General features: G+C 44.6%; 4 protein-coding genes, 2 long non-coding RNA genes and 1 pseudogene across 11 annotated transcripts; 4 read left to right on the plus strand and 3 right to left on the minus strand.

Moving 5' to 3' along the window:
* Positions 1-10,528: 10,528 nt before the first annotated feature.
* Positions 10,529-84,338, minus strand: LOC148900200 (apoptosis regulator BAX). 2 transcript variants are annotated; one of them, XM_088991777.1, is made up of 6 exons: positions 84,053-84,331; positions 78,361-78,409; positions 73,443-73,604; positions 60,731-60,863; positions 53,284-53,388; positions 52,676-53,191 (listed from the first exon to the last, which is right to left on the minus strand). In XM_088991777.1, exons 1-6 carry the CDS (start codon positions 84,117-84,119, stop codon positions 53,093-53,095), a joined length of 615 nt encoding a protein of 204 aa, XP_088847903.1. In that variant the 5' UTR covers positions 84,120-84,331; the 3' UTR covers positions 52,676-53,092. The 2 variants fall into 2 exon arrangements, with proteins under 2 accessions (XP_088847904.1, XP_088847903.1); XM_088991778.1 differs by lacking the exons at positions 52,676-53,191; positions 53,284-53,388 and adding an exon at positions 10,529-12,117 and having other exon boundaries at positions 84,053-84,338.
* LOC148900201 (fibroblast growth factor 19-like) lies at positions 13,051-47,113 on the plus strand. 2 transcript variants are annotated; one of them, XM_088991775.1, is made up of 6 exons: positions 13,051-17,888; positions 23,332-24,078; positions 29,493-29,602; positions 29,703-29,806; positions 30,513-30,733; positions 30,816-31,404. In XM_088991775.1, the coding sequence occupies exon 1, from the start codon at positions 16,055-16,057 to the stop codon at positions 17,051-17,053; it is 999 nt and encodes a 332-aa protein (XP_088847901.1). In that variant the 5' UTR covers positions 13,051-16,054; the 3' UTR covers positions 17,054-17,888; positions 23,332-24,078; positions 29,493-29,602; positions 29,703-29,806; positions 30,513-30,733; positions 30,816-31,404. The 2 variants fall into 2 exon arrangements, with proteins under 2 accessions (XP_088847901.1, XP_088847902.1); XM_088991776.1 differs by lacking the exons at positions 13,051-17,888; positions 23,332-24,078; positions 30,513-30,733; positions 30,816-31,404 and adding an exon at positions 45,249-47,113 and having other exon boundaries at positions 29,311-29,602.
* LOC148900202 (uncharacterized) lies at positions 53,395-62,958 on the plus strand. The gene is made up of 3 exons (XR_016114415.1): positions 53,395-57,535; positions 61,274-61,346; positions 61,421-62,958. It is a non-coding gene; the product is annotated as an uncharacterized LOC148900202 (long non-coding RNA).
* A 4,103-nt stretch (positions 84,339-88,441) lies between the features above and the next one.
* LOC148900203 (uncharacterized) lies at positions 88,442-114,228 on the minus strand. 2 transcript variants are annotated; one of them, XR_016114417.1, is made up of 4 exons: positions 114,200-114,228; positions 113,613-113,670; positions 111,641-112,663; positions 88,442-92,239 (listed from the first exon to the last, which is right to left on the minus strand). It is a non-coding gene; the product is annotated as an uncharacterized LOC148900203 (long non-coding RNA). The 2 variants fall into 2 exon arrangements; XR_016114416.1 differs by lacking the exon at positions 114,200-114,228 and having other exon boundaries at positions 113,613-113,839.
* Positions 106,308-108,239, minus strand: LOC148900204 (uncharacterized; annotated as a pseudogene).
* A 13-nt stretch (positions 114,229-114,241) lies between the features above and the next one.
* Positions 114,242-227,027, plus strand: ano1a (anoctamin 1, calcium activated chloride channel a). Of its 3 annotated transcripts, XM_088991779.1 has the most exons (26): positions 114,242-114,424; positions 126,192-126,337; positions 136,568-136,891; positions 148,663-148,761; positions 152,388-152,539; positions 153,411-153,465; positions 153,575-153,626; positions 155,853-155,908; positions 156,105-156,146; positions 158,384-158,448; positions 161,711-161,845; positions 174,175-174,335; positions 181,060-181,145; positions 183,255-183,266; positions 184,790-184,861; positions 189,366-189,440; positions 194,614-194,815; positions 194,958-195,069; positions 201,367-201,424; positions 202,838-202,938; positions 213,880-214,022; positions 214,574-214,726; positions 222,800-222,852; positions 222,971-223,155; positions 223,288-223,393; positions 224,134-227,027. In XM_088991779.1, exons 2-26 carry the CDS (start codon positions 126,251-126,253, stop codon positions 224,374-224,376), a joined length of 2,829 nt encoding a protein of 942 aa, XP_088847905.1. In that variant the 5' UTR covers positions 114,242-114,424; positions 126,192-126,250; the 3' UTR covers positions 224,377-227,027. The 3 variants fall into 3 exon arrangements, with proteins under 3 accessions (XP_088847905.1, XP_088847906.1, XP_088847907.1); XM_088991780.1 differs by lacking the exon at positions 183,255-183,266; XM_088991781.1 differs by lacking the exon at positions 126,192-126,337.
* An 11,758-nt stretch (positions 227,028-238,785) lies between these two features.
* fadd (Fas associated via death domain) lies at positions 238,786-240,149 on the plus strand. The gene is made up of 2 exons (XM_088991783.1): positions 238,786-239,156; positions 239,791-240,149. Exons 1-2 carry the CDS (start codon positions 238,856-238,858, stop codon positions 240,084-240,086), a joined length of 597 nt encoding a protein of 198 aa, XP_088847909.1. The 5' UTR covers positions 238,786-238,855; the 3' UTR covers positions 240,087-240,149.
* The last annotated feature ends 42,289 nt before the right edge of the window (positions 240,150-282,438 follow it).

The following is a 282,438-nucleotide window of genomic DNA, read 5'->3' on the forward strand; positions in this document are numbered from 1 at the left end:
ACCTGAAATGGACCACAGACCAGGGTCCTATCATTAGACTGGTCAAAACAGTTGCAATGGTTTGGAGAGCGGCAAAAAGGATCTCTCAACAAGTTCAAGCCTTGGACGGCCCAAAGTGGGAGGCAGTCTTCTCCATAGGAGCCATCTCTGTGGAAGAAAGAAAGAAAAAAAACAATCACAGCTCTCAGAGGGCATCCAAGAAAGATCTGGTCTGATCCTGGAACCAATTTCATTGGAGCGAAGTCTTTCCTCAAGTAACTGTATAGCTTCTTGGATGGCTTGGATCAAACAACACTGGAGGATACAGCAGCCAAAAATGGAACTAAGTGGATGTGGAAAATTCACCCCGCTGACTCTCCACACAGGAACGGTGCAGCAGAGGCCGCTGTTCGTATTGTAAAGAGGGCACTCCAGAGTCTTGGTAAAGAGTACGGGCTCAGCTTCTCAGAGTTCCAGACAGCTCTCTACACTGCAGCAAACCTTGCAAATGAGCGCCCGATTGATGCCAGAATCCAGAGTCGGGAAAACTGCATCCAATATATCACACCAAACAGCCTCCTTCTTGGTCGTGCATCTCACAGTGAAGACCTTAAAACATTTAACTTTTCCATCTACCCCTACAAAAGGCTCAGGGCAATGCAGGCTGAGGTAACCAGGTTCTGGAAATCTTGGAGTCAACTCGCAGGTCCCAACCTTGTTGTCCGAAGCAAATGGCACACTGCTGAACGAAATGTCACTGTAGGAGACATTGTCTGGTTATGTGACCAAAACGCACTAAGGGGTCACTTCAAGCTTGGCAGAGTTATCTGCGCCAACCCAGATGACAAAGGCATTGTGAGGGATGTCCACATCCGGATCTATCCCAGCTACTGTGTCCCCCAGACAAAAACCCCAAAGGCAAAGCCCATCCATCCCAATTTAAGCAGCCTGAGGAAACAGTTCCAACCCACCGTTCTGCACAGGGACGTAAGACGGTTGGTTGTTCTACTACCTGCTGAAGAACAGAAATAAGAAAATCTTGGCAAGACCACCATACTTACTTCGTTTGCCTACAGTTGGCAATCTTCCCGATGTATTCATGGAAAGATTGAGTGGGAGGTGTCTCGGCAAACTACAAATATGGCCGAAGCTGTAGTCCAAAGATGAGTGTCTTGGTAAAAAAACTACAAATATGGCCGAAGCTGTCGTCCAAAGATGAGTGGCACCATTTTTCCCCCAGAGGAGAGAGCTGAAATGAAGGCAGGTGTGCCAGCATCTGAAAGCCATTCAGAAATCAAAGGCTCTCACCAGAAGCAACCACTCCTTAAAATAGTCAGTTGCAACACTGCTCAGGTTCGGTTCGGTTCAAGTACTGCTCTAGGAGTTTACCAAGACAGTAGAGTTGAACTGTGTAAAGACCAGGGTGGCTGACGGTGAGAGAACCTGATATTGTGACTGTTTATTTGATTTAATGGTTTAATGTCAAAACCAGCCTGTTAAGCCTTCAAATGTAAACCTAATTGCTGTTTGTGTTTTACCTTCTTCAAAGGTTTTTCACCTTGCAAACTTGCAAACTTGCAATCTTGAAATCAGCTTGCAATCTTCCAATTGTCTTTTCAATGAGAAAAGAGACGATTAAGTCCAAAATAAAAGAGGAAAAAGAAAGGAGAAATCTGTCTCATCATTGGAGTCAAAGAGTGAAGTCCCAGTGTAACCCCGGTCAACACAGCCAAAACCCCTTTTCAAGTTAGGGGGAGAACTCAAAAAACCAACATAACTTGACAATCACTAAAGATTTTCTCAGCAGCAACCTTGTCTGACTTATTCTTAGTCGGGTAGGCTTGTGCGAAACGAGTAAAGTGGTCTACCAGGACTAGAATATACTCATAGCCTCCTTTACTGGGCTCCAGATGGAGATAATCAATAGAAATGAGCTCAAATGGGGCACTAGTAGTGATGTTGCCCATGGGTGCGTTTTCCGGAATGGTGTGTCGTTTCTGTTTAATGCAGGAACACTGGCGAATTACGTAATTTTCTATTTCGTGCAGCATTAATGGCCAATAGAACCTCTGCCTTGCAAGGTTGATCACCTTGTCAGCTCCAACATGACCCATGTCATCATGCAGGTGTTTAAGCAGCGTCGACTTCAGCTTACTAGGGAGAACGAGCTGTTTCCATTTCCCCGCCTGTCTGTATAAAATTCCCTTGTCCAGTTTCAGTCTATTCCATTCGTGTACTAGTCTCCTTGCCTCTGGTCCCATTTGTCTTTTATCTTTGTCAGTGGGGTTCCATCCCCTCCTCTTCAGTGTCATTACCTCAGAGATTGACGCATCCTCTTCCTGAGCAGCTCTGATATCATCTGGAGTGATAACGGGGACTGTCACCGGAAGAAAATCCTCACCATCAGAGGTGAGTTGCAACACCGCCATCCATGGCACATCCTCCTCAGCCACAGCCTTGTCCCCCTGCCATATGGTGGAAACCACGTCTGGGGGCAAAGTTTCAGTGTACTCCTCTGTGTGTCCCTCCAGTTTAACTGGATAACGCGACAGTGTGTCGGCATCAGCAGTCGCCTTGCCTGGCCTGTACTTTATTGTGAAGTGGAAATCCGCCAATTCACCCACCCAGCGATGTCCGGCAGCATTGAGTTTGGCCGTGCTTATGACGTACGCGAGAGGGTTATTGTCCGTGTACACAGTGAATGTGGGTGCATAGTAGAGATAATCTCGAAATTTGTCGCAGATTGCCCACTTCAACGCCAGAAACTCAAGCTTTCCAGAATGGAGATGATAATTTTTCTCTGAAGGTGAGAGTGTTCTCGATCCATAAGCAACAACGCGAAGTTTATCTCCCTGCTGCTGATAAAGCACAGCCCCCAGACCTTCATTGTATGCGTCCGTATTTAACACAAAGGGCAGATTAAAGTCTGGGTCGGCTAAAATAGGTGGACCAGTCAATACATCTACCAGGCGGGAGACCACAGCACTGTGTTCGGGGCCCCACTGAACAGGGTTACCAGAGGGAAGCTGGCCTAACTTGGTGACTTTCCTCTGGCGTGCAGCGGTGTTGTGAACTGGCCTCTGGTCAGGCTGAGTGGCCCCCTCTACCAGTTTAAACAGCGGCCGTGCAATCCTGGCAAAGTCCTGTACGAAGGATCTATAGTAGCCCAAGAACCCCAATAGAGCTCTGACTTCCCCTACATTGCGTGGTTCTCTCTCTTTTAACTGCAAAACGGCTTCCAGATCTTTAGGGTCTATGCGGACACCATCACTTGACATGAGACGACCCAAGTACCTCACTTGTCGTCTGAACAGTTCACATTTATTCGGACGTAGCTTTATGCCATGCTCTCGCAGCCGGTTAAGCACTTTCCTCAGGTCCTCTAGGTGTTCATGAAATGATTTTGAAAAGCAGAGCACGTCATCCAGATAAGGAGAGCAGCATTCGTCTCTCAGGCCATCAAGAACGTCCTCCATACATCTTTGAAAAGCTGCTGGCGCATTAGTTAGGCCAAATGGGAGGCGGAGCCACTCGTACAGCCCCCAAGGGGTGCTGAAAGCCGTTAGATGCCTGGAACTGTCATCAACAAAGCCCTGGTGGTAAGCGCTGCCTTGGTCAAGTATTGAGAACCAAGAGTAGCCCCCCAGGTTATCTAGCAGATCTTGAATGCGTGGGAGTGGATGACGATCAGGGACAGTTTTGCGATTTAGCTCCCTAAAGTCAACGCACAGGCGCAAGCTTTTATCTTTTTTTCTAACACAGACGACAGGAGATGAGTATGCTGAAGTGGATTTTCTTATCCAACCATGGTGAAGTAGGTTCTGCACATAGTCTTTGACCTCTTGATAAAGGGGTTTTGGAATGGCATTGTAACGCTTTTGCACCGGCGTGTTGTCAGTGAGTTGGATCTTGAGTTGCAGGTTTGGAATGCAACCTATATCAGCATCACCTCTTGCAAAGACATCTGACTCTTCATACAACATGTCTCTGGCAATCCCCTGTTCTTCCTCTTTAAGATGTGACAAGTCAACCGGAGGATGCCACTCGTCTGTGAGCCGAGCAGATTTGAACGGTGGGACTGTTTAGCGGCTTTGGATTGTCGGAGCACTCCTTAAAGGGCATGACCCCAGTAACTTCCTCAATTGAGGACATTAGGGATATATAAATGGGGCCGATACGACCAGTCAGACTTTAGTTCGCTGACGAAGCCTCTTGGATAGGAGGCGAAACGTCCGAAACCTTCACTTTTGTACAGATGACGGCTGAAGAAACCTTCTCATCGATTCCTCAATTGAGCCGAGAACAGTTCTCTGTGGAAGATGAATGTCATGTTTACTAACATTCTGAATGGGAATTTTTACCATTTTTGTCGGCCCACTGGGTACATGTACTAACGAGGAGAACGGCTCTAGCCCCTCAGGGCAGCTGTTCCCTATACTGGGCTCAAATAGCATTGTTCCCCCCTTGGCCCATGCTCTGACTCTGCACTTCACCTCCCATACCTTGCCCGCAGGAATAATGAGTCCCTTCTTCCCAACACACACAGGGTACTGGAGGAATCTCTCATCAGGGCCCAATTTCTGAAGCACAGAAATCAAGGTCTCTACTGTGCGTTCACTGACACTCATGGCTTCTTTCAGTATGGCTCCAATGTCCACCTGTTCATTATTCTCTTTCATCATTTCTGCAATCACATTGCTTCCTAAGAGAGGACAGTTCACACAACTCGTACTGATTAGTATGGGCACTTGTATGTCAGCATGTCCATGGCTTCCACTCCGTATCTGCAACCCCACATTTACCCATCCATCAAAGGGAACCGCTGTGCCATTCGCTGCAGATACCTCAAACGGTTGGTCCGGAAATAGGGATGAAAGTGGCTGAATGGTTACGTTGGGCAGTGCTTCCTCTACCCACGCCCTACTCACCACGGTCACTTGAGACCCTGAGTCAAGCAGCATTTGGAGTGGGACCCCATTGAGCGCACATGAGACCATACATCGCTTGCCAATTAGTTGTGCTACATGTTTTTTTGATGTTGACTGACACTGCGTCGTCAGACTTATGGATGTTACTGGTTCAACCAAGTTGATTTGTACTGGAGGCTTATCATTGGCATTGATCACTGGAAGCCTCACTCCAGTGACCTTTCCCCGTTTCCCAGTGCCTTTCTTCGCAGACAGCCCACAGCTCTATGTCCTTCCTGAGCACAAATGAAACAGTGAGGGCAGCTCTTAATGTTCTTCCGCACACAGGCCTGACACCTGCCCCTAGTCTCATTCGTTGGTGTCTGGGGTCGCGTCGAGGATCGAGTCAGGGACGGACCTGGATCTACCTGAGGCGCCGATTCTGTAGGTTTAACAACTTGGGCAAAGTGTTTGGTCAGTGCGGTCACTTGTGCAGTCAGCTCGAGAATGGCAGCACGGTTAGCCTGTAATTCAGAGTCAACTTTGGTCTGGTTAATCTGGTCAGTTTGATTAGTTTGAGTAGCATGGACACTCACAGATCGATTTTTAGTCACAGTACTGAGGCGTTTCACCCTCTCAGCCTCTTCACTTGTGGACTTGGTAAGTTGTTCTAACAGGACATCATCACGAACCTGTAAATCGGTAAGGAATGGTTTGAGATCACATCTGACATGATAATTCTTCTCATTTAGCCCTTGATAGAGTGTGTGCAGAAATGTACCTTGGACAAGTTTTTGATCGTAACCAAAATCTGCACCTGGTTGTTGTGACTCAAACATAATTCTTTGCTTCAAACCCATCAGTCTATATAAAAATTGCTGTGGGGACTCACTGTCTCGCTGCTGAGCGGTACTGAGTTCGTTGAAGAGCTCAGAGCTGCTCTTATCTCTGATATGTGAGTTAGAAACGACCTCTGTTATTGTATGTTAGTCGATTAGACTACCAAGTCAGGAGAGGGCGCTACGCGCCTGTGAATGGAACAGAGGAAGGCGATGTAGGCTCAGCTCACGCAGGCGCAGTTGTCATAAATGCCGTTGTGTGAAGCTGATTAACACGGTTGTCTCGTGTCGTCTTTCCTCGTCGTTCACAGGTATTCAAAATAATAAGTGTTAGACATTCTCAAGATGTTAAAGTAATTGGGGACTTATTGGGCGATGCTATATATGAAACCTTGTTTTGTGGCTTTGATGAATATTTTGTGGCTTTGATGAATTTGGATTTTTGGATGTCAATTGTAGTTCCCAGTACAACACACACGAGCGGGCAGACGTGCATAAGCATGTGCGAATGTGGAGGATATATACAATGTATAGATGTTGAATGTATAGATCTGCGCCGATTCTGTAGGTTTAACAACTTGGGCAAAGTGTTTGGTCAGTGCGGTCACTTGTGCAGTCAGCTCGAGAATGGCAGCACGGTTAGCCTGTAATTCAGAGTCAACTTTGGTCTGGTTAATCTGGTCAGTTTGATTAGTTTGAGCAGCATGGACACTCACAGATCGATTTTTAGTCACAGTACTGAGGCGTTTCACCCTCTCAGCCTCTTCACTTGTGGACTTGGTAAGTTGTTCTAACAGGACATCATCACGAACCTGTAAATCGGTAAGGAATGGTTTGAGATCACATCTGACATGATAATTCTTCTCATTTAGCCCTTGATAGAGTGTGTGCAGAAATGTACCTTGGACAAGTTTTTGATCGTAACCAAAATCTGCACCTGGTTGTTGTGACTCAAACATAATTCTTTGCTTCAAACCCATCAGTCTATATAAAAATTGCTGTGGGGACTCACTGTCTCGCTGCTGAGCGGTACTGAGTTCGTTGAAGAGCTCAGAGCTGCTCTTATCTCTGATATGTGAGTTAGAAACGACCTCTGTTATTGTATGTTAGTCGATTAGACTACCAAGTCAGGAGAGGGCGCTACGCGCCTGTGAATGGAACAGAGGAAGGCGATGTAGGCTCAGCTCACGCAGGCGCAGTTGTCATAAATGCCGTTGTGTGAAGCTGATTAACACGGTTGTCTCGTGTCGTCTTTCCTCGTCGTTCACAGGTATTCAAAATAATAAGTGTTAGACATTCTCAAGATGTTAAAGTAATTGGGGACTTATTGGGCGATGCTATATATGAAACCTTGTTTTGTGGCTTTGATGAATATTTTGTGGCTTTGATGAATTTGGATTTTTGGATGTCAATTGTAGTTCCCAGTACAACACACACGAGCGGGCAGACGTGCATAAGCATGTGCGAATGTGGAGGATATATACAATGTATAGATGTTGAATGTATAGATCTGCGCCGATTCTGTAGGTTTAACAACTTGGGCAAAGTGTTTGGTCAGTGCGGTCACTTGTGCAGTCAGCTCGAGAATGGCAGCACGGTTAGCCTGTAATTCAGAGTCAACTTTGGTCTGGTTAATCTGGTCAGTTTGATTAGTTTGAGCAGCATGGACACTCACAGATCGATTTTTAGTCACAGTACTGAGGCGTTTCACCCTCTCAGCCTCTTCACTTGTGGACTTGGTAAGTTGTTCTAACAGGACATCATCACGAACCTGTAAATCGGTAAGGAATGGTTTGAGATCACATCTGACATGATAATTCTTCTCATTTAGCCCTTGATAGAGTGTGTGCAGAAATGTACCTTGGACAAGTTTTTGATCGTAACCAAAATCTGCACCTGGTTGTTGTGACTCAAACATAATTCTTTGCTTCAAACCCATCAGTCTATATAAAAATTGCTGTGGGGACTCACTGTCTCGCTGCTGAGCGGTACTGAGTTCGTTGAAGAGCTCAGAGCTGCTCTTATCTCTGATATGTGAGTTAGAAACGACCTCTGTTATTGTATGTTAGTCGATTAGACTACCAAGTCAGGAGAGGGCGCTACGCGCCTGTGAATGGAACAGAGGAAGGCGATGTAGGCTCAGCTCACGCAGGCGCAGTTGTCATAAATGCCGTTGTGTGAAGCTGATTAACACGGTTGTCTCGTGTCGTCTTTCCTCGTCGTTCACAGGTATTCAAAATAATAAGTGTTAGACATTCTCAAGATGTTAAAGTAATTGGGGACTTATTGGGCGATGCTATATATGAAACCTTGTTTTGTGGCTTTGATGAATATTTTGTGGCTTTGATGAATTTGGATTTTTGGATGTCAATTGTAGTTCCCAGTACAACACACACGAGCGGGCAGACGTGCATAAGCATGTGCGAATGTGGAGGATATATACAATGTATAGATGTTGAATGTATAGATCTGCGCCGATTCTGTAGGTTTAACAACTTGGGCAAAGTGTTTGGTCAGTGCGGTCACTTGTGCAGTCAGCTCGAGAATGGCAGCACGGTTAGCCTGTAATTCAGAGTCAACTTTGGTCTGGTTAATCTGGTCAGTTTGATTAGTTTGAGCAGCATGGACACTCACAGATCGATTTTTAGTCACAGTACTGAGGCGTTTCACCCTCTCAGCCTCTTCACTTGTGGACTTGGTAAGTTGTTCTAACAGGACATCATCACGAACCTGTAAATCGGTAAGGAATGGTTTGAGATCACATCTGACATGATAATTCTTCTCATTTAGCCCTTGATAGAGTGTGTGCAGAAATGTACCTTGGACAAGTTTTTGATCATAACCAAAATCTGCACCTGGTTGTTGTGACTCAAACATAATTCTTTGCTTCAAACCCATCAGTCTATATAAAAATTGCTGTGGGGACTCACTGTCTCGCTGCTGAGCGGTACTGAGTTCGTTGAAGAGCTCAGAGCTGCTCTTATCTCTGATATGTGATCGTAAAATTGCTGGTTCCGTAGTTTGTGCCTGGGGGTGGAATTCTGATGCCACAGCTCTTAAATTGTGCGGTTCAGGTTGAGACACCTAATGACTGCCTGTTTTCCTTGTATACACAGGTAACCGTCTGAGATTGTATGAACATCCCTCCTCTTCATCTGAATATCCAGACTCCTGCCCAACTGCTTCCCTGCTATAAGCCTGTCTGTCTCGCTGTTTTTCCTGTTTATTTGCCTGTCTGTCTAGCTGTTTTTTCTGTTTATTTGGCTGTTCAACTGGCAAATCGTTGACAGACATTAGGAGATTACGGTGCAACACACGGGTAGTTTTGTCTCCGTTTTCTGCCCGAACCTAGTACACTGGTCCATCTCCCACTCTTTCAGTGACCCTGTGGACTTTTTCCTCCCAGTAAGCCCGGAGCTTACCAGGTCCACCCCTCTCAGATAGGTTCCTGACAAGTACACGATCCCCTGGCTGGAGTGCAATGCCTTTAACACCACGGTCATAGTATTTCTTCCTTTTTTCAGAGCTCTTTTGACTGTTCTCAGAGGCAATTCTGTAAGCATCTTGCATTCGACAGGCCCACTTACGTGCATATTCCTGTCGGCTTTTTACTTCTTCGTCCGCTGTCAGACCAAAAACTAAGTCGATGGCAGCAGCTAGAGGAAGCGTTTCCATTGGTCGTACCAGCATCATTACCAAAACCAACACCAGCTGACAGCCTGCCTGCTGAGGGAAGCCCGGAACAACTTGTAATGGATGATAATGTGGGTGATGCAGGAGCGCCGGCGGAGTTGGTGGAATCGGACACCGCGTCACAAAGTGGAATGGAATCGCTGCCACGAAGGTCTACTCGTACTCTAAGACCCAGAGAGATATTCACATATGAACACTTGGGTCATCCATCATACCAGGCCTGGAGACCTGGGGCAAATGTGTTGTATACTTGCATGCCTTACCCCACGACTCATTATCTAGTGCGACCTGAACACTATTGCTACCCTACCCCGATGGTATAGACTTGAATGTAGTTGCATTTGAATGTGATTGACACCACCCTACGGAGACCAGACAGATGACTGTGCTTCTACTGGTACTGGACTACTTGTTGGTATAGTCAAGATGTCGGGGGACATCTTTTAAAACAGGGGAGAGTGTAGGGGGTTAGAAACGACCTCTGTTATTGTATGTTAGTCGATTAGACTACCAAGTCAGGAGAGGGCGCTACGCGCCCGTGAATGGAACAGAGAAAGGCGATGTAGGCTCAGCTCACGCATGCGCAGTTGTCATAAATGCCGTTGTGTGAAGCTGATTAACACGGTTGTCTCGTGTCGTCTTTCCTCGTCGTTCACAGGTATTCAAAATAATAAGTGTTAGACATTCTCAAGATGTTAAAGTAATTGGGAACTTATTGGGCGATGCTATATATGAAACCTTGTTTTGTGGCTTTGATGAATATTTTGTGGCTTTGATGAATTTGGATTTTTGGATGTCAATTGTAGTTCCCAGTACAGCACACACGAGCGGGCAGACGTGCATAAGCATGTGCGAATGTGGAGGATATATACAATGTATAGATGTTGAATGTATAGATCTACACATGAATGTATTCTGATATTGAAATTGCTGAATTGATGTTTTGATGAGTAAATGGTCATAAATGCCGTTGTGTGAAGCTGATTAACACGGTTGTCTCGTGTCGCCTTTCCTCGTCGTTCACAGTGCTACCTGCCTGTGACGCCTTTGGACCGACCCAGGTATCCCCTAGGCCTGAGGCCGGTTACACAGAGGATGGTTAAATCAGCAGGAAGCCAGGTGTTGGACAGAATAAGTTAGTTTAATCTTGTAGACAGCAGGGGCATCGCGGTGTCAGCCGAGGAGGAGGCAGGAGGAAGAGGGAGAGAGAGAGACAGAGAAGCGCGGACTGGGAAAGGATTTATATGACGGACAGGGTACGACGCAATAGGATGTGACGTAATGGGATGTGACATCATGTAAAGGCAGGCAGCGTGACGTATCAGGAAGTCCAAACCAAAACAAAATGATGCAAAGAGATGTTTAAAGATGTTCGTATAGCAAAATACCCCCACATATCCCCCCTGTCGAACATATCTAACATCAGTGGAGGTGAACAGAAAGAAGAAAGAAAAAAAGAAAAGAAAATCACGAAATAAAACAATCACACTGGAAACAATCTCAAATTAAAGTAATGTCATTCGCTACAACAGTCAAATCTTGGTGGTGATGGTGATCACCAGGACGACGAGGGGGAACAAAATTGTTTGTAGCATTTGTCGCAAGCAAGCCCCAGGGTGTGATACGGATGAGCTGGTGACTGGGAAAAGGGGTGTGATCTGTCGACGTGGCTCCAGTGACGTGCATCGGGAATCTCCTTGATGAACGATGTCCTTGAGAATCCAGATAAAGCTTGTGGCTGCTAACACGGCTAGCAGCTCCGCAACCGGTCCATCCCACGTTGGTGTGGCCCACGTCATTCCCTTCAGACCGCAGCTCCGTCCTATGGAGTACAAAAGAAGACTTGTGCCAAGTCACATGTCGACAGGATGGTTTCATTTTACACAACACATTTTCTGGGTGTTTCTTTTCCTATCCAAGTCTGTCTCATCGTTAAGGCTCTGCAATGCATTCCCTCACAGAAATGGCAGTAAATCGTTGTTAGATGTTACTTGGTTAGTAAATGTTAGTGGTTAGTGAGTCTGCATTTCTTGGAGGGCACAAACTTTCTTGGGGAATGACGTTGCAGCCAACATCATTCTTTACCAAAGGTGAACATTTTGGTAATGGGGATCTGAGCTATCGTCACTCCCCCCTGTTGAGACATGAAAAGTCTCAATTTGCCAACTGGGAACGTGATTGCGTGGAAAACACGATCCATCTTTGACATTGCACAGATTATCAATTTGTATAAAACCATTTGTCAATCACTGTTCCAAAATTTTGGAGGCCAAATTTTGGCATGTCTCTCAACATCTGCATGGGCACCAATTCATGTGGCATTTACGACATTTTTTTTCACGTTGAGCACAGCTTCTCCTGCTGTTACTCCTCTACTGGCACCCAAGCAAACCATATCTGCAAATTTTGTGTGGGGTAGACATTTGCATGTCGTCACATTGTTTGGGTGGAGGACAGCCTTCTACAATTCTTTAGCACAAGTTGACATGGTCAGCAAACATTATGGCAATCTGTATAAATGGTCATTATACTCGCCTTTTGTCATTCAGTCGGAGGGCACCGTTGACCGTCAGTCTCGCTTCTGCATAGGACATCCATCCGCGCCAACACAAACCAGTTCCATCTCCGCTCACCCTGGCATACATTCCCCAGGAGTTCTTCCCTTCTGAAGAATCTCCTTCTCCCAATTCTGAAAGAAGCTGGTCAGCATGGAAACCCTACACATTATATTATCTGATTCCGCCTGAATCTCTGACACCGGTGACCACTCAACCCATCTTCCAATTTCACTCTTACCAACCTGAACGGCGAGAAATTCCCCTAGTGTGCACTGCAGTCAATTACTTTAAAGTGCACTGCATTCCATTCATAATAATTATAATTCGGAATCAAATCAATCTCAACAGGTTACCCTCCCTTTTTAGTCGTCACTATAAACTACTTTTGAACTGACAAATGTCATCACTGTACGCAAAGGCAGCCAGAAGATAATTTAGCATTTGCGGCCGTCTTAATAAACATTGGATTTCCGCCATTGCATCTCTAACGTTGAATATTTTTCGTTCGATCAAGCCTAATTGTCACAATCCGTCGCTGGCTCCTGTGTTGTCGAAAAATTCCAAATGACAAAACCAAATACTTGCACCGCGACGCATACGGCGCGGTGCAATCAAGTGCACTTTAACACCGAGATGGTCGGATGACAAATATTCCTACAGCATTCTGAATGTCTAGCATCAAAAAATGTGTCTGAAAAATTCCGCCTGAACTAATAAGTGCAAAATAGAAATTGTCGTGCATTTGAGGATACGGCAAAAACTATACTTTTGGAAATCTAAACTATTATCAATCAGGGCTTTGTAATTGATCCCAAATCATCAGTTGGGTGTGCCAAACTCTAGATGTGCAGGTACATTACACTAGCCGTTGCGGCTTCTCCTGTCGGATCTCATATGACAATTGAAACAGGGATTGAATTTTGTTTCCAAAGACATCAAGAATCAAAAATGCAGTTCCGATGCTACAATTGTGATTCAGCAGCGTCTGCGCCGAGAAAATCATAGGATGGGTGGATGCAAGTGGCTTGTGCATCTCACAGCTAATCAATTCGTCCTGAAAATTGAATGATTTCTCAACCACCATCCTCGCTCTGTTTGCGAATTGTTGCGGTTCACATCATCTGCATAAAAAGCGTAATGAAAAAAAATGTTTTCAACTCCATCATGTTGATCGTTTCCAGGCGTCCTCAGAAGATCATCAGATTGATACAATGGACACAAAGTCCTGATTTGCTCTTGGAAATCTTGAACCAACGCTGTCATTATCACTTGGTGAATTGATTTGCTGACTCAAGTTGCAATGACTGTGTCTCCCCAGAGGGAGTCATGAGCGCTCCATGTTGCAAGATTGTTCAAACCACACCTGGAGTCACCACAGGGGGGGCTAGTCCCCCACCCCTTTAGGGCAGAAAAGGAGGAGGAGAGCTGGGCTGCCCGCACTCCCTGGGCAGCCCCCACCTCTCCCCCCCTGTTCCTTTGTCTCAGCGGAAATCACACTCAGGGCACCCCACTGTGTCAACGGCTCCACTCAAGCAACGCGCGCACATACACACAGACACAATGCACGCACACATGCACACACACAGACGCACACAATGCTGATAATGCGCTAATGTTGATGAATGCATTAATGTTACGGAAAATCTACGATCTATTCCAGCTGTAATTAAAAAAATCAATAACACTGTCATCGTCCCAATGGGAAGATTAGGCCCTCGTGCGTGATCCGGGTCTGACAACCGACTAATCCGCAGTTTGCCCGGCGGCCGGAATCCGACTCATAGTCCAGGTGTTGGACAGAATAAGTTAGTTTAATCTTGTAGACAGCAGGGGCATGTCGGCCGAGGAGGAGGCAGGAAGAGGGGGAGAGAGAGGCGCAGACTGGGAGAGAATTTATATGATGGACAGGGTGCAACGCAATAGGATGTGACGTAATGGGCTGTGACATCATGTAAAAGCACGCATGATGACATATCAGGAAGTCCAAACCAAAACAAAATGATGCCAAAAGATGTTTAAATATGTTCCTATAGTGAATTACCCCAACACGTATGTTGACCCAAACATTGACAGTATTTTAAGCACAGCCGGTTTGACGTTGGCTTATTTTTTGATTTGGCACACGTTTCCAGAACTCAATGGTCCCTTCCCTTAAAGCAGGTTTCAGTTGGCCTTCCTCACAAAGATTGATCATCTCCAACTCAGCCGCAGCTTCATCTGTGAATCCACGGGTTGTCTTTTAATGGAACAATATCAAGGAGTTCTTCTTTGATCACACACCGTCCAAATATTGCCAACTGATGCTTGTCTTGTATGTCACAACTTTCATCCAATGCAACACTAAAATACTCACACGCTTGAAGGTCAGAGTGCAGCTGTGATTCAATATCGTAGTCCTGGTCCGGATGGAAGAATTGCACAGTTTCATAAAACACCAGCACCAAGACGGACCTCCTTGGAAATGTTCAATTTTCATTTCCTCCGCTAGCGTTACTGCTCTGAGTCGGATGGTGACAGTCGAAACGGTCCTTCCGCTCTCTCTTTGCTCGACGATCCATTGCTCGAGTCTTTCCTCCAACTCCGGCACTTAGGAATGAACGGGTTGTGCGTTTGTGTGACTTAGCGTCCCTGTACCAGTATGCTATGTGTGGCTAAGGATGTTTCTGTGTTGTCTAAGCAACGGTATCAGGCAATAAAAGAGGTTGAAAAAGTTCTGTTGATTTAGATTAACGAAAAGCAGCGAGCAGGGGACAGTGTGAGTGAGGGTATTATCGCAGAGAAAGCACGGCAACTACACTCGGATATCATCAACAGGCAACTACATCCACGACCATCACAAACGTAAATAAAATAACTTTATTATACTGTACAGTTTATTTTCTTTAATTGCAATACAATAGCACTTTTAATATACATAACATCTGTGAGGTATATTTTGTGTAGTATTACGGCTCATTTAGCAGAAAATTATGTTTTATGGGGACCTGGATGAAATAAATGTTCGGCAGACGAACTTTTCGCCTGAGACACACTTTCTGGGCACTAATTAAGTTCGTAAACTGAGGCGTCTTCAGCTGGTTTATAATTCAGATGATGTAATTAAATTAAATATATTATTATATATATGTATATCGCAATATGTTGTAAAATATAAAGACAGACTAGGACATGTAAAAAATACATAGACATATTTTGGTCTCAATTGCAACACTTTTAAAAATACAATTATAGATGTATACACATATATTGTTTATCCATATATCGAAATTTATAGAAAATATAAATATAAAATCCCATATATGAAAATATATTACTTCATGTATTACATGATGTCCTCCAATATACTGCAATATATTTTTCTTTCTTATCTCATTCACTGCCAGATTTGTGCAAAAATGTGTCCACTACAGTGCCAGGGTTTTAGTCATTGTCACTCGAATTCCAGGACCCACAGAATATTGAGATTTAGGACTACATAAACATTCAAAGCAGTGTAAGTAACTTTACACTCGCTTATTTCATCAGAAAAAAATAGTTAATTCCTAAATTATATGGGTCTGGAGTTATATTCGCATAAAATGAGGGTGACTGTCCAAAATACAAATATAGCGCTTTTACAATATCTGAAGCATGGAACAAAGCACTAACATGGAAAAAAGCTAAATGCTACCCCCTTGTGGAAGCGAAATACATTGCCGGAGGCCATGGCCTGCGCTTTGTCGGCACCCAAATTCGGAAATGGCGCTCACTGTCTAATTTTTAATTCCCGAATTAAATAGTTGTCACATCTCGTCGCCGTCCTGGGCGCGCCCCGCCCCTCCTGTCACCTCCGCTGCTCTCTGGAGACGGCTCCTCCCATCATCACTCACCTGCCATCATCAGACCACCCGTCAGGTCTGCCTTTATCGATCACAGTCACTTACCTCATCCTGCTGTTATCTTTGCATGCGTGTCTCAGTAAAGACTTTTGTTCCTGAGTATCTGTCTCGCTGTGTATTTTGGATCCTACCTCCCCGCTTTGTCACTTGAGCCCTGCCTTCGAGCCTCAAGTGACGTGACATAATACTCCGACCAACCCATGGATCCCGCCGGCGAAGACAGATTCCTCGCTGCCCTTACCATACAAGCGGAGCGTTCGAGCCAGCTGGCTCGAGCCATCGCGGAAATCAGCCAAATTACCACCACGCTGGCTCAACGCTTCGAGGCGGCTGAGACACGCATTGCCGCCCTTACAGCCCAGTCTTCCCCGCCCGTGTGTAGGCGCGCTCTACAACTACCTCTCCGCTCACGCTACGCAGGCGAAACCGGGCGCTGCTCTCAGTTTTTAATGCAGTGCACGCTCGTGTTTGAGCAACATCCATACGCCTACATTAGCGATGAGGCGAAGGTAGCCTTCATCACCAGCCTGCTCACGGGAGAAGCCGAGACCTGGGTGCTGGCCGTCCGGGAGTCCCGACCGGAGCTGCGCACCTCGTACCCGGACTTTGTCGCCGAGATATGCCGGGTCTTTCATCATCCGGTGACGGAGGTCGAAGCTGAGGGGAGACTAGTCGACTGCGTCCAAGGGGCCTGTTCGGCCGCGGAATATTCCGTCGCCTTCCGCATCCAGGCCACTGGCAGCGGCTACAGCGACCGAGCGTTGAGGGGGGTGTTTCGTCGCAGTTTGAATGCCGATCTCAAGGACGAATTGTCTACCCGCGATGCTAGCACCACCTTCGACGACCTGGTCGCCATAGTCATCGGTCTGGATCACCGTCATCGGGAGCGGCAGAGGGAGAAGCGCGGCCGGCGGCTCGACGAGCCCCGAAGCCGGTCCAGGTCTACCACACCCGGCAGCGAGCGCGTGCGGCGCCTGGAGGAATCCCCCGAACCCATGCTGACAGGGGGAGGGAACGACCGCACCAACCCCGGGGCTCGTCGCACCCAAGGCCCCCAGCCTAAGACCTCTGGCCCCCCGCAAGTCCCCGTCGAAACGGCGACCTCTGGAGGTCAAACCCACGACCCCCGTTACGCGGTTGGAGCTGGACAGCGAACTAATTGGCCCCTCCAGCTCCCAAACCGTGCGGGCACTAGTTGACTCGGGGGCCGACGGGTGCATCATCGACCCCTGGCTCAATACCCATGACCTGTCCATCTCCTGGGAGGGCCCCACCATTCAGGGCTGGAGCCCCTACTGCTACGCCAACTGCCTGCGGTCGGCAACGACAGGGCGAGACCCCTCCCGCGGTGGCCCACCCGAGGCCATCTGCCTCAAGGGTGTGCCACAGTGTTACCACGACCTGCGGGAGGTGTTTAGCAAGGACAACTATGTATGACTGTGCGATTGATCTGCAGCCAGGGGCTTCATTACCGGACTCCAGACTTTTTCATATTTCACAACCTGAACGGGAAGCCCTGAGCACCTATATAGACTCCTCCCTAGCGGCGGGACTCATTCGCCCATCATGTTCTCCGCTGGGCGCAGGGTTCTTTTTTATTGATAAGAAGGACGGATCACTGCGCCCGTGTGTCGACTACCGGAGTCTGAACGACATCACCATCCGCAATAAATACCCTCTCCCCCTCATGGACTCAGCCTTCGCGCCCCTCCAGTCCGCTACCATTTTTTCAAAATTGGACCTCCGTAGCGCCTACCATCTGGTCCGCATCCGTGAGGGGGATGAATGGACGACAGCATTCAAGACGCCATTAGGGCATTTTGAGTATCTGGTGATGCCGTTCGGACTCACGAACGCGCCCGCCGTTTTTCAAAATCTGATCAATGACGTGCTCAGGGACTTCCTCAATGTTTTTGTTTTCGTTTACTTAGATAACATTCTCATTTTTTCTCATTTTGCAGAAGAGCACCGGCAACACGTCCGACGGGTCCTGGCGCGGCTCCTGCAAAACCGGCACTATGTGAAGGCAGAGAAGTGCGAGTTCCATTTCCGCTCTCTGTCTTTTCTAGGGTTTGTCGTGGAGCACGGGCAGCTCAGGGCCGACCCCGCCAAAACTAAAGCGGTGGAAGAATGGCCGATCCCGAAGACGCGTAAACAGCTCCAGCGGTTTTTGGGGTTTGCCAACTTCTACCGCCGCTTCATTCGCGGGTATAGTCAGAAGGCACTCCCCCTCACTAACCTCACGTCCACCAAAATTCCCTTCAGGTGGACGCCCGACGCTGAGGGGGCATTCAACCGCCTCCGTCTAGCTTTCACCAATCCCCCTGTTCTGCGTCATCCCGACCTGGACCTCCCGTTTACGGTCGAGGTTGGCGCATCCGAGTCTGGAGTAGGGGCCGTCCTGTCCCAGCGCTCTCCCAGTTGACCAGAAGCTACGCCCATGCGCCTTCTTCTCCCGCCGGCTCAGCCCCGCTGAGGCTAACTATGACGTCGGCAACCGGGAACTGCTGGCGGTCGTCCTGGCTCTGCAGGAATGGAGACACTGGCTTGAGGGAGCGAAACACCCCTTCACCGTCTACACGGGCCATAAAAACCTGGCGGCCATCCGGTCTGCCAAGAGACTAAACTCACGACAGGCCCGATGGTCACTCTTCCTCACCCGTTTTAACTTTTCTCTCACCTACTGCCCAGGGTCACAGAACACCAAGCCCGATGCCCTATCCCGCATCCATGAGCCGGCAGAAAGGGAGGAGACCACCACCAACATCCTGCCGGCCCAGCGTATCCTGGGTGCCTTGAGGTGGGAGGTTGAGGAGAAAGTTCAGCAAGCCCAGGGGACGACCCCCATCCGCAGGGGCTGTCCCAAGGATCGCCTGTTCGCCCCCCCCCCTCTACGCTCGGAGGTGCTCACCTGGGGTCACACCTCCAAGATAGCCTGTCACCCGGGGGTCAACAGGACGATTCAACTCATCGCTCAACGGTTCTGGTGGCCGGGGTTCAGGAGGGACATCACCCTTTTTCTGAAGGCCTGCCCGACCTGCGCCCGTGGGAAAGCCTCCCACTAGCCCCTGGCAGGACTCCTCCAGCCCCTACCGGTACCGTCCAGACCCTGGTCCCACATCTCCGTCGACTTCGTGACAGGCCTCCCCCCTCCCGTGGCAAGGTCGTCCTCACCGTAGTGGACCGATTCTCCAAGTCAGCCCACTTCGTCCCGTTAACCAGGTTGCCGTCCGCCATCGAGACGGCTCAACTCCTGGTTAACCACGTCGTCTGTCTCCACGGGATTCCGACTAACGTCGTGTCGGACCGGGGACGGCAGTTCGTGTCCAAGGTATGGAAGCGTTTCTGTCGGTCCCTAGGGGTGTCAGCGAGCCTGTCGTCTGGATACCATCCCCAGACCAACGGACAGATGGAGAGGAAGAACCAGGACCTGGAGGCGGCCCTCCGGTGCGTGTGCTTCCACAACCCGGCGTCGTGGGCCCTACACCTACCTTGCGTGGAGTACGCCCACAACTCCCTGGTCTCCGCAGCCACAGGTCGGTCCCCCTTCATGTCCGCCTGTGGCTATCAGCCGCCCTTGTTTCCCACCCAGGAGGGCCAGGTGGAGGTCCCGTCTATTGAACATCACCTCAGACAGGCCCACCGAGTCTGGAAGGAGACCAAGGACGCCCTGACACGCACCACGTCATCGGCGACAGGCACCCAGCTACCAGGTCGGGCAGGAGGTTTGGCTGTCCACGAGGGACATTCGGCTAGCAGGGACTTCAGCCAAACTGGGCCCCCGCTTCACGGGTCCCTTCCCCATCGAGGCCATCCTCAGCCCGGTCTCGGTGAGGCTCCGGCTGCCAACCACCATGCAGATCCACCCCGTATTCCACATTTCCCTCCTCAAGCCAGTGGAAACGAGCTCCTTAGCCCCCACGCCCACCCCCCTACATCCCCCCCGGTTGTTGGCCGACGGACCGGTCTACACCGTGCGGGAGATACTGGACTCCAGGCGCATGGGCAGGGGAGTGCAGTACCTGGTCGACTGGGAGGGCTATGGACCGGAGGAACGACAGTGGGTCCCACGTGCCTGGATCCTCGACCCGTCTCTCATCTGGGCGTTCCATGCGGCTCACCCATCCAAACCTGGTGGGCCGCCAAGAGGCGTCCGTTGAGGGGGGGGCATTGTCTCGTCGCCGTCCTGGGCGCGCCCCGCCCCTCCTGTCACCTCCTCCACTGCTCCCTGGAGACGGCCCCTCCCATTATCACTCACCTGGGTTCCCACAACTGTTTGTCATTCCTTTGATTGTGCCTTCTGACTATATTTGCCGATCGCACACCACCATCTTCGTCGGAGTATTCTGAAAGCCACCCTTGCTACTGCCTTGCCGTCAGGTCTGCCTTTATCAATCACAGTCACTTACCTCATCCTGCTGTTATCTTTGCATGCATGTCTCAGTAAAGACTTTTGTTCCTGAGTATCTGTCTCGCCGTGTATTTTGGATCCTACCTCCCCGCTTTCCTTCGTCACTTGAGCCCTGCCCTCGAGCCTCAAGTGACGTGACAATAGTGAATGGCATCAAATGAGTTAAGGGTATCCAAAGTTGGAGAAGCATCTGCATGGTGAGCTCTCGGTGGGTGTGCAGTCAGGCACGATGCATTTTCCATTTTTTAAATTGTATTTGCGCTAACACGTGAGGATGGAGAACTCATTCAATGGTCTGAGAAGAACATCAGGATTTGAACAGAACCAGTTGAAATCTCTCCAGGGTGATGTGGACTCTGGACCAGGCAAGTGACCAGGCCTCAACTCAACTGTATTTATAGAGCAATTTAAAACATCTATCTCTGTTTATAAAGTGCTGTACATGGAGCAATTATCAGAGAAACAACAATCAAGCGATAATCAGTAACAAAGACGGTAGAAAGCACCTGAGACTATAAATAAGATCAAGTCTGTGTCAATGTTGTGTCAAATGCCAAGAAATACAAGTGTGTTTTGAGGCGGGTTTGGATTGGATTTGGATTGGATTTGCCTTTATTAGTCTCGCAGTGGAGAAGTTTACATTTCACAGCAGCAAACTTATGGAAAAAAATGAAAGTAGAAAAGCAAAACACAGGAACTGCTGTAAAGGCAGCCACTCTCGCGGCGCCGTCTTGAAGTCAAAAGAACAAAAAAAAAACTAAATAACAAATAACATGACAACACAAAGACACAGAGAGACATTCATTCTTAAGCACTTTCTGTACCCTCTTTGTTAGATAAAGCAGTTCCAGATGAAAGAGGAGAGGATCAAAGCGTCTCTTCACCAGTGGATCAGGGACATCATGGTGGAATGTGCACGTCGACTACAAGCTAAATGTTGAAAGCAAACACACAGCTGTAGCATCCATTGACGAAAAGAGAGCGTCACATCTCCTGTCCCACATAAATCAGCTTCAATTCCATCCCGCGACAGTTCCATATACGCATCGGTGCTCTGCGCTGACGCTCCTTCCTTCTTATCGCGGGCTCCTCAAGCCATGCATCCATCCAGTCGCAGACTGTCCAATAGCACCGACCTCCCACTGAACAAAGCGAGGCTGTGAAGATGCTGCCCATTACAGGCGCAAAAAAGCACAATGGCCCCAGAGCTGTCCAGCGATGACAGTCGAATGCCACCGACATTCCTCCCATTCAAAAACAGTACTGGCATATCCATGCTGCCGAAAAGGCGCAACTGCTCAGCACAGTCTCCTCCTTGATGAATGTCGTGGTCAAAAAACTATTGGTATCCGTTCCGCACGACGCACAATAACACAAAGTGACAAAAGAAAACACAAAAACAAGACAAAAACAACAAAAAAAGCAAGGCTCATCAGAGCACTTGCTGACGGCTGCCTACTCGGGCACCATCTTGGACTACTTTAATTGATGATCAAGAATGGAGCATGCTGAATAATTAGTGAGATGTTCTTCCAAAGAAAGGGACAATCAACGGGAAAGACTCGATCCCCTCGGCGCCTGGATTTAGTTCTTGCTACTTATAATGATGTCTAGTCCACAAAATTGAGGCGTCGGGCAGGTGTGTAAGGGATGTGTGAGTGGGGGGTGGGGGGGTGGGGGTGGAGTTAAGTTGGTGTGTGGTTATTTAAAGATTTGAGTCATTTGCTCCCTCTTATGAGTAAAAAAAGAGGGGAGCAGCAGCATTCTGGCCCAGCTGGCCTGAAACAGGCTGTAAAAGACGGCCTTCGGAAGGCCAACAACTCTTCACAAATAGTATGGCGTGACCATGTGCTTCCTCCCTCATATCAAATTTTTCCCAGTGTAGCACAGAAAGTTAATAGTACTTTGGTTGATTTCATTGGCAAGTAATTCATATGTAATAAGTAACTAGAATTATTCATTCCACTCCCTATAAGAAGTCAGGCATCAGAGCGTGGGAGAATGCATGCCATTTTAGAACAATTCTTGTGACACGTGATGTGTCAGAGAAGTTAAATTATGTCAAAACCCGTTGCTCAATCAGTGTCCATTCTGGAAGGAAGAGCGCACGGGCCTACTTCTGAAAGAAAGTATACTTAAATCTTAAATTTGAGCCCGTCAACTTTGTGAATTTATTTACGACCATACATTTATGACCAAGGAAAATTTAACGATCCTCAATTGTTTCAACTTTTAAATTAATTGGCCTGGCCACAGAAACACAACACCTTGATCTTTTCACTGCTGTTCTGTATAACACTGTCAGCAGAGACGTCAGACTATTGAGCAAACATTGTGTGAAGACAAGACTGTGTACAGGCCATACGCATTGTAACTGTATTTCCTACTATCTTATTTCAAATGATTGATTTTTACAGATGCCCTTTATACACATTTTCTTTATACACATTTTCTTTATACACACACACACACACACACACACACACACACACACACACACACACACACACACACACATACGCGTTTTTATGCTTTCTGGGGACCACCCTTTCCAAATGACTTACATCTATAAAAAAATCGGGGATGCACACAATGGCTTTGTCAGCTTATACACACCTTTAAAGATAAGACTTTATGAAGTCATGTTTCATAGCTTTATGTTTGAATTTTTCTGTAGTCCCCACATGTTAGATGGGGACTTCAGAAAAATCGCTTTTCCGTGCGTAAATGGGACTATATTTAAATACATTGAAATAATTCACACACAATCCCGATAAGATAAGCCTGATTCATGGAGACCTCACACAAACTATTACTAATCAAAAATAGCAAGCGCCTGAACTTAACAGTCAAATCAAAGTCAATTAATGTCATTGAAATAATTTAATGTCATCATTTTTGTTCATTAAATGTTGTGTGACTCAGAGAACGCGAGCCATATCTGGCTTGGTCTTCAATCAATCTTCTTCTTTTCCTTTCGGGTTTTCCCTTCAATTTTCCACACAGTTGCATTAAGTTCACCCTGTCTACTTGACATCTGATTTAAAAGAGACTCTTTTCTGACAGACCTGCAGGGATGGCGGGACAGTGGGGGGCGTGACTCGCCTGTCAGATCTGACAGGGAGGTCACGCCCTCATCGTCACACCAGCTGAAAAAGGCGCGGCGCACCAACATCCGTGACACTCTGACGAAGGCGCAACTGTACGGCGAAACATGTCAGGTAATTGAACGCCTGAAGTACACTGTCTTTAAGAAAATAGTGTTATTTAAATTAACAGAATTAAACAGATTAAACAGAATATCACGTATCTGAATCAGAAAACCTTTATTCGTCCGTCAATGGGGAAATTTGGAGTCCACACCAGCAATATGAAAAGGGTGTGTGTGAAAGGATCGAAAATAAGATATTCTAAGCCTTAGAATATCTTGTTTCCTTTCCTTTCACCCCTAGAATCTAGGCATTATGTAATGATATGAGCAAATTGTATTTGCGTGTTCTACTAGTGATGCCTGGCTATAGACGAAAGGAGCATGCACGCTGCTGCCAATCAGTCTGATTAGAGCCACACTTGTGAATTGCCTTCTTCCTCCAACCAACACAGCTGTCCTAATCAAGAACCTCAACTCTATCCAGAAGTTATAGCATTTACCGAACTCGCTTACACAAAGCAATACATGGTGTCAGAATTGGTCTGGAAGACAAGAGGACTTGGAACGGAAGATTCCACGGAGGAAAGACATTGAGCACAAACCCCGTGAGAAAAGGACAAAAACGGAAGCTTTACGTCTACCCACAGCTCTGCAGCTAAAAGGTAACGTGGCTGAAAACTGGATGCTTATTAATGAAATCTCATCTCATCTCATTTTCCGTACCGCTTATTCCTCATTAGGGTCGCGGGGGTTGCTGGAGCCTATCTCAGCTGTCTTCGGGCACGAGGCGGGGGACACCCTGAATTGGTTGCCAGCCAATCGCAGGGCACACAAAGACATACAACAGCCACTCTCACACTCACACCTAGGGACAATTTGGAGTTGTCAATCTGCCTGCCATGCATGTTTTTGGAGTGTGGGAGGAAACCGGAGGACCCGGAGAAAACCCACGCGGGTCCGGGGAGAACATGCAAACTCCACACAGGGAGGCCCGACCGGGACGCGAACCGGCGACCTTTGCACTGTGAAGCCGGTGTGCTAACCACTCGACTACCGGGCCGCCCTTTATTAATGAAATGTATTATTATTATTATTATTATTATTATTATTATTATTATTATTATTATTATTATTAATTAATAAAACGTCACATGCACATGCAGGGCAGCTCCTGAAAGGTTTTTTATATATTTTCTTTATGGGGACCAGGTTTTTTGTCCCCATAGGTCAAGTGGTCCCCAGGATGTGACTGTGTGCGTGTATATATATATATATATATATATATATATAAAATAAAAATCCTCGTCTCACCCACCATGGGTGGTGTCTGTCCCCCATCTTAGCTCGGGTCCTCTACCAGAGGCCAGGAAGCTTGAGGGTTCTGCGCAGTATCCGTGCTGTTCCCAACACTGCGCTTTTCTGGACCGAGATATCCGATGTTGTTCCCGGGATTGCAACCACTCGTCGAGTTTGGGGGTCACTGCCCCGAGTGCTCCGACCACCACAGGCACGACTGTCACATTTACCTTCCAGGCTCTCTCCAGCTCCTCTCTGAGCCCTTGGTATTTCTCGATTTTCTCATGTTCCTTCTTTCTGATGTTTCCATCACTCGGGAGCGCTACATCCACGACAACGGCTTTCCTTTCCCTTTTATCTATGACCACAATATCTGGTTGTTTGGCCATTACCATCTTGTCAGTCTGTATCTGGAAGTCCCACAGGATTTTTGCTCGGTCATTCTCCACCACCTTGGGAGGTGTTTCCCATTTTGACCTTGGGGTTTCCAGTCCATACTCCGCACAGATGTTTCGGTAGAGGATGCCAGCCATCTGGTTATGGCGCTCCATGTAGGCTTTCCCTGCCAGCATCTTACACCCTGCAGTTATGTGTTGGATTGTCTCAGGTGCCTCTTTGCACAACCTGCACCTTGGGTCTTGTCTGGTGTGGTATATCCCTGCCTCTATGGCTCTGGTGTTCAGGGCCTGCTCTTGGGCAGCCAGGATGAGTGCCTCTGTGCTGTCCTTTAGGCCAGCCCTCTCTAGCCACTGATAGGACTTCTTGAGATCAGCCACTTCTGCTATGGTTCGGTGGTACATCCCGTGTGGGGGCTTTTCCTCCCATGATTGTCCCTCTTCCAGCACCTCATCCTCTGTTCCCCATTGTCTGAGACATTCTCTGAGTACATCATCCGTTGGAGCCTTCTGTTTGATGTATTCATGGAGCTTGGATGTTTCATCCTGGACAGTGGCTCTCACACTCACTAGTCCCCGGCCTCCTTCCTTACAGTTTGTGTACAGTCTCAGGGTGCTGGACTTGGGATGGAACCCTCCGTGCATGATGAGGAGTTTTCGGGTCTTAACATCCGTGGTCTGAATCTCTTCCTTTGGCCACCTTATTATTCCTGCAGGGTATCTGATCACTGGCAGGGCATAGCTGTTTATTGCCCGGGTCTTGTTTTTGCCATTGAGCTGGCTTCTGAGGACTTGCCTCACTCGCTGGAGGTATTTGGTCGTAGCCGCTTTCCTTGTTGCTAGTTCGAGGTTGCCATTGGCCTGTGGTATACCGAGGTACTTGTAGCTGTTTTCAATGTCCGCTATTGTTCCTTCAGGGAGTGAGACCCCTTCAGTGTGGACTACCTTGCCCCTCTTAGTCACCATCCGACTACATTTCTCTAGCCCGAATGACATTCCGATATCACTGCTGTAGATCCTGGTTGTGTGGATCAGGGAGTCTATGTCCCTTTCGCTCTTAGCATACAGCTTTATGTCATCCATGTAGAGGAGGTGACTGATCGTAGCTCCATTTCTGAGGCAGTATCCATAGCCTGTCTTGGCGATTATCTGGCTGAGGGGGTTCAGTCCTATGCAGAACAGCAGTGGGGAGAGTGCATCACCTTGGTATATGCCACATTTGATGGACACTTGCGTTAGTGGCTTGCCATTGGCTTCAAGTGTGGTTTTCCACATCCTCATCGAGTTTGCAACGAAGGCTCTCAGGGTCCTGTTGACCTTATACAACTCCAAGCATTCAGTGATCCATGTGTGTGGCATCGAGTCATATGCTTTCTTGTAATCAATCCAGGCTGTGCACAGGTTGGTATGTCGGGACCTGCAGTCTTGAGCGACTGTTCTGTCAACCAGCAGCTGATGTTTGGCACCTCTAGTATCTCTACTAATGCCTTTCTGTGCTTTGCTCATGTATTGATCCATGTGTCCACTTATCTTAGCCGCAATGATGCCTGACATGAGCTTCCATGTTGTGGAGAGACAGGTTATTGGCCGATAGTTGGAAGGAACAGCACCCTTTGAGGAATCCTTCATGATCAGGATTGTTCGCCCTTCGGTTAGCCATCCTGGTTCATTTGTGCTGCTAGGCGCTCGTGGTGAGCTGTGAGTTTCTTTAACCAGTAGGTGTGGATCATATCTGGGCCTGGTGCCGTCCAGTTTTTCATACCTGAGACTCTTCCTTGTATATCTGCCGCTGTGATGGTAACAGGCTTCTGTTCAGGGAGGTTGCTGTGCTCCTCTTTCAAAGTCACCAGCCATTGTGCACTGCTGTTATGTGCGACCTCCTTCTCCCATATGCCTTTCCAGTATCTTTCAGTTTCCAGCCTTGGAGGGTCTGCTCTGCTGTTAGAACCCTGCCACTGAGCGTACACTTTTGCAGGTTGTGTTGCGAACAGCCTGTTTATTCTTCTGGCCTCATTCTCTTTCGTGTACCTCTTCAGGTGACTGGACAAGGCCTGGAGCCTTTGTTTGGCAGTTTCGAGTGCTTCAGGTATGGTTATCTGCATGTACCTCTTGGGTATTGGCCTTTTATTCACACCTCTCTGGGTCTCCGTCAATTGACTCACATCTTTCCGAGCCGCCTTGATCTTGGCCTCCAACCGTCTTTTCCATGGTGGGTAATGAATCTCGTGGCTCTCATGGTTGCTCTTGTAGCCAAGCATCTCGAGGATCACTGATGCTGAGGTGTATATCAGCTCATTGGTTTCCGTGATCGTTCCGGTCGGGATCGTTCTCAGTGCTGCATTCACAGTTTCCATGAGACTTTCAGGTGGTACTTCACATAGCCGTTGTAATCGGTTTCTTAGTTAGGTTATCTCAGGTCAGTTGCTGCCTCGCTCAGCATTTCATTCATTCGGGCTGGCTTCCCAATCTCATCATTCATTGGGGCTTGCCTCCCAATCTCTGGTTGAACCGCTTTCTCTGATGTGGCAGCCTGGAGCCCTTCACCTCGGAATTTGTGTTGTACCTCATCAATCTCAAGTTGTGATAGCAATTGCCGTTTGTGAATATTGGAACACTGAGCTACTAGTTGTTTCGTGGTCAACCGTGACTGTGGGTTTCGAAGTAACCATTCAGCCCCCATTCTCCGCATGTAACCCCTCTGACAAGGGTTGCTTGAGTAGTAGCATTCCAACAGAGACATGTTATCGCATCTCGTCCATCTCCGCTTTGTTCCAGTAGCCCATTTTTCATCAGAGTGCCCTGGTTCCCCAGCACCTGACGCAGACCTTGTTTGGCCGGGCGACGTCTGAGCCGGCATGTCATTCCATTTATTGTCTCTCTTCATTGTATGAGGTAGGCATTAGCGTGAAGGGTCCTACCCAATGACCCACACTGGATGATTGGATTGGATTGGATATGCCTTTATTAGTCTCACAGTGGAGAAATTTACATGATGATGTTTTTGTGCTCATTTTCTCTGCCCCAAGTGGGATTCGAACCCTCGTCTCCCATATGCCAATCTATCTTACAAACTTTTCGTCTTACAAACTTCAATTTTCTGAAAATTAAACCTTATAATAAGCACTATTTTCATATTACACACCCACCACGGCTGGCGGAAGCACACGACCGAACAGCACCAGAGGTTAAGTTACCAACAGTCCTTATGGAAGGTGATTCTTCGGCACTCTTGAATGCGGTCTTCCACTCGTCCGCCTCCCTGATACGGATCAGGTGGTATGCGCTCCAGAGCTCCAGCTTGGTGAATACGGTACCGGATTGAAGGGGTGCGAAGGCCGAGTCGATCAGAGGGAGCGGGTATTTATTCTTTACTGTGATGTCATTAAGTCCGCGATCATCCACGCACGGGCGCAGGGACCTTCCTTTCGCTCAAGAAAAAACCTGCTCCCAGGGGGTACAGAGATGGCCGTATAAGTCCGGGCGCGAGGGAGGTGTTGATTTAGTCCTTCAGGGCTTTCCGTTCCAGCTGAGAGACTTGGTAGTTGGGGCGTGGGGCATTGCGCTGAAGCTCAATGGCACAGTCAAAAGGTCGATGCGGCGGCAGTGATTGAGCACTGTCCTTGCTGAATGCCTGCCGCAGATCGTGGTAGTAGGGAGGAACCCCCTCAAGGCAAATAACCACACCAGGCTCCCAGCGGGAGGGGTTGCGGCCGCCGGCGGCCGATCTGAGGCAGTGTGCATAGCACCTCCCCGCTGACAAGGGCATCCCCCACATATTGCCCGAAGTAGGCTGGGATATATTCCAGCACCCACTAGACCTTAGTGAGGATAAAGTGGTCCAGAAAATGAATGAATGAATGAATGAATGAATGGTCTTCAATGCCCATAATTTAAAAAAATGTTTTTTCATCTAAAAATATTATATTAAATTACCAAATCTAAAAAGTCTGTTTTCCCTCAAATACATTTGAGTTTAACTAAAGATGTATGCATTTTGGAAAGAGAAATGTTGGTTAGTCATTCATTCAGTTTTTCCTGTTTTTTTTTCATTATTGATTTAATTATGTATTGTAGCATTTGGACCTCTTTGAATCCCAAAAGAACAACGATTTAGTTGGACGTTGTGAAGGGGTGTGTCTGAATGCTTCTTGGAATTGGATTTGGGGGAGAAGGTTATCAGCAACTGATAAGAGCCGCATTTAAAAGGCTCGCTAGAGAAAAGAGTACTTGTTACTGTTAAACAAGAACAAATAGCAGAAATCGGAAGAATCTTGAAGAATAATGCTTTTGGGACAGAAAGTCAATATATTAGTCGTTCATGTATTTGTTGTGGTAGCATTTGTTGATATAGCCCTTTCAAACCTGAAATCCTCCTTACGCAACAGCTGGAGCGACACAGTTCGCTCTCGGCACCTGTATGCTGCCAGGGCAGGAGTACATCTGATGATTCATGAAGATGGTCGGATTCTTAGCTCGGCAGATCAAAGTCGGTATAGTAAGTAATATGTTCATAATTTAATGTCAAAATCCTGTGTTTGAGAATAATGTGGGTCATGACTTCTGCTTCTACACATGTTTTAAAATGTGCTTAAAAGGTCTGCTGGAGATTCACCCTGTGGATGCAGGCTGTATTGTAATCAGAGGCATTGAGACTGCACAGTTCCTTTGTATGGATGGTGATGGAAAGCTGTACTCATCGGTAAGTAAATTCCTCTCCACCAGATGTGAAAGTGTTTCACATGCAAGATACTGTACATGGAGTAATTTAGCTCAAAAGTTTTCTTTTATGTCTGGAACACAATAAACAGTTTTATTTGAATGACGTAAATTTTGTTTGTTGTGTATATGCGCTTGAACCTGAATGGTCGGCTGTCAAATGTATATTTACCCAGCAATTGACTGGTGTGGAGTACGGTGTGTACCCCACCTCTTGTTGAAAGTCAACTATGATAGGCTCCAGCTTACCCACGAGCCGAATGAGGACAAGTGTTATTGAAAATGGATTATTTAAATACAATTTCTCAAATACAACCTGCTCCGCCCTCTTGCCTGCTTTTTTTTGGGGGGACACCACCATGACCACCTCGCAAATTATGACAGAATGACCCTACCTACCACAAGATCCCGCAGGTGCAACGGACTGCTCTCATTTCCACCCTATGCCTGTGTTCACATCCATGTTGAGCCATGCTTCGTTGTGTTTTTTTTTAATTGAATGACGTTCACGTCCACGACGAGCTATGCCACATCCTCGTCAGGCTGAGACCTGTTCCCATGTGGCGGTCCAAAGTTCCGCGCTGTGCCTGGCGGTGCACATCCACAATGAGCCATGCTTTGTCTCGTGTTTGTTGGAATCGAGTCACATTCATGTCCATGCCGTGCCATGTCAGACCTGTTCCCATCAGGCTGTCGCCTTCCTGTTCCCTGGAGGGGCAAGGGTTGCCGTCACCTTTTATTTCCTGTTGCCTGGCGAGGCAAGGGTTGCTGTTTCCTTCTCGTTCCCTGGCGAGGCGGGCCGTTTGGGAGACTGTTAGCACTTCTGGAATCAGTCCCTTGATGGAGGAATACTGTCACGTTCCTGTTGGCGACCAATGGGTGGCACTCCATCAATCCAGGCTGTGCACAGGTTGGTATGTTGGGACCTCCAGTCTTGTGCGTCTGTTCTGTCAACCAGCAGCTGATGTTTGACACCTCTGGTATATGATCAGGATTGTTCGCCCTTTGGTTAGCCATCCTGGGTGAGTACCATCTATCAGCAACTGGTTCATTTGTGCTGCTTGGCGATCGTGGAGTGCTGTGAGCTTCTTTAGCCAGTAGGTGTGGACCAAATCCGGGCTTGGTGTCGTTCCAATTCGTTGTTGTATGTCTGCCGCTGTGATGGGAACTGGGTTCTGTTCAGGGAGGTTTCTGTGCTCCTCTTTCAGAGTCACCAGCCATTGTGCACTTCTGTTATGTGCGACCTCCTTCTCCTATATGCCTTTCCAGTATCTTTCAGTTTCCAGCCTTGGAGGGTCTGCTCTGCTGTTAGAACCCTGCCACTGAGCGTACACTTTCGCAGGTTGTGATGTGAACAGCCTGTTTATTCTTCTGGCCTCATTCTCTTTAGTGTACCTCTTTAGGCGACTGGATAAGGCCTGGAGCCTTTGTTTGGCAGTTTCGAGTGTTTCAGGTATGGTTATCTGCATGTACCTCTTGGGTATTGGCCTTTTATTCACACCTCTCTGGGTATCCGTCAACTGACTCACATCTTTCCGAGCTGCCTTGATCTTAGCCTCCAACCGTCTTTTCCATGGTGGGTAACGAATCTCGTGCCTCTCACAGTTGCTCTTGTAGCCAAGCATCTCTAGAGATGCTAGAGATGATCGTGGACTTCAGGAAATATCCATCACCACAGCTGCCCCTCACACTATCCAACTGCCTCGTGTCAACCGTTGAGACCTTCAAGTTCCTGGGAATCACAGTCGCTCAGGACATGAAGTAAGAGGTCAACACCAACTCCATCCTGAGAAAGGCCCAACAGAGGATGTACTTCCTGAGGCTGATAAAGAAGCATGTCCTGCCACAGGAGGTGCTGCAACATTTCTACACTGCTGTCATCGAATCCATCCTGTGTTCTTCCATCACCGTTTGGTTCGGGGCCACCGCAAAAATGGACAAAATCCGACTTCAACGGACAGTTCGGATGGTGGAAAAAAATCATTGGTACCGCCCTACCCACTCTCGAGGACTTGCACACTGCAAGAATCCAAACTAGGGTGCGGAAAATCATACTGGACCCTCCGCACCCTGCCCACCACCTTTTCCAGCTACTCCCCTCAGGCAGGCACTACCGATCCATGCGCACCAAATCCAGCAGACATTTAAACAGCTTCTTTCCCCAAGCCATTAACTCTTTGAACAGTAGCCCAAATTGAACTGCATAGTGTCTCTTTGATACTAGTGCAGCGTGTTCGACCGGAAACAAATTCCTTGTGTGTTTTACGTACTTGGCAATAAAGATGATTCTGATTCTGATCACTGATGCTGAAGCGTATATCAGTTTCGGTCGGGATTGCTGTCAGCATTCACAGTTTCCATGAGACTTTCAGGTGGTACTTCACATATCCGTTGTAATCGGTTTCTTGGATTGGATTGGATAGGATATGCCTTTATTAGTCTCACAGTGGAGAAATTTACATTTCACAGCAGCAAAGTGATGAAAGGAATGAAAGTAGAAAAACAAAATACATGAGCTGCTGGAAAGGCAGCCACTCTCGCGGCGCCGTCTTGAAGTCAAAAGAACAAAAAAAACTAAATAACAAATAATATGACATAGAGACAATATGACAAAACAAAAACACAGAGACATTCATTCTTCAGGACTTGCTGTACCCTCTTTGTGATGACATGAAGCAGTTCTAGATGAAAGAGGAGAGGATCAAAGCGTCTTTCCACCAGTGGATCAGGGACATCATGGTGGAATGTCCACGTCGACTACAAGCTAAATGTTGAAAGCAAACACGCAGCTGTAGCATCCATTGACGAAGAGATTGTCTCACATCTCCTGTTCCACATAAATCTGCTTCAATTCCAAGCCGCAACAGTTCCACATACGCATCAGCGCTGACTCTCCTTTCTTCTTATCGCGGGTTCCTCAAGCCATGCATCCATCCAGCCGCAGACTGTCCAACAGCACTGACCTTTCCGCTAAACAAAGCGGGGCTGTGAAGATGCTGCCCATTACAGGCGCAAAAAAGCACAATGGCCCCTTTGGTGTCCAGCGATGGCAGTCGAATGGCTCCGACATTCCTCCCATTCAAAAACAGTACTGGCATATTCATGCTGCCAAAAAGGCGCAACCGCTCAGCACAGTCTCCTCCTTGATGAATGTCGTGGTCAAAAATGCTGAAAAATAATCTGTATCCGTTCCACACGATGCACAACAACACAAAGTGACAAAAGAAAACACAAAACAAGACAAAAACAACCAAACCAAAAAAAAGCAAGGCTCAAGAGAGCACTTGCTGAGGCTGCCTACTCGGCCGCCATCTTGGACTCCTGCCCAGTTTTCATTCTTGCCATGATCTTATTTCTCAGGTCAGTTGCTGCTTCGCTCAGCATTTAATTCATTGGGGCTGGCTTCCCAATCTCCTCATTCATTGGGGAATTTGTGTTGTAACTCATCAATCTCAAGTTGTGATAGCAATTGCCGTTTGTGGATATTGGAACACTGGAGCTACTAGTTGTTTCGTGGTCAACCGCGACTGTGGGTTTCGAAATAACCATTCAGCCCCCATTCTCCGCATGTAACCCCTCTGACTAGGGTCGCTTGAGTAGTAGCATTCCAACAGACTGACACTGGATGAGGTTTTGTACTCATATTTTTATCTCTGCCCCAAGCGGGATTCGAACCCTCGTCTCCCGTATGCCAAACTGCTGCCTTGTCAGGTGAGCTATCCAGCCGCCTATATATATATATATATATATATATATATATATATATATATATATATATATATATATATATATATATATCAGAATCAGAATCATCTTTATTGCCAAGTATGTAGGACACACAAGGAATTTGTTTCCGGTAGAACACGCTGCACTAGTATCGTTGTCAAAAAAACTGCTAAGTGGCACTATACAGTATACATATATATATATATATATATATATATATATATATATATATATATATATATATATATATATATATATATATATATATATATATATATATATATATATATATATATATATATATATATATCATAACACCCCTGCTCCAAGCTAAATTGTGAAATCAAACAAGAAGCTGTTGCATCCATTGATGAAAAAAGAGATTTGCTTACATCTCCCGTCACATGTAAATCCCTTTCAATTCAAAGTCACGACTCCCGGTTCCACATACGCATCTGTGACGCTCCTTCTCATCATCGGCTATAAGAACCATCCAGCCACACTGTCCAACAGCACGGATTTTCCGCTGTATAAATCAGGCAGATGAAAAATGCTGCCTATTTCAGGTGTAAAAAAACATAAGTCGCCCAGAGCTTTCCAGAAATGACAATCAAATGGCACCAAGATTCCTCCCAATCAAAAAAAAGAAGAAGAAGCCGAGAAGGCGCAACCACCAAGCATGGAATCTTCTCCTTGATGAATGCCATTGACAGAAAATGCTGAAAACAAACCACACCAGGTCCACACGACCTAACAACAAACACCATATCATTAAAAACAAACAAGAGAGCACTTGCCAACAGCTTCCTACATGGGTGCCATCTTGGGCCTCAGCATGCATACGGCACACAGATTTATTTACATGTATGGTACAAGGATGAATATCTTTGGTGGCTCTGTATGTTTGTCTTTGCTTATTTAGCTGACATTTTTCACTGTTATGGTTTTTATGCACTGAAAACACACTTTCTCGTGCTTGTAATTGTGGCACAAACTCATCATCATTATATAGCTTCTGCTGTCAGCATGCCGAATACCTAGGTTGGGTTTTCAGTCCGGATTATTTATGTATTTTGTTTGTAAAACAGTGGGGATTTTTGTGTCTGGTTCATGTGCACCTGCTTCTACATTGCTCAGGAGGTGCAGAAAGCTGCATCTTTGTTATGGCAACATTTTCAGAAGCAAATATTGAATGTTTGTTTGTCCAAATCGTATGATTTCAAAATTAGGATTACAAATCTGCCGTGGGTGATTTTTGGCTACCATTTTCCTTTCTATACATTTCACAAAACCGTAAATGTCTGTCTTCAGATACCACCAGACATCCAGTCATGTATACTTGTGTTTTTTCACTTCACACCTTAACACTTTCTAGTCTCTCAGAAACCGATAAATTACCATTGATGACAAAAATGAATACATTTAATAAATCACCGTAATGAAACAAAATTAGGTCACATCGAAACACGATGGCGGCGCGTGCACATGCAGCAGCTCCTCTCTCTCCCGGCTAATTGGTGTTTTCGTGTTTATTATGTTTGTCTCACTCGTGTAAATGTTAGTCTCCGTCTGCCTCGCTACAACCGAGGCGTACGTACTCCCGTGAGTTTCTGCTCGACATCGGCAGTTCATTTTTAAAACCAAAACCAGCTGAAGCAGAAGTGCTACGCAAGTATGGATTGCTCAGGGAGTCGGCTCTTCCATTGACCCCCACACCTCCACCGACCCCCACTCCTGCACCCAACCCAGAGTGGAGCCGCTACAAGCGCTGTATGAGGAAACAGAAGAGGGGGAAGCGTGGAGGTATCCGCACTAGGATCGCGGCTAGCCCCCACCGGCCGACCATTCCTACCATCACGCTGGATAACATACGCTCGCTGGACAAGAAAATGGACTACATCTGATTTCTCCGCTTAACTTCCAAGACCGTGGGCGAGTGTTGTGCCCTTGTGTTTGTGGAAACATGGATGAACGACAGCATACCGGACAGTGCCATCCAGCTAGCCCAGCTAACTAGCTTCCGGGCAGACAGAGTGCTCGTCGAGGGGGGGGGGGGCTCCCGGGGGGGGGGGGGTGACTCTGTGTTTACATCAGTGATATGCCTGGTGCCCCAACACTGTGGTGGTATGCAAACATTGCTCACCACTGATGGAGCTTATGGTCATAAAATGTCGGCCATTCTACCTGCCGAGGGAATTTAGTGCCATACTGATGGTAGCAGTTTACATCCCCCTGAGCTCAATTAACAACAGGAGTGTGGGATTAAATGAACTCTACCAGCACATCAGCGAGCAACAGACATCCCACCCAGATGCTTTCATTATCCTGGCTGGCGATTTCAACCATGCCAACCCGAAAAGCGTGTTTCCACAACTCCATGGACACATTAACTTTCCGACTAGAGGTAACAACATTCTGGACAATGTCTTCACCACACACAAAGGAGCCTACAAAGCCTACCCCCTCCCCACCTAGGAGCTTCGGACCGCTCCACTATCATGTTAATGCCGCATACAGGCCACTTGTCAAAGTCGTCAAACCAGTCAAGAAGCAGGTAAGGGTGTGGCCTGATGGGTCGTCAGATGCACTCGAAGACTGCTTCTCCAACACTGACTGGAACATGTTCAGACAAGCGGCCACCTATGACAACACCACAGGCCTCCAGGAGTACACCGACTCTGTCACCTCCTACATGAGGAAGTGCATGGATGACGTGACTGTCACCAGATCTGTCACCATCTGGGCCAACCAGAAGCCATGGCTGACGGGTGAAGTCCACAGGCTCCTTAGGGCTAGGAACGCTGCCTACAAAGCTGGCGATGAGCTGGGCCTGAGGACAGCCAGGGCCAACCTGTCACGTGGCATCAGGATGGCCAAGAGACACCACTCCAGGAGGATCACCAACCACTCCAGAGACACCAGGAACCTGTGGCGTGGGATACAGACCATCACAGACTTCAAGCCCTCTCCACAGATCTGCGAGAACGCGACCGCTCTGCTGAACCAGCTGTATCACTTCTTCGCCCGCTTCGAGGCAGACAACAGCACTCCAGCAGAGAAAACCCCACCACCTCCCGGCGACCCGGTGCTGACACTGTCCCAGGACAGCGTGAGGCGATCCCTCAGAGGGACCAACACACGCAAAGTCTTGAGAGACTGCGCGGATGAGCTCATAGATGTCTTCACAGACATCTTCAACACCTCTCTGAGCCAGGCTGTTGTGCCCACGTGCCTCAAAGCCACCACCATCATCCCGGTCCCAAAGAAGTCGTCCCCCACCTGCCACAACGACTGCCGTCCAGTCGCACTCACCCCCATCCTCATGAAGTGCTTCGAGCGCCTAGTTATGAACCACGTCAAGGCTGCCCTCCCCCCCAATCATGACCCTTTCCAGTTTGCATATCAGCCCAACCGCTCGACCGATGATGCCATCTCCACAGCTCTCCACACAGCGATCACCCACCTGGAGACCAGAGACTCTTACGTCAGAATGCTGTTCATCGACTTCAGCACAGCATTCAACACCATCATCCCCCAACAGCTCACTGACAAACTGAGCAAACTGGGGATCAGCACCTCCCTGTGCTACTGGCTGCTGGACCTCCTGACGGGGAGACCACAGGCAGTCAGAGTTGGAAACAACACCTCCAGCACCATCATGCTGAACACAGGGGCCCCCCAGGGGTGTGTGGTGAGCCCCCTCCTCTTCACTCTGCTCACACATGACTGCCCACCATCATCACCCAGCTCCACCCTCTTCATAAAGTTTGCGGATGACACAACTGTGCCTCATCAAACGATGAGGAGACAGCATACAGGGACGAGGTCAGCCGCCTTGCCACGTGGTGCAAGGACAACAATCTCTGTCTGAATGTGGAAAAGAAGGACTTGACGACAAGACGAAGGATTGTTGGGGACTTCAGGAGAGTGCGCCCCCAGCATGCTCCACTAACCATTGACGGTGCTGCAGTGGAGAGAGTGAGCAGCACCAAGTTCCTGGGAGTGCACATATCTGAAGACCTGTCCTGGAGCTACAACACGTCATCACTGGCCAAGAAATCCCACCAGCGCCTGTACTTCCTCCGCAAGCTCAAAAGAGTTGAAGCCCCGACCCCCATCACGACCTCCTTCTACCGCGGTACCATCGAGAGCATCCTGACCAGCTGTATCACTGCATGGTACGGCGCCTGCAATGTGTCCTGGCGTAAGACTCTGCAGCGCATCGTGAGGACAGCTAAGAAGATCATCGTTGTCTCTCTCTCCCCCCCTTCAGGACATTTACAACACCTGCCTCACCCGCAGAGCCATCAGGATCGCTGGAGATCCCACTCACCCCTCCCACAGCCTCTTCAGCCTGCTGCCATCGGGTAGGAGACTGCGGAGTCTCCGAGCCAAGACCAGCAGGCTAAAGGACAGTTTCTGCCATCAGGCAGTCCAGAGACTCAACTCCTCCCAGGCCTGCCCACCCTGCCCCTTCCCACTGCCACACTCACCGAACTCTGAGGACACGCTGTACTATCATCCTGAACACTATTCTTTGTCCTTCTCAACCCTTTCTTCTTGTTTGTTTTTGCATTACTACATTATGTCACTTTATATACGTCAGTACCTCACTTTACATACATCACTGTCTCACTTTACATACGTCACTACCTCACTTTACATACGACACTACCTCACTTTACATTCAGAAATTACATGTATTGTCTGTTGTCAATTGTATGTCTTTTTTAGCCACGTTATTAGTGCCTTGCACGCTGGGTCAGAGGACGTTAATTTCATCTGTGCTGAATGTTGTGCATATTAGCGTATTTGACAATAAAGCTGACTTTGACTTGGACTTGAAAATCAACTTTCTGGCCCCTCACCCATCTCTATGAAAAATCATTTTAATTGATAAAAATATTGTCCCACTTAAAGGACAACCGACGCCATAATTTGTAAAATCACTTTACATTACTTCTACTGGGCATATTTTACAAAAACTCCACTGCATATAGCTATATTTTACGTTTTAAGACTCACGTTGAATATTCAAGGTTTGGAACACCCCTGACCGAGAAAGCGACACACAATGCATTTTGCGGTACTTTGTTTGGTCTGACAACTTTGTGTTGATCCGTGTTGAAGGCAAAATTAAAAGGAAAACACATAAATAACGCGATGGTGAATCGTTGTGTGTTGCACCAAGACAACTATTTGATATTCGCTGACTCAAATTCCCAGCAAACAAATCAGCCCATTTGCAACGGGTCTCGGGCGCCATCTTCTGCATTTTATGGCTGCTACATTGCTGTCATTGACAGCTCAGGAGGACTTCTTTAATCGATTGCAAACATTTATGCTTTCCTCTTCAGAACTATTTGAAACATATTCAGAACTGGATGAGTATCAAGAAAGCATCTTCCCCGAATCTGAAGCCATTGTTTTGATTCTCGAGCAGGGCAAAACGTCTTGGCGTGACGTCACCAACAAGGGGGCGGGGGCTTCTGACACTGGCCACTTCTGGGTTCAATTTGAAGTAGTTTTTGGACACTTTAAGTCATTTTTATTGGTGTTTTTCATTTGACTAAAAATATCAGCCTGTGTGTTTTGGGTGTTTTATATGCTATAAAACGTTTTTCTGATGTAAGTGAGGAAACAAAAAAATTGTGTTGGTTGTCCTTTAAATAACCGTGGGTCATGTGATTCTTTTGCCTCATGTGTCTGTTTTTTCCCTACTCAGTCGTTTTGCAGTTCAAACAAGTTTTGTTCTTTTATTTATTTTGTGCCGATGGATTTGTTGTGTGATAATGCATTGGGAATTGGTATTGTGCTATTTCTAGGGGTGCTAAAAGTCCCCTGGATCCTCATAGTATTTTGACTGAGACTGAGACCTTTGCAAGTCTTGAGGAATTGATTTCGGCAATAGTTGGGAATTCTCTAGTAATTACATCATAGAAGCTCTTCAACAACCATCGCCACTTTAGAACATGCCAGTCGTAAGTTGGCTACAGCGGTTTGTGTTGTATTTTATTCTGACACATTGTTCATATTCATTGAAGTATTTCATTTAACAAAAAAGATTGATTTGTTTTCATTATTTTAATGCAGCACTCCACCACAATAAATATCAATTAAACAACAAAAATGTGATTCTTTGATACGATGGGTTGACTTCTGACTTTGAGCGGTGCTAACATATGGCACTTACTTTTGATTAATTGCAACCCATTTAAATACCTGTACCTTGTAAGTACCATCGTTTGCACGGCCTCTAGCACATTTTGACAATTGAGAAAAAGCAATTCACTGACCAGGTGCAGTCAATAAACTAACTTTAACTTTAAAATAAACAAAACACATTAAACGTGTGAAGGTGGTAACAGGTGTTGAGTGAGCGCTCATTATTTGAAGTACAAAATTTCAATATAATGCAAATTGTATGTTTCTGTGCCTGTCACTTCTAGTTTTGACATTGTTGTGGTCTAGAAGGGGATGGGGCAGGTGTCGGGAACCTATGGATCGCTACATATGTGCTATATATGGCTCTTTTAATGATTACATCTGGCTTGCCGATAAAACTAAATACAGTAATAGTCTCGCTTTTTTGCTGTCCATTTCCTGTTTGGGTGGCCGTTGGCGGAAAGTGCAACTTTGATTGGATGATACTGACCTATGGCTGTTGATGTCGAAACAGGTAAATGCCCCCTCCCTTTTAAATAAGCCTGACGAGTAAAAAAATGGAGGATTTGCCTTTGTGGAGAGAAAAATTTGTGCCGTGATTCTAATTTGCAATGAAACAATACCATGAATGAAACAGTTGAATATCAGTGGCACTTTGACAAGCCCCATGCAAACATTAGCATCAAGACACTTCTGAGAGAGACATCAGAAAGCAAGCGTGCTAGCTAATGAGCAGTGTGCAGGCCCCGGCAAAGGACTCGGCAAGTTGACTTTCATTCCAGTCGTTTGGCTGGATTTTTTTTTTAACAATCATGAGGAACAGAAAATTATTTATGTTAATGGTGAGTACTATCACGAAGTTATTTTAAATAATACATTGACATTTTGTTGAAATCGTGCGTGTTTGCGTTCGTGCATGCGTGTGCATGCGTGTGCATGTCTGTGTGTGTGCGTGCGTGTGTGGGTGTAGCTCTCACTGAAAAAATATTTCTAAATATTTTACTTTCATGGCTCTCTAAGCCATACGTCTGTGTAAGCTCTCAGTCGTACAGGAGTGGTCCATCGATGAGAAGGTTTCTTCAGCCGTCATCTGTACAAAAGTGAAGGTTTCGGACGTTTCGCCTCCTATCCAAGAGGCTTCGTCAGCGAACTAAAGTCTGACTGGTCGTATCGGCCCCATTTATATATCCCTAATGTCCAGACCTGGTGGCGCCGGACACAGCTATGATAGGTCCCTACTCTCAGGTTGGGGGGGGCGCGGGACACCCCCCTGTGGCCCCACTGATTGTTCCTACATTCCTGACTAACGATTGGCCTATTACACCCACTCCCCCCGGTATCACCTCATCAGCATAACGACCCTCATCAGCATTGCGAAAGTTGCCTAACCTGTTTTGCCTGAGCAGGCTATTGTATGAACGATCCAAATTGAACCTCACACCACCAGACCGGTTTAATGAAGGATTTTGTTGTTTTATAAGAATCGCCTCTTTTACCCCCCTTTCAAACCATCTATGTTCTTTCGCTAAGATTTTAACCTCATTGTCGTCAAATGAGTGGTTGCTAGCTTTTAGGTGCAAATGTACTGCCGATTGAGGCCCACTAGTATTATCCCTGCGATGTTGATAAAGTCTTTTTTTGAGAATTTGTTGAGTCTCCCCAATGTACTGCTCTTTACAATTTTCATTCTTACAATGTATGGAATAAACTACATTACTTTGTTTTTCATTTGGTAGCCTATCTTTTGGATGCACTAATTTTTGCCTTAACGTGTTTATCGGTTTGAAATAAGTAGGAATTTTATGTTGCCAAAGGACTCTTTGTAATTTTTCAGAAACTCCTGCAATGTACGGTACTGCTACTCCTCTCCTTTTAGAATCTTGAGAATTATTGGTTTCGTTCGCTATTCTTTCTTTCTGACATTTGTTGAATGACCACTGAGGGTACCCACAGTTAGTGAGTGCTCTCCTGATATGTTTTGACTCCTTTTCTCTACCTTCAGTGCTAGTTGGTATTAGTTTAGCCCTATGCTGGAGGGTTCTGATAACTCCTAGTTTATGTTGTAAAGGGTGGTTAGAGTCAAAAAGTAAGTATTGGTCAGTGTGCGTAGCCTTCCTAAAGACTTCTGTTTTTAGCGCTCTGTCCTCTTTTATAATTACTTTACAATCCAAGAAGGCTAGTTGGTTCTCTTGAATGTCCTCACGAGTAAATTTAATGTTGAAGTCTACAGAGTTGAGATGATCTGTGAAGGATTGAATTTCTTGTTTCTTAATTATGACAAAAGTATCGTCCACATATCTAAACCAGTGTCTAGGTTTTGTCCCTGGGAAGGATGTGAGGGCCTGTTTCTCCATCTCTTCCATGTAAAGATTAGCCACTATGGGTGAAACTGGTGAGCCCATAGCACAACCATGGATTTGTTTATAAAATTTTTCCCGAAATTGAAAATACGTAGTATTAAGGCAGATTTCTAATAATTGGCAGATGTGATCCGGTTTCAGTTTGGTTCTTTCATGCAGAGAAACATCCGCCAGCAGCCTCGTCCTCACCACTGAGACTGCTGCTGGGGTTGGGACAGATGTAAAGAGAGAAGTCACATCGTATGATGCCAAAGTTTCCTCAGGTTCCAATATGAGGTCTTTGATCCTCTCTACAAACCCTGTGGTGTTCTCTACGTGGTATTCTGTGTTACCAACCAACGGAGCTAAAATAGTTTTTAAATATTTGGCTACATTGTATGTAGAGGAGTCAATGCTACAAACAATGGGTCGGAGGGGGAACCCTTCTTTATGTATTTTTGGCAGGCCATAGATACATGGCGTGGCCTCTCCCGGGTATAATCTAAAATACATCTGTTTGTCTATATGTTTTCCTTTCTCTAGCTTTTGGAGACAGTCAATCATTTCTTTCTTGTATCTATTGGAAGGGTCCCTTTTTAGTTGCTCATACGTGTTAGAATCACTGATTAACCTATTTATTTTGTCTTCATAATCCAATGTGTTGAGCAGCACTGTGCATCTGCCCTTGTCTGCTGGCAAAATAGTAATATTTTTGTCTTTTTGTAGAGTAGTTAACGCCTTTCTCTCTTCTAATGTTATGTTGGACGGAGGAAGTTTGGCACTACTGAGAAGAGCTGATATTTTAATGCGTAGATCATCTGCCTCTGCATACGAAAGTTTGTTATTTTTAATAGCCGATTCAGTAGCTGTGATATAATCTATTGTAGGTATAGTTTTAGGAGTCACTGAGAAATTTAAACCTTTGGTAAGTACCGCCTTTTCTGTCTCTGAGAGATCTCTGTCTGACAAATTTTTGATCCAATTCTCCCTTGCAAACTGTTCATACCTAATTTTACGCGTGTTTACCAGTAGCTGAGATTGTTTCAGTAAAAGTAATTTTTGAAATTTACCCTTTTGTCTCTCTTTGGTTTTGCTGTGGTGCCTCATATAACCGGATTTAGTAAATTCACACACTTCCTGATAGATTTTGTGGGTAAGATTAGTTTGTAATCGCTGATAATAAGTTTCTATTTCTGACTGTTTGTTTTTTATCTCTATGTTAAGTCTCCTAATTCGCAAATTTAGAATTTTCCTGGTATAATTTTGTTGCATTTTATCGGCTAAGTATCCGGGTTATAAGGTTATTTTATAGAGATTATACCCGGGAGAGGCCACGCCATGTATCTATGGCCTGCCAAAAATACATAAAGAAGGGTTCCCCCTCCGACCCATTGTTTGTAGCATTGACTCCTCTACATACAATGTAGCCAAATATTTAAAAACTATTTTAGCTCCGTTGGTTGGTAACACAGAATACCACGTAGAGAACACCACAGGGTTTGTAGAGAGGATCAAAGACCTCATATTGGAACCTGAGGAAACTTTGGCATCATACGATGTGACTTCACTCTTTACATCTGTCCCAACCCCAGCAGCAGTCTCAGTGGTGAGGACGAGGCTGCTGGCGGATGTTTCTCTGCATGAAAGAACCAAACTGAAACCGGATCACATCTGCCAATTATTAGAAATCTGCCTTAATACTACGTATTTTCAATTTCGGGAAAAATTTTATAAACAAATCCATGGTTGTGCTATGGGCTCACCAGTTTCACCCATAGTGGCTAATCTTTACATGGAAGAGATGGAGAAACAGGCCCTCACATCCTTCCCAGGGACAAAACCTAGACACTGGTTTAGATATGTGGACGATACTTTTGTCATAATTAAGAAACAAGAAATTCAATCCTTCACAGATCATCTCAACTCTGTAGACTTCAACATTAAATTTACTCGTGAGGACATTCAAGAGAACCAACTAGCCTTCTTGGATTGTAAAGTAATTATAAAAGAGGACAGAGCGCTAAAAACAGAAGTCTTTAGGAAGGCTACGCACACTGACCAATACTTACTTTTTGACTCTAACCACCCTTTACAACATAAACTAGGAGTTATCAGAACCCTCCAGCATAGGGCTAAACTAATACCAACTAGCACTGAAGGTAGAGAAAAGGAGTCAAAACATATCAGGAGAGCACTCACTAACTGTGGGTACCCTCAGTGGTCATTCAACAAATGTCAGAAAGAAAGAATAGCGAACGAAACCAATAATTCTCAAGATTCTAAAAGGAGAGGAGTAGCAGTACCGTACATTGCAGGAGTTTCTGAAAAATTACAAAGAGTCCTTTGGCAACATAAAATTCCTACTTATTTCAAACCGATAAACACGTTAAGGCAAAAATTAGTGCATCCAAAAGATAGGCTACCAAATGAAAAACAAAGTAATGTAGTTTATTCCATACATTGTAAGAATGAAAATTGTAAAGAGCAGTACATTGGGGAGACTCAACAAATTCTCAAAAAAAGACTTTATCAACATCGCAGGGATAATACTAGTGGGCCTCAATCGGCAGTACATTTGCACCTAAAAGCTAGCAACCACTCATTTGACGACAATGAGGTTAAAATCTTAGCGAAAGAACATAGATGGTTTGAAAGGGGGGTAAAAGAGGCGATTCTTATAAAACAACAAAATCCTTCATTAAACCGGTCTGGTGGTGTGAGGTTCAATTTGGATCGTTCATACAATAGCCTGCTCAGGCAAAACAGGTTAGGCAACTTTCGCAATGCTGATGAGGGTCGTTATGCTGATGAGGTGATACCGGGGGGAGTGGGTGTAATAGGCCAATCGTTAGTCAGGAATGTAGGAACAATCAGTGGGGCCACAGGGGGGTGTCCCGCGCCCCCCCCCAACCTGAGAGTAGGGACCTATCATAGCTGTGTCCGGCGCCACCAGGTCTGGACATTAGGGATATATAAATGGGGCCGATACGACCAGTCAGACTTTAGTTCGCTGACGAAGCCTCTTGGATAGGAGGCGAAACGTCCGAAACCTTCACTTTTGTACAGATGACGGCTGAAGAAACCTTCTCATCGATGGCTCTCTAAGTCAAAAAGGTTCCCGAGCCCTGGTGTAGGAGATGCATTTTTTTAAGAGATTAGTTGTAGATATATTAAATGTGGCCATTTTCATTCCAGCACATCTACAGTGGAGATGACTGCACTTTCAGGGAGCAAATCATGCCAGATGGATACAGCATCTACATCTCTGTCAGACATGGAGTACTTCTTAGCTTGGGAAAACATCGACGGCGATTTCAAGGCAGAGATAATGGTGTCCCAGCTTTGGCTCAGTTCCTGCCTCGAATCAGTACTGCGGATCGGGCATCAACTCCAACACTGACACCCTTGTACCACCCAGCCCAGGACACATCACAAACGGATAAATCACTTGACATGGTGGAATCCTTTGGTGTTCTTGCACGGATCATTCACAGTCCCAGCTTCCATAAACGATGACGAGACAGGATTGAGACGCAAATAAACAAACTGTGCCTGCTCCATGCCTGTGATCCGCAGTGAAGTCCGATCTGACCAAACACTCAGATGTAAAAATCAAACAGATCAGTGGAATGATGTCTGTCCCTAACGTGGCTGAGATAGGTTTGACCTTTTTGCGTGATCTGAAAATGATTAATGCTTGAGAAATGGATGGAGTCCATATTAACTTGAAAAGTTAATATGGACTAATATGGATAAATCATTTTAGCACTAATCCCTGAAATTGGAGGTTTGAAAATACGAAAGATATGAAGTCAAAACAACTAGTTAATACTTGTATATCACAATATTGCATAAATAGGATAGTTGGTCATAGCTTGTGTCGGTGTGACATTCCTGATATTTACCTGAGCTACTTCCGGGAATAAAAATGCATATACCACAATGCGGCGAAGGGTGAAGAGACCGCAAAAATACAAAATTAACATATGCTGGACGAAATAGGGCAGCAATGGTCTGTGGCCAACCCAAAAGTTGAAAACCCATTCCTTAAGAGGTCATTTTCATCTATTTCCATTCCTGTTTACATAATTTGGGGTCAAACTGTAATGGTTGTGTTCTCTTTATTTTATTTATGTATTTACTGTATTTATTTATGGTCAGTGTTGTAAGATCACCATGGTCAATATGTAACCGCATTTCATCAAACAAACAAATGTTCTCCCAAGTGTGGTGATTCCCAACTAACGCACCAGAGATAATTTTATGTGTACACAAAATGATTCAATCACTGTTCCAATCATTTCAAGTTTTTTTTCAACATTCTGAGATTTAAAATACAGTGAGACCTCAACTTACAAACACCTTATCTTACAAACCTTTGGTCTTAAGAACCTCTAATTTATGAAAATTAAACCTTATAATAAGCACTATTTTCATAATACACACCCACCACGGCTGGCAGAGTGATCTTCGGCGGAAGCACACGACTGAACAGCGCTCCAGCCGGCGCTACTTTGCAAACACCCTCTCATTGAATGCACACGTCGATCGCCTACTTGGAGCTTTGTGCTGATAATTTTACTATGATGGGACTAAAAAAAACCCCACCACAGGCTCGTGTTCAGCCCAAGAAGACACAAAATAAAATCACTGTCACTGAGAAGAAGGAGATAGTTGAAAAACACGAACGAGGTGTGCGTTTGTGTGATTTAGTGGCCGAGCACGGCTATGCTAAGTCAACCATTGCTCCCATTCTCCGGAACAGAGAAGCCATCAAAGGTGCATCTGTTGCAAAAGGTGTTTCCGTGCTCTCAAAGCGACGGTCTCGGGCAATCGAAGAAATTGAAAAAAAACTTCATTTTACAGCAGTTTATTTCTTTAATTACAGTCCTCATGTAATGTGCCTCTCTTTGTGACTTTATGATACAATGCAGTGTATTTCTTTCATTACAATACAATAGAACATTTATTATACATAGAAAAGGGTATGTTGTGTGTATTTTTAAGGCTTATTTAGTTAAAAACTATATTTTATGAAAACCTGGGAACGCATTATTCCCATTTTAATGGTTTCCTATGGGAAATTTTTTTCGAGATACACACTTTTCGCCTTACACACTCTGTCTGGGAACCAATTAAGTTCGTAAGTTGAGGTCTCACTGTAGCTCAATTATTCTTGAATAATTGAGCTGGTTGGAGTTACCATCATCTATAAAATTACACACACTGCCGGTGTCAAAAGCAAGGCACGGGGTCATATTCGTTCTGTGACGTCTCTATGTGGGACGTATTGACAAATCAATATGCTTGATCGATTTAAATTGTGAGTATAGTTTTGCTTGTTTGATTGTTGCTGTGCCAATGACCATTTTGTGTTTGGGAGCCTTGTACTGAGCATTTTTATCTTTATTAACTTCATAGAGTTGCTTGTTATGTAGCCTCAAGGGGGCGTAAACAGTGTCTTCTTGTGCCGGTCCCAAGCCCAGATAAATACAGTGGGTTGTGTCAGGAAGGGCATCCGACGCAAAAGCTTGGCTAAAACAAACATGCAAATCAAACCTCTGAAGATGGAGTACACTGATTCGCTGTGGCGACCGCTGAAGGGAAAAGCCGAAAGGAAAAGAAGAAGTGGAGTTATCATCATGCACATTACAACTGTAGAAATGTTTCAAATTCGACTTAAGACAGTGTTCCCTCAATACTTCGCAGTTCAATTAATGTGGCTTCATTTTATTACGTAGGTTTCATTTATGACCATAACTTCATCTATTTCAATTCTCCTTCACTATTCTTTCGTTTTTTTAGCTTCCTACAAAGACAAGAAAATAATTAAAAAAATTCTTTCTTGCAAGAAAAAAAAACAATGAAGAGACAATGAACATTACTGCTCATTACTCCTCAAATGTCATTTTGTTCTTCATATTGGATTGGATTATCCTTTATCAGTCTCGCAGTGGAGAAATTTACATTTCACAGCAGAAAAGTTATGAAAGCAAGAGGAAAGGAAAGAAAGAAGTAGAAAAACAAAATACAGCAGCTGCTGGAAAGGTAGCCACTCTCGCAGCATCATCTTGAAGTCAAAAGAACAAAAAACTAAATAACAAATAATGATAATAATACCGAGACACAGAGTCGTTAATTCTTAAGCACTTTCTGTACCCTATTTGTTGCATGAAGCAATTCCTAATGAAAGATGTGGATAAAGGACGTCAAGGTGGAATGTGCACGTCTACTACAAGCTAAATGTTGAAGCAAACACGAAGCTGTAGCATCCATTGACGAAAATACGTCTCCTGTCCCGCATAAATCCGCTTATATTCAAAGCCGCGACATTCAAAATTACACTTTGAGCACGCTCCTTTGTCAGACTTTTCGGAAAATCATATCATTATTAAAATGTACCATTCAGTTATTCGGAGTGCCCACCAAAAAAACAGAGAACTGGAGCCCACTGTGTCAAGTAGAAGAGATTGAATTGTTTCACACTAGTCTAGTGCTAGTCTAGCATCGAGTGCTAATAGTGTTCATAGTGTCCTTAATTTGCTTTTCTCAAGATATGTAATGATGTGTGTCATAAATGATGTAATGGTGTGCGTCAGAAATGATGTCATGATGTGTGTCTTACGCCATATTTACTCTAGCTTTTATAACCTTCCGATATGCAGAGTGAACCAAGTTCATTCTTGGAGCCACCTGTTAACCTTGATACACTGCTTACTGGAGACTGTGGAGAGAGACTGATAAAAGCTAGGAATTGTTTTGGAAGAATGCCGCCTTGGTGTCGCGCCATAGTCTTAATACCAGCCTTCTGATGAAATAAATATGTTGTGTGTCCCTGATGTGGACACACTCATGATTCAGCAGCCATTGTCTGTACATTATCGGTGTCCGGAATATTCAGCAAATAAATCCCTTGAAGGTACTGTGCATAAACTTCAGCCTTTATTTGGATGACCAAAACCCTCATCATCCAATATTAACGAACATACGGAGGAAAGAAGGCCACTCTCCTCCAACAAATTGTGATAGCGGACTGAGGTTTTTGTCAACAGACAGAACATCGGACGCTCAACAAATGTGACAAGGAAAGAGGACGGGTTTGTTTATATGTGTCTACCCTTCTTGAGGAATATGAACAAAGACATTCAATCTGTGCTTCTTTCGCATCTGCTTTAGCAAGGGTAATTCAGAAAACATCTCACATTTTTTTTTGGATCGTTCATACAATAGCCTGCTTAGGCAAAACAGGTTAGGCAACTTTCGCAATGCTGATGAGGGTCGTTATGCTGATGAGGTGATACAGGGGGGACTGGGGGTAATAGGCCAGTCGTTAGTCAGGAATGTAGGAACAATCAGTGGGGCCACAGGGAGGGGTCCCTTGCCCCCCCCAACCTGAGAGTAGGGACCTATCATAGCTGTGTCCGGCGCCACCATGTCTGGACATTAGGGATATATAAATGGGGCCGATACGACCAGTCAGACTTTAGTTCGCTGACGAAGCCTCTTGGATAGGAGGCGAAACGTCCGAAACCTTCACTTTTGTACAGATGACGGCTGAAGAAACTTCTCATCGATCTCACATTGTTCTTCATCATCCGTTGACTGTGCGGACATCACACAGCACAGTCCAGTATGTCAAAAGTCATACTTTTCAATGGCTGGCGGAAGACAGAGAAAGATTGAAGCGATTTTGCCTCAACCGCATATTCACTTCACACATGAAGGAGTAAATATGGCTGAAGGTCTGCGTGAAGGTGAACCGCATTGTTGTGTACAAAAAAAAAATGTGTGGAAAACCCTCTCCGCACAGACCTATATGAGACATCTCTTGAGAATCCAGATTTGGTTCTTTTCACAGACGGATGTTGCTTCAAAGGCAACGGTGTTGCGGTAATTGACCCACAGAGAATTGTTCTGAGGAAGTTCAGGCAAAAAAAAATTCCGGCACTCAGTCAGCCCAAAGAGCAGAAATCTTGGCATTGATAGCGGCTATCAAGTTGGCAGAAAATCAAGCCACAAATATTCATACTGATTCGGAGTATTCACGTGACATGTAACACGCCCACCGTCCATTCATGTTGCATTAAAAGAATGGCAACAGAACGATTTCCAGACTGCGACTGGTACACCCATGAAACATCAACAACAGCAGTGGCAGTGATAAAATGCAAAGGTCACTCTTGAACTAATGATTTTGTATCAATTGGAAACAAAGCAGCAGATCTAGCAGCAAAAAAAGGTTTTGCAGTACCGACCAACACTCCAACTAATCGGAGGTGATTTTGAATTTGATGATGGCTGACAGAGTTCATTTCATCCACTTGGTGTCGTTTCAGTTTCACCAAAACCATGTGTATCCATCTATTCATCGATTTTCTGGTTTGCTTTATCGTCACAAGGGTCACAGGTCATGCTGGAGGTTCTTCCCTGTCTATGGGCAGTCGGCAGGGTACACCCTGAACCGGTTGCCAGCCAATCGCAGGGCACACACAGACAAACAATTATCTTCTCTCACACTCACACCTCGGGAAAATTGTAAGTGTCAGCCTGCCCTGCATGTTTTTGGAATGTGGGAGGAAACTTCTTTTCCTTTCAGCTTTTCCCTTCAGGGTCGCCGCAGCGAATCAGTGTCCTCTATCTAATCCGGTTTTGTGCATTCTCTTCTCTCACACCAGCTACCTTCATGTCCTCTTTGACAATATCCATAAACCTCCACTTCGGTCTTCCTCTCGGTCTCCTGCCTCGCAGTTCAAGATTCAGCATACTTCTCCCGATATAGTCGCTCTCTCTCCTTTGGACATGTCCAAACAATCTCATTCTGGCCTCTCTGACTTTCTCTCCAAAGCCTCTAATATGAGTTGTCACTATAATGTACTTAATCCTGATCCTATCCAACCTGTGAAACTGCACTACCAGGGGAAACCACATGCAACCACGGGGAGAACATGTAAAGAAGGCTGGAGATTGACTGAACACATGACCTCTGTACTATAAGTCTGTGTAAGCTCTCAGTCGTACAGGAGTGGTCCATCGATGAGAAGGTTTCTTCAGCCGTCATCTGTACATCTTTTGTACAGATGACGGCTGAAGAAACCTTCTCTGTACTATAAGGTTGACGCATGAAACAATCGATCACGCTGCCGCCGTAATCAATACATAATAAAAAAAAAAGAAAAAAAAATCCAAGGCACCGACAAATATGTGGAGCATTTAACTTTTAAAGGACAACCGACACAATTTTTTTGTTTGTTTTTTTTGTTTCCTAACTGACATCAGAAAAACGTTTTATAGCATCTAAAATACCCAAAACACTCAGGCCGATATTTTTAGTCAAATGCAAAACACCAATAAAAATTACTTAGTGTCCAAAAACTGCCACAAAATGACTGGGGATTTTCAGAAAGTCCTGCCCCCAGTTTGTGACGTCAGGCCAGGACGTCTTGCCTTGCTCAAGAATCAAAACAATGTGCTCACAGAGTTCAGATTCGGAGAAGATGCTTTCTTGTTACTCATCCAGTTATGAATATGATTCAAATAGTTCTGAAGAGTAAAGCATAAATGTTTGCAATTGATTAAAGACGTTCTTCTGGGTCATTTTGAGGTGTCAGGACTGATGTGAAGCATCCCAGAAAATGCAGAAGAAGGCGCCCAAGCTCCGTTGGAAATGGGCTGATTTGTCTGCTGGGAATTTGTGTCAGCGAATATCAAATAGTTGTCTTGGTGCAACGCACAACGATTCACCATCGCATTATTTATGTTTTCCTTCTAACTTTGCCATCAACACGGATCAACACAAAGTTTTCAGACCAAACAAAGTACCGCAAAATGCATTGTGTGTCGCTTTCTCGGTCAGGGGCGTTCCAAACGTGACGCCACGTGGGGATCGTCATCAACTCGAAAACAAGACTTCCTGAATATTCAACGCGAATCTTAAAACGTAAAATATAGCTATATGCCGAGTTGTCTGCCCTAGTGTCCGGGAACGTTTTGTCATGAGTTTCAGACACTGTTTCAAGTCAAGTAGGGGCCAGCAAAATATCCTCCTGTGGTCCCGCAAAGAGACAAATACTGGTGTTATTGAGCAAAAGCACTGATGTGTCTTATTGTATTTACTTGTTTTAACAAGTGTGTATTTTTGAATAATTAATGTTCAAGGGTGAGACGGACAGAAACAGGACAGTTTTAATACATTTCTATTTAGGATAATGGTGATAAAATCAAATGGTGATCCTTTCTTTTCTTTTGATAAATAAAGCAAAGGAGCATTTGTGGTAGGTACATCCTTAATAAAAAAAAATCCTTAATACTATGAAACAATGTTTTTTTGCGATTAGTCGTCTTATTGTGTTTCAAGTTGTGAAAAATGGGGCAGGCAACTTTATGGCCGGGCAGGCAAGTTTTCAGAGTTGTCTGCCCTGGTGTCCGTTAACTTTTTGTCATGAGTTTCAGACACTGTTTTAAGTCAAGTAGGGGGCAGCAAAAGATCCCCCTGTGGTCCTGCAAAGAGACAAATACTGGTGCTCTTGAGCAAAAGCACTGATGCGTCTTATTGTATTTACTTGTTTTAACAAGTGTGTATTTTTGAATAATTAATGTTCAAGGGTAAGACGGAGGAGAAAAACCAATAATAAAGTCACATTTAATATCAAAGTATTATCAAGAAAAATACAGAATAACACTTCAATGCATATGACAAAAATATTAAAATGATGTGTGTGTGCCGACTACTTGTATGTATATCTATGAGTTAAAACAATCCTTTCTAGAGAAAATAGCAATTACAAATGGCATATCGATTTAAGCCACTCAAAACTGAAGACAATGACTTGGTGATGAATACCAAGATATAATTGTCCACAGGACAGTTTTCATACATTTCTATTTAGGATAATGGTGATAAAATCAAATGGTGACCCCTTCTTTTGTTTATAATCGTTATTCATGGCCGGAATTAAAAAACAAAAACAAATGAAAATGTTGGTTGCCACTTGTTCTGTACTGAAAATATTGCTTGTGAGATTGTGACATTGTATCATTTGTCAGCGTGTTCGCCTATAATAAACAATGGTTGCCACTAAAATCATCGATGCCACAAAGGTGACCGTCCGCCAGTGAGACCACCCTTGGATAACACCTTCCTACAATGAAAGACAGAGCAAAAAACATCAATCTATAAATCCGTACAGAAACATTTCAAAACAACAGGTGATAATGGTAATAAATGACTTACCCAGCCTCCCTGCTGGACAAGCCAGTAGTAAAGGTGTTCTCTGATAACCTGGAGAACCCAGCTGATTATGAGTCTGATGTTCTCGAGATGATTCGTGGTTAAGGCCTTCGAGATGAAAAAAAAAATTAAAATGGACACATGGACTGTTTATAGAGTACAGACCTTCCAAACAGTCTTCTGCCGCTTATCCGGGGTCAGGTCGCAGGGGCAGCAGCTTCATTAGGGAAGCCCAGACTTCCCTCTCCCCAGCCACTTATTCTAGATCGTCCTGGCGGATCCCAAGGCGTTCCCAGGCCAGCTGGGAGACATAGTCTCTCCAGCGTGTCCTGGGTCGTCCCCGGGGTCTCCTGCCACTGGGGCATGCTCGGAACACCTCACCAGGGAGGCGTCCTGGGGGCATCCTAATCAGATGCCCGAGCCACCTCATCTGGCTCCTCTCGGTGTGGAGGAGAAGCGGCTCGACTTTGAGCCCCTGCCGAATGAGCGAGCTTCTCACCTTATCTCTAACGGAGAGCCCGGACACCCTATGGAGAAATATCATTTCTGCCGCTTGTATCCGGGATCTCGTTCTTTCAGTCACAACCCATAGCTCGTGACCATAGATAAGGGTTGGGACGTAGATCGGCCGGTAAATTGAGAGCTTCGGTTTTTGGCTCAGCTCCTTCTTCACCACGACAGATCGGTACAAAGTCTGCATCACAGCAGACACCGCACCGACCTCTCTCTCCCTCACACCCTCATTCGTGAACAAGACTCCCAGATACTCAAACTCCTCCACTTGAGGCAAGATCTCCTCCCCAACCTGGAGAGGGCAATCCACCCTTTTCCAACTGAGAACCATTGTCTCAGATTTGGCACCCAACCGCTTCACATTCGGCTGCGAAACGCTCCAGAGAGAGTTGGAGAGCTCCGCTTGAAGGCCCCAACAGTACCACATCATCTGCAAAAAGCAGAGATGCCATACTGTGGCCACCACAACGGAACCCTTCAATGCTTCGGCTGCGCCTAGAAATTCTGTCCATAAAGGTTATGAACAAAGTCGGTGACAAAGGGCTACCTTGACGGAGCCGAACCCTCACTGGAAACGATTCCGACTTACTGCCGGCAATATGAACCAGACTCTGACATCGGTTGTATAGGGGCTGAACGGCCCGTATCAGGCGCGCCTGGACCCCATACTCCCGAAGCACCCCTCCACAGAACCTCACAAGGGACACGGTCAAACGCTTTCTCCAAGTCCACAAAGTAGACTGGTTGGGCGAATTCCCATGCACCCTCGAGAACCCTGATAAGGATGGAGAGCTGGTCCACTGTTCTACAGCCTGGACGAAAACCACACTACTTCTCCTCAATCTGAGGCTCGACTTCCCGATGGACCCGCCCCTCTAGAACCCCTGAATAGACCTTACCAGGGAAGCTGAGGAGTGTGATCCCTCTGTAGTTGGAACACACCCTCACGTCCCCCTTTTTAAAGAGGGAGACCACCACCACATCCATGCACTCTCCCCGATGACCATGCGATGTTGCAGAGGCGTGTCACCCAAGACAGCCCCACAACATCCAGCACCTTTAGGAACTTCGGGCGGATCTCATCCACCCCTGGGGCCTTGCCACCGAGCTTTTTAACCACATCGGTGACCTCAACCACAGAGATCGGAGAGCCCATTTCAGAGTCGCCATATACTTCTTCCTCCAAGGAAGGTGTGTTGGTGTAGTTGAGGTCTTCGAAGTACTCTGCCCACCGGTTTACGACGTCCCTAGTCGAGGTCAGCAGCTCCTCATCCTCACTGTACACAGTGTTAGTGGTGCATTGCTTTCCCCTCTTGAGATTCCGGATGGTGTGATAGAGTGTTTTATACACATCCGTAAACATCCTATGTTATTTCATGTTTAGTTTAGTCTATATGGATGTATGTAGCTTATTAGTTAAATTGTTGCGTATGTAGTGTGTAACTAGAGATGTTCTTCAGTCTAATGTTCTCCCAACCCCCTCCCGTAGCTGATAGGCTTAGTTGAGACGATGTCATCAACTGCTGTGTGAGTAAAACTAGCTTGAAGGGGTGAGCTTTGCGCTCTCCCCGCACCGACTAGAGATGTTCTTCTATTGTTTACAATAAAGTACTCTTTTCTGTTCACCATCTATGGTCCCCGCTGGTATTTCATCATAAAATCCGTTGAACTCCGAAACAGAAGAGATACAGGAATTAGATTCCAACATAAATTGGTGCCAAGCACCCGTGCCAAGAGTCGCAGAAGCGGAGAGAGGGGGGGGTTCCCGGCGCGTGGCTGACCACGAGAGACAAAAGTTTTTTTTTTCTTTTTTGGCGCAGCCTGCTTGTGATTTCTCACAAGAGACAAAAAGATTCTTCTCTTTTTGGTGGCACCAGCTTGTGGTGACGCGGTGGGCTTTCTCCTCTTCATTCTGCTCTGACCACACGGTTGAGTTCGACGAGTTTTCAAGGTGGGTGACGACAGCACGCAGCCATTTTGTTTGAATGTATTATGGAATTATTTGTGGCCAGAAGTATTCTATTCACGATTAATCCACGTATCTACGGTTAGTAATCAGTCTACAATTGATCAGGTTGGATCATTCTAATCTGAACCGACAAGTGACGCCTTCACGGATCACTGTGTCGGATGCAGCGCGTGCCAGCTAACATAGCATAAGACCGGAAGAATTCTAGGAAATAATCTTCACAAGGGGTGAACTCCTCGAATTCACTTTGCGCGAGGACTAGAAAAAAAAATTGAAAAATTGGAAGATTTTTTAATTTTGATCCAGGGGATTATGTGTTCTTTTTTTGTTTAAATGCAGCTGCAATTGATCGTGGCTTCTCCGTGATATTAATACATTCATTTTGGCTCATTTATGCTGAGTGTTGAGCTACAAAAGTTTCTTTGTCTGAGAGAAAGATCTTGAACAAAGGGGGTTGAGCGCGGGGCCATTTGAGCCGTTTGTGGGGGTCAGAGGTCAGAGGAGGATCTGCGCGCGGGGTTCTCCACTTCCTCTAACGATTGCCCTCTCTGTCCCCCGCACTCCCTACCACCCTTGTCGCTACTTGTAGAAGACCAGATGTGTTTTCAGGAAAGGAGCAGACTGGAGCACACACGTCCCCTACTGGGGGGACTCAGTCATTACACCAAAAAAAAAAAAAAAATCACAAGAAATGTCTTAATGTATTGCTGACTTTAAAAATCCAATTATTTTGTACCTTGACGACATCTTACTTGCCTCACTGACTGAAGACGAAAACAGGACTGTATCAATCGCTTTGTTCCAAAATCTAGAAACGTCCCAATAGCTAGCTTCTGCAGCCAGCGTCCCGGCCTTTGGCTGCCGCCCAGCTCACAGTGCACCCGACACCTCTGGCCTCTCCCATGGGTGGTGAGCCCTTGAGAAGGGGGACCAAGGTTTCCTCTTCGGGCTGAGCCCGACCGGGCCCAATTGGTGTAGGCCTGGCCACCAGGCGCTCGCCAACAAGCCCCATCTCCAGGCCTGGCTCCAGAGATGGGCCCCGGTGACCCGCGTCCGGGCAAGGGTAAACCAAATCCATTTATGTTTTTCTTCATACGGGGTCTTTTGAGTCATACTTTGTCTGGTCCCTCACCAAGGACCTGATTGCCATAGGTGACCCTGCCAGCCCCAGACAACTTAGCTCCTAGGATCAATGGGACACACAAACCCCTCCACCACGGTAAGGTGATGACACACGGAGAGGCCTTCCAAACAGTAAATATTTTATTCACCAGGGTCATTCAATAAATAAAGTGAATTTTTTAGTAGAAGGTCTAATACAGAAAGATTGTTAAGGCTATTCAATATACATACGAAGACATTCTAAACATCATTTTATTTTATTCACATCGTTTTATTGTGTTAGGCCTCCGTTTTTATTATACGTCCGGTCAATGATGTCACATCCTGCTGGTCTTTTACAAAAGTTCTCCCAAACAGCTCGGCCACGCGCTCCTCCACCATCTGCGAGAGCCGGCCTGCAGCAGTGAGTGCAAGTCAATTCCATTATGTGCCGCCTCAAAGATTAAATAATCATTTTGTTCTTACTTTTGATTTGTGCTTGATTTTTTTTATTGTCAAACGAACCTAACATCTGGTGCCAAAACATGGGAGTCTCAACTACCGCTAGGCCACTTTCCAGTATTGCCTGAAGGCAACACTCGGAAGCCTTTTGTTCAACGTGACTTGTTGATGACGACTTTGAACCCGGGCAGCTGTCAAAGCAGGCCAAAAGTAAGGTACTATGTCATTCAACACCGTTTCGAGTTTTGGAAGGTTTTCGTTGGCCAGGAAAGCCGCTTGGCGCGATGGCTGTGTTTCAAAACGGGTGGAAATTTCGCATGTTTTTCCGCTGGATGCAGTGACGCAAGGGCTACTCCATTCGGTCCAGAAATACGCAGCATTTTTCCACCGCGGACTTGTTTGGTCGAGGACCCAATCCGATTTAGGTTCGTGCCTGGGGTGCAGTTCAGCAGTTGTGTTCTCGAGTTAAGTTCAACGTGGGATATCTAACTACCCATTGTAGGTGGTGAAGCTCGAGTACTTCGTTATGTAACACTCCGCGTATTTACGGGTTGATCATGTTTTCCACCGAGTTATGCGGAACATTTCCGTTTTAAACTGTGGTCTTCGGCCAAGCTGAGAGTGTGAACTTAAAGAGTCTTAAGAGATAAATCGTCGTACGGCGTCTGTGTCGACACAAATTGTGTATGCAGGGTTGGAATATGTGTGTTGTGCTGCGTCAGTCTGAAAAACGGCTGGTGTTGTTTGAGAGGGGATGATATAATATTACAAAAAATAAACGAAAACAAACGATAAAATAACCAAAATTGGAAGAAAAGAAGGGGGTAATAAATTTGAGGAAATATGACATGAAAGTAAAAAAAAAAATAAAAAACATGGTAAAATAATGAAAATTGAATTAAAAGGAAGGAGATGATTTAAGAACAATCGGAAAAATGGCCTTCAACGGCGCCATTTTAGATGTACTGCAAGACCCCGCCGCGGTTTTGGATGTGATGCTGGGTGTCTTTGTGAAGGTGTGGGGCATTAATGCTTCTTATTTGAGGATGTCCTGCTGTTAATATTTTAACATGACGGTATTGAATCGATGTTAACATTGGTTTTGTTACATCCTTAGAACTGCATAAAGACTGCATAAAGATGCCCCTGCCGAGTCTTTGAGGAGGACCTATAGTATATGATGCATGAATGAAGAAAATGGCAAGCAAAATTGTGCAATCACTGTACTGTATTTATACAGCATCATGGCTAAAATCAAATTGCAGCAGTTCTGTCGAACAATATGATAACCACAGAGCTGACATGAAATCTTAATTGAGACCGCAGATGTTGGCTGAATCCCATGTAAGATAGTGTTTGGCAGACACTCCAATTAGCTGTAGTTTACACGCCAAGAAGTTAAAAATCCGGAATTCATTTCACGTATGCCTACGCTGACGAACGCTTCAGCTCACGAACTTTTCGCTTCACGAACATTAAATTCGCGAGCATGTAGTCCCAGCTGATGAACTAGTTTTCGGTGGACAAACCAAACCCCACGGTCAAACAGCACCAGTGGACCACTACGGCTAGCAGACTAGTTTTCAGCGGCCGAACACCAAACCATACGGTGGAACAGCGCCACGGTGGCTGGCAGACGAGTTTTAGTCACTCCCTTTCTTTGAGTGTGGAAGTGGTTTGTTATCGAGTATACTTTTGCTATTATGGGACGTAAAAGACCCCACCAAAGGCTAGCGTAAACCCTAAGAAGACATTAAAGAAAATTATGATTGAGCAGATCATTAAAAAACACGAACGAGGTGTGCGTTTATGTGACTTTGCATCCCAGTACCAGTACGCTACCATTGCTACCATCTTAAGAACAAGGAAGCTATTAAGGGTGCGTGTATGGCTAAGGGTGTTTTTGTGTTGTCTAAGCAACGGTCTCAGGCAATAAAAGAGGTTGAAAAACATCTGTTGATTTGGATTAATGAAAAACAGGTAGCAGGGGACAGTGTGAGTGAGGGTATTATCACTGACAAAGCACAGCAACTTCACTCGGATATCACAAGAGGCAACCTGAAGTCCATTCCATCGAGCCATGAACTACCATCACATAGGTAAATAAAATGACTATTATGAAGTACAGTTTATTTCTTTAATTACAATACAATATCACATTTATTATTCATAAAATAAGGTATATTTTGGATTGGATTTGCCTTTATTAGTCTCACAGTGGAGAAATTTACATTTCACAGCAGCAAAGTGATGAAAGGAATGAAAGTAGAAAAAAGACATACATGAGCTGCTGGAAAGGCAGCCACTCTTGCGGCGCCGTCTTGAAGTCAAAAGAACAACAAAAAAACTAAATAACAAATAATATGACAACACAAAGACACAAAGAGTCATTCATTCTTCAGTACTTGCTGTACCCTCTTTGTGATGACATGAAGCAGTTCTAGATGAAAGAGGAGAGGATCAAAGCGTCTTTCCACCAGTGGATCAGGGACATCATGGTGGAACGTGCACGTCGACTACAAGCTAAATGTTGATAGCAAACACGCAGCTGTAGCATCCATTGACGAAAAGAAATTGTCTCACATCTCCTGTCCAACATAAATCTGCTTCAATTCCAAGCCGCAACAGTTCCACATACGCATCGGCGCTCTGTGCTGACGCTCCTTTCTTATCGCGGGCTCCTCAAGCCATGCATCCATCCAGCCGCAGACTGTCCAACAGCACTGACCTTTCCGCTGAACAAAGCGGGGCTGTGAAGATGCTGCCCATTACAGGCGCAAAAAAGCACAATGGCCCCTTTGGTGTCCAGCGATGGCAGTCGAATGGCACCGACATTCCTCCCATTCAAAGACAGTACTGGCATATTCATGCTGCCGAAAAGGCGCAACCGCTCAGCACAGTCTCCTCCTTGATGAATGTCATGGTCAAAAATGCTGAAAAAACAATCCGTATCCATTCCACACGACGCCCAACAACACAAAGTGGCAAAAGATAACACAAAACAAGACAAAAACAACAACAACAAAAGCAAGGCTCATGAGAGCACTTGCTGACGGCTGCCTACTCGGGTGCCATCTTGGACTTCTTGTGTAGTTTTAATGCATATTTTGTATAAAATTATGTTTCATGGGGGGCTGGGAACGGATTATTCTCATTTTAATGGTTTCTTATGGGAAATAAATGCTGGGAAGATGACATTTTCGCCTCATACACACTTTCTGGAAACCAATTATGTTCATGAGCTGAGGTATCAATGTAATGAAAATATGATGGTAGGCAGACATTTATGATCACAGAGTTCAACCGAATGTACCGCTTAAATATGATGACAACGCAAAGCTTTCACTGTTCCCACCCATTGTGGGACTGAGAAATATTGAATGTAACATCAATTTAGTTTGTTACCTTGTATATGAGTTTGTATGCGAGATGGAAGAGAGCCACAACTCGACCCCAGTTGATGCCATCAGCAAAGATGCTCCTGGCCACTTTCATGAAAATATCCTGAGCACAGTTTGCTTGAACTTGATTGATGAGTCTGAGAATGAGAAAGAACAGAAGATAAATAATGGCTGGCAATGAAATCAACAGGCAACAATTCTGATTATGTTTTATTTCACTTCCAACATCATACTCAACAGGTTGACTTCATGACCTTGCAATCCTTGTGTCACGTTGGGAATGTGGTGGACCCCAAAAAATGCAGGCAGGAGGGAGGAGCAGGTTATGCATGACAAATTGTATTAAATAAAGTTGTCAGGAACTAAATCTAAACCAACAGTCGGAAGAACTAAAAAGAGTCCAAAGTAACAAACAAAACCATGACTGAAACATGATAGAAAGCCAAGCAAACCAGACAAGAACAAACAAATCTGACAACATGAAACAAACAAACCCAACAAAAATTATGGAATCATGTTAACTGCCTCTAATGACAATGACCAACAGGCGTGCAGCTGCAGATGGAGCCCTACAGTGCCAGTGTGCAGATGGCAAGCTGTTCAACTTGCGACACCTCCAGGTTAAGACCAAGGTTCACTTTGACAAGCTTTGTGAACTCCTGTTTGCTGACGACTGTGTCCTCAATGCCAGCAGCCCAGAAAGACATGCAGCGCTCGATGGATCTTTTCTCCACTTCCTGCACCAACTTTGGGCTGACGATCAGCACCAAGAAAACTGAAGTGATGTTCCAACCCGCTCCAGGGAAACAGTACCAAGAACCCACAGTGATCGTGAGTGGACAGAAACTGGCAGCTGTAGACAAGTTCACGTACCTCGGCAGCACACTGTCTCGCAGCGTGAACATCGACGACAAGACCGTTGCCAGGATTGCCAAGGCCAGTGTGGCTTTTGGCCGGCTGCCTTCATCAGTGTGAGAGCGCAAAGGTGTGAGTCTCGCAACAAAGCTGCAAGTCTACATGGCCATTGTCCTTACCACCCTACTGTATGCCAGCGAGACCTGGAGTGTCTACCAGAGGCACGCAAAGAAACTCAATCATTTCCATCTGAACTGCCTTTGAAAACTGCTGAAAGTGAAATGGCAGGACAAAGTGCCGGACACGGATATTCTGGAACAAACAGGAACGTCCAGCGTTTTCACCATGCTCCGGAGGTCTCAACTTCGCTGGGCTGGCCACGTCAGCAGGATGTCAAATGATCGACTACCCAAGAGCCTTCTTCATGGAGAACTACAGACTGGAGTGTGCTCGCAGGGTGGTCAAAAGAAACATTTCAAGGACACACTCAAAGCATCCATGAAGGACTTCGGATTGGACCATAACTCATGGGAGACACTCTCACAGAATCGGAGAGCCTGGCGTGAATCAATTTACACAGGAGCGGCAGCGTTTGAGCAACAGTGTTCACAGACTGCCAAGACCAAGCAAGCAGCACGCCAGGCCTGTTGCACCAACCCTCCAGCTCAGCTGTCCTGCACTCACTGTCCAAGGACTTTCCGGGCTCGGATTTGACTCATCAGCCACCTCCGAACCCACCCTGCCCCCTAGTAAATTTGTACAGAATTATAGTGAAGATGGTCATCTCTTGTCAAAGAGGACAAACATTAACATTCACAGTGCCACCCGTTGGTCACAAACAAAAACGTGACAGTACCCCAGTCCCAAGAGTCATTCAAAAGGCCCAACTCGCCAGGGAACGGGAACGAGAATGCAACGACATTCCTTTCCTCGCCAAGGAATAAGAACAAGAAGGTGACAGCAACCATTGCCTTGCCGGGAAACAAGAACTGAAAGGTGACATCTTCGTGACAAGCACTTGCCTGCGGAGTCCAGTGGTTGTTCGGGTCATTCTGTCATGTTTGTAAGGTGATATCTTCTTCTTTTCCTTTCGGCTTTTCCCCTCAGGGGTCGCCACAGCGAATCAATGTCCTCCATCTATCCCGGTTTTGTGCGTCCTCTTCTCTCACACCAGCTACCTTCATGTCCTCTTTGACCACATCCATAAACCACCTCTTCGGTCTTCCTCTCGGTCTCCTGCCTGGCCCTTCAAGGCTCAGCATTCTTCACCCGATATAGTCACTGTCTCTCCTCTGGACATGTCCAAACCATCTCAGTCTGGCCTCTCTGACTTTCTCTCCAAAGCCTCTAATATGAGTTGTCCCTTTAATGTACTCATTGCTGATCCTATCCAACCTGATCACTCCCAAAGAAAACCTCGACATCTTCAGCTCTGCTACCTCCAGCTCTGCTTCCTGTCTTTTCTTCAGTGGCACTGTCTCCAGTCCAAACATCATGGCTGGTCTCACCACTGTTTTATCCACTTTTCCTTTCATTCTAGCTGAAACCCTTCTATCACACATCACACCTGACATTTTTCTCCAGCCGCTCCAGCCTGCCTGGACACACTTCTTCACCTCTTTTACACACTCTCCAGGACGTAAAATCCTCCACCTTCTTTATCTCTTCTCCCTGTAGCATCACTCTTGCACTTAGATCCCTCTCATTCACACACATATTCCGTCTTGGAATATATGTGTGTGGAGGACAGCACACCTCACAACTGTCTAACAGTCATGAAACATGTCTTGCACCGCTCTGACATACTTTTCCGTCACTCCATATTTCCTCATGCAATGCCACAGCTCTTCTCTGGGCACCCTGTCATACGCTTTCTCCAGATCCACAAAGACGCAATGCAATTCCTTCCTTCTTCTCATTCAGTGTCAGGTCATTGTTTGTTTCACCATGTCAGATTGTTTTACCTTGTCATGTTTTGTCACTGTGAGACTAATAAAGGCATATCCAATCCAATCCAATCCAATGTTTTACTCATGGTTTTGTTTGGTACTTTGAACATTTTTGTTCTGACGACTTTGTTGATTGAGATTTTGTTCCTGCTGACTTTATTTAATACAAATTGTCAAATACACCCTGTCCTCCCTGCTGCCTGCTTTTTTGGGTCGAGCATCGCCACCACCTTGCAAATCATGTCAGAATAACCCGGCCAACCACTGGACCCTGCAGGCAAGTGCTACCCATCAGGCCGTTGCCTTTCTGTTCCCCAGCGAGGCATGGGTTGCCGTTGACTTCTCATTCCTATCCTTTCACAAGGTAAGGACTGTCGTCGCCTTCTTTTTTCTGTTCCTCGGCGAAGCAAGTGTTGCTGTCGCCTTCTTTTATTGTGCCTTGGTGAAGCAAGGGTAGCTATCGCCTTTTATTTCCTGTTCCCTGGCGTGGCAAGGGTTGTCGTCATCTTATGGTTCCTGTTCCCTGGCAAGGAAAGGGTTGCTGTCGCCTTGATGTTCCTGTTCCCTGGAGAGGCAAGGGTTGGCGTCTCCTTCTCGTTCCCTGGCGAGGCGGGCCTTTTGGGTGACCGTTGGGACTTCTGAAATCAGTCCTTTGAAGGGGGTCCTGTCACGTTTCGGTTTGGGTAGCACGGGTAGCACTGTCGGGCCTCGCCTGCAGCTGCACAGGTGTTGGTCATTTTAATTAGTGGCAGTTAAAAGGACTCCGGGCAAGACCATTCAGTGTTGGGTCATTGTTTGTTTCACCCTGTCAGTAAGAATATTCCTGTCACAATCCTTTCAAACCAGATTATTATGTTTTATGGGCAATGTGAGATTAGGAAGAAAGAACAAGAATACAACATTTGTGCTTAAAAAGCATGGCCTTTTAGGGGCAGTACCAACGTACCAGTCAGTGTGTAATGTGAGAGACATTCTAACACAATCTTAGTCAGAAAAGGGTACAGTGGACCGAATCACTTAATCTGCTCTTTTGAGATTCTGCACTTCACAAAGGTTTAGCGATTAGCATTAGCTTCACCAGCTTCTCCTGTTCTCTCTCATTGAAAGCTTAGGCAATATATATATATATATATATATATATATATAAATATAAATATATAAAATCCCCGTCTCACCCCCCATGGGGGGTGTCTGTCCCCCATTTTAGCTCGGGTCCTCTACCAGAGGCCAGGAAGCTTGAGGGTTCTGCGCAGTATCCGCGCTGTTGCCAGCACTGCGCTTTTCTGGACCGAGATATCCGATGTTGTTCCCGGGATCTGTTGCAACCACTTGTCAAGTGTGGGGGTCACTGCCGCGAGTGCTTTGACCAACACAGGCACAACTGTCACCTTTACCTTCCAGGCTCTTTCCAGCTCTTCCAGGATCCTCCAGGATCTTTGCTCGGTCGTTCTCTACTACCTTGGGAGGTGTTTCCCATTTTGACCTTGGGGGTTTCCAGTCCATACTCCGCACAAATGTTTCGGTAGACTAAGCCAGTCACCTGGTTATGGCACTCCATGTAGGCTTTTCCTGCCAGCATCTTACACCCTGCAGTTATGTGTTAGATTGTCTCAAGTGCCTCTTTGCACAATCTGCACCTTGGGTCTTGCCTGGTGTGGTATATTCGTGCCTCTATGGCTCTGGTGTTCAGGGCCTGCTCTTGAGCAGCCAGGATGAGTGCCTCCGTGCTGTACTTTAGGCAAGCCCTCTCTAGCCACTGATATGACTTCTTGAGATCAGCCACTTCAGTTATGGTTCGGTTGTACATCTCGTGTAGGGGCTTTTCCTCCCATGATTGTCCCTTTTCCAGCACCTCATTCTCTTTTCCCCATTGTCTGAGACATTCTCTGAGTACATCATCCGTTGGAGCCTTCTCTTTCATGTATTCATGGAGCTTGGATGTTTCATCTTTGACAGTGGCTTTCACACTCACTCGTCCCCAGCCTCCTTCCTTACGGCTTGTGTACAGTCTCAGGGTGCTGGACTTGGGATGGAACCCTCCATGCATGGTGAGGAGTTTTCGGGTCTTAACATCCGTGGTCTGAATCGCTTCCTTTGACCACCTTATTATTCCTGCAGGGTATCTGATCACTGGCAGGGCATAGCTGTTTATTGCCCGGGTCTTGTTCTTGCCATTGGCCTGGCTTCTGAGGACTTGCCTCACCCGCTGGAGGTATTTGGTCATAGCCGCTTTCCTTGTTGCTGGTTCCAGGTTGCCATTGACCTGTGGTATACCGCGGTACTTGTAGCTGTTTTCAATGTCTGCTATTGTTCCTGCAGGGAGTGAGACCCCTTCAGTGTGGACTACCTTGCCCCTCTCAGTTACCATCTGACTACATTTCTCCAGCCCGAAAGACATCCCGATGTCACTGCTGTAGATCCTGGTTGTGTGGATCAGGGAGTCTATGTCCCTTTCGCTCTTAGCATACAGCTTTATGTCATCCATGTAGAGCAGGTGACTGATTGTAGCTCCATTTCTGAGGCGGTATCCAGAGCCTGTCTTGGCGATTATCTGGCTGAGGGGGTTCAGTCCTATGCAGAACAGCAGTGGGGAGAGTGCATCACCTTGGTATATGCCACATTTGATGGACACTTGCGTTAGTGGCTTGCCATTGGCTTCAAGTGAGGTTTTCCACATCCTCATCAAGTTTGCAACAAAGGCTCTCGGGGTCCTGTTGACCTTGTACAACTCCAAGCATTCAGTGATCCATGTGTTTGGCATCGAGTCATATGCTTTCTTGTAATCAATGTGGGCTGTGCACAGGTTGGTATGTCGGGACCTGCAGTCTTGTGCGACTGTTCTGTCAACCAGCAGCTGATGTTTGGCACCTCTTGTATGTATCTCTACCAATGCCTTTCTGTGCTTTGCTCATGTATTGATCCATGTGTCCACTTATCTTAGCCGCAATGATGCCTGACATGAGCTTCCATGTTGTGGAGGGACAAGTTATTGGCTTGGAAGGAACTGCACCATTTGAGGAATCCTTCATGATCAAGATTGTTCTCCCTTCGGTTAGCCATCCTGGGTGAGTCCCATCCATCAGCAACTGGTTCATTTGTGCTGCTAGGCGCTCGTGGAGAGCTGTGGGTTTCTTTAGACAGTAGGTGTGGACCATATTTAGGCCTTGTGCCGTCCAGTTTTTCATACCTGAGACTTTCTTGTATGTCTGCCGCTGTGATGGTAACTGGGTTCTGTTCAGGGAGGTTGCTGTGCTCCTCTTTCAGAGTCACCAGCCATTGTGCACTGCTGTTATGTGCGACATCCTTCTCCCATATGCCTTTCCAGTATCTTTCAGTTTCCAGCCTTGGAAGGTCTGCTCTGCTGTTAGAACCCTGCCACTGAGCGTACACTTTCGCAGGTTGTGTTGTGAACAGCCTGTTTATTCTTCTGGCCTCATTCTCTTTCGTGTACCTCTTGAGGCGACTGTACAAGGCCTGGACACTTTGTTTGGCAGTTTTGAGTGATTCAGGTATGGTTATCTGCATGTACCTCTTGGGTATTGGCCTTTTATTCACACCTCTCTGGGTCTCTGTCAATTGACTCACATCTTTCCGAGCCGCCTTGATATTAGCCTCCAACCGTCTTTTCCATGGTGGATAACACAACTCGTGGGTCTCATGGTTGCTCTTGTAGCCAAGCATCTCTAGGATCACTGTTGCTGAAGCGTATATATCAGCTCATTGGTTTCCGTGATCGTTCCGGACGGAATCGCTCTCAGTGCTGCATTCACATTTTCCATGAGACTTTCAGGTGGTACTTCACATAGCCGTTGTAATCGGTTACTTGGTTGCCCAGTTTTCATTCTTGCCATCATCTTATCACTCAGGTCAGTTGCTGCTTCGCTCAGGCTTTCATTCATTGGGGATGGCTTCCCAATCTCATCATTCATTGAGGCTTGCCTCCCAATCTCTGGTCCAACCTCTTCCTCTGATGTGGCAGCCTGGGGCCCTTCACCTCGGAATTTGTGTTGTACATCATCAATCTCAAGTTGTTATAGCAATTGTCGTTTGTGGATATTGGAACACTGAGCTACTAGTTGTTTTGTGGTCAACCGTGACTGTGGGGTTCGAAGTAACCATTCAGACCCCATTCTCCGCATGTAAACCCTCTGACTAGGGTTGCTTGAGTGGTAGCATTCCAACAGAGCCATGTTATCACATCTCGTCCATCTCCGCTTTGTTCCAGCAGCCCATTTTTCATCAAGGTGCTCTGGTTCCCCAGCACCTGACGCAGACCTTGTTTGGCCGGGCGACGTCTGAGCCGGCATGTCATTCCATTTATTGTCTCATTGTATGAGGTAGGCATTAGCGTGAAGGGTCTTGCCCAATGACCCACACTGCATGATGTTGGAAACACCTCCCAAAGCAGTAGAGAATGACCGAGCAAAGATCCTGTGGGACTTCCAGATATAGACTGACAAGATAGTAATGGCCAACCAACCAGATATCGTGGTCATAGATAAAGGGCAAAGGAAAGCCGTTGTCGTGGATGTAGCGGTCCCGGTTTCTGATGAAAACATCAGAAAGAAGGAACATGAGAAAATCGAGAAATATCAAGGGCTCAGAGAGGAGCTAAAGAGAGCCTAGAAGGTAAAGGTGACAGTCGTGCCTGTGGTGGTCGGAGCACTCGGGGCAGTGACCCCCAAACTAGACGAGTGGTTGCAACAGATCCCGGGAACAACATCAGATATCTCGGTCCAGAAAAGCGCAGTGCTAGGAACAGCACGGATACTGCACAGAACCCTCAAGCTTCCTGGCCTCTGGTAGAGGACCCGAGCTAAAATGGGGGACAGACACCCCCCATGGGGGGTGAGACGGGGATTTTATATATATATATATATATATAGTCCAGAACCCTGAGACTGTACACAAGCCGTAAGGAAGGAGGCCGGGGACTAGTGAGTGTGAGAGCCACTGTCCAGGATGAAACATCCAAGCTCCATGAATACATCAAAGAGAAGGCTCCAACGGATGATGTACTCAGAGAATGTCTCAGACAATCAGACAATGGGGAACAGAGGATGAGGTGCTGGAATACGGACAATCATGGGAGGAAAAGCCCCTACACGGGATGTACCACCGAACCATAACAGAAGTGGCTGATCTCAAGAAGTCCTATCAGTGGCTAGAGAGGGCTGGCCTAAAGGACAGCACAGAGGCACTCATCCTGGCTGCCCAAGAGCAGGCCCTGAACACCAGAGCCATAGAGGCAGGGATATACCACACCAGACAAGACCCAAGGTGTAGGTTGTGCAAAGAGGCACCTGAGACAATCCAACACATAACTGCAGGGTGTAAGATGCTGGCAGGGAAAGCCTACATGGAGCGCCATAACCAGGTGGCTGGCATAGTCTACCGAAACATCTGTGCGGAGTATGGACTGGAAACCCCAAGGTCAAAATGGTAAACACCTCCCAAGGTGGTGGAGAATGACCGAGCAAAGATCCTGTGGGACTTCCAGATACAGACCGACAAGATGGTAATGGCCAACCAACCAGATATCGTGGTCATAGATAAAGGGGAAAGGAAAGCCGTTGTCGTGGATGTAGCGGTCCCGAGTGATGGAAACATCAGAAAGAAGGAACATGAGAAAATCGAGAAATACCAAGGGCTCAGAGAGGAGCTGGAGAGAGCCTGGAAGGTAAAGGTGACAGTCGTGCCTGTGGTGGTCGGAGCACTCGGGGCAGTGACCCCCAAACTCGACGAGTGGTTGCAACAGATCCCGGGAACAACATCGGATATCTCGGTCCAGAAAAGCGCAGTGCTGGGAACAGCACGGATACTGCGCAGAACCCTCAAGCTTCCTGGCCTCTGGTAGAGGACCCGAGCTGAAATGGGGGACAGACACCCCCCATGGGGGGTGAGACGGGGATTTTATATATATATATATATATATATATATATATATATATATATATATATATATAGGGGCGGCCCGGTAGTCGAGTGGTTAGCACACCGGCTTCACAGTGCAGAGGTCGCCGGTTCGTGTCCCGGTCCGGCCTCCCTGTGTGGAGTTTGCATGTTCTCCCCGGACCCGCGTGGGTTTTCTCCGGGTCCTCCGGTTTCCTCCCACACTCAAAAAACATGCATGGCAGGCTGATTGACCACTTCAAATTGTCCCTAGGTGTGAGTGTGAGAGTGACTGTTGTATCTTTGTGTGCCCTGCGATTGGCTGGCAACCAATTCAGGGTGTCCCCCGCCTCGTGCCCGAAGACAGCTGAGATAGGCTCCAGCAACCCCCGCGACCCTAATGAGGAATAAGCGGTACGGAAAATGAGATGAGATAGATCTATATATATATTTATATATATATATATATATATATATATATATATATAAAACACTCTTGAGAGATAACATCGACTAAACAGGGCAAAAAACTATGAGGGTGCAGTTAAAAGTTAGTCATTATGTACACTATATTCTTTATTCTTTGTTTGTTACATTATGCTCAGTTTACATTGACTGTGCAATGATATAATTGCAAAATACATATTTGTTACAAATTTGGATACATTGTTATGCTTGAGAAAATATTTATGTCAGAATCTTTATTTTGGGTGGCTTGGAATGGTAGGGTGTCCAAACTACGGCCCGCGGGCCAACTGCGGCCCGCAGTCCATTTTTAATTGGCCTGCAAGAAATTTTAAACAGAATGGAATATGGCCCGCACTTCAAATTTTGCCCGCACTTCTAAGTTTTAACACCAGGGGTAGCTACTGTTGGTCAAGGCAGTTGCTCCACCAAAAAGGCCAATCCCAGAAGAAATTTACCCGTTACTAAACAGGGCAGAACCAATACGACAAATCTACAGTGTAGATTTTGCTGCAGTATTCATTTGTCATCATGGTGCACAATGCAACGTTTGCAGTGCTTGCTACAAGCCACTAAGCCCCTTTCATAAGTCTCACGTACAGTTTACAGTCACGGTTTAATGTAAATTTACGTTTTGTAGCGTCACATATGTTGTTAGCTTCTTTTGAATCTTTCTTCTGGGCTGAGGTTCTGTGCATCTATTTTGGAAAATGATATGCAAATGAATGACCTTAGAACGCTTGCGAAAGTCCGGAAGAAAGAAGCAGGCTTCTGATTGGCTGCCGTGCCGAGTATGCAAATTTCAACTGCAGGTATCCTATGTCTGCGTGCTCGGCGACGGTACACGTGTATTGTTTGCGCGTGAAGGCGAGGGCATCCGTGGAGAGTTTGTCGAGCGCGCGTGGACAAACCATCCATGATTTTGCGAAATTTAACACAAGTAGGTATTATTGAGCTTGAATATATCGTTGTGTAATAATATATTTTGAATGTTGAAAATGAATCCATTTTTCAATAAATGTTGATTTCTTTAACTTTGCCCCTTCGATGGAAACTTATTAAAAACAGACGCAATCTTGATAAATCACAGTGCATATGTTATTTTAATCTCTTTCCATTTCGTCCTCAAAGTCAAAGTCAAGTCAGCTTCATTGTCAAATATGCTAATATGTATGACATACAGCACAAATGAAATTACTGTCCTCTTGGACCAAGCATGCAAGTCACTTATAATTACTTTAACAAACATCATAAACATGAAAACGCCAATTTGCCAGGAGAGGGGAGCCGCTGCGTGTTCACGCGCCGCCATCTTGGGGGAAAAAAACAAAACAAAAATAACAAATATGACAACACAAAGACACAGAGTCATTCATTCTTCAGAATCAGAATCATCTTTATTGCCAAGTATGTGGAACACACAATGAATTTGTTTCCGGTAGAACACGCTGCACTAGTATCGTCGTCAAAAAAACTGCTAAGTGGCACTATACAGTTCCATTTTGGCTCCTGTTGAAAGAGTTCAAAGAGTTCAAAGAGTTAATGGCTTGGGGGAAGAAGCTGTTTAAATGTCTGCTGGACTTCGGGACTTGCTGTACCCTCTTTGTGATGACATGAAGCAGTTCTAGTTGAAAGAGGAGAGGATCAAAACATCCATGTCAGCAGTGGATCAGGGACGTCATGGTGGAATTTGTACGTCTACTACAAGCAAAATGTTGAAAGCAAACACAAAGCTGTAGCATCCATTGACGAAAAGACATTGTCTCACATCTCCTGTCCCACATAAATCCGCTTCAATTCCAAGCCGCAACAGTTCCACATACGCATCGGCGCTCTGTGCTGACGCTCCTTTCTTATCGCGGGCTCCTCAAGCCATGCATCCATCCAACCGCAGACTGTCCCAACAGCACTGACCTTTCCGCTGAACAAAGCGGGGCTGTGAAGATGCTGCCCATTACAGGCGCAAAAAAGCACAATGGCCACAGAGCTGTCCAGTGATGACAGTCGAATAGCACCGACATTCCTCCCATTCAAAAACAGTACTGGCATATTCATGCTGCCGAAAAGGCGCAACCGCTCAGCACAGTCTCCTCCTTGATGAATGTCGTGGTCAAAAATGCTGAAAAACAATCCATATCCGTTCCACATGACGCACAACAACACAAAGTGACAAAAGAAAAATCAAAAACAAGACAAAAACAACAAAAAAAGCAAGGCTCATCAGAGCACTCGCTGATGGTTGCCTACTCGGGCGCCATCTTGGACTCCTACAGTTTGTACCACTACATTTAAAGGACAACCGGCACCATTTTTTTTTTGGTTTCCCACTGACATCAGAAAAACGTTTTATAGCATCTAAAATACCCAAAACAGGGAGGCTGATATTTTTAGTCAAATGAAAAACACCAAAAAAAATGACTTCAAAATGAATCCGGAAATGGCCAGTTTCAGAAGGTCCCACCGCCTTGTTCGTGACGTCACACCAAGACGTCTTGCCTTGCTCGAGAATCAAAACAATGGCTTCAGATTCGGAGAAGATGCTTTCTTGTTACTCATCCAGTTATGAATATGATTCAAATAGTTCTGAAGAGGAAAGCATCAATGTTTGCAATCGATTAAAGAAGTCCTTCCGTCTCATTTTGAGGCGTCTGGACTCCAATTTAGCACCCAGAAAATGCAGAAGATGGCGCCCAAGCTCCATTGGAAATGGGCTGATTTGTCAGCTGGGAATTTGTGTCAGCGAATATCAAATAGTTGTCTTGGTGCAACACACAACGATTCACCATCGCGTTATTTATGTTTTCCTTCTAATTTCGCCATCAACACGGATCAACACGAAGTTTTCAGACTAAACAAAGTACCGCAAAATGCATTGTGTGTCACTTTCTTGGTCAGGGACGGTCCTAACGTGACGTCACATGGGGATCGTCATCAACTCGAAAACAAGACTTCATGAATATTCAGCGCAAGTCTTAAAACGTAAACTATAGCTATATGCTGTGGAATCTTTGTAAAATACGCTCAAAGTCATTTGAAATGATTTTACAAATTATGGACATAACTTGTCCTGGGGCGTCGGTTGTCCTTTAATGCTTTTGGTTTAGTATTTCCGGCCCATACACTCCCTCCAAATGCTCCTGGCCCGGCCCCTCTGTCAAATTTTAGAACCCAATGCGTAAGTCAAAAAGTTTGCCCACCCCTGACTTAGGGAATTTACATGGAAAACGCTTCTCGACTTGTTACACTTCAGAAATTTCTTCCAGAACAAATTCATTTGTAAGTAGAGGTACCACTGCCCTGCACACATACAACTCAAGACTAAATATTGTACATGATGAAGAAATGAAATGTTCTGGTACTTTAATGGTGTTTGGCTTTAATGATCATAGTATAGAATTTATGGCACAAGAAACTACGTATTTTATATTATGTCACATGAAAACCTGTATTCTTAAAAGAAAGAGACAGTCACAGCTGTGTTTCAACACGCAAAATGAATTTGTGTGCACGAGGTAAGTCACCACAGAAAGCAGTTAAGATGTGTTTAAAGCATACCGTTGGAGCTCTGCATTATTGTTCAAGTCCTCTGCAATCTTGAGGAGCTGCTCCACCACCTCTTTAATTTGTGGTTCCTGTTGTTCATTTGATCGTCCACCTAAATCTTCAGAGGTAACGTGCCGACTAGGGTCCTCTGTATTGATTCGCTCAATCACATACCTGCCAAACAAAAACAAACTGTTAAAATATTCTTAATGTGACACGTTGATCATAGGAATAGCTCACAAAATTCAGGATCCCATAACTCAACCAAAATGTCTCTGTCCGTCTCTCTGTCCCTCTGTCTCTGTGTCCCTATCCCTCTCTGTCCCTCTCTCTCTCCGTTTCTCCCTCTCCCTCACTGGTATATCATGCTTTGTTGTACTTCCACCATCTTCTCTTTCTTCTCTCTATGGCCCCCCCTCTCTCTCTGTCTCCCTGTCCTCTCTCTGTCTCCCTCTCCTTTCTCTCTGTCCCCCTCTCTCCCTCTCCCTCCATATACCTCTCCATCCCTCTCCGTCTCTGGTATATCATGCTCTGTTGTACTTCCGCCATCTTCCCTTTCTTCTCTCTCTGTCCCCCCCTCTCTCTCTGTCCCCCTTGTTGGGGTAATTCGCCATACAAACATCTCTAAACATTGCTCTGTAATCTTTGTTTACATTTTGGTCTTCCTGATACGTCATATCATGCCTTCCTTTACATGATGTCGCATTTACATTACGTCACATCCGATCGCATCACACACTGTGTAAATACTCCCGCAGTCACGCTCTCTCGCCATGCTTCCTCCTTCGCAGAACCCGCGATGTCTCCGCTCTCTCCAAGATTAAACCAATTTTCTGTTTACACCTGGCTTACTGATGATTGAACCATCCTCTTCCATTAACACCGTCGAAGCAATGAACAAGGGTGAACAATCAAAATAATCCAACATTTGGTGCCGAAAAACTCCGGGTCCTAGCTGATGGCTTCGGGAGGGAGTACAGGAATACTTCACGGGTGAGTGCCGCTAGCATGCAGCTATGTTGGGTGAATGTTTTGCGGGATTCTTTCGGCCAAAAGTAATTCTATTTACGGTTAATCTGCGTATTTTAGGTTTGTAATCGAATTTCGATCGGATCAAGGCGGATCATCCTAATTCGAGCCTATGTACGAAATTTTCGTACGTGACTGATCGACGCCATCTCGGGTCAAGATATGTCTGCTTCCACGCCTCCGGCAGCCATATTGTTATACCGGGAAAGTTCCAGAAGGGGATTCTTCAGAAGGGAATGAGGTTCTGGAAGTTCGGGTGCGAGGACTGGGAAAAAAATTAAAAAAATTGAAAATTTATTAATTTTGACCCAGGGGATTATGTGTTCTTTTTTGTTTAATTGCAGCTGCAATAGATCGTGGATTACCGTAACATTAATGCATTCACCAACATGAGCGCGTGGTCAGCACTGCTAGTCGTTGCTACGGGTTTCCCAGGGAGTTTCATTGTCCAGGGGACAGAGTGGGTCGGCTGAGGTGGGGGGCATTTGGGGGAGCCGTCTTTGTGTGTCTTTTTGTCTCCCCTTTGATGTTCGTTGTCTTTGTGTTTCGTCTTTTTATGTTGCATTGTGTGCTTTTATGTATTGTTGTGTATGTTGTGTGTTGTGTATTCTCTGCCAGCAGAGAAAGCGGACAGCCCACTCCTTCCTCCATCTTTCTCTGCCCGTAAGAGGGGCGTGGGGGTGAATTCACAGCCGCATTCTGAGATCGGCAAATTGATTCATTCGCAAATAGGTTAATAAACAAAAATAAAATGAATAAAGGGTTGCGTTAACATTCACAAACGGATTGCTAAAGTGTTTTCACTGAGAGAATTGAACACCTTGAAGTCAGAATTCCAATGTTTTTGTCTGCGATCGGGACAAGTAATTTTGAAATCCTGATTTGGGTGAATGCAGAATTAAATGGAAATTGTATAAAATGACATCCAAAGAGTGAATGTATACAATTATAGGATTAGTTTTGTTAGATTGAGCTAAACTTTGTTCTGGAAACGGCTTGATTAGGCCATTTGCGAGAAGCCAGTTATTTACGATGCCCCTTATCAAGGGTTTTTGTCAGCACAGGGCTTCAAAGAGGGGTTTAACACCCGGAGGCCCCGACCACATTCCACGGTGTTTACCTCTCGTAAATGACAGGAACATTTGGAAGAATTACATAAAATAGTCAGTGAATTAGGCTAAATGACAGGAACATTTATCTTGAATTGGATGGAAATTGGCAACGTACATTTAACTACATTCACTGGTGATTAATTACTTAAAAGAGATTCACCAGTTGGTATCATTGGACTTTTCACAAGGAGAAGTTCATGGATTTATTGAAATAATGATTGTTACATGATCATTACACTCGTTTTTTGACCTGACAATTGTCATTCCTCTGAAGTCAAAGAACAGATGATTTGATTCATATATATATAACAAATTGAATTTGATCGGATTCACCTTTATTAGTTTCTAAGCAAAGAAATTAATTGGAAGAGGACAAGATTGATTTGCAAAATATGATGACTAACCTTTTTTCATTATGCTTTTATGCAGATGATGTGGTGAACCGCAACAATTCGCAAACAGAGCTGGGAGATGGTGGTTGAGTAATTGTTCCATTTGCAGGATGAATTGATGAACTGTGGGATGAACAAGCCACTTGCATCCACCCATCCTTTGATTTTCTAGGAAGACACTGCTGAATCACAGTATCATCCGAACTGCATTTAGATTCTTGGTATCTTTGGAAACAAAATTTAATCTCTGCTTCAATTGTCATAGGAGATCTGCACAACTGGAGTTGGCACACCCTGATGATTTGGGATAGATGACAAAGCCCCTGTTGATAATAATTTTGATTTCCAAAAGTATAGTGTTTGGCATTTATTCAAATGCATGACAATTTTTATTTTGCACATATTTCTCATCCAACCATCTAGCGAGCGACGAATTGTTACAATTAGGCTTGATCGAATGAAAAATATTCGACGTTGGTGATGCGATGGCGGAAATCCAACATTTATTAAGACAGCCACAAATGCTAACTTATCTTCTGGCTGCCTTTGCGTACAGTGATGACATTTGTCAGTTCAAAATTAGTTTATGGTTATGACTGAAAAGGCAGGGTAACCTGTTGAGATTAATTTGATAATGAATTATCATTATTATTATGAATTGAATGCAGTGCACATTAAAGTAATTGATTGTGGGGCACATTAAAGGAATTTCTCGCCGTTCAGGTTGGTAAGAATGAAATTGGCAAATGAGTTGAGTAGGTGCCGGTGTCAGTCAGAGATTCAGGCGAAATCAGTTATTATATTGTGTAGGGCTTCCACGCTAACCAGCTTCTTTCAGAATTGGGAGAAGGAGATTCTTCAGGAGAGCTCCTGAGGAGTCCATGCCAGGGTGAGCGGAGATGAAGCTGGGTTGCGCGAATGGATGTCCGATGCAGAAGCGAAACAGACTGTCAACTGGTGCCCTTCGACTGAATGACAAAAGGCGAGTATGGTGACCATTTACGCAGTTTGCCATAATGTTGCTGACCATGTCAACTTGTGCTAAAGAATTGTGGTAGGCTGTCCTTCAACCGAGCAATGTGGCCTCCAAAATTTTGGACCAATGATTGACAAATGGTTTTATGCAAATTGATAATCTGTACAATGTCAAAGACGGATCACGTTCCATGCAAACACATTCCCAGTTGGCAAATTGAGACTTTTCATGTCTCAACACGGGGGAGTGACAATAGCTCAGATCATCATGTCCAAAATTTTCACTTTTGGTGATGAGTGTTGTTGGCTCCAACGTTTCATTCCCCAAGAAAGTGGTGCCCTCCAGAAATGCAGACTCACTAACCACTAACATATATGAACCAACGAACATCTAACAATGTCTGCCATTTCTGTGAGAGAATGCATTGCAGAGCCTAAACGATGAGACAGGCTTTGATAGGGAAAGAAACGTCAAGAAAGTGTGATGTGTAGATTGAAACCATCCTTTCGACACGTGACCTGGCATAAGTCTTCTTTTGTTCTCCACAGGACGGAGCTGCGGTCTGAAGAAGATGACGTGGACCACACCAACGTGGGATGGACCGGTTGCGGAGCTGCTAGCCGTCTTAGCAGCAACAAGCGTCACCTGGATTCACGAGGACATCGTTCGTCATGAAGATTCCCGATGCTCGTCACTGGAGCCGCGTCGACAGATCACACACTCTTACCCAGACACCTGCTCATCCGTACCACACCCTGGGGCCTGCTTGCGACAAATGCTACAAACAATTTTGTTCCTCGTCGTCGTCCTGGTGATCAGCATCCAGGATGCCATGAAGATTTGACTGTTGTAGCGAATGACATGACTTTAATTTGAGATTGTTTCCATTGTGATTGTTCTATTTTGTGATTTTCTTTTCTTTTTTCTTTCTTCTTTCTGTTCACCTCCACCGATGTTAAATATGTTCGTCAGGAGGGAGATGTTGGGGTAATTCGCCATGTAATCTTTGTTTACATTTTGGACTTCCTGATATGTCATATCCTGCCTTCCTTTACATGATGTTGCATTAAGTCACATGCTATCGCGTCACACACTGTGCGCCGCATAAATACTGCCGCAGTCTCGCTCTCTCGCCATGCTTCCTCCTTCGCAGACCCCGCGATGTCTCCGTTCTCTCCAAGATTAAACCAACTTTCTGTTCTACACCTGGCTATCTGATGATTTAACCATCCTCGTCCATCAACACCCGTCGAAGCAATGAACAAAGGGCGAACGATCAAAATAATCCAACACCCCTCTCTCGCTCTCTGCCTTCCTCTCTCTGTGCAAAATTAAATAAAAGAATCTTGTTGCATGTGACAAAAAAAAAAAAAAACACGAAAGATGAATTTTATTGAAAAAGTTGTTTTTAATGGACTTACCCTCTGAGGACAACTGCTCCTTGCTCGAGGATGGGGTCATCAATTACATCTGTTAAAGATGAAAGACTAGATTAGCATTCATTTCAACTCCCCTCCAAAATTAGTGGGTTTGATATTCTTCCATCCATCCATCCATCCATCCATCCATCCATCTTCTGCCGCTTATCCAGGGTCGGGTCGCGGGGGCAGCAGCTTCAAGAAGAAATCCCAGACTTCCCTCTCACCAGCCACTTCTTCTAGCTCGTCCTGGCGGAACCTGAGGTGTTCCCAGGCCAGCTGGGAGACATCGTGTCTCCAGCATCTCCTGGGTCGTCCCCGGGGTCTCCTGCCAGTGGGGCATGCTCGGAACACCTCACCGGGGAGGCGTCCAGGGGGCATCCTTATCAGATAACCGAGCCATCTCATCTGGCTCCTCTCTATATGGGGGCAACTCTGAGCCCTTCCCGGATGACAGAGCTTCTCACCTTTTCTCTAAGCGAGAGCCCGGACACCCTACGGACTAAGCTCATTTCGGCCGCTCGTATCCGGGACCTCGTTCTTTCGGTCACAACCCATAGCTCGTGACCATAGATGGGGGTTGGGATGTACATCGACCGGTAAATTGAGAGGTTTGCTTTTTGGCTCAGCTCCTTCTTCACCACGACTGGTCAGTACAAAGTATCACAGCAGACGCCGCACCAATCCGCCTGTCTCTTGTTCCTTCACACCCTCATTCGTGAACAAGACTCCCACATACTTAAACTCCTCCACTTGAGGCAAGATCTCCTCCCTGACCCGTAGAGGGACTCCACCCTTTTCTGACTGAGAACCATTGTCTCAGATTTGGAGGTGCTGATTCTCATCCTAACCGCTTCACATTCGGCTGTGAAACGCTCCAGAGATAGTTGGAGAGTTCCGCTTGAAGGCCCCAACAGTACCACATCATCTGCAAAAAGCAGAGATGCTTTACTGTTGCTATACCACCAAAACGGAACCCTTCAACGCTTCGGTTGCGCCTACAAATTCTGTCCATAAAAGTTATGAACAGAATCGGTGACAAAGGGCAGCCTTGGTAGGGGCCCAACCCTCACTGGAAACGATTCCGACTTACTGCCAGCAATGCGAAGCAGACTCTGACATCGGTCGTATAGGGACCGAACAGCCCGTATCTGGCGCTCCTGTACCCCATACTCTCGAAGCACCCGCCACAGAACTCCCAGAGGGATACGGTCAAACACCTTCTCCAAGTCCACAAAACACATGTAGACTGGTTGGGCGAATTCCTATGCACCCTGCTAAGGGTGGAGAGCTGGTCCACTGTTCCACGGCCGGGACGAAAACGACACTGCCCCTCATCAATTTGAGGCTCGACTTCCCGACGGACCCGCCCCTCTAAACCCCTGAATAGACCATACCAGGTGTGAGTGTGATCCCTCTGTAGTTGGAACACGCCCTCCGGTCCCCCTTTTTATAGAGGGAGACCACCACCCCGGTCTGCCAATCCAGAGGCACTCTCCCCGATGACCACGCAATGTTGCAGAGGGGTGTCAGTCAAGACAGCCCCACAACATCCAGAGCCTTTAGGAACTCCGGGCGGATCTCATGCAACCCTGGGGCCTTGCCACGATGAGCTTTTTAAACCACATCAGTGACTTCAACCATGGGCTCACCAGTTTCACCCATAGTGGCTAATCTTTACATGGAAGAGATGGAGAAACAGGCCCTCACATCCTTCCCAGGGACAAAACCTAGACACTGGTTTAGATATGTGGACGATACTTTTGTCATAATTAAGAAACAAGAAATTCAATCCTTCACAGATCACCTCAACTCTGTAGACTTCAACATTAAATTTACTCGTGAGGACATTCAAGACAACCAACTAGCCTTCTTGGATTGTAAAGTAATTATAAAAGAGGACAGAGCGCTAAAAACAGAAGTCTTTAGGAAGGCTACGCACACTGACCAATACTTACTTTTTGACTCTAACTACTCTTTACAACACAAACTAGGAGTTATCAGAACCCTCCAGCAAAGGGCTAAACTAATACCAACTAGCACTGAAGGTAGAGAAAAGGAGTCAAAACATATCAGGAGAGCACTCACTAACTGTGGGTACCCTCAGTGGTCATTCAACAAATGTCAGAAAGAAAGAATAGGGAATGAAACCAATAATTCTCAAGATACAAAAAGGAGAGGAGTAGCAGTACCGTACATTGAAGGAGTTTCTGAAAAATTACAAAGAGTCCTTTGGCAACATAAAATTCCTACTTATTTCAAACCGATAAACACGTTAAGGCAAAAATTAGTGCATCCAAAAGATAGGCTGCCAAATGAAAAACAAAGTAATGTAGTTTATTCCATACATTGTAAGAATGAAAATTGTAAAGAGCAGTACATTGGGGAGACTCAACAAATTCTCAAAAAAAGACTTTATCAACATCGCAGGGATAATATAAGTGGACCTCAATCGGCAGTACATTTGCACCTAAAAGCTAGCAACCACTCATTTGACGACAATGAGGTTAAAATCTTAGCGCAAGAACATAGATGGTTTGAAAGGGGGGTAAAAGAAGCGATTCTTATAAAACAACAAAATCCTTCATTAAACCGGTCTGGTGGGGTGAAGTTCAATTTGGATCGTTCATACAATAGCCTGCTTAGGCAAAACAGGTTAGGCAACTTTCGTAATGCTGATGAGGGTCGTTATGCTGATGAGGTGATACCGGTGGGAGTGGGGGTAATAGGCCAGTCGTTAGTCAGGAATGTAGGAACAATCAGTGGGGCCACAGGGAGGGGTCCTCTGCCCCTCCAACCTGAGTGTAGGGACCTATCATAGCTGTGTCCGGTGCCACCATGTCTGGACATTAGGGATATATAAATAGGGCCGATACGACCAGACAGACTTTAGTTCGCTGACGAAGCCTCTTGGATAGGAGGCGAAACGTCCGAAACCTTCAAAATCGTACAGATGACGGCTGAAGAAACCTTCTCATCTACATACCTTATTTTATGTATAATAAATGTGCTATTGTATTGTAATGGAAGAAATACACTGCACTGTATAATAGTCACTTTATTTACATTTGTGATGGTCGTTGATGGCTCTTAATTGACACCTGTTGCTTTCTGACTTGTAAGATCTTACGAAACTGAGGCATCACATTATCATTCATCATGTTGATGATTCTCATAGCCTTTTCTGGATGGAACTGTTCAATTAAAGCCTACACATCAACTCCTGGATGCCTTCAAGAGGACTTCTGCTTGTCTTCTGCATCCACTTCGAGTCCCGTAGGTACTGGCAGAGATGTTATTACAACAAAAGGCACGAGTCCGATGATTCCATGCACGCGGAATAAGACACGACAAAAGAAGGCGGGCGGGGCGATCCGTCCAGCACATTCGCGATCTCGGAATGCACCAAACTTACGCAATCGCTGCTAAATATTTTTTTATTTTGTTATGCTTAGAATATCTTGTTTTCTATCCTTTCACTCCCACCCCAACCCCATCCCTCTTCAATTGCTGCTGTGGACTGCAAATTTCCCCATTGCGGGACGAATAAAGGTATTCTGATTCTGATTCTGATTCTGATTCTAACAATCACCTCGGCAAAGCAAACTCTTGAACTTGCCAGCACAAGACACAGCGAGTCGCCGTAATCATGTCACTAGTGAGGTGACAGCAACTCGTTGAAATGTCCCAGTATCGGTGATGAGGGGATCAACACACACACCACGCACATTCACGATCCCGGAAAGCACCAAACTTACACAATTGCGGCTAACAATCACCTCCAGCAAAGCAAACTGTTGGACTTGCCAGCACAAGCGTCGTAATCATGTCACTGGTGAGGTGACAGCGACTCGTTGACATGAAATGATATTGAAGTGTCTTCTTCGGCTGGCGGCGGTCGCGAGCGGTGGCCCCGCCCCAGCTGTCAACTCGCACGTGACAATTTCGGTGTCATTAGTTACGTGAAAGCATCGACTAAATAACGCCTTTGTGTAAAGCTTTTAGGCGGTGGGTGGTAGTTACTCTCGGAGAAGTGACACACAGCGTGAGAGATGTGTCAGGCTGAGATTCACATGACAGCCGCGGTGTGCACATGTGACGCCACAAACACACACTTCGTTCGTGTTTCTCAATGATCTCCTTCTTCTCCTCGACGGTGATTATTAGGGGATCATCTTGCATTCATTTCCTAATAGTAAAATTATCTGCAAAAAGCTCCTCGGAGGCGATCACGTGTGAATTCAGAGAGAAGGGGTGTGGAAAGGTGCGCCGGCTGGAGCGCTGTTTGGTCGTGTGCTTTTGCCAAAGATCCGAAGATCACTCCGCCAGATGCGAAGATCACTCCGCCAGCCGTGATGGGTGTGTATCGCGAAAAGTAGTGCGTATTTCAAGGTTTAATTTTCATAAATTTGACGTTCGGAAATCGAAAAGTTCGTAAGGTAAGGTGTTCGTAAGCTGAGGTCTCACTGTACACACACACATACACACACACACACATATATATATATATATATATATATATATATATACAGTAAAGTCTCGTTATATCGATATCGGATATATCGATACTATTTCTATGCACGCACGGAGAAAACTACATGCAAACAGGGTCGGATATATCGATAGTCCCGGTTATATCGATATTTTTTCGGACTCCCTTGAATATCGATATAACGAGACTTTACTGTATATATATATATATATATATATATATATATATATATATATATATATATATATATATATATATATATATATATATATATATGTGTGTGTGTGTGTGTGTGTGTGTGTGTGTGTGTATATATATATATATATATATATATATATATATATATATATATATATATATATATATATATATGTGTGTGTGTGTGTGTATATACATACATATATATATACATACATATGTATATATATCTGCCATACTTTCATTTAACATGTAAATTGTGCTGAATGATGACTATTTGTTGTTTTTGTACTTCCCTTTACTTCCAGCCAAATTTCTTTTCTGTTTTTATATATTCAATAAACAAACTTATAAATACAGTGTCCTTCGAATATCCGGGGGAAAGGTCTGTACGCATTTTTTTTTCACGCGAATCCCATTCTTATTTATTTTCAATGTACTGTATGTACAAAATACACTTTGAGCAATAAAAGTCAGGGATCATGATTACTGGGCTTGAGATAGCTCAAAAATGTATCTCTCTCTCTCTTTTAGCTCTTCCTGACAAATGGCGAGCACCTTAATCACAGCTGGTTATTAAGATGCTCGTTTCCGGAGACAAATACATTGTTTTTGACATACAGTACTTGGCCAATGAAGATGATTCTGATTCCGATTGTGCGACTACTCGCGAGAGCGAGCTTCGTTCGAAAACTAATGGAGCAGAGAGCCATGCGCCTCCGAACGCACCAACTTCGAGAGTCAGAGTAAATTTCCGAATTTGGCCAAGATCAAATATACTCCAAGCTTCTTCATTTTACCACCCTTCACCGCAAGTTTCCAGATCACGGCCGACAAAACTTTACAAACAAAATTGATAGTTGTTAAACAAGCTGTTGGCAACGACTTTCAAATTGCATTTCAAACTTGCAAAAACGTGACAAAAAACATTTTGTTCCAAGTTTAATGTAAAAAACCCATAGTTTCTTTCATCTGTGCTAGTTAACACGGGGCAATTGGACGTACCTTGCCCACCTACGGCACCTTTAAGTTGTTCCTCGTCGGTGTTCTCCTTTCTTCGGTTCTCAGACATTTTGCAAGACTACTGTTGGATCACTGTCACCCAACCCGTGTCTGAAAATAGTTGTGTTTTTTTGAATAATTTAAATATCTGACGGACGTATACGCTGATAAAACTGATAAATTAATGTCTCGCTTCGTTCAGACATGCCAATTACGTCAGGAGTTTGTGGAACGAGGAAGTAAAACGAGGTAGTGGTAGCCTTCGGCAGTCATCAACTCTCCTGTTGAACACATCAGGGATGTTTTTTCCTTTGTGGTGCGTCACTGCCCCCTCCAGGTGACACTATTATAACAGTTGTTCTTCTTTTCCTTTCGGCTTTTCCCTTCATAACAGTTGTTCTGTCTTCTATTACTGCACACGCGCGGGTGAATTGTGCGCAATTGGTGTGTGAGCGCGTGTGTGAGCGCGTGTACGTGTGCGCGCTTTTATGTGTGCGTGTACGTGTGTGCGCGTAATTCAGAATCAGATTAATGTATGTAGTACACACAAGGAATTTGCCTCCAGTAGAACATGCTGCACTAGTATAATCATAAAAAAAGATGACAAACAAGTATGGAATGGAATTCCTTAATGTAAGTAGTACCTCTCAGTAACACATGTGAGACAATATGCAAAGTAGATAAACGGATCAGTGGTAGAATTAAAAAATGATAGCAGTTTTGTACTTGGTGAAGACAATCAGTTAACCACTTTGATCAATTACTGTAATTTGTAGTACAACCAATGATGTCCTTGAGCGCCTCAAAGTACCCTGTGCTGGAGATTATATAGATCAGTAGCAGTGGTTCAAGTAGTTGTGTTAAGTTCATCTTGTCCACTTGATATCCAATTTACAACATCCTTTCTTACAGAAAGTGTTTTTTATGTGTTCAATAACCTTACATGTTTCGGCGTATACTTCCGCCTTTGTCAGAGTGCTGAAACATTTCAAGGACAGCCAACATCATCACTTTTTTGTTTCCTAACTGACATCAGAAAAACGTTTTATAGCATCTAAAATACCCAAAACACGCAGGCTGATATTTTTAGTCAAATGAAAAACACCAATAAGAATGACTTCAAAATGAATCCGGAAGTGGCCAGTTTCAGAAGGTCTCGCCCCCATGTTCGTGGTGTCACCCCAAGACGTCTTGCCTTGATGGAGAATCAAAACAATGGCTTCAGATTCGGAGAATAGGCTCTCTTGTTACTCATCCAGTTATGAATATGATTAAAATAGTGCTGAAGAGGAAAGTATACATGTTTGCAATCGATTGAAGAATTTATTCTGTGCCATTTTGAGGCAATAGGGGAAATGTAACACCAAAAAAAGGCAGAAAATGGCGACAAAGCTCCGTGGAAGGAATTAATCAGCCCGTTTCCACAGGCTGATTAATTCCTTACACGGAGCTTTTCGCCCTTTTCTTCTTCTTTTTGGTGCAACACGAGGTTTTCAGACCAAACAAGTACAGCAAAATGCATTGACGTGATGGAAGGACTGCTACAATGTGTCCTTTTTTCGGTTAGGGTCGTTCCTTCAGTGACGTAGGGTGAGGACTCATCACCAACTCAAAAACAAGACTTCCGGAATATTCAGTGTGAGTCTTAAAACGTAAAATATAGCTATATGCGGTGGAATCTTTGTAAAATCCGCTCAGTAGAAGTCATTTGAAGCCATTTTACAAATTATGGACACAACTTGTCCGGAGACGTCGGTTGTCCTTTAAGGTAATTGAACACCTAAAAAACACTGTCTATAAGAAAAGAATCTGTTTTAAATTAGATAACAAGTAGACAGGATGAACGTAATACAACTACATCCATCTATTGATGTCACTCTTGATACAGATGAAGGTGCATTTCTCGGTCGCATTACAGGTTACCATGAGTGGTGTGCCCGACTGTGCCAAGGCTCCGAGGCGTGTGCCGAGTAAATCGGAAAAAAAACCTCTGCGAAGCGCGGTTTGAGGCGTGTGTTACACTTTTTGTCGTGCCCAATGCCTCGGATTGCGCGGTTGTCACGCCCGAAGCCTCGCGAGACGGTCTTCCTGCGTCATTGCCAACTCATAGTTTCACGGGTAATTTGAAATAAAATGGTGCACTGACACAACCATGACGACTGACACTGATACACCAAATTCACGTCTTGAATCGAATTTGTTCTGCATTGGACGCACCATCCACAAAGAAAAAGAAGAGAACATCCCCTGTGTGGGATAATTTAGAGTAGATCTCTCCTAAAAAGGTACAAATGATAGTGACTATGTAAACTACTGTGACAACACAATTGGATTGGATTTGCCTTTACTAGTCTCACAGTGGAGAAATTTACATTTCACAGCAGCAAAGTTATGAAAGAAATGAAAGTAGAAAAGCAAAACACAGGAAAGGCAGCCACTCTCGCAGCGCCGTCTTGAAGTCAAAAGAACAAAAAAAAAAAAAAAAAAAAAAAAAAACTAAATAACAAATAACATGACAACACAAAGACACAAAGAGACATTCATTCTTAAGCACTTTCTGTACCCTCTTTGTTATATAAAGCTGTTCCAGATGAAAGAGGAGAGGATCAAAGCGTCTCTTCACCAGTGGATCAGGGACATCATGGTGGAATGTGCACGTCGACTACAAGCTAAATGTTGAAAGCAAACACGCAGCTGTAGCATTCATTGACGAAAAGAGATTGTCTCACATCTCCTGTCCCACATAAATCAGCTTCAATTCCATCCCGCGACAGTTCCATATACGCATTGGCGCTCTGCGCTGACGCTCCTTTCTTCTTATCACGGGCTCCTCAAGCCATGTATCCATCCAGCCGCAGACTGTCCAACAGCACCGACCTTCCACTGAACAAAGCGGGGCTGTGAAGATGCTGCCCATTACAGGCGTAAAAAAAGCACAATGGCCCCAGAGCTGTCCAGCGATGACAGTCGAATGGCACCGACATTCCTCCCATCCAAAACCGTACTGGCATATCCATGGTGCTGAAAAGGCGCAACCGCTCAGCACAGTCTCCTCCTTGATGAATGTCGTGGTCAAAAATGCTGAAAAACAATCCGTATCCGTTCCACACGACGCACAACTACACAAAGTGACCAAAGAAAACACAAAAACAAGACAAAAACAACAAGGCTCATCAGAGCACTTGCTGACGGCTGCCTACTCAGGCGCCAACTTGGACTCAATGCGTCCCTCATGTGAATGTATTTCATCTACCGTATTTTCACGACCAAAGAGCGCACCGTGTGAAAAGGCGCAGTCTCATTTATTTGTGCCATTTCTGTATTTAACACACACATTGGGCGCACCGGATGAAAGGACGCAAGTTTTATATACTGGTACATATACTCTACTGCCATACGGGCGTCCGCCTTACACAACATACAGGCATATTTAAAAAACAGATCGGGAGCAAAACTGAGTTTGGTAGTGCTTTATTTATTAATGACAAAGTAAGAACATTTTGTAATCATCGCTCAATCGGCGTCGGCATGGTAAAAACGAGCACATTACCGGTAACAGAATCGAACAGTTGCGCTAAATCCAACATGGCAGTTTCGCTTTCCTCACTTTCTGTGCCGTGCGGCTCCTCGGAAATAATGCCGGCTTTTCCGAAAGCTCGAACCACCGTGCCAGCACACATGTTAGCCCAAGCGTCCACAATCCATTTGCAAACTGTGGTGTAACTAGCCCGGCGCTGCCTACCACTCTTCGTGAAGCTGTGGTCTCTTTCGGTCATCCATCGCTCCCACGCCGCTCGCAGCCTCACTTTGAACTGCCGGTTCACACCGATGTCCAGCGGTTGGAGTTCCTTGGTCAACCCACCCGGAATCACAGCAAGCGTAGCGTTCATCCGCTTCACTTTCTGCTTCACATTGTCTGTGAGATGCGCTCGCATAGAGTCACAAATCAGAAGTGACGGCGATGTGTGGAAAAAACCTCCCGGTCCCCTTACAAACACCTGCCTCAGCCACTCCTTCATCATATCCTCGTCCATCCAGCCCTTTTCGTTTGCCTTAATAATGACGCCTGCTGGAAATGTTTCTTTAGGCAAAGTCTTTCTTTTAAAAATCACCATGGGCTGCAGTTTCTCTCAGTTCGGATGGTGACAGTCGAAACGCTCCTTCCGCTCGCTCTTTGCTCGACGATCCATTGCTCGAGTCTTTCCTCCAACTCCGGCCAGCAATGCGAAGCAGACTCTGACATCGGTCGTATAGGGACCGAACAGCCCGTATCTGGCGCTCCTGTACCCCATACTCTCGAAGCACCCGCCACAGAACTCCCAGAGGGATACGGTCAAACACCTTCTCCAAGTCCACAAAACACATGTAGACTGGTTGGGCTCGGGAGCAAAACTGAGTTTGGTAGTGCTTTATTTATTAATGACAAAGTAAGAACATTTTGTAATCATCGCTCAATCGGCGTCGGCATGGTAAAAACGAGCACATTACCGGTAACAGAATCGAACAGTTGCGCTAAATCCAACATGGCAGTTTCGCTTTCCTCACTTTCTGTGCCGTGCGGCTCCTCGGAAATAATGCCGGCTTTTCCGAAAGCTCGAACCACCGTGCCAGCACACACGTTAGCCCAAGCGTCCACAATCCATTTGCAAACTGTGGTGTAACTAGCCCGGCGCTGCCTACCACTCTTCGTGAAGCTGTGGTCTCTTTCGGTCATCCATCGCTCCCACGCCGCTCGCAGCCTCACTTTGAACGGCCGGTTCACACCGATGTCCAGCGGTTGGAGTTCCTTGGTCAACCCACCCGGAATCACAGCAAGCGTAGCGTTCATCCGCTTCACTTTCTGCTTCACATTGTCTGTGAGATGCGCTCGCATAGAGTCACAAATCAGAAGTGACGGCGATGTGTGGAAAAAACCTCCCGGTCCCCTTACAAACACCTGCCTCAGCCACTCCATCATATCCTCGTCCATCCAGCCCTTTTCGTTTGCCTTAATAATGACGCCTGCTGGAAATGTTTCTTTAGGCAAAGTCTTTCTTTTAAAAATCACCATCGGCTGCAGTTTCTCTCAGTTCGGATGGTGACAGTCGAAACGCTCCTTCCGCTCGCTCTTTGCTCGACGATCCATTGCTCGAGTCTTTCCTCCAACTCCGGCCACCTTGCTTTATGTCCGCGAAAACTCAGCTGAGTCTTCTTCACCTGTCGGAGTTCGTTCTCCAGCTTCCTCCACTTGCGAACCATCGACTCGTTAACTTTATATTCTCTCGCGGCGGCTCGATTCCCCTGCTCCTCGGCGTAGCTGATAGCCTTCAGTTTAAACTGAGCTTCATAACCATGTCTCTTTGCCATTTTCAGGGTTGTGCGAACAGCAATGTTCTGCTTAAAGCACATACGTACCTGTTCTTTTATACACAACCCACGCCCACGCACTCCCCTCATGTTCTCTACCACGTCCTCATGGTGGTCTCTAATACGTCCTCACATTCGGCGCACTGCACATTTTGAAAAAAATCTGAGACGTTTATATGCGCCTTATGGTCGTGAAAATACGGTACTTGCTGATGAAGCAATTATTCTTTCATGTTACACACACAGACATTCATTCACATCACAAATCCCTGCTATTTTAATGCGAGGATTAGGCCTAAAAAAGAAACAAAATGTTGGCACAATTCTCAGTTTTATCTCAGACTTCTGACTTTAAAGTGGTAATTCTCTTGGGTGCTGAGGCCTGGACCAACTTGAAGACGACACCTTTGCTTTCTGTTTCCATTATAGTGGCCAATGTGAAAAGTTCTGTTCTTCCCTGTTTCTTTGTTCTTCCTCGCTTTCACTGGTTGAACCCAGATTTGTTTAGAAAACTCCGTCAGGTCAAATACAAATGTGCACGATGCTTCTGGCTCTTGGCTTTCTTCTGATCCTGATGAACATGTAACAACTGCTCTGGGTGAATGACCACAAAATAGTCGTTAACCTAGCAGTTAACTTGGTGACCCCCGACATGATGTACCTACAATTGAGAAGATATCATGAGAGTGAGCCAACTTTATTTCGTCAAGTTTAATTCTCGAGAGAAGAGGAGAAGAGACCATCGTGGAGGCAAGGCGTGAGGCGACGTTGGACGTCAGCTGAAGGCAGCTCCCGTCCACAGTTCTGGGAACCGGTGGCCTAAACTTCTAAAGGTGAACATAACTCCTGTTTTTTAAATACACAAAATCTCTGCTATTGGACAGACCACATTTTGAAGATGAAGTGAAAATTATGAATTGTAGCCACAAGGGGACACAAGCCAGTGTCCCACGCCAGGGTTGTGCCAGGAAGGGCATCCGACCAAAACAAATAATGTGAATCAAACTTCTGAATCTCATACTGAATCGGTCAAAACCCAGATTAACAACGGCCGCCATTGGTGCTGTTGACCTTCAAGGTGTTGGTGGAAAATGGACTACTGTTGATCAAAGCAGAAGAGGAGTGAGATGTGTCATGGTTTGCGAGGTGGTGATGGCGGGTGCGGATCCCAAAAAGCAGGCAGGAGGGAGCAGGAGGTTGTTTGACAAATTGTATTAAAATAAAGGTCAGCAGGAACAAAAAGTAAAACATCAAAATCAACTGAACAGAAAAAATACAAAGTAGCAAAAGAAGACCAAAAGTAAAAGTCCGCCAAGGTTAAACAAACAGCAAACAATGAACCGAGACCGGATGGTCGTGCCGGGTGTCCTTTTAAGTGACAGTGATTATAACGACCAGCACCTGCGAGGCTGCAGGCAGGGCTGACGTCGCTACCCGTTGGTCGCCAATCTGATCGGGACGACCAGCACCTGTGCAGGTGCAGGCGGGGCCGACAGCGCCCCCCGTTGGTCGCCAACCAGATCATGACAGTACCCCCCCTTCAAGGGGCTGCTTCCGGAAGTCCCAACAGTCTCCCAAAAGGTCCACTCGCCAGGGAACGGTCGGTGGAGAGGGCAACCGCTGCCTCTCCAGCATACGACGGGCGGCGGCCCGATGGGAATGGGACTTGGCCTGGGGTGGACGAAGACGCAGCACGGATCGTCGTGGGCGTGAGTGCGATCCTTCTCGCACGTTCACGCGGCGGCGCATGGCTCTACGTGGACGTCCAACTGCCAGGCGCAGAATGGCACCCCGTACGGCCGTATGGGACCAGGTCTCGGCCGGACGCCGACGTGGGCGTGAACTGCCCGGCACCGGGGGAACGAGACCAGTCCAGAGCCGCTCCGGGATCCAGCGGTGAGTGGGGTCTCGGACTGACGTTGATGCGGACGTTGCACGGCTTGTCGTGGATGAGACTCAATTCGTCATGCACGACGACAGCGTGGCTGGACGTGGGCGTGCACTGCCAGTCACCCTGGACGGCCACCTGGAAGGAGGTCTCGGCTGGACGTTTACGTGGACGTTACGGCTCGTCGAGTGACACAATTCAAACTCGACGAGGCTCGGGCTAACGTGGACGTAGCATTGCCAGGCACAGGGTGGAAATGAGACGGGTCCGATGTACCTGCGGGATCCGATGGTTGGTCGGTTCATTCTGTCACGTTTTGCGACGTAGTGATGGCGGGTGCGGATCCCAAAAAGCAAGTAGGAGGGAGCAGGAGGTTGTTTTACAAATTTTATTAAAATAAAGGTCAGCAGGAACAAAAAGTAAAACATCAAAATCAACTGAACAGAAAAGATACAAAGTAGCAAAAGAAGACCAAAAGTAAAAGTCCGCCAAGGTTAAACAAACACATGCAGAGCATGCAGCAAATAAGCAGCAAACAATGAACCGACACCGGATGGTCGTGCCGGGTGTCCTTTTAAGTGACAGTGATTATAACGACCAGCACCTGCGAGGCCGCAGGCAGGGCTGACGTCGCTACCCGTTGGTCGCCAATCTGATCGGGACGACCAGCACCTGTGCAGGTGCAGGCGGGGCCGACAGCGCCCCCCGTTGGTCGCCAACCAGATCAAGATGTGCCCGTAGGAAAATAGAGAACTGGAATGCCAAGGGTATAGGACTGAGAGTGGGGAATTTGAATGTAGGAACTATGACAGGTTTTACCTGTTATTGTTGGTTGGAGAGTTGACTGTCATGATGCAGAGGAGGAAGTTTGACATACTGTGTGTCCAGCAGACCAGGTGGAAAGGGAGCAAAGCTAGACGTTTAGAGTCGGGGTTCAAGTGGTTCTAGCATGGTGTCTACAGAAAGAGAAAATGGAGTTGGGATTATCTTGAAAGAGGAGTTTGTTAGGAATGTCTGAGAAGTAAAAAGACTATCAGATATAATGATGAGTCTGAAGCTAGAAATTGAAGGTGTGATGTTAAATTTCCTCATTGGTACTATTAAAGGGTTTCTGATTGCAATTCTCAGTGATCACAAGTGAGAAAAAAACTGCACACTTGTGTATACAGTAAAGTCTCGTTATATCGATATTCAAGGGGGTCCGAAAAAATATCGATATAACCAGGACTATCGATATATCCGATCCTGCACCGAACTGCATTAAACAAAAGCCGCCAAAAGAGGGCAGCCAAGCGCCATATAAGAAACGGAGCTGGCCATTAGCTCCCTTTTTTTGGGGTGAGAGATGTTCCCCCAATGTTGCCTCAAAATGGCACATATAATTCTTTAATGATTGTAAACATGTATGCTTTAATCTTCAGAACTACAGTGTATTTGAAACATATTCATAACTGGATGTGTAACAAGAAAGCATATTATCCGAATCTGAAGACATTGTTTGGATTCACAAGCAATGCAAGACGTCTTGGCGTGAAGTCATTTTTATTTGCATTTGAATAAAAAGTGACATCGGCTGTCCTTTAATACACAGTATGGAATGTTAATCATTTTCAAAATCATCGCGCTTCAGCAGACAAAACAAGAAACATTGTTGCAAAAAACGATTGCATTCATATACAGTACAGTGGGCATGTACATAACACAACAGGGGAACTGCAACGCTTACATCTTACTGTATTATGTATACAATTTAAAAAAGTCATCAATCTTCTTCTGCTTCCCATTTTTACCTTTTAACACAAACACTTCAATCTCGTCTGCTACACACGAGCTAGCGTCTGAAAATGAAAATGGCTCTGCTACACGGGTGCTGGGCACGTAACCAAGTCACCTGACCAAGTCGACCAATGGCGCGACTGATGGCGTGACACGTAACCAAGACACGTGACCAAGTTGACCAATGGCGCGACCGATGGCGTGTCACGTGACAAAGTCACACGGCCAAGTCGACCAATAGCGCGACCGATGGCGGCTCATGTGACCAAGTCGACCAATGGCGCGACCGATGGCGTGTCACGTGACAAAGTCACACGGCCGAGTCGACCAATAGCGCGACCGGTGGCGGCTCATGTGACCAAGTGGACCAATGGCGCGACCGATGGCGCTCACGTAACAAGACACGTGACCAAGTTGACCAATGGCGCGACGGATATATCGATATAAACAACAAAAATGGCCGGCGGGGGATGGAAAGGAGCACCGTAATAACCGGATTATCGTAATAACCGGGTATCGTACTAAACGGTACTAATTATACATAGAAAGACTAGAAATGTGCAAGGGAAATGAAAATAGTATCGTAATAAGCGGTACTATCGATATAACCGATATTGATATAACGAGACTTTACTGTATATATCGGTTGATGCAATATTTCAATGTGCCTTTCTTGATACTTGCACTATGTACAGTTTTTTTTATGAAACGGTTTTGCACATTTACATTTGCACAGTATACAGTTGACAGTTTTATTTAGTTATGCTCAGAATATCTTGTTTTCTATCCTTTCACCCCCCACCCCATCCCCTTTCAATTGCTGCTGTGGACTGCAAATTTCCCCATTGTGGGACGAATAAAGGTTTTCTGATTCTGATTCTGATGGTTGACTTTGCTAAGAGGATGGAAATGGCTATTGTGAATACTTTCTTTCAGAATAGACAGGAACATAGGGTGACCTATAAAAGTGGAGGGAGGAGTACACAGGACTACTTGTAGTATAGACGGTGCCATCTGAAGGAAATCAGTAACTCCAAAGTAGTGGTGAGAGTGGAGCCAGACAGCATGAGTTGGTAGTGTGTAGGACGACACCGGTGGTAAGGAAGATGAAGAAACCAAAGGCAAAGCTGTGGACAAAATGATGGTAGTTGAAAAAGGAAGATGCTGCATGACCTTTAGTAAGGAATTGAGACAAGAACTGGGGGGCAGGAGGTCCTTCAGTTGACTGGAAAACTACAGCAAACGTTATTAGAGACAAGGGTTGGAAAGTAGTAAGGGTGGAATGGGGAGGTGCAGGAGTGTACAGTATAATGAGAAATAAATTAGTAAAAAAAGAAGTAGGACACAGAGAGGGTGGAAGACAGTAGTGGAAGACAGTAGACAGAAATGCAGCACACTGTGAAAGTAAAGGTGGCAAAGGCCAAACATGAGGCCAATGATGACTTGTATGCTAGGCTGGACAGCAAGGAAGGATAGACTGATCTTTCCAGGTTGTCATGACAGAGAAACAAATATGGTAAGGACTTGCAGCAGGTTAGGGTGATTAGGGATAGAGATGGCACCGTATTAACAGGTATAAGTAGAGTGATGGCAAGATGGAAAGTGTACTTTGAAGAATTGACGAATGAGGAAAATGAGAAAGAACAAAGAGTAGAGATGTCAATGTTGTGGACCAGGAAGTAGCAAAGATGGTCTGGGATAAAGTGAGGAGGGCGCTGAAGAGGATGAAAGATGTAAAGGCACTTGGGCCTGATGGTTTACCAATTGAGGTATGGAATACTCTAGGAGAGGTGGCAGTCGTGTTTCTGACTGAGTAATTCAACAAGATCTTAGATGTTGAGCAGATGCCTGACGAATGGAGACAAGGTGTACTGGTGGCCATTTTTAAGTACAAGGGAGATGTGCCAAGTTGTCCTAAATACAGAGGAATAAAGTTGATGAACCATACAATGAAACTATCGAAAAGAGTAGTTGAAGCTAGACTAAGAGCAGAATTGAATATTTGTGAACAACAGTATGGCATCATGCCAAAAAAAGAGAATGACAGATGTGGTGTTTGCTTTTACGATGCTGATAGAGAAGTACACAGAAGGTCAGAGGTAACTGTATCGTGTCAAAGTCAAGTCAAAGTCAAAGTCAGCTTTATTGTCAAATATGCTAACATGCATGACATACAGCACAGATGAAATTACTGTCCTCTCGGACCCAGCATGCAAGGCACTTATAATGACTTTAACAAACATAATAAACATGAAAACGCCAATTTGCCGGGAGAGGGGAGCCGCTTCGTGTTCACGCGCCGCCATCTTGGGAAAAACAAAACAAAAACAAAAAAACAAATACAGTAAAGTCTCGTTATATCGATATTCAAGGGAGTCTGAAAAAATATCGATATAACCGGGACTATCGATATATCCGACCCTGTTTGCATGTAATTTTCTCCGTGCGTGCATAGAAATAGTATCGATATAACCGGGACTATCGATATATCCGATATCGATATAACGAGACTTTACTGTATTCTTCAGGACATGCTGTACCTCTTTGTGATGACATGATGCAGTTCTAGATGAAAGAGGAGAGGATCAAAGCATCCATGTCGGCAGTGGATCAGGGACGGCATGGTGGAATTTGTACGACTACTACAAGCTAAATGTTGAAAGCAAAGACGAAGCTGTAGCATCCATTGACAAAAAGACATTGTCTCACATCTTCTGTCCCACATAAATCCGCTTCAATTCCAAGCCGCGTGTCTTTGTAGGACTGGAGAAAGCATATGACAGGGTGCCCAGAGAAGAACCATGATATTGCATGAGGAAGTCTGGAGTGACAGAAATATGTCAGAGCGGTGCAGGACATAGACGATGACTGTAAGACAGCTGTGAGGTGTGCTGTTGGTGTGAAAGGAATTTAAGGTCGAAGTGGGACTTCACCAGGGGTCAGCTCTGAGCTCCTTCTTATTTGCTATGGTGATGGACAGGCTGGCAGTCAATGTTAGACAGGAATCTCTTTGGACGATGATGTTTGCAGATGACATTGTGATCTGTAATGAGAGTAGTCAGCAGGTGTAGGAGAATTTGGAGAGGTGGAGGTTTGCCCTGGAAAGGACAGGAATGAAGGTCAGTCGCAGCAAGACGGAATATATGTGTGCGAATGAGAGGGACCCAAGCACAAGAGTGAGGCTACAGAGAGAAGAGATAAAGAAGCTGAGGGTTTTAAGTACTTGAGGTCAACTATGCAGAGCAATGGAGAGTGTGGAAACGAGGTGAAGAAGTGTGTCCAGGGAGGCTGGGACGGCTGGCGAAAAATGTCAGGTGTGATGTGTGATAGAAGGGTTTCATCTAGGATGAAAGGAAAGGTGTCTCAACCGGTGGTGAGACCAGCCATGATGTTTGGACTGGAGACAGTGCCACTAAAGAAAAGACAGGAAGCAGAACCGGAGGTAGAAGAGATGATGTTGAGGTTTTCTTTGTGAGTGACCAGGTTGGATAGGATCAGGAATGAATAGATCATCACTGTATAGAACGACTCTCTTGCTCTCCCGAAACACCTCTTTAGAATAACCAAAGAGTATATATGCTTGCGCTCCGGGCCTGTCAGAAAAGAGCGAGATAAGTCGCACAGCCAGCTCTTGACGTGATGAAGGTGGAAAAAAAACACCACCTCTCATTGGCAGACACCTAACTAATATTATGTGCAGTGATATGCTAAAGCTACGGCAATACTCTCTTTTTTACTTCTTTCAAAATGTAATTTTAGCTGCATCATACTGTTAGCTAACATTATTTATTTGTTGGTTTTTATTTGTGCTTTTTTTTGCTTGAAAAATATCCTTTTCTAATTTATTAAGTGTACTCCCACATTGCCTCATGCATAACAAACATGTGTGAGCGCAATGGAGCACACGGTCAATTTGAGGTGAACTGGCCCATCCTGTTAAACTGCCATCCTTCAGTCTTCTTCTTTTCCTTTCGGCTTTTCCCTTCAGGGGTCGTCGCCTCCATCTAACCCGGTTTTGTGCGTCCTCTTCTCTCACAAAAGCGACCTTCATGTCCTTTTTGACAACATCCATAAACCTCCTCTCAGGTCTTTCTCTCGGTCTTCTGCCTGGCAGTTCAAAGCTCAGCATCGTTCTCCCGATATAGTCTCTCTCCTCTGAATTGCCGTCCTTGAGTAACAGATCTAATTGAGAGCAAAGGTTAGATTATCCAGGTTATATATGTATCCGTTCATAGAACGGCCACTCATTAAACTGTCTACGTTCAGGATGGATGAATGGATGGATGGATTTACCTTTATTAGTCTTGCAGTGAAAAAAAAATACATTTCAGCCATTAACTCTTTCAACAGTAGCCCAAATGGAACTGTATAGTGCCTCTTTGTAATTTTTTGATGATGATACTAGTGCAGCGTGTTCGACCGGAAACAAATTCCTTGTGTGTTCTACATGCTTGGCAATAAAGATGATTCTGATTCTGATTGTCCGACCAAACATCTCTGGCATTTCTGTTCTGCCACGACTGACGTTCTTTCCTCTCCTTTCCAAGGCAAACCTCCACCTCTCTAGTTTCTCCTCCACCTGTTCCCTGCTCACAAACATCATCGTCCATGGAGATTTAATCTAACAAATAAGAAGGGGCTCACAGCTGACCCTTGGTAAAGTCCCACCTCCACCTTGAATTTGAAGCTGAGAAGCTGTCCAGGAGATTTACATTCATCCCTCATCGTTTGTGAGCTATACATTTCGGTGTTAGTCTTCCTTTAATTATTATCTCCTGCTTCGATTGAAAGTCCAGTTTAGAAAATTCTTTCAATTTAGATATGTAATCCACCATTCTGAAAATAAGGCCAAGCAACACGAAAAAATGACTGGATGGTTGCACTTAACTTGCTAACTGTTTACTGTAGCTTGCTCTCACTAATTCTATTATTCTGCGGCCGAGGAGTCGCAAGAATAATCTGTAATCAACAGTGCCCCCTGTCATGAGGCAGGAGAACTGTGTGCCTCACCTATGCACACAGTTTTGATAAAAATAAAATACAATAATCACTGTAGTACAATGTTTATAATGTACAGTGACAGTACAGTATATACACCAGCTAAACTGTAGAAATGTACTACATATACTCAAAGCTTTTGAACACTTTAATTGCAATATGCAGAGGGACAGCAATGCGGTCTCACTGCAGAGCAAGCCATCACAATTAGCATAGTGATTGCGCAATCCATTGTGAGGCTCAGCCGGCTGGTGCCTCACAGCTCGTCTCTACTTAGTATTTGAACGGTAAATGTGAAAATTCATCGATTTTTGGAAAAAAAAAATCCAAATATGGTGAAGTTAAATGGAAAAGAACGTTAAAGTACGAATCACTGAATAAATATAACTGCTTAATTTATTTTGTCATTTGACATTTCCATGATGACAGGTTAGGCACAGCCTCACCTGCCTCCCCTGACCGCACATCACTGATTATATATATATATATATATATATATATATATATATATATATATATCATCTCATCTCATTTTCCGTACCGCTTATTCCTCATTAGGGTCGCGGGGTGCTGGAGCCTATCTCAGCTGTCTTCAGCCACAAGGCTGAGGACACCCTGAATTGGTTGCCAGCCAATCGTAGGGCACACAAAGACGTACAACAGTCACTCTCACACTCACACCTAGGGACAATTTGGAGTGGTCAATCTGCCTGCCGGAGGACCCGGAGAAAACCCACGCGGGTCCGGGGAGAACATGCAAGCTCCACACAGGGAGGCCGGACCGATATAGTCTCTCTCCTCTGAATTGCCGTCCTTGAGTAACAGATCTAATTGAGAGCAAAGGTTAGATTATCCAGGTTATATATGTATCCGTTCATAGAACGGCCACTCATTAAACTGTCTACGTTCAGGATGGATGAATGGATGGATGGATTTACCTTTATTAGTCTTGCAGTGAAAAAAAAAATACATTTCAGCCATTAACTCTTTCAACAGTAGCCCAAATGGAACTGTATAGTGCCTCTTTGTAATTTTTTGATGATGATACTAGTGCAGCGTGTTCGACCGGAAACAAATTCCTTGTGTGTTCTACATGCTTGGCAATAAAGATGATTCTGATTCTGATTGTCCGACCAAACATCTCTGGCATTTCTGTTCTGCCACGACTGACGTTCTTTCCTCTCCTTTCCAAGGCAAACCTCCACCTCTCTAGTTTCTCCTCCACCTGTTCCCTGCTCACAAACATCATCGTCCATGGAGATTTAATCTAACAAATAAGAAGGGGCTCACAGCTGACCCTTGGTAAAGTCCCACCTCCACCTTGAATTTGAAGCTGAGAAGCTGTCCAGGAGATTTACATTCATCCCTCATCGTTTGTGAGCTATACATTTCGGTGTTAGTCTTCCTTTAATTATTATCTCCTGCTTCGATTGAAAGTCCAGTTTAGAAAATTCTTTCAATTTAGATATGTAATCCACCATTCTGAAAATAAGGTCAAGCAACACGAAAAAATGACTGGATGGTTGCACTTAACTTGCTAACTGTTTACTGTAGCTTGCTCTCACTAATTCTATTATTCTGCGGCCGAGGAGTCGCAAGAATAATCTGTAATCAACAGTGCCCCCTGTCATGAGGCAGGAGAACTGTGTGCCTCACCTATGCACACAGTTTTGATAAAAATAAAATACAATAATCACTGTAGTACAATGTTTATAATGTACAGTGACAGTACAGTATATACACCAGCTAAACTGTAGAAATGTACTTCATATACTCAAAGCTCGCCCCTATATATATATATATATATATATATATATATATATATATATATATATATATAGGGGCGGTAGTCGAGTGGTGAATTGGTTGCCATATATATATATATATATATATATATATATATATATATATATATATATATATATATATATATATATATATATATATATATATAATATCCCACTTGGGGCAGAGAAAATGAGCACAAAACATCATCCAGTGTGGGTCCTTGGGCAAACCCTTCACACTAATGCCATCCTTCATTAAACCGGTCGGGTGGTGTGAGGTTCAATTTGGATCGTTCATACAATAGCCTGCTCAGGCAAAACAGGTTAGGCAACTTTCGCAATGCTGATGAGGGTCGTTATGCTGATGAGGTGATACCGGGGGGAGTGGGGGTAATAGGCCAATCGTTAGTCAGGAATGTAGGAACAATCAGTGGGTCCACAGGGGGGGGGTCCCGCGCCCCCCCAACCTGAGAGTAGGGACCTATCATAGCTGTGTCCGGCGCCACTAGGTCTGGACATTAGGGATATATAAATGGGGCCGATACGACCAGTCAGACTTTAGTTCGCTGACGAAGTCTCTTGGATAGGAGGCGAAACGTCCGAAACCTTCACTTTTGTACAGATGACGGCTGAAGAAACCTTCTCATCGATGGACCACTCCTGTACGACTGAGAGCTTACACAGACGTATTGCTGCCAACTTTGGGAGAGACATCCTTCTGCTGGTACGTAACTTAGAAAAGGCCACCTTTAAATTAGCTGATTTAAAGAACCACCTCAGATTCAATCTTAGATGTAGACAGAGCCGGTTAATTCCTAAATGCTTGAAGCAAGCACCCCTGGAACCCGGATACTTAGCCGATAAAATGCAACAAAATTATACTAGGAAAATTCTAAATTTGCGAATTAGGAGACTTAACATAGAGATAAAAAACAAACAGTCAGAAATAGAAACTTATTATCAGCGATTACAAACTAATCTTACCCACAAAATCTATCAGGAAGTGTGTGAATTTACTAAATCCGGTTATATGAGGCACCACAGCAAAACCAAAGAGAGACAAAAGGGTAAATTTCAAAAATTACTTTTACTGAAACAATCTCAGCTACTGGTAAACACGCGTAAAATTAGGTATGAACAGTTTGCAAGGGAGAATTGGATCAAAAATTTGTCAGACAGAGATCTCTCAGAGACAGAAAAGGCAGTACTTACCAAAGGTTTAAATTTCTCAGTGACTCCTAAAACTATACCTACAATAGATTATATCACAGCTACTGAATCGGCCATTAAAAATAACAAACTTTCGTATGCAGAGGCAGATGATCTACGCATTAAAATATCAGCTCTTCTCAGTAGTGCCAAACTTCCTCCGTCCAACATAACATTAGAAGAGAGAAAGGCGTTAACTACTCTACAAAAAGACAAAAATATTACTATTTTGCCAGCAGACAAGGGCAGATGCACAGTGCTGCTCAACACATTGGATTATGAAGACAAAATAAATAGGTTAATCAGTGATTCTAACACGTATGAGCAACTAAAAAGGGACCCTTCCAATAGATACAAGAAAGAAATGATTGACTGTCTCCAAAAGCTAGAGAAAGGAAAACATATAGATAAACAGATGTATTTTAGATTATACCCGGGAGAGGCCACGCCATGTATCTATGGCCTGCCAAAAATACATAAAGAAGGGTTCCCCCTCCGACCCATTGTTTGTAGCATTGACTCCTCTACATACAATGTAGCCAAATATTTAAAAACTATTTTAGCTCCGTTGGTTGGTAACACAGAATACCACGTAGAGAACACCACAGGGTTTGTAGAGAGGATCAAAGACCTCATATTGGAACCTGAGGAAACTTTGGCATCATACGATGTGACTTCTCTCTTTACATCTGTCCCAACCCCAGCAGCAGTCTCAGTGGTGAGGACGAGGCTGCTGGCGGATGTTTCTCTGCATGAAAGAACCAAACTGAAACCGGATCACATCTGCCAATTATTAGAAATCTGCCTTAATACTACGTATTTTCAATTTCGGGAAAAATTTTATAAACAAATCCATGGTTGTGCTATGGGCTCACCAGTTTCACCCATAGTGGCTAATCTTTACATGGAAGAGATGGAGAAACAGGCCCTCACATCCTTCCCAGGGACAAAACCTCGACACTGGTTTAGATATGTGGACGATACTTTTGTCATAATTAAGAAACAAGAAATTCAATCCTTCACAGATCATCTCAACTCTGTAGACTTCAACATTAAATTTACTCGTGAGGACATTCAAGAGAACCAACTAGCCTTCTTGGATTGTAAAGTAATTATAAAAGAGGACAGAGCGCTAAAAACAGAAGTCTTTAGGAAGGCTACGCACACTGACCAATACTTACTTTTTGACTCTAACCACCCTTTACAACATAAACTAGGAGTTATCAGAACCCTCCAGCATAGGGCTAAACTAATACCAACTAGCACTGAAGGTAGAGAAAAGGAGTCAAAACATATCAGGAGAGCACTCACTAACTGTGGGTACCCTCAGTGGTCATTCAACAAATGTCAGAAAGAAAGAATAGCGAACGAAACCAATAATTCTCAAGATTCTAAAAGGAGAGGAGTAGCAGTACCGTACATTGCAGGAGTTTCTGAAAAATTACAAAGAGTCCTTTGGCAACATAAAATTCCTACTTATTTCAAACCGATAAACACGTTAAGGCAAAAATTAGTGCATCCAAAAGATAGGCTACCAATACCTCATACAATGATGAGAGAATAAATGGAATGACATGCCGGCTCAGACGTCGCCTGGCCAAACAAGGTCTGCGTTGGGTGCTGGGGAACCAGAGCACCTTGATGACAAATGGGCTACTGGAACAAAGCGCAGATGGACGAGATGCGATAACATGGCTCTGTTGGAATGCTACTACTCAAGCAAGCCTAGTCAGAGGGGTTACATGCGGAGAATGGGGGCTGAATGGTTACTTCGAAACCCACAGTCACGGTTGACCACGAAACAACTAGTAGCTCAGTGATCCAATATCCATAAACAGCAATTGCTATCACAACTTGAGATTGATGAAGTACAACACAAATTCCGAGGTGAAGGGCCCCAGGCTGCCACGTCAGAGGAAGAGGTTCAACCAGAGATTGGGAAGCAAGCCCCAATGAATGATGAGATTGGGAAGCCAGCCCCAATGAATGAAATGCTGAGCGAAGCAGCAACTGACCTGAGAGATAAGTTCATGGCAAGAATGAAAACTGGGCAACTAAGAAACCGATTACAACGGTTATGTGAAGTACCACATGAAAGTCTCATGGAAACAGTGAATGCAGCACTAAGAACGATCCCGACCGGAACGATCACGGAAACCAATGAGCTGATATATGCCTCAGCATCAGTGATCCTAGAGATGCTTGGCTACAAGAGCAACCATGAGAAACTGCCAAACAAAGGCTGCAGGCCTTGTCCAGTCGCCTAAAGAGGTACACGAAAGAGAATGAGGCCAGAAGAATAAACAGGCTGTTCGTAACACAACCTGCGAAAGTGTACGCTCAGTGGCAGGGTTCTAACAGCAGAGCAGACCCTCCAAGGCTGGAAACTGAAAGATACTGGAAAGGCATATGGGAGAAGGAGGTCGCACATAACAACAGTGCACAATGGCTGGTGACTCTGTCAGCCCCGCCTGCACCTGCACAGGTGCTGGTCGTCCCGATCAGTGGCGGACTGCCACGTTCGGATTGGCGATCAACGGGTAGCGACGTCAGCCCTGGATGCAGCCTCGCAGGTGCTGGTCGTTTTAATCAGTGACACTTAAAAGGCTAACCGGCTCGACCATCCGGTGTCGGTTCATTGTTTGTTGCATGCTTTGTCTGCAATTGCATGCATTGTATGCTGTGCATGTGTTTGTTCAACCTTGGCGGACTTTTACACTTGGTTTTCTTTTGATACTTTGTATTTTTTCTGTTCAGATGATTTTGATGTTTTACATTTTGTTCCTGCTGACCTTTATTTTAATACAATTTGGCACTATTTTCATAATACACACCCACCACAGCCGGTCCATCAAGCACACAACGTTCGGATCTGGTGCAGATGGAGTGTTTGCTCTAAGAATGCTGATAGAGAAGTACAGAGAAGGTCAGAAGGAATTGCATTGTGTCTTTGTAGATCTGGAGAAAGCGTATGAGAGGGTGCCCAGAGAAGAGCTGTGGCATTGCATGAGGAGGTCTGGAGTGACGGAAAAGTATGTCAGAGTGGTGCAAGACATGTATCATGACTGTAAGACAGTTGTGAGGTGGGCTGTCGGTGTGAATGAGGAATTCAAGGTGGAGGTGGGACTCCACCAGGGGCCAGCTCTGAGCCCCTTCCTATTTGCGATGGTGATGGACAGGCTGACAGACGATGTTAGACAAGAATCTCCTTGGACCATGATGTTTGCATATGACATTATGATCTGTAGCGAGAACAGGGAACAGGTGGCGGAGAAACTAGAGACAGACGATGTTAGACAAGAATCTCCTTGGACCATGATGTTTGCATATGACATTGTGATCTGTAGCGAGAACAGGGAACAGGTGGCGGAGAAACTAGAGATGTGGAGATATGCCCTGGAAAGGAGAGGAATGAAGATCAGTCGCAGCAAGACGGAATATATGTGTGAATGAGAGGGATCCAAGTGCAAGATTGATGCTACAGGGAGAAGATATAAAGAAGATGGAGGATTTGAAGTACTTGGGTTCAACTGTCCAGAGCAATGGAGAGTGTGAGAATGAGAATCATGAAACACTGGACGTGATGTTATTCTGTCCATTTGTGCCAATGGATGGTCCTCACATGAGATTAGCCTTGATGTTGAGAGTGGTGTGGGAGCTGTGCCTCAGGGATGGGAGGTTGTGAATTTGGGACATTGTAGATGACACACATCGTCTGTAGTGTGCCATCGTCAGTAGTGAGAGAGCTATAGAGAGAGTTGTAAAGATAGATAGAGAGAGAAAGACAGAAAGAGAGAGAGAGAGAGAGAGAGAGAGAGAGAGAGAGAGAGAGAGAGAGAGAGATAGGGATAGAGATCTAGAGATAGAGAGAGAGAGAGAGAGAGAGAGAGAGAGAGAGAGAGAGAGATCTAGAGATAGAGATCTAGGGATAGAGATCTAGAGATTGAGAGAGGGTAGAGGTAGAGATAGAGGTAGAGAGATAGAGAGATCGAGAGGTAGGTAAAGAGGTAGGTAGAGATAGAGAGAGATAGAGATAGAGAGAGAGAGATAGAAATAGAGATAGAGATAAATAGAGATAGAGAGAGAGATAGAGAGAGATTTAGAGGTAGAGATAGAGAGAGGTAGAGAGATAGAGAGGGTAGAGGTAGAGATACAGAGAGATAGGGAGATAGATTTAGAGATAGAGAGAGAGATAGAGAAAGAGAGAGATAGAGATAGGGAGATAGAGATAGAGAGAGAGATAGAGAGATAGAGATTTAGAGGTAGAGATAGAGAGAGGTAGAGAGATAGAGAGGGTAGAGGTAGAGATAGAGAGATAGATTTAGAGAGAGATAGAGAAAGAGAGATATAAAGAGAGAGATAGAGAGAGAGAGATAGAGAGAGAGAGATAGAGTCAGACAGATAGACTAGATAGACAGATAGACTGGAAAAGGGGTGAAGAATTGTGTCCAGGCAGGCTGGAGCGGCTGGAGAAAGATGTCAGGTGTGATGTGTGATAGAAGGGTTTCAGCTAGGGTGAAAGGAAAAGTGTATAAAACAGTGGTGAGACCAGCCATGATGTTTGGACTGGAGACAGTGCCACTGAAGAAAAGACAGGAAGCAGAGCTGGAGGTAGCAGAGCTGAAGATGTTGAGGTTTTCTTTGGGAGTGACTAGGTTGGATAGGATCAGGAATGAGTACATTAGAGGGACAACTCATATTAGAGGCTTTGGAGAGAAAGTCAGAGAGGCCAGACTGAGATGGTTTGGACATGTCCAGAGGAGAGAGACCGACTATATCGGGAGAAGGCTGCTGAGCCTTGAACTGCCAGGCAGGAGACCGAGAGGAAGACCAAAGAGGTGGTTTATGGATGTGGTCAAAGAGGACATGGAGGTAGCTGGTGTGAGAGAAGAGGATGCACAAAACCGGGATAGATGGAGGACATTGATTCGCTGTGGCGAACCCTGAGGGGAAAAGCCGAAAGGAAAAGAAGACATATCACAGTTTATATATATATATATATATATATATATATGTATGTAAATGTATATATATGTATGTATATGGGTTGGATTGGATTTGCCTTTATTAGTCTCGCAGTGGTGAAATTTACATTTCACAGCAGCAAAGTTATAAAAGAAATGAAAATAGAAAGGCAAAACACAGGAGCTGCTGGAAAGGCAGCCACTCTTGCGGCGCCGTCTTGAAGTCAAAAGAACATAAAAAACTAAATAACAAATAACATATATATATATATATATATATATATATATATATATATATATAATTCATAACTCTCGAGCTCCTCTGTGAGCCCTTGGTATTTCTCAAGTTTCTCATGTTCCTTCTTTCTGATGTTTCCATCACTCGGGAACGCTACATCCATTACAACGGCTTTTCTCTGCCCTTTATCTCTGATCGCAATATCTGGTTGGTTCACCATTATGATCTTGTCAGTCTGAATCTAGAATTCCCACTGGATCTTTGCGCTACCACATTTGGAGGTGTTTCCCATTTTGACAGAGGGGTTTCCAGTCCATACTCCGCAAAGATGTTTCAGTCCACTATACTAGCCACCGAGTTATGGCGCTCCATGTAAGCTTTCCCTGTCAGCATTTTACACCCTGCAGTTATGTGTTGGATTGTCTCAGGTGCCTCTTTGCACAACTTACACCTTGGATGTTATCTGGTGTGGTATATCTGTGCCACTACGCCTCTGATACTCAGGGCCTGAGCAGCCAAAATGAATGTCTCTGCGCTGTCCTTTAGGCCAGCCTTCTCTAGCCACTGATAGGACTTCTTGAGATCAGCCACTTCAGTTATGGTTCGGTGGTACATGCCGGGTAAGGGCTTTTTCTCTCATGATGGGCCCTCTTCCAGCACCTCATCCTCTGTTCCCCATTGTCTGAGACATTCTCTTAGTACATCATTCTTTGGAGCATTCGCTCTGATGTATTCATGGAGCTTGGATGTTTCGTCCTGGACAGTGGCTTTCACACTCACTATTCCTTCCTTACTACGGCTTGTGTACAGGCTCAGGGTTCTGGATTTGGGATGGAACCCTCCATGCATGGGTCGAAGCTTTGGGGTCTTAAAATCTGTGGTGTGAATCTGTTTCTTATTATTCCTCCAGGGTATCTGATCACTGGCAGGGCATAGCTGTTTATTGCCAGTGTCTTGTTCTTGCCATTGAGCTGGCTTCTTAGGACTTGCCTCACCCGCTGGAGGTACTTGGCCGTGGCCGCTTTCCTTTTTGCCAGTTCGAGGTTGCCATTGACTTGTGGTATTCCGAGGTACTTGTAGCTGTTTTCAATGTCTGCTATTATTACTTTAGGGAGTGAGACCCCTTCAGTGTGGACTACCTTGCCTCTTTTAGTCACCATTCAACTTCATTTCTCAAGCCCGAATGACATCCCGATAATCGGTGTGTTTAGTGACACCTTGGCACACGTAGCTGAGATTCCCATAAACCAAGCTGCACTAGAATCGTTCTGTTGGTCAACCGCTTGTACGGCAGCACTCACAACATCATATGACATTTCTTTTGTACATCCTTCCATATATGTTACCATATCAAGGGGTATCCTAGATAAACTGTCTGCAGCAACATTTTCCTTACCACGACCATATTTAACAGTAAAATTAAAATCAGAAAGTTCTGAGACCCACCTGCACCCAGTTGCATTTAACTTAGCAGTCGACAGTACATAAGTGAGTGGATTATTGTCACTAAACACAGTGAAGAATGGTGCATATTACAAATAATCACGAAACTTGTCTGTGATCGCCCACTTAAGCGCCAAAAATTCCAACTTGCCCGAGTGTAAGTTATAATTCTTCTCAGCTACAGTTAAAGTACGAGAGCCATAGGCTATCACGCGAAGTTTGCCATTTTGTCTTTGGTACAACACAGCACCTAAACCCCGGTTGGAGGCATCTGTATGCAAAATGAAAGGATGCGCGAAGTCAGGAAACCCTAAAACTGGTGGTTGAACTAAACAGTCTAATAGCTGCTCTAACACTGACTGATGCTCATCACTCCACTCAATACGTGTGTTGGAAGACACACTGTTATGTCTCACTTTCCATTTTTTTCTTTGGTGCTGGGCTTTCAGGGGCTTTAAGCAAATCATACAAGGGACTAGCAATACAAGGGAAATATTTGATGTATTGCCTATAATAGCTTAATAGTCCCAAAATGGCTCGAAGCTCACCGACAGTGCCTGGCTGCTTGTTTTTCAGGGCACGCACTGCTGCTGTATCTGCCGGGTCCATTCTGCTCCCGTCAGCAGAGACAATCCTGCTGAGGTACCTCACTTCCAGCTTGAAGAGGTCACACTTTCGGGATTTGAGTTTTATTCCATTTTCCTTGAGACGTCGCAACACTCGCCTGACGTCCTCAACGTGGTTGTCAAATGTCCCGCTGAAAACAAGAATGTCATCAAGATAGGGGACACATATTTCGTCCCGTAACCCCTCCAGACATTGCTCCATACACCGCTGGAACGCTGCTGGTGCATTCATGAGTCCAAAAGGGATTCAAATCCATTCATAAAGGCCCCAAGGGGTCACGAAGGCGGTCAGGTGTCGGATCCCTTTGGACATGAAGCCCTGGTGGTATACTTTGCCTTGGTCCAGCAGCGAGAAGATGGTGTTACCCCCAAGGCTGTCCACCACGTCCTGTACCCGTGGGATGGGGTGCCGGTCAGGGTGTGTTTTCCGATTCAGCTCCCTGTAGTCAATACATAGGCGCAGTGTACCATCTTTTTTCCTGACACAGACGACAGGGGATGAGTAGGAGGAAGTGGACTTTTCCACCCATCCCTGCGCTATCAAGTCCTGTAAATAGTCTTTCAACTCTCTGTACAGTGGCTTTGGGACAGACATATATGTCTTTGAAACGGGCTCAGTGTCAAAATGTCCATTTGTAGGTTTTCCACACACCCTATGTCGTCGTCCGATTTTGAAAATGATGCTGATTCCTCTCTCAACATCTGCTGAACGGTCTTTCTTTTATCTTCGTCCAGATGAGAAAGGTCAATTGGGGGTCCCACTGCTCACTGAGATGGATGGCGGTATCCTGGCCATGGACCTCATTGACAACCGCTGAAGGAAGGTCTCTTTTAAATATGTTAGCTGGGTAGACAGACCCTACTGACTGCACTGTACCAATAATAGTCTTTACTGGAAACCTAATGTCATGGTTAGTAGGGTTCTGACACTAACAACTATCCTAGGGATAGAACCTGCCTTTACTGAGACCAAGGAGTCACAAAACTCGAGGCCATCTGGCCACTGTGGGTTTTCACTTGGCTCAAAAATCAATGTAACATCTTCCTTCAAGGGCTTAGCCTGTACTTTGCATGGGATAAGAGGTGAGCTATGCCTAGCTATAGTGAATCTCTCATTTGTTGTTTTTACACGGTACTCATGCGCTTGTCCCACACTAACTGCTTTTATGGAAATGGCAGCTTTATTGCGCTTAAGGTGGGGAAAAGCTAGTCTAATCGATTTCAAGAGCTTTTCTGTATCCCCTGTTTGTGTCTCATTAGAGAGGCTATCTAACACAACACGCTCAATGACATTAAACCCTATGATAGGACACTATTGCTGGTCACCTTTTAGTACTAAAACTGGTACAAGTCGCCCTGGATCATTAGCACCAAGTTTAAATGGTATCTCAAGCCATTTTACATAAGGCATATCCGTTCCATTAGCTGCCACAATATTGAGAGTATTATCAGGGTAAATAAGCTCATTCACATTTTTCAATGACACGTCAGGTAAGTTCGTTTGTTTCCATAACTCATCTACAGCACACATCTGGGACCCCGAGTCCCAGAGTGCTTCAACCCTTTTGTTACCCAAAAAGCACCGAATAAGACATTTCTTTCCCACTAACTCCCCGACCGAAGGTAATTTGCCACACTGTTTCTTATCTGTACGCTCGACAAATGACTGCTTATGTCTCTTCTGAACGGGGCCATATGTGTGGGGCATCCATTCCATTTTCATAGCACCACTGTAACACTGGGACCTATCTGTCTCTGTGGTCACACCATGTCCCACTGGGGTAACCCTTTCTAGTTTAAAGCATGGTTCCTGGCTGAGTTCTGTGCTTTGCAGCCTGCTCTGAAATGTTCACTACTTCCACATTTAAAACAGTGCTGACAATATTCTTCACCTGTCTGAATACAAGAATAAAACCTGGGCTGAGGGCGACGGGGCATGTAGTACTGCTGAGGGGCGAACCGCTGCTGGAACTGTGCTGCCCCCCTCATCGGCCAGGGACCTGGTGCTGGGTGGTACTGCTGAAGTAGTGCCTGGCTGGTGGATCTACCTGATATGGTGAAGGTGGAGTGAAGATAACCTGTTCAGGGTAGTGGTCAGGCAGGCGTTCAGGTCCTCCACTGGTGGGCTGAGAAGTGGCTGTTGGTTTCTGAATAGTCTCTTTGATATGGGACACTTCTGCCCGCAGCTACTTTAACAGCATCATCTCTGACCTCATCTCTTTGATCTCTGAAAGGAGTTCATTCGGCACAGTAACAGTATTCTGCTTTAAGACTGTCTTCTTCCCAATCGGGGCTGGTGTGTCATCTAACTGGACAGTGTTCACTGTTGTCACCCGTTCAGCAGCATTTTTCTTTTTTTCCTGTCGCTCCTTTTCATTTGCACATGCCATGTTTAATTTTTCTAACAGTACTTCATCTGATGTGGTGGTTAGCAGGAGGAAAGGTTGCATGTCACTCTTTACATTGTCACTCTGTAACCCTGTCAGAACTGTGTGCAGGAATAAACTCTGTACCAATGTAGGATCATACTTCACCCCTGAGATGCAAAAAGAATCCTTTGAGGAAGATCCATAGCACGGAGTAGAAAGTTCTGCGGGGATTCTTTATTAGTCTGCACTTCCGATGAGAGCTACTTGTACAATTCAGTGGCTCCTCTCTCCTGATAGTGAGATCGGAGAATCCTTCGTAAAAAAGGTAGGGTGAGCTTTTTTTTCCCTTCAAGGTAGCTTCTCAACTGCAGACTGGGTGTTATGGCACGAACCACTGCATCGATGATCTCATCCCCCTGGTAGCCTTTACTGAGCCCACTTTCTATCTGTCCGACCACATTAGGAAATGTGAGTTTATCTTTTTGTCCGAATTCACCTATTTGTCCAGATATCTTGAAATCTTTGCGCCAGGGGGCAGTGTCTGGGGCACTATGCTTCTCTTTCGCACTGCATCTTCACCTTTTTCACTTGGTTTGGCTATTCCTAGTTCAAAATCTTTTATACTTTCAATCAAGTCCTTTACACGTAGCAAATCTGACATTCCTCCATCTTCTAGCTCTAATTCAGCTCTTTCAATGTATTGGATTGGATTTGCCTTTTTTAGTCTCACAGTGGAGAAATTTACATTTCACAGCAGCAAAGTGATGAAAGGAATGAAAGTAGAAAAACAAAATACATGAGCTGCTGGAAAGGCAGCCACTCTCGCGGCGCCGTCTTGAAGTCAAAAGAACAACAAAAAAAAAACTAAATAAATAATATGACGGCATAGAGACAATATGACAAATCAAAGACACAGAGAGACATTCATTCTTCAGGACTTGCTGTACCCTCTTTTTGATGACATGAAGCAGTTCTAGAAGAAAGAGGAGAGGATCAAAGCATCTTTCCACCAGTGGATCAGGGACATCATGGTGGGATGTGCACGTCGACTACAAGCTAAACGTTGAAAGCAAACACGCAGCTGTAGCATCCATTGACGAAAAGAGATTGTCTCACATCTCTTGTTCCACATAAATCTGCTTCAATTCCAGTTCCACATACGCATCGGTTTGACACAATATTAATTAGTTGGCCTCGAGTCTTTCCAGTAAATTGCTCTCTTTTCAGTCCAGATATTTGGATTTCAGCACATAACTCTGACAGCTGTTGAAAATTCAGTCCAAATAACTTGCCTTTGATGTCCAACTGTAACTCCTCTAACTCCATTTTCGAGAGGGTATACGCAGTTCAACTGGCCGGATTCACTTCATAGTCTTCCAGTGCCCTCTAGTGGTGGATGTGCGCACAGAGATGCAACCAGAACACATGTAGAAAAAAAACAGTAAACGCGACGACGCCACTCCGACTGGGTTGATTGGGGATATTCGGCGCAAGCTTCTACCCACGGCGAGTAGACAACACTCGAACGCAAATATCTCAGCGGTGCCTCCAAAATGTTACACTCTCCACTATGGTAAGGGAGATACGGTGTTGTGGGATCCAGAAAAAAACACAAGACAAGCAGTGCGATACGTCTTGACTCAACAGTGGTTTACTTCGAATGCCGAGATGTAATGCAAACATATGCGCACAACAATTTCCTGTCCAACGATCTAAATCGGTCCGACACGAAACACTAACCGAAGCAGGCAGTACTTGTTTAAATAAACATTTTCGATATATATCATTTGTAAACCAATAGAACTACGCGAATGTAACCAAAATATGAAATAAGATACTTTACAAGCTGTCACAATACAAATTATTGTTGTGTAACATTTCCCATTTGTTTCCAATATAAAGATACGTCTGTGTAAGCTCTCAGTCGTACAGGAGTGGTCCATCGATGAGAAGGTTTCTTCAGCCGTCATCTGTACAAAAGTAGTGCTTTAAGAGCTGTAAATATTCTTTGACATTTTCAAACAATTCTATTTTTTTATTTCGGAAGTGAAAAGCTGAATTCAATCTAAGTTAATGGTTTCCTGTGGAAACTATTTTTTTGTCACATTAGTTTTTTTAGTCACATTACAGTCTCGGATCCATGAATCGTAAGGTAATTATAAACTTCGTGTATTTTTGTCAAAATTTGATAATGCTATACATATATGTATAAATAATTAGCGCTCAATGGGCGACCCAAAAGTCTCTGCTGTGAGCAATCGGGTCTTTCGCAATTCATTTAGCACCATCGAATGAATGCGTATTGGATCATCGCATTTCTTTGTCCTGTAATAGTAAAATATAAAGATACGTAATATTGTTCTCAGTCTCGTGGAAAACAAAAAAGACAAACGTCAGAAAAGTTATAGTAAAAATGAGAATTTACTGCCTGTAATCACTTGAGTGTTGGTTACAATAGCGTACATTAACTCATTTTTCAACAAAAATGGACAACAACACATTAAAAACACGTCATTTACAAAGTCATGTCACAATTACAGCCCAAAACTATATCCTAATAATTCCTTTTGTATTAACAATTGCCATTTGTACTTCATTCATTTATTTTCTATCCTTGCTGTGCATATTATATAAAGCGTGGCTCAAGAATCCGATTACATATTTGAATCCAACATTTTCCACCGGTTCCATCGATTATAGGTCTGTTGCGATAAATGACCCGAAGACGTTTGTTATATCTTTGGCGCAAAATATTGCAAATAAAGATGGACGACTGATTTTAATTGCTTGGTGGACATATTTAAAAGGCAAAATATTTACACAAAAGCGGGTTTCAAGTCCACTGCCGCGTCACTACCGCAAAAATATCGAGCGGGATGAGCTGCAACGTGCCGTGCAGATTAGTCATCGTACACTTACCTTTTGTTTGTAAACCTGGGAGGGAGCGAGGAAGTAATCATCGGTCCTCGAGTTTTATCTGTGGATCGAGACATCGCCTGAATTTCAAACGGTGTCCAAATATATTTGCAAAATTCTGAGTGGTTCGATACAGCGCACGCTCACGGGCGCGTGCCTGTTGTGCGCGTGTGGGTGCTGTATGTGCATTTGTGTGTGCGTGCGTTTGTGCGCGCGAGTGCGTATTCACGTGTGCGCGTGTGTGCGTGCGTGTGCGTGCGCGCGCGTGTGTGTGTGTGTGTTGTTTGTTTGTTTGTGTGGCGTCAAAACCTGATTTCAGTGAGGTGTCTCTTGGAAAAAGACAAAAACGTGCAAGTATGAACATGTCCAACAAGGAATGCAAACCTCAAGAAGGACGCTGCAATCAAATTGTTACCATATAAATATAATCAACCAACAACGTTTACATGTACCTTGTTTGACAGGACAGATACTAGTGAAGTTGAGAACACGTTTTAGTGTGGTTTAATTTTAGGGCTATATTTCCCTGCTTTTGGCCAATCGGCAACTCCAAAACAATGGTTCTACATGTGGGGGCGGAGAATCTTTACCTGGGGAGTTTAAAAGCACTTCCTCCTCCACCCTTTCTTTTTCAAGTCAGACCTGTTGAAAACAAGAGCTGTAAATATTCTTTGACATTTTCAAACAATTCTATTTTTTTATTTCGGAAGTGAAAAGCTGAATTCAATCTAAGTTAATGGTTTCCCGTGGAAACTATTTTTTTGTCACATTAGTTTTTTTAGTCACATTAGAGTCTCGGATCCATGAATCGTAAGGTAATTATAAACTTCGTGTATTTTTGTCAAAATTTGATAATGCTATACATATATGTATAAATAATTAGCGCTCAATGGGCGACCCAAAAGTCTCTGCTGTGAGCAATCGGGTCTTTCGCAATTCATTTAGCACCATCGAATGAATGCGTATTGGATCATCGCATTTCTTTGTCCTGTAATACTACGTCGACATGTTAACAGCACAGGCAAATGTTAATACAATTTGGATGTTTGACAGACTTTATTTTACCACAACCACATTTATCAAACTGTAGTTGCTTACTTTGTTGGAATCTCGCGTTGACGACTCACTCATATGCATGTACTGTCTGATGGAATCGTTAATGTGCCTCTTTTTGGATGTGTTGTCGACATGAGGGCTTTTACATCTTGAAATCTGAAACACTTCCGTACTTGCTGGTTGGTGGTTTCTTCGCTCCGGATTCCCTTTGCAAGTGGGCAGTAACAGTTGGACCTTTGACGCTTCAGCAGCGAAACACTGCAGCATCCCGTCAAATATAGAATAATATCATCCTTAACATAGAAAATGTGACACACACGCACATGCGCACACACACACGCACCACACACAGACTTATATGCACACACCACACACACGCGAAGGCGCACACGCACGTACACGCAAACAAACACGCACACGCACACGCCGGTGCACGCAAACGCGCACGCACACCCGCACGCAGACAAGCACTTGCCCACGCACTCGCACGCACGCACGCACACACGCCTACACGCACACTCACAAGCGCACACAGGCACAAAAATGATTTTATTGTTCTGTGTATTATTCTTTTAATTCTAAAGTGTCCTTGGGTCTTCTCAAATGCGCTTGGAAATTAAATGTATTATTATTATTATTATTATTATTATTATTATTATTATTATTATTATTATTATTATTATTATTAACATGAATCACTTGGCAGCCATGTATGTATGTATGTATGTATGTATGTATGTATGTATGTATGTATGTATGTATGTATATTTATTTATTTATTTTTGTCATGCAAAATCGCGAGCGACTGCACTCGGCCATGTGTGTCTATGCAACAACGCAGGTGGGAGGTTCCAAACCTGTGGAGCACGGATTGAGATTATCCGGTACAATTGAGAATAGATCTAGTTGGAGTCTGCAGTGTTGCCGATCAGGGTGTTATCTGCAATGGAGTGCCAAGGCACAATTGAGGATACTGGTTAAGAGTGCATTTTTACTGCTTTGTTTGCGCTCTTCTGTGTGTGTCTGTGTGTGTGAGCATCTGGGTGCTGGCTGAACGTGTGAGATGAAGTCGGGGTGTAGGAAATCCATTAGTGGGGAGTGGAGAGGTTGCTTTTGGGAACAATATGGTTCTATATCTTGACCTCATCAGTAGCATCAATTTATAGGTTACAATGGAAATATTCATTAATTCCTATCGTGTTTAATGCCATTCAAATTAGGGTTATTTGATCACAGCATTGTTTGACTAAATCCACGTGTCCTGGAAGAGATTGAGATTGAATTCATTTGAAGAGGGGAATCATTGTTTATATTTTAGACAGCTTGGAGGACCATGTTCACACATTTTTTATATACTGTACCAATAATTTTGGTGATCAATTTCTATGCACCATTTTAAATGAGGAGTCATCTCATCAATTGAAAGAGGCTTCACTGGGGCTTTTTAGTAACATTGAAACATCAACATGACTATTTGTACGTCAACTGGTTCCGTGTATTTCTTTGTCAAACACAAATTATCAATATTATTATTCATTAATTTTCTGATCGTATCCTCATTAAGTTTGCAGGGGGTGCTGGAGGCTATCCCCGCTGTCTTCGGGCAATAGGCGGGAGAAACCCTGAACTGGCCAATCGGAGGACACACAGAAATGAACAACCATTCACACACACACACTCACACCTAGGGACAATTTGGAATGTACAATTACTGTACTGCTGGCAAAATAGTAATATTTTTATCTTTTTGTAGAGTAGTTAACGCCTTTCTCTTTTCTAATGTTATGTTGGACGGAGGTGGTTTGGCACTACTGAGAAGGGCTGATATTTTAATGCGTAGATCATCTGCCTCTGCATAAGAAAGATTGTTATTCTTAATAGCCGATTCAATAGCTGTGATGTAGTCTATTGTAGGTATTGTTTTAGGAGATACTGAGAAATTTAAACCTTTCGTTAGTACAGCCTTTTCTGGCTCTGAGAGATCTCTGTCTGACATTTTTTTGTATCTAATTCTCCGCTGACATTTGCTCATTCCTATTTTTTCTCGTGTTTACCAGTAGCTGTCATTGTTTCTGCTAAAGCAATTTTTGAAATTTACCCTTTTGTCTCTCTTTGGGTTTGCTGTGGTGCCACATGTATCCGGATTTAGTAAATTCACACACGTCCTGATAGAGTTTGTGGGTAAGTTCGGTTTGTAATCACTGATAATAAGTCTTTAGGAAGGCTACGCACACTGACCAATACTTACTTTTCGATTCTAACCACGCTCTACAACACAAACTAGGAGTTATCAGAACCCTCCAGCATACGGCTAAACTAATACCAACAAGCGTCGAAGGTAGAGAACAGGAGTCAAAGCATATCAGGAGAGAACTCACAAACTGTGGTTACCCTCAGTGGTCTTTTAACAAATGTCAAAAGGTAAGAATAGGGAATGAAACCAACAATTCTGAAGATGCTAAAAGGAGATGAGAGATGAGTAGCAGTACCTTACAATGCAGGAGTTTCCGAAAAACTACAGAATCCTTTGGCAACACAAAATTCCCACTTATTTCAAACCGATCAACACTTTAAGGCAAAAATGAGTGCATCCAAAAGATAGGCAGCCAAATGAAAAACAAAGTAATGTAGTTTATTCAATATGTTGTAAAAATGAAAATTGTAAAGAGCAATACATAGGGGAGAGTAAACAAATTCTCAAAAAAAGACTTTACCAACATCTCAGGGATAATACTAGTGGGCCTCAATCGGCAGTACATAGGAACCTAAAAGCTAGCAACCACTCATTTGACGACAATGACGTTAAAATCTGAGTGAAAGAAAATAGATGGTTTGAAAGGGGACTAAAAGAAGCTATTTTCATAAAACAGCAAAATCCTTCCCTAAACCGTAATGGTGGGGTGAGGTTCAATTTGGATCGTACAATACACTGTTTAGGCAACATAGGATTAGTCATGCTGATGAGGTGATACCAGGGCCAATTGGGCAATCAGGAGAGTCGTCAGTGAGGAAAATAGAAGCTATCAGTGGAGCTGCAGGGATTAGGTCTGGACAGTAGGGATATACATGTACATATAGGGCCTATACTACCAGTCAGACTTTAGTTCGCTGAAGAAGCATCTTGGATAAGAAGCGAAATTTCCGACACCTTCAAAGAAGTACAGATGAGGGCTGGAGAAACCTTTTCATCAATAATAATAATAATAATAATAATAATAATAGATACCCCTAGAGCCTGCGAGGGCGGGGGCGCAAATGGCTCAACGACTGACAACACGACTACCGACCCAGGAACGAACGTGACTACAATCAAGAACAAGGCAGATGAGACAACGGCAGCAGGACACTCACTCAAGGTGTGCGTGTGTGGCTGGGCAAAAGTAACATCAGCTATCGGGTTAAAGATCCATCAAGTGAAAAGACAGTGCTTGGGAAAGCAGAGACAAGGGCCTCGCATTGACCAATATTTCTTACGAAGTCAGAGGTCAAATAAGGCGAGTGAAGCACAGCGACGGGACGAAAACCAAAGTTCGCGTAGCGTCAACACCCCTGTCAATGAGGATCGTAATGAACTTACAGAACGAAAGGTGGAAGAGCCCACCCAACCACAGAGACCTCCCAAGGAGGACAAGATCAAAGGGCACAGACCAAGTGTGAAGTGGCCAAAAGCTATTGAAAAAAGAGAGTGGGAAACCGTCAATAACGATCTGACGAAAATCTTGGAGCAACAAGTGGGCACAGCAGGGAAAAAGCTGGAAAATATTGGTGACATCATCTATCACTATGGGGAGGAGCGCTGTGGAGTGTACATCCGGAAAACCGCCAATGCAACACGAACGACCACCACCAACCAAACCCAGGAGGCAGCAAGAGATAGACAGACTGGTCAGAGAAAGAAGGGACCTGCGAAAACAGTGGAAGAAGGCCACTGATGCAGAGAAAGAAGGTCTCATGCTGCTCCAGGGGGACATCAAATGCCGGTTGGCAACCTTACGAAGGACAGAACACTTGAGGAAACTTTGCAAGAACAAGGAACACACAAGAACAAGGTTCTATAAAAACCCCTTCAAGTTCGTCAAAGACCTCTTCGCTAAGGACAAAAGCGGAATCCTGAAAACCTCAATGCAGGAACTTGAAAAGCACCTGAAAAAGGTCCACCAGGACACAAAAAGGCATAAAAAACTACTTATCCCGCATGACATCCCCCCTATTGAACCACCCGAATTCAACTTCGAAACTGGACCTCCAAAATGGAAGGAAGTGGACAACACAGTACGGCGTGCCAGATCAGCATCAGTCCCCGGGCCAAATGGAGTTCCGTACAAGCTCTACAAGAACGCACCAGCTATCCGGGCATACATGGATGACATGACCACCTTGAACACTACTGCAGCTTGTACCAGGAGGCTACTTGGAAAACTGCAGGAAAACATCAAATGGGCCCGGATGAAAATCAAGCCGAACAAGTCACTCAGCATCTCAATAGTCAAGGGAGAGCTAAAAAATGTGAAGTTCTGCATTGGTGATGACCCAATACCAACGGTGTCTGAGGAAACGGTCAAAAGCCTGGGCATGTGGTACAATGCAAGCCTAAGAGACAAATATCAAGTGCAGCAACTAATGCAGGACATCAGCGAAAGTCTGGAAAACATCAAGACTCCACTGCCAGGGAAGCTCAAGCTCTGGTGTCTGCAGTTTGGACTTCTCCCTCGGGTAATGTGGCCACTCACAGTCTATGAGGTCCCACTCTCAATGGTGGAGAAGATGGAGCGAGCCATCACTAGATATGTGAAAAGTTGGCTTGGTGTTCCACGCTGTCTGTCAAACATCAGCCTCTATGGCAAAGGGTCCCTCGAGCTTCCAATCACAAGCCTCACCGAAGAGTACAAGTGCTCTAAAGTGAGACTTCAGATTACCCTTACAGACTCCAGGGACCGGAAGATCAGTCAAGCTGCACCCCCCTATCAACTGGACGGAAATGGACGCCATCCATCGCGGTGCAGCAGGCCACAGCAGCCCTAAGGCACAGCGACATCGTGGGACACGTCCAGCTAGGAAGAGGGGGCTTTGGCCTTACAAACAAACCATCTTGGCGTAAGGCCTCAACATCGGAAAGAAGGAAAATGGTGAAGGAAGAGCTGCACCGCCAAGAGGAAGCTGAAAGAACTGCGAAGGCTGTATCTCTTGCCAAGCAGGGACAATGGATGAGGTGGGAAGGCCTGGAGAAGTGAAAGCTCAGATGGAGGGATCTCTGGGAAATGGAGGCAAGCAACATCAGCTTCATCATCAGAGCTATCAATGATGTGCTCCCATCTCCAAAAAATGTCCACCAATGCTATGGCGAAGATCCAACCTGTGACCTCTGTCCAACTCCAGGAACTCTCAAACACATCCTGACCGGTTGTAAGACCAGCCTCACACAAGGCCGCTACACCTGGAGGCACAACCAGGTCCTGAAGAGTTTGGCAGTCGTCCTTGAGAGCAATAGGAATACACAGCACCGTTGACTTTTATCCGAGAGGGAGAGAAAAAGCCAAAATATCCTCCTGCAAAACTAGAGGTTGGACAGCTGGCGAGGGCCCGGGATTGGAAGATACGGGTTGACATTGGCCAGCAATTGGTTTTCCCAGCGGAGATTGCAGCCACCACCCTGGGACCAGACTTGGTGCTCTGGTCCCCTTCACTCAAGGCTGTCTACATCACAGAACTTACAGTCTCGTGGGAAAACTCAGTTGAAGAGGCCTATGAGCGCAAGAAGCTGCGCTATGCAGAACTCGCAGTGGATGCACAACAGCGAGGATGGAAAACCAAGGTATATCCAATTGAAGTTGGATGTAGAGGGTTTGTGGCTTCCTCCACCATCAAACTGCTAAAAGACCTGGGCATCCATGGACAGGCTCTGCGGCACACAGTTAGGTCACTCTCTGAAGCGGCAGAAAGAAGCAGCCACTGGATCTGGATGAAGAGGCAGGACCCTTGTTGTGCTCATACGTCAGCAACCTAAGACCCCTCCACCAGCTTCTGAACATCTGATTGGGCTGGCCACCATCGATGAGGGTGTCTAGTGATGAAAGGCCGAAACACCCAATGATTCTTTGGAGCACTACTGATGATGTGTCCCAAATTCACAACCTTCCCATCCCTGAGGCACAGCTCGCACACCACTCTCAACATCAAGGCTAAATCTCATGTGCGGACCATCCATTGGCACAAATGGACAGAATAACATCATGTCCAATTTTATTTCAAGCGCCTTTCAAAGCTCTCAAGGACACTTTACAGTCACAGACAAGCAGAGATACAATAATAAATAAAATACATATAGAATACAACAAACAAAATACAATTATAAATAGAATACATTATTATACATTATATATATATATACATTATTATAAATAGAAAAAAGAGATAGAGCTACACAGAAAAGGCAATTTTAAATAGGTGGGTTTTGCGATGGGATTTGAAGGTGAGAAGATATTCGATGTTGCACATGTTGGGAGGGAGTGAGTTCCAGGGTTTGGGGTCAGAGCAGCTGAATGCTGTCCCCATCGTGCTGAGACGGGCGCGGGGGAGGAGGGGCACAGAGGTGGAGGGAGGAAGAGGATCTGAGGGAATGAGAGTGAATAGAAATGCTAACCACTTGACTATTGGGCCGTCTAAAGTATGTAATTCAATATTAGCTTAAATTATTTGTCTTTAACTAACACAACTGATTGGTATGAAACCGGTTTGCACACAAATAATACGTACATTCAGTGCACAACTATCTTGGGTGGATGTTTTCAAGGCATTTTGAATGCAATAAAATCCATATTAATTTGTATAACATGTTCACAACAGCTGAAGCTGTAAAAAAAGCACTTAACATGGACAACTATCATATCTATCCAGGAAATAAAGCAATCACAAAGAATATTTCAAGATTTTGTAATGACCTCTTCAGACCCATTGTGTCTCTGTTCTTTCATTGCCATTTTGTACATTGCCCCATGATCTCTATACAGTGTGCGGAAGTTGAACAGGTTTCAGTTGTTACATGTTCTCATATTCACGAAAATGTCAAAATAAATGCAGACAGATATTTTCCTTTTGGCTTCTCGCCTCACGGGAGAATCAGTTGCCTCCATCTCACACGGAGTCACCTGCAATAAATGGCTCGGTGGATAAAACGATTCACCATCGATTTAACGATTTAAAAGATTTAAAAGTCCACCAGTGGGGAGGAAGGAGCGGAGAGAACAATGATTCTCTCAGCTGCTCTCACAATACATTTTAGTCTTTTGGCAGGACATGGTGCAAGTGCCATGCCCTACGGTGATGAAGCTGGTCAAGATGCTCTCAATGGTGCCTCTATAAAACAGAGGAACGACATGTGCTGGTGTTTTTTTTTTTTTTGCCATTAGCCAGTATTGTGACTCCAGAGGTGCAATCGCAGGAGTTGTTCACCCTGTCCACTGTGGCGCAGTTGATGGTCAGTGGAGGATGCTGGATGTAAAATTCTTCTGAAGTCCACAACGATGTCATTTGTCATCTCCACATTCAGGTGGAGAATGCTGTCTTTGCACCACAAGGCCAGCCTGGTCACCTCACTCTTGTCGATTGTTTCAATGTCATTGTTGATGAGACCCACCACAGGAGTGTCATCCATAGAGGCGGCAAATCATTGCATTAACCGTGATTAATTACAACTGTTTGGTGCGTTGATATAGAGCCAGAGCTACAGGAAAAAAATGTAGTTCGCCTCCTGGATGAGAAGCAAATGTCCGACACATTCAAAGAATTACAGATGACAGATGAAGAAACCTTTTCACCTATGGCCGCTTGTATCCAGGATCTTGTTCTTATGGTCATGACCCATAGCTCGTGACCATAGATGAGGGTTGGGACGTACGTACATCCATCCATCCATACATACATACATACATACATACATACATTATCCGTACCGCTTATTCGTCACAAGGGTCGGGGATGTAGATCAACCGGTAAATTGACTCAAATTCTCTCCTGAATGTTTCCTGAATCCCAATGTTCAGAAAGTGAGCCGGGGGACAGTGAGTATGCCCAGACCTGCTCTGCGACTCTCACCGCGAGCAATGCCAGAATGGAAGAGAGTCCATCCCTCCTCAAGAGCACTACCAGAACCCAGGCTGTGTATGGAGGCATGTCCGACTATATGTAGTCTGAACTTTTTTACCTCGGACACCAGCTCGGGCTCCTTCTCTGCAAGAGAGGTGACATTCCACGTCCCAGGAGCTAGCTTCTGTAGCCGAGGATCAAACCGCCAGGGTCCCCACTTTTGGCTTCCGCCCAGCTCACATAGCACCGGATCCCTTTGGCCCCTCCCATGGGTGGCCATTGAGAATGGGGACCCAAATTGCTTCTTCGGGCTGAGTCCGGCCCATGGGTGTAGGTCCGGCCACTGGGCACTCGCCAACGAGCCCCGTCTCCAGGCCTGGCTCCAAACAGGCCCTGGTGACCCGCGTATGTGCAAGAGAAAGTTGGTTCCATTTGTTTTATTCATCGTAAGGGGTTGATTGAGCCATGTTTTGTCGAGTAGTAATGGGAATTCAGAGAGCCGGTTCTTTTGGCTCGGCTCACTAACAACACGGCTTACTTCCTGACAGGACGGACACAACAGGTCAGACTGGGAAATATATAATCCTCAACACGAACCACGAGCACTGATGCCCCGCAAGGATGCGTCCTCTCTCCATTGCTCTTCTCTCTCTACACGAACGACTGCACCTCAACGCACCCAGCTGTCAAATTCATAAAGTTCGCAGACGACACCACGGTCATCGGTCTCATCAAAGACGGCGACGAGTCTGCGTACCGACAACAAGTGGAGCACCTGGAGCTCTGGTGCAGCCGTCACTGAACCTGGAGCTGAACACGCTCAAGACAGTATAGATGATCGTGGACTTCAGGAAACATCCATCACCACAGCTACCCCTCACACTATCCAACTGCCTCGTGTCAACCGTTGAGACCTTCAAGTTCCTGGGAATTACAGTCTCCCAGGACATGAAGTGGGAGGTCAACACCAACTCTGTCTTGAGAAAGGCCCGACAGAGAATGTACTTCCTGAGGCTGCTAAAGAAGCATGGCCTGCCACAAGAGGTGCTGCAACATTTCTACACGGCTATCATCAAATCCATCCTGTGTTCTTCCATCACTGTTTGGTTCGGGGCCGCCATAAAAAAATCATTGGCACCGCCCTACCCACTCTCGAGGACTTGCACACTGCAAGACTCCAAACTAGGGCTCGGAAAATCCTACTGGACCCTCCGCACCCTGCCCACCACCTTTTCCAGCTACTCCCCTCAGGCAGGCGCTACCGATCCATGCGCACCAAATCCAGCAGACATTTAAACAGCTTCTTCCCCCAAGCCATTAACTCTTTGAACTCTTTGAACTCAAAATCAAAATCATCTTTATTGCCAAGTATGTAGAACACACAAGGAATTCGTTTCCGGTCGAACACGCTGCACTAGTATCATCAGCAAAAAAATTGTAAAGTGGTGTCCTAACTGTCCGTTGAACTCTTTCAACAGTAGCCCAAATGGAACTGTATAGTGCCACTTAGCAATTTTTTGATGATGACACTAGTGCAGCGTGTTCTACCGGAAACAAATTCCTTGTGTGTTCTACATGGCAATAAAGATGATTCTGATTCTGATTCTGAAGATCCGGCTATTTGGCTCCTAAATTGCTCCTCAGATTTGTTTTGTTGCTTAAATTAATTAACTACCAAAAATTATGTAAAAATATGTGACAAACGAATTACTCATGTAAAAAATACACTATATCAAATATGTTTATTTATATGGCTTTATTTATATGTGCACAGAGAGCATCCACTAACTTTCACTTTCCCTGTGGTTACTTTTTTGACCCATTTTTGAACTCCAGCACATTGTTTGTCATATATGAAGTTTAGAGCATGAGTGTATGTTCTGAATCTTTTGTCATCTATTATTGAAAATGGCTGAAAATCACTGGCAATCATTTTACACACTTTTGTTTTTTTCTTTGTTGTGCTATCAAGCTCTGTCGTCTCCCTTTCCTGTTTCATGTGCAGAGTGTGCTTGTTTCTCTAACCCCTTCCCCTTCTCTTCATAGCTGCGTGTGTCTGTAATTCTCCCCTACCTCCTCTACCACGGATCTTGACCAATCACATGCAGCTTTAACCGGGCGCAGCAAAGTCGGCTCCCATTTCCGGCTCCTTCTTAGGAGCCGGAAACTCTCTTCATTCACTTAGAAATCCGGCTCTAAGAACTGGCACGTTCGCGAACGACACATCACTATATCTAGACCCTCATCTTGGACCTATTTCCCATGGGTGACCCAGCCAGGTGCATAACACACTAGACAACTTAACTCCTAGCATCATTGGGACACACAGCCCCGACACCAACATGGCTGACGGAGGAGACTAATATGGCCTACAAAGGCAAATTATTTATTTAATTAATTCCATCTCAACGTTCACCCCTGCCTTCAGATTGAGCTTCTCTCTTGCTACACGTCTGTTTTGGATTAAGTTTAAAGGACAACCGACGCCTACGGACAAGTTGTGTCCATAATTTGTAAAATCTCTTCAAATGACTTCTACTGAGCGTATTTTACAAAGATTCCACCGCATAACAATATTCAGGAAGTCTTGTTTTCGAGTTGATGACGATGCCTGACCTGACATCACGTCTGGAACACCCCTGACCGAGAAAGCGACACACAATGCATTTTGGGTACTTTGTTCGGTCTGAAAACTACGTGTTGATGGCTAAATTAGAAAGAAAACATAAATAACGCAATGGTGAATCAAGACCCGGTCCGGCCTCCCTGTGTGGAGTTTGCATGATCTCCCCGAAACCGCGTGGGTGTTCTCGCAGTCCTCCGGTTTCTCCCACATTACAAAAACATGCATGGCAGGCTGAATGAACACTCAAAATTGTTCCTAAGTGTGAGTGTGACAGAGACTGGTTGTCTCTGTGTGCCCTGCGATTGGCAAGCAACTAATTCAGGTTGTCCCCCGCCTCGTGCCGGAAGACGGCTGGGATAGGCTCCCGCACCCATCAGTATCCACCTAATGAGGATAAAGCGGCCTGGAAAATGGATGGAGGCCCTCCTATTTCAGAATGTGTCAATCTTTCTGAACCCAGAGAGGGTGTTCTTGTTCTATCCCACCCTGGGAACAACTGGGTTACTATGTATAAAATACCGTATTTTCAGGTGTATAAGCCTTCATTTTCTTCAAAGGTGTTCCAAATAACGTATTTTTATGTTATATTTGGAAAACTGTTTTCATTCATTGAAGGTGCGCCTTATAATCCGGTGCACCACATATGTGGAAAAAGTTTGAAAACATCATTCGTTGGGGGTGAACCGTATACTCTGGAAAACACGATAATTGATTCAAGAGACTGGACTAAAGCGTTTTTTGGATGTAATTTAAAATTGAATGAATTATGTGCATGATTGTTTGGAAAATAAACTAATTTTAAATCAATCTTTCTGTAGCTTTCTAAGGTTCCCCCACACTGAAGACAGGCAGCCCCACAGTTGAGGAGGTCTGCATTATGCGGAGGAGTGACAGCTATTCAACAGTTCCTTGTGAAGAGAAGAACCTTGATATGGACAACACAAAGGCGCGGAGTGACTCCATAGTAGGAAACGTCATCTGTCTCTTATGTGAACAGGAAACTTTATGATTAATACTTTTAAGGATGATGATTGATGTACAACCGTGGGCATCAATTCTTGAAAGCTAAACAATTTTTGTTTTAAGAATTGATGTAACAAACACACCTGAAAAAAAAATTCTCCTGATTTCCATTCATTAAAACAATTACATTGGAATACAATTAATCCATCCATCCATCTTCTGCTGTTTCTGCTGGTCGGGTCGCAGAAGCAGCAGCTTCAGTAGGGAAGCCCAGACGTACCCCTACCCAGCCACTTCTTCCAGCTCGTCCTGGCGGATTCCGAGGCGTTCCCAGGCCAACTGGGAGAAAGTTTCTCCAGCTTGTCCTGGTTCTTCTGCCAGTGGGGCTTGCCCGGAACGCCTCACCAGGGAGGCATCCAGGAGACATCTTAATCGGATGCCCGAGCCACCTCATCTGGATCCTCTCTATGTGGAGGAGAAGCGGCTGGACTGAGCCCCTCCCGGATGACCGAGCTGCTCACCTTATCTCTAAGGGAGAGCCCGAACACCCTACGTAGAAAGCTCATTTCGGCCGCTTGTGTCCGGGATCTCTTTCTTTCAGTCACGACCCATAGCTCGTGACCATAGATGAGGGTTGGGACGTAGATTGAACGGTAAATTGAGAGCTTCGCCTTTTGGTTTAGCTCCTTCTTCACCACGACAGACCGGTACAAAGTCCGCAAAACAGCAGTCGCCGCACCAATCCGCTTGTCGATCTCTCGCTCCCTCGTACCCTCATTCGTGAACAAGATTTAAACTCCTCCAATTGAGGTAAGATCTCCTCCTCGACCCGGAGAGGGCACTCCACCCTTTTCCGACTGAGAACCATTGTCTCAGAGTCTTAGAGGTGCTGATTCTCATCCCAACCGCTTCACATACATCTGCAAAACGCTTCAGGGAGTGTTGGAGAGCCCCGCTTGAAGGCCCCAACAGTACCACATCATCTGCAAAAAGCACAGATGCTATAGTTAGTCCACCAAAACCGAACCCTTCAACACTTCGGCTGCACCTAGAAATTCTGTCCATAAACATTATGACAGAATCAGTGATAAAGGGCAGCCTTGGTGGTGCCCAAACTTTACTACGAACGATTCTGACCTACTGCCGGCAATGCGAACCAGACTTTGACATTGGTCGGAAAGGGACCAGACGACCCGTAGCAGGGATTCCTGTACCCCATACTCCCGAAGCACCCTCGAGGGACATGGTCAAATGCCTTCTCCACATACTCCAAATGCGTTCTCCACATCCACAAAGCACTTGTGGACTGGTTGGGCGAATTCCCATGCACCCTCGAGGACCCTGTTAAGGGTTTAGCGCTGGTCCACTGTTCCACGGGCGGGACGAAAACCACACTGCTCCTCCTTAAACTGAGGCTCGAATCTGCTTTGCCCTCCTGAGACACTGGATGGTGGACCAGAATTTCCTCTAAGCCGTCCGGAAGTCCGTTTCCATGGCCTCAACGAACAATCCCATGCCTGCCATCTCTATTTAATTTTTTTCGTTGGCCCTAATCCGCTTCTATACATTTTGACCCCATCTAATCCATGGCAGCATTTTAATCACTCTCTCTGTCATTATAAGTATAATTCACATGGTGGCGCAGTAAAGTAAATGAGGCCCCATGTTGTATTGGCCAAAAAGTGAACAATTTGGGTAGAAAACCTCATTGCATCATGATGCCTCATTTTCTAATCACTCGATGGCACCAGACCATATGGTCAATATTTACTGGCTAAAGAAATTCACAGCAATCCAGGAGCGCCTTGAAGCACAAACAAACCAATTTCTGAAGGAGGGAACTCACCCAGGAGGGTCTGTTTAAGTTCTCAGTCGTACAGGAGTGGTCCATCGATGAGAAGGTTTCTTCAGCCGTCATCTGTACTATTTGAAGGTGTCGGATGTTTCGCCTACTATCCAAGAGGCTTCGTCAGCGAACTAAAGTCTGAGTGGTCGTTTCGGCCCTATTGATATATCCCTAATGTCCAGACATGGCGGCGCTGGACACAGCTATGATAGGTCCCTACTCTCAGGTTGGGGGAAGCAGAGGACCACTCCCTGTGGCCCAACTGATTGTTACTACATTCCTGACGAACGACTGGCCCATTTGCCCCACTCCCACCGGTATCACCTCATCAGCATTACGAATGTTGCCTAACCTGTGTTGCTTAAGCAGGCTATTGTATGAACGATCCAAATTGAACCTCACCCCACTAGACCGGTTTAATGAAGGATTTAGTTGTTGCATGAGAATTGCTTCTTTTACCCCCCTTTCAAACCATCTATGTTCTTTCGATAAGATTTTAACCTCATTGCCGTCAAATGAGTGGTTGCTAGCTTTTAGGTGCAAATCACCCAGGAGGGCCAACCAAAGGGTGAACAATCCTGATCATGAAGGTTCCCTCAAAGGGTGCAGTTTCATCCAACTACCGGCCAATAATCTGTCTCTCCATAACATGGAAGTTCATGATAGGCATCATTGCGGCTAAGCTAAGTCGACACATGGAGCGAAGGACATAATACCAGAGAGGCCAAACATCAGAACAGTCACAGAAGACTTTAGGTCCAGACATACCAACCTGTAGACAGCTTGAATTGAATACAAGTAAGTTTATGACTTGATGTCACACACATGTATCACTGGATGCTTGGAATTGTATAAGGACAACCGTACCCTCTCATTGTAAACTCGATGAGGATGTGGAAAACCACACTTGAAGCCACGTACGCAGGTATCCATCAAAAAGGTGATGCAATCTCCTCACTGCTCATGTCGTCGGATGGTGACTAAGATGGGCATTGTGGTCTACACTGAAGACGTCTCACTCCCCGAAGGCACAATAGAACACATTGAGACAGCTACAAGTACCTTGGTATACTACTCACCAATGGCAACCTCCAACTGGCAACAAGGAAAGCAGTTACGCCCAAATACTTCCATTGGGTGAGGCAAGTTCAAAGAAGCCAGCTCAATGCCAAGCTTATTATTAATAATAATAATAATGATAATACATTTAATTTACAAGCGCCTTTCTGAACACCCAAGGACACTTTACAAGAAAAACAATACATCTTCTTTTCCTTTCAGCTTTTCCCTTCAGGGGTCGCCACAGCGAATCAATGTCCTCCATCTATCCCGGTTTTGTGCATCCTCTTCTCTCACACCAGCTACCTTCATGTCATTTTTGACCACATCCATAAACCTCCTTTTTGGTCTTCCTCTCGCTCTCTTGCCTGGCAGTTCAAGGCTCAGAATCCTTCTCCCGATATAGTTACTCTCTCCCCTCTGGACATGTCAAAACCATCTCAGTCTGGCCTCTCTGACTTTCTCTCCAATGCCTCTAATATGAGTTGTTCCTCTAATGTACTCGATCCTGATCCTATCCAACCTGGTCACTCCCAAAAAAAACCTCAACATCTTCAGCTCTGCTACCTTCATCTCTGCTTCCTGTTTTTTCTTCAGTGGCACTGTCTCCAGTCCAAACATCATGGCTGGTCTCACCACTGTTTAATACACTTTTCCTTTCATCCTAGTGAAACCCTTATATCACACATCACACCTGACATTTTTCTCCAGTGATCAGATACCCTGCAAGAATAATAAGATGGACAAAGGAAGAGATTCAGATCATGGATTTTAAGACCAGAAAGCTCCTAAACATGCAAGGATGGTTCCATCCCAAATCCAGCACCCTGACATTGTGCACAAGCTGTAATGAAGGTGGCCGGGGACGAGTGTGTGTGAGATCCACTGTCCAGGATGAAACATCCAAGCTCAATGAATATATCAAGGAGAATGAGAAGAACCAATGGATTATGTACTTAGAGAATGACTCAGACAATGGGGAACAGAGGATGAGGTACTGGAAGCCTAAAGGACAGCACATAGGAACTCATCCTGGCTGCTCATGAGCAGGCCCTGAGAACCAGAGCCGCGGAGGCCCAGATATACCACACCGGACAAGACCCAAGGTGTTGGTTGTGCAAAGAGGCACCTGAGACAATCGAACACATAACTGCAGGGTGTAAGATGCTTGCAGGGAAAGCATACGTAGAGCACCATAACCAAGTTGCTAGGATAATCTACCGAAACATTTGTGCGGATAATGGACTGGAAACTCCACGGTAAAAATGGGAAACACCTCCAAAGGTGCTCGCTTACTGCAAAGGTTGTCTAATCCAGGACATCCTCAGATACCGTAAAGTTTTCTTTTTCTTAATGAGACATGACTAACTTCTCCCCCAACCTTCATACACCTTGTCAACTGTTATCCTCTTTTGAACTCCCCCATCCTTCAATAATTTCAGACTTCACCAAATCGAAGACTTCTTCCTGTCAGCTCAACCCCCTCCCTACAGTCCTGATGAAATTCTGCTTACCCTCTCTGCTTCCTTTTTTTAATCAACCATTATTCACTCTTCCTTGTCCACTGAAATTATTCCTGTCCCCTTCAAAACCTCAGCTGTTATTCCAATCCTGAAAAAAAACTGGCTCAGATCCTAATGATTTCAATATCTTACGCCCAATTTCTCGCCTTCCTTTCACCTCTAAACTTCTAGAAAAAATGGTTGCCTCTCAACTTCACTCTCACCTCACTCACAATAACCTCTCTGGACAATTCTAGTCAGCCATCATAAAAATCACTAACGATCTTCTTATGGCAGCAGACTCCAGTTTACTCTCCATTCCCATCCTCCTCGACCTAACCGCAGCTTTTGACACCATTTCTCACCCCATCCTGCTCAGCAGACTTTCCGCTTTTGGCATCACTCACATAACACTTCGCTGGTTTCACTCCTATCTCACTGGCCGCTCACAGTTCATCCAAATCACTTCCCATTCCTCTCCTGTGTCTTCTGGTGTGCCCCAAGGCGCCCTTCTTTATATTATCTACCTTCTTCACCTTGGCAATGTTTTCCGTAATTTTGGCATATACTTTCACTGCTTCACGGATGACAGCCAACTCTACCTCTCCTGCAAACCTGACGGCTCTCTTCCACCTTCATCCATTTCACATTTCTTCTTTTCCTTTCGGCTTTTCCTTTCAGGGGTTGCCACAGCGAATCAGTGTCATCCATTTAATCCAGTTTTGTGCATTCTCTTTTCTCATACAGCTAGCTTCATGTCCTCCTTGACAACATCCATAAACCTCCTCTGAGGTCTTCTTTTCTGTCTCCTGCATGGCAGTTCAAGGCTCAGCTTCCTTCTTCCGATATAGTCACTCTCTCTCTACGCGAAGCAGAACTTCCATCGAGAGCACAAAGAGGATGGGAGAGATAGTGCACCCCATTGCAATTCCAACCTTGAGTTGTATCCACTTGGTCGTATAGGATTTTCTTGTGAATTGCATTTTGAATTCCTTGGAAGTATTGCTTCAGCAGACCTACCATAGTTTTTGGAACATGGTGTCGCTCTCGTGCCTTCCAGATTAAAGCATGTGGCACAGATCCGTAGGCGTTACCAAGGTCTAGACATGGGCAGACTACGGGGGGCGCGGGACCCCCCCTGTGGCCCCACTGATTGTTCCTACATTCCTGACTAACGATTGGCCTATTACCCCCACTCCCCCGGTATCACCTCATCAGCATAACGACCCTCAATGAAGGATTTTGTTGTTTTATAAGAATCGCCTCTTTTACCCCCCTTTCAAACCATCTATGTTCTTTCGCTAAGATTTTAACCTAGGGTAAATTAAAAAAATTACTTTTACTGAAACAATCTCAGCTACTGGTAAACACGCGTAAAATTAGGTATGAACAGTTTGCAAGGGAGAATTGGATCAAAAATTTGTCAGACAGAGATCTCTCAGAGACAGAAAAGGCAGTACTTACCAAAGGTTTAAATTTCTCAGTGACTCCTAAAACTATACCTACAATAGATTATATCACAGCTACTGAATCGGCTATTAAAAATAACAAACTTTCGTATGCAGAGGCAGATGATCTACGCATTAAAATATCAGCTCTTCTCAGTAGTGCCAAACTTCCTCCGTCCAACATAACATTAGAAGAGAGAAAGGCGTTAACTACTCTACAAAAAGACAAAAACATTACTATTTTGCCAGCAGACAAGGGCAGATGCACAGTGCTGCTCAACACATTGGATTATGAAGACAAAAAAATAGGTTAATCAGTGATTCTAACACGTATGAGCAACTAAAAAGGGACCCTTCCAATAGAACAAGAAAGTGATTGACTGTCTCCAAAAGCTAGAGAAAGGAAAACATATTTTTTTAGATTATACCCGGAAGGCCACGCCATGTATCTATGGCCTGCCAAAAATACATAAAGAAGGGTTCCCCCTCCGACCCATTAATTGTAGCATTGACTCCTCTACATACAATGTAGCCAAATATTTAAAAACTATTTTAGCTCCGTTGGTTGGTAACACAGAATACCACGTAGAGAACATTTGTAGAGAGGATCAAAGACCTCATATTGGACAAAACTTTGGCATCATACGATGTGACTTCTCTCTTTACATCTGTCCCAACCCCAGCAGCAGTCTCAGTGGTGAGGACGAGGCTGCTGGCGGATGTTTCTCTGCATGAAAGAACCAAACTAAACCGGATCACATCTGCCAATTATTAGAAATCACGTATTTTCATGGGAAAAATTTTATAAACAGGCCATGGACACAATGGAATGTTTGCATTGCTTGCTACAAGCCACTATGCCCCTTTCATAACTCTCAAGTACACTTTACAGTCACGGTTTAATGTAAATTTACGTTTGTAGCGTCACATATGTTGTTAGCTTCTTTTGAATCTTTCTTCTGGGCTGAGGTTCTGTGCATCTATTTTGGAAAATGATATGCAAATGCACGACCTTAGAACGATTGCGAAAGTCCGGAAGAAAGAAGCAGGCTTCTGATTGGCTGCCGTGCAGAGTATGCAAATTTCAACTGCAGGTAGCCTATGTCTGTGTGCTTGCCGACGTTACACGTGTACTGTTTGCGCGTGAAGGCGATGGCGTCGGTGGCGAGTTTGTAGAGCGCGCGGTCAGGACAATCCATCCATGATTTTGCGAAATTTAACACAAGTAGGTATTATTGAGCTTGGATATTTCGTTGTGTAATATGTTTTGAATGTTGAAAGTGATTCCATTTTTCAATAGATGTTGATTTATTTAACTTTGCACCTTCGATTGAAACTTATAAAAACAGATGCAATCTTGATAAATCACAGTGCATATCTATTTTCATTTCCTCCTCCCAGTATCTGCGAAATAGTATGTAAACGCCATATCTTGCATATTCCTTGAGACTAATTTATTAACTGATCAGGGATATTTTTCACATTTGAAAGACAGTTAATAAATTGGGTTGTAGTGTTCTACTGTGCTATGAGGTTTGTAAACACTACATTTAAAGGACAACCGGCACCGTTTTTTTTGTTTCCTACTGACATCAGACAGATGTTTTATAGCATCTAAAATACCCAAGACACGCAGGCTGATATTTTTAGTCAAATGAAAAACACCAATAAAAATGACTTCAAAATGAATCCGGCCAGTTTCAGAAGGTCCCGCCCCCTTGTTCTTGACGTCACGCAAAGACATCTGGCCTTGCTCGAGAATCAAAACAATGGCTTCAGATTCGGAGAAGATGCTTTCTTGTTACTCATCCAGTTATGAATATGATTCAAATAGTTCTGAAGAGGAAATCATAAATGTTTAAAATTGATTAAAGGAGTCCTCCCATATCAATTCGAGCCGTCAATGACAGCAATGTAGCACCCAGAAAATGCAGAAGATGGCACCCAAGCTCCATTGGAAATGGGCTGATTTGTCAGCTTGGAATTTGTGTCAGCGAATATCAAATAGTTGTCTTGGTGCAACACACAACGATTCACCATCGCGTTATTTATGTGTTTTCCTTCTAATTTCGCCATCAACACGGATCAACACGAAGTTTTCAGACCAAACAAAGTACCACAAAATGCATTGTGTGTCCTTTCTCAGTAAGGGGCGTTCCTGACATGACATCACGTCAGGAATCACCAACTCGAAAACAAGACTTCATGAATATTCAGCGGGAGTCTTAAAACGTAAACTATAGCTAAATGCTGTGGAATCTTTGTAAAATATGCTCAGTCGAAGTCATTTGAAGTGATTTTACAAATTATGGACATAACTTTAGTATTTCCGGCCCAAACACTCCCTCCAAATGCTCCTGGCCCGGCCGGCCCCTCTGTCAAATTTTAGAACCCATTGCGGCCCGCGAGTCAAAAAGTTTGCCCACCCCTGGTCTAGTCAGACGACATATATACTGTGTGTGTGTGTGTGTGTATATACACACATATATATACATACACACATATATATATATATATATATATATATATATATATACAGTAAAGTCTCGTTATATCGATATTCAAGGGAGTCTGAAAAAATATCGATATTCAAGGGAGTCTGAAAAAATATCGATATAACCGGGATTATCGATATATCCGACCCTGTTTGCATGTAATTTTCTTTAGACTTTACTGTATATATATATGTTTATGTATTTTCTATAGACTTTACTATATATATATATATATATATATATATATATATATATATATATATATATATATATATTTCTTCTTTTCCTTTCGGCTTTTCCCCTCAGGGGTCGCCACAGCGAGTCAATGTCCTCCATCTATCCCGGTTTTGTGCATCCTCTTCCGTCACACCAGCTACCTTCATGTCCTCTTTGACCACATCCATAAACCTCCTCTTCGGTCTTCCTCTCGGTCTCATGCCTGGCAGTTGAAGGCTCAGCATCCTTCTCCCGATATAGTCACTCTCTCTCCTCTGGACATGTCCAAACCATCTCAGTCTGGCCTCTCTGACTTTCTCTTCAAAGCCTCTAATACGAGTTGTCCCTCTAATGTACTCATTCCTGATCCTATCCAACCTGGCCACTCCCAAAGAAATCCTCAACATCTTCAGCTCTGCTACCTCCAGCTCTGCTTCCTGTCTTTTCTTCAGTGGCACTGTCTCTAGTCCAAACATCATGGCTGGTCTCACCACTGTTTTATACACTTTTCCTTTAATCCTTGCTGAAACCCTTCTATCACACATCACACCTGACATTTTTCTCCAGCCGCTCCAGCCTGCCTGGACAGTTGACCCCAAGTACTTAAAATCCTCCACCTTCTTTATGTCTTCTCCCTGGAGCATCACTCTTGCACTTGGATCCCTCTCATTCACACACATATATTCCGTCTTGCTGCGACTGATCTTCATTCCTCTCCTTTCCAGGGTATATCTCCACATCTCTAGTTTAGTCCGCCACCTGTTCCCTGTTCTCGCTACAGATCACAATGTCATCTGCAAACATCCTTGTCCAAGGAGATTCTTGTCTAACATCATCTGTCAGCCTGTACATCACAAGAAGGGGCTATATATATATATTATATATTTGGTTTGGATAACTCGTGGTAAGAAATCGTTTACCAAAACTGGCCATATGCGAAGAGCAACTTTTGCACAAGTCTGCCAGTGCATCCTGACAGTGTGGAGCAGTGTGAACAAATCAACCATCACCAATGGCAAGCCAGGCTGCTGCGTGACGGAGAGGACAGCACTAGCTGGGGAGTACTTTTACCTCAGGATGAAAGTAACACAGCGACAATGAAAGAGAGAATGAGAGCGTGTCTGGCGAGGAATATCTGACAATATTCCAATCTGACACAAAGTCGGAAGACTTCCATGGTTTCAGTGCGGAAGTAAGGACGGCTCTCAGTGACTTGCTTTGTTTTTGTAACCAGCAATGTTAGTGAGTGCAATCATGTTTCTTCCGTGTCTCAGTGACTTGGTATGTTTTTGTACCCAGGCCTGTTAATGAGTGGTAACTGTTGCTGCTGTGTTGCTGCCGTGGCTCTGACTTTTACCAGAATATATTTTTTAACCAACCCTGTTCGGGCTGTGTTACCGGAACGCTTGCTGTGTTGCTGCCGCGTTACAGGCATTGTTTTGAAAGAAAACTTAAGGTATATTATTAAATATTTGAACACTTTTTCTGTGACCCGTCTTTTTATAAACATGTGGCTTCTAGACAGGTGCGGTTTATGTATGTATAACATACTATAATATTAGATTTTGCAATGTATAAGAAATCAGTGGAATATAGGACCAGTGGAAAAAAAATCAGCAAAGAAAATCTATTTCTCACTAAGTTATTTTTTTTTCTTTCCTTTAGCCAATGAAAACTCTTGATGCTGAAGACAGAGCACCATTGTGCCCTCGGTTTGGCCCTTACTTTGCTGATGGGCAGCGACGAGTGGACTATGTGCTTGCTTACCAGATCCCGAAACCCGGCAATATTAATCGAAAATCACCCAACTTTGGAGATGATAACTTCATTCACCGTCTTCGTCGTAGTTTGAGCATGAGAAGCAGCCGTGCACCTTTACAGCCCAAAGAAGACCCAGAGATTGCTGCCCAAGATGATAAGCGATTGAAGCAGCAAGAGTTTGAAGACAACCTCAGAGATACTGGATTGGAATTGGAAAAGACTGATGAAGTAAGAAAAACCTATTTACATGACGTGCAAGTCACAATTTGCATACTCGTGAAATAACAACAACAATAACAATAACAACAAATACAAAACGTCTGTGTAAGCTCTCAGTCACATAGGAGTGGTCCATCGATGAGAAGGTTTCTTCAGCCGTCATCTGTACTTTTTGAAGGTGTCGGACGTTTCGCCTCCTATCCAAGAGGCGTCTCACTGGTCGTATCGGCCCTATTTATATATCCCTAATGTCCGGCATGGCGGTGCCGGACACAACTATGATAGGTCCCTACTCTCAGGTTGGGGGGAGCAGAGGACCACTCCCTGTGGCCCCACTGATTGTTCCTACAAAACAACAATAACAATAATAATTCAATATTGTTGGTTTCAGAAATGTTCCATTGAATTAATACAAAATTGACTCATGCACTATTTTATATGCTACTGCATTCATGAATATGTAAGGCTCAAAGTTGTTCTTCCTGGGAGCTGAAGCATGGGTTTGATTAAACATTTAAAATATTACAATATAACAGTATAGTTCAATCTATCAGAATGTCTGGAAGGTTCGAAGAGAGTTAAACTCTACAAATGTGGATCAGAAATAGGTTATGACAAAATATTTACTTTCATAAAAAGTCAGAAGGCTGACAAAGTACAAATCATGTTGCTGGTAAAATAAACCAGGCTAAAACTATGGAGTGAAATCATGGAACGCCTCGAGAATTGCATTTACATCAATGCCTTGAGCAAGTTGAATAATCCAACGCAGTGTGTTCGAAATGACAGTGCTTCTGTCGTGGTGTAATGATGACACAGTTGTGCTTCTTAAAGGACAACGGACACCATTTTTTTGTTTCCTAACTGACATCAGAAAAACATTTTATAGCATAAAAAATACCCAAAACACGGAGGCTGATATTTTTCGTCAAATGCAAAACACCAATAAAAAATGACTTAAAGTGTCCCTACAAAATGAGCTCGGAACTGTGCAGCTTCAGAAAGCCCCTTGTTCGTGACGTCACTATTGGTCACACACTGCCTCGCTCCAGAATCAAAACAATGGCTTCAGAGAGTTAAGATTCTGAGAAGATGCTTTCTTGTTTGTCATCCAGTTATAAATATGATTTAATTAGTTCTGAAGAGGAATACATAAATGTTTGCAATCGATTAAAGAAGTCGTTCCGTATCAATTTGAGTCATCTGGACTCCAATGTAGCGCCCAGAAAATGCACAAGAAGCGCACAAGCTCAATTGGAAATGGGCTGCTTTGTCCGGTGGGAATTTATGTAAACTTATATGTTCTTTATGCGTGGTACCGCAATTGGCTGCGACACACAACGATTCACTATTGCGTCATTTTTGTAGTTTCCTTCTAATTTCGCGATCAACATGGTGTTTTCAGACACAAGAAAGTACCCAAAATGCATTGTGTGTCGCTTTCTCGGTCAGGGGCGTTCTAAATGTCAGATTTTGGACACTTTAAGTCATTTTTATTGGTGTTTTGCATTTGATTAAAAATACAGTAAAGTCTCGTTATATCGATATCGGTTATATCGATAGTTCCGCTTATTACGATACTATTTCTATGAACGCAAGGAGAAAATTACATGCGCGCAGGTTCGGATATATCGATAGTCCGGTTATATCGATATTTTTTCGGACTCCCGAGAATATCGATATAACGAGACTTTACTGTATCATACTGCGTGTTTTGGGTATTTTAGATGCTTTAAAACGTTTTTCTGGTGTCAGTTAAAAAGCAAAAAAGTGACGTTGGTTGTCCTTTAAAGTGTCCAAAATCTGCAAAAAATTGAGCTGCGAATTGGGCATTTGCAGAGAGTCCCGCCCCCAGTTCGTGATGTCACGCCAACACGTCTTGCATTGCTGGAGAATAAAAACAATGGCTTCAGATTCCGATAATATGCTTTCTTGTTACACATCCAGTTATGAATATGATTCAAATAGATCTGAAGAGGAAATCATACATGTTTGCAATCGATTAAAGAGTTTATTGCGTGTCATTTTGAGGCAGGGGGGAATGACTCACCAAAAAAGAGGCAAGAAAATGGGCACCGAGCTGTGAGGAATGAATCCGCCCGTTTCCACAGGCTGATAAATCACATTCCATGGAGCATGGACTCCCTCTGCTGGCGGCTTTTGGATGTAACACAAGGGTATTAAAAAAAAAAAACAGTACAGCAAAATACATTGACGTGATGGAAAGACGCTACAATGCGTCTTTTTTTCGATCAGGAGGCGTAAAATATAGCTATATGCGGTGGAATCTTATTAAAATACGCCCAGTAGAAGGCATTTGAAGCCATTTTACAAATTATGGACACAACTTGTCCGGAGACGTCAATTGCCCTCTAAGGGAAATGCCTGCTGCTAGATTTGGAACCCAGACACACACATGCAACATTTCAGCATGGCTGCAAGTATTGAACATTTTAGTACTGTATTTGGAAAAAAGTATTTTTGCTAGGATAGATTGTAATTTTTTAATACACAATAGAAAATGGCACATTTAACTTCATGATGCCATTTCAGTTGTTTTCCAAATAAATATGCAAATGTCCCTCCGGTTCAACAAGTTGAAAGATGGCATGAGGGCATTATATTTGGCCATCTGTCTGCTCCATACAGGCTTTTAGATTAAATTGTTGGCTCAGAGTTGTGGAAAATGCAGTAAAGGATGTGTACTAGAATTCTTGATACTTGAGGTATTTTGATGAATGTGTCAAAGTCATCACGAAATTGTGAAAATATCGACCTGTACTATTCCTTCAAAAGGTTGGAGGAATATTACATGCTGTATTCTATTTTTGGTACACTTTCAAACATTTCACAAGTACTTAGCACGTCAGTAGCATGTCAGTTGAAATGCTGAAAAAAAGAAAGTGTTTTAATATACACCATGAAGTGTATTCGTTCCCGAGGTGTTAGGCTCTATTTGTGGGAAAACAGTGCCAAGTGTGATCTCAAAACAAACTTATGGACATGGCAGTTTGAGTCTCAGTGAGGTTTACGGACACAACTCCAAACAACTCCACTGAGCAATTTAGTGCTGATTCATTATTCAGCTAATGTCATGAGCAAATACTAAACAGTGCAATCAATGAAAGTGAATGCATACTTACAAGCTACAGCCGTACTCAAAATGCAATATGGAGGACTAAAAGCACCAATTGTTAGGAATTACATACACCACTTAAAGGACAACCGACGTCTCCGGACAAGTTGTGTCCATAATTGTCAGGGTTTTGCGAGGTGGTGATGGCGGGTTCGGATCCCAAAAAGCAGGCAGGAGGGAGCAGGAGGTTGTTTGACAAATTGTATTAAAATAAAGGTCAGCAGTAACAAAATGTAAAACATCAAAATGATCTGAATGGAAAAAATACAAAGTAGCAAAAGAAAACCAAGTGTAAAAGTCCGCCAAGGTTAAACAAACACGTACACAATGCATGCAGCAACCAAGCAGCAAACAAACAATGAATCGGCACTGGATGATCGTGCCAGGTGTCCTTTTAAGTGTCATTGATTATAACGACCAGCACCTGCGAGGCTGCCGACAGGGCTGACGTCGCTACCCGCTGTTCGCCAATCTGATCGGAACGACCAGCACCTGTGCAGGTGCAGGCGGGGCCGACAGCGCCCCCCGTTGGTCGCCAACCAGATCATGACAGTACCCCCCCTTCAAGGGGCTGCTTCCAGAAGTCCCAACAGTCTCCCAAAAGGTCCACTCGCCAGGGAACGGTCGGTGGAGAGGGCAACCGCTGCCTCTCCAGCATACGACGGGCGGCGGCCTGGTGGGAACGGGACTCGGCCTGGGGTGGACGAAAACGCGGCACGGATCGTCGTGGGCGTGAGTGCGATCCCTCTCGCACGTTCACGCGACGGCGCATGGCTCTGCGTGGACGTCGAACTGCCAGGCGCAGAATGGCACCCCGTACGGCCGTATGGGACCAGGTCTCGGCCGGATGCCGACGTGGGCGTGAACTGCCCGGCTCCGGGTGAACGAGACCAGTCCAGAGCCGCTTCGGGATCCAGCGGTGAGTGGGGTCTCGGACTGACGTTGACACGGACGTTGCACGGCTCGTCGTGGATGAGACTCAATTCGTCATGCACGAGACAGCGTGGCTGGACGTGGGCGTGCAATGCCAGTCACCCAGTTTCACCCTGGACGGCCACCTGGAAGGAGGTCTCGGCCGGACGTTTACGTGGACGTTGCGGCTCGTCGAGTGACGCAATTCAAACTCGACGAGGCTTGCGCTAACGTGGACGTAGCATTGCCAGGCACAGGGTGGAAATGAGACGGGTCCGATGTACCTGCGGGATCCGATAGTTGGCCGATTCATTCTGTCACGTTTTGCGAGGTGGTGATGGCGGGTAGCGACGTCAGCCCTGTCGGCAGCCTCGCAGGTGCTGGTCGTTATAATCAATGACACTTAAAAGGACACCTGGCACGATCATCCAGTGCCGATTCATTGTTTGTTTGCTGCTTGGTTGCTGCATGCATTGTGTACGTGTTTGTTTAACCTTGGCGGACTTTTACACTTGGTTTTCTTTTGCTACTTTGTATTTTTTCCATTCAGATCATTTTGATGTTTTACATTTTGTTACTGCTGACCTTTATTTTAATACAATTTGTCAAACAACCTCCTGCTCCCTCCTGCCTGATTTTTGGGATCCGAACCCGCCATCACCACCTTGCAAACCCAGACAGAATGAATCGGCCCCGGATGGTCGTGCCGGATGTTCTTTTAAATGTCAATGATTAAACGACCAACACCTGCGAGGCTGCAGGCAGGGCTGACGTCGCTACCCGCTGGTCGCCAATCTGATCGGGACGACCAGCACCTGTGAGGTGTAGGCGGGGGCGACAGCGCCCCGCGTTGGTCGTCAACCAGATCATGACAGTACCCCCCCTTCAAGGGGCTGCTTCCAGAAGTCCCAACAGTCTCCCAAAAAGGTCCACTCGCCAGGGAACGGTCGGTGGAGAGGGCAACCGCTGCCTCTCCAGCACACGACGGGCGGCGGCCTGATGGGAACGGGACTCGGCCTGGGGTGGACGAAGACGCGGCACGGATCGTCGTGGGCGTGAGTGCGATCCCTCTCGCACGTTCACGCGACGGCGCATGGCTCTGCGTGGACGTCGAACTGCCAGGCGCAGAATGGCACCCCGTACGGCCGTATGGGACCAGGTCTCGGCCGGACGCCGACGTGGGCGTGAACTGCCCGGCTCCGGGTGAACGAGACCAGTCCAGAGCCGCTCCGGGATCCAGCGGTGAGTGGGGTCTCGGACTGACGTTGACGCGGACGTTGCACGGCTCGTCGTGGATGAGACTCAATTCGTCATGCACGAGACAGCGTGGCTGGACGTGGGCGTGCAATGCCAGTCACCCAGTTTCACCCTGGACGGCCACCTGGAAGGAGGTCTCGGCCGGACGTTTACGTGGACGTTGCGGCTCGTCGAGTGACGCAATTCAAACTCGACGAGGCTTGCGCTAATGTGGACGTAGCATTGCCAGGCACAGGGTGGAAATGAGACGGGTCCGATGTACCTGCGGGATCCGATAGTTGGCCGATTCATTCTGTCAGGGTTTTGCGAGGTGGTGATGGCGGGTTCGGATCCCAAAAAGCAGGCAGGAGGGAGCAGGAGGTTGTTTGACAAATTGTATTAAAATAAAGGTCAGCAGTAACAAAATGTAAAACATCAAAATGATCTGAATGGAAAAAATACAAAGTAGCAAAAGAAAACCAAGTGTAAAAGTCCGCCAAGGTTAAACAAACACGTACACAATGCATGCAGCAACCAAGCAGCAAACAAACAATGAATCGGCACTGGATGATCGTGCCAGGTGTCCTTTTAAGTGTCATTGATTATAACGACCAGCACCTGCGAGGCTGCCGACAGGGCTGACATCGCTACCCGCTGTTCGCCAATCTGATCGGAACGACCAGCACCTGTGCAGGTGCAGGCGGGGCCGACAGCGCCCCCCGTTGGTCGCCAACCAGATCATGACAATAATTTGTAAAATGGCTTCAAATGACTTCTCCTGAGCGTATTTTAGCGTTTTAAGACTCGCGCTGAATATTCAGGAAGTCTTGTTTTTGAGTCGGTAACGAATCATATTCATAACTGGATGGGTAACAAGAAAGCATATTTTCCGAATCTGAAGCCATGGTTTTGATTCTGCAGCAATGCAAGACGTCTTGGTGTGACGTCATGAACTGGGGGCGGGACTTTCTGAAAATGCCCAATTTGCAGCTCAATTTGTTGCAGATTTTGGACACTTTAAGTCAGTCTTTTAGTCTTTAAGTTATTCAGTTAGTTATTCAGCTAGGGTGAATGGAAAAGCGTATAAAACAGTGGTGAGACCAGCCATGATGTTTGGACTGGAGACAGTGCCACTGAAGAAAAGACAGGAAGCAGAGCTGAATGTAGCAGAGCTGAAGATGTTGAGGTTTTCGTTGGGAGTGACCAGTTTGGATAGGATCAGGAATGAGTACATTATAGGGACAACTCATATTAGAAAAGTCAGAGAGGCCAGACTGAGATGGTTTGGACATGTCCAAAGGAGAGAGAGCAACTATATCAGGAGAAGGATGCTGAGCTTTGAACTGCCAGGCAGGAGGCCGAGAGGAAGACCGAAGAGGAGGTTTATGGATGTTGTCAAAGAGGACATGAAGGTAGAGGATGCACAAAACCGGGTTAGATGGAGGACATTGATTCGCTGTGGCGACCCCTGAAGGGAAAAGCCGTAAGGAAAAGAAGAAGGGAGAAATAGAATAAAATAAATAAAATACAATTATAAATAGAAACAAGACATAGAGCAACACATAAAATGCCATTTTAAATAGGTGGCTTTTGAGATAGGATTTGAATGTGGGAAGAGAAGCGATGTTACGAATGTTGGGAGGGAGTGAGTGTCACGTTCTGAACCCGACAATGGCAGCTGACTCGTCGGAACGTTAATGAATGGGGAGGATCTCTAAGGCGGCAGAGACGTTGGTGCTGGCAGAAGATTTATTAACAAAAGGCGCGGGCCCGAGATAACGCAGACCTGGAAAAAAACGTCATAAACAGAAAGTGGGTGGACGGGGGTGATCCATCCAGCCTCACAAACTCGGGGAAAATAAAAAGGCACACGAGGGTGCAAAACAGCACACGATCTCGAAAGTAGCAGACTGACGCGATCGCGGCTAATAAATACCTCGGGCGAAGCACAGTCTCATACCGACAGCAGTTCAAGGCACGGGCGAGGCGTTGTATCTTCCGACACTGGATGAGTGCTAGCGACTGGTTTAAATGTCCCAGTGACTGAGATGAGAGAATTGACAGCAGCTGGCGAAGATCGGGAGCGGAGGCCCTGCCCAGCTGTCAACTCGCACGTGACAATAACCCCCCTCAACGGACGCCTCCTGGCGCTTGGACGGGTAAGCCTCGTGGAACGCCCTCAGGAGCGACGGGTCCAGGATCCAGGCTCGAGGGACCACTGACGATCCTCCGGTCCGTAGCCCTCCCAGGTGACCAGGTACTGGATGCCCTTACCCTTGTGCCACGAATCCAGAGTCTCCCGCACCGTGTAGACCGGTCCTCCGTCTACCATCTGCGGAGGGGGAGGCTGGGCAGGAGAAGGGGGCCAAGAGGCTAGATCCCACCGGCAGGCGGGCATTCGGAGTCAGACCGCAACCAGGCTGATGAAGGCCTCCACGGCGAAGGGGCCCGCAAATCGCGGCCCCAATTTGGGTGAAGTCCTGTCCAGCCATAGGTCCCTCGTGGATAGACAGACCTTCTTCCCCACCTGGTAAACCGGCGCGAGGCGACGACGGCGATCCGCGACCCTCTGGTTCCGGGCCGCCGTGCGCGACAGGGCTGCCCTGGTCGCACTCCATACACGATGGGCTCGCCGAAGATGGTGTATCTATGGGACCTCCACCTCTCCCTCCTGTGTGGGAAAGAGCGACGACTGGTAGCCGCAGGCCGACATGAACGGTGACCGACCTGTGGCTGAGGAGACCAGGGTGTTGCGGGCGTATTCCACCCATGGGAGATGGATGGCCCAGGCCCAGTGACGATGGAGGCATGCGCAGCGCAGGGCTGCCTCCAGGTCCGGGTTCTTCCTCTCGGTTTGGCCATTGGACTGTGGGTGGTAACTGGAGGACAGGCTGGCTGATGCCCCCATTGCCCTGCAGAACCGCTTCCAGACCTGGGAAACGAACTTGTGGCCCCGGTCCGACACAATATCTGTAGGAATTCCGTGGAGACGGACGGTTGACCAATAGTGTCGCCGTCTCGATGGTGGACGGTAACTTGGTCAATGGCACGAAGTGGGCCGACTTGGAAAACCGGTCCACTACCGTGATGATGACCGTCTTACCATGGGATGGTGGGAGGCCAGTGATGAATTGGATTGGATTGGATTGGACATGCCTTTATTAGTCTCACAGTGGAGAAATTCCAGCGATATGTGGGACCAAAGGCGCGGGGGGCCGGTAGGGGGCGCAGAAGCCCCGCTGGGGGTTGGTGGGAAATCTTGCCGCAGGCGCACGACGGGCAGACCTTCACAAAGTCCGCCATGTCTTCGCGGAGCCGTGGCCACCAAAACCGTGGCCACCAGAACCGCTGGGCGACGAGGTGCGCGGTGCGGCTCACCCCGGGATGACAAGCCAGCCACCATGGAGGCATGCCCCCACTGAAGCACGTCCGAGCGCAGCGCTGGGGGCACGAACAGTCTCCCTATGGGACAGTTAACGGGAGCCGGGGTACCTTTCAACGCCTCCTGGACCCTCCGTTCTACCTCCCACTGGAGCGCCCCCACCATCTGCCGGCTGGGCAGGATGGATTCCACGAGATCTTCTTTCCCTGCCGGTTCATGGATCTGCGAGAAGGCGTCGGGCTTGGTGTTCTTGGTCCCTGGGCAGTATGTGAGGGTAAAGGAGAAGCATGTTAGAAAGAGCGCCTACCGTGCCTGGCGCGTGTTCAGCCTGTTGGTGGCCCGGATGACCGCCAAGTTTTTATGAATGAAACGGCGGTACAAATTGGCGAAGCCCAGGAAACACTGTAATTGTTTGCGGGAGGTGGGTGTGGGCCATTCTACCACGGCTTCGGTCCTGGCAGGGTCAGCCAGGATAGCCCTCGCTCCACGATGAAGCCCAGGAAGGATAGGGACGAGGTGTGCAACTCGCACTTCTCCGCCTTGATGTAAAGTCGGTTCTGCAGCAGCCGCTGCAGAACCAGTCGGACAAGCTGATATCATCCAAGTATACGAAACAGAAAACATTCAGAAAATCCCTCAAAACATCATCAATCAAATTCTGGAACACTGCGGCTGCACTGGTTAAGCCAAATGGCATCACCAAGTACTTGAAGTGTCCCAGTGGCGTCTTGAACGCGGTCTTCCACTCGTCCCCCTCCCTAACCCGAATGAGATGGTACGCGCTCCGGAGGTCCAGTCTTGTGAAAACGGTTGCTGCCTGGAGGGACGCGAAGGCAGAGTCGATCAACGGGAGCGGATATTTATTGTTGGTCGTTATTTCGTTAAGTCCACGATAGTCTACGCACGGGCGCAGTAACTTGTCCTTTTTGGCGATAAAGAAAAGTCCCGCTCCCAAGGGTGACCGCGATGGCCGAATGAGCACGGCCGCGACAGTGGAGTCAATGTAGTCCCGGAGAGCCTGTTGTTTGGGTTGGGAGACGTGGTACAGCCGAGAGTTGCGAAGTGGCGCATTACGCTGGAGATCAATGGCGCAATCGTAGGGACGGTGTGGCGGCAGGGATAGAGCGCTGTCCTTGCTGAACGGCTGCCGTAGGTCGTGGTAACAGGTCGGGACCCCTGCTAAGCTAATAACCTCAGGGCGGTGGCTGCGAGATGATGAAAACCCGCCCGCGGCCGACCTGAGGCAGTGCGCGTAGCAGAGGGTGCTCCACCCCTGAATGGTCGGTCCGTCCCACGAAATGACCGGATTGTGGGTCTCCAGGTAAGGTAAGCCGAGCATGATCGGGACCCAACGGGACGGCATCACGAAAAACTGACGGTATTCCACGTGGTTGCCAGAGAGTACGAGTCAAAGCGGCGCGGTTTCTTGCGTAACCTCGGCGAGTAACCGACCGTCGAGATCAAGTACACTCCGACTCGATTCCAGCTCGACAACCCGACAACCCAACGCGGAAACGACACGAGTATCGATAAAACAGCCGTCGCCTCCTGTATCCTCCAAGGCCCGAACGGGTATGGCCCTGGTGGGCGTGTCCTCCGCGCAGGGAGGCCCGGAGCCCCCCCCCCCCCTCGATTCCCCTTCGGTGGCTCGGGGTTCGCCTTGGTAGCACGCTCCCGGTTCCTCTCTCGCATTCAATTGTCCAGCTGCAGCGTGAGTGTGATCAGTTTGCGTAGGCTGGAGCACTCGTCGCGGGTGGCTAGCTCGTCTTTGAGTGCCGCATTCAGCCCGCGCCGGAGCATCCCCTGCAGGGCTCGGTCGTCGTACTCGATGCGGCCAGGACGCGGAAAGCGACGGAATATTCCGCCGCCGATCGGGCGCCCTGGTTGCAGATCCACAGCTGGCCCTCTGCTTCCTGCCCACTCACCGGGTGGTGGAACATCTGCCGTAACTCGGTGATGGCCAACGCCCAAGTGGCCTCCGGGCCGGCAAGCAGGCTGGTGACGTACGAAACTTTCGCCGCGTCGGTGGTATATACGGAGGGTTGTTGGTCGAACAGGATGGATCATTGCAACAGGAACTGTGCACACCATCCAGGCTCCCCTCTGTAGCGTGCGGGGTGTGGGTTGTTGGGCTCCCGGCTCATGGCCTGAAGAGATGGGGACGCCACCGGTCTCAATTCTCTTCACCCGGTGACCAGTCGGGCAACGTCGCTGCGGACCTCAGCGAGGGCCGGCACCAATTGGTTGATCTGCACTGCCTGCTGAGCTAGGGCGGAGAAGATCCGGTCTCTGTCTGTGGGATGCATGGTGGTCGGAAGATACAGTCACGTTCCGAACCCAACAGTGGCAGATGACTCGTTGGAACGTTAATGAATGGGGAGGATCTCTAAGCAGGCGGCAGAGACGTTGGTGCTGGCAGAGGATTTATTAACAAAAGGCGCGGGTCCGGCATAACGCGGACCCGGAAAAAACATGATGAACAGAAAGTCACAAAACAGAACACAGCGAGTGGGTGGGCGTGGGCGATCCGTCCAGCCTAAAAAGGTACACGAGGATGAAAAACAGCACACAATCTCGAAAGTAGCAGACTGACGTGATCACGGCTAATAAATACCTCGGGCGAAGCAAACTTTTGTACCGATAGCAGTTCAAGGAACGGGCGAGGCGCGAGGCGTTGTATCTTCCAACACTGGTTTAAATGCGACTGGTTTAAATGTCACCGTGTCTGAGATGACGGAATTGACAGCAGCTGGCGGAGGTCGGGACCGGAGGCCCCGCCCAGCTGTCAACTCGCACATGACAGTGAGTTCCAGACTTTGGGGCAGAGCAGCTGAAAGCTCTGTCCCCCATCGTGCTGAGATGGGCAGGGGGGCACACAGAGGTGGAGGGAGGAAGAGGATCTGAGGGAACGAGAGGGAATAGAAAGTTGAATAAGGTCAGATAGGTATAAGGGGGCAAGTTATGGATAGATTTAAATGTATAAAGAATTGTAATTTTAAATTAATTACAATTTGAATTCCTCCACACAGAGTAAAACAATAATGATGATAAAAGACAGTAAAATATGGAATCTTCATGTAACTGTCTTATCTCTTTCTTTGAAAATCTCAACAGTGTAAAATCCCTGGAGTTGCATTTTTGAAGATCCATGCACCATGGAATGTCCTGTGTCGGGAGGCCGAGTTCCTGAAGCTAAAAATGCCAACAAACAAGGTACACAATAGGTTACTCCTTAAAGGACAACCGACACCATTTTTTTGTTTCCTAATTGACATCAGAAAAACGTTTTATAACATCTAAAAAACACGCAGGCTGATATTTTTAGTCAAATGAAAAACATCAATAAATATGACTGAAAATGTCCAAAAACTACTTCAAAATTAAACCAGCCAGTTTCAGAAGGTCCCTTGTTCGTGACGTCACGCCAAGACGTCTTGCCTTGCTCGAGAATCAAAACAATGGCTTCAGATTCGGAGAAGATGCTTTCTTGTTACTCATCCATTTATGAATATGATTCAAATAGTTCTGAAGAGGAAAGCATAAATGTTTGCAATCGATTAAAGAAGTCATTCCGTGTCATTTTGAGTCATCTGGACTGAAATGTAGCATCCCAGAAAATGCACAATATGGCACCCAAGCTCCGTTGGAAATGGGCTGATTTGTCTGCTGGGAATTTGTGTCAGCTTGTATCAAATAGTAGTCTTGGTGCAATACACAACGATTCACCATGGCATTATTTATGTGTTTTCCTTCTAATTTCGCCATCAACACGATTCAACACGAAGTTTTCAGACCAAACAAACTACAGTGGGACCTTGGCTTTTGCACTTAATTGATGAAGTGTATATCCCAAAAAATAATTTCCCAAAGGAAACGATTAAAATGAGAATAATCCGTTCCCAGGTCTCCATAAAATATAATTTTCAACTAAATAAGCCTTAAAACTACAAACAATATGCCTTATTCTAGGTATGATAAATGTGCTATTGTATTGTAATGAAACAAATACACTGCACTGTATAATAAAGTCGTTTTATTTACCTTTGTGATGGTCGTTGATGGCTTGGTGGAATGGGGTGGCAGGTCGGAGGAAATTGCGGTTTGAACTGTAATTAAGGAAAAAAACTATACTTATAATAAAGTCATTTCATGTACCTTTGTGATGGTCGTTGATGGGTTGATGGAATGCGGTTCAGACTTCTCTTCCTGTGTTATGAAAGTCCGGTTAGGCATCTTTTTCCAAAAAAGGCCGGTCTCATCTACATTAAATACTTGCTGTGGAACGTCGTTCTTTTACCATTTCGACGAACGATTCCTTGTAGGCTTGTAGGTAGATTTACTGTCAGAACTGGCTGTCACACCATGACAAATAATGTTGCTAGTTTTAAAATCATCAATAAACGGTGAACTTCCATGTTGCCGCATGACGATATCAGAGTGAATTTGCCGTGATTGCTGGGATATACAGTAAAGTCTCGTTATATCGATATTCAAGGGAGTCCGAAAAAATATCGATATAACCGGGACTATCGATATATCCGATCCTGCGCCGAACTGCATTAAACAAAAGCCGCCAAAAGAGGGCAGCCAAGCGCCATATAAGAAACGGAGCTGGCCATTAGCTCCCTTTTTTTTGGGTCAGAGATGTTCCCCCAATGTTGCCTCAAAATGGCACATATAATTCTTTAATGATTGTAAACATGTGTGCTTTAATCTTCAGAACTACAGTGTATTTGAAACATATTCATAACTGGATGTGTAACAAGAAAGCATATTATCCGAATCTGAAGCCATTGTTTGGATTCACAAGCAATGCAAGACGTCTTGGCGTGAAGTCATTTTTATTTGCATTTGAATAAAAAGTGACATCGGCTGTCCTTTAATACACAGTATGGAATGTTAATAATTTTCAAAATCATCGCGCTTCAGCAGACAAAACAAGAAACGTTGCAAAAAACAATTGCATTCATATACAGTACAGTGGGCATGTACATAACACTACAGGGAAACTGCAACGCTTACATCTTACTGTATTATGTATACAATTTAAAAAAGTCATCAATCTTCTTCTGCTTCCCATTTTTACCTTTTAACACAAACACTTCAATCTCGTCTGCTACACACGAGCTAGCGTCTGAAAATGAAAATGGCTCTGCTACACGGGTGCTGGGCACGTAACCAAGTCACCTGACCAAGTCGACCAATGGCGCGACTGATGGCGTGACACGTAACCAAGACACGTGACCAAGTTGACCAATGGCGCGACCGATGGCGTGTCACGTGACAAAGTCACACGGCCAAGTCAACCAATAGCGCGACCGATGGCGGCTCATCTGACCAAGTCGACCAATGGCGCGACCGATGGCGGCTCACGTAACAAGACACGTGACCAAGTTGACCAATGGCGCGACGGATATATCGATATAAACAACAAAAATGGCCGGCGGGGGATGAAAAGGAGCACCGTAATAACCGGATTATCATAATAACCGGGTATCGTACTAAACGGTACTAATTATACATAAAAAGACTAGAAATGTGCAAGGGAAATGAAAATAGTATCGTAATAAGCGGTACTATCGATATAACCGATATCGATGTAACGAGACTTTACTGTAATTGCTATATTCACGCTGTTTGTTTTGTGTCTTCTTCGGCTGAACACGAACCTATGATGGGGTGTTTTTCGGTCCCATAACAGTAAAAATATATGTAACAAATCGTTGAAGACAAACAAACAACGTGTGCACTCAGAGAAAGGGGGTGTGGAAAGTTAGGCCGGCTGTGACACTGTTCGGTCGTGTGGATTGGTGTTATCCCGCCGAAAATTACTCCGCCAGCCGTGGTGGGGCGGCGCTCCGTGTGTATCCTGAAAAGTAGTGCGTATGCCAAGGTTTAATTTAATAAATTTAACGTTCGTAAACTGAAAAGTTCTGAAGGCAAGGTGTTTGTAAACCAAGGTCCCAGTGTGCCAAAAATGCATTGCGTGTCACTGACCGAGTATCGTATTGGTATCGTATTGGTATCGTCATCAACTTAAAACCAAGACTTCATGAATATTTAGCATGAGTCTTAAAACGTAAAATATAGCTATATGCGGCGGAATCTTTGTAAAATACACTCAGTAGAAGTCATTTGAACTGATTTTACAAATTATGGACACAACTTGTCCGGAGGCGTCGGTTGTCGTTTAAGTAGTAACTCCAACATTTTTTGGCATTGTTTCTTCAGTTGTAGCTCATTGAAATTTCAAAACATTCGATGTTTTTATCAATCTAGAAAAACTGATGGCGTACCTACCATATCACACTTAAAGAGGCCAATAGAGAATATTTCTCTGACCTTATTCGGGCGAAGTATTAGAACCCACGTGTGCTATTTAAAACCATCGATTTTTTACTTGAGCGTACCTAACAAAACGATCAGATGTCAGTAAATTGTAGGAGACCGGACTGTCTCAAAAGTGTTTGTTATTTATTCAATACAATACAATAGCACATTTATCATACATAGAATATTTATATTTGTTATTATTATTGTTGTGTATTCACAAATGAGGACATCACAAAATAAACGCTGTCAGGGGGCCTATAAAATGTATTTTAATTTGATTTATTTTGTGAATCAGAAAATCACAAAATAAATTATGCTGTTAGGATTCATACACAGGTTCCTTTTGTCTCTGGTTGTTTGGTTATCACATTGCACAGATCTAACAGTTTTTCTCAATGAAATAACCAACCAACAGGATTAAATTGTCAATTCAAATGAAACCTTTGGAAGCAAACCGATTTTTGGTACAAACTGACACAATTCCACTCCTCTTGTATCCCTTGAAGGTTTATGAAGTTAACCAAGGAAGTAATATTGTTGAAAAGACCAGATTCTTCATCCACAAAGTCACATCTCCTTTGCACCCAAATGTGGACATCAATAAACTTCAAAGTGTGAAGTCCCTTTCTTACACTTTTTCCAGAGAGAAGGCACACCTGTGAGTAAAATGTTCCTCACTTACAATACTGACTGTTTTTATCATAACTTATTCAGTCAAACGCTTTTGTTTAACTACAAACACACCTTGTTGACATGAATATTTTTAGGGCCTTGTTCAGGGCCCAATGTATCCACATCACATGATAACAGTGTTATATTTGTGTTGAGATGTGTTTTAAGCATGCTGATTCGGCGTTATATTGTTGGTGTATTTTAATTCTGACGGTCCAGTGGCTATCGCGTCGCGTCGACCTCACAATGCAGAGGTCATGAGTTTGGTCCGCTTCCCTGTGTCGAGTTTGCATGCTCTCCCCAGGCCTGCGTGGGTTTTTTCCTGGTTAGTCCGGTTTACAATAACAATCCAAAAACATGCACGTCAGGCTGATTGAACATTCAAAATAGTCCCTCGGTATGAGTTTGAGCGCAAATGGTTAGTCGTTCTGTGTACCCTGCGATTGGCTGGCAATCGGCTCAGGTTGTCACCCGCCTACTGCTCAAAGATGGCTGGGATAGCCTCCAGCATCATTTGCCACCCTTGTAAGGATAATGTGGATCAGAAAATGGATGAATGGATGGATTTTATTTCTGTCATTCCAAAGCGATGATTAATTGGGTTTGCCGGATCTTCAGACATCTGGATGCCATCTCTGCAGTGGAAACTTGTCGATGGCCCCCAAAGTAGTCGGAGGAATGAGACGGTATATTAAACCTGTACTATTGTGTTTTGACTTGGCTTACTGTATTTTGGGAAGCTTGAACTGTTGGTAACTTACAATTGAAGCGTAGTGGAAATTGAGATTGCTGCTAAAAGTTTAAAAAAAAAAAAAAAAAACTGTCTGACGTGATGTATTTTGGGCTTTCGTCTCTAGATTTGATCTGTCTGACAAAGATCATTTCTTTGACAGCAAGACAAGGAGCTCCATTGTAAGTATAATTATTTCTAACTTCATGATGAAGAGGTAACGCTTACAGTCACACTGTGTTCCCTCCATTTTGTTTTGAGCCGTGATTATATCGTTTCTTGTGTTGGTAGGTGTATGAAGTGCTCAAACGGACAAAATGTACTAGGGACATGTACTCAATGGGTAAGAATTATTCTGATCACTCAAAGTCTGAAAGATAGTTCTTATCCAACTCTAAATCCAGATTCCAACAGGTCTCTTCATATTTTGTATTCATGCAGTATCAACATCTCTTGCAATCCCTCCGCACTCTGCCCAACACCTTTCCAGCAACTCCCCTCAGGCAGGCGCTACCGATCCTTGCGCACCAAATCCAGCAGACATTTAAACAGCTTCTTCCTCTAAGCCATTAATTCTCTAAACAGTAACCCAAATATAACGGTATAGTGCCTGTTTGCAATTTTTATGATGATACTAGTGCATTGTGTTGTACCTGAGCCAAATTCATTTGTGTGTTCCACATGGCAATAAAAATGATTCTGATTCTGATTTTGAAATCAATTTTTTTTGAGAAGGGGGAAAAACAAATTGTGAAGTCCAAGACAAGTAAAGGTAAAACACTTAAACAATAACAGTAGGTCAGTATAGATGGGCTAAACTACAATCGAAATGATAGCAATTTTTCTTGTGAGTAAGTCTCTTAGCCTTTCTGCTGTAACTTCTGTATTTGGTGAGTATGGACTGTCCATTAACGTAAAAAAATTAAATGACAAAAATGGGCATACATTTTTCTAAACCCCCAGATACTACTCTCCTTTTTGCACTTGAGGCTTCTTCACATATTCACGTTTTTTTTCTTTAAAATACTTTTACTTTTTTGTTAATTTATTTCACAGTTTCATGTTTTCGGTGGGCGAATAGTGTGGATCCACTGTATCTGGACATTATTTAATGTGTCACGAAGCCAACTATTATATTGTGAGCTTCGTGACACATGAAAATTAATAAATGTGGATATGAGTGGATCGGTGGATTATTATTATTTATTTGCAATGTTTATTTATTTGGTATATGTTAGCTATCTCGCTTGCTAGCTATCTATTCGCTATATAGCTATCTCGCTAGCGAGCTATTTGCTATCTATCTACTCGCTATCTATTCGCTATCTAGCTGACAAGCTAGCTATCTACCTGTATTAGCTAGCTAGTTAGCTATCTATTAGCTATCTAGCCAGGTTTCTATCTATTTGAGTTACTTCTGGGTAGAGTGAACGCTGGCACGTGTGGCTGCCGGTGCTCACCCACTGCAAAACTTATCCTGTGATTGTAAAGTGACTTTGAGAGTTGAAAGTCGCTTCTAAGTGAAATGTATTATTATTATTATAAATATATGATCACGTGGTTATTGCACTTGCCACACAGTGCAGAGGTGCAGGGCTCAATTTTGGCTCCAGCCTTCCTGTGTGAAGTTTCCATCTTCTCCTTGTGCCTGCGTGAGTTTTCTGCTGGTACTACAGTTTCTTATCACACTCTAAAAACATGCGGTTAATTGACACTCTAAATCACAGGTGTCAAAGTCAAGGCTTGGGGGCCACATCATTTTATTCGGCTCGCGAAAGCAAATCAAGCATTTGGATTTCTAAGATGTTTGTTAAAGCCCGAACCAACATTTCAAATTGTCGTATGAAAACCACAATTACAATTACAGTCATTATTCTTTACTTCCGATTTGAAGACTAGTCAACTATTGCGATTCATCAATTTGTTATGCACTCTATAGTATATGTAGTATGTGGAGAAAATGAAACATTCTAATGGATTCCCCAATTTCATAACGCCCCCTGAGAGGAAACGTAACGACATTGTGGCTTGCGGCAAAAATGAGTTTGACACCGTTGCTCTCGGTGTGAGTGTGAGCACAGATGGTTGTATGTCAATGCCATTGACTGGCAACCTGTTCAGGGTTTAACCCGCCTTCTGCCTCAAGACACCTGGGATACACTCTGTCACATCCATGACCCTTGTGATGAGAATCTGATAAAAAATAAAAAACAGATCGATCGATACATATTTTATAGAAGGATTGGATTGGATTTGCCTTTATTAGTCTCACAGTGGAGAAATTTACATTTCACAGCAGCAAAGTGATGAAAGGAATGAAAGTAGAAAAACAAAATACATGACCTATAAGCATGAAGTATAAGCATTGCTTTAGACTGTCATATTTTAAAAATTAACTAAATGTACAGGGATTGAAATAGTTAACACTTCCTCCAACTCCTTTTTCAAACATGTGAAAGCAGATAAGATGCCACCTTTGTTCAATTGATTATTTGGTTGCTTAGTCCCCCCTCTTTTTGTTTATTTTCTTTCTCTGTTATGTTTCTGATGATGATCCTGGGTTTCACAGGAATCACCGGTCTGCTTGCTACTGGTGTTTATACATCTGCATATCCTCCTCATGATGTGAGTATCAGCATCAATTCCAGAGTCAGGCTTGTGAACTGGTAACATTTGTCGTAGAAAAGCGAAAGCCGCTCGGGCTGCAGATTTCTGGTACAATTTTGTAGAACCTGTGGAATGTGTAATCTCAAACAAAAATATATCATGCCACTGCTAAATTCTGTGCTGTTGTGTGAAAGATTTTGTTTGAATCTTACAGGGGGAGATCGAGGGAGTCAATGCCAAACCCAATGACAGAAAGGTAACCAAAATAGACCCAGTCAATAATTTAAATGTTTACTTTGTATGTTTTCAGTTTAGACCATTGATCTCTAATTTCCTATTATGTCCTAAGAATATTGCATCTTCTATGTACAGTAGGTTGATCACTTTATGCTGGTCATTTCAATGAACGTCCTTTTTAACCTACAAAGGCTTGAACTCCAGTATTACTTGTTTTGTATTGCAAAGACCAAACCAATTTCTTTAATTTGCCCTTCCTTATTCAGAGTTGACACAGCACATGGATTTGGACTGTTTTCTTGCTTCTTATCAATTGTGGGTTGGGACTTAACTGTCAAGTTTCACCTTTTTGTTGTTGTTTTTTTTCGTATTTTACAAATTGTATTAAATAAAGTCAGCTGTTACAAAATCTCAAATATCAAAGTCGTCAGAACAGAAAGGTCAAAAGTAGAAAACAAAACCAAGAGTAAAACATTACAAGACGAAACAAACCTGACAAGGTGAAACAAACAATGACCCTGCACTGAGTGGTCATGCCCGGAGTCCTTTTAACTGCCACTGATTAAAACGACTTACCATGCCACACATCGGTCGCAAACTGAAACGTGACATTAGCCCCACTTTTTAGTTTTGCACATTTTCGTTTTTGATCCTCTTGTTCCCTTAAAGGACAACCAACGCCATTTTTTTGGTTTCCTAACTGACATCAGAAAAACGTTTTATAGCATCTAAAATACCCAAAACACGCGAGCTGATATTTTTAGTCAAATGAAAAACACCAGTAAAAATGACGTAAAGTGTCCAAAATCTACTTCAAAATGAAACCGGAAATGACCAGTTTCAGAACATCCCGCCCCCTTGCCAAGACGTCTTGCCTTGCTCGAGAATCAAAACAATGGCTTCAGATTTGGAGAAGATGCTTTCTTGTTACTCATCCAGTGATGAATATGATTCAAATAGTTCTGAAGAGGAAAGCATAAATGTTTGCAATCGATTAAAGAAGTTATTACGTGTCATTTTGAGGCATCTGGACTGAAATGTAGCATCCCAGAAAATGCACAAGATGGCGCCCCAAGCTACGTTGGATATGGGCTGATTTGTCTGCTGGGGATTTGTGCCAGCTCGTATCAAATAGTAGTCTTGGTGCAACACACAACGATTCATCATCACATTATATGTGTTTTCCTTCTAATTTCGCAATCGACACGGATCAACATGAAATTTTCAAGCCAAATAAAGTACCCAAAAACGCATTGTGTGTCGCTTTCTCGGTCAATGACAATACCTACCGAAGCCGTCCGGAACTCGGCTTCCATGGCCTCACTGAACTTTTCCCATGCACGAGCTTTTGCCTCGGCGACCACCGAAGCTACGTTCCGCTTGGCGATCGATACATGTCAGCTGTCTCCAGAGTCCCACAGGCCATAAAGGCCTGATAGGACTCCTTTAGCTTGATAGCATTGCTTACTGTTGGTGTCCACCAACGAGTACGGGGTTTGCCACGATGACAGGCACCTTCCGGCCACAACTCCGATTGGCTGCCTCAACAAGAGAAGTACGAAACATGGTGCATTCGGACGTGTGAAAAGTTCTGCCCGTGGTGGGAGTTGAATTTCCTTCTGACAGTGGATTCCGCCAGACAGTTTGGCTCTGCCAGGTAGGACTGGCATCTTTCCCCACCATCGAAGCCTACTTAACACCAGGTGGTGATCAGTTGACAGCTCCGCCCGTCTGTTCATCCAAGTGTCCAAAACATGCGGCAGCAAATCCGATGATACAACTGCAAAGTCAATCATCGAACTGCAACCAAGGGTGTTCTGGTGCCAAGTGCATATATGGACGCCCTTATGTTTGAACAAGGTTCAGATAAACCGTGTTGAGCACAGAAGTCCAACAACAAAGCACCACTCGGGTTCTGATCGGTTGGGCCGTTCCTCCCAATCATGTCAGTCAGGACAAATTTCCCTATTGTGGGACGATTAAATGTTTTCTGACCTATCCCCCCCTCCCCAAAGGCTGAGTGAAGAGACCCTCTCGGGCGGGCAGATGGATGGATGGATAGATAGATAGATAGATAGATAGATATCTCAACTGTACATCTAAAGAAGAATAAATATATTACCTTACTGCTGGTTCACACATACGGAAGAATTACTTTCAGAAAGTGATTATGTCTCAGTTGTCCAGTAACTTTGCATGTGTGTCATTGTTATTTTCCAAAAAGTTGGAATAGTTAACGGCTGTCTCTCTTCACAGACACTATATGAGGAATGGGCCAGCTACAGTGTCTTCTACAAGTACCAGCCCATCGGACTAATTCGGTGAGAGACATTGTGGAACAATTTCAGTAATTACAGATATCATTCGACTTATGACCAGGTTCCATTTCGACTAACCAAGGAAGTCAAAATGGTCCTCGGTCGAAATCCATTCAAAATGTTGAACAGAGACTCTGTGCTAAATGACATGCAAACGACCCGATTTGGGTGCCACGGTTGTCTGGGTCGCCGATGTCCTACCGGTTGCCCTATCAATGGCCTTACCCCGTTCTCTGCGCCCGACGCAGTTGCCCGACCCCACGGCCGTGTGCGGCGCCGACGCGCCCGACCCTCCACCTCGCCCCGAAGCAGAACGAACTGGCTCAAATTCTGTCTCTTTGAGACAGAATTGTCATACGCGTTGCCAGACTATTAGTGCATTGTGGTGCTAGGCGTAGATTTGAATTTTTAAAAGTAGGGTCTGATGGTCGTGGTCAGAAGTACGGGTGGTCATTAGTCGGATGGTACCTTTACAAAAATAATGTCCAATACCATCCTGAAAGAAAAATTGATACAATTGGAGATTCTCTCAGTATTTCCAATGCTCTTATAGAGTCGATATGAAACTTTTCACTGTCAGAACCTGTGGAAGCTATTTTTCCGGAAAACAACATAAATGTGAAAAACTTTATTTGAGAATTGAACTTGCGCTGATCCTGCTGGCTTTGAGATGTTTTTAATCACCTTTTGTGTGTTGTCTTATTCCTTAAAAAAGATCTTTCATTCGCGATCACACTGTTAATGACTTCATGCACCAGTGTGTTTGTTTTCGGGACTGATTTGTGACTACTGATTTGTGAAGGGAAAAGCCGAAAGGAAAAGAAGAAGAAGAGGATTTGTGACTACTGAGCAGGGTGTCCGTCCTGGTTCTTATTTGAGGGGCTCCTCTTCTCCATGTTTATGAATGATTTGCATTTCCAAATGATGTGAATATTTACCAGAATTTTCCAAAATTCAGTGTTCACTAAAGGAATACATTGATTTAGAATTTTTATATTGAGGAATACATTAATTTTGAAAAACAATTTTACCAAAACAGGTTCAATGACAACAAAATATGTGGTACACTCTTTTCTTGAAGAGCAAGTCATTCAAAATAATTTATGTTTCTTGATGTTTCCGTCCCTTGAGTAATTAGGAGTATTTGAAGTATTTGAATCTCATATGTATTATATGTGCAGAAGTTAAATTGCAGCTTGAGCATTCTCGATCGCTCAATTAATATTGTTTGTAATAATGTCACGATATTTGTTTTTGGGTCATATCATAATTGCACAAATTGCTTAATTGGTTTACGCCGAAATACCGAAGGTATTCTTACTGGCTGGAGTTTATCTTTAATTTATTTAACTTCCTCACAATACAAAGGAGTGTGAGAAATACCAATGTCTTTTTTTCATGTTGCCACACCAATGAAGGAATTTGGATGCCAAAGAAAAAGCACAATTTGACTGGAATGGTTTGCCTGCCTCCATAAGATCAAGTCATTTCTCATTAAAACGATTACTTTTGTGTCATTTCCACATGCGTATAGCCCCAGAACACATATCGTTTGATTACCGATGGTTCACAAATACTGCACCATTACGTCTGTGCCTTTCGATCTGTAAGAAGTTTCTTCAATATTTAACTAGAAATAACATGTTCCAAGAAAGCTGAGACATGTTAATATTTGTCAAACGTGTTACATCATCTTTGTTATATTTGACAGGCTTGGTATAGAAAACTTGCTTGTCAGTAACTATGTAATGGGGGCCAATAATACCATGTTGCTGGCATTACACAATTTAAAAATGAAGTCTCTCTCTCTCTCTCTATATATATATATATATATATATATATATATATATATATATATATATATATATATATATATATATATATATCTGTCATCTGTGTGGGCAAGCGTATCCCAGTTAACCTCAGAGCTTAGGTTTTCTAGGGCTATACGCATGTTGGTCAAACTTTTTCCATATGTAAGGAACCGGTCAGGCACACCTTTTCCAAATATTATACAGGTGCCATCCGACTTACAACCGCTCGACTTACGACCACCCGTACTTACAACAACGACCGACAGACCCTCTGTTTTTAATTTTAATTCTCCGCGTGGCACCGCAATGCGCTAGCAGTCCGACAACGCGTACGACAATTATGGCCAGCCTCTCACTCTTGCACAGCAATCTACCGCATGACTACACTTAGGAGCTATACAGATACCATCTCGGCACCATCTCCTGTAGTACACTGTCAATTTTTTACGCAAGACCGAAACCTTGGCCCCAAATAGAAAATCCACTTCATCCGATGGACATCCTGTCAAGAAAGCGAGGAAAGCAATGACGTTGAACAGGTCGAGACATTGAATCTCCTGAGCCTCGCTGTTGGCGTGGAGTGAGTTGGGTACCCTGCACCTTCGGACTCGGTTCCGGGTCGCAATGGCATCTGTGGGGGGAGGGTCCCCCGACGCTAGGCGCGGCTCGACCAGAACTAGAGCCGAGGTGGGTTGGGGTGAGCGCTCGGCCGCGTGGGACCGCCGCGGTGAGAACGCCGCGACGAGACCGCCGCGTCGGGCACACGCCCGAGCGCCGACGCCCGAGCCGCCTCTGCTCTAGCACAGCTACATATGTCTATATACCTTTCTTGATACTTGCACTATGTCCAGTTTTTTTATGAAACGGTTTTGCACATTTTCAGTATACAGTTGACAGTTTTATTTTACTATGCTTAGAATATCTTGTTTTCTATCATTTCACCCCCCCAGCTTTATCCCCTTTCAAATTGCTGATGTGGACTGCAAATTTCCCCATTGTGGGACGAATAAAGGTTTTCTGATTCTGACAACCGTGGCGCCTGAATCAGGTCGTTTGCAAGTCATTTAGCCAAGAGTCTCTTCAACATTTTGAATGGATTTCGACTTATTACCATTTTGACTTATGACTGGTTGATGGGAACGGAGCCAAATCGTAAGTCGGATGGTACATCTATGTGAACATATAAAAGTTTTCCAAATGTCAGGCACACCGCATTATAAGGCGCTACAATAGAAGCTGGGGTTACGCACTACTTCCTCTACAGGGGGAATTGGAGTGGATGGCTGCTGACAGTAGTTGCCAGACCTGTTGTGGCTCAATATTACTTCACACATAAGGCACAGGGTCATCTTTTGAAGTAAATGAAGGCCTTTGGGTGCGCCTTATATTTTTTTCAAGCCACAATGCTGAGCACCAGGAAAAGTGATATTTTTTCTTTTTTCCCCCCACAGGAAGTATTTTGGGGACAAGGTCGGACTATACTTCGCCTGGTTGGGAGTCTACACACAGATGTTAATCCCTGCTGCCATTGTTGGAGTAATTGTATTCCTCTATGGCTGTGCCACCGTTGATGATAATATTCCAAGGTATACTGGAAATTCCACTTGTAATAAATTTGAAGGACATCTCCAGTTAGGAACATAATTATTCAGGATTTACAATACTTAATGTGCTGGTACATTTATTTTATTTTTATTTCTTTTTAATTTTTAAAACATATGTTGGGTTATTTTTTATCGTTCGCCCTTGGTTCATTGCTTCGACGGGTGTTGATGGAGATCGATGGTTAAATCATCAGGGAGCCAGGACTTGAACAGAAAGTTGATTTAATTTGGGAGAGCACGGGCATTGCGGTGCGGACGGAGGAGCGAGCATGGAGAGAGAGAGAGACGAACGGGCTGCAGGAGTATTTATGCGGCGCAGAGTAATGACGCGACAGGATGTGACGTAATAAAAATACGACATCGTGTAAAGGAAGGCAGGATATGACATACGAGGAAGTTCAAAATGTAAACAAAGATTACAGAGCGATGTTTAGAGATGTTTGTATGGCGAATTACCCTAACAACATACATGTCACAGAACTTTACCAACAGAAGTGAAGCTTCCATGGCCTTGAGTAAACATTTATGGTCCAATTGTTGGACTTCTTTTAATTAAAAGTCACACTGAATTAAAATCTTATAAAACGTGAAATGAAATCCCCACAATCAGATTTTCCTATTTTCGTCCCACCGCCCATTAAAAAAGTCAACAATGACATATTTCTGTTACCTGGAAAAACTCAACTCAACCCAACTGTCTTAATATTGCTCTTTCCGACAACCAATGCTGCATAGAAAGTGCTGTACATCGAGGAACTATTGTACTTCCAAAAATAAAGCAAATACGGTAGAAAGCACCAATCAGTCATACTACGATCAAGTCTGAGTCATGCTAAGTCAAATGCTAAGGAGTACAAGAGAGTTTTGAGGCAGGTTTTAAAGATGGGCAGTGAGCGGTCTTGCCGCGTTTTCGTGGGAGGTCATTCCAGAGAGAGGAAATAACAATGGTAAGGGCTCTCTGAGCCTCTGATTTGTCCGCAGCAAAGCCATAGCAGACGCTGCACCACTCCACCTGTCGATTTCTCACTGCCTCCACATTCACCCGTGAACAAACAAGAGGTGTCAAATTTTCGCATTAATTAATTATAGACATGTTAGTGCATTCATTTAACTCATTCACTCCCAGACGATGTGCAAAAATGTGTCCACTCCAGTGCCAGGGTTTTCGTCATTTTCACTCAAAAGTGCAGGACCCACAGAATATTGAGTTTTACGACTACACAAACATTCATTGCAGCATAAGAAACCGTACACGCTCTTCTTTCAAGTTATATGGTTCTGGAGTTGTATGCGCTTGAAATCGGGGTGGCTGCACAAAATACCATACAATGCATACATATTGATTTATATAGAGCTTTAACAACAACTGAAGCTGTAACAAAGCGCTAACATGGACAAAAGGCAAATGCTGGCCACTCGTGGAAGGGGAAAAAAACATTGCCAGAGGTCGAACTAGCGCTTTATCGGCACCTCCCCACAAGAAAAACCAAAACCCGAACAAACTCGGGAATGGCGCTCCACGTCACGTGTTTCAATTCCCGAATAAATTCAGGAATGACAGCGAGTTTAATTTCCACCTTTATGGTTTATTTCAGTAGGATTTTATAAGAGCCTTTTTGATTTGTTGGCTTTCTGTGTTCGAGTAGTTAAGAGTGGGAAAACAACTGTCAGTCACAGCCAGAAGCAGAAATTGACTGACTGTCATCATGTTGGGACTGTTTAGCCAAAGCTCCCATTAGAGTTGGGTGTGCTTAATAAGCAGCTGTGAGTGTGTGAGAGTTCTCGGAGCAATGACTGGAAAATTTATCACGAAAGCAGCTAAAATTTAGCCTATCACATCAATGCAAAGCAGCCAGTCGCGAGTACAGCCACAGCTTATGTTAGCACCGAAATCATGAACAATTTTCTCATGGCAAAGCTCTTCTGAAAACTAAACTCGAGAACACACCACGTACGAGGCATAGTTGATGAGCCCTCTGTAGAGTCCTTGAACGGATTGATGTTTATTTCAGCACTTTTAGTTTGTCATGATTAACAGCATGCGGGGTGAGCTGGAGCCTATCCCAAGTGTCCTTGGGCAGTAGGCTGGGGACATCCTGAACCGACTGCCAGCAAATTGCAGGGTGCTCACAAACAAACAAAACAATGATATTCCCACTGGTGGGCGAAACTAAAGGACGTTGACTAGTCTCAAATAGAGAGAAAGTACAGAAAGTAAATGGCTAGGGGCCCTAGCCATTTACTTGGACAGATGCTGCCCTAGCCTAGGGCAGCATCTGTCCAAGTATCATGGAAAATCAATAAAATACAGAACTTTCTTTAATGTTTTGATCAGCCTAAAAAATATAATGAATCTAAAATGAAAATAGGGGTGTTCTTAGTAATGTTTACATGAGACTCAAACATAGATTTATATCAATTAATTTCAGACCTCAATTGATTGATCACACATTTTTGAGCTCCTCACGGCATTAAAAAAAAAACCTCAAGATACTAAACTCCTCCACATGGGGCAAGATCTTATCCCCAACCTGAAGTGGGAACTCCACCCTTTTCCAACTGTGGACCATTGTTTCACATTTGGAAGTGCTGATTTTCATCCCAACCGCTTCACACTCTGTTGCGAACTGTTCCACTGAGTTGGAGAGCCTTGCTTTAAGAAGCCAACTGCACCACATCATCTGCAAAAAGCATTCCTTGCCTTCCTCAATTTAACAGTACATGATACAAACCTGTGAGACAGTGCTACCCCGAACGGGAGCTACCAATGTATTTTCTCTTGTCTTCCCCTAATTTCAATGGATTCTTGAAGCATCTTCTACCGACTGACTGAAACCAAACTACAAACTTACACTATCTTGTGAGTGTGAATCTTTTGAATTTTCAGCTAACCAAACCAACTTTTGGATCCACTTCCCAAATTATAAACAAATTATAACCATATTTTTCATCAATGTGATTAGTGAGACTTGTTAGTACACTCTGAAACTTTGGTTTCTGAGACTTTGGTTTTCTACGTTACACAGTCAGCTTCTCCGACTGCTGTCGAAGTGTGTCACTCTGTGATCACTCGGCCCGAGTGTGTGTGGATTTGTCTTCCTGATGGAATGCCAGCCAGTGTTTTGCGGAATTACAAGCTTTAGTCCAGGGGTCGGGAACCTTTTTGACTAAGAGAGCCATAAAAGTAAAATATTTAGAAATGGTTTTCAATGAGAACCACACTCGTGCACACACACACGCACACACATGCACGCACGCAAACACACACGCACATGATTTCAACAAAATGTCAGAATGCAGTATATGATTTAAAATAACTGTGGAAATACTCATCATTAATATGAATAGTTTTCCGTTACTCATGATTGGTAAAAAAAATTCAGCCAAACGATCGGAATGAAAGTCAACTTGCCGGGTCCATAGGCGAAGCTACTGCTAGCTAGCTTTTTGCTGTCTCTCACAGAAGTATATTGATGCTGACGTTAGCATGAGGCTAGTCATACTGCCACTGTAATTTGACCATTTCATCGATGGTATTGTTTCATTGCAAATCATGGCAGAACTTTTTCTCTCCACAGTTTTGTTTACTCGTCAGGCTTATTTAAAAAGGGGGTGTTTACCTGTTACGACATCAATGGCCATAGGTCAGTATCATCCAATCAAAATTGTGCTTTCTGCCAACTGCCGCCCAAACAGGAAATGAACAGCATAAAAAGCGAGAATGTGTATTTAGCTTTATCGGCAAGCCACATGCAATCATCAAAAGAGCCATACATGGCTCGCGAGCTATTGGTTTCCGACACCTGCTTTAGTCCATGCTTATCTGGTTACAAGCGAGATCGATTTGATTGGACACTGAACGTGCTGTGTAGTAGTGACATTGTGAGGTGGTACCAATAGGAGAAAAAACAAACTCATAAATGAACGGAAACACGTACCCTGGGATATGCACTGCTTTCATCAATACCAACACATCGTAAGAAGCCGATGTATGGCATCATGGCCTTCAAATAGCACCGATGCAGTGGATAATATTTGAGCACATGCACTTTTACTAGTCAAAATCGACCGTGAGATCACCTGTGGGGTGTTGGATTATCACGAGATTACTGTTCAGCATTACATTCTGATCAACTGTTTCAAACACTGCAGTGTGACCAGCATCGGCATACTCCTTATGTCAGTATTCAATCTTGTATTACTTAATACTGTACTGTACTGTACTGTAAAAAGTTCAAAACCTGATTGAAATTTATCCAAAATGCTATTTCAGTGCCAGAATTTGATGAGTTCATTTAAAGGCAGTTTCTCAACACTCTTCCAAAGGGAAGGTGTGAGGTGGTTTTGCAATTTGCTTCAAAGGAGACATCCACAATTCTCTTTTTTAAGAAGTGTCATGATGCCAGTTTCTTTCAGGGCCTTGGGAAGCAGGCCTGATTAAAGTTGGCTACTCATTATTTGCTGTAAATCCGAACAGATTTCACAATCTTTTTGAAAAGTTTAGCTGGTACTGAGTCAAGACAGTTGGTTGATGGTTTCAACAGACAAACCTCTTCTTTTCCTTTCGGCTTTTCCCCTCGGGGGTCGCCACAGCGAATCAATGTCCTCCATCTATCTCGGTTTTGTGCATCCTCTTCTCTCACACCAGCTACCTTCATGTCCTCTTTGACCACATCCATAAACCTCCTCTTCAGTCTTCCTCTCGGTCTCCTGCCTGGCAGTTCAAGGCTCAGCATCCTTCTCCCGATATAGTCACTCTCTCTCCTCTGGACATGTCCAAACCATCTCAGTCTGGCCTCTCTGACTTTCTCTCCAAAGCCTCTAATATGAGTTGTGCCTCTAATATACTCATTCCTGATCCTGTCCAACCTGGTCACTCCCAAAGAAAACCTCAACATCTTCAGTTCTGCTACCTCCAGCTCTGCTTCCTGTCTTTTCTTCAGTGGCATTGTCTCCAGTCCAAACATCATGGCTGGTCTCAGCACTGTTTTATACACTTTTCCTTTCATCCTAGCTGAAACCCTTCTATCGCACATCACACCTGACATTTTTCTCCAGCCGCTCCAGCCTGGCTGGACACGCTTCTTAACCTCTTTTCCACACTCTCCATTGCTCTGGACAGTTGACCCCAAGTACTTAAAATCCTCCACCTTCTTTATCTCTTCCCCCCGTAGCATCACTCTTGCACTTGGATCCCTCTCATTCACACACATATTCTGTCTTGCTGCGACTGATCTTCATTTCTCTCCTTTCCAAGGCATATCTCCACATCTGTAGTTTCTCCGCCACCTGTTCCCCGTTCTCGCTACAGATCACAATGTCATCTGCAAACATCATGGTCCAAGGAGATTCTTGTCTAACATCATCTGTCAGCCTGTCCATCACCATAGCAAACAAGAAGGGGCTCAGAGCTGACCCCTGGTGGAGTCCCACCTCCACCTTGAATTCCTCCGTCACACCGACAGCACACCTCACAACTGCCTTACAGTCACGATACATGTCTTGCACCGCTCTGACATACTTTTCCGTCACTCCAGACTTCCTCATGCAATGCCACAGCTCTTCTCTGGGCACCCTGTCATACGCTTTCTCCAGATCTACAAAGACACAATGCAATTCCTTCTGACCTTCTCTGTACTTCTCTATCAGCATTCTTAAAGCAAACACTGCATCTGTCGTACTCTTTTTTGGCATGAAGCCATACTGCTGCTCACAAATGTTCACTTCTGCTCTTAGTCTTGCTTCAACTACTCTTTCCCAGAGTTTCATTGTATGGCTCATCAACTTTATTCCTCTGTAATTAGTACAACTCTGCACATCTCCTTTGTTCTTAAAAATGGGCATGAGTACACTTAATCTCCATTCTTCAGGCATCTGTTCACCATCTAAGATCTTGTTGAATAACGCAGTCAGGAACACCACCGCCACCTCTCCAAGACACTTCCATACCTCGATTGGTAAATCATCAGACCCGAGTGCCTTTCCCCCCTTCATCCTCTTCAGCGCCCTCCTCACTTCATCCTTGCTAATGCTTGCTACGTCTTGGTCCACAACAGTCACATCTTCTACTCTTTGTTCCTTCTCATTTTCCTCATTCATCAATTCTCTACTGCTCTAAGTACTCTTTCCATCTGGCCATCACACTACTGGCACCTGTTAATACATTGCCATCTCTATCCTTAATCACCCGAGCCTGCTGCAGGTCCTTACCATCTTTGTCTCTCTGTCTCGCCAGTCTCTAAAGATCAGTCTCACCTTCCTTGCTGTCCAGCCGAGCATATAAATCATCATAGGCCTCTTGTTTGGCCTTTGCCACCTTTACTTTAACCGTGCGCTGCATCTCCTTGTACTGCTGTCTACTCTCGTCCGTTCTCTCAGTGTCCCACTTCTTCTTTGCTCACCTCTTTCTCTGTATACACTCCTGCATCTCCCCATTCCACCACCAAGTCTCCTTATCTACCTTTCTTCCACTCGATACACCAAGTACTTTCCGACCTGTGTCTCTGATTATGTTCGCTGTAGTTTGCCAGTCATCTGGAAGGACCTCTTGCCCACCCAGTGCTTGTCTTACCTCCTTCCTAAATGTCATGCAACACTCTTCCTTTTTCAACTTCCACCATTTGATGATGAATTGTACCTCTACACTGAAATATGAGTTATGGCGCTTTTTGATCGGGAGCTTTACAGAAGTGAGTTTGTCATACAACAAACAGAATGAATGTATTGTTGAGGTTCTGACTAATTATTTGAGAAATGTGTTGTTTTGAGTCATTGTTATCATTAGAGTGACATTATCTGTATCAATACAATACACAGTAATTTATTTAGCACATTAACTACAGCTGAAGCTGTAACAAAACGCTGAATAAAACAGTTAACATAAAGTAAAATATTAAACACAAAACATGACATAGAACATAGACAGTCATGCAATCTGGACCACATTTCCATCATACGCAAATGCCCTTTATTTCTTCTCCACTGACGCTCGGCTTTCCCGCACTTTGTTTTCATAGTTTTTACGCCCGTAGTTTACCTCACAGGTGTTCTAGGTAGTGCAGTCTTATTAGATTTAACAGGAGCAACATCATCCAAAACATTTGACATTTGAAGCCAGAGTAACCAGGCAGGTACGGGGAGACCAAAGTCCACAAAAGAAGGCCCACACCCAACCCAATCACTTTTACCCCATCATTATTTCCCGGGTTTCTGCAACAATAATAATGGGTGAAAAGTGATCGTTCTCCCTGGTTCATGACTCTTCAGGGTGTTAGAAGTGGGATGGTAAAATCAGCAGGAACCCAGGTGTTGAACAGAATTAGTTATTTTAATCTTGTAGACAGCAGGGACATTGTGAGGTCGGTTGAGGAGGGACAGAGAGAGAAAGAGACGTGTTGGGAGAGCCTTTATAAAAGACGGACAGGATGTGACGACTGTGACGTATAGGATGTGACGTCACATCTGATATGTCACATCATGTGACATATCAGATGTGACGTATAGGATGTGACGCCATGTAAAGGCGGGTAATATATGCCAGGAAGTCCAAGAAAAACAAAATGATGCAAATAATGTTTAAAGATGTTTGTATAGCGAATTGCCCCAACAGCCTGCACAATTATTCATAATTCAAAAATGTAATAATAACTGATAGAGTGTTTATGCACATTAGTAAACGTATTATGTTATCCCATGTTAGTTTAGTAAATATTATGTTATTGCATGTTCAATTTATACAACATGGAATAAAGTATCAGTCGAACCGTACGAGAGCAGGATGTAACGCGTATCAAGTTTCAGTCTAGGTCCAGCCAACACTGAGTTGTCCGTAGCTGATTGGACAACAGATCGCTGCTGTGGACGTTCAAAAACTAGTCAGAGCGGGAGCTCTTCCCCTTTGTTCCTATCTTTGTTCGTGTGCTCCTGACATCGCTCCTGCCTAGACGATAGAAGTGCTTTTTCTGTCTCACTAGAATAAAGTAGTTTTTTGTTCACCATCTATCATCGTCACTGATATTTTTATCACTGAACTTCGTTGAACACCGAACCAGAAGAGAAACAAGAATTTGAACCGAACAATAACAATGAGCTGTAAGCATGTGGTTGGCAACTTAACATAGCATCTATGACTGTCACATCTCGTCGCCGTCCTGGGCGCGCCCCGCCCCTCCTGTCACCTCCTCCGCTGCTCCCTGGAGACGGCCCCTCCCATCATCACGCACCTGGGTTCCCACAGCTGTTTGTCATTCCCTTGATTGTGCCTTCTGACTATATTTGCCGATCGCACTACACCGTCTCCGTCGGAGTATTCTGAAAGCCACCCTTGCCACTTCCGTTTTGTCAGGTCTGCCGTCAACGATCTCTCTCACGTACCTCATCCTGCTGTCATTGTTTTATGCGTGTCTCAGTAAAGACTTTTGTTCACGAGTATCTGTCTCGCCGTACATTTTGGATCCAACCTCCCCGCTTTCCTTTCGTCACTCGAGCCCTGCCCTCAAGCCTCAAGTGACGTGACATTACAGACATGGCCAAACTACGGCCCGCGGGCCACGTACAGCCCATTCGGTTTTTTAATTTGGCCCGCCGAATTTATCCAAATTATAGTAAAAACAGTGTCTTAAAGTCTGAACAAGTTAGCGGACAACAAGCTGAAAATGTGCCTGCCCGGCCATAAAGAAAGACAAGAAATCGCAAAAAAAAAAAAATGTCGCAAAGTATATATATAAAAAAAATAAAAATAAAAAGCCTCGTCTCACCCACCATGGGTGGTGTCTGTCCCCCATTTCAGCTCGGGTCCTCTACCAGAGGCCAGGAAGCTTGAGGGTTCTGCGCAGTATCCGTGCTGTTCCCAGCACTGCGCTTTTCTGGACCGAGATATCCAATGTTGTTCCCGGGATCTGTTGCAACCACTTGTCGAGTTTGGGGGTCACTGCCCCGAGTGCTCCGACCACCACAGGCACGACTGTCACCTTTACCTTCCAGGCTATCTCCAGCTCCTCTCTGAGCCCTTGGTATTTCTCGATTTTCTCATGTTCCTTCTTTCTGATGTTTCCATCACTCGGGACCGCTACATCCACGACAACGGCTTTCCTTTCCCCTTTATCTATGACCACGATATCTGGTTGGTTGACCATTACCATCTTGTCGGTCTGTATCTGGAAGTCCCACAGGATCTTTGCTCGGTCATTCTCCACCACCTTGGGAGGTGTTTCCCATTTTCACCTTGGGGTTTCCAGTCCATACTCCGCACAGATGTTTCGGTAGACTATGCCAGCCATATATATATATATATATATATATATATATATATATATATATATATATATATATATATATATATATATATATATATATTAAGGAGCGCCTTTCATAACTCTCAAGTACACTTTACAGTCACGGTATAATGTAAGTTTACCTTTTGTAGCGACACAAATGTTGTTCGCTTCTTTTGAATCTTTCTTCTGGGGCTGAGGTTATGTTCATCTAATTTGGAAAATGATATGCAAATGCACGACCTTGCTTCGGACTTTCCCAAGCGTTCTTGGGAAAGTCCGAAGCAGGCTTCTGATTGGGTGCTGTGCAGAGTATGCAAATTTCAACTGTAGGTAGCCTATGTCTGTGTGCTTGGCAACGATACACGTGTACTGTGTGCGCGTGAAGGCGAGGGCGTCCGTAGCGAGTTTGTAGTGCGCGGTCTGGACAATCCATCCATGATTTTGCGGAGTTTAACACAAGTAGATATTATTGAGCTTGAGTATTTCGTTTTGTAATAATATGTATTGAATGTTGAAAGTGATTCCATTTTTCAATAAATGTTGATTTCTTTAACTTTCCACTTTCGATTGAAACTTATTAAAAACAGACGCAATCTTGATAAATCACAGTGCGTATGTTATTTTAATCTATTTCCATATCCTCCCCCAAGTATCTGCAAAATAGTATGTAAATACCATATCTTGCAAATTCCTTGAGACAAACTTATGAACTGATAAGGGCTATTTTTCAAATTTGAAAGACTGTTAATAAATCAATCAAAAAACCTTTCATCCCTTTGCTGCTGTGAAATGTAAATTTCTCCATTGCGAGACTAATGCAAATCCAATCCAATCCATATTGGGTTGCAGTGTTCTTACAGTGCTATGAGGTTTACACACACTACATTTAAAGGACAACCGACATCCCTTTTTTATTTTCTAACTGACATCAGAAAAATGTTTTTTAGCATCTAAAATACCCAAAACATGCAGTATGATATTTTTAGTCAAATGAAAAACACCAATAAAAATGACTTAAAGTGTGCCGAAACTGCAAAAAATCGAAACCGGAAGTGACCAGTTTCAGAAGGTCCCGCCCCCTTGTTCGTGGTGTCACGCCAAGACGTTTTGCCTTGCTCGAGAATCAAAACAATGGCTTCAGATTCGGAGAAGATGCTTTCTTGTTACTCATCCGCTTATGAATATGATTCAAATAGTTCTGAAGAGGACGCATACATGTTTGCAATCGATTAAAGAATTTATTCCGTGTCATTTTGAGGCATCGGAGTGGGGAATGTCGCACCCAAAAAGGCAGAAGATGGCAACAAAGCTCCGTGTGGAAATGGCTCAACATTTTTGTCACAACACACATGGATTCACCATCGCGTTATTTATTTGTTTTTCTTCTAATTTCGCCATCAACACGGATCAACACGAAGTTTTCAGACCAAACAAAGTACCGCAAAATACATTGACGTAATCAAAGGACTGCTACAGTGTGTCCTTTCTCGGTCAGGGGCGTTCCTTCAGTGACGTGACGTGACGACTCGTCACCAACTCAAAAACAAGACTTCCGGAATATTCAGTCTTAAAACGTAAAATATAGCTATATGCGGTGGAATCTTTGTCAAACACACTCAGTAGAAGTCATTTGAAGCGATTTGACAAATTATGGACACAACTTGTCCGGAGACGTCGGTTGTCCTTTAATGCTTTAGTATACCCAAACACTCCCTCCAAATGCTCCTGGCCTCTGTCAAATTTTAGAACCCATTGTGGCCCGCGAGTCAAAAAGTTTGCCCACCTCTGATCTATTATCATAGCATCTCGTATGTATCTATCACAGTCCGAGACTCCTAAGTCAAAGTCAGCTTTATTTTCAAATATGCTAATATTCCTGACATACAGCACAGCTGAAATTACTGTCTTCTCGGACCCAGCCTGCAAGGCACTTATAATGTGGCTAAAAAAAGACAATTGACAACAGACAATACATGTAATTTGTGAATGTAAGTGAGGTAGTGTCGTATGTAAAGTGAGGTAGTGTTGTATGTAAAGTGGGGTATTGTCGTATGTAAAGTGACGTAGTGTAGAAATGCAAAAACAAAAAAAAAGTTTGAAGTGAGGTCTTGCAGAAAAAAATAGAGTTCAGGATGATAGTACAGCGTGTAGCGTGTCCTCAGTGTTCGGTGAGTGTGGTAGTGGGAAGGGGCAGGGGGGGCAGGGCTGGGAGGGAGTTGAGTCTCTTGACTGCCTGGTGGCAGAAACTCTAGATGATCTTGGAGTGCTGCGTCTTGGAGTTTGCATGCTACCTGGGCACATCTGGGATCACTTTTTGGTGGCACACAATCGTGGCCAAGCTTCCTGATCTTCAGTTTGGATTGGATTGGATTTGGATTGGATTGGATTGGATTTGCCTTTATTAGTCTCACAGTGTACAAAACATCCGTGTCTCTGGGTTGTCATTCCTCGACATATGTCATGATAACACTGGCCCCTTGCCTACCACCATTTGACATAGTTGGTGCCAGAATCTGTTCCAACAAAAAAATGGGGCCAGCCTCAGGACCAATTTCAAGCACAAAATCAACAGCTCATCCAATTTCAATGATGGAAAAAGAAAGAAGTGGTGCTAACCTGAGCACTGACCCTGAAACCGCAGTAGCACCAGCGTGGTAAAAAATGGGCCATGTTATGTGGATAAGATAAAATAAGTCAACTAACATTCATTTGTCTGAAAAACAATAGTCGGAGGTGATTAATGAGCTCAGAAATACAGAAAGACTGGTATGGGGCTCCGAAAATATAAATATAAGATAAGACAGCTTGACTTTTGTGGATCGTGCATCAAATGGTTCTTTGGACACCAAAGCCAATTGCAGCTTCAAGACATTCTGGTGGCCTTTGTTAGAGCTTCTATTGTAAAAAAAATGTTTGTCAAAGTCCCACATGACTCATCATTTGGAACACAATGTACGAACAAACTGGCTGTTTTATTTTTGTGTAACATAATTATTTTGGTTTGTTATGATTATGTTCTCTATTGTTCCCCCATAGTATGGAGATTTGTGATCCTCGGAACAACATCACAATGTGCCCACTCTGTGATCGTGCTTGTAGCTACTGGAAACTTGTGACGGCATGTGGTACTGCTCGAGCCAGCCATCTCTTCGACAACCCAGCAACTGTCTTTTTCGCCATCTTCATGGCCCTCTGGGGTAATATATTGCATGTTTTTGTCATGAATCGTTCTTCAATATTCACAAGAAAAATTGCAATATTTTATTTACATTCATACAGATACTGGACAACATTAGCAGATTGTAATACTCATTTTTACGCATTTTTCGACTTCAACGGACAATTAGAACGCCGGAAAAAAAAGTCATTGGCACTGCCCTACCCACTCTCGAGATATAATCATAATAATAATAATAATAATAATAATAATAATAATAATAATAATAATACATTTTAGTTATAAGGGTCTTTCATAACTCTCAAGGTCACTTTACAGTCACAGTATAGGTTTTTCTGTGGGTAAGCAGCAGCAGCCACATGTGCCAGCGTTCACTCAATTCGGAAGTAACCCAAATAGATAGAAAGCGAGCTAGCTAGCTAATAGATAATTAATAGATAGTTAGCTAGATAACCAGCCAGCCACCGAGATAGCTAACAGATAGCTAGCTAGAAAGTCAGCCAGCTAGATAGCCATATAGCTGATAGAGAGCCAGCTAGATAGCCAGCGAGCCAGCAAGATAGCTAATAAAACCAATGAACAGTTTCGCGAGCAAGCACAATCACCTTGTTATGTGTGAAACAAAAGTGGGCATGTGGATGTCTGGTCTGAAGGACAATTGTTCTATAATTCTACTTTCTTTTACATTTTAGAAACATAAAATGTAGTTGTGTGTTTTTTGTTTTTTTTTGGGTGGGGGGGGGGGGGTGTTCTCTAGTTTTAATTTCCTTATCGAAACATAAGAAGACCCTGGACAGCGACCATCCATCATATGGGAGTTGGTTGCAGGGGATTTGTGCTGTTTTGCCTGCAATTCAGCTTCTTTGGTTTGCTGGATTGTCAGGCACAAGTGCAAAGATATCACAGATAAGCCCAGTTGCACGTTGTGGCTTTGGACAAATGCTAATATGTGGGTACACAAAAATGAACTCATATAGCACACTGCAAGAACCAATACAAGGGCACATAAAACCCTCCTAGACCCTCCGCACCCTGCCCACAATCTTTTCCAGCGACTCCCCTCAGGCAGGCGCTACCGCACCAAAACCAGCAGACGCTTAACTAGCTTCTCCCCTCTATCCATTAACTCTCTCAACAGTAGCCCAAATCAAACTGTGTAGTGGCTCTTTGAAATTTTGCACAACCCTGAAGAATGGCATCCCGTTTTCGTCATTGTAGCTCTAGCTCTGTAATCACTTGAACCACTGTCACTGATCTATATAATCTCCAGTACCAGACACTTTGAGGCGCTCAAGGACATCTGCAAAATTGCACACTTGCACTACAAATACAGCGACAGAGCACTTGGTTTCATGATTTTTCTGCACCAACTGTACAATGATTATTGTATTTTATTCTACCACTGATCACTTTCGCTCGGCTTGATACTTTGCACATTGTCTCACAGACGTTCCTGAGAGGTATCATATCCATTAAGGAATGCAAAGTACGGAATACTTGTCATGTTTCTGTTTATAATTATATGAGTGCAACATGTTCTACCAGAGACAAATTCGTTGTGTGTTATACATACATAAATATGATTCTGATTCTGATAAGAGCAGCAGCTGTAACAAAGCACTTCCCAGAACATATAACATAGATCCATCCATCCATCCATCCATCCATTTTCCGTACTGCTTATTCCTCATTAGGGTCGCGGGGTGTGCTGGAGCCTATCTCAGCTGTCTTCTGGCACGAGGTGGGGTACACCCTGAATTGGCTGCCAGCCAATCGCAGGGCACACAAGGACGTACAACAGTCACTCTCACACTCACACGTAGGTACAATTTGGAGTGGTCAATCCGCCCGCCATGCATTGGAGTGTGGGAGGAAACCGGAGGACCTGGAGAAGCCCCACGCGGGCCCGGGGAGAACATGCAAGCTCCACACAGGGAGGCCGGACCGAGACGTGAACCGTCGACCTCTGCACTGTGTGCTAACCACTGGACTACCGGGCCGCCCACACACACACACATATATATATATATATATATATATATATATATATATATATAAATATATAACATATATATATGCGTACGCGAGGGTGGGGAGCTGATATATATATATATATTTATAATCTTGCCTCCAAAGAAAGTAAGGATATATAAGGATATATAAGGAATACGATCAGCACGATATTAAAGAATAAGGAGGTTGTGAAATCTAGTAATGTGGCCGTGGGAGTGAGAGCAAGTGTCATTGGATAGATATTTGAAGAGAAAAGAACAGCCTGCAGCCGAGTCATCCGTAGCTGTCACGTTCCGAGCGAGAGTGACGGCAGCTGACTCGTCGGAACGTAGTGGAATGTTTGGGATCCCAAAGAAGACACGTACTACCCAAGCAGGATGTTTATTCACAAATAAAAGAAAACACAGCGAGTAAGAAGGCAGGGGGTGATCCGACCCGCTTACTACGCCAAAAAGCAAATGGCACACGAGGGTGCAAAATTACGCAATCCCGGAAGATGACATAAATTTACGGGACGCAGGGAAAATACCTCAGATCAGATAAACTCGCGCATTGAAGGAAGAGTCCAGGTACGGTGGCGAGGTGAGTCAATCATCCGGCAGTGGCGAGGTGATCGCGAACCGTATAAATGCCCCGTGTCCGTGATTAGAGAATAACAGCGGGTGGAGAACGGCCGGGAGAGCCCCCCCCCCTGTCAACTCGCAAGTGACAGGAGCAAAGAGGTGGTTTCGGTGTTCGAAAAAATCGCTTTTCGAACAGGGTGGGTTTTTCTCTGGGTCCTCCGGTTTCCTCCCACACTCCAAAAAACATGCATGGCAGGCAGATTGACCATTCCAAAATTTTTGTCCCTCGGTGTGAGTGTGAGAGTGACTGTTGTATGTCTTTGTGTGCCCTGCGATTGGCTGGCAACCAATTCAGGGTGTCCCCTGTGTCGTGCCCGAAGACAGCTGAGATAGGCTCCAGCAACCCCTGCGACCCTAATGAGGAATAAGCGGTACGGAAAATGCGATGATATATATATATATATATATATAGGGTTTAAGTTACAAGCACAACTTCAGTTCGCAGACGAAGCTCTTCGGATGAGGAGCAAAACATCCGACACCTTTAAAGATGTACAGATGAAAGGCTAAAGAAGTATGTATATTAGGAGAAGGATGCTACGTCTTGAACGTCTAGGCAGGAGGCCGAGAGGAAGACCAAAGAGTAGGTTGATGGATGTTGTGAAAGAGGAGATAAATTGGTCAACAAACTCGGGGAGGAGATCATGCCCCAAATGGAGGAGTATATTTGTTGGATTCTAATTCCTGTTTCTCTTCTGGTTCGGAGTTCAACGGAGTTTTATGATGAAATACCAGCGGGGACGATAGATGGTGAACAGAAAAAACTACTTTATTCTTGTAAAACAAAAGGAGAACATCTCTCGTCGGAAGCGGGAAGCCAAGAACACAAAGCCCGCCTTCTCCAACTAGTTTAAAACTCACACAGCAGCGATCTGTTGTCCAATCAGCTACGGACAAGTGTTGGGAGAACATTAGACTGAAAGTTGATACTTGTTACACTCTGCATATGCAACTAGTGAACTAATAAGGTACATACATCCATATTGGTTAAACTAATTATGAAATAACATAAAATGTACTAACTAAGCATGAAATAACATATGTTTACGAATGTGCATAAAAACACTATCATTTTCTCCTGTTGCACATTTAAACATCAGTACATACATTTCCAAAACGGTTTTCAATATTGAAGTCTTGTTCATGAATGAGGATAGGAGGGAGCGAGAGATCGACAAGCGGATTGGTGTGGCGTCTGCTGTGATGCGGACATTGTACTGATCTGTCGTGGTGAAGAAGGAGCTGATCCAAAGGCTAAAGCGCTCAATTTTCCAGTTAGACAAAGAACAAGCGGACAAAATGAGTTTTCTCCGTAGGGTGTCCGGGCTTTTCCATGATTCATCGGAAAATGCAGAAATAGCTAATCGAATATTCATTTATCCGTGGTGTATTGCATCATTTACATCGATCATGGCGGATGGTTGCAATATGGAGCGTGAGAACAGGAGTAAAACTCTAAAAGACTTTGAAAACAGGCAGCAAACAAACATATTTTGGTTTTTTCTGAAACAATCGAATTAAGTCTGTGGGGAGTCGTGAAAATTCGTTGCAGAAAACTGCTCTTAATGATTCGAATTTAGGGTAATGGGAATTATTTCAGAGCTGTTGCACCACATTGGAAATTTTCAAAGCAAAGAAATTTGTTTAAAGAGACACTAGTAAGAAATATTGTTGAAACTTCCAGACTTCTTCCCTTTGGCAATATTCTTCGCAAATTTGGTATACAATTTCATTGACACCAAGCTCCATCTCTCCAGCAAACCTGACACCTCTCTTCCACCTTCTTCCCTTTCACTCTGCCTATCTGAAATTAAATCCTGGTTTATCCATAATTTCCTCAAATTTAACAGCGAAAAAACTGAAATTGGTGCCAAATCCACCTTGAGCAAAGCTAACAGTTTCACTCTCACTATTGACAATTCGACCGTTTCTCCCTGCCATCAGGTAAAATCCCTCTGTGTCATTCTTGACAGCACACTGTCTTTCCACTGCCATATAAATAACTTAATCCGGTCTGCGTACTTCTACCTACGCAATATCAATCGTCTTCGCCTGTCTCTCACTCCTTACACCACTGCTATCCTCGTTCATAGTCTTGTCACCTCCCGGATCGTCTATTGCAATTCACTTCTCTTTGGTGTCCCTCAGAAACTTCTCCACAAACTTCAACTCATCCAGAATTCTTCAACCCGGATTATCACTAGATCCTCATCCTTTCACCGCATCACCCCCGTCCTCCAAGAGCTCCACTGGCTCCCGGTCAAATATAGAATCAACTTTAAAATTCTTCTTTATAAATTAAAACTATCCATAACCTTGCCCCCCATACCTATCTGACCTTCTTTAAATTTCTATTCCCAAATTTCAAGTCCCATCTGAAAACCCACCTATTTAAAATTGCATTTTCTGTTTAGCTCTCTTTCTCTTGTTTCTATTTATAATTATATTTATATTTTATTTATTTATATTTATTTTATTTATTTATATTTATATATTATATTTATATATTTATTTATTTTTATTTATATTTATTTATTTATATTTATTTATTTGTATTTTTTCCCCAAGATGGCGCCTGAGTAGGCAGCCGTCAGCAAGTGCTCTCATGAGCCCTGCTTTTTTGCTGTTTTTGTCTCGTTATTGTGTTTTCTTTTGTCACTTTATGTTGTTGTGCGTCATGTGGAACGGATATGGATAGTTTTTCAGCATTTTTGGCCACGACAATCATCAAGGAGAAGACTGTGCTGAGCGGTTGCGCCTTTTCGGCAGCATGTATATGCCAGTACTGTTTTTGAATGGCAGGAATGTCGGAGCCATTTGACTGTCATCGCTGGACAGCTCTGGGGCCATTGTGTTTTTTTTTGCGCCTGTAATGGGCAGCATCTTCACAGCCCCGCTTTGTTCAGCGGAAAGGTTGGTGCTGATGGTCAGTCTGCGTTTGGATGGATGCATGGCTTGAGGAGCCCGCGATAAGAAGAAAGGAGCGTCAGCGCAGAGCGCCGATGCGTTTGGGGAACTGTCGCGGCTTGGAATTGAAGCGGATTTATGTGGGACAGGAGATGTGAGACAATGTCTTTTCGTCAATGGATGCTACAGCTTCGTGTTTGCTTTCAACATTTAGCTTGTAGTACATGTGCAAATTCCACCATGACGTCCCTGATCCACAACTGAAATGGATGCTTAGATCCTCTCCTCTTTCATCTAGAACTGCTTCATGTCATCATGAAGAGGGTACAGCAAGTCCTGAAGAATGAATGACTGTGTCTTTGTGTTGTCATATTATTTTTTATTTTTTTTTTTTTTTTGTTTTTCCCAACATGGTGGCGCGTGAACACGCAGCGGCTCCCCTCTCCTGGCAAATTGCCGTTTTCATGTTTATTATGTTTGTTAAAGTAATTATAAGTGCCTTGCATGCTGGGTCCGAGAGGACAGTCATTTCATCTGTGCTGTATGTCATGCATATTAGCATATTTGACAATAAAGCTGACTTTGACTTTGGCTTTATTGCATTCTATTTGTGATTGTATTTTATTTATTATAGTACCTATGCTTGTCTGTGACTGTAAAGTGTTCTTCAGAGCTTTGAAAGGCACTTAAAATGTAATTTATTATTATTATTATTATTATTATTATTATTATTATTATTATTATTATTATTATTATTGTGCTAAGTCTGTTCTCTTTGTATTTCGTGTAATACTGTACAATATTAAAATAGCACAGGATTGATTGTGCTGTAACTAAAGAAAATTGAAAATTGTTCTTTTTATAAATTAATATTCATTTTATGTATGAATAATTTCTTTGACTTTGACTTTTTTGACTGTTGTAATATTAGAAAAATAGATTTTACTCAAATAATGGTTTTTCATTTGCAATTTTAAAATATCATGCTTCAATGAAAGTATTTTGTTTTACGTCAATCAGTTTTGTATACTTTTGCAATCCAGTTAAATCGGGCCCCATCCATTTTAGAATTTGGCCCCCTTTGCAGACACAAGGGGGCCAATTGACCCCCTTTTTTTATTTGACCCCCAGATGCATCCCTGAACACATTCAGTACTTCAAGATGAGCTTTACATTGACCCATCTGTTTTCGTCCACTAGCTGTTCTCTTTATGGAGCATTGGAAGAGACGGCAGATGCGACTTAACTATGTCTGGGACTTGACTGGCTTTGGAGAGGAAGAACAGGTGAGTTGAAGCACATTCCATATTTAGAGATGCTGTCCAGGGTTTTACCAATCTCTGTTTGCATTTCTATTCCTTTTTTCACAAATCACATATCACTGAAAGTCACTCAACAAAATACAATTCCAGAAAATATTATCTGTTCTGCCCCTCAACCCCCTGCAAAAAAAGTAAAAAAAAGTAGCGAACAATATTTTCTAGGAAAGTTTTAAATCGACTAGAATATGAATATTTCATTAGTTTTTGACTAGATGTTTATTCCTTGTGTGTGTGTGTGTGTGTGTGTGTGTGTGTGTGTGTGCATGTGTTTGCGTGTGAGTGTATGTGTGTGTGTGTTTGTGTGTGTGTGTGTGTGTGTATGTGTCTCTGTCTAAGATGACAGTACACTTTACATCGATGAGAAGGTTTCTTCTTATATATATATATATATATATATATATATATATATATATATATATACACACAGTAAAGTCTCGGGAGTTGGAAAAAATGTCGATATAACCGGACTATATATCCGATCCTGCGCTGAACTGCATTAACAAAAGCCGCCAAAAGAGGGTAGCCAAGCGCCATATAAGAAACGGAGCTGGCCATGAGCTCCCATTTTGTGCCTTTTTTTTTTGGGGGGGGGGTGAGAGATATTCCAATTTTGCCTCAAAATGGCACATATAATTCTTTCATGATTGCAAACATGTATGCTTTCATCTTCAGAACTACAGTGTATTTGAATCATATTCATAACTGGATGTGTAACAAGAAAGCATATTATCCGAATCTGAAGGCATTGTTTGGATTCACAAGCAATGCAAGACGTCTTGGCGTGAAGTCATTTTTATTGGTGTTTTGCATTTGAATAAAAAGTGACATCGGTTGTCCTTTAATACACAGTATAGAATGTTAATAATTTTCAAAATCATCACGCTTCAGCAGACAAAACAAGAAACATTGTTGCAAAAAACGATTGCATTCATATACAGTACAGTGGGCATGTACATAACACAACAGGGAAACTGCAACGCTTACATCTTACTGTATTATGTATACAATTTAAAAAAGTCATCAATCTTCTTCTGCTTCCCATTTTTACCTTTTAACACAAACACTTCAATCTCGTCTGCTACACACGAGCTAGCGTCTGAAAATGAACATGGCTCTGCCCCATGGGTGCTGGTCACGTAACAAACTCACGTGACCAAGTCGACCAATGGCGCGACCGATGGCGCGTCACGTAACCAAGTCACGTGACCAAGTCGACCAATGGCGCGACCCATGGCGTGTCACGTAACCAAGACATGTGACCAAGTCGACCAATGGCGCGACCGATGGTGTGGCACGTGACCAAGTCGACCATTGGCGCGACCATTGGCGCGACCATTGGCGCGACCATTGGCGCGACCAATGGCGCGACCGATGTAGCGATATAAACAGCAAAATGGCCGGCGGGGGATGAAAAGGAGCACCGGATTATCGTAATAACCGGGTATCGTACTAAACGGTACTAATTATACATAAAAAGACTAGAGATGTGCAAGGGAAATGAAAATAGTATCGTAATAAGCGGTACTATCGATATAACAAGACTTTACTATATATATATATATATATACAGTAAAGTCTCGTTATATCGATATTCAAGGGAGTCCGAAAAAATATCGATATAACCGGGACTATCGATATATCCGACCCTGTTTGCATGTAATTTTCTCCATGCGTGCATAGAAATAGTATCGATATAACCGGGACTATCGATATATCCGATATCGATATAACGAGACTTTACTGTATGTATATATATATATGTTTTTCTGATGTCAGTTAAGAAACAAAAATGTGACATCGGTTGTCCTTTAAAGCATGTATTGGTTAGTTCTGAATATTTATTGTATGTATTGCATGTATTGGTAGGTCCTGAAAAATAAACATTGAATAAAATATATGCTCTATACAGAAATGTGCATGTACACTGGAAATAATACTACATATGATCCTACAAAAATGTTTGTTTGTACTGTTGTTCGTAACTCGAATGTTCGTAAGTAAGGGAGCGTCTGTAACATCATATGAACAATGGCTGACATATTCTCCCTTTTTTGTTTATGGTGTACTTTACAGGAGGAACATAAGGTTTGACTTGTTTTACATTTTATCTCTTAATGCTTTTGAGTAAGTCTTGAGTAAAATTATCTGCTTCCTTTCTATTCAGTGCTTGGGGCAACATTTTCAAAAATTTGAGTTTATTAACCCTGTAGTTTCAGCAAAGCATTTATTCTTTCTGCATTGTATCCATTGTATCCGTTACTACAGACTGCTCTAGGGGTGCATGGCTGCATGTGAATGTTATGTAAGCATGGGCTATTCATTCAAGATACATTTCAGCAAAAGCTGCTGTTAGTCCTGTAAAGTATGGCAATGTTAATGGTTCTGTTTGTGTCAGAAAATCTTGATAGATTCAGGATTGGGAAAATATAATCAATTAATTTTCTACATTATAGTCTGGGTATGTGTCTGGGGATCTTAACTGACTTTAGACATCCCAGACTAATTTATTGCGTGTCTGCAAGTAGACAGCAACCATTCACATCCAGACCAAAAGCTGATTGCGATCCGAGGGCCATTCAAGAAATAAGGTGGATTTTTTTCGGTTTCAGGACTTCTAATTTAGATTGAAGTTCGCAGCACTGTCACACACGTTTACCATCTGTGCACTGTCTTCCATACTCCCTCAGCGTTGAAATCTTTGGACTAATGTGTCAGTAGGTCGCCCACAAAACTTTAGACTTCATCATCACTTTCAAATTGCCATGAATGTGCCTCTCATGAACACATTGAAGGGAGCAAGCAGATGAAAGTCTGAAGGGGCAACTTCTGGAACGGGAATTAGGGAGCAGTCCCCTGCCTTGCTTGGTAAAGGTCTGCACTTGTTTGGGCTGTTGTGTGAGTCATTGCATTGTCATGATTCAAGATGACGCCTTCTGACTCATGACCACTTGCATTTGTTCTTTTTGTCTTGCTTGACTTGCCTCAGCAGTTCACAGTAGTTGTAACTAATTTATAAAGTGATGATGAAGTCAAAAGTGATGTGAGAGATGGGCTGAGACATCAGTCCAAAGATCTTTACACTGTGGAATTTGGAACTTTGTGGGAAAAGTGTGTCAAAGGGCAGGAAGACTAAGTTAATTTTATTTACCAGTATTTTTAAGCAACTTCTATATGTATTGTAGGTTCTTATACCGAAAAAGGCACCTGAGTTATTGAATGACCATCATATTTAAAACTGAACATATGTGTTTTTTTCTGGTAGGGGAGATAGGTGTATAAGAACAATATGGTGTTTCTTCATCGAGTCGATATTCTTTTTTTAGTCAATTTCTAAACGGTGTTCACACATGTCAGTACTAAACTGCTCCAACAGCGGACACAAACTAGAGCATAGTTAAATTGTGCGAGTGAGACAGCATTCTCAGTGTGCATGTGTCAGATGCAAGACTGTTTACTAAAATAAACTTGCAGTTGAAACTGTGCGTGTCAACTCAAAAATTGTGTCGTGAGCCACATGTTTCTCCTTGTCAATGTTGATGAAGTCATTATGGAGTTTTACTCACTGTTTCTCAGAGTTTACCAACAACTAAAATATATTTATTTTTCAGGATCATAACCGAGCCGAATATGAGGTCTGTGTCAGGCAAAAGGCATTGAAGCAGGAAAATTCTATTTCTAAGGTAAAATAAATGGGAACACACATTTCCATCTCTCTAAAACAGATGAAATGCTCCTATGTCAACATATTTTCATTTGTACTAATAAATCAAATGTTGTGATTTAAGAGTTCTCACTTGTTTTAATATAACTATCAAGCAAGTACCAGAGTAGAAAGCAAAAATGTTAGGGTCGACGTAGGCTTGAGAAAATAAAAGTATGTGTAAGGAAATAAAAATATGTTTAAAATATATTCGTATAGCAAATTGCTCGAACAAAAATGTTCTCTAATCTTCGGGAAAACATAAAAACATGCTCCACCCCAAGAGACATAATTAAAAAATAATATATATATATATATATATATATATATATATATATATATATATATATATATATATATATATATATATATATATATATATATATATATATATATATATATATATATATATATATATATAGCGGCTGGATAGGTCAGTTAATAAGTCAACAGTTTGGCATATGGGAGACGAGGGTTCGAATCCCACTTGGGGCAGAAAAAATGAGCACAAAACATCATCCAGTGTGGGTCCTTGGGCAAGACCCTTCACGCTAATGCCTACCTCATACAATGAGACAATAAATGGAATGACATGCCGGCTCAGACGTCGCCCGGCCAAACAAGGTCTGCGTCAGGTGCTGGGGAACCAGAGCACCTTGATGAAAAATGGGCTATTGGATCAAAGCGGAGATGGACGAGATGCGATAACATGGCTCTGTTGTAATGCTACTACTCAAGCAGCCCTAGTCAGAGGGGTTACATGCGGAGAATGGGGGCTGAATGGTTACTTCGAAACCCACAGTCACGGTTGACCATGAAACATCTAGTAGCTCAGTGTTCCAATATCCACAAACGGCAATTGCTATCACCACTTGAGATTGATGAGGTACAACAGAAATTCCGAGGTGAAGGGCCCCAGGCTGCCACATCAGAGGAAGAGGTTCAACCAGAGATTGGGAGGCAAACCCCAATGAATGATGAGATTGGGAGCAACTGACCTGAGAGATAAGATCATGGCAAGAATGAAAACTGGGCAACTAAGAAACCGATTACAACGGCTATGTGAAGTACCACCTGAAAGTCTCATGGAAACTGTGAATACAGCACTGAGAACGATCCCGACCAGAACGATCACGGAAACCAATGAGCTGATATACGCCTCAGCATCAGTGATCCTAGAGATGCTTGGCTACAAGAGCAACCATGAGAGCCACGAGATCCATTACCCACCATGGAAAAGACGGTTGGAGGCTAAGATCAAGGCGGATCGGAAAGATATGAGTCAATTGACGGAGACCCAGAGAGGTGTGAATAAAAGGCTAATACCAAAGAGGTAGATGCAGATAACCATACCTGAAGCACTCGAAACTGTCAAACAAAGGCTCCAGGCCTTGTCCAGTCGCCTAAAGAGGTACACGAAATGTAACGAAATGTACCGAAATGAGGCCAGAAGAATAAACAGGCTGTTCGCAACACAACCTGCGAAAGTGTACGCTCAGTGGCAGGGTTCTAACAGCAGAGCAGACCCTCCAAGGCTGGAAACTGAAAGATACTGGAAAGGCATATGGGAGAAGGAGGTCGCACATAACAGTAGTGCACAATGGCTGGTGACTCTCAGAGGAGCACAGCAACCTCCCTGAACAGAACCCAGTTACCATCACAGCGGCAGATATACAAGAAAGAGTCTCAGGTATGAAAAACTGGACGGCACCAGGCCCGGATATCGCACACAACCAGGATCTACAGCAGTGATATCGGAATGTCATTCGGGCTGGAGAAATGTAGTCGGATGGTGACTAAGAGGGGCAAGGTAGTCCACACTGAAGGGGTCTCGCTCCCTGAAGGAACAATAGCAGACATTGAAAACAGCTACAAGTACCTTGGTATACCACAGGCCAATGGCAACCTCGAACTAGCAACAAGGAAAGCGGCTACGACCAAATACCTCCAGCGGGTGAGGCAAGTCCTCGAAAGCCAGCTCAATGGCAAGAACAAGACCCGGGCAATAAACAGCTATGCCCTGCCAGTGATCAAATACCCTGCAGGAATAATAAGGTGGCCAAAGGAAGAGATTCAGAGGGACAATCATGGGAGGAAAAGCCCCTACACGGGATGTACCACCGAACCATAGCAGAAGTGGCTGATCTCAAGAAGTCCTATCAGTGGCTAGAGAGGGCTGGCCTAAAGGACAGCACAGAGGCACTCATCCTGGCTCCTCAAGAGCAGGCCCTGAACACCAGAGCCATAGAGGCAGGGATATGCCACACCAGACAAGACCCAAGGTGTAGGTTGTGCAAAGAGGCACCTGAGACAATCCAACACATAACTGCAGGGTGTAAGATGCTGGCAGGGAAAACCTACATGGAGCGCCATAACCAGGTGTCTGGCATAGTCTACCGAAACATCTGTGCAGAGTATGGACTGGAAACCCCAAGGTCAAAATGGGAAACACCTCCCAAGGTAGTAGAGAATGACCGAGCAAAGATCCTGTGGGACTTCCAGACTGACAAGATGTCGTGGTCATAGACATGCCCGAAGACAGCTGAGAAAGGCTCCAGTAACCCCCGCGACCCTAATGAGGAATAAGCGGTACGGAAAATTATATATATGGGTCTTCGCCAGTGGGGCTTGCCCGGAACACCTCATCAGGGAGGCGTCCGGGATCTCGTTCTTTTTGTCACGACCCATACAGTAGCTCGTGACCATAGATGAGGGTCGGGACGAAGATCGACTGGTACATTGAGAGCTTCGCCTTTTGTCTCAGCTCTGTATCAGGGGTTCCTGTACCCCATACTGCCGAAGGACCGTCCTCAGAACTCCCCGAGGGACACGCCTTGTCCAAGTCCCTCAAGGACATATAGACTGGTTGGGCGAATTCCTATGCACCCTCGAGGACCCTGCTATGGATGTAGAGTTGGTCTAATGTTCCACGGCCGGGACGAAAACCACACTGCTCCTGCTCAATCTGAGGCTCGACTTCCTGATGGACCCTGACCTCCAAAACCCCGAAATAGATCTTACCAGGGAGGCTGAGGAGTGTGATCCCTCTATAGTTGGAACACACCGTCCGGTCCTCCCTTTTAATAAGCGGGACCACCACCCCGGTCTGCCAATCCAGAGGCACTCTCCCTGATGACCACGCGATGTTGCAGAGGCGTGTCAACCAAGACAGCTGCACAACATTCAGAGCCTTGAGGAACTCCGGGCGGATCTCTTCCACCCCTGGGCCCTTGCCACTGAGGAGCTTTTTAACCACATTGGTGACTTCGATCACAGAGATCGGAGAGCACATCTGAGAATCCCCAGACTATGCTTCCTCCAAGGCAGGCATGTTGGTGGAGTTGAGGAGGTCTTTTCGAAGTACTCTGTCCACCGGCCCACAACGTACCGAGTCGAGGTCAGCAGTGCCGCATCCTCATTGTATACAGTGTTAGTGGTGCATTGCTTTCCCCTCCTGAAATGCCGCATGGTGAACCAGAATTTCGTCGAAGCTGTCCAGAATTCGGCTTCCATGACATCACCGAACTGTTCCCATACCCGCGTTTTTGCCTCAGCGACCACTGAAGCCATATTCCGCTTGGCTAATCGATACCTGTCAGCTGTCTCTGGGAGGCAACTCCAACTATATCTAGTCAGAACTTTTCTACCTCGGACACCAGCTCGGGCTCCTTCCCTGCAAAAGAGGTGATATTCCATGTCCCAAGAGATAACTTCTGCAGCCGAGGATCAGACCACTAGGGTCCCCGCCTTTGGCTGCCATCCAGCTCACATTGCTCCTGACCCATTTGGCCCCTGCCATCGGTGGTGACCCCTTGAGAAGGGGGACTCACGTTGCCTCTTCGGGCCTAGCCCGGCCGGGCCCCATGGGTGTAGGCCTGGCCAGCAGGCGCTCGCCAACGATCCCCATCTCCAGGTCTGGCTCCATAGAGCGGCCCCGGTGACCTGCGTCTAGGCAAGGGAAAACCAGATCCATCCATGTTTTTCATCAGGAGGGATCTGTTGAGTCGTGCTTTGTCTGGTCCTTCACCTTGCATCTGTTTGCCATGGGTGACGCTTTCAGGGGCATAATGCCCCAGACAATTTAGCTCCTAGGATTATCGGGACGGTATATTCAAATTGTATAAAATTGCTGCTGTGGACTGCAAATTTACCCATTGTGGGACGAATAAAGGTTTTCTGATTGTGATAATTACTTTAGTTATGTGTTCCAAAAAAAGATAGAAGTCCGTTCATCCATGTCTCAGTTGGCTTTTGTGGCTTGAGACTGAGATAGCTCACCTCCTAAGGAGAGACACAATGGGATTATGTGGATAATGTGTTTGGTGTAGGTGCATCTGAGTCTTTAAAGTAGAGACCAGCATATATTTTCACCATACAACAAATACCATAAATAATAAATGAGAATCAATGCCCGAGGCATGTCTGGATGCAGTGCGTTTTTAATGTTGCTGTTTTTTGTTTTGGAATTTTACCCTATGTGTTAGGATGAGAAAGTGAAACTGACATGCACAGACAGACTGCCAGCTTACTTGACTACAGTGGCTATGATGGCTTTCATGGTGAGTAATACATCTCTTTCAATTAGATCCTTTTAGAGCATTCCTGAAAGAAATGTTTGAACAATAACCTTTGTAGTCCTAATACCCGATTCGGTGTGAATAATTTAAATTAGATTGAATATGGTTCCTTATGTGTGATAGAATCCCATATCATTAAGATCAAAACATCCCCAAAACAATTAACCTTATAATGCACAACTATTGTATGATCCATTCAATTGTTGCAAATATTGGTCCGCTTTGATTGTTTGGGAGCAGGATGAAAAACGACTGCATTAAACTCATTGAAGGCTCCACACAACAGAACCAAAACCTGCCCAGAGTGTAAATGCTATTAAACCCAAGTTAAAAAAGTTTTTTGTCAAACCTTTAAAGTTCTGTTATTAAGGTTTTGAGGATTATATGCTTAATCTCTCTCGGCGGCCCGGTAGTCGAGTGGTTAGCACATCGGCTTCACAGTGCAGAGGTCGCCGGTTCGCGTCCCGGTCCGGCCTCCCTGTGTGGAGTTTGCATGTTCTCCTCGGGCCCGCGTGGGTTTCCGGGTCCTCCGGTTTCCTCCCACACTCCAAAAACATGCATGGCAGGCAGATTGACCACTCCAAATTGTCCCTAGGTGTGAGTGTGAGAGTGACTGTTGTATATCTTTGTGTGCCCTGCGATTGGCTGGCAATCAATTCAGGGTGTCCCCCGCCTCGTGCCCAAAGACAGCTGAGATAGGCTCCAGCAACCCCCGCGACCCTAATGAGGAATAAGCGGTACGGAAAATGAGATGAGATGAGATGAGATGAGATGCTTAATCTCGTAATTTTTGCAAGTCACTTTTGTTTTCTCTGTTTTGCTTTTGAATGTTGCTTTGCTTGTCTGAAGGACATTAGACACAAGTTGCCTTGTGCAAGAAATGTGCTACATTATATCAGTCAAACTGCCTTGCCTTGCCTCTATAAAAGCACTAAACTTGGGACAAATTTATAAGAAAATTTCAAATGGCCGGATCCCTGTTGCAGGGTACGGTTCCAATGTACTTTATTTGGTGGTGGACTATTTCGGTGTGCAAGGCCTTCTTTGCTGGCCTAAAAATGTCAGAATCACGCACAGATGTTAATCATATTTTGACCATGAATTCTTGTTAAATAATTCCAAATTGTCTGTCAGTTTCCTTTCATTGCTTTTCCCCTGTTGTGCTGCTTCTAGATGTGTGTTTTCATATTTAAATTTAACCAATGACATTTCAGCCATCATTTGTTACCAGGGTCAGAAATGTACCTGAATGCCTTCACACTACGTTTTGCAGCATAAAATAAGTGTCAATGAAACTGATGCTTTAACCAATCAGATTTCGAGTTGGCAACTCAAAAGGCCCGCTCGCAGCCGGTGGGAAAGTTTTCGCAAACTATTATTGGCTCTCGTCACTAGCCAGTCATAGTTTGCAAAAACTGCTCCTGTCACGGTAGCACGATAGTCAAGTGGTTAGCAGAGCAGCTTGACAGTGCAGGTCGGGAGTTCAAGACCCGGTCCGGACTCCCTGTGTGGAGTTTGCATGTTCTCCCTGGGCCCGCATGGGTTTGCTCCGGGTCCTTCGGTTTCCGCCCACACTCCAAAAACATGCATGGCAGGCATATTGATGCGATTGGCTGGCAACCAATTCAGGGTGTCCCCCGCCTCGTGCCCGAAGACAGCTGGGATAGGCTCCAGCACCCCCGCGACCCTATATATATATATATATATATATATATATATATATATATATATATATATATATATATATATATATATATATATATATATATATATACAGTAAAGTATTGTTATATCGATATCGGTTATATCGATATCGGTTATATTGATTATATTGATAGTACCGCTTATTACGATACTATTTTCATTTCCCTTGCACCAGTGACGTGCGGTGAGGTTCATGGCTGGTGAGGCACTGACGTCATCATAGTCAGATTTACAAACATATGAACTCTACAGAGTAGTTTATTCACCATTTGATTGGCAACAGTTAACGTATTTTGTTTAAAATTTCATGTCAGCATTTTTTATATATACAAACTGTAGCATAGAAAAAAATAATAAAAACATTTTTATCGTGTTACCTTTAGTCCATAAGCCGCTCCTTCTGAAGAAAGGCATCGATAACTTCTTTGTAGAAGCCTTCCTTATCTTTCTTCAGTTTTAAAAGTCTCTCTGTCTCAACGGAGATCACTGCCAGTGAAGAAAGTCGTCTTTGATCAGTCCTGTTCCGACTGTATGTTTTCAGTGCTGAGAATGACAATCTCGTCTACTTCTCCAGCAACAAATGGGACTGCACCGATGTCCTTTTTAATGTCATTTCTAATGACATCACCAACTGCTTCAATTAAATTGTTCTGTATTCTGTTTCACAGGCTAGAAAATATAGTGGATGTCCCAAAATGACTCGCTAGCCTGTCATCTTTCTGAACGAAAGCATGTAATAGTTCAACATAGTTGCCACGATGAGCACAGCCCTTACTTTCATCATTTCCACGAAATGCCAGCTGTTGTTTGGCAAGGAAGCAGGTGGCATTGATGATATCTTTTAAAATCTCCCGGTTCTCCTTTACCTTAGCATTTTGAATGCTGATGTTGAGTCTTCGCTCATTTTTGATGAGGCTCCGTTGTAAAATTTTCAGGTCACAATATCCCATTTGAGTCCAGACATTGTCACAAATTGAGAACAGAAGGCAGGAAAAGCAGAAAAGGCGGTTTCTTGCTGGACATGCACACAGCCAGCCTTTTCGTGTGTACCAGTCCGCCTGAAAAGAGCGATTATTGTGTCCCGTTGTCTGAAGCAAACCTTTTAGCTCCGGTGTTGGTCTTAATTATTACCTCCTGCTTCGATTGAAAGTCCAGTTTAGAAAATTCTTTCAATTTAGATATGTAATCCTCCATTCTGAAAGTGAGGCCAAGCAACACGAAAAAATGACTGCAGGGTTTCACTTTACTTGCTAACTGTAGCTTTCTGTCTCTAATTCTATTATTCTGCCGACGTGGAGTAAGAAGTATCTCTGGAATCACAAGCGCCCCCTGCCTGTCATGAGGCGGGAGAACTGTGTGCCTCACCTACGCACAGCGTTTTGATAAAAATAAAACAAAATAAACACTGGAGTACAGTGTTTATAATGTACAATGACTCTACATTATATACACCAGCTAAACTGTAGAAATTTAGTTCATATACTAAACGTGTTTGAACGCTTTAATAGCGATATGCAGAAGGACAGCAATGCGGTCTCACTGCAGAGCAAGCCAGCACAGTAAGCATAGTGATTGCGCAATCCATAGTGAGGATCAGCCGGCTGGTGCCTCACTGCTCGTCTCTACTTAGTATTTGAACGGTAAATGTGAAAATTCAGCGATTTAGAAAAAAATCCTAAACCGGTGAAGTTAAATGGACAGGAACTTTAAAGTACAAATCACTAAATACATATAACTGTTTAATTTATTTTTTCATTTGATATTTCCATGACAGCTTTCCATGATGACAGGTGAGGCACTGCCTCCCCTGCCTCCACTGACTGCACGTCACTGCCTTGCACATTTCTAGTCTTTTTATGTATAATTAGTACCGTTTAGTACGATACCCGGTTAGTACGATACCCGGTTATTACGATAATCCGGTTATTACGGTGCTCCTTTTCATCCCCCGCCGGCCATTTTTGTTGTTTATATCGATATATCGGTCGCGCCATTGGTCGACTTGGTCATGTGTCTTGGTTACGTGAGCCGCCATCGGTCGCGCCATTGGTCGACTTGGTCACGTGAACCGCCATCGGTCGCGCTATTGGTCGACTTGGCCGTGTGACTTTGTCACGTGTCACGCCATCAGTCGCGCCATTGGTCGACTTGGTCACATGTCTTGGTTACATGCCCACACCCGTGTAGCAGAGCCATTTTCATTTTCAGACGCTAGCTCGTGTGTAGCAGACGAGATTGAAGTGTTTGTGTTAAAAGGTAAAAATGGGAAACAGAAGATTGATGACTTTTTTAAATTGTATACATAATACAGTATGATGTAAGCAGTTGCAGTTTCCCTGTTGTGTTATGTACATGCCCACTGTACTGTATATGAATGCAATCGTTTTTTGTAACAATGTTTCTTGTTTTGTCTGCTGAAGCGTGATGATTTTGAAAATTATTAACATTCCATACTGTGTACTAAAGGACAACCTATGTCACTTTTTATTCAAATGCAAATAAAAATGACTTCACGCCAAGACGTCTTGCATTGCTTGTGAATCCAAACAATGGCTTCAGATTCGCATAATATGCTTTCTTGTTACACATCCAGTTATGAATATGATTCAAATACACTGTAGTTCTGAAGATTAAAGCATACATGTTTGTAATCATTAAAGAATTATATGTGCCATTTTGAGGCAACATTGGGGGAACATCTCTCACCAAAAAAAAAAGAGGCACAAAATGGAAGTTCATGGCCAGCTCCGTTTCTTATATGGCGCTTGGCTGCCCTCTTTTGGCAGCTTTTGTTTAATGCAGAGCGGCGCAGGATCGGATATATCGATGGTCCGGTTATATCGATTTTTCCAACTCCCGAGAATATATATATATATATATATATATATATATATATATATATATATATATATATATATATATATATATATATATGCAATTTGTAAAAAAAAATCATAAGCAATGAATGAATGAATGAATTTGATGAATGTGCATATGAACTGGTTGGCTTGGGTACCTCTCATAAGGTTAAGAACCACTGATTTAGACTGCTCATATCATTTCTTTTGTACACAGAATGAGACACATTTCTTACAAGATCTACTATACTACATTAATCCCGTCCTTGAAATTATTTCTGTCAGGAAAATGACACCAGGTTAACATTGAATGTCATGTTGAATAACATTACATCAGGTAACATTATTTCTGGACTTGACAGTGTATGTGGACTCGAGCTGAAACAGATGCATTTTTGCAAATTTTACAATTGATGACATCCCCGGCCTGAACACCTCTGCAATCTTAATTTTCATCTGAGTTGTCATGCCACCTTGCATCAGCTGTTTCAGCGCATACCTCATATTTGCTGGGAAACGCGTTTCAGGTTCCATGATATTGAAACAAGGAGTTCACAAGGAGATCATTTTGTTCTCTTTCACTTAACTTGCAGATCTCAGTGACATTTGTCATTGTCTTTGGGGTTGTTCTTTACCGGATTGCAATTAAGACGGCTTTACATGTGAGCAGCTACCCTGCAGCACGAGGAAATGTCCGAGTCACCGTAAAAACGACAGCTGCCATCATCAACGTCATCATCATCATCATCTTAGATGAAATCTATGGCGCTATAGCACGCTGGCTCACTGTACTTGGTAAGAAATATATTAAGACATGAGTTAGTCTCTCATGTTATTGTGCCTGTCATGAATGATTCTCATCAAAAGAGCCATATTTGATTAATTATAAGATTCAATTACAATTAAGTGCTTTTTTTTTCCACCCAATCTTTTGCAGAGGTTCCAAAGACAGATAAAAGCTTTGAAGAGCGGCTCATCTTCAAGACGTTTGTTTTGAAGTTTGTTAATGCCTTCACACCTATTGTTTATTTGGCTTTTTTTAGGGGGAGGTAAGGAATCACACACATTGTTTACATTGCAGCACTTATTAATTTCCACAAATCACATCCTTTATAATATATTTTATATAAATATATATTTGTATCTATCTATCTATCTATCTATCTATCTATCTATCTATCTATCTATCTATCTATCTATCTATCTATCTATCTATCTATCATCCAGCCATATATATATATATATATATATATATATATATATATATATATATATATATATATATATATATCCAAATTGAACCTCACCCCACCAGACCGGTTTAATGAAGGATTTTGTTGTTTTCTAATAATCACTTCTTTTACCCCCCTTTCAAACCATCTATGTTCTTTCGCTAAGATTTTAACCTCATTGTCGTCATATGAGTGGTTGCTAGCTTAAAATAATTATATACTATTTACAAAAAAAAGTAGTCCAGACTTTTTAAATGCTATAGTATAGCCTACTTGTTCAAAAATGATCCTATACTGTTCAAACTAAAACAGATTTCTGCTGTTGCTGCAAGGGGTGACCCAAGCAGTTATTCGGTTGAATGGGCAAGTGTACTTTGCATACAGAGCCATGTCGCTTCCACAATTCTTCTTTTTTGAGCTTTCAAAATAAAATTCACCACTTAAATTCCATCTTATTTTTCCTTTATATAGACCTTTGATTGATGATTTTTGAAGTTGTGAAGAATGCAGAACACTACCTGTAATAATTTCAGAAGAGGGCAAATAACTTTCACTGTGAGCGTTGTGATATCACGAGAAGCTGTGTCCTGGAGGGCAAATACGTCTTGGCTTGATTGGAAAACAGGGCTCTTAAGGCAGAGAGCCTCTGAGTGTGGAGCTTGGGGAAAGACAAGCTCGATTGCTGTGCTCTGTGGAGAAGTTGATTGCTGCGTGGAACCCATTGCCAGTTGGGACCACACGACTGGACACTGGATTTGAACCTAGCTAAGGTGGCTAGGCTACATGACGAGGACGTCAAGAGGGGTGAGGCCTAGAGACTCTTGTAAAGAACTCCGTCTTCAGTTTTACCTCAGAAGAGACTTTATTTGGATTTAAGTAGCAGAAGAGACTTTATTTGGATTTAAGTATCAGAAGAGACTTTATTTTGATAAGTATTGGAAGAGACACTATTCAAACCTTTGTTGCTTGTGAATTCCCCCTGGAACCCTTGATTAAAACCTTTTGTTTGTATCCAAACCTGTCGTCCATTGCACTTCTTGTCCCGTCCCGATGAGAGCTAGCCTCTCATGATATCACATATGGTGGAGAATGCGGGCACTGGACAAGCGGTAGTAAGTGCATGGACATTGGTGGTTTGTGTTATGTTTTTTCTAAATTGAAAAATCCTCATTTACAAAAATGGAAGACATTTTGAAAACCCTGCTTGCAAGTCAGGAAGCCCAATATCAGACCAATTTGGCTCTCCTGGAGGAGCAAAGGAGAGCCAATGAACTGAAGGCAGAGGAATTGCTCTTGCAAAAACAAATGGCCGCCAAGAACATGCCCCGGGTGAAGGCGGGGGATTTTTTAGCCAAGATGGGGGGGGCGGATGATGTTGAGGCGTACTTGCATACGTTTGAAGCAACCGCCACTCGAGAAAAGTGGCCCAAGCAGCAGTGGGTGGGATTGCTTGCACCCTTCCTGACAGGGGAATCGCTGAATGCTGTCCTGGACTTGACCGCAGACAGAGCAGAAGACTACGACTATTTAAAAGCTGAAATTCTCAGCAGACATGGGCTCACCAAGTTCGGGATGGCACAGCGCTTCCACACCTGGACTTTCCAGCCAGACCAACCTCCACGGGCACAGATGCACGAATTGGCCCGCATCGCACGGAAGTGGCTGGAACCGGAAAGGAGCACGGCAGCTGAGGTGGTCGAGGCCATTGTCGTGGATCGCTACTTACGAGCCCTGCCCTATGAGGCAAAAAGGATAATCAGTCAGCAGTCGCTGAGTACTGCGGGTCAAACAGTGGCAGCGGTGGAGCAGTACCAGGCCACAGCGGAGATGCTGCGAACGACCAAGAGGGAAACCGGCAACACACCCCCATCCCGGACTGAAATGGCCCGCCCAAAGTTGCCCAAGCCTGCCAAGCCATTGCTCCAGGTAGTGTCAGAAGTCCACCCAGGCTGTGGCGGACGCCCAGTGGCACCGAAACCTGACGATGCTACAGATGCGGAGAGACGGGACACATCTCATGGCAGTGTGGAAAACCAGCGGAAGAGTCCATGCCGACCGCTGACTCTTCCAGTGCCCACCCTGCTCACTATGCCTCCCTCCAGGGGGTTAGTGAAAGCTCACTAACAAGGCCCCCCACCTGTCCGGTGACAGTGAATCAACAGGATGTTGAAGCCCTGCTGGACTCCGGAAGCCTGGTCACCTTGGTGCGCCAAACGCTGGTCGATCCAACCAGGTTATCTCCAGAGAAAATCCTTCCAGTCTTCTGCGTCCACGGAGACACCAGAGAGTACCACACTACTGAACTCACCATGACCACAACCAAGGGAATCATCCGCACGGTAGCTGGTGTGGTTGACTCTCTCCCTGTCCCACTCCTGATTGGACGCGACTGCCCGGCCTTTCACCCACTGTGGAGAGAAACCCAGGAAAGACTGGCCCGACTACCTCGGAAGGGAAGAGGTAAGACGCGTACAGTGAATCCTCAAGCCTACCCCTCTAATTCACTCTCCCCAGCCTGTGCCCTCCTAGGGACAGCAAATGCACCACCGGAGACGGAGTCTGGCCCAGAGACCGCCGAGGAAACTCCAGCGCCAGAAAACCTCCCGGCTTCCAGTGGTGATGAGAACCGAGGGATCCAGAAGCTGCTTCCTCTAACAGGCCGGTATGGTACAGCCCAGTTACAGGATCCTACCCTTGCCAACGCCATGAAGAATGTGCAGGTTTTAGAGGGTGTAGTACTGGGGGAAAGGACAAGCCCCACATACCCCCATTTTGCGGTTGATCGGGGGCTATTATACCAGGTTACGAAACAAAATGATGAAGTACGTGAGCTACTTCTTGTACCACAACCACACCGAGCTACAGTACTGGACTTGACACACACACACCTGCTAGGGGGACACCTAGGGGTGGAAAAGACAAAAGAGAGAATCTTGCAATGGTTCTTCTGGCCAGGGGTGCACAAGGATGTGGAGAACTATTGTCGTTCTTGCCCCGAGTGCCAACAGGTGGCGCCCAAGCCCACATACAGAAACCCGCTAATTCCCTTACCCATCATTGAGACCCCTTTTCAGAGGCTTGGGCTGGACTTAGTCGGACCTCTACCAAAAAGTGCTAGGGGACACCAGTATATTTTAGTAATGATGGATTATGCCACCCGGTTCCCAGAAGCTGTCCCCCTCAGAAAGGCTACCACAAAGCAGATCGCAAAGGAACTGTTTGCTCTCGCCAGCCGGGTAGGGATCCCAAAAGAGATACTGACCGACCAGGGAAGCCCCTTTATGTCCAAGGTCATGAAGGACCTGTGTGCCCTGCTCAAGGTCAAGCAGCTGAGAACCTCCATCTACCACCCACAGACAGATGGATTGGTAGAGCGATTCAACAAAACACTCAAGGCCATGATGAGGAAAGTTATCAAAGCCGAAACTGGGATCAACTACTCCCATACTTGCTGTTTGCCGTGAGGGAGGTACCACAGTCTTCTACCGGTTTCTCACCCTTTGAGTTGTTGTACTCTTACAGGCCCCGGGGACTGCTGGACATCGCCAAAGAGGCTTGGGAAGAGCAGCCGTGCCGACAACGTACCCTCATCGAGCATGTGGGGGACATGCGGGAAAGGATGAAGGCCATTTATCCCATAGTGCGAGAACACATGGAAGCGGCCCAACGACAGCAGCAAGCCTCCTACAATAGACCTGCCCAGCTTTGAGAGTTTAAGCCAGGGGACCGAGTGCTGGTCTTGGTACCAACCGTGGAGTGCAAGTTCCTGGCATGGGCCCTTTGAGGTCATCGAACGCGTGGGGGAGGTAAACTACAAAGTGAGGCAACCTGGTAAGAGGAAACCTGAGCAGATTTATCACGTTAACCTCCTAAAGAAATGGCATGCCAGAGAGGCGCTGTTTAGTTGCCTACCCCCCAGCGAGGCGAAGGAACCGGCCAGAGAAGACGTCCAGACGGGTCCAAATTTGTCCCCACACCAACGCCAGTTGACCCTCGAACTGGTTGAGCGTAACCAAGACGTCTTCTCCTCCATACCTGGACACACGGACGTGGTGCAACACGAGATACGCACCACACCTGGAAAAACGGTCCACCAACATCCATACCGGGTGCCGGAGGCCCGTAAGGCAGCTTTTCAGGAGGAGATACGGAAGATGCTGGAACTTGGAGTAATTGAGGACTCCCAAAGTGCCTGGGCAAGTCCGATCGTGTTGGTTCCCAAGCCAGACGGGTCAATACGATTCTGCAATGACTATCAGAAGTTGAATGAGGTGTCTGAATTTGATGCGTACCCGATGCCTCGTGTTGATGATCTTATTGACTCCCTGGGACAGGCACGCTTCATCACCACTCTCGACCTCACAAAGGGTTATTGGCAGGTGCCCCTGACCCCGGCATCAAAGGAGAAGACAGCCTTCGCCACACCTGAGGGGCTCTACCAATACACCAGGCTCCCGTTTGGTCTCCATGGAGCACACGCCACGTTTCAGCGCCTAATGGACCGGATTCTCACCCCCCACAAGAGGTACGCAGCAGCATACTTAGATGATGTCGTCATACAGAGTCCCGACTGGGAGAGTCACTTATCCCGAGTGCAAGCTGTGATTGACTCCCTCAGAAAAGCAGGTCTCACAGCAAACCCGAAAAAGTGCAGGTTGGCATTTGGCGAGACCAAGTACCTGGGCTACACTATAGGACGGGGGCTGGTGAAGCCTCAAGAAGCAAAACTACGGGCTATACAAGATTGGCCCCAACCCCTTACCAAGAAGCAGGTGAGGTCGTTCTTAGGCATGGCTGGCTACTATAGACGCTTTATCGCTGACTTTGCTACTATAGCAGCCCCCATGACAGAATTGACGACCAAAAAACACTCCCGATTGGTGAAATGGAGCCCAGAGGCCGAAATAGCCTTCGCCAATCTAAAACAGGCGCTATGTTCCAGTCCGATCCTGGTGGCACCAGACTTCAGCAAGGACTTCATGGTGCAAGCGGATGCATCGGAAGTTGGTTTGGGGGCTGTACTCTCGCAAGTACATGGAGGAGAGGAACATCCCATCCTGTACCTTAGCAGGAAGCTGTTGCCCAGGGAAAAGAATTATTCCACCGTGGAGAAGGAGTGCCTTGCCATCACATGGGCGCTGGAGTCATTGCGCTTCTATCTCCTGGGAAGACGTTTCACAGTGGTCTCTGATCATGCTCCTCTCCAATGGATGGCCAGGAACAAGGAGACCAACAGCCGAGTAACCAGGTGGTTCTTGAGCCTGCAGGCCTTTAACTTCTCTGTTGTCCACAGGGCTGGCAAGCGCCAAGGCAATGCGGATGCCCTCTCCCGAAGGGAGGCCTTCCTGGCCTGTTTCGCATCCTTCACCCCGCCGAGGACGTCGGTCTCAAGGGGGGGGATGTGTGATGTCACGAGAGGCTGTGTCCTGGAGGGCAAATACATCCCCCTAAGATGGCTCCACCCAAAGAGAGTCTTGGCCCCACCTGGTGGAAGGCAGCAATTAAACCCACACACCTGCAGCTGATCAGGGCTTGATTGGAAAGCAGGGCTCTTAAGGCAGAGAGCCTCTGAGTGTGGAGCTTGGGGAAAGACAAGCTCGATTGCTGTGCTCTGTGGAGAAGTTGATTGCTGTGTGGAACCCATTGCCAGTTGGGACCACACGACTGGACACTGGATTTGAACCTAGCTAAGGTGGCTAGGCTACATGACGAGGACGTCAAGAGGGGTGAGGCCTAGAGACTCTTGTAAAGAACTCCGTCTTCAGTTTTACCTCAGAAGAGACTTTATTTGGATTTAAGTAGCAGAAGAGATTTTATTTGGATTTACGTAGCAGAAGAGACTTTATTTGGATTTAAGTATCAGGAGAGACTTTATTTTTGATAAGTATTGGAAGAGACACTATTCAAACCTTTGTTGCTTGTGAATTCCCCCTGGAACCCTTGATTAAAACCTTTTGTTTGTATCCAAACCTGTCGTCCATTGCACTTCTTGTCCCGTCCCGATGAGAGCTAGCCTCTCATGATATCACAGCGTGTGGATGTGTGTATGTGTGCTGGTGTGTGTGTGTGTGCGAATACACGTGTTTGTAAAAAAAACATTTGTTCTTTCCACAGGCTTGTTGGACACCCAGGAAACTACCTGTATGTTGTAGGATCATACAGAATGGAAGAGGTAACCATGGTCTTCTTTGTTTAAATTGTACTTCGGGTGGCCAGTGGTCAAGTCGTTAGCACGAGTGATGGTAAAATGAGGCATCATAAAGCAAGGTCGGCACAGTTGGGCACATCACGAGTTAGTACGCCGGCTTTACAGTGCAAAGGTCGCGAGTTCAAGTCCCGCTCCGGTCTCCCTGTGTGGAGTTTGATGTTCTTCCCGTGCCCGCATGTTTTTTCTTCGGTTTCCTCCCACATTCCAACATGCATGGCAGGCGAATTTAACACTTTTAATTGTTCCTAGGTGTGAGAGTGCATGGTTGTGTGCCCTGTGATTGGCTGGCAACAATTTCAGGGTGTCCCCCGCCTAGTGCCCGAAGATGGCTGGGATGGGCTCCAGCACCCCCATGACCCTAGTGAGGATTAAGTCAATAGTCAAAGTCAGCTTTATTGTCAAATATGCTAATATGCATGACATACAGATGAAATTACTGTCCTCTCGGACCCAGCATGCAAGGCACTATGTTTGTTAATGCAATGACTTTAACAAACAAACATAAACAAACATAAACATAGACGTAAACATGAAAATGCCAATTTGCCGGGAGAGGGGAGCCGATGCGTGTTCACGAGCCGCCATCTTGGGAAAAACAAAAATAACAAATATGACAACACAAAGACACAGAGTCATTCATTCTTCAGGACTTGCTGTACCGTCTTTGTGATGACATGGAGCAGTTCTAGATGAAAGAGGAGAGGATCAAAGCATCCATGTAAGCAGTGGATCAGGGACGTCATGGTGGAATTTGTACGTCTACTACAAGCTAATTGTTGAAAGCAAAAACAAAGCTGTAGCATCCATTGACGAAAAGACATTGTCTCACTTCATGTTTACTTCATAGATTGTAATCGAAGATGCAAGCAACAAACACGGCCATTATCTGAGATGTTAAATTGTGAAAGGAAATTCTGAAAATATACAAAGTGAAACGACAAAAGTCTAAATATGCAAAATTTAAATCAGATGAGATTAACAAGGAAACCAAAATATTTGGAAAAAGGAATTTAGAATTACGAGCCTCTGTGAACGTGAACAGGACATCTAGAAAATATCTCCTGATCATAACAACAAGCAAGGTTAATAGTCATTTTAACAATCCTTAAATACTTAAACTCAGACTTTATTGGGATCTAGGCACAGGTGCAGCACAGAAGAGGCACAGCCTCCACTTTTTGCAAATTTCCCCATTGTGGTACGAATAAAGGTTTTCTGATTCTGATAGTGACGGCAGCTGGTGCACAAAAACAAAACCAAGACCCAGCCAAAATATGACGGATTCAATTAAAAATGATACTTTGAATTAATATTTGGCTCCACACACCTGTAGCATTTGAATAGCAACTTCAGTGTCTTCATGTCCTATTTTTCCAGTGTGCCCATGCAGGCTGCCTTATGGAACTATGCATCCAGTTATGTATCACCATGCTTGGGAAGCAATTCATCCAAAACAATCTGTTTGAGATTGGCATACCGTAAGTTACATTTTTTTCCTTTGTTTGGATTTATTTTAAAACTGGTCTCATGGGCAATCACATGGCAACCAAAGTGCTTCTCTATCCTCTTTTTAAACAAAATTTAGAACATTCAGAACAGTGGTTCTTAACCTGAGATCATTGAACCCAAGGGTGAATCGGTCTCAGGGGTTCGACAGAGCCTCTGTCATAGAGGTTAAGACACACCCGACTATATATATATATATATATATATATATATATGTATATGTGTGTGTGTGTGGATGTAGCGGTCCCGAGTGGTGGAAACATCAGAAAGAAGGAACATGAGAAAATCGAGAAATACCAAGGGCTCAGAGAGGAGCTGGAGAGAGCCTGGAAGGTAAAGGTGACAGTCGTGCCTGTGGTGGTCGGAGCACTCGGGGCAGTGACCCCCAAACTAGACGAGAGGTTGCAACAGATCCCGGGAACAACATCGGATATCTCGGTCCAGAAAAGCGCAGTGCTGGGAACAGCACGGATACTGCGCAGAACCCTCAAGCTTCCTGGCCTCTGGTGGGTGAGACGAGGATATATATATATATCTTCTTTTCTTTTCGGCTTTTCCCTCAGGGGACGCCACAGCGAATCAATGCCCTCCATCTATCCCGGTTGTGTGCATCCTCTTCTCTCACACCAGCTACCTTTATGTCCTCTTTGACCACATCCATAAACATCCTCTTCGGTCTTCCTCTCGGTCTTCTGCCTGGCAGTTCAAGGCTCAGCATCCTTCTCCCGATATAGTCACTCTCTCTCCTCTGGACATGTCTGGCCTCTCTGACTTTGTCTCCAAAGCCTCTACTATGAGTTGTCCCTCTAATGTACTCATTCCTGATCCTATCCAACCTGGTCACTCCCAAAGAAAACCTTACCATCTTCAGCTCTGTTTCCTGTCTTTTCTTCCGTGGCACTGTCTCCAGTCCAAACATCATGGCTGATCTCACCACGGTTGTATACACTTTTTCTTTCATCCTAGCTGAAACCCTTCTATCACACATCACCGGCAGACGTCCCCGGTTCGCGTCCCACCCCGGCCTCCCTGTGTGGAGTTTGGTGGAGGATGTTGTCCCCGGGCCCGTGTGGGTTTACTCCGGGTCCTCCGGTTTCCTCCCACATTACAAAAATATGCATGGCAAGCAGATTGAACACTCTAAATTGTCCCTAGGTGTGAGTGTGAGAGTGACTGTTGTACGTCTTTGTGTTCCCTGCGATGGGCTGGCAACCAATTTAGGGTGTCCCCCGCCTCGTGCCCGAAGACAGCTGGGATAGGCTCCAGCACCCTCGCGACCCTACTGAGGAATAAGCGGAACGGAAAATGGATGGATGGATGGATATATATATATATATATATATCTGCAATTTGTAAAAAAAAAATCATATTTTTATTTTTCACAAATGAAGCAATGAATGAATGAATGAATTTGATGAATGTGCATATGAACTGGTTGGCTTGGGTACCTCTAACAAGGTTGAGAACCACCGATTTAGACTGCTCATATCATTTCTTTTGTACACACAATGAGACACATTTCTTACAAGATCTTCTATACTACGTTAATCCCGTCCTTGAGAAATTATTTCTGTCAGGAAAATGACACCAGGTTAACATTGAATGTCATGTTGAATAGCATTACATCAGGTAACATTATTTCTGGACTAGACATTGTATGTGGACTCGAGATGAAAAAGATACATTTTTGCAAATTTTACAATTGTTGACAGCAATATCTGAACACCTCTGCAAACTTAATTTTCATCTGAGTTGTCATGCCACATAGCAGCAGATGTTTCAGCTCATACCTCATATTTGCTGGGAAATGCGTTTCAGGTTACATGATATTGAAACAAGGAGTTGATGATTTTCTTGAAATGCTTTTGCCATTATATTCACTATTTGCCAATTAAACAACACTATATCTCAGGACATAAACAAGCACAAAATCATATGAACATTTGCGCACAAATCAGACCTGGCAACATGTCAATTAGTTCACCCCGTCAACCTCACATTGCAACGGTCGTGGGTTGAATCCCCACTCTAGCCTCCCTGTTTGGAGTTTGCATGTTCTCTTGCCCTGCGAAGGTTTCCTACAGGTCATTCGGTTTCTTCCAATATTTTCCAAAAACATGTATGGCAGGCTGATTCAACACTGCAAATTGTCCCTAGGTATGAGTGTGCCCTGCAATTGGCTGGCAACCAGTTCAGGTTGTCCCCTGCCTAGTACCCGTAGACAGCTGGGATAGGCTCCAGCACCCCCCACGACCCTACTGATTAATAAGCAGAATGGAAAATGGATGGATGGATGGATGGATGGATGGTTGGATGGATGGATGGATGGATGGATGGATATATATATATATATATATATATATCTGCAATTTGTAAAAAAAATCATATTTGTATTTTTCATAAATGAAGCAATGAATGAATGAATGAATTAGGTATGAGTGTGCCCTGCAATTGGCTGGCAACCAGTTCAGGGTGTCCCCTGCCTAGTACCCATAGACAGCTGGGATAGGCTCCAGCATACCCTGTGGCCCTCGTGAGGTTTTGAAGATGAATGAATGAATATTCATCATCACCATCATCAAAATAATTCCCCTCACTATTTCGCACTGTCGGTGCATCGCGTTTTTCCCAAAGTAACGTACTGTATTCAGAAATTATGCCGAATGACTCAGAGATTCTGCGCATGGCTGTAACTTGATTGGTTCCCAGAACAATTACAGCTTGGATCCACCCGTGATGCACAGCCATGTTAATTGGCTGTGCATCTTCTCAGCCCCGCCCAACAACCTTGCCTTCTGTCTTATCCCCTGGGTTGCACTTTGAACAGTGTCTAATCATGTGTTTGCCGAGGTCAGTGTTTTTGGCTATGCGTGTGTGAGTGTGCGTGTGTGTGTGTGTGTGTGTGTGTGTGTGTGTGTGTGTGTGTGTGTGTGTGTGTGTGTGTGTGTGTGTGTGTGTGTGTGTGTGTGTGTGTGTGTGTGTGTGCACGCGGGTGTAAGCGCTGTGCACGCGGGTGTAAGCGCGCAGGGTCAAACCCTACTTCGCAGATTTTCTTCTCTCGCGAATTGTCTCAGTCCCCATTAACCCCGATTGGTGAGGAATTTGTATTTTGTATTGTGAGGAATAACCAGTTCAAAAGATGAAGATGTTTTTAAACTGGCATCAGTGGCGCCCCCTACAAATTTTCCACAAAGAGGCCCCGACTGCATAAATTATTTTACCAAGATCTGGGAAAAGTTAAGAAGGAAATGCGATTGTCCAAAATCAAAGAAAATATTATTTGCAGCCAGATATGAAGGCATTTTTCTATCCAATTTGGTCCCATTTTGGACTTTTATGCTGGTCAATTTTTAAAAAACACTTCCCAGAAATTGTATTCATTTGTCTTGATGTTTCAAAAGTAAAAAGCTAAGATTTTTATTGAATGCTGTTGCTGTGGTGATACGCTGTTTCCCAGCTCCAGAAATATGACACTGATTTGATGATCTTCGCATGCTTAAAAATGTATGAAAATGTGAACACATCAGGCATGACAGAATAATCAATATTTTAGTTAGAGTTAATTTGTCTTTTCCTTTCTCCTCTGGACATGTCCAAACCATCTCAGTCTGGCTTCTCTGAATTTCTCTCCAAAGCCTCTAATATGAGTTGTCCCTTTGATATATTCATTCCTGATCCGATCCAACCTGGTCACTCCCAAAGAAAACCTTAACATCTTCATCTCTGCTACCTCCATTTCTGCTTCCTATCTTTTTTTCCGGGGCACTGTCTCCAGTCCAAACATCATGGCTGGTCTCACCACCGTGTTATACACCTTACCTTTTATCCTAGCTGAAACCCTTCTAACACATATCGCACCTGACATTTTTCTCCTGCCGTTCCAGCCTGCCTGGACACGCTTCTTCACCTCTTTTCCACACTCTCCATTGCTCTGGACAGGTGAACCCAAGTACTTAAAATCTTCCACCTTCTTTATCTCTTCTCCCTGTGGCATCACTACTTGTGAAGTCGCATGGTTTTCGTCTTGTGGTGAACATAAGTAATAATAATAATAATAATAATAATAATAATAATAATAATACATTTAATTTACAAGCGCCTTTCTGAACACTCAAGGACACTTTACAACAAAGACAACACACAAAACAGTAAAATCATGCATAAAACAATAAATAATAAAACAGCATAATAAATTAGACCATGTAAGCAAGTTTAAACAGGTGGGTTTTCAGGTGAGATTTGAAAGTAGGAAGGGAGTCAATGTTGCGGATGTTGGGTGGAAGTGAGTTCCAGAGTTTAGGAGCGGAGCGGCTGAAAGCTCTGCACCCCATCGTTGTGAGACGGGCAGAGGGCGTGTAGAGGTGGAGGGAGGAAGAGGATCTGAGGGCCCGAGTAGGAACGGAGATTTGAATTAGGTCAGACAGATAGGGGGGGGGGGGGGCAAGGTTATGGATGGCTTTAAATGTAAACAGAAGTATCTTGAATTCAATACGGAGTTTAACAGGGAGCCAGTGGAGCTGTTGGAGGACAGGAGTGATGTGGTGAAATGAGGGGGTTTTTGTGATGATCCGGGCTGAGGAATTTTGGACTAGTTGGAGTTTATGGAGACATTTTTGATTGACCCAGAAAATAAGTGAATTACAATAATCGATACGGGAGGTGACGTGACTGTGGACGAGGAGAGCAGTGGTGTGAGGGGTGAGAGAGGGACGGAGACGATTGATATTGCGGAGGTGAAAATATGCAGACCCGGTTATGTTATTTATGTGGGAGTGAAAAGATAGTGTGCTATCAAGGATGACACCCAGGCTCTTAACCTGAAGGGCGGGGGACACGGTAGAATTGTCAATGGTGAGAGAGAAACTGTTTGCTTTGTGAAGGGTGGATTTTGTACCGACAAGGAGAAGTTCAGTTTTTTCGCTGTTTAGTTTGAGAAAGTTATGAGAAAACCAGGATTTGATTTCTGAGAGGCAAAGTGTAAGGGATGCAGGTGGAAGAGAGGCGTCGGGTTTACTGGAGAGGTAGAGCTGGGTGTCATCCGGGAAGCAGTGAAAATGAATTCCAAATTTGCGGAAGATATCACCAAGGGGAAGAAGGTATATAATAAAGAGAAGGGGCCCCAGGACAGAACCTTGGGGCACACCAGAAGACACAGGGGAGGACCGTGAAGTGAATGAGGTAATTTGGATAAACTGTGAGCGGCCAGTGAGGTAGGAGTGAAACCAACTAAGTGGGGTGTGTGTCACGCCTAGAGTGGAGAGTCGGTTGAGCAGGATGGGGTGAGAAATGGTGTCAAAGGCCGCAGATAGATCAAGAAAGATGAGAATAGAGAGGGAGCCGGTATCTGCTGCTATGAGAAGGTCGTTCGTGATTTTTATGAGGGCTTATTCAGTGCTGTGGCGGGGACGGAAACCAGACTGGAATTGTTCGTAGAGGTTATTGTGAGTGAGGTGAGAGTGGAGTTGACAGGCGACGTTTTTTTCGAGAATTTTAGCGATAAATGGAAGATGCGAAATTGGACGTAGGTTATTGAAATCATTGGGATCTGAACCAAGTTTTTTCAGGATTGGTGTTACAGCTGCGGTTTTAAGAGGGGCAGGAACAATTCCAGTGGACAGTGAGGAGTGAATAATAGCTGTAATAAAAGGGAGGAGAGCGGGTAGACAAGATTTGATGAGGACAGTAGGGAGGGGGTCAAGTTGACAGGTGGAATTCTTGGACTTGGTGATGAGGTCAGAAAGTAAGGATGGATGAGGGAGTTCAAAAGACGACAGCAGTTGATAGGGAGTAGGAAGGTTGGGGGAGGGGGGGATACAGAGGAGCCGAGGTGCTGGTGGATCTTGTTGATCTTTTCAGTGAAAAACAGAAGTAGTGTGTTGCAGGTGTCTGAGGAGTGAAAGTGTGAGGGGAGAGAGATAGGGGGTTGAATGATTTTGTTGTATAGGGAAAACAGAGTCCGTGGATTCCCACTGTTAGCATCAATCAGTCCAGAATAGTATTCTGATTTTGCGCGTGTGATAGAGTCCTTGTAGTGGGTGAGGTGAGCTGTGTACATGTCCTGGTGGGTGGTGAGGCCGGTCTTTCTGTAAAGTCTTTCCAGCTGCCGAGTTTTCGTCTTGGTGGAGCGGAGTTGGGCGGTGAACCAAGGGGCGGATCGAGTGAATTGGACTGACCGGGATTTAACAGGACCAAGGGTGTTGAGCATGTGTGCAAGGTCCGTGTTGTATTGGGAAACAAGTTCATCAGGGGGGGAGTTGTAGTCCGGATTGAGGTTGGCAGCCATTGCAGTGAGGGTGAGTCTTGTCCAAGTAGTTCTCAAGATGCAAAACATTGTACATAACAAAACAGAATGAACAACGTGTGATCGTATAGTGGTTATTTACAGAAAAAGAGAATAAAACACAAGTTCACTGTTATTTACATGATGTCCCTGAATGCGTCACATGCGAGCTGGATAATGGCGGCACAGTTCGACACGCCACTAACACTCACGGCCAAATGAAACACGACACAAGAAATGAAATATTGTACAATAAAAACGAAATGAAACAATCATTACCTGCAACACAGTATGGCAGAAGGGATGGGTGAAGTCGCATGAGTTGCGTCTTGTGAGTAACTGCGCAACAGAAAAGCACTATGAAGCACAAGTGCTTCATAGTTCCACTCGACAAATCTTGAATTAAATAATGACACAAAAAGTAATCTGGACTCGAAAGGAATCAGGGAACTAATTAGATACACTAGACAGTACAAAAGGGGAAACGAAATCAGATATTGTCATGAAAATGCGAGTTAATCCAGACCATCAAAGAAATGCGACTTACCACAAGTCTTGTGGACACATTAAAAATTAGAGGGAACATTGTTGCAGTCCCTGTCATATACCTTCTCGAGATCTACAAAGACACAATGCAATTCCTTCTGGCCTTCCTGTACTTCTCTATCAGCATTCTTAAAGCAAACACTGCATCTGTCGTACTCTTTTATTGGCATGAAGCCATACTGCTGCTCACAAATATCCACTTCTGCTCTTAGTCTAGCTTCAACTACTCTTTCCCATAGTTTCATTGTATGGCTCATCAACTTTATTCCTCTGTAGTTAGTACAACTCTGCACAACTCCCTTGTTCTTAAAATTGGGCACCTGTACACTTAATCTCCATTCTTCAGGCATCTGCTCACCATCGAAGATCTTGTTGAACAACCCAGTCAGGAACACCACTGCCTCATCTCCTGGACACTTCCATACCTCCATTGATAAAGCATCAGGCCCGAGTGCCTTTGCCCCCTTCATCCTCTTCAGCACCCTCCTCACTTAAACCTTGCTAATATTTGCTATGTCTTGGTGCACAACACTCACATCCCTACTCTTTTTTTCCTTCTCATTTTCCTCATTCATCAATTCTTCAAAGTACTCTTTCCATCTTGCCATCACACTACTGGCACCTGTGATTACGTTGCCATCTCTATCCTTAATTACCCTAACATGCTGCAGGTCCTTACCATCTTTGTCTCACTAAGATGGCGCCCCCCTGTGTGGCTGCCTCTGTAGCAGCTCTTTCTGATTCTGATTCTGTCTCGCCAGCCTGTAAAGATCAGTTTGGCTTCCTTGCTGTCCAGCCCAGCATACAAGTCATCAGAGGCCGCTTGTTTGGCCTTTGCCACCTTTACTTTAACCGTGCGCTGCATCTCCTTGTACTGCTGTCTACTGTCGTCCGCCCTCTGTGTCCCACTTCTTCTTTGCTAACCTATTTCTCTGTATACACTCCTGCACCTCTCCATTCCACCACCAAGTCTCCTTATCTACCTTCCTTCCACTCGATACAGCAAGTATTTTCCGACCTGTCTCTCTGATTACATTCGCTGTAGTTTGCCAGTCATCTGTAAGGACCGCTTGCCCACCCAGTGCTTGTCTTACCTCCTTCCTAAATGTCATGCAACACTCTTCCTTTTTCAACTTCCACCATTTTGTCCTCACTTCTGTCATGATCTGGTTGGCGACCAACGGGGGGCGCTGTCGGCCCTGCCTGCACCAGCACAGGTGCTGGTCGTCCTGATCGGATTGGCCACCAACGGTTAGCGACGTCAGCCCCGCCTGCAGCCTCGCAGGTGCTGCTCGTTTAATCACTGACACTTAAAAGGACACCCGGCACGACCATCCGGTGTCGGTTCATTGTTTGCTGCTGGTTTGCTGCATGTGTGTTGCATGCTGTGCATGTGTTTGTTTAACCTTGGCGGACTTTTACTTTTGGTCTTCTTTTGCTACTTTGTATTTTTTTCCATTCAGACGATTTTGATGTTTTACATTTTGTTCCTGCTGACTTTAATTTAATACAATTTGTCAAACAACCTCCTGCTCCCTCCTGCCTTTTTTGGGATCCGCACCCGCCATCACCAATTCGCAAACCGTGACAGAATGAACCGACCAACCATCGGATCCCGCAGGTACATCGGAGCCGTCTCATTTCCACCCTGTGCCTGGCAATGCTACGTCCACGTTAGCCCGAGCCTCGTCGAGTTTGAATTGCGTCACTCGACGAGCCGTAACGTCCACGTAAACGTCCGGCCGAGACCTCCTTCCAGGTGGCCGTCCAGGGTGACACTGGGTGACTGGCAGTGCACGCCCACGTCCAGCCACGCTGTCGTCGTGCATGACGAATTGAGTCTCATCCACGACGAGCCGTGCAACGTCCGCGTCAACGTCAGTCCGAGACCCCACTCACCGCTGTATCCCGGAGCGGCTCTGGACTGGTCTCGTTCCCCCGGTGCCGGGCAGTTCACGCCCACGTCGGCGTCCGGCCGAGACCTGGTCCCATACGGCCGTACGGGGTGCCATTCTGCGCCTGGCAGTTCGACGTCCACGTAGAGCCATGCGCCGTCGCGTGAACGTGCGAGAAGGATCGCACTCACGCCCACGACGATCCGTGTCGCGTCTTCGTCCACCCCAGGCCGAGTCCCGTTCCCATCAGGCCGCCGCCCGTCGTATGCTGGAGAGGCAGCGGTTGCCCTCTCCACTGACCGTTCCCTGGCGAGTGGACCTTTTGGGAGACTGTTGGGACTTCTGGAAGCAGCCCCTTGAAGGGGGGGTACTGTCATGATCTGGTTGGCGACCAACGGGGGGCGCTGTCGGCCCCGCCTGCACCTGCACAGGTGCTGGTCGTCCCGATCAGATTGGCGACCAACGGGTAGTGACGTCAGCCCTGCCTGCAGCCTCGCAGGTGCTGGTCGTTATAATCACTGTCACTTAAAAGGACACCCGGCACGACCATCCGGTCTCGGTTCATTGTTTGCTGTTTGTTTAACCTTGGCGGACTTTTACTTTTGGTCTTCTTTTGCTACTTTGTATTTTTTCCATTCAGATGATTTTGATGTTTTACATTTTGTTCCTGCTTACTTTATTTTAATACAATTTGTCAATCAACCTCCTGCTCCCTCCTGCCTGCTTTTTGGGATCCGCACTCGCCATCACCACCTCGCAAACCGTGACAAATTCTGCCTTGGGTTTCTTCATCTTCCTCACTACCAGCGTCATCCTACACACCACCAACCTATGCTGTCTGGCTACACTTTCACCAACCACTACTTTAATATTTTATGAGTTAATTGTGTGGTTTAAAATAAATGACTTAGTTGCGCCACAGATGTATTAATTTTTTAAACAAAGCAACTCCGGTTGGACGATTAAAAAGATCTACCAGAGTTTGGAGGGATATGCAAAAAAAATAAACAAAAACATCTGAGGACCCCGATTCCTGTCTGAAAAGGCAGGCCGTTTTTTCCCTTTCATATTTTGCCTCAAATATATTCTGTTAAATAGCTTTTATTGTATTTTTAATACCAATTTCAATGTACCAGTGTCTCCACTTGGTCTTACCTCAACATTGCTGTGGGTCACCACAGCGAATCAGTGTCCTTACTTAGTTGCGCCACAGATTTTTTTTTTTTTAACAAAGCAACTCCTATTGTACGATTTACAAAGATCTGCCAGAGTTTGCAGGGATATGCAAAAAAAAATAAATAAACAAAAACATCTGAGGTGCCCTCGATAAGAAGGTTTCTTCAGCCGTCATCTGTACAAATTTGAAGGTTTCGGACGTTTCGCCTCCTATCCAAGAGGCTTCGTCAGCGAACTAAAGTCTGACTGGTCGTATCGGCCCTATTTATATATCCCTAATGTCCAGACATGGCGGCGCCGGACACAGCTATGATAGGTCCCTACTCTCAGGTTGGGGGGAGCAGAGGACCACTCCCTGTGGCCCCACTGATTGTTCCTACATTCCTGAGTAACGACTGGCCTATTTGCCCCACTCCCTCCGGTATCACCTCATCAGCATTACGAATGTTGCCTAACCTGTTTTGCCTAAGCAGGCTATTGTATGAAGGATCCAAATTGAACCTCACCTGGACATTAGGGATATATAAATAGGGCCGATACGACCAGTCAGACTTTAGTTCGCTGACGAAGCCTCTTGGATAGGAGGCGAAACGTCGGAAACCTTCAAATTTGTACAGATGACGGCTGAAGAAACCTTCTCATCGATGGACCACTCTGAGAGCTTACACAGACGTATCTGAGGAGCCCGATTCCTGACTTAAAAAGCATATATCTCTTTCATATTTTGCCTCAAATATATTATGTTAAATAGCTTCTATTGTATTTTTAATACCAATTTCAATGTACCAGTGTCTCCACTTGTTATTATCTCAACATTGCTGTGGGTCGCCACAGCGAATCAGCGTCCTCCATCTCGTAGTGGTAGTATTAGTAGTACATGTAGTAGTAGTAGTAGTAGTAGTAGTAGTAGTAGTAGTAGTAGTAGTTGTAATATTGTGGTTTCGCATAATTGTGATTGGTAACCTATGATATGGCAGAAGACAGTGATACTTTCATTACCCTTCATTTTTCTGTAGCAAGCTGAAAAAAATGCTTCAGAAGAAAAAGTCTGAGCTGGACCCAAAGCTACAAGAAGAGCTGATCAAAACTTTGCCACAACACGAGAAGGACCATTTCCTATGTCCATTTGCTGGTCTTAACCCAGAGTACATGGAAATGAGTAAGTTGTTATTTATTTTTAATTCCACTTGGATACCTTTGAACACTTATCTTCTTCTTCTTTTCCTTTCCTTTCCTCAGCGAATCAGGCCTCCATCTTCAGAGGATTGATTTGCTGTTTGTTTTGGCCAAGCTTTTACATCGGATGCCCTTACTGACACAACCCTCTGTATTTATCCGGGCTTGGGACCGGCACAATAAGACACAGGCTTGTGTCCCCTCGTGGCTACAGAACAAGCAATTCGATGAGCTTAATAAAGATGAAGATGCTCGATAAAAAGGCAATGACAGCAAGGATAATAGTCGGCAATAACAAAGGGAGAAAATCAATGCATTTTGGCCTTTGAACACTCATGTATATTAAATGGGGCAAGGGTTGTTTGGAAAACACTTCTTTTCCTTTTGGCTTTTCCCTTCCGGCTTTTTTTTGCCAGTTTACATTTTACTGTTTAACATTTGGATGTTTTCTTGTTGAATTCACCTTGTACAGTCAATATTTTTTGGGCTTTAAAAGAACAGAATCACAAGTTCGACTGTTTCATGTTTCTGTAGTCATCCAGTTTGGCATGGTGACTCTTTTTGTGGCCTCATTTCCTCTGGCGCCACTCTTCGCTCTGCTGAATAACGTCATTGAGATACGTCTGGATGCCAAAAAGTTTGTGATGGAGCTCCGAAGGCCAATTGCAGCCAGAGCCAAAAACATAGGTAGGTGTTCTTCCCGAGACAAAAAACATTGATAAACACTGAAAAACAAACACAAGATAAAGATGAGACCAAATTCACCAAATCGAGTGAAACGATTGTGTATAATTCAAATAAAGCTAAACAATTTTGGCCAATTGCACAACATAAGCATATTCATCACACGATAATAATCAAATATTCTGGCAATACAAAAAAAGTCAGCGATGGTTTTCAATTTTGTAGAACAAAACTGCAAAATACTGAGATCCTATTTTGACACTACGAACAGGCAAAACACAATTGGTGCTATGATGCAGATTACATGTTGTTTGTCGACCGACCGACCGACCTACCTACCTACCTACCTACCTATCAGTGACAAGCTGTGAGGTTCATGGCTGGTGAGGCACTGACGTCATCACAGTCAGATTGACAAACATATGAACTCCACAGAGCAGCTTATTCACCATTTGATTGGCAACATGTTTTGTTTAAAATATCATGTCAGCATTCTTTATATACTGTATACAAACTGTAGCATAGAAAAAAATAACTTAAGTATAGTATAGTATAGTATAGTATAGTATAGTATAGTATAGTATAGTATAGTATAGTGCCACTTAGCAGTTTTTTTTGACAACGATACTAGTGCAGCGTGTTCTACCGGAAACAAATTCCTTGTGTGTTCTACATACTTGGCAATAAAGATGATTCTGATTCTGATTCTGATTAAAAAAACGTTATCGTGTTACCTTTACTTACAAATGAAGTCCAAGTCTCTCTGTCTCAATGGAGATCACTGCCAGTGAAGAAAGTCGTCCTTGATCGGTCCTGTTCCGACTGTATGTTTTCAGTCTTTTGTGCTGAGAATGAGCGTTCCACTGTTGCTGTAGTAGCTGGAACAGTGAGCATGAGCTGGAGCAACTTTGTCGCTTCAGGAATAGTTTCAATGAGATCCTTCTTGGCCAAAAAGCTGAGAAGCTGTCCAGGAGATTTACATTCATCCCTCACCGTTTGTGAGCTATTCAGTCCGGGGTTGGTCTTCCTTTAATTATTATCTCCCGCTTCGATTGAAAGTCCAGTTTAGAAAATTATTTCAATTTCAATTTAGATATGTAATCCACCATTCTGAAAATAAGGCCAAGCACCACAAAAAAATGACTGGATGGTTGCATTTAACTAACTGTTTACTGTAGCTTGCTGTCACTAATTCTATTATTACTGCAACCGAGGAGTCGCAAGAAGAATCTCTAATCACCAGCGCCCCCTGTCATGAGGCAGGAGAACTGTGTGCCTCACCTATGCACACAGTTTTGATAAAAATAAAATAAACACTGTAGTACAGTGTTTATAATGTACTGACTTTACATTATATACACCAGCTAAACTGTAGAAATTTAGTTCATATACTAAAAGCTTTTGAACACTTTAATAGCGATATGCAGAGGGACAGCAATGTGGTCTCACTGCAGAGCAAGCCAGCACAGTTAGCATAGTGTACAAAGTACAAATCACTAAGTAAATATAACTGTTTAATTTATTTAGTCATTTGATATTTCCATGATGACAGGTGAGGCACGGCGTCACCTGCCTCTCCCGACTGCACGTCACTGCTACCTATCCATCCACCTATCTATCTATCTATCTATCTATCTATCTATCTATCTATCTATCTATCTATCTATCTATCTATCTATCTATCTATCTATCTATCTATCTATCTATCTATCTATCTATCTATCTATCTATCTATCTATCTATCCACCCGTCCACCCATCTATCTATCTATCTATCTATCTATCTATCTATCTATCTATCTATCTATCTATCTATCTATCTATCTATCTATCTATCTATCTATCTATCTATCCACGCAGGTCGGAACAGCCACCGCCTCTTTGAGACAGTTGGTTCTGCTGCACCGCGAGGTGGCAGGTGGGCGAGTCTGCGTTGTCAGACGGTTCCTGGGTCGGTCCGCACGTCGGTGGAGGGACGGCCTGGAGAGGGCAACCTGTAGAACTTTTTTGCTTTGGCGTGCGCCAGAGTCCGAGCGTGTGTGTTGGGTGACTTCTCCGTTATCAAGGAGAGCGATTTTTGGACATCTAGCATGCGTGGGAAGCCGTGTGTATTTGGGTCAGCAGAAAGCGTGTGCACGACACAGTAATAAATATCATTAATACGAAAAATAAAATGATTAAAATGACACTAAAAGTTACCAGATTTATAAATGAACTGTTACCATTTTGGTATATAATAGTATTCAATAGAAAATGTTGCTTAAAAACAAATAAACGTATAAATCTCGCGTCAGCCATTTTGAATGCTTTTCGATTTACGACCGTTTGACTTACGACCGTTTTGTCGGAACAGAACCCGGTCGAAAGTCGGATGTTACCTGTATATGTATGTATATATATATATATATATATATTGTTAGGTTAAAATATTACAAGCTAATATTAGCGTTAACAGTTATTTCATCTTTTAACAATTTTGAACGGAATTAAATATTTACACAGACACCTGACACAGAAAATATTCGTGTGCCCCAAATCAGTTAGAGAGATGAAAGACAAAGACTGAGACTGAGCAGCCCAGATTTAAAGGTGTCCCACATGCATATTCAAATTGGTCACACACAAAGAAATCAAGTTCCCATTTGGTCCTTCTGGCATCTGGTTCACGTATCTGCTCCCAAGGTAGTTCCCCGACTTCCAGTTGCGTCCTGCCGAGTTAGTGTTTGGTCAGTTCCTTTCATCTGCGTTGTCCAGCATTTGGTGATGTTGTCATTTCACACTTCCTTTGTGTCTGCCAGCCGGGTCCCCTTAGATCTTCTAGCACCTGAACAGACACAACTCCACAAACAAACATGCAATCCTTCCATGCCCGCTTGCACATCCTTCTGTTGAAAGCAAAGCACTATCTATGCTGAGTAACTCATGTAGGCATTCCCTGCCAGCATCTTACACCCTGCAGTTTTACTGCTTATCCTACACAGTGCCTAACATGGCTGAGTAAATTTATTACTTCCTTTACTGCAGAACAGCCGACCCCCAAGTATCTAAACTACCACAACTTCAAACATTCCACATCTGTTCCTTCACCCATCCACTGAAAACAAAGCACCATTTATACTGATTAACTCACTATTTTAATGTTCATCATACAATGTTAAAATGGCTAACTAAATGTATTTATTTCCTTCAATATATATATTAAAAAAAATCCTCGTCTCACCCACCATGGGTGGTGTCTGTCCCCCATTTCAGCTTGGGTCCTCTACCAGAGGCCAGGAAGCTTGAGGGTTCTGCGCAGTATCCGTGCTGTTCCCAGCACTGCGGTTTTCTGGACCGAGATATCCAATGTTGTTCCCGGGATCTGTTGCAACCACTCGTCCAGTTTGGGGGTCACTGCCCCGAGTGTTCCGACCACCACAGGCACGACTGTCACCTTTACCTTCCAGGCTCTCTCCAGCTCCTCTCTGAGCCCTTGGTATTTCTCAATTTTCTCATGTTCCTTCTTTCTGATGTTTCCATCACTCGGGACCACTACATCCACGACAACGGCTTTCCTTTCCCCTTTATCTATGACCACGATGTCTGGTTGGTTGGCCATTACCATCTTGTCAGTCTGTATCTGGAAGTCCCACAGGATCTTTGCTCGGCCATTCACCACCACCTTGGGAAGTGTTTCCCATTTTGACCTTGGGGTTTCCAGTCCATACTCTGCACAGATGTTTCGGTAGCTTATGCCAGCCATCTGGTTATGGCGCTCCATGTAGGCATTCCCTGCCAGCATCTTACACCCTGCAGTTATGTGTTGGATTGTCTCAGGTGCCTCTTCGCACAACCTACACCTTGGGTCTTGTCTGGTGTGGTATATCCCTGCCTCGATGGCTCTTGTGTTCAGGGCCTGCTCTTGGGCAGCCAGGATGAGTGCCTCTGTGCTATCCTTTAGTCCAGCCCTCTCTAGCCACTGATAGGACTTCGGTGGTACATCCCGTGTAGGGGCTTTTCCTCCCATCATTGTCCCTCATCCAGCGCCTCAACCTCTGTTCCCCATTGTCTGAGACATTCTCTGAGTACATCATCCGTTGGAGCCTTCTCTTTGATGTATTCATGGAGCTTGGATGTTTCATCCTGGACAGTGGCTCTCACACTCACGAGTCCCCGGCCTCCTTCCTTACGGCTTGTGTACAGTCTCAGGGTGCTGGACTTGGGATGGAACCCTCCATGCATAGTGGGGAGTTTTCGGGTCTTAACATCCGTGGTCTGGATCTCTTCCTTTGGCCACCTTATTATTCCTGCACGGTATCTGATCACTGGCAGGGCATAGCTGTTTATTGCCCGGGTCTTGTTCTTGCCATTGAGCTGTCTTCTGAGGACTTGCCTCACCCGCTGGAGGTATTTGGTCGTAGCCGCTTTCCTTGTTGCTAGTTCGAGGTTGCCATTGGCCTGTGGTATACCTAGGTACTTGTAGCTGTTTTCAATGTCTGCTATTGTTCCTTCAGGGAGTGAGACCCCTTCAGTGTGGACTACCTTGCCCCTCTTAGTCACCATCCGACTACATTTCTCCAGCCCGAATGACATTCCGATATCACTGCTGTAGATCCTGGTTGTGTGGATCAGGGAGTCTATGTCCCTTTCGCTCTTAGCATACAGCTTTATGTCATCCATGTAGAGGAGGTGACTGATCGTAGCTCCATTTCTGAGACGGTATCCATAGCCTGTCTTGGCGATTACCTGGCTGAGGGGGTTCAGTCCTATGCAGAACAGCACCGGGGAGAGTGCATCACCTTGGTATATACCACATTTGATGGACACTTGCGTTAGTGGCTTGCCTTTGGCTTCAAGTGTGGTTTTCCACATCCTCATCGAGTTTGCAACGAAGGCTCTCAGGGTCCTGTTGACCTTATACAACTCCAAGCATTCAGTGATCCATGTGTGTGGCATCGAGTCATATGCTTTCTTGTGATCAATCCAGGCTGTGCACAGGTTGGTATGTCGGGACCTGCAGTCTTGTGCGACTGTTCTGTTAACCAGCAGCTGATGTTTGGCACCTCTAGTATCTCTACTACATGAGCACATGCCTGACATGAGCTTCCATGTTGTGGAGAGACAGGTTATTGGCCGATAGTTGGTAGGAACTGCATCCTTTGAGGAATCCTTCATGATCAGGATTGTTCGCCCTTCGGTTAGCCATCCTGGGTGAGTCCCATCCATCAGCAACTGGTTCATTTGTGCTGCTAGGCGCCCGTGGAGAGCTGTGAGTTTCTTTAGCCAGTAGGTGTGGACCAGACAGCCTGGTGCCGTCCCGTTTTTCATACCTGAGACTCTTTCTTGTATATCTGCCGCTGTGATGGTAACTGGGTTCTGCTCAGGGAGGTTGCTGTGCTCCTCTTTCAGAGTCACCAGCCATTGTGCACTGCTGTTATGTGCGACCTCCTTCTCCCATATGCCTTTCCAGTATCTTTCAGTTTCCAGCCTTGGAGGGTCTGCTCTGCTGTTAGAACCCTGCCACTGAGCGTACACTTTCACAGGTTGTGTTGCGAACAGCCTGTTTATTCTTCTGTTTATCCTCATTCTCTTTCGTGTACCTCTTTAGGCGACTGGACAAGGCCTGGAGCCTTTGTTTGGCAGTTTCGAGTGCTTCGGGTCTGGTTATCTGCATGTACCTCTTGGGTATTGGCCTTTTATTCACACCTCTCTGGATCTGGATCTTAGCCTCCAACCATCTTTTCCATGGTGGGTAATGAATCTCGTTGCTCTCATGGTTGCTCTTGTAGCCAAGCATCTCTAGGATCACTGATGCTGAGGCGTATATCAGCTCATTGGTTTCTGTGATCGTCCCAATCTCTGGTTGAACCTCTTCCTCTGATGTGGCAGCCTGGGGCCCTTCACCTCGGAATTTGTGTTGTATCTCATCAATCTCAAGTTGTGATAGCAATTACCGTTTGTGGATATTGGAACACTGAGCGACTAGTTGTTTCGTGGTCAACCGTTGCTTGAGTAGTAGCATTCCAACAGAGCCATGTTATCTCGTCCATCTCCGCTTTGTTCCAGTAGCCCATTTGTCATCAAGGTGCTCCGCTTCCCCAGCACCTGACGCAGACCTTGTTTGGCCGGGCGACGTCTGAGCCGGCATGTCATTCCATTTATTGTCGCACATCATTTTTATGTGGTATATATATATATATATATGGGCCGTTAAGTTCTTGTCCAAGGCCTTCTCTGCTAGCCTAACATAATCAGACATCATTATCATAATTATAATAAAAGTCAATTTCATTAAAAAAGTAGTTTTTCTAAATATATATATAATTATTCTACATACTGTTTTCTTGATGTTATATTATATCCATTTGGTTATGCTCCTTTCAGTGTTGTAGTTTTAGGTCAGAGTTTTTAATCCAATCAGAATTCAGCTAGTTTGTGTCGCCAGGCTGTATGAAATCTGACCGACGCCTTCAGAATCCACAGTGAGGGCGTCTGTGCGCTGTACATGAACGGGCACATGTAGTTGATATACAGTTGCGAGAGCCAATCAGATCACGAGTTGGCACAGTAAGGCCAGCTAGAGGGCCTCGCGTTGAACATGACGTACGCGTCCTATGATTGGATTCCAGTGACGTGCAGTCAGTGGAGGCAGGTGAGGCAGTGCCTCACATGTCATCATGGAAAGCTGTCATGGAAATATCAAATGAAAAAATAAATTAAACAGTTAGATGTATTTAGTGATTTGTACTTTAAAGTTCTTGTCCATTTAACTTCACCGTTTTAGGATTTTTTTCAAAATCGCTGAATTTTCACATTTACCATTCAAATACGAAGTAGAGACGAGTGGTGACGTCATCGATGACATCAGTGCCTCACCAGCCATGAACCTCACCGCACGTCACTGTTGGATACTCACTTTACCTCAGCCCTCAGCGGAGGCAGCGCGATGCAAATCAACCAAGCTGACAACAGATCAGACCCGGAAACTTTAGCAGAAAAACCAAGTATATCTACTCGCTTTTTTAACCCACAATGGCTGAAGGAGAGGACAACTCGCTGTCGCATGTAGGTAAGCCTATTCTCAAGAACAAATGAAAAAGATTTGTTTGCTTTTATTTTCAACAAATAGTTCGTTTTGTGAACGTCTTGTTGTTTTTCTTATATTAAAGTGACATTTTGTAATTTAGCGTAAAATCTTGTTAAAGATTGCATATTCTTGGTGGACTTCATAAAACCTTGTGGACAAATGATTTTAAATTTCCTTTTATTTTTAAGTGTTTGCAGTATCACGTATAGTGACAAGTTCTAATTGCTGATGCAGATTTATTGATGTGTAATTGCTCCGGAAAATAGCCTGTGTTGTAGACTGTAGATTAAGGTGATGCCACGCCCAGTACTGCGTGCGTGTGCTTTTGTAAATGATATCTCCAGCCGTTGTCATAAATTATGGTATTACGAGGGATATTTGTTCAAGTCGGACTAAGCAGGACTTCACTGAAGGCCTAGGTGTGAAATGCACGGACCGCCACTGATATATATAGTGCCTCACCTGTCATCATGGAAAGCTGTCATGGAAATATCAAATGAAAAAATAAATTAAACAGTTAGATGTATTTAGTGATTTGTTCTTTAAAGTTCTTGTCCATTTAACTTCACCGTTTTAGGTTTTTTTTCAAAATCGCTGAATTTTCACATTTAGCGTTCAAATACTAAGTAGAGACGAGCGGTGACGTCATGGATGACGTCAGTGCCTCACCAGCCATGAACCTCACCACACGTCACTGCTATATATATATATATATATATATATATGCCATATATATATATATATATATAATATATATATATATATATATATAAGTGGGGCAATTTTAAGTACCAGTTTCAGTTTCAGTACCAGTTTCAGTTTCAAGCAACAGAGCAAGAACAAGTGCCAATTTCTGCGACACAATTTGAAAGAACTGGTGTTAACCTGGGCCTTTTCCATAGCAATCGCTGAGGAAAGGGTCTACTGAAATCTCAACAGCATCCCTATTGCACTTACCGGACCGATGCCTTGATGATTTCTTGAATAAAGGTCCTTGTTCCTTGTTTCTAGGTATCTGGTACAACTTGTTAAGGGGCCTCAGCAAGGTGGCTGTGATAGTAAACGTGAGTTTTCGAATCATCAGATGTTCTGGCAAATCACACTCCAATCTAAGCATGTTATCCACATCATCTCATCCTCATTTCTTAAAGAGAGTGGCAATTCATAGTTTTTGGTTCCCAGGCTTTTGTGATCGCTTTCACATCTGACTTCATCCCACGGCTTATGTACCAGTACATGTACAGTCCTGATGGCACCATGCACGGCTTTGTCAATCACTCGCTGTCTTACTTCAATGTGAGTGACTTTGAGCCTGGCACAGACCCTTACCAGCCAATGATCCTAGGCCATAAAGTAAATCTATGCAGGTAAGATTATGCTTTACATCTAGCTAATTCTTCATGACGAATTATGACGTCCATGTGACATAGTGAGTGAACATGTGACGTTTTGACAGATATTTTTAGGATGCTGATTGTTTTTCTTCATGTCTGAATTAGGTATAAGGACTACAGAGAGCCTCCCTGGTCCAGCACACCATATGATTTCTCCAAGGAGTTCTGGGCCATTCTTGCTGTTCGCTTAGCTTTTGTTGTTGTCTTTCAGGTTTGTAAGAACAGTTTGTAATAACATACGATAATGAGAAACTAATTGTAAATATTTTCATTTTTATGACTACTTCGCAAAAAAATCGATTGAATCATTTTCAAGATCATGTTTAAAATGCTGCTTAAAGCATACTAATTAATCTTTTACATGGTTATTGGAGCCCCTGGGTCAATTTTCGGGTGCTCTGATTGGGTAATCAGGCCTGACCATCAGTTTATAAATAGGTCCACCCATGCCTGACTGTGCTGCCCCACCATGTATCCTGTGCAAGATTGGCTTTCTGCTAATAAACCCAAATTGGGACAGGACAAGTGGACTGTTTCTCTAGGACATGTGGGACATTCTTCATCATGGTTGTGACGCGGTATCTCCACATACTCAATGAATGTGGCATATCCATTTTTTGACACATACCTCTTTAACCAACAAACTATTCTCTTAAACACATGATTATCCTCATGAAATTCATTCCTCGATTCATTCCTTCAAGTTTTTCCTACTTTAATTAGATTAAGGCACATACTTCACATCGGGAAAAAATCTCATGTCACACCACTGAGCGAAACTATTAAAAAAAACTGTCAAATTATGTACCTACTGTCATCTAGTGGATGATCATTTGATGTTTTGTTTTACAGAGGCGGTTGACAGATCAAATGCAAAATTTATCATTTGTCCTTCCTCTTTACCTTTCATGTTTCTAATAGTTCCTTATTTGTTGCCTTCCACCTTTGCAGAATGTGGTTATGCTCATGACAGACTTCATTGATTGGTTGATCCCAGAAATACCAAAGGACATCAGCCTTAAGATCCACAAAGAGAAGGTCCTGATGGTGGAGCTATTCATGAAAGAAGAGCGTGGAAGGAAGCTAGCTCGACGTGACAGTCACAACCATAACAGTTGTACTTCCCAGTCTTCCTCAAACCAGAGCCCACAACAACCAAGATCTCGGGCTGTGTCCAACACAAACTGCTATTAAAGTATTAGCTGTAGACGTCTGAAAAAATAAGCAAAGATTCTACATACAGCGTTTAAATTAATAAATACATCAATAAACAAAACGGGTAAACAAAAATGACATGTTAAATTGTATGTATGAAAACTTTTCGCCCATCCTGCACTAAAAAAACTCTTTAAATCAGTGAACAACCTTCTCTGTTAATTGCGGTTCTGTAGTCAGGGTTTTAGAAATAGTAGTAGTGCTATCTAAATCACTGTAGTTGATTGTCATCAAAATTGATGAGAAGGTTTCTACAGCCGTCATCTGTACTTTTTTGAAGGTGTCGGACATTTCGCCTCCTCCTTCAAGAGGCTTCGTCAGCGAATGAAAGTCTTACTGGTTGTATCGGTCCTATTTATATATCCCTAATGTCCAGACATGGCGGCGCCGGACACAGCTATGATAGGTCCCTACTCTCAGGTTGGGGGGCGGCAGGGGACCACTCCCTGTGGCCCCACTGATTGTTCCTACATTCCTGACTAACAAATTTGTTAGACTTTCGTAAGACTTTAGTTCGCTGACGAAGCCTCTTGGATAGGAGGCGAAACGCCCGACACCTTCAAAAAAGTAAAGATGACGTCTGAAGAAACCTTCTCATCGATGGACCACTCCTGTACGACTGAGAGCTTACACAGACATATTGTCATCAAAAGTGTCATTTTACATTTTTTCCCCCAACTTGATTACAATGTTAAGACAAAACATTTCTGAAACACTTTTTCGGTGTGTAACTCTCATCCATTTCTTGGTTTTGTTTATATTTATGATGTCATTTGGTAGATATAGATTTAGATATAGATATAGATACTAATAGATGTAGAAATAGACACCGTATTTGCCGCACTATAAGACACACCACATTCTAAGGTGTACCTTTAATGAATGACATACAGTAAAGTCTCGTTATATCGATATCAGATATATCGATAGTCCCGGTTATATCAATACTATTTCTATGCACGCACGGAGAAAATTACATGCAAACAGGGTCGGATATATCGATAGTCCCGGTTATATCGATATTTTTTCGGACTCCCTTGAATATCGATATAACGAGACTTTACTATATTTTAAAACCTTTTCCATATATAAGGTGCACCGCATAATAAGACGCTACAGTAGAGGCACTTTTGACATTGCTGCGCGAAAAGCAATGTCAACAAAACAGTCAAATAAATTTGTCAAACTTTATGGTGGCTCAATATTGATCGTTATACTGTAAAATGATTATAAATTGCATGGTCAGCTTTAAAAAAAATCAAGGCTCTTGGGAGTGCCTTATAGTGCGGAAAATACAGTACATTTTTGGGTGAGTGAGAAAAGATTTCTATGTTTATGTAGTGTGTTGGGCAAATGGTGAGCATGTCTGTCTCACAGTTCTGATCTTCAAGGTTCTAATTTCAGCTCAGGCCTTCAAGGTGTTGTTTGCATGTATTTATGTTTTTCCCACACTGTTTTCCCATCACTCATCTTTCCATTGATATTCAACAGGTTCCAGGTTCAACAGGTGGTTGAATAATAATAATAATAATAATAATAATAATAATAATAATAATAATAATTATTATTATTATTATTATTATTAGTTCCGTTTTGGTGGCCCCAGTAGAGCATCTCTGCTTTTTGCAGATGACACGGTACTGTTTAGCCTTCACGTGAGGCTCTCCAACTCTCTCTGGAGCGTTTCGCAGCAAAATGTGAAGCGGTTGGGATGAAAATCAGCACCTCCAAATCTGAGACAATGGTTCTCAGTTGGAAAAAGGTGGAGGGTCCTCTCCGTGTTAAAGTATCTCGGAGTCTTCTTCACGAATGAGGGTATGAGGGAGTGAGAGATCAATAGGTGGATCGGTGCGCCGTCTGCTGTGATGCGGACTTTGTACCGAACGGTCGTGGTGAAGAAGTTGCTGAGCCAAAAGGCGAAACTCTCAATTTACCGGTTGATCTACGTCCCCACCCTCATCTATTGTCACGAGCTATGGGTTGTGACCGAAAGAACGAGATCATGAATACAAGCGGCCGAAATATGCTTTCTCCGTATGGTTTCCGGGCTATCCCTCAGAGATAAGATGAGAAGCTCGGTCATCTGGGAGGGGCTCAGAGTCGAGCCGCTTCTCCTCCACATAGAGAGCAGCCAGATGAGGTGGCCTGGGCATCTGATTAGGATGCCTCCTGGACGCCTCCCAAGTGAGGTGTTCCGGGCATGCCCCACTGGCAGAAGACCCAGGAGACGACCCAGGACACGCTGGAGAGACTATGTCTCCCAGCTGGCCTGGGAACGCCTCGAGATCTCTCTTGTAATTTGTCACGTGGGTCTAAAACCCCACAATTACTTTAATTAGCAATACCTTTTTTCCAGTTACGATATTTTTTTAGCCGAGGACACAATTTGCCCTAAGAAACAGCTATATCACCCCTTGTCACTGATATAGCACTTGACATGAGACTCCACACGAGCACTCTACTGCATCCTGTAATCATTTTTTGAGAAACACATGATGCAATTCGGAATGAGCCCCACCTATCAAGCACACCTGAATGCACTCATCCTTCTGCCCAAGACAGCAATTTCGAGCGTGTTGCAACACTGAATTATTGCTTTCTTGCATTAAACTTTGCTTGAATGTTTGAAATTCCTGGCATTATATTTTTTTTTCTTGAACGCCATTTTTGCAGGTCTTATCAACAATACCTGAAAGGAGTCTTGTGAAACACACACACACACACACACAGATATATATATATATATATATCATCTCATCTCCCGTACCGCTTATTCCTCATTAGGGTCACGGGGGTTGCTGGAGCCTATCTCAGCTGTCTTCGGGCACAAGGCTGGGGACACCCTGAATTGGATGCCAGCTAATCGCAGGGCACACAAAGACATACAACAGTCACTCTCACACTCACACCTAGGGACAATTTGGAGTGGGTGATCTGCCTGCCATGCATGTTTTTGGAGTGTGGGAAGAAACTGGAGGACCCAGAGAAAACCCACGCGGGTCCGGGGAGAACATGCAAACTCCACACAGGGAGGCCGGACCGGGACGCGAACCGGCGACCTCTGCACTGTGAAGCCGGTGTGCTAACCACTCGGCTACCGGGCCGCCCTATATATATATATACAGTAAAGTCTCGTTATATCGATATCGGATATATCGATAGTCCCGGTTATATCGATACTATTTCTATGCACGCACGGAGAAAATTACATGCAAACAGGGTCGGATATATCGATAGTCCCGGTTATATCGATATTTTTTCGGACTCCCTTGAATATCGATATAACGAGACTTTACTGTATATATATATATATATATATATATATATATATATATATATATATATATATATATATATATGTGTGTGAAAGCATCGAATAAGTAAAGCCTTTGTGCAAAGCTTTGACTTAGCATATCGGTGCTAAATCAGACAAATGCACACCTTGTTGGTGTTTCTCAATGATCTCCTTTTTCTCCTCAACGGTAATTTTCTTTTGGGTCTTCTTCGGCTGAACACGAGCCTGTGTTAGGGTCTTTTTCGGTCCCATAACAGCAAGAGTATCTGTAAAAAACTCATTGGAGGCGATCAACGTGTGCATTCAGAGAAAGGGGGTGGAGAAAGGTAGGCCGGCTGGGGCTCTGTTCAGTCGTGTGCTTTGGTGTTCTTCAGCCGAATATTACTCCGCCAACCGTGGTGGGGCGGCGTTCCGTGTGTATCCCGAAAAGTAATGCTTAATCCAATGTTTAATTTTCATAAATTTAACGTTCGTAAACCGAAAATTTCATAAGGCAGGGTGTTTATAAACCGAGGCCCCACTGTATTCCGTACCGACAAAACAGTCGTAGGTCAAACGGTCGTAAGTCGAGATTCATTCAAAATGGCCGATGTGGCGTTTACACTACAGGCTAGTATACGATGTCAATCTGTTGTTTTTAATGCAATGTTTTCTCTTGAATCATATAATATACTAAACTGCTTACAATTATCCATCCATCCATTTTCCGTACCGCTTATTCCTCATTTGGGTCGCGGGGGGTGCTGGAGCCTATCTCAGCTGTCTTCGGGCACGAGGCGGGGACACCCTGAATTGGTTGCCAGCCAATCGCAGGGCACACAAAGACGAACAACAGTCACTCTCACACCTAGGGACAATTTGGAGTTGACAATCTGCCTGCCATGCAAGTTTTTGGAGTGTGGGAGGAAACTGGAGGACCCGGAGAAAACCCACGCAGGTCCAGGGAGAACATGCAAACTCCACACAGGGAGGCCGGACCGGGACGCGAACCGGCGACCTCTGCACTGTGAAGCCGGTGTGCTAACCACTCAACTACCGGGCCGCCTTCCTTACAATTAAATTATAAATATTATAACTTTTCGTGTCATTTTTATCATTTTTGTATTTTTATTACTGTGTCATTCTGCTGACCCAAATACGCATGAGATAGAAAAATGCACTCCTACTGCTTCTCAGGAAAATAATAAACAGTGGCATATTTGTGGAGGCAAATATTGTAAACAGCAGATGTCTGAATATTGAACAATCCTATTTTAACATCGTTTTTTTTTACATATTTTTCTTTTTTTCCCCAAACATCTTTTCACCTTCTTATCATCAGTTCACAGTCAGTTTGGTCCTGAGTGTGTGTATGGACAGGTGTGTGACGGAAGGGTGTGTGTACCTCGGGTTCCGGTGTCTGACATGACACAGGGCGTTTCTGGGATCAGATGCTGTCTATTCCTCCTGAGGATGATTGAAGGGCTGTCCACAATGTATGAACGTGGTGTTGGGTGGGAGGAAACCACTGTGCCTTGCGACTTTGTATCAGTGTTCCACACTGGTTGACCTGGAGTGAGTTTACTCCGATCTCTCACATGGTGTCTGTGTTTGAAACTTGCAGTGTCTTAGCGTCTTTATTCCCTTTCTCTTGTTGCAACGACACCACCGTCCGGAAGCTCCGGGACGAGAAGAGATGGATGCTGTGGCACTGGGGTGCGCAGTCTCCTGCCTATGAGGACTTGCGCAGAACTGTAGCCGTTTGCCGTCGGTGTAGATCTATGCTCCAATAGAGCTAGATACGGATGCTTCGCCTTGCTCCAAAGCTTTTTCACAGTCTGAATGTGACCCTCTGCCTCACCGTTGCTCTCGGCGAACCAAGCACTGCTAGTAGTGTGAGTGAACCCGTAGGCTGCGGCAAAGTCCTTGAACTCTTGACTGGAGTCTTGGGGGGCATTGTCTGAAAAAAAAAACGTTCAACCACTCCATGCCTGGCAAAGATCAATTTGAGATGCAGTTATATATCCTGAGATCGAGTAGGAGTTAGTCTGGTAATCTCTACAAACTGAGAATAATAGTCCACAACAAGTAGGTAGTTCTTGTGGTTAAGTGAAAAAAGATCATAACCTACTTTTTCCCAGGGTTTCTGTGGCAGCTCACTGGCCATCAATGGCTCCACAGGGTTGGCACGCTCTTTGATACATGTACATGTACTTGCAATTTCTCACCAGCTCGTTGAGTTGGCTGCTCAATCCTGGCCACCGTACAGCCGGTCTGGCCCGCTCTCGACATCTGGTCCTCCCCTGATGTCCCTTGTGTATTGCATCAAGGACAGAGCTGCACATTACTGTGGGAATAACTAGTCTGGAGTTTCTGAGCAGTAGTCCATCATATACTGTAAGCAAAGCCCTATCAGGCCAGTAATCCTTAACTGGAGCTGTGAGCTTGCTGCGCTCAGGCCATTTATTCGAGACAGTATGACATGACCTCTGAGCAAACACTGTCTTCCTGCAGATGTTCTCTCAGTCGCGCCATGTACGTTGAGCTGGCTGGCATGCTTGCGAGGATATTGTCCACATAAATGTTTGTGTCTTCCATTAATTCTTTGTCCATCGGTTTCAGGTTTGAGTTTGGCAGATGGGTGAGCGTGATAGCGTGTCGGCTGTAAACAGTTCTTTGCCAGGGATGTGTGAGATAGTGTAATTGTACCTCATGAGTCTGAGTCGGAATCGTTGGATTCTGGGAGGAAACTCGGGAAGTTCCTGGTGACCGAGTAGGCTGACAAGTGGCTTGTGGTCGGTCTCCATGTCAAAATGTCTCCCAATAAGGAAGTCCCGGAAATGCTCGCATATCCAAGTCGCTCCTAGCGCCTACTTCACCTGGGCGTACCTCTGTTCTGTCTCCGTCATTGCATGTGATGCGTACATGACTTTTTTCCACTGCCCTTCTTCCTTCTGGGGGAGAACTGCTCCCAGCCCGTATGACGACACATCGGCCGGCGGCTTCAGCTCTTTGTTGGGGTCACAAAGTGTTAGTACGAGAGGTGATGTGAGATCATTTTTCAGCTGATCAGATGCTCTCTGTTGTGCACATCTTCAGACCCACTGATTTTTCTTTGAGAGAAACTGTCTCTCAACAGTTTGTCTTTTTCCGCCAGGCCTGGAATGTACTTTTTTAGCTGACTTAGCATTCCCAGGAAGCTACAAACCTCTCCTGTGTTCGATGGCTCTCTCGTGGACATGACAGCGTTTACCTTTCGTGGGTCTGGCTGCACTCCATGAGCGGACAAAATATGACCAAGAAACTTGACTTCACTTTACTCAACTCACATGTCTCCATGTTAAGCATGACACCGGCTTCCTGAAGCTTGTTGAGAACTGTGTGTAGTCTGATATTGTGGTCTTGTTGATTTCTTCCCCATATGAAGATATCATTCATGTGACATACGACTCCATGTAGCCTGTCGATGATCATTGACACGCGCCACTGGAAATGTTCTGGGGCTGACGCAATGACGAAGGGCTATCCGTTAAAGCAGAAGCAGCCAAAGGGATTTAAGAACGTCCAACCAGAGAGCCAACTGTCTACTCCACTGACGGCAGTATGCATCTTTCTCTGCAGACCGCTCCGTTGAGGCGAGTGAGGTCAACACAGATACACATTGAGCTGTTCGATGTGGCCACTGGAACCATGCCTGAACACCAGTCCATTGGCTCTTCCACTCTGGATCTTCCATTTGCTTGGGCTCTTCTTTCACTTTGCCTTGTGGGAACTCGTGTGGGTGTGGCCAAGGAGTAGGGAATTGCATCTGGCCTCAGCTTGATAGTGTAAGGCTGCTGGATTATTCCGAAACATTGACGCACTTTTGGGTAGCCTTATTTCATTATGGATTTGTCTATGGCACAGGTGTCAAAGTCAAGGCCCACGGGCCAAATTCGGCCCGCCAGATCATTTTTTTCAGCCCGCGAAAGCAAATCAAACTTGTTAAATTCCATGATGATTGCTAAAATCTGAGCCAAAATTTCATATTTTTGGATGTCAACCACAATAAAAGTCATTATTCTTGCTTTCAGATTTGAAAACGAGTTATTCATTAATTTGCTGTGTGCTCTATATGTAATATTTGAAGGGATTTAAACATTCTAATGGGTTCCCCAAATTCATAACGGCCCTCGAGAGGAAACCATAACTACAATGTGGCCCGCGGCAAAAAATGACTTTGACACCCCTGGTTTATGGTGTCTGCTCTATAGACAAGTTTAAGCTTAACGCCTGCTCATCTGCTTAACAAGGCTACATATGTCATTCACAACATAAATCTCTTCCTGTATTACTTGCTCTCCCTTGCATAATGACTTACTGTATTTGCCTAAAACAGATAGGGGCTTGCGACCTGGGCCAAATAGTGGTCTGTTGGGTTTGACTAACAAGAGTGGCACTCTCTAATGGCATGCAAAATATGGGCTGATACATCCGCTCCTGTGTCAATTAAACTTCAACCAAATGTGTTGTTTCTTATGGTCAAATCAGCAAAGCGTGGGTCTAAGCCTGCACCTACATAGCCAAGAAAGAATGGAGTGTCTTCATTACAGTCTCTCTCCCTACAACATGTCCTGTTTTGGTTGATTTACAAACTTAGCTGTAATGTTCTTGCTTTCCACATGTGTGACATGACATCTCTCGCTGGGTATGCTTTGGCATGACCAGGTGACTTTCCACATCCGTAGCATGTCTGCGGCTTTGCTGATGAGCGCTTTGGGTGTTAAGGGGTCTTGGGTGTGAATGTTTTTGTTTTAATTTTGTGACTGCATCAATGTTCATACATCTTAGGCAACATTATGTCCATAATAGCTCACCCTCTAAGGTCGTTTTTCTGCTTTTTGATCACTTCTGACTATTGGCATGTTGACTGCTTTTTCCAGCGTCACATCCGCGTTTAACTGTATCCTCTCAGATAAGCTGGTGTCGCTCAGGTCCACCACTATGCGCTCTCTTATTAACTCATCGTGGAGTGCTCCATATTTGCATTTCACCGCCAGGGCATACAGTGTCTACAGCCTCGCCTGGTTGCGGCACTCTCCGATTGAATTTAACTGTTTCGTATATCTCGTTCTTTCTTGGCACAAAGTACTTTTCGAACGTGTTCTTTACCGAGGTGTACTGTTGTCTCTGTGTGTCGGTTAAATCTTGTCCACGCAAGATGTCATCCACTTCATTCCCCATGCAGTAAATGACTGTGTTCACCTGGTTAGCTTCTGTGCTAAAATGAAGGTTACTTGCTAGTCTGAATCACTCGAACCTGCGTATCCACCGTTCCCAATCTTGAGGCTTTGAAAAGTCGAATGCTTCTGCTGGTTGTATGGAGAACGTAGCGCTCGGAGGAACGTTGGCATTCGTTGGTAGCTGTGGACGTTGTTGCGGCACTGCTGTGACTACGTCGTTTCCATCTTTGGACATCGTGTCTCCACGCAAGATTTCATCCGCTTCATTCCCCATGCAGTAAATAAGTATGTTCACCTGGTTAGCTTCTGTGCTAAAATGAAGGTTACTTGCTAGTCTGAATCACTCGAACCTGCGTATCCACCGTTCCCAATCTTGAGGCTTTGAAAGGTCGAATGCTCCTGATGGTTGTATGGAGAACGTAGCGCTCGGAGGAACGTTGGCATTCGTTGGTAGCTGTGGACGTTGTTGCGGCACTGCTGTGACTACGTCGTTTCCATCTTTGGACATCGTGTCTCCACGCAAGATTTCATCTGCTTCATTCCCCATGCAGTAAATAAGTATGTTCAGCTGGTTAGCTTCTGTGCTAAAATGAAGGTTACTTGCTAGTCTGAATCACTCGAACCTGCGTATCCACCGTTCCCAATCTTGAGGCTTTGAAAGGTCGAATGCTCCTGATGGTTGTATGGAGAACGTAGCGCTCGGAGGAACGTTGGTATTCGTCGGTAGCTGTGGACGTTGTTGCGGCACTGCTGTGACTACGTCGTTTCCATCTATGGACATCGTGTCTCTTGGATTGGATTGGATTGGATTGGATTTGCCTTTATTAGTCTCGCAGTGGAGAAATTTACATTTCACAGCAGAAAGGTTATGAAAGAAATGAAAGTAGAAAAGCAAAACACAGGAGCTGCTGGAAAGGCAGCCACTCTCGCGGCGCCGTCTTGAAGTCAAAAGAACAAAAAAAAACTAAACTCTTGCATACATTTATTTCTTTTCAGCACTAAATGTTGCTCTTTATGCTCTCTTTACCGCTACTTAACTTCTGACATCATGTCGTGGTGTGGGTAAATAATATTCAGTCGGTTTCGAGGATGCAACAGTTTATTGAACACAGAGCTCTAGCAGTCGTCATTTAACAGCCGGTCAGGTGCTTTAAATATAAAAGCATCACAGCTATTACCACACCTACCACTCCGCCTGGAGGTCGGGGGAAACAGCCTGAGAACGGCGGTGTGGCCCAAATGCCAGGAGGGACCAAAACAATAATAATAAAAATAATTGATTTAATTTACTAGCGCCTTTCTGAACACCCAAGGTCACTTTATAATAAAACAACATACATAGAATAATAAAACCATGAATACAATGATAAATAATAAAATAGCAGATTAAACTAGACCATGAATGCCAGTTTAAACAGGTGGGTTTTGAGGAGGGATTTGAAAGTAGAAAGGGAGTCAATATTACTGATGGGTTAAAAGTGATTGTTCTCGCTGGTTCATGGCTCGTCAGGGTTTTTATAAGTGGGATGGTAAATTTAGCAGGAACCCAGGTGTTGAACAGAATAAGTTATTTTGATCTTGTAGACAGCAGGGACAATGTGAGGTCGGTTGGGGAGGGACAGAGAGAGAGATAGACGTGTTGGGAGAGCCTTTATAAAAGACGGACAGGATGTGAGGTATATGATGTGACGGATAGGATGTGATATCATGTAAAGGCGGGTAGGATACGACGTGTCAGGAAGTCCAAGAAAAATAAAATTAAAGATTTTATTTTACCCCAACAATTACGGATGTTGGGTGGAAATGAGTTCCAGAGATTGGGAGCAAAGTGGCTGAAAGCTCTGCACCCCATCGTGGTGAGACTGGCAGAGGGCATACAGAGGTAGAGGGAGGATGAGGATCTGAGGGACTGAGAAGTAACGGAGATTTGAAGTAGGTCAGGGAGGGCAGAAGTATCTTGAATTCAACATGGAGCCAGTGGAGCTGCTGGAGGACAGGAGTGATGTGATGAAAGGAGGGCTTTTAGTGATGATCCAGGCTGAGGAATTTTGAGGAATAGGTGCTTGATTTCTTTGAGTTGGCCAAATTTGAATATGCATGTATCCATCCATCCATTGTCTGTACCGCTTATTCCTCATTAGGGTCATGGGGGGTGCTGGAGCTTATCCCAGCCGTCTTCGGGCACAAGGCAGAGGACACCCTGAATTGGTTGCCATCCGATCGCAGGGCACACAGAGACAAACAGCCATTCACTCTCACACTCACACCAAGGAACAATTTGGAGTGTTAAATCAGCCTGCCATGCATGTTTTTGGAATGTGGGAGGAAACCGGAGGACCCGGAAAAAACCCACGCGGGCCTGGGGTGAACATGCAAACTCTCTTGAACTCACGACCTTTGCACTGTGAAGCCGGCGTGCTAACCACTCCACTACCGGGCCACCAATAAGCATCTAGGGACAACCGACGCCTCCGGACAAGTTGTGTCCATAATTTGTAAAATCGCTTCAAATGACTTGTACTGAGCTTATTTTACAAAGATTCCACGGCATATAGCTATATTTAATTTTTTAAGCCTCGCACTGAATATTCAGGAAGTCTTGTTTTCGAGTTGATGACGATGCCTGACGTGACGTCACGTCTGGAACACACCTGACCGAGACAGTGGATCTAACTCAAAACAGAAAATGCAGTGAAATATATATAACGTGCACCCGCCCCCTCCCGTGCACCTGCTGGGTGAGATGTCTGGTCCTAGTGCCCGCCATACAGCCCCCCCCCACCCCCCCGCCCCCCCAGAACACCCAGAAGGAAGGTCAAGGCGAAAATTTTGCAGGGGGCTTGACCAGCGTGCCACAATGACTACGCAGTCCGTCGTTCGGTGGTGAAAATGAAATTATTCGGCCAGGTGAACCGGGTGAGACTTGAGTGGGGGAACGACACTCAACCCTGGGACCTGGGCCGCAGAAGCATCCTTGCCTGCAACTAAATGAGCCGGTTTGAGTCTGTCTATTGAAATGCCCTCCCTTCTCCCACCCATATCGAGCACAAAAGTCTTTTCCCCGTGTTCGAGCACTCTAAACGGGCCATCGTACGGCGGCCGGAGGGGAGAGCGGTGGGCATCGTGACGCACGAAGACAAAACGGGCTGACATAAGAGAAGACGGAACGAATATTTTGGGGACTCAGTGGTGAAATCGTGCTGGAGTCAGGGGCTCCCCTGGCAAAAGGGGGAAAGAAGGTGCACCCGAAGCTTCAGGCAGAAATTCACCAGGGAGTGGCTGACCGAGTACTAACTCTGCCGGAATGGCGTTAAGGTCTTCTTTTGGGGCCGAACGTAACCTGGGCAGGACCCACGGAAGCCGGTCGACCCAGTTACCGTCCGATAGTGCGGCCCGTAGCGCGGCTTTAAGTGACCGGTGGGAACATTCATACATCCAGTTAGCCTGCGGGTAGTAGGCCATAGTGCGGTGTACCTGCACACCCAAGGACTGTGCCATGGCTGACCACAGCTCGGACACAAACTGGGAGCCTCTGTCCGAAGTGATATCGGATGGCGTGGCGAAACGTGCGACCCAGGACGACGGAAATGCGCAGGCGATATCTGCCGAGGTCGTGGAGGACAGGGGGACTGCTTCCAGCCATCTAGTGGTCCGATCGACTATAGTGAGGAGATGTGTGCAACCCTGCGAAAGAGGGAAGGGCCCGACCAGGTCCACATGGATGTGGTCAAATCTCCTGGCCGGAAATGGGAAAGTTTCCAGGTTTGCCTGGGTGTGCCTGTGGACTTTGGCGCGCCGACATGCCACGCAAGCAGCTGCCCACTTTCTGACGTCCTTTCGTAATATGGGCCAGACAAACTTGGCCCCAAGTAGTTTGACTGACGCCCGGACACAAGGGTGTGAGAGGGAATGAATTGAATCAAAAATTCACCTACGCCACTCCTGCAGAACCACAAGACGAGTGTGACCAATAGACACATCGCACAGAAGAGCGGGACCCCCTTCACAAGGTGCCACCCTCTCAAGCTTCAGGGCCGTGCCTGCTGCCTTGAGTTCGTGGATGTCCGGTGTGGAATATTCGTCTTGTGTTGCTTGCAAAAAAGACGTGAAAGTAGCTGCCTCCGGTTTCTATGGTTTAAAGACGCATTTTGATACAAAGAGCCACGGCAAAAACGTAGAAGTCTGGAAGACATATCAATCATAACGATCATAATCAGAAAACCTTTATTCGTCCCACAATGGGGAAATTTGCAATGACATACAATAGAGAACACTGTCGTAATTAATCAACACTTGTCATTTCATCATTTATTAAGAATATGTCCAGAATGATATAACGAAACACATGTACAATATAAAATGTTAAACTACATACATAAACACGTTTGAGAGAAAAAACATATGGTGTACAATTATGTTGTATTTTGTAAGGGAAAATACAACAGTTTGTAAGGGCATGGAGCCGAGGAGGTTGACACGTATGGTCAGACCCATAATTATATATTAGATCAAATTGTTCGGAATAAATTATCTGTGAGTAACTTACTGGCTGTTTTGGTCATCCCTCTCACAACGAACACGCCATTTTTAGGTTACGTTGCGCAATAAGGTAAATGTGTAATTACATTTATAATCGTTCACATTTAAAGGTAACTTCTTTTCCTTTCGTCTTTTCCCTTCAAGTGGTCGCCACAGAAAATCAGTGTCCTCCATCTTTAGAGGTTTGATCCGCATGTTTGTTTTGGCCAAGCTTTTACGTCGGATGCCCTTCACTTAAAGGTAACTGTTAATCCTAATATCAGATTGTAATATTTTAACCTAACAAGATGAAGAATGATCGTAAAATATAATGAGATGGTTTCGTCTGTGTAATGGGTGGGAGCAGAGGACCACTCCTGTGCTCCCCCCAACCTATCATAGCAGTGTCCGGCGCCGCCATGTCTGGACATGAGGGATATATATATGTAACGGAGTTGTGCACTTAGATGATTAAATTATGAAGGAAGTGACGCAACGGCGCACAGTGTGGCACCATGTCCCGCCCATAGTTTCCAGAACAATCTGGAGGAGATTCATGGTGAGTCGCAATTTTCTGATGGTCTCGATTAACGCGCATTTTCATGACAATATCTTATTTTGTTTCCCCTTTTGTACTGTCTAGTGTTATCTTATTTATGTCGAGTCGAGATATATATATATATATATATATATATATATATATATATATATATATATATATATATATATATATATATATATATATATATATATATATATATATATATATATAGGGCTGATACTACCAGTAAGACTAGTTCGCTGAACAAGCATCTTGGATAAGAAGCGAAACGTCCGACACCTTCAAAAAAGTACAGATGACGGCTGAAGAAACCTTTTCATCAATGAGATGGTTTATATTTTTTTTTTATTATGTATTTTTTAAAATGTATTCGTAATCGTCTTTTTAAATTAATTCATTGATTTTTCATACAGCTTTATTCTCACTAAAGCCTCATTAAATCCCATTACATTGACTATGAGGAGTAATAAACAATGACCCATCCAGATTCAATTTAATATTGATTATTTTATTTGCATTGGTGTGTTATTTCGAGCTTTTATTTTGACGGTTGTCCTGGCAGCCCATTGGGCGAGTATTACCGTAATGCCCGGTATAAATGTGTAAATACGTGCATCGTCTTTTCGAGTGTGGCTTGCTTGTTGGCATGCACAAATTGACGTTCATGTTAGATAACTGCAACTTTTGTACGCATGTTTAAGATTCATTGAAATTATTATGACAATTAACTACATTATTGCAACTAAAATAATAAATAACGACGGTTAACAACTGATCCGTGGAGTCCGCTCTTCAATTTCATCGGTAAGGAACGGATACACGGAAGTGAAAGTAAAACTGGACACGGGACGACAGTTACAAAGTGATATTCGTGTTCAAGCTATGGCTTCTTTCCATTTCAACTCACTTTTACTTGATATATCCAGCCAGCTTACCACAGAACAGCTGGACCGTCTCAAGTATTTGTGCAGCGATAAAATTGGAAAAAGGCAGTTGGAAACGATCAATAGCGGATACAAACTGTTTCAGTGTTTGAGCGAGAGAAGTGTGCTACATCAAGATAAAACAGAGTTGTTGTCGGAACTTCTCGATCAAATAAAACGACAAGACTTGGTGGAAAAGTTGAAGAGCTTTCAGCCACCGCCAGAATGTGCTGGCACTGAAATTTGCGAAATGGAGAGAGGTATAGTCGCATTCTACAGACATGATTTAAGAAATTTCACGTAATAGAGTACAGGACCGTTCCCAAGCCAAACTTTGTGAAAAGATGTTACCTTTTAGTTTCTACATTGTTTATGGAAGTACATAGAATAATTTTTACTGCACTTCTAATCCCCGCAAACTTTCAACTATTATTTCTGACACGATTTATACATGTGGTCTCATTGGAATTAATCTTTGTGGACAGCTGACTTGAATATGGTCCACTTATTCTTGGCACTAGTATCGAATTCACTTTGAAATTTTAACCAGTTGGTTTGAAAAATGTGGTAACCTTTTGACAATTTTCAACAATTAATACATAAAGCTGTGGTTTTTCGTGCCATGTGTGTCAACTTCAAAATAAAACAAGAAAGTCATGATGTAAATGACGAAATGTCTCAGGATGCTTTTATTTTGAAGCTGTGTTGGGAACGGAATCCTTACTGCTGAATTGACTTGGAAAAGAGGTTGGCCTAAGGTTAGCGACAGATGTAATTTGATAAAAAGCACAATCACAGACTTTAATCGGAGAGATTCGATATAACTTGCTGTCACTTTTCACACAAGAATAATATATTTCCACATATGTTTTTTCTTCTTACTTTGTTTTTCAGAGAAGCTCGAAATTGCCACCAAAGTGATAGCAGAGAACATGGGGTCGTCCTGGCGAAATTTCGGGCGCCAACTGTGTTTGAGTGAAACAAAGCTGAAATCTATCTCGATGAGGTTTCCAGCAGATCTGGAAGAGACAGTCAGAGAACTACTGGTGGAATGGAGGAAGAGTCGAGGAGGCGAAGCTCGTACAGGAGAGTTAATTAAAGCACTCAGAGCATGTCAGCAAAATCTCACAGCTGATATAGTGGAGGCTAAATGTATTTGTGTCAACAGAGACATGCTTGCAAGATGGTAACATTACAATTCAAGCTGGAATCAACCATTAATTATGTCTTTATTTATTAAATGTTAAAAGTTCCTTTCGAAGACTGTGAGTGGTCATTGCTGATATACTTCAGAATTGCCTAACCGGGACATACATACATGTGTACACACAACTGAAATGCTCTTACACATTACTGTTTTTTTTTCTCATTTTAACAAACGTAAGAAAATATGACCGCTTTTACAACCCGGGTGTTATTTTGGACAATGATCTCACTTTTATTTCACATACTAAGAATTTGACAAAATATCTTTAATCACTTGAACATAACCGTTGCCTGTGGCGGCACATGTGCGTACCGTGGTTTTGATGTGAATATCAGCCTGACACATTTCCCACGCTTGGACAGTATAAAAGGGCAGCCGTCGCGGAACAGCAGCAGAGAATATCTCAGACACGCACACAACTCCCAGAGACCTGCTCAACATCGGACGAAGTTTCACAGCACGACTTGCTCGACTCCACGCCACGATCAAGCTCTGCGAGACATCTTCGTGTCACTTCCCTGGGAGATTTGACAACCACGATTTAACAAATAAAGAGATTTGACAAACTCTTTATGTCCACTCAAGTTGAAGTTCGTCTGTGTAAGCTCTCAGTCGTACAGGAGTGGTCCATCGATGAGAAGGTTTCTTCAGAAGTCATCTGTACAAAAGTGAAGGTTTCGGACGTTTCGCCTCCTATCCAAGAGGCTTCGTCAGCGAACTAAAGTCTGACTGGTCGTATCGGCCCCATTTATATATCCCTAATGTCCAGACCTGGTGGCGCCGGACACAGCTATGATAGGTCCCTACTCTCAGGTTGGGGGGGGCGCGGGACCCCCCCCTGTGGCCCCACTGATTGTTCCTACATTCCTGACTAACGATTGGCCTATTACACCCACTCCCCCCGGTATCACCTCATCAGCATAACGACCCTCATCAGCATTGCGAAAGTTGCCTAACCTGTTTTGCCTGAGCAGGCTATTGTATGAACAATCCAAATTGAACCTCACACCACCAGACCGGTTTAATGAAGGATTTTGTTGTTTTATAAGAATCGCCTCTTTTACCCCCCTTTCAAACCATCTATGTTCTTTCGCTAAGATTTTAACCTTAATCAAGTTGAAGTTGTCAACTTTATTGTCAAATGTGCTCATCCATACAGCATGGATGAAATTTCACAGGAAAGAAGAGTAACTGTGGGGTGCCTGCGCGGCCATCAACAGAACAGTTAACATAACATGACAAAATACAGTAAAGTCTCGTTATATCGATATTCAAGGGAGTCCGAAAAAATATCGCTATAACCGGGACTATCGATATATCCGACCCTGTTTGCATGTAATTTTCTCCGTGCGTGCATAGAAATAGTATCGATATAACCGGGACTATCGATATATCCGATATCGATATAACGAGACTTTACTGTAATACAACATAACACAAGACACAGACGCGTGCCATCTTAACCACGTACTCTGCATACACTTTGTTGTTTGAAGCGTGCTGCCAAGAAGGCACAACAAACAAGCTCAGATTCTTCACTTTTGAAGAATGTTGTGGCCAAAACACTATACTGAAAACAATTCACAACAGCTCCATGTGATGTAACAACATCATGTGATAAAACAAAACACAAAAAATAAAGTAATGCCCTTGAAGAGCACTTGGCAACGGCTGTCAACCCCGGTGCCATTTTGGGAAAGAAAAATTCATTTCTCCAAAAAGAGACATTGATGTAGGTAATGCATCTGTGTCTTGTCTTTGTGTTTATATTCAGCCATCTATTATCTGAAACACAGTGCACTCATGTAGACAAAACAACCATTCACATTCACACCTATGGACAAGTTACGGTGATCAATCAATCGATGAGAAGGTTTCTTCAGCCGTCATCTGTACAAATTTGATGGTTTCGGACGTTTCGCCTCCTATCCAAGAGGCTTCGTCAGCGAACTAAAGTCTGACTGGTCGTATCGGCCCTATTTATATATCCCTAATGTCCAGCCATGGCGGCGCCGGACACAGCTATGATAGGTCCCTACTCTCAGGTTGGGGGGAGCAGAGGAACACTTCTTATGGCCCCACTGATTGTTCCTACATTCCTGACTAACGACTGGCCCATTTGCCCCACTGCCACCGGTATCACCTCATCAGCATTACGAATGTTGCCTAACCTGTTTTGCCTAAGCAGGCTATTGTATGAACGATCCAAATTGAACCTCACCCCACCAGACCGGTTTAATGAAGGATTTTGTTGTTTTATAAGAATCGCTTCTTTTACCCCCCTTTCAAACCATCTACGTTCTTTCGCTAAGATTTTAACCTCATTGTCGTCAAATGAGTGGTTGCTAGCTTTTAGGTGCAAATGTACTGCCGATTGAGGCCCACTTGTATTATCCCTGCGATGTTGATAGTCTTTTTTTGAGAATTTGTTGAGTCTCCCCAATGTACTGCTCTTTACAATTTTAATTCTTACAATGTATAGAATAATACATATTAATACATAATCATTTGGTAGCCTATCTTTTGGATGCACTAATTTTTGCCTTAACGTGTTTATCGGTTTGAAATAAGTAGGAATTTTGTGTTGCCAAAGGACTCTTTGTAATTTTTCAGAAACTCCTGCAATGTAAGGTACTGCTACTCCTCTCCTTTTTGTATCTTGAGAATTATTGGTTTCATTCCCTATTCTTTCTTTCTGACATTTGTTGAATGACCACTGAGTGTACCCACAGTTAGTGAGTGCTCGCCTGATATGTTTTGACTCCTTTTCTCTACCTTCAGTGCTAGTTGGTATTAGTTTTGCCCTATGCTGGAGGGTTCTGATAACTCCTAGTTTATGTTGTAAAGGGTGGTTAGAGTCAAAAAGTAAGTATTGGTCAGTGTGCGTAGCCTTCCTAAAGACTTCTGTTTTTAGCATTCTGTCCTCTTTTATAATTACTTTACAATCCAAGAAGGCTAGTTGGTTCTCTTTAATGTCCTCACGAGTAAATTTAATGTTGATGTCTACAGAGTTGAGGTGATCTCAATCCTTCACAGATCACCTCAACTTCATATATATATATATCAGAATCATCTTTATTGCCAAGTAGGTAGAACACGCTGCACTAGTATCATCATAAAAAAATTGATAAGTGGCACTATACAGTTCCATTTGGGCTACTGTTGAAAGAGTTCAAAGAGTTGAAAGAGTTAATGGCTTGGGGGAAGAAGCTGTTTAAATGTCTGCTGGATTTGGTGTGCATGGATCGGTAGCGCCTGCCTGAGGGGAGTAGCTGGAAAAGGTGGTGGGCAGGGTGCGGAGGGTCCAGTAGTATTTTCCGAGCCCTAGTTTGGATTCTTGCAGTGTGCAAGTCCTCGAGAGTGGGTAGGTTGATGATTTTTTCCCGCCATCCTAACTGTCCGTTGAAGTCGGATTTTGTCCATTTTTGTGGCGGCCCCGAACCAAATGGTGATGGAAGAACACAGGATGGATTTGATGACAGCCGTGTAGAAATGTTGCAGCACCTCCTGTGGCAGGCCATGCTTCTTTAGCAGCCTCAGGAAGTACATTCTATGTTGGGCCTTTCTCAAGACAGAGTTGGTGTTGACCTCCCACTTCATGTCCTGGGAGACTGTGATTCCCAGGAACTTGAAGGTCTCAACGGTTGACACGAGGCAGTTGGATAGTGTGAGGGGTAGCTGTGGTGATGGATTTTTCCTGAAGTCCACGATCATCTCTACTGTCTTGAGCGTGTTCAGCTCCAGGTTGTGACGGCTGCACCAGAGCTCCAGGTGCTCCACTTGTTGTCGATACGCAGACTCGTCGCCGTCTTTGATGAGACCGATGACCGTGGTGTCGTCTGCGAACTTTATGAATTTGACAGCTGGGTGCGTTGAGGTGCAGTCGTTCGTGTAGAGAGAGAAGAGCAATGGAGAGAGGACGCATCCTTGCGGGGCTCCAGTGCTCGTGGTTCGTGTTGAGGATGATATACAGTGAGACCTCATCATACAAACGTCAAATTTATGAAAATTAAGCCTTATAATAAGCACTATTTTCATAATACACACCCACCACGGCTGGTCCATCAAGCACACGAGCTTCGGATCTGGCAAAAGTGATCTTCGACGGAAGCACACGACCGAACAACGCACCGGCCGGCGCTACTTTCCATACCCCTTCTCATTGAATGCACACGTCGATCGCCTACTTGGAGCTTTTTGCTGATAATTTTACTATTATGGGACCGGAAAATAAACACCACAGGCTCAGGACGTCTCCATCAATTACCTTTAGCCAATCACAATCACTACTATGGCATCTTGACAGGGGGGTGCGTTCAAGTGTAGCAACACAAAAAGGTTGGCAAGTGTTTGTCCAGCCATCAATGACATCAATGACCATCACAAATGTAAATAATGTGACTTTATTATACTATAATAACTGTATTTCTTTCATTACAATACAATAGCACATTTATTATACATAGGATAAGGTAGGTTGTGTGTAGTTTTAAGGCTTATTTAGTTGAAAAGTATATTTTACGGAAACCCGGGAACGGATTATTCCTATTTTAATGGTTTCCTATGGGATTTTTTTAGATACACACTTTTCGCCTTACACACTCTGTCTGGGAACCAATTAAGTTCGTAAGTTGAGGTCTCACTGTATTTCCCAGTCTGACCTGTTGTGTCCTCCTGTCAGGAAGCTGAGGGTCCACTGGCAGATTGTAGGGGACACACCAAGCTGGAGAGGTTTGGGGATGTGGAGTTCTGGGATGTTGGTATTGAACGCAGAGCTGTAGTCCACAAACAGGATCCTTGCGTAGGTTCCTGTGTTGTCAAGGTGGTCGAGGATGTGGTGCAGTCAGATGTTGATTGCATCCTCCACAGACCTGTTTGCCCGGTAGGCAAACTGAAGAGGATCTAGCAGAGGTCTGGTGATGTTCTTTCGGTGGTTATGTCAAAAGTATGTCAGAGTGGTGCAAGACATGTATCATGACTGTAAGACAGTTGTGAGGTGTGCTGTCTGTGTGACGGAGAAATTCAAGGTGGAGGTGGGACTCCACCAGGGGTCAGCTCTGAGCCCCTTCTTGTTAGCTATGGTGATGGACAGGCTGACAGACGATGTTAGACAAGAATCTCCTTGGACCATGATGTTTGCAGATGACATTGTGATCTGTAGCGAGAACACGGAACAGGTGGCGGAGAAACTAGAGATGTGGAGATATACCCTGGAAAGGAGAGGAATGAAGATCAGTCACAGCAAGACGGAATATATGTGTGTGAATGAAAGGGATCCAAGTGCAAGAGTGATGCTACAGGGAGAAGAGATAAAGAAGGTGGAGGATTTTAAGTACTTCGGGTCAACTGTCCAGAGCAATGGAGAGTGTGGAAAAGAGGTGAAGAAGCTTGTCCAGGCAGGCTGGAGTGGCTGGAGAAAAATGTCAGGTGTGATGTGTGATAGAAGGGTTTCAGCTCGGATGACAGGAAAAGTGTAGAAAACAGTGGTGAGACCAGCCATGATCCCAGTCCGGCCTCCCTGTGTGGAGTTTGCATGTTCTCCCCGGACCCGCGTGGGTTTTCTCCGGGTCCTCCGGTTTCCTCCCACACTCCAAAAACATGCATGGCAGGCAGATAGACCACTCCAAATTGTGTGCCCTGCGATTGGCTGGCAACCAATTCAGGGTGTCCCCCGCCTCGTGCCCGAAGACAGCTGAGATAGGCTCCAGCAACCCCCGCGACCCTAATGAGGAATAAGCGGTACGGAAAATGAGATGATATATATATATATATATATATATATATATATATATAGTCCTGTAGTGCGGACTTATTAGATAAAAATTGAACATTGCCAAGGAGGTCCGTCTTGGTGCTGGCGTTTTATGAAACTGCCATTTTTCCATCCGGAAACAAAGCTTTTATGCGAGCTTTTCAGAATAATTCGCCGGGCTACCGTAGTCCTGCGGTAGCGCAGCAACATCCGGGGAATTATTCTGAAAAGCTCGCGAAAATGCTTTGTTTCCTGTTGTGCTACCATGCTAACGGAGAGAAACTCCAGAGTGTGATTTTTTAAAAGAAAGACTTTGCCTAAAGAGACATTTTCAGAAGGCGTTATTATTAAGGCAAACGAAAAGGGCTGGATGTTACGCCACAGTTTGCCAATGGATTGTGGATGCTTGGGCTAACGTGTCTGCTAGCACGGTGGTTTGAGCTTTCGGAAAAGTCGGTAACAGTAATGTGCTCCTTTTTACCATGCCGACGCATATTGAGTGATGATTACAATATGTTATTCCTTTGTAATTAATAAATAAAGCACTACGAAACTCAGTTTTGCTACCGATCTGTTTTTTAAATACGCATACTTGTATGCCTGTGTGTTGTTGTGAGGCGGACGTACGTATAGCAGTAGAGGATATGTAACGTATATAAAACTTGCGTCCTTTCATCCGGTGCGCCCAATGTGTGTGTTAAATACAGAAATGGCACACATAAATGAGACTGCGCCTTTTCACACGGTGCGCCGTTTGGTCGTGAAAATACGGTATATATATATATATATATATATATATATATATATATATATATATATATATATATATATATATATATATATATATATATATATATATATATATATATATGTGTGTGTGTGTGTGTGTGTGTGTGTGTGACGGGTGTCACAACAGTGACTGTCTTCATCTCCACGATGCTGCCGTATTAATGAAGACGAGACGCGTGGATGTGTCTTTTTATTTCTTTTATTTCTGCAACACAGTATGGCAGAAGGGATGGGTGAAGTCGCATGGGTTTCGTCTTGTGATTAACCCGAATCTCCTCGAGATTGTTCTCAAATGCAAAACATTGTAGATAACAAAACAGAATTAACAACGTGTGATCGTATAGTGGTTATTTACAGAAAAAGAGAATACAACACAAGTTCACTGTTATTTACAAGATGTCCCTGAACGCATCATGGGCGGAGACTCGGCAGAACACGCGGTGCGCTTGTAATGGCTTGCGCGCAGTTCAACCCGCCACGGACACTCACGGGCAAATGAAACACGACACAAGAAACTAAATATTGTTCAATAAAAACGAAATGAAACAATTATTACCTGCAACACAGTATGGCAGAAGGGATGGGTGAAGTCGCATGGGTTTCGTCTTGTGATTAACTGCGATAGAAAAGCACATATGCTCCAAAGTTCCACTCGACAAAACGTGAAGTAAATAATGACACAAAAAGTAATCTGGACTCGAAATGAATAAGGGAACTAATTAGATAACACTAGACAGTACAAAAGGGGAAACAAAATAAGATATTGTCATGAAAATGCGCGTTAATCAAGACCAACAGAAAATTGCGACTCACCCTGAATGCCCTCGAGATTGTTCTGGAAACTATGGGCGGGACATAGTGCCACACTGTGCGCCGTTGCGTCACTTCCTTATAATTTAATAATCTAAGTGCACAACTCCGTTATATATATATATATATATATATATATATATATATATATATATATATATATATATATATATATATATATATATATATATATATATAGGGATATATAGTATATAGGGTCCAAGTTACAAGCACAACTTCAGTTCGCTGACGAAGCTCTTCGGATGAGGAGCAAAACGTCCGACACCTTCAAAGATGAAAGGCTAAAGAAGTATTTTCTTCAAATGACCACTGCTGTACAACTGAGAGCCTACACATATGTATATTGGGAGAAGGATGCTACGTCTTGAATGTCTAGGCAGGAGAACGAGAGGAAGACCAAAGAGTAGTTTTATGGATGTTGTGAAAGAGGAGATGAATTGGTCAACAAACTCGGGGAGGAGATCATGCCCCGAATGGAGGAGTATATTTGTTGGATTCTAATTCCTGTTTCTCTTGTGGTTCGGAGTTCAACGGAGTTTTATGATGAAATACCAGCGGGGACGATAGATGGTGAACAGAAAAAAAACTACTTTATTCTTGTAAAACAAAAGGAGAACATTTCTCGTTCTCGTATATATATATATATATATATATATATATATATATATATATATATATATATATATATATATATATATATATATATATATATACCTAATGGTGTGGCGGTGGCAGTGCTCTGCTCTGATTGGTCCCTGGTTGGGGGAGCAGTATACTACTCCTTGAAGCCAATCTGATGACCCCTTTTTGTAAAACAGCAAAACCCTTCACTAAATCGCCATGGTCGTTTAAGGATTTGATCGTGCTTACAAGATACTTCTGAGGTCGTTACCACATAGGCTTAGCCATGCTAATGAGGTGATACCAGGGCTAATGAGGCAATCAGAGCCAGGGATAGACATTAAAGGTAATCAGACAGGACAAAAAAGGTAATCAGATTCAGCTTCAGGGAGTAGTCTATTGCACCACCAATCTTAGAGCAGGGACCTATCAGAGCAGAGGTCTGGCACCGCCACCTCTGTCCATGAGGGATAATAGTGACGTGCGGTGAGGTTCATGGCCGGTGAGGCACTGACGTCATCACAGTCAGATTTACAAACATATGAACTCTACAGAGTAGCTTATTGACCGTTTGATTGGCAACAGTTAACGTGTTTTGTTTGAAATGTCATGACAGCAGTCTTTATATATACACACTGTAGCATAGAACAAAAGAATTAAGAAAACATAATTATCATTTTACCTTTACTTATAAATGAAGTCCATGCGCCGCTCCTTCTGAAGAAATTCAGACCTTCTTTGTAGAAGCCTTGCTTATCTTTCTTCAGTCGTCTCAAACGTCTCTCTATTTATTTCAATTTAGATATGTAATCCTGCATTCTTAAAATAAGGCCAAGCAACACGAAAAAATGACTGGATGGTTGCTAACTGTTTACTGTAGCTTGCTCTCACTAATTCACTAATTAAGCTAATCACCAGCGCCCCCTGTCATGATGCAGAAGAACAGTGTGACTGCACACAGTTTTTATCCATCCATCCATTTTCCGTCCCGCTTATTCCTCATTCGGGTCGCGGGGGGTGCTGGAGCCTATCTCAGCTGCACGAGGGGACACCCTGAATTGGTTGCCAGCCAATCGCAGGACACACAAAGACATACAACAGTCACTCTCACACCTAGGGACAATTTGGAGTAGCCAATTTGCCTGCCATGCATGATTTTGGATTGTGAGAGGAAACCAGAGGACCTGGAGAAAACCCACGTGGGCCCGGGGAGAACATGAAAAGTCCACACAGGGAGGCCGGACCGGGACGCGAACCGGTGACCTCTGCACTGTGAAGCCGGTGTGCTAACCACTCGACTACCGGGCCATTAGTTTCCCTCTGCATATCGCGATTAAAGTGTTCAAACACTTTTAGTATATGAACTAAATTTCTACAGTTTGTGGTGTATATAATGTAGAGCAGGGGTGCTCATTACGTCGATCGCGATCTACCGGTCGATCGCGGAGGTAGTACTGGTCGATCGCAGCGTGACAGTAAGAAAACATTTGTCAGCCTATCAAACTTGGTGACTTTGTGGTGAACTTTGTGGTGTCAATCAAGGTGACTTGATTGACATACAGGGCAGCCATTCAGATGACAACTGAATTTTTACCTTTTGGTCGCCGTGCATGCGTAAACAACAGCGCTAAACGCAGCAAAATTTACAAGCTAGTCAGCAAATTACCTCAGATTTTAAGCCCTTGCTAAAACATATAGTGATCAAAATGAGTGAGAAACCTGGATCAAATAAGGGGGCAAAACATATTACTTTCATACGAAATGGGAAAATGTGGAGTGGCATTTTCGGACTGTTCATGGAAAATACGACATTGTCTTCCCGCCGAAAAGCCAGCTGAGAAAGAGAACAGTGGATGAACTAAAATCCCAGCTGTCCGGAGAGCAGTCATTTTTCACTCAACACACTTCAAAAGCGCCGCCGAAGCATCGTTCCGGGTGAGTCACGCCATCGTTAACAAAGTCCTTCCAAGACCGAGAGCTGGTAAAAGAAGCATTCGTTGAAGCAGCTGACTCCTTGTTCTGAGACTTTGAAAATAAGGCAGAGATATTATCTTCAATCAAAGCTCTGCAGCTGTCAAGACATACAGTTACACGGCGCTGTGAAGCCGTGGCTGAGGATTTAACCCAGCAAATGTGGAAAGACATCGGAAATTGTGAGTGTTCTCACTGCTGAAGTCCAGGGCTCATGGACAGTTCTGTAACTTACACAGGAAAATTACCCCAACATGAGGAAATGTGCTACCTCCTTGACTGCATTATTCGGCTCCACTTATTTATGTGAGTCAGCCTTTTCCTACATGAAGATCATTAAGTCCAAACACCGTTCCACCATGAATGATGAACATTTGGAAATGTGCTTGAGGCTGGCTGTCAGCAGCTACTGTACGGACTATGCATCCCTGGCTGATTCAATTCAGTGCAAGTCATCAAAGTAAACTCAGGTAATTACAAAAAAATGTTAATAGTTATTTATTATGTTATGTATATGTAGTGTTGTGCAATATTGGCTTATTCAGTTATGCAAGGTACATCAACATACATTGTACATACAAAGAATCCTTAAAACATTTGAAAATAATTATGTTTTGCATTTTTGTCGTGGGTAGATCATTTTGACTTGGTTGTTTTTATAAGTAGCTCGTATGCTGAAAAAGTGTGAGCACCCCTGATATACATAAACTGGCTTTTATCGCTGTCAAGTCACGTGATGCCGCATAGTGGCTGGTTTGCCATATCAGCTCAGTATTACAGCATTACACAAAATGAGGATACAATGTAACTTTCTTAATGTAACCGGCCTCAGGACTAGGGGATACCTGGGTCGGTACAAAGGCGTCACAGGCAGGTAGCACTGTGAACGACAAGCAAAAGACGACATGAGACAACCGTGTTAATCGGCTTCACACAGCGGCATTTATGACTAACTGCGCATGCGTAAGCTGAGCCTACATCGTCTTCCTCTGTTCCATTCACAGGCGCGTAGCGCCCTCTCCTGACTTGGTAGTCTAATCGAATAACATACAGTAACGGAGGTCGTTTCTAACACCCTCTCCCCTGCTTTAAAAGATGTCCCCCGACATCTTGACTATACCAACAACAAGTAGTCAAGTACCAGTAGAAGCACAGTCATCTGTCTGGTCTCCGTAGGGTGGTGTCAGTCACATTCAAATGCAAGTCTACTGTCTAATAAGTCGATACCGTTGGGGTAGGGTAGTAATAGGGTTCAGGTCGCACTAGATAATAAGTCGTGGGGTAAGGCATGCAAGTATACAAGACATTTGCCCCAGGTCTCCAGGGCTGGTATGATGCCTACCCTAGTGTTCATATGTGAATATCTCTCTGGGTCTTAGAATACGAGTAGACCTTCTTGCCAGCGATTTGATTCCACTTTGTGACTCGGTGTCTGATTCCACCAACTCCGCTGGCGCTCCTGCATCACCCTCATTATCATCCATTACAGGTTGTTCCGGGCTTCCCTCAGCAGGCAGGCTGTCAGCTGGTGTTGGTTTTGGTAATGATGCTGGTACGACCAATGGAAAAGCTTCCTCTAGCTGCTGCCCATCCTCTGCTTCCGTAGTTTGTGGCTGGGGTGGAATTGTGCTGAAAGCCGTTAGATGCCTGAAACTGTCATCAACAAAGCCCTGGTGGTAAGCGCTGCCTTGGTCGAGTATTGAGAACCAAGATTAGCCCCCCAGGTTATCTAGCAGATCGTGAATGCGTGGGAGTGGGTGACGATCGTGGACAGTTTTGCGATTTAGCTCCCTGAAGTCAACGCACAGGCGCAAGCTTTTATCTTTTTTTCTAACACAGACGACAGGAGATGAGTATGCTGAAGTGGATTTTCTTATCCAACCATGGTGAAGTAGGTTTTGCACATAGTCTTTGACCTCTTGGTAAAGGGGTTTTGGAATGGCATTGTAACGCTTTTGCATGACGTGCTCTGCTTTTCAAAATCAATTAATGAACACGTAGAGGACCTGAGGAAAGTGTTTCTCCGCCTGCGGGAGCATGGCATAAAGCGACGTCCGAATAAATGTGAACTGTTCAAACGACAAGTGAGGTACTTGGGTCGTCTCGTGTCAAGTGATGGTGTCCGCATAGACCCTAAAGACCTGGAAGCCGTTTTGCAGTTAAAAGAGAGAGAACCACGCAATGTGGGGGAAGTCAGAGCTCTATTGGGGTTCTTGGGCTACTATAGATCCTTCGTACAGGACTTTGCCAGGATTGCACGGCCGCTATTTAAACTGGTAGAGGGGGCCACTCAGCCTGACCAGAGGCCAGTTCATAACACCGCTGCACGCCAAAGGAAAGTCACCAAGTTAGGCCAGCTTCCCTCTGGTAACCCTGTCCAGTGGGGCCCCGAACACAGTGATGTGGTCTCCCGCCTGGTAGATATATTGACCGGTCCACCTATTTTAGCCTACCGAGACTTTAATCTGCCCTTTGTGTTAAATACGGACGCATCCAATGAAGGTCTGGGGGCTGTGCTTTATCAGCAGCAGGGAGATAAACTTCGCGTTGTTGCTTATGGATCCAGAACACTCTCACCTTCAGAGAAAAATTATCATCTCCATTCTGGAAAGCTTGAGTTTCTGGCGTTGAAGTGGGCAATCTGCGACAAATTTCGAGATTATCTCTACTATGCACCCACATTCACTGTGTACACGGACAATAACCCCCTCGCGTACGTCCTAAGCACGGCCAAACTCAATGCTGCCGGACATCGCTGGGTGGGTGAATTGGCGGATTTCCACTTCACAATAAAGTACAGGATTGCACACTCTGCAACAGAGTGGATAGATCTCAAGCTGCTGAACGGCTTAAGAAGTAACACAATTATCTCTGCTACACAGTTCCATTTATCCCCTCTCTTTGAATTGTAGTTGATTACACAGTCCAAAATATGATACTTTCAGTTCTATCATTTGGCGTAAAATAGAAACACTATTGAATAAGACATGCCAATGAGCCGGGGTTAACCAACGTTGGCTTTTCATTGCAGTGATAATGATCGCTTATTATTTCGAGCACCAATATTTTGTTGGAGATGGACAGCATACTCTGCAAATTGTTATCACAACTACGCACTTCCTTAAATCCATGCCATTATAAAGCTCAGAAAAAGTGCTCACGTTGAAATGCTTGTGTTGGACTTGCTGTTGTCACAAGATACCAGAAAGGGTTAGCAGTATGAGACCACATTGTACTAGCTTTTTATTGTTTCTGCTGACTTTGTGTCTTAATTGAAACATGTTGTTGGGTAAAATTCATTTATCTTCGTCTGGTTCGGACTTCGTCGAGTTTCTTGATGAAATGCCAGTTGAGTCGATCGTTGGTACACAGCAAAAACTACTTTATTCAGTAACAATCGTGAGAAACATCTCTAGTTGGAGCTGGACAAAAGAAGAACCCCCGTCTGCCTTTTCAGGCTTTGTTAAAGAATACCGCGACAGACTGTTGACCAATCAGTTGCGGACAAGTCGATCTTTCCGTCCAATCGGCTACGAACAACTCAGTGTTGCAACAACTATTGAACTAATATGCTTGATAATGCTATGTAAACTAAATTAAACATGCAATAATCATAACATGTACTAAGTTAAACATGAAATAACAGAATATGTTTACTAATCTAACCATGAAATAACGTAATATGTATACTAATGTGCATAAGCACTCTATCACATGTATTCATTCATTGGGTAATAATCATTGAGAATTATTACTTTGTGTTATTTAGTTTTATGGTTTGTTATTGTAGCGTCATCCTACACACCACCAACCTATGCTGTCTGGCTACACTCTCACCAACCACTACTTTGCAGTCAGCGATTTCCTTCAGGTGGCACCGTTGACACAAAATGTAGTCTACCTGTGTACTTCTGCCTCCACTCTTATAGATCACCCTATGTAACTGTCTCTTCTGAAAGAAAGTATTCACAATAGCCATTTCCATTCTCTTAGCAAAGTTAACCACCATCTGTCCTTCTGCTATCACAACTTGAGTTTGATGAGGTACAACACAAATTCCGAGGTGAAGGCCCCCAGGCTGCCACATCAGAGGAAGAGGTCAGACCAGAGATTGGGAGGCAAGCCCCAATGAATGATGAGGTTGGGAAGCAAGCCCCAATAAATGAAATGCTGAGCAAAGCAGCAATTGATCTGAGAGATAAGATCATGGCAAGAATGAAAATTGGGCAACCAAGAAACTGATTCCAACGGCTATGTGAAGTACCACCTGAAAAGTCTCATGGAAACTGTGAATCCAAGATGGCGCCCGAGTAGGCAGCTGTCAGCAAGTGCTCTGATGAGCCTTGCTTTTGTTCAGAATCAGAATCATCTTTATTGCCAAGTATGTAGAACACACAAGGAATTTGTTCCCGGTAGAACACGCTGCACTAGTATCGTCGGCAAAAAACACTGCACAAGTGGCACTATACAGTTCCATTTTGGCTACTGTTGAAAGAGTTCAAAGAGTTCAAAGAGTTAATGGCTTGGGGGAAGAAGCTGTTTAAATGTCTGCTGGATTTGGTGCGCATGGATCGGTAGCGCCTGCCTGAGGGGAGTAGCTGGAAAAGGTGGTGGGCAGGGTGCGGAGGGTCCAGCAGGATTTTCCGCGCCCTAGTTTGGATTCTTGCAGTGTGCAAGTCCTCGAGAGTGGGTAGGGCGGTGCCAATGATTTTTTCCGACGTCCTAACTGTCCGTTGAAGTCGGATTTTGTCCATTTTTGTGGCGGCCCCGAACCAAACAGTTATGGAAGAACACAGGATGGATTCGATGACAGCCGTGTAGCAATGTTGCAGCACCTCCTGTGGCAGGCCCTGCTTCTTTAGCAGCCTCAGGAAGTACATTCTCTGTTGGGCCTTTTTCAGGATAGAGTTGGTGTTGACCTCCCACTTCATGTCCTGGGAGGCTGCGATTCCCAGGAACTTGAAGGTCTCAACGATTGACACCAGGCAGTTGGATAGTGTGAGGGGTAGCTGTGGTGATGGATGTTTCCTGAAGTCCACGATCATCTCAACTGTCTTGAGCGTGTTCAGCTCCAGGTTGTGACGGCTGCACCAGAGCTCCAGCTGCTCCACTTGTTGTCGGTACGCAGACTCGTCGCCGTCTTTGATGAGACCGATGACCGTGGTGTCGTCTGCGAACTTTATGAATTTGACAGCTGGGTGTGTTGAGGTGCAGTCGTTCGTGTAGAGAGAGAAGAGCAATGGAGAGAGGACGCATCCCTGCGGGGCTCCAGTGCTCGTGGTTCGTGTTGTGGATGATATATTTCCCAGTCTGACCTGTTGTGTCCGTCCTGTCAGGACTGAGGGTCCACTGGCAGATCGTGGGGGACACACCAAGCTGGAGAAGTTTGGGGATGAGGAGTTCTGGGATGATGGTATTGAACGCAGAGCTGTAGTCCACAAACAGGATCCTTGCGTAGGTTCCTGTGTTGTCAAGGTGGTCGAGGATGTGGTGCACTCCGATGTTGACTGCATCCTCCACAGACCTGTTTGCGCGGTAGGCAAACTGAAGAGGATCTAGCAGAGGTCCGGTGATGTTCTTTAGGTGGTTCAGCACGAGGCATTCAAAGGACTTCATGACAGACGTCAGAGCGACAGGTCTATAGTCGTTCAATCACGAGGGTGCTGGGTTCTTTGGAACTGGGACGATAGTAGACTGTTTGAAGCAGGATGGGACTTCACACTGCTCCAGGGATCTGTTGAAGATTTGTGTGAAGACCGGAGCCAGCTGGTCAGCGCAGACTCTCAGGCAGGAGGGGGACACTCTGTCAGGTCCTGCAGCTTTCTTGATCTTCTGCTGCTTGAAGAGCCGTCTAACGTCCAGTTCGTGGATCTGTATGGCAGAGGGCGGAGATACGGTAGTTTCTGGTAATGGTGGGCAGACCAGGGAAATGGGGGTGTCCTTTTCAAATCGGCAAAAGTATGTATTTAACTCATCAGCCATACCATTGTTGTACACTGCTTGGGGGGAAGATAAACGATAATTTGTTATTGCTTTCAGGCCATTCCACACCGATGCAGAGTCGTTAGCGGAGAACTGTTTGTTAAGCCTCTCCGCATAACTTTTCTTTGCGATGTTTCCTTCGTCAGCCTGTTTCGGGCGAGTTTGTAAACTGCTCGATCGCCACTTTTAAATGCGGATTCTTTCACTTTCCTAAGCTGCCTGAGTTTGGGAGTGAACCATGGCTTGTTGTTGTTGAATGAGCGGAAGGACTTTGTTGGTACACACATGTCCTCACAGAAACTGATGTATGATGTTACAGTGTCTGTGTATTCATCCAATGTGCCCGTTGAAGTTTCAAAGACGCTCCAATCAGTGCAGTGTAAGCATTCTTGTAGCGATAACTTTGCTTCATCTGTCCTTGCTTTAACTGTCTTGACTACCGGTTTTACACATTTGAGTTTCTGTTTGTATGTGGGAATTAAGTGGATTAAATAGTGGTCAGAAAGACCCAATGCTGCATGCGCAACAGACCGGTATGCGCCTTTGAGTGCTGTGTAACAATGATCTAGAATGTTTTCTCCTCTGGTGAAACAGTCAATATGCTGCTTATATTTGGGAAGTTCACGGTTTAAACGTGTTTGATTAAAATCGCCCAAAATGATCAGGGGTGATTCTGGATATTTTAGTTCGAGATGGTTTACATGGTCCGCTAGCGTTTGTATACACGCGTTAGCATTAGCTTGTGGCGCGATGTACACGGCAACAAGAATAAAGGAAGTGAACTCACGTGGCGAGTAGAATGGCTTGCAGTTGAGAGACAGCGATTCCAAACCAGGGCTGCAGTGTGCGTCGAGCATCGTGACATCGGTGCACCATTCTTCGTTGATGTAGAAGCATAGTCCACCGCCTTTGGATTTCCCCGATTGCTCCGTGTCACGGTCGGCCCGAAGGAGACAGAATCCGGGTAGGTGTAGCGCGGAATCCGGGTGGCGGTCACTGAGCCAGGTCTCAGTGAAGCAGAGCGGGCAAACGTTTTATTGGTCTTTGTGAGAAGCAGAAGTTCGTCCATCTTGTTTGGTAGTGAGCGTAGATTAGCGAGGTGGATCGATGGGAGCGGCGTTCGAAATCCACGCTGCCGTAGCTTGACGAGCACGCCGGCTCGCTTTCCCCTCCTACGCCGGCGTCTCAAAGCTCCGTACAGAGCTGCTACGCTGCTCGCGAGCAGCCCCGAAAACCCTTGTAGATTTTGGTGTGTCGGTGAAAATAGCCCAAGAGTGGATTCCCCAATGCTCAGTAACTCTTCCCTCGTGTAATTGAGTCGAGTAGGATCGCAAAAAACTAATGAAAATGACAAAACCAGGAACAATACTAGGGAGCGTGTGACCGAGGCTGCCATCCGCGGCGCCATCTTGGTTATATGGTGCCTGAAGTCTGAAGTCTGCCTGAAGTCGTTGTACGGGAGCACGGCAATGAGTGCTCTACGACTGCCAGTTTGAGTCGATCGATGGAAACTTTCCTCGCGGCCGTCGAGTCGATGCCGGAAGGTCTTCTCACCGTGAGTTGTTCGGCTGGGATCGGTCAACTTTGTGTTGTTGTGCGTCGTGTGGAACGGATACGGATTGTTTTTCAGCATTTTTGACCATGACATTCCTCAAGGAGGAGACTGCTGAGCGGTTGCGCCTTTTCGGCAGCATGGATATGCCAGTACTGTTTTTGAATGGGAGGAATGTCGGTGCCATTCGACTGTCATCGCTGGGCAGCTCTGGGGCCATTGTGCTTTTTTGCGCCTGTAATAGGCAGCATCTTCACAGCCCCGCTTTGTTCAGTGGAAGGTCGGTGCTGTTGGACAGTCTGCGGCTGGATGGATACATGGCTTGAGGAGCCCGCGATAAGAAGGAAGGAGCGTCAGCGCAGAGCGCCGATGCGTATATGGAACTGTCGCGGGATGGAATTGAAGCTGATTTATGTGGGACAGGAGATGTGAGACAATCTCTTTTCGTCAATGGATGCTACAGCTGCGTGTTTGCTTTCAACATTTAGCTTGTAGTCGACGTACACATTCCACCATGATGTCCCTGATCCACTGGTGAAGAGACGCTTTGATCCTCTCCTCTTTCATCTGGAACTGCTTTATGTAACAAAGAGGGTACAGAAAGTGCTTAAGAATGAATGTCTCTCTGTGTCTTTGTGTTGTCATGTTATTTGTTATTTAGTTTCTTTTTTGTTCTTTTGACTTCAAGACGGTGCCGCGAGAGTGGCTGCCTTTCCAGCAGCTCCTGTGTTTTGCTTTTCTACTTTCATTTCTTTCATAGCTTTGCTGCTGTGAAATGTAAATTTCTCCACTGCGAGACTAATAAAGGCAAATCCAATCCAATCCAATGCAGCACTGAGAGCGATCCCGACAGGAACAATCATGGAAACCAATGAGCTGATATACGCTTCAGCATCAGTGATGACATGACCAAACTATCCCCATTCCACCACCAAGTCTCCTTATCTACCTTTCTTCCACTCGATACACCAAGTACTTTCCGACCTGTGTCTCTGATTATGTTCGCTGTAGTTTGCCAGTCATCTGGAAGGACCTCTTGCCCACCCAGTGCTTGTCTTACCTCCTTCCTAAATATCATGCAACACTCTTTCTTTTTCAACATCCACCATTTTGTCCTCACTTCAGCCTTTGGTTTCTTCATCTTCCTCACTGCCAGCGTCATCCTACACACCACCAACCTATGCTGTCTGGCTACACTCTCACCAACCACTACTTTGCAGTCACTGATTTCCTTTAGATGGTGCCGTTGACACAAAATGTAGTCTACCTGTGTACTTCTGCCTCCACTCTTATAGGTCACCCTATGTTCCTGTCTCTTCTGAAAGAAAGTATTCACAATAGCCATTTCCATTCTCTTAGCAAAGGCAACCACCATCTGTCCTACAGCGTTCCTCATCTGGAGTCCAAACTTGCCCATCACCTCCTCATCATCTTTGTTTCCTGCGCCAACATGTCCATTGAAGTCTCCACCAATTACAACCCTCTCACTTCTCAGGATGTTCTGTATGACTTCATCAAAGTCCAACCAAAATTTCTCCTTCTCCGCCAGCTCGCATCCTACTTGTGGGGCATACCCACAAACAACATTGAACATCACACCTTCAATTTCTAGCTTCAGACTCATCATTCTATCTGATACTCTTTTTACTTCTAAGACATTCCTAACAAACTCCTCTTTTAAGATAACCCCAACTCCATTTCTCTTTCTGTCTTCACCATGATAGATCAACTTAAACCCTGACCCTAAGCTTCTAGCCTTGCTCCCTTTCCACCTGGTCTCCTGGACACACAGTATGTCTACCTTCCTTCTCTGCATCATGTCAACCAGTTCTCTACCTTTACCTGTCATTGTTCCTACATTCAAAGTTCCTACTCTTAGTTGTATACTCTTGGCGTTCCATTTCTCTCTTTTCCTCCGGGCTCACCTCCCTCCTCTCCTTCTTCGACCAACAGTAGTCCATTTTCCACTGGCACCCTGAAGGTCAATAGTACCAATGGCGGCCGTTGTTAACCCGGGCCTCGACCGACCCGGTATGGGATTCATAGGTTCGCATATTTGTTTTGGCAAAATTTTTTACGTCGGATGCCCTTCCCGACACAACCCTCTGTATTTATCCGGGCTTGGGAACGGCACAATAAGACACTGGCTTGTGCCCCTTCTGGCTACATTTTATATATATATATATATATATATATATATATATATATATATATATATATATATATATCTCATTTTCCGTACCGCTTATTCCTCATTAGGGTCGCGGGGGTTGCTGGAGCCTATCTCAGCTGTCTTCGGGCACGAGGCGGGGGACACCCTGAATTGGTTGCCAGCCAATCGCAGGGCACACAAAGACATACAACACTCACTCTCACACTCACACCTAGGGACAATTTGGAGTGGTCAATCTACCTGCCATGCATGTTTTTGGAGTGTGGGAGGAAACCGGAGGACCCGGAGAAAACCCACGCGGGTCCGGGGAGAACATGCAAACTCCACAGGGAGGCCGGACCGGGACGCGAACCAGCGACCTCTGCACTGTGAAGCCGGTGTGCTAACCACTCGACTACTATGCTCATAATAAATAGATATAAGCATACAAAAGATGAATTAAACGGCAAAAAATATTCCTTGGCCAGGAATATTTTGATTTGTCCAACTGTTTGACAATCCTGAGGAAAACCTGTGCTTTTACAAAAAAAACTCATGTTCAAGGAGGAACTAGAGTTGTAATTGTCACGGAGGACACATTACTGTGGGGGGCTTCTGATTTTTTATTTAAATCTAGAAGCTAAAGTTCCGGGGTGGATGCATTGCATTGCAAATTTACCCATTGTGGGACGAATAAAGGTTTTCTGATTCTTATTTTCTGATTGCATTGTGCTAAAGGCTAATTAATATGAATTAATTAGCAGAATACCTGTCAATTTACGAAAAAAAAAACTCAAGTTCTCAAGTTCAAGCTATTCTTTCTTTCTGACATTTGTTGAATGACCACTGAGGGTACCCACAGTTAGTGAGTGCTCTCCTGATATGTTTTGACTCCTTTTCTCTACCTTCAGTGCTAGTTGGTATTAGTTTAGCCCTATGCTGGAGGGTTCTGATAACTCCTAGTTTATGTTGTAAAGGGTGGTTAGAGTCAAAAAGTAAGTATTGGTCAGTGTGCGTAGCCTTCCTAAAGACTTCTGTTTTTAGCGCTCTGTCCTCTTTTATAATTACTTTACAATCCAAGAAGGCTAGTTGGTTCTCTTGAATGTCCTCACGAGTAAATTTAATGTTGAAGTCTACAGAGTTGAGATGATCTGTGAAGGATTGAATTTCTTGTTTCTTAATTATGACAAAAGTATCGTCCACATATCTAAACCAGTGTCTAGGTTTTGTCCCTGGGAAGGATGTGAGGGCCTGTTTCTCCATCTCTTCCATGTAAAGATTAGCCACTATGGGTGAAACTGGTGAGCCCATAGCACAACCATGGATTTGTTTATAAAATTTTTCCCGAAATTGAAAATACGTAGTATTAAGGCAGATTTCTAATAATTGGCAGATGTGATCCGGTTTCAGTTTGGTTCTTTCATGCAGAGAAACATCCGCCAGCAGCCTCGTCCTCACCACTGAGACTGCTGCTGGGGTTGGGACAGATGTAAAGAGAGAAGTCACATCGTATGATGCCAAAGTTTCCTCAGGTTCCAATATGAGGTCTTTGATCCTCTCTCCGACCCATTGTTTGTAGCATTGACTCCTCTACATACAATGTAGCCAAATATTTAAAAACTATTTTAGCTCCGTTGGTTGGTAACACAGAATACCACGTAGAGAACACCACAGGGTTTGTAGAGAGGATCAAAGACCTCATATTGGAACCTGAGGAAACTTTGGCATCATACGATGTGACTTCTCTCTTTACATCTGTCCCAACCCCAGCAGCAGTCTCAGTGGTGAGGACGAGGCTGCTGGCGGATGTTTCTCTGCATGAAAGAACCAAACTGAAACCGGATCACATCTGCCAATTATTAGAAATCTGCCTTAATACTACGTATTTTCAATTTCGGGAAAAATTTTATAAACAAATCCATGGTTGTTCTATGGGCTCACCAGTTTCACCCATAGTGGCTAATCTTTACATGGAAGAGATGGAGAAACAGGCCCTCACATCCTTCCCAGGGACAAAACCTAGACACTGGTTTAGATATGTGGACGATACTTTTGTCATAATTAAGAAACAAGAAATTCAATCCTTCACAGATCATCTCAACTCTGTAGACTTCAACATTAAATTTACTCGTGAGGACATTCAAGAGAACCAACTAGCCTTCTTGGATTGTAAAGTAATTATAAAAGAGGACAGAGCGCTAAAAACAGAAGTCTTTAGGAAGGCTACGCACACTGACCAATACTTACTTTTTGACTCTAACCACCCTTTACAACATAAACTAGGAGTTATCAGAACCCTCCAGCATAGGGCTAAACTAATACCAACTAGCACTGAAGGTAGAGAAAAGGAGTCAAAACATATCAGGAGAGCACTCACTAACTGTGGGTACCCTCAGTGGTCATTCAACAAATGTCAGAAAGAAAGAATAGCGAACGAAACCAATAATTCTCAAGATTCTAAAAGGAGAGGAGTAGCAGTACCGTACATTGCAGGAGTTTCTGAAAAATTACAAAGAGTCCTTTGGCAACATAAAATTCCTACTTATTTCAAACCGATAAACACGTTAAGGCAAAAATTAGTGCATCCAAAAGATAGGCTACCAAATGAAAAACAAAGTAATGTAGTTTATTCCATACATTGTAAGAATGAAAATTGTAAAGAGCAGTACATTGGGGAGACTCAACAAATTCTCAAAAAAAGACTTTATCAACATCGCAGGGATAATACTAGTGGGCCTCAATCGGCAGTACATTTGCACCTAAAAGCTAGCAACCACTCATTTGACGACAATGAGGTTAAAATCTTAGCGAAAAGGAACTAGAGTCGTAATTGTCACGGAGGACACATTTTTGTGGGGGGCTTCTGATTTTATGTTTAAATCTATAAGCTAAAGTGGAGAGCTATGCATTGCATTCAGCCAAAGGCTAATTAATGAATTAGCGGGGAAAAAAAGCGGCTGCAGCTGTGGATTTTGTCTGAAAGCGCGACAGAAGTGGACATATAACTACACATTGTTAAATTCATTCCTTGTATTCTTTATATCTCTTTGTATAGTGTGGAGAAAGAGTTCTGAAAATTTGCCTCAGGAGAAAAAAAAGAGCAGAAGAGGAGGGGGTTGATTTTTTTTTACGACCGCCAAGGGAGCAAAGGGGGGCCTGTTGGCGCCTCTGAGGCTGGGCCACGTGCGTGCGTGTGTGTGTGTATGTGACTGTGTGTGTGTGTGTGTGTGTGTGTGTGTGTGTGTGTGTGTGTGTGTGTGTGTGTGTGTGTGTGTGTGTGTGTGTGTGTGTGTGTGTGACTGTGTGTGTGTGTGTGTGTGTGTGTGTGTGTGTGTGTGTGTGTGTGTGTGAGTGCGTGTGCATGTGTGTGAGTGCGGAAGGGGCTTGGAGGAGCAATAAATTAGGTGGGGCTGCCTTAGGTGGGGGTTGCCTTACACTTTAGTTTTTTCTCTTGCAGTTTGTGATCTTTTGAGATAGTTGGTAGAGTTTGCAAGCTTTCTTTCTTTCTTGGAACATTTTGGAAGTTGTGTGAAAAGCAATGGGTCAAGCATGTTCGAAAACCACAACCCATCGCAATACTGAATTTATGATTAAAAAAATTCCCTGACACTGAGATTTATTGTGAGAGATGGATGCAACATTATGGATTTGATGGTGCTCGGAATGTTGAGTCACTGAAAGAAATATGGCTTCGATTAAAAATGAAAGAATCTGCTGCTGGCAGAGCTCTGGGAAAAATTCGTGCTGGCTTTCTGCTTGCGAGAAGTGGTTACAACAAGCACGTAAGAGAGAATATGACCTTTTAGCTAAGCAAACTAGGAAAAATGACAAAGCTATGTCTTCCAAGATGGCCGCTGATGATGAAACTTCTCCAAAGACAAAAGAGCACATGGCATTGCAATCGCCAATACTGGGAGAGACAAAAACTACCCACAGCAAGAAGAGGGGCGGGCTGTTGGCTGGGGCTTTTGAGCTTGGGGGTCAGTGGTCAGAGGAGGATCTGCGCACAGGGTCCTCCAATTCCTCTTATGACTATTCTGCCCCCTGCCCTACCTTCCACCCTTGGTCGCTTGTGGCAGAAGACCAGATGTGTTTTCAGAAAAGGAGCAGACTGGAGCACACACGACTCCTACTGGGGGTCTCAGTCATCACAAACTGACTTGTTTGTGATGATGAGGGCGATATTAGCAGCCGTACCAGAAGCAAGACAGGATGCTCTAAACAATTGTATCCATTTGAACAATTGCATCATGTTAAGGTGAATGATGATAGTGACTGTCAAGTTTATCCCTTCGTCCAAGTAGCTAACCCTAACCCAGTTGACATTAATGACAGAACAATTCTCGTGCACAGACCCTGGTGTGATAGTGATGTGGCTGAAGCGTGCAAAGGATTAGGTGATTTTGTTGAGAACTGGACTGAATTTTTTGAAGAATTGTGTGCTTCTTACTATTTGAATGGAATGGAAACACTTAAGATTTTCAGACGATGTCTTGGTCATAATTGGAATAGAGTGAAAGGCTGTTACACTGGTAATACCTCAACCAGTGTCAACATGTCTTACGAGGAAGAGGCTGCCCAGCGTCGGGCAGTGTGTGACAATATCAGGAAATTATGGAAAAAGACACCCAATTTCGTTATTATACAACATTGTAGACAACGACAGGATGTTGATATTGAATCATTCTGAGGACGTTTGGAATGTGTTTACAAAAATCACAGCGGTATACAAGAATCTTGATGATGATTCATTGTACATTAACCAATTTAAACAAATATTTCTACAGAATTTGACGCCAGAGATAGGAGATTTCATTTGTAAGCATTATGTACGGGACCGATGTGGGAGGCTGGTTGATCTCATGGAATGGGCCATTCATGCCCAGGAAGTGGTAAGAAAAGATATGAGGTCACCGACCAAACAGGTGAAGGCCTATGCCACGGAGGGTGTGTTGTACCAAAGTCGAAAAAAAAGGAGCTGGCAACGTAACAACCGATCTTACCTATGTAACAAAGTAGGACATATTGCTCGAAATTGTAAATCAAATTCACAAAGAAAGAACCAAAAGAAAGATTATAGACCTCCGGCGTACAACAAACAATATGGTGAGCAGCAGGAAAAAGCTCAACGATATTGACGCGAGGACCCCCACTTCTTGACTGATGTCGACAGTGGGGGAAAAATAATCAATAAACCCAGTTGAAACCTTAAATTTGACGAATGTATTTGCCTTAACTTTGCCAGAAAACAAAAAGGCTTATTATGGGCTGAAAATAGGAAAAAAGGATGTGAAATTTCTTTGTGATAGTGGTGTATGCAGATCAGTGTTAAGAGACACCATTCCAGGTGTCACTCCGAGTCAACAACACATTTCTGTGGTATCGGCAGATGGGAAAGTTACAAAGTTACCCATTTCTAAGCCAATTAAAATTTTAGATGAGGGATTAACACCATACAAGGTCACTATGGTCTTGAGTGGAGATTGTCCTATTAATTTGTTCGGAATAGATCTTTTACAGCAACTGCAAATAGCCTTGATGCCAACAGAAGAAGGATACAAGCCCAGACAAAAACAAGACTGCATCAATAGCTTTGTTCCAAAATCTAGAGTGTACAGGTAACAAAGCCTCTTTGGATAAGATACAATTTTGCGAAAAGGAAGTTCAATTTCTAGGACATAAAAAAAACGGCAAATTTGCAGGTGCCCAGACCGAAGACGAAAAAAACAGATGATGACTGTTGGGGTAATTCGGCATACAAACATCTCTAAACATCGCTCTATAATCTTTGTTTACATTTTGAACTTCCTCATACGTCATATCCTGCCTTCCTTTACATGATGTCGCATTTTCATTACGTCACATCCTGTCGCTTCATATACTATGCGCCGTATAAATACTCCTGCAGCCCGTTTTTTCTCTCTCTCTCTCCATGCTCCCTCCACGGCCGACACACGATGTCTCCGCGCTCTCCCAAATTAAATCAACTTTCTGTTCAAGACCTGGCTCTCAGATGATTTAACCATCGATCTCCATCAACACCCGTCGAAGCAATGAACCAAGGGCGAACGATAAAAATAATCCAACATTTTGGCGCAGAAATGCCCGGGTCCTAGCTGATGGCTGCTGGAGGAGAGGTGGTGTGGGCCCTGTGTGTCTCTTTTTCCTTCGAGAGTGTTCGAGTGGACAGCCTAGCATGCCGCTAGCATGCTGCGATGTTGGGTGAATTAATGTGGAATCCTTTGTGGCCAGAAGGATTTCTATGCGCGTAATCCACGTAGCGAAGGCTAGTAACGCGACTTTATTGGGAGTTATCATCTGATTATAGCCCGGTTCAAATTATGGGTTCTATTTGTGATGTTCGGGCCAAGGCGGGTCGTCATTAAGTCGGGCCTAAAGCGTATGACGTACTATACGCGCGACTGGTCGGTGCCACCACGGACCGAGACATGTCTGGTTACCGCGCCCTGGCTGACCTACAGTAAGTCCAGTATAATTCTAATGATAATATTCACAAGGGGTGGATTTTTGGGATTCACTGTGCGCGAGGGCCGAAGTGAAATTGGGAAATTGAGAGATTTTTTAATTTCACTCCGGACGTTTTTTGTTTTAAATAGCTGCAGCTAGAATGGTTGTCGACAAGAGACAAAAGCTCCTAGCTTTTGGTGGTCATCTGCTTGTACCCACAAGAGACAAGGGATCGTTCCCTCGGCGAGGTCTGCTTGTTGACTAGGGATATTGTGGATTACCGTAATTTCAATTCATTCACCAACACTAGCACGTGGTCAACAATGCTAGCCGTTGCTACAGGAGTTTCATTGTCCAGGGGGCAGAGGGTGGTCAGCTGGAGGAGGGGGGCGTTTGGGGGAGCAGTCTTTGTGTGTTCTTTTCTTCCCTTTTCGTGTTTTGTCTTTTGTCTTTTTGTGCATGCATTGTGTGTTTTTATGTATTGTTGTGTATGTACGCGCGATGTGTAAACTTCGCTAAGAAAAAAAGAGGGGGAGGGTGGTCTGCCAGCAAAGAATGCGGACAGACCACCTCCCCATCCTTCTTTCTCTACCTGTAAGAGGGGGATGGGTGGTCTGCCCGCAAGGAATGCGGACAGACCACCTCCTCCCAACCTCCTTCTTTCTCTACCCGTAAGAGAGGGGTAGGGGGTGAATTCACAACCACATTCTGAGATCAGTAAATTGATTCATTCGCGAATACGTTAATAAACGAAAATAAAATTAATAAAGGGTTGCGTTAACATTCACAAACATGTGTATAAAAGACATTCTTCCTGCCGAATGTGATTCTGCCGCGAGGCCTCTCTTCTCCACAGAAACGAGGCTGCCTTGTCATTACAAGAGAACTCGACCGGGTGCCATGGAGTCTGATATCCTGTCTCATCCATGACCTATCCAACCATGCAGCGAGGAGACTTTCACCTGCGCTCGACGTCCTGACATAACACTGTTTCTTTTTTCCATAGCTTTTTGACGAATGCTGTCTACTTGAAACAAAAACTGAATTAAATAGGCAAGCAAATTAGACTGAGTGAGCAAATAAATAAGACAGTGGACAAATGAATAGACAGAAGCCGAACTACAGTGAATTTGTAAAATTATCAGCGTTGAAATTGTGCCACATTGTTCTCAAGAGCAATTTGAACATGGGCCGTTTGTGTTTTAGAGTTATTTATGACTGCTGGGATCTGTTTGGGGCCGGCTGTGTGTAAAAAACTGGGGGATGGTGCTTAAGCAGTGAGACCATTGCATTCCTCAGGATAACAATCATGTATGCATTTGCTCAAGTTTTTTCCTCTATCACGGTTCAATTGAGTAAATAAGGATGTTTATCTCAAATTGAACTGAAATCAGCAAGATAGATGCCTTTTCCATGAAAGACAAATCCTGATTAGGTTTAGTTTTGTCAAACAGAGCTGAACCTTGTTCTGTCCACATTTTGTTCAAGCCATTTGAAAGAAGCCAGCGTTTTTACGATGCCTCTTATCAAGGGTTTTTGCCAGGACAGTGCTTCAAAGAGGGGTTTAAAAGACCCAAAGGTCCACATTACAATGTGTTGACCTCTCGTAAATGACAGGAACATTTGGAAGAATTACATAAAATGGTCAGTAAACTAGGCTGAATAACAGGAACATTTATCTTGAATTGGATGTAATTGGCAAGGTAACTAAATTTGCTGGTGATTAAGTCCTTACAGAGATTCACCAGTTGATATTGTTGGACATTTCATAGAAGGAAAGTTTATAAATTTATTAAGATAATGATTGTGACATGGGGGCGGCCCGGTAGTCGAGTGGGTAGCACACCGGCTTCACAGTACAGAGGTCGCCGGTTCGCGTCCCGGTCCGGCCTTCCTGTGTGGAGTTTGCATGTTCTCCCCGGACCCGCGTGGGTTTTCTCCGGGTCCTCCGGTTTCCTCCCACACTCCAAAAACATGCATGGCAGGCAGATTGACCGCCCCAAATTGTCCCTAGGTGTGAGAGTGACTGTTGTATGTCTTTGTGTGCCCTGCGATTGGCTGGCAACCAATTCAGGGTGTCCCCCGCCTCGTGCCCGAAGACAGCTAAGATAGGCTCCAGCAACCCCCGCGACCCTAATGAGGAATAAGCGGTACGGAAAATGAGATGAGATGAGATTGTGACATGATCATTACACTCGTTTTGACCTGACAATTGTCATCCCCTGAAATCAAAGAACAGATGATTTGATTCATAAACACGATAACAAATTGAATTTGATCGGATGCACCTTTATTAGTTTCTGAGCAGAGAAATTAATTTCAAAAGGAAAAGATTGAGTTGCAAAATTTGATGACTGAACTTTTTTCATGATGCTTTTTTTTGTGCAGATGATGTGTAACGCAACAATTCGCAAACAGAGCTGGGATGGTGGTTGAGAAATTGTTCCATTTGCAGGATGAATTGATGAACTGTGGGGTGCACAAGCCATTTGGATCCACCCATCCTGTGATTTTCTAGGAAGATGCTGCTGTAAAACAGTATCATCCGAACTGAATTTTGATTCTTGGTGTCTTTGGAAACAAAGTTTAATCTCTGCTTCAATTGTCATAGGAGATCCAACAAAGGAGAGGCCGCAACGGCTGGTGGGATGCACCTGCAGAACTAGAGTTGGCACACCAACCTGATGATTTGGGATCGATGACAAAGCCCATATTGAGAATAGTTTTGATTTCCAAAAGCATAATGTGTGGCATTTATTGTAATGCATGACAATTTTTATTGCACATATTTCTCATCCAACCATCTAGCGAGCAACGAATTGTTACAATTAGGCTTGATTGAATGAAAAGTATTCAACGTTGGAGATGCGATGGAGGAAATCCAACGTTTATTAAGACAGCATGCAGATGATAATTTATCTTCTGGCTGCATTTGCGTACAGTGATGACATTTGTCAGTTCAAAAGTAATTTATAGTTACGACTAAAAGTGCAGGATAACCTGTCAAGATTGATATGATTGCGAATTATTATTATTATGAATTGGTTGCAGTGCACATTAAAGTAATTGACTGCAGTGCACATTAAAGTAATTTCTCGCCGGTAAGAATGAAATTGGCTTATGAGTTGAGTGGGCACCGATGTCAGTCAGAGATTCAGGCGGAATCAGTTATATTGTGTAGGGCTTCCGCGCTAACCAGCTTCTTTCAGAATTGGGAGAAGGAGATCCTTCAGAAGGGGAGGACTCCTGCGGAACCCGTGCCAGGGTGGTCGCAGGTGAAGCTGGGTTGTGCGAATGGATGTCCTACGCAGGAGTGAAACTGACTGTCAACTGGTGCCCTCCAACTGAATGACAACAGGCGAGTATGATGACCATTTACACAGATCGCCATAATGTTGACGACCATGTCAACTTATGCAAATTGTAGAAGGCGGTCCTCCACCCATACAATTTGGCGACATGCAAATGTCCACCAAAAACACATTTATGCAGAGATGATTTGCTTGGGTGCCAGCAAAGGAGTAACAGCAGGAGAAGCTGTGATCAATGTACAAAATTTTCGTGGTACACGCTACATGAATTGGTTCTCATGCAGGTGTTGAGAGACATGCCAAAATTTGGCCTCCAAAATTTTGGACCAATGATTGACAAACAGTTTTATGCAAATTGATGATCTGTGCAATGTCAAAGACGGATCGTGTTCCGCGCAAACACGTTCCCAATTGGCAAATTGAGAATTTTCATGTCTCAACAGGGGGGAGTGACAATAGCTTAGATCATCATTGCCAAAAAAAAATCACTTTTGGTGCTGAGTGATGTTGGCTGCTACGTCATTCCCCAAGAAAGTGGTGCCCTCCAGAAATGCAGACTCACTGACCAATAACATACTAACCAACTAACATCTAAAAATAACAATGTCTGCCATTTCTGTGAGAGAATGCACTGCAGAGCCTAAATGATGAGACAGATTTTGATAGGGAAAGAAACGCCAAAAAAGTGTGATGTGCAGAATGAAACCATCCTTTCGACATGTGACCTGGCACAAGTCTTCTTTTGTTCTCCACAAGACGGAGCTGCGGTCTGAAGAAGATGACGTGGGCCACGCCAAAGTGGGATGGACCGGTTGCGGAGCTGCTAGCCGTCTTAGCAGCTACAAGCTTCGTCTGGACTTGCGAGGACACCACCCCGTTCATCAAGAAGATTCCCGATGCACATCACTGGAGCCGACAGATCACACACCTTTTCCCATTCACCAGCTCATCCGTACCACACCCTGGGGCCTGCTTGCGACAAATGCTACAAACAATTTTGTTCCTACTCGTCATCCTGGTGATCACCATCCAGGATGCCACGAAGTTTTGACTATTGTCGCTAGCGAATTACATGATTTTGATTTGAGAATGTTCTATTTTGTGATTTTCTTTTTTTCTTCTTTCTGTTCAGCTCTACCGATGTTAAAAATGTTCGTCGGGGGGAGATGTTGGGGTAATTCAGCATACAAACATCTCTAAACATCGCTCTGTAATCTTTGTTTACATTTTGAACTTCCTCATACGTCATATCTTGCCTTCCTTCCCAACACACACCTACTGGCTAAAGAAACTCACAGCACTCCAGGAGCGCCTAGCAGCACAAATGAACCAGTTGGTGATGGATGGGACTCACCCAGAATGGCTAACCGAAGGGCGAACCATCCTGATCATGGAGGATTCCACAAAGGGTGAAGTTCCTTCCAACTATCGGCCAATAACCTGTCTCCACAACATGGAAGCTCATGTCAGGCATCATTGCGGCTAAGATAAATGGACACATGGATCAATACATGAGCAAAGTGTAGAAAGGCATTGGTAGACATACTAGAGGTGCCAAACATCAGCTGCTGGTTGACAGAACAGTCGCACAAGACTGCAGGTCCCGACATACCAACCTGTGCAAATTGAGAAAATATTGAGAAATACCAAGGGCTCAGAGAGGAGCTGGAGAGAGCCTGGAAGGTAAAGGTGACAGTCGTGCCTGTGGTGGTCGGAGCACTCGGGGCAGTGACCCCCAAACTCGACGAGTGGTTGCAACAGATCCCGGGAACGACATCGGATATCTCGGTCAAGAAATGCGCAGTGCTGGGAACCGCACTGTTACTGCGCAGAACCCTCAAGCTTCCTGGCCTCTGGTAGAAGACCCGAGCTAAAATGGGGGACAGACACCACCCATGGGGGGTGAGACGAGGATTTTTTTTTTTGTGTGTGTGCATGTGTGTGTGTGTGTGTGTGTGTGTGTAAAGCAAAGCGCTTAACATTGACAATTATCATATACAGGTAACTCTGACTTACAACTGACTCGACTTACGACCACCCGTACTTATGGCCACGACCGCCAGACCTTATTTTTAAAATTTTATTTCTACGCCTGGCACAGCAACGCGCTTGCAGCCCGCCAATGCGTACTACAACTTTGGCCAGCCAGCCAGAATCTCACTCTCGCACAGCAATCGACCGCGTGATGGCACAGGAAAGGGGAATCTTACCTCTATATATATCTTCTTTTCCTTTCGGCTTTTTCCTTCAGGGTTCACCACAGTGAATCAGTGTCCTCCATTTTAAGAGGTTTGATTCACATTTGCCCATGTTGTTCATGTTGGTGCATAATCAGTAGATTCATAATGTTATTTAGGATGTGTTGGCTTGTCACTGTTTACAAAATGTAAAGCAGTTCAGTTCCGACTGGACGCACCTGCCCAAACTAATACCCAATAAAAATGGTGACAACAGTGGCTTCTTGATGTCTCCAGCATTGTTGGCAGCCAATATTTCTGCGGAGGGGGAATTGCCTTTCATCAGAGAACAGCAATGAAGCCCACTAATCCTTTGTGCAGCGTAAATGCTCCTGGCCCATTTAAGACAATGACCCCTGCGCCCGGTGGAGTGATCGGATCCCCTTGCAGGGTGTCTCGCACCAGAGAACACTAAAATAAATGGTTTCAAATGCTCTGATGTGACACTTGGGTGGCTCTCATTTCCATTAAATGTGGCTGGAGTTGAGTGGCATTCATCATACTATTTCTTTGGGCATTGCTCATAATGTCGCGGTTACCACCATGAGATGTGGGCAAAGGTCACTATTAGATATTTCTGTGACTATTCCACTCTCTCTGTTTATGATGCAAGCCACAAATGTGTGGCTCTCGCACCTCAATGGCCACTTTTATTCTGAGAACGTCGTGTTTGAAGCATCACAAAGGCAAGGTACTGTTGATCCATTGTTCTGTGTCGTCTTGTTCACATGATGTCAAAATGTGAATGACTTTGTGAGTCATTTCTAACTGAATCGGGATATTAATTGGTCAATTCAATAATTCAAGAACGCCCGCCATTCAAAAAGTATTAAAATGTTTGACAGTGCGACATGTGCATTCAAAAGCCCAGGAAATGTCACATTAAGTTCACTTGTGAAGGTTTAAATACATTTCAGACTTGTTCTGGATATACAGTGAGACCTCAACTTACAAACACCTTATCTTACAAACTTTTCGTCTTAAGAACCTCTAATTTATGAGAATTAAACCTTATAATAAGCACTATTTTCATAATACACACCCACCACGGCTGGCGGAGTGATCTTTGGCGGAAGCACACGACCGGACAGCGCTCCAGCCGGCGCTACTTTGCACACCGCCTCTCATTGAATGCACACGTCGATCGCCTACTTGGAGATTTTTGCTGATAATTTTACTATGATGGAACCGACAAAAAACCCACCACAGGCTCGTGTTCAGCCCAAGAAGACACAAAATAAAATCACAGTCGCTGAGAAGAAGGAGATAATTGAAAAACACGAACGAGGTGTGCGTTTGTATGATTTAGTGGCCGAGCACGGCTATGCTAAGTCAACCATTGCTCCCATTCTCCGGAACAGAGAAGCCATCAAAGGTGCGTCTGTTGCAAAAGGGGTTTCAGTGCTCACAAAGCGATGGTCTCGGGCAATCGAAGAAGTTGAAAAAAACTTTATTTTACAGCACAGTTTATTTCTTTAATTACAGTCCTCATGTAATGTGCCTCTCTTTGTGACTTTATGATACAATGCAGTGTATTTCTTTCATTACAATACAATAGCACATTTATTATACATAGAATAAGGTATGTTGTGTGTAGTTTTAAGGCTTATTTAGTTGAAAAGTATATTTTATGGAAACCCGGGAACGGATTATTCCCATTTTAATGGTTTCCTATGGGAATATTTTTTTTGGAGATACACACTTTTCGCCTTACACACTCTGTCTGGGAACCAATTAAGTTCGTAAGTTGAGGTTTCACTGTATGTACAGACCCCTTGAAAGGAAAAGCCGAAGGAAAAGAAGAAGACAGGGAGAGAGAGAGAGAGAGAGAGAGAGAGAGAGAGAGAGAGAGAGAGAGAGAGAGAGAGAGAGAGAGAGAGAGAGAGAGAGAGAGAGCGAGAGAGCGGGAGAGATAAAAGTGCTACTACTTCTGTTAACTCGCTTTTCTCTTTTTCAGTCGATTTGAGCAATTAAGTGACCCAAGATGAATAATAAAAAAAAAAATAAAAAAAAAAAAAAATGGAAGACATTTTGAAAACCCTTCTTGCAAGTCAGGAAGCCCAATATCAGGCCAATTTGGCTCTCCTGGAGGAGCAAAAGAGAGCCAATGAACTGAAGGCAGAGGAATCGCTCTTGCAAAAACAAATGGCCGCCAAGAACATGCCCCGGGTGAAGGCGGGTGATTTTCTAGCCAAGATGGGGGTGACGGATGATATTGAGGCGTACCTGCATACATTTGAAGCAACAGCCATTAGAGAAAGGTGGCCAAAGCAGCAATGGGTGGGATTGCTGGCACCCTTCCTGACAGGGGAATCGCTGAATGCTGTCCTGGACTTGACCGCAGACAGAGCAGAAGACTATGATTATCTAAAAGCTGAAATTCTCAGCAGACATGGGCTCACCAAATTCGGAATGGCACAGCGCTTCCACACCTGGACGTTCCAGCCAGACCAACCTCCACGGGCACAGATGCACGAATTGGCCCACATCGCACGGAAGTGGCTGGAACCGGAGAGGAACATGGCAGCGGAGGTGGTCGAGGCCGTTGTCGTAGATCGCTATTTACGGGCCCTGCCCTATGAGGCAAAAAGGATAATCAGTCAGCAGTTGCTGACTACTGCATGTCAAACAGTGGCAGCGGTGGAGCAGCACCAGGCCACAGCGGAGATGCTGCGAACGACCAAGAAGGAAACCGGCAACACATCTTCACCCCGGACTGAAATGGCTCGCCCAAAGGTACCCAAGCCCGCCAATACAGCCAAGAACACAGCCAGGTGGTGTCAGAAGTCCACCCAGGCAGTGGCGGACGCCCAGTCGCACCGAAACCAGACAATGCTACAGATACGGAGAGACGGGACACATCTCGTGGCAGTGTGGAAAACCAACGGAAGAGTCCAGGCCGTCCGTTGACTCTTCCAGTGCCCACGCTGCTCATTATGCCTTCCTCCTGGGGGGGAGTGACAGCTCACTAACAAGGCCCCCCACCTGTCCAGTGACAGTGAATCAACAGGATGTTGAAGCCCTGCTGGACTCCGGAAGCCTGGTCACCCTGGTGCGCCAAACGCTGGTCGATCCAGCCAGGTTGTCTCCAGAGAAAACCCTTCCAGTCTCCTGCGTCCACGGAGACACCAGAGAGTACCACACTACTGAACTCACCATGACCACAACCAAGGGTATCATCCGCACGGTAGCTGGTGTGGTTGACTCTCTCCCTGTCCCCCTCCTGATTGGACGCGACTGCCCGGCCTTTCACCCACTGTGGAGAGAAACACAGGAAAGACTGGCCCGACTACCTCGGAAGGGGAGAGGTAAGACGCGTGTAGTGAATACTCAACCCTATCCCTCTGATTCACTCTCCCCAGCCTGTGCTCTCCTAGGGACAGCAAATGCACCACCGGAGACGGAGTCTGGCCCAGAGACAGCCGAGGAGACTCCAGCCCCAGACAATCTCCCGGCTTCCAGTGGTGATGAGAACCCCGGGGCCGCCCAGAAGCTGCCTCCTCTAACAGGCCGGTATAGTACAGCCCAGTTACAGGATCCTACCCTTGCCAACGCCATGAAGAATGTGCAGGTTTTAGAGGGTGTAGTACTGAGGGAAAGGACAAGTCCCACATACCCCCATTTTGCTGTTGACCGGGGGCTATTATACCAGGTGACGAAGCAAAATGATGAAGTATGTGAACAACTTCTTGTGCCACAACCACACCGAGCTACAGTACTGGACTTGGCACACACACACACCTGCTAGGGGGACACCTAGGGGTCGAAAAGACAAAATCTTACAACGGTTCTTCTGGCCAGGGGTGCACAAGGATGTGGAGAACTATTGTCGTTCTTGCCCCGAGTGCCAACAGGTGGCGCCAAAGCCCTCATACAGAAACCCGCTCATTCCCTTACCCATCATTGAGACCCCTTTTCAGAGGCTTGGGCTGGACATAGTCGGACCTCTACCAAAAAGTGCTAGGGGACACCAGTATATTTTGGTTATAATTGATTATGCCACTCGGTACCAGAGGCTGTTCCCCTCAGAAAGGCTACCACTAGGCAGATTGCAAAGGAACTGTTTGCTCTCGCCAGCCGGGTAGGAATCCCAAAGGAGATACTAACAGACCAGGGAAGCTCCTTTATGTCCAAGGTCATGAAGGACCTGTGTGCCCTGCTCAAGGTCAAGCAACTGAGAACCTCCATCTACCACCCACAGACAGATGGATTGGTATTGTGATATCATGAGACGCTGGCTCTCAGCGGGACAGGACAAGAAGTGCAATGGATGACAGGTTTGGATACAAACAAAGGTTTTAATGAAAGATGAGAAGGTTTCTTCAGCCGTCATCTGTACAAAAGTGAAGGTTTCGGACGTTTCGCCTCCTATCCAAGAGGCTTCGTCAGCGAACTAAAGTCTGACTGGTCGTATCGGCCCCATTTATATATCCCTAATGTCCAGACATGGTGGCGCCGGACACAGCTATGATAGGTCCCTACTCTCAGGTTGGGGGGGGGGGGGGGCAGGGGACCCCTCCCTGTGGCCCCACTGATTGTTCCTACATTCCTGACTAACGACTGGCCTATTACCCCCACTCCCCCCGGTATCACCTCATCAGCATAACGACCCTCATCAGCATTGCGAAAGTTGCCTAACCTGTTTTGCCTAAGCAGGCTATTGTATGAACGATCCAAATTGAACCTCACCCCACCAGACCGGTTTAATGAAGGATTTTGTTGTTTTATAAGAATCGCTTCTTTTACCCCCCTTTCAAACCATCTATGTTCTTTCGCTAAGATTTTAACCTCATTGTCGTCAAATGAGTGGTTGCTAGCTTTTAGGTGCAAATGTACTGCCGATTGAGGCCCACTAGTAAATGCTTGAAGCAAGCACCCCTGGAACCCGGATACTTAGCCGATAAAATGCAACAAAATTATACTAGGAAAATTCTAAATTTGCGAATTAGGAGACTTAACATAGAGATAAAAAACAAACAGTCAGAAATAGAAACTTATTATCAGCGATTACAAACTAAACTTACCAACAAAATCTATCAGGAAGTGTGTGAATTTATTAAATCCGGTTATATGAGGCACCACAGCAAAACCAAAGAGAGACAAAAGGGTAAATTTCAAAAATTACTTTTACTGAAACAATCTCAGCTACTGGTAAACTCGCGAAAAATTAGGAATGAACAGTTTGCAAGGGAGAATTGGATCAAAAATTTGTCAGACAGAGATCTCTCAGAGACAGAAAAGGCGGTACTTACCAAAGGTTTAAATTTCTCAGTGACTCCTAAAACTATACCTACAATAGATTATATCACAGCTATTAAAAATAACAAACTTTCGTATGCAGAGCCAGATGATCTACGCTTTAAAATATCAGCTCTTCTCAGTAGTGCCAAACTTCCTCCGTCCAACATAACATTAGAAGAGAGAAAGGCGTTAACTACTCTACAAAAAGACAAAAATATTACTATTTTGCCAGCAAACAAGGGCAGATGCACAGTGCTTCTCAACACATTGGATTATGAAGACAAAGTAAATAGGTTAATCAGTGATTCTAACACGTATGAGCAACTAAAAAGGGACCCTTCCAATAGATACAAGAAAGAAATGATTGACTGTCTCCAAAAGTTAGAGAAAGGAAAACATATAGACAGACAGATGTATTTTAGATTATATCCGGGAGAGGCCACGCCATGTATCTATGGCCTGCCAAAAATACATAAAGAAGGGTTCCCCCTCAGACCCATTGTTTGTAGCATTGACTCCTCTACATACAATGTAGCCAAATATTTAAAAACTATTTTAGCTCCGTTGGTTGGTAACACAGAATATCACGTAGAGAACACCACAGGGTTTGTAGAGAGGATCAAAGACCTCATTTTGGAACCTGAGGAAACTTTGGCATCATACGATGTGACTTCTCTCTTTACACCTGTCCCAACCCCAGCAGCAGTCTCAGTGGTGAGGACGAGGCTGCTGGCGGATGTTTCTTTGTATGAAAGAACCAAACTTAAACCGGATCACATCTGCCAATTATTAGAAATCTGCCTTAATACTACGTATTTTCAATTTCGGAAAAAATTTATAAACAAATTCATGGTTGTGCTATGGGCTCATCAGTTTCACCCATAGTGGCTAGTCTTTACATGGAAGAGATGGAGAAACAGGCCCTCACATCCTTCCCGGGGACAAAACCTAGACACTGGTTTAGATATGTGGACGATACTTTTGTCATAATTAAGAAACAAGAAATTCAATCCTTCACAGATCACCTCAACTCTGTAGACTTCAACATTAAATTTACTCGTGAGGACATTCAAGAGAACCAACTAGCCTTCTTGGATTGTAAAGTAATTATAAAAGAGGACAGAGCGCTAAAAACAGAAGTCTTTAGGAAGGCTACGCACACTGACCAATACTTACTTTTTGACTCTAACCACCCTTTACAACATAAACTAGGAGTTATCAGAACCCTCCAGCATAGGGCAAAACTAATACCAACTAGCACTGAAGGTAGAGAAAAGGAGTCAAAACATATCAGGAGAGCACTCACTAACAGTGGGTACCCTCAGTGGTCATTCAACAAATGTCAGAAAGAAAGAATAGCGAACGAAACCAATAATTCTCAAGATTCAAAAAGGAGAGGAGTAGCAGTACCGTACATTGCAGGAGTTTCCGAAAAATTACAAATAGTCCTTTGGCAACATAAAATTCCTACTTATTTCAAACCGATAAACACGTTAAGGCAAAAATTAGTGCATCCAAAAGACGGGCTACCAAATGAAAAACAAAGTAATGTAGTTTATTCCATACATTGTAAGAATGAAAATTGTAAAGAGCAGTACATTGGGGAGACTCAACAAATTCTCAAAAAAAGACTTTATCAACATCGCAGGGATAATACTAGTGGGCCTCAATCGGCAGTACATTTGCACCTAAAAGCTAGCAACCACTCATTTGACGACAATGAGGTTAAAATCTTAGCGAAAGAACATAGATGGTTTGAAAGGGGGGTAAAAGAAGCGATTCTTATAAAACAACAAAATCCTTCATTAAACCGGTCTGGTGGGGTGAGGTTCAATTTGGATCGTTCATACAATAGCCTGCTTAGGCAAAACAGGTTAGGCAACTTTCGCAATGCTGATGAGGGTCGTTATGCTGATGAGGTGATACCGGGGGGAGTGGTGGTAATAGGCCAGTCGTTAGTCAGGAATGTAGGAACAATCAGTGGGGCCACAGGGAGGGGTCCCCTGCTCCCCCAACCTGAGAGTAGGGACCTATCATAGCTGTGTCCGGCGCCACCATGTCTGGACATTAGGGATATATAAATGGGGCCGATACGACCAGTCAGACTTTAGTTCGCTGACGAAGCCTCTTGGATAGGAGGCGAAACGTCCGAAACTTTCACTTTTGTACAGATGACGGCTGAAGAAACCTTCTCATCGATGGACCACTCCTGTACGACTGAGAGCTTACACAGACGTTTTAATCAAAGGTTTCAGGGGGGATTCACAAGCAACAAAGGTTTGAATAGTGTCTCTTCCAATACTTAAATCAAAATAAAGTCTCTTCTGAGGTAAAACTGAAGACAGAGTTCTTTTCCAAGAGTCTCTAGGCCACACCCCTCTTGAGGTCCTCCTCATGTAGCCTAGCCACCTTTAGCAAGAGTCCAAATCCAGTGTCTTTCGTATGGTCGCAACTGGCGATGAGTTTCATGCAGCAATCAGCTTCTCCACAGAGCACAGCAATCGATCTTGTCTTCCCCCGCCTCCACACTCAGAGGCTCTGTGCCTGAAGAGTCTTGCCTGCCAATCAAGCCCTGATCAGCCGCAGGTGTGTGGTTTGAATTGCTGCCTTGCACCAGATGGGGCCAAGACTCTCTGGGTGGAGCCATCTTAGGGGGATGTATTTGCCCTCCAGGACACAGTCTCTCGTGACATCACACATCCCCCCCCCCCCTTGAGACCGACGTCCTCGGCGGGGTGAAGGATGCGAAACAGGCCAGGAAGGCCTCCCTTCGGGAGAGGGCATCCGCATTGCCTTGGCGCTTGCCAGCCCTGTGGACAACAGAGAACTTAAAGGCCTGCAGACTCAAGAACAACCTGGTTACTCTGCTGTTGGTCTCCTTCCTGGCCATCCATTGGAGAGGAGCATGATCAGAGACCACTGTGAAACGTCTTCCCAGGAGATAGAAGCGCAATGACTCCAGCGCCCATGTGATGGCAAGGCACTCCTTCTCTACTGTGGAATAGTTCTTTTCCCTGGGCAACAGCTTCCTGCTAAGGTACAGAATGGGATGTTCCTCTCCTCCATGTACTTGCGAGAGTACAGCCCCCAGACCAACTTCTGATGCATCCGCTTGCACCATGAAGTCCTTGCTGAAGTCTGGTGCCACCAGGATCGGACTGGAACACAGTGCCTGTTTTAGATTGGCGAAGGCCATTTCGGCCTCTGGGCTCCATTTCACCAATCGGGAGTGTTTTTTGGTCGTCAACTCTGTCATGGGGGCTGCTATAGTAGCGAAGTCAGCGATAAAGCGTCTATAGTAGCCAGCCATGCCTAAGAACGACCTCATCTGCTTCTTGGTAAGGGGTTGGGGCCAATCTTGTATAGCCCGTAGTTTTGCTTCTTGAGGCTTCACCAGCCTCCGTCCTATAGTGTAGCCCAGGTAGTTGGTTTCGCCAAATGCCAACCTGCACTTTTTCGGGTTTGCTGTGAGACCTGCTTTTCTGAGGGAATCAATCACAGCTTGCACTCGGGCTAAGTGACTCTCCCAGTCAGGACTCTGTATGACAACATCATCCAAGTATGCTGCTGCGTACCTCTTGTGTGGGGTGAGAATCCGATCCATTAGGCGCTGAAACGTGGCGGGTGCTCCATGGAGACCAAACGGGAGTCTTGTGTACTGGTAGAGTCCCTCTGGTGTGGCGAAGGCTGTCTTCTCCTTTGATGCCGGGGTCAGGGGCACCTGCCAAGAACCCTTTGTGAGGTTGAGAGTCGTTATGAAGCGTGCCTTCCCCAGGGAGTCAATGAGATCGTCAACACAAGGCATTGGGTAAGCATCAAATTCGGACACCTCATTCAACTTCCGATAGTCATTACAGAATCGTATTGACCCGTCTGGCTTGGGAACCAACACAATCGGACTTGCCCAGGCACGTTGGGACACCTCGATTACAATGGTATGGACGCTGGTGTACTGTTTTCCCAGGTATGGTGCGTATCTCGTGTTGCACCAGGTCTGTGTGTCCAGGTATGGAGGAGAAGACGTCTTGGTTACGCTCAACCAATTCGAGGGTCATCTGGCGTTGGTGTGGGGACAAATTTGGACCCATCTGGACGTCTTCTCTGGCCGGTTCCTTCGCCTCACTGTGGGGTAGGCAACTAAACAGCGCCTCTCTGGCATGCCATTTCTTTAGGAGGTTAACGTGATAAATCTGCTCAGGTTTCCTCTTACCAGGTTGCCTCACCTTGTAGTTTACCTCCCCCACGCGTTCGATGACCTCAAAGGGCCCCTGCCAGGATGCCAGGAACTTGCACTCCACAGTTGGCACCAAGACCAGCACTCTGTCCCCTGGCTTGAACTCTCGAGGCTGGGCAGGTCTATTGTAGGAGGCTTGCTGCTGTCGTTGGGCCGCTTCCATGTGGTCTCGCACTATCGGATAAATGGCCTTCATCCTTTCCCGCATGTCCCCCACATGCTCGATGAGGGTACGTTGTCGGCACGGCTGCTCTTCCCAAGCCTCTTTGGCGATATCTAGCAATCCCCGGGGTCTGTAAGAGTACAACAACTCAAAGGGTGAGAAACCGGTAGAAGACTGTGGTACCTCCCTCACGGCAAACAGCAAGTACGGGAGCAGTTGATCCCAGTTTCGGCCATCTTCTTTGATAACTTTCCTCATCATGGCCTTGAGTGTCTTGTTGAACCGTTCTACCAATCCATCTGTCTGTGGGTGGTAGATGGAGGTTCTCAATTGCTTGACCTTGAGCAGGGCACACAGGTCCTTCATGACCTTGGACATACAGGGGCTTCCCTGGTCGGTCAGTATCTCCTTTGGGATCCCTACCCGGCTGGCGAGAGCAAACAGTTCCTTTGCGATCTGCTTTGTGGTATCCTTTCTGAGGGGAACAGCTTCTGGGAACCGAGTGGCATAATCCATCATAACCAAAATATACTGGTGTCCCCTAGCACTTTTTGGTAGAGGTCCGACTATGTCCAGCCCAAGCCTCTGAAAAGGGGTCTCAATGATGGGTAAGGGAATGAGCGGGTTTCTGTATCAGGGCTTTGACGCCACCTGTTGGCACTCGGGGCAAAAACGACAATAGTTCTCCACATCCTTGTGCACCCCTGGCCAGAAGAACCGTTGTAAGATTTTGTCTTTTCGACCCCTAGGTGTCCCCCTAGCAGGTGTGTGTGTGCCAAGTCCAGTACTGTAGCTCGGTGTGGTTGTGGTACAAGAAGTTGTTCACGTACTTCATCATTTTGCTTCGTCACCTGATCGTCCCCGATCAACTGCAAATTGGGGGTATGTGGGGCTTGTCGTTTCCCCCAGTACAACACCCTCTAAAACCTGCACATTCTTCATGGCGTTGGCAAAGGTAGGATCCTGTAACTGGGCTGTACCATACCGGCCTGTTAGAGGAGGCAGCTTCTGAGTCCCTGGGTTCTCATCAC

This window comes from Hippocampus bargibanti, linkage group LG03, assembly GCF_051943395.1.
Source record: "Hippocampus bargibanti isolate YZ-2025 linkage group LG03, ASM5194339v1, whole genome shotgun sequence".
Classification (NCBI taxonomy): domain Eukaryota; kingdom Metazoa; phylum Chordata; class Actinopteri; order Syngnathiformes; family Syngnathidae; genus Hippocampus; species Hippocampus bargibanti.

Bases quoted from the DNA above. Each gene is read 5' to 3' on its own strand.
- fadd (XM_088991783.1), top strand. From the start codon at position 238,856: ATGGCTTCTTTCCATTTCAACTCACTTTTACTTGATATATCCAGCCAG. The intron at 239,157-239,790 runs GTATAGTCGCAT...TTTGTTTTTCAG, and splicing joins AATTTGCGAAATGGAGAGAG to AGAAGCTCGAAATTGCCACC.
- ano1a (XM_088991779.1), top strand. From the start codon at position 126,251: ATGCGGAGGAGTGACAGCTATTCAACAGTTCCTTGTGAAGAGAAGAAC. The intron at 184,862-189,365 runs GTAAAATAAATG...CCTATGTGTTAG, and splicing joins AGGAAAATTCTATTTCTAAG to GATGAGAAAGTGAAACTGAC. The intron at 195,070-201,366 runs GTAAGGAATCAC...TTCTTTCCACAG, and splicing joins TTGGCTTTTTTTAGGGGGAG to GCTTGTTGGACACCCAGGAA.
- LOC148900201 (XM_088991775.1), top strand. From the start codon at position 16,055: ATGGATCCCGCCGGCGAAGACAGATTCCTCGCTGCCCTTACCATACAA.
- LOC148900200 (XM_088991777.1), bottom strand. From the start codon at position 84,119: ATGTCTGAGAACCGAAGAAAGGAGAACACCGACGAGGAACAACTTAAA. The intron at 53,389-60,730 runs GTAACAAACTAA...TTCATCTCGAAG, and splicing joins CATACAAACTCATATACAAG to GCCTTAACCACGAATCATCT. The intron at 53,192-53,283 runs GTAAGTCATTTA...CTTTCATTGTAG, and splicing joins TTGTCCAGCAGGGAGGCTGG to GAAGGTGTTATCCAAGGGTG.